This window comes from Haematobia irritans, chromosome 5 (genome assembly GCF_050003625.1).
Source record: "Haematobia irritans isolate KBUSLIRL chromosome 5, ASM5000362v1, whole genome shotgun sequence".
Lineage (NCBI taxonomy): Eukaryota > Metazoa > Arthropoda > Insecta > Diptera > Muscidae > Haematobia > Haematobia irritans.
Genome location: NC_134401.1, coordinates 11448938 through 11737295, shown reverse-complemented (window position 1 = coordinate 11737295; position 288358 = coordinate 11448938). Strand labels below are relative to the sequence as shown.

Below are 288358 nucleotides of genomic sequence, written 5' to 3'. Positions count from 1 at the left end.
TCTAAAATTTTATTTCTATAGAATTTTTTTTTTTTTAATTTTATTTCCATAGCAAATTTTGTCAACATCTTATTTCCATAGAAAATTTTGTCAAAACTTTATTCCTAGAGAAAATTTTGTCACAATTTTTTTTCTATGGACAGTTTTGTGAAAATTTTATTTGTATAGAAAATTTTGGTAAAATTTTATTTCTATACAATATTTTGACAAAATTTTATTTCTTTGTCAAAATGTTATTTCTATAGAAACTTTACTCAAGATTGTATTACTATAGAAAATTTTTCCAACATTTTATTTCTATAGAAAATTTTTTCAAAATTTTATTTCCATAGAACATTTTGTCAAAATCTTATTTTCATAGAAAATTTTGTCAAAAATTTATTTCTATACAAAATTTGGTCAAATTGTTATTGCTATAGAAAATTTTGTCAGATTTTTATTTATATAGAAAATGTTTCAAAATTTTATTTCAATAGAGAAATTTGTCAAAATTTTATTTCTACAGAAAATTTACTCAAGATTGTATTTCTATAGAAAATTTTCCAAAATTTTATTTCTATAGAAAATTTTGTCAAATTATTATTGCTTTAGAAAATTTTGTCAGATTTTTATCTGTATTGAAAAGTTTCAAAATTTTATTTCAGCAGAGAATTTGTACAAAATTTTATTTCTATAGAAATTTTTGTCAAAATTTTATTTCTATAGAAAATTTTGTCAACATCTTATTTGTCAAAATTTTATTTCTATAGAAAATTTACTCAGAAATTTATTTCAATAGAGAAATTTGTCAAAATTTGATTTCAATAGAAAATTTTGTCAAAATTTTATTTCTATGGAAAATGTTTCAAAATTTTATTTCAATAGAAAATTTTGTCAAAATTTTATTTCTATAGCAAATTATGTCAAAATTTATTTCTATAGCAAATTATGTCAAAATTTTATTTCTATAGAAAATTATGTCAAAATTTTATTTCTAAAAAAAATTTTGTCAAAATGTTATTTCTATAGAAAATTTTATCAGAATTTTATTTCTATTGAAAATTTTGTCAAAATATTATTTCTATAGAAAATTTTGTCAAATTTTTATCTCTATAGAAAATGTTTCAAAATTTTATTTCAATAGAGAAATAAAAAAAATTTTGACAAAATTTTCTATAGAAATAAAATTTTGACAAAATTTTCTATAGGAATAAAACTTTGACAAAATTTTCTCTAGGAATAAAATTTTGTCAAATTTTCGAAAGGAATATAATTTTTACAAAATTTTATTTCTATGGAAAATTTTGCCAAAATTTTATTTCTATGGGAGATTTTGCAAAAATTTTATTTCTATAGAAAATTTTATCAGAATTTTATTTCTATGGAAAATTTTGCCAAAATTTTATTTCTATAGAACATTTTGTCAACATTTTATTTCTATAGAAAATTTTATCAGAATTTTATTTCTATAGAAAATTTAGTATACATTTTATTTCTATAGATAATTTTGTCTAAATTTTATGCCTATAGAAAATTTTGTCCAAATTATATTCCTTTAGAAAATTTGTCCAAATTTTATTCCTAGAGAAAATGTTGTCAAAGTTTTATTCCTATAGAAAATTTTGTCAAAATTTTATTTCTATAGAAAATTTTGCCAAAATTTTTTTTTATGGAAAATTTTGTCAAAATTTTATTTCATTAGAATATTTTGTCAAAATTTTGTTTCTATAGAAAATTCTGTCAAAATTTTTATTTCTTTAGAAAAATTTTCCAAAATTTTATTTATATAAAAATTCAGTCAAAGTTTTACTTTTATAGAAAATTTTGTCAAAATTTTATTTCTATAGAAGATTTTATCAAAATTTTATTTCTATAGAAAATATTGTTAAAATTTTATTTCTATAGAAAATTTAGTCAAAATTTTATTTCTATAGAAAATTTTCTAGAGATGAGCTGAATTTTCGCTTCACAAGAAGTTCTGTTGAGATGATGTATATCAAAGTCCTTTGGTTTAAAATTTGGCAAATGGCAAATGAATATTTATTTGTATATACGGGTATTGCAAAAAATTCTGTAGGGTCTATCATATTCTACTTCTATCATGTCGCAAATAGTCCCATTAGGTTTCGAAGATTTTTGTGTTTTTTTTTTTCATGTTTGCCAAAGCTGTTGCTGAATGTTTCTCAAGATTGTGTTTTTTATGCAAACCCTTGTCACTTCTACAGTTGTAGTGTGCGAATATAATGTTATTGCTTTGCATACAACATTTAGCAACGTTGTATGGAGATTTGTGTAAAATTCATCCAAATGGAAGAGGGCGAGGAGATTTACCCAGTAAAAGATGTGATGAATTTTTGAAGAAAAAAAGTAAATACAATGAAAATATACAATAAAAATATACTAAGCATACAGAGAAGCAATATGATCACTTCAAAAATGTTTCAACAGCAAACTATTTTGGATACATATGTACGATGCATATATAGGAATTCCTATATTTTTCAAATTCAATAGCGTTCGTCCTTCATAAACAACACTCTGTAACAACAACAAAAAATTATAAGGCGATTGGTGTATATTTATCAATTTTTCTGGTAGGCGCAGATTTTTTTATACATCAGCCAGCAATAAATCGGGCTGCCAGTTTAGCCTAGCCTATGGATGCAATTTGATTTTCAAGTTCATTCACTTTTCTTGAGTATGGTTCTTGAACAGTAAAAAAAAGAACAGAGTTTGGATTTTCTAGTAAATCTGTTCAGATCGGGAAGCTATCCTTAACCTGCCTTTTTCCAGACCATAAATCTTCACATGAAAAAGTTATATTTTATCATTTAGTAAATGAAATTTGGGGAGAAAGCTAAATTTAAACAAGTATATACGCCCGTAAGTTCGGCCAGGCCGAATCTTATGTACCCTTCACCATGGATTGCGTAGAAACTTCTACGAAAGACTGTCATTCACAATCGAATTACTTGGGTTGTGGTATCTTAAAACTTCTTAACATCGTTTTCTAAATTGTGAGTTAGGCCATACGTGGTATATATTTATTAGACAAAAAAGGTATGTGTACAAATAATTACGAGTCGATATGGACTTTTTGCACGATACGTAGAGATACAAAATTGAAATATGGGGGTTGCTTATATTTGGCCTATATACACTTATGAACTTAATATGGACCAATTTTTGTTTGATTGGGGATCGATTTATCTGAGGGCTATATATAACTATAGACCGATATAGATCTAGTTAGGCATGGTTGTTAACGGCCATATACTAGCTCAGTGTACCAAATTTCAACTGACTCGGATGAAATTTGCTCCTCCAAGAGGCTCCAAAACCAAAACTCTAGATCGGTTTATATGGGGGCTATATATGATTATGGACTGATATGGACCACTTTTGGCATGGTTGTTAAATATCATATACTACCCCCACGTACCAAATTTCAACCAGATCGGATGAATTTTGCTTCTCCATAATGCACCGGAGTTCAAATTTGGGGATCGGTTTATATGGGAGCTATATATAATTATGGACCGATATGGACAAATTTTCGCATGGTTGTTAGAGACCATATTCTAACACCATGTTCCAAATTTCAGACGGATCGGAAGAAATTTGCTTCATTTAGAGGCTCCGCACGCCAAATCTGGGGATCGGTTTATATGGGGCTATATATAATTATTGACAGATGTGGACCAATTTTTGCATGGTTGTTAGGGGCCATATACTAACACCATGTACGAAATTTCAGCCGCATCGGATGAAATTTGCTTCTCTTAGAGGATTCGCAAGCCAAATTTGGGGGTCCGTTTATATGGGGGCTATACGTAACAGTGGACCGATATGGCCCATTTGAAACACCATCCGACTTATATCAATAACAACTACTTGTGCCAAGTTTCAAGTCGATAGCTTGTTCCGTTCGGAAGTTAGCGTGATTTCAACAGACGGACGGACGGACATGCTCAGATCGACTAAGAATTTCACCACGACCCACAATATATATACTTTATGGGGTGTTAGAGCAATATTTCGACGTGTTACAAACGGAATGACAAAGTTAATATACCCACCATCCTCTGGTGGAGGGTATAAAAAATAAATTTTTAGACTGGGGTACGTATGAGTGTTGGTTTTAAAATTAGCATCACTTGGTCTACATTCACTCCAATTAAATTACTAAAATAGAAAAGAAAACATATAAAATTTTGACAAATTTTCTTTTCTATTCATTTTTATAGAAGATTTTGTCAAAATTTTATTTCTATAGAAAATTTTGTCAATATATTATTTTTATACAAAACTTTGTAAAAATTTTATTTCTATAGAAGATTTTGTCAAAATTTTATTTTTATAGAAAATTTTATCAAAATTTTATTTCTATAGAAAATTTTATCAAAATTTTATTTCTATAGAAAATTTTGTCAAAATATTATTTCTATAGAAAAATTTGTCAAAATCTTACTTCTATAGATAATTTTGTCAAAATTTTATTTCTATAGAAAATTTTGTGAAAATTTTATTTCTATAGAAAATTTTATCAAAATTGTATTTCTATAGAAAATTTTGTCAAAATTTTATTTGTATAGAAAATTTTTTCAAAATTTTATTTATATAGAAAATTTTGTCAAAATTTTATTTCTATAGAAAATTTTGTCAAAATTTTATTTCTAAAAATGTTGACAAATTTTTTTATAGAAATAAACTTTGAGAAAATTTTCTATAGAAATAATTTTTGACAACATTTTCTATAAAACCAAAAATTTGACTTGAACCTCCCTTTTTCGGGAGGTTCAAGTGTAGTTCACTTTGGGTTGAGTGAATTACCCGAATTTATTCTGATAATTGGTTGATAGTTTTGCTGCAAGTAGAGGATGCTGATGAGGAATGTGGTAATTCCGAAACAGCTGTACATCCAACCATCTAAGCTACACTTGTAGTTTAGTCAATGCATGACTTTAAACTGAGATAAAAAAAAACAACAATAACGATTGAGGAGAAGCCAACAATAACAAACAAAACGAATGGAATAAAATTTTGACAAAATTTTCTATAAAAATACGATTTTGACAAAATTTTCTATAGAAATAAAATTTTGTATAGAAATAAAATGTTGACCAAATTTTCGATAGAATTAAAGTTTTTAGAAAGTTTTGTATAAAAATAATATTTTGACAAAATTTTCTTCAGAAATGAAATTTTGACAAAATTTTCTTCAGAAATGAAATTTTGACAAAATATTCCATAGAAATAAAATGTTGACAAAATTTTCTATAAAAATGAAATTTTGACAAAATATTCTATAGAAATAAAATTTTGACAAAATTTTCTATATAAATAAAATTTTGATAAAATTTTCTATAGAAATAAAATTTTGAGAAAATTTTTTATAGAATTTAAATTTTTAGAAAGTTTTGTATAAAAATAATATATTGACAAAATTTTCTTCAGAAATGAAATGTTGAAAAAATTTTCCACAGAAATAAAATTTTGACAAAATTTTCTATAAAAATAAAATTTTGACAAAATTTTCTATAAAAATAAAATTTTGACAAAATTTTCTATAGAAATAAAATTATGACAAAATTTTCTATATAAATAACATTTTGATAAAATATTCTATAGAAATAAAATTTTGACCAAATTTTCTACAGATTTAAAGTTTTTAGAAAGTTTTGTATAAAAATAATATTTTGACAAAATTTTCTTCAGCAATGAAATTTTGACAACATTTTCCATAGAAATAAAATTTTGACAATTTTGACAAAATTTTTTATATAAATAAAATTTTGATAAAATTTTCTATAGAAATAAAATTTTGAGAAAATTTTGTATAGAATTTAAATTTTTAGAAAGTTTTGTATAAAAATAATATATTGACAAAATTTTCTTCAGAAATAAAATTTTAACAAAATTTTCTATAGAAATAAATTTTTGACAAAATTTTTATTATATATAAATAACATTTTGATAAAATTTTCTATAGAAATAAAATTTTGACCACATTTTCTACAGAATTAAAGTTTTTAGAAAGTTTTGTATAAAAATAATATTTTGACAAAATTTTCTTCAGCAATGAAATTTTGACAAAATTTTCCATAGAAACAAAATTTTGACAAAATTTTACACAGAAATAAAATTTTGACAAAATTTACTATAAAAATAAAATTTTGACAAAATTCTCTATAGAAATAAAATTTTCTATAGAAGTAACATTTATTTCTATAGAAATTTTGTAAAAATTTTATTTCTATAGAAAATTAAGCCAAAATTTTATTTCTGTAGAAACTTTTGTCAAAATTTCATTTCTAAAGAAAATTAAGCCAAAATTTTATTTCTAAAAATTTTGAGAAATCAACTTTGAGAAAATTTTCCATAGAAATAAATGTTGACAATATTTTCTATAAAAGAAAAAATTTGACAAAATTTTCTATAGAAATAAAATTTTGACAAAATTTTTGATAGAAATAAAATTTTGATAAAATTTTCTTTAGAAATAAAATTTTGACAAAATTTTCTATAGAATTAAAATTTTTAGAAAGTTTTGTATAAAAATAATATATTGACAAAATTTTCTATAGAAATGAAATGTTGACAAAATTTTCCATAGAAATAAAATTTTGACAAAATGTTCTATAAAAATAAAATTTTGACAACATTTTCTATAGAAATCAAATTTTGACAAAATTCTCTATATAAATAAAAATTTGATAAAATTTTCTATAGAAGTAACATTTTGACTTTTGACCCGATATGATAAACTCCGTTAGGTTTGCTGGGTTATTTCTCATGTGGCACTAGTGCCTAAATGTTGATGTATTATAATGATGAATTCTTTTTGTGAATGTTTGCTGCAGTCGTTATCTTATGTATCTTCCGTTTTTTGTTTTGTATATTATTCAGTACAATAATCCTGCCATATGATGTGTAAGAAAATGTGCTTCTTTTTTTTGGAAGCATTTGCCTGCTTATAATGCTGTAAGCTGTTTAGTCATAGAAAGTGTGCTTAATTCTTAATGTGGCACTATATTGCGATAGCTGGCATTACAACTAAAGTATTTTCCTCTAGATGAGTTGCTTGTAATACTGAATGAAAAGGATATGCAAAAATGGAATGAACACAAGTGTTTGAGTTTTTTGGGGGGACATAGCAAAAGGGGCCAGATGATTAAAGCATTAAATAAAAAATAAAAAAAATAAAAATTTACTACAAAGATTTCTGCACACCAGGTTTTTACATTCACATGTTTGCTATAATTTATTTTTAATTATTTTTATATATATACTTTAAGCTTAGTCTTTCCTTACATCCTCCCTTTTATAGAAATGCCTATGTTGTTGGTTTTTTTGGTGTTTTTGAATATTCATACAAAACTATTTTAATTTAAGTCATTTTAAGATATGTAAAAATTTAAGACCTTGTTTAGTGCCATGCTGTTTCTCGGTTAATGGTTTTACACTTGTCTTGGCAAGTCCAGTAAGAAAAATTTAATACACCAACTATTTCGAAAAGTGTCTACGTAAAACTGTTACCATATATTTTATGGCTAGGACAAAAATGAAAGAAATATTGGCTAAAATACCAAAATAAAATTTATATTCATTATGATGCTATGGAAAAAATGAAGGTCTTAGTGGCCAAGTGAAATAAACAAAGAATATAAACGGCCAAAAGTTAGACCAGGCCGAAACTTAAGTACATGCATAAAATATGGGTTCAATGTACTTCCCCAAGGGAATCGGTTCAAAATTTACGGTTCCATATATGGAAACTACTTTAGATCCAGGATTTAATGAAACTATAATTTTCCGTCTAAGTGTAAAATAAAATCACATTGAAAAGGGCCTTTCAAATGATTTTATATCTGAATGGTATAGATGTTTATACCCATTTCATCAGTGTCGTAGCATTTAAGATTAGGAGTGCTTAATCATTTTGGAGTTAATTTCAAACGTCAGAAACATGTGTTTTTGGCAGGCACTTGAAAAGAAAAAATCCATTTACTTAGTCTTCTTTCAGCCTCATCAAATCCCTCCCTTCGTTTACGATTTTTATGGACATTTGGCTGGAGTAAAGTGAAACTGACTAGACTGCTAGCCATTAACCTACAACGAAATTAATTTCTGTAGTGTAGTGCATGAGCCATGGCAAACCCCTTTATTTTTCACAACCTGGAAAATGTGCCAAACATGGACAAAGAGACAGACGAACTTTTTGTCAAAATTTTCAGTGAGTAAAAAATTGGATATGCTTTCATCTTAACGAACTTACATAGAAGTTATGGGAAGCAGATATATTAACGAATATTGGCGGAAATTTTGTCAAAATTTTATTTCTATAGAAAATTTTGTAAAAATTTTATTTCTATTGAAAATTTTGACAAAAATTTTATTTTTATAGAAAATTTTACGAAAATTTTATTTCTATAGAAAATTTAGTCAAATTTTATTTCTATACATAATTTTGTTAAAATTTTATTTCCTTAGAAAATTTTGTTAAAATTTTATTTCCTTAGAAAGTTTTGTCAAAATTTTATTGCTATTGAAAATTTTGTCAAAATTTTATTGCTATAGAAAATTTTGTAAAAAATTTATTTCTAAGAAAATCTTTGTCAAAATTTTATTTCCATACAAAACTTTGCGAAAATTTTATTTCTGTAGAAAATTTTGTTAAAATTTTATTTCTCTAGAAAATTTTGTCAAATTTGTATTGCTATAGAAAATTTTGTCAAAATTTTATTTCTATAGAAAATTTTGTAAAAATTTTATTTCTATAGAAAATTTTTGTCAAAATTTTATTTTCATACAAAACTTTGCGAACATTTTATTTCTATAGAAAATTTAGTCAAATTTGATTTCTATACATAATTTTGTTAAAATTTTATTTCCTTAGAAAGTTTTGTAAAAATTTTATTGCTATAGAAAATTTTGTTAAAATTTTATTTCTTTAGAAAGTTTTGTAAAAATTTTATTGCTATAGAAAATTTGGTAAAAATTTTATTTCTATAGAAAACTTTTGTCATAATTTTATTTCTATACAAAATTTTGCGAAAATTTTATTTCTATAGAAAATTTTGTCAAAATTTTATCTCTCGAGAAAATTTTGTAAAATTTTATTTCTATACATAATTTTGTTAAAATTTTATTTCCTTAGAAAGTTTTATAAAAATTTTATTGCTGTAGAAAATTTAGTCAAAATTTTATTTATAGAAAATTTTTTCAAAATGTTATTTTATAGAAAATTTTGTAAAAATTTATTTATATAAAAAATTTTTGTCAACATTTTATTTCTATAGCAAATTTTGCGAAAATTGTATTTCTGTAGAAAATATTGTTAAAATATTATTTTTCTAGAAAATTTTGTCACAATTTTATTTCTCTAGAAAATTTTGTCAAATTTTATTTCTATACATAGCTTTGTTAAAATTTTATTTCTATAGAAAATTTTGTCAAATTTTATTTCTACACACAATTTTGTTAAAATTTTATTTCCTTAGAAAGTTTTGTTAAAATTTTATTTCCTTAGAAAGTTTTGTAAAAAATTTATTGCTATAGAAAATGTTGTAAAAATTTTATTTCTATAGAAAATTTTGTAAAAATTTTATTTCTATACATAATTTTGTTAAAATTTTATGTAATTAGAAAGTGTTGTAAAAATGTTATTGCTGTAGAAAGTTTTGTAAAAATTTTATTCCTATGGAAAAATTTTCTATAGGAATAAAACTTTTTGCCATAGAGAATTTTGTGAAAATTTTATTTCTACAGAAAATTTTGTAAAAATTTTATTTCTATACATAATTTTGTTAAAATTTTATGTAATTAGAAAGTGTTGTAAAAATGTTATTGCTGTATAAAGTTTTGTAAAAATTTTATTCCTATGGAAAAATTTTCTATAGGAATAAAACTTTTTGCCATAGAGAATTTTGTGAAAATTTTATTTCTATAGAAAATTTTGTCAAATTTTATTTCTACAGAAAATTTTGTAAAAATTTTATTTCTATACATAATTTTGTCAAAATGTTATTTCTCTAGAAAGTTTTGTTAAAATTTTATTGCCTTAGAAAGTTTTGTAAAAAATTTATTGCTATAGAAAATGTTGTAAAAATTTTATTGCTATAGAAAATTTTGTAAAAATTTTATTTCTATAGAAAATTTTGTAAAAATTTTATTTCTAAGAAAATCTTTGTCAAAATTTTATTTCCATACAAAACTTTGCGAAAATTTTATTTCTGTAGAAAATTTTGTTAAAATTTTATTTCTCTAGAAAATTTTGTCAAATTTTATTTCTACAGAAAATTTTGTCAAATTTGTATTGCTATAGAAAATTTTGTCAAAATTTTATTCCTATAGAAAATTTTGTCAAAATTTTATTTCTCTAGAAAATTTTGTCAACATTTTATTTCTATAGAAAATTTTGTCAAAATTTTATTGCTATAGAAAATTTTGTCAAAATTTTATTTCTATAAAAAATTTTGTCAAAATTTTATTTCTATAGAAAACTTTGTCAAAATTTTATTTCTATACATAATTCTGTTAAAATTTTATGTCCTTAGAAAGTGTTTTAAAAATTTTATTGCTATAGAAAATTTTGTCATCATTTTATTACTAAAGAAAATTTTGTCAAATCTTTATTTCTATAGAAATTTTTGTCCAAATTTTATTGCTATAAAAAAATTTGTCAACATTTTATTTCTATAGAAAATCTTTGAAGAACCTCTTAGTTGGAGAGGAATATTTAACAAAATCTACCGGAACATCAAAAAAATCTACCAATCTACCAAACAGTAAGAAATCTACCATTTTTGGTAGAAGGATAGGTTAGGTAGCACAATCTCTTATCAATCTCTTATCAATGAGTGCTGCCCGATTCTATGTTAAGCTCAATTACAAGGGACCTCCTTTTTATAGTCGAGTACGAACGACGTTCCACATTGCAGTGAAACCACTTAGAGAAGCTTTGAAGAAATGTCACCAGTATTATTGAAGTGGGATAATCCACCGGTGAAAAAATTTTTTCGTGTTTGGTCGAAGCTGGGTTCGAACACACGACCTTGTGTATACAAGGCGGGCATACTATACTCCCATAGGATAGATGTCCACCATTTCAGTATCCGTTGCAGAAGTAAAATCGGGATATCGGTCTATATAGGGGCTATACCAAAACATGCAGCGATACTCACCATTTTTGACACACCTCTTTATGGTCCTAAAATATCTCTAGATTTTCACTTTGAGGCAAATTGGATATAAACTACAAATTCTATAAGCCCAAGAAGTAAAATCGGGATATCGGTCTATATGGGGGCTATACAAAAACCTGGACTGGTAATCATCATTTTTGACACACCTTATTATGGTTCTAAAATACCTCTAGATTTCAAATTTCAGGAAAGTTAGATAAAAACTACGTATTCTAGAAGACCAAGAACTAAAATCATGAGGTCGGTTTATATGGAGACTATATCAAAACCTGGACCGATATATCCCATCTTCGAACTTGACCTGCCTTGTGACAAAGACGAAAATTTCAGCACGATTGCTTCATTATTGAAGACAGTAGCATGATTACAATAGACAGACAAACAGCCAGACGGACATGGTTATATCGTCTTAGAATTTCCCCCTGATCAGGAATATATATACTTTATATAGTCGAAAATCGATATTTCGATGTGTTAAAAACGGAATGACAAACTTATTATACCCCTGTCACCATTCTATAGTGGTGGGTATAAAAAGAGCGATTTATAAAAATGTATCTTATATAACTTAGTTTTCATTCGTATTTAAAATGAAAGGAAATTGATTTTAGTTCCTAATTTTGGTTTTCAACACGGTTGCCCCAGTTGATAGAATTCCACTTAAAATGGTAGATTCTTTGCGGTTTGGTAAATTGGTAGAGTTTTTGGTAGATTTTGCAAAACATTCCTCTACAACTAAGAGGTACTTCTTAAAATTTCTATAGAAACAAAATTTTTACAAAATTTTGTATAGAAATAAAATTTTTACAAAATTTGCTATAAAAATAAAATGTTGACAGAATTTTCTGTAGAAATAAAATGTCGACACAATTTTCTAAAGAAATAAAATTTTGAAAAAATTTTCTATAGAAGTAAAAATTTTGACAACATTTTCTGTAGAAGTAAAAATTTTGACAAAATGTTATATAGAAATAAAATTTTGAAAAAATTTTCTATAGAAATAAATTTTTAACAAAATTTTCTATAGAAATAACATTTTGATAAAATTTTCTATAGAAATAAAATTTTGACAACATTTTCTATAGAACTAAATTTTTAACAAAATTTTCTATAGAAATAAAATTTTGACAAAATTTTCTATAGAAGTAAAAATGTTGACAAAATTTTCTATAGAAATAAAGTTTTGACAAAATTTGCTATAGAAATAAATTTTTAACAAAATTTTCTATAGAAATAAAATTTTGACAAAATTTTCTATAGAAATAAAAATTTTGACAAAATTTTCTATAGAAATAAAGTTTTGACAAAATTTGCTATAGAAATAAATTTTTAACAAAATTTTCTATAGAAATAAAATTTTGACAAAATTTTCTATAGAAATAAATTTTTAACAAAATTTTCTATAAAAGTAAAAATTTTGACAAAATTTTCTATAGAAGTTAAAATTTTGAGAAAATTTTCTATAGAAATAAAATGTTGACAAAATTTTCTAAAGAAGTAAACATTTTGACAAAATTTTCTAAAGAAATAAAATTTTGACAAAACGTTGTATAGAAATAAAATTATAACAAAATACTGTATAGAAATAAAATGTTTACAAAATTTGGTATAAAAATAAAATTTTGACAACATTTTCTATAGAAGTAAAAATTTTGACAAAATTTTCTATAGAAATAAAATTTTTACAAAATTTCCTTTAGAAATAAAATTTTGACAAAATTTGCATTAGAAGTAAAATTTTGATGAAATTTCCTTTAGAAATAAAATTTTGATAAAATTTCCTTTAGAAATAAAATTTGACAAAATTTTCTATAGAACTAAAAATTTTGACAACATATTCTTTAACGAATAAACTTTTGATTAAATTATCTATAGGAATAAAATTTTGACAAAATTTTCAATAGAAATAAAACTTTGGCAAAATTTCTATAGAAATAATTTTTTTCTTCAAAAATCAAATTTTTACAAAATGTTTGAAGAAATAAAATTTTGACAAAATTTCCTATAGAAATGAAATCTTGACGAATTTGCCCATAACAAAGAAATTTTCACAAAATTTCATATAGACATGAAATTCCCTATCTAAGAAATTTTGACAAAATTTCCGATAACACAGAATTTATGACAGAATTTTCTATATAACTAAGAATTTTGAGTAGATATTCGATATAAATATATAGAAATACAATGTCCATAGACAAAAGAACAATCCAAATAATGGACTCAAGCTGGAGTATGTGCCCCAAAGAAGGCAAAAATAATTCAATCGGCTGGTAAGGTTATGGCAACGGTTTTTTGCTACTTCAAAGGTATTTTATTGATTGACTATCTGCAAAAGGGTAAAACAATAAATCCAGAGTACTATTGCAACCTTTTGGATCATTTAAATGTACAAATTCGAGAAAAACGTCCTGGCTTACAACACAAAAAAATAATTTTTCATCAAGACAACGCACCAGCGCACAATAGTTTTTTAACAATGGTTAAAACCAACGAATTAATGTACGAGTTGCTTGACCACCCACCTTATTCTCCTGATTTAGCTCCCAGTGACTTTTACTTGTTCCCAAATCTAAAAAAATTCCTTGGCAAGCGTTTTACCTCAAATGAAGATGCAATTACGGTTGTAAACCACTATTTTGAAGACCTTGAGGGAAACTGTTTTAATCAAGGGATAAAATTGCTGGAAAAGCATTGGACTAAATGTATTGAAGTTCCAGGAGATTATATTGAAAAATAAAAATGTTTTTGAAAAACTAACTATTCTCTTTCATTGATAGGCTAAGAAGTTTCCGAACCGCCCTCGTATATGGAAATAAAATTTTGACTAAATTTTCTATACACACAAAAATTTTTTTTTTCTGATTCAATCACGAAATTAATTGATCCAATTAATTTTTTAATTGAAATGTCTTCAATCACAGAAATGATAGTATAAATTAAAAAATTAATTGTAGGTCAATTAAAATATTAATTGATCCAATTAAAAAATTAATTGATACTATTAATTTTTGTGATTGATTTTTGTTTCAATTAAAAAATTTGTTGAATCAATTAAATTTTTAATTGAATATTTTTTAAAACTCAATTAAAATTTTAATTGGAAAAATTTTCGTGAAATTTTTTTCTGTGTAGGAATAACATTTTATATAGGAAAACATTTTGATGAAATTTTCTATAGGACTAAAATTTTGACAATTTTTAATTCATATAATTAATTAATTTAGATAAAATTTATTTTGGAAATAAAAATTTTCTATAGAATTTAAATTTAGCAAAATAAAATTTTGTTTTGGGTTTTATAATAAAATAAATATGATAAAATTTCCCCCAAATTCTGGTAGATTATTTTTGCTTCGAATTTCACTTCAATGTAGAACCTTTAAATACCTCTACTTTTTTTATCACCCCACCCCCTCTATTGCTTTACCCTAATACATCCTCCATGAGTGTACTTTCATTTCCGTTTTATGGGATATGTTAAACATTCTGGACCATTAACACTAACAGAGCCTTCACTAATATCCATTTCCATTTAAGGATGTGACATCTTTAAGTGATTAGGACAGGATGTAGAAGACACAAGCACTAATATCCTCAATGCTTTAATCAATTAATGGAAAATCGAAAACATATCAACTTAAATCATATACCCCACTCTTGCAAAGACCTTAAAGATTAACAGAGTTAAGGAGAAAAAGAGAGAGCAAGAGAAAGAGAGTGCGGTGAAGTATTTCAGATGAATGGATTAAATATGGTGTGTATGTTAGTGTTAAATATGGTGTGTATGTTTGTGTGTGAAATAGATGGTTGTACTTATATGTTAAGTTCAAGAAAATATTTTTTTTGCTTCTTTTCTGATTTTCTGCTTAAATTTTTTCCATCACCGAATCATAGCAACCGCTTAGCTTTTACTATCAATATAGTCAATGTTTAATATTTGATGTAAAACAGTGGGGTGAGGGAGCGAGAGAGAGATTTTTTCTATGCACTTTACACTTCATTATAATCAAGTAATTCTTGGTTATTCTCATCCCCTTGTAGCCATTGCTTGTTCTCTTGCATGAAGAGTGATGAAGCCAATAGTGATGATAAAGGGGAATGGGTGAATTGGGGGGATGATGATGATGTTAATGTTAATGATGATGCTTTAAGGGACGATGACGTACCGATGATAGAGGGGTAAAATGAACATCGTAAGACTCTCCTTTGCCCAAGTGGAAGTAGTAGTGGTAGTGTATGCCACTGGGCCAACAGTTGCTTAAGATGTTCATGATGATGACGATGCACAAAAACGTATGGATGATTGCCTTTGCTAGTGCTACTTTTATTAAAAACAAGTATATACGGCCGTAAGTTCGGCCAGGCCGAAGCTTTTGTACCCTCCACTATGGATTGCGTAGAAACTTCGACTGAAGACTGTCATCCACAATCGAATTACTTGGGTTTCGGTAACACTTGCCGATGGCAAGGTATCTTAAAACTTCCTAACACCGTAATATATACCACATAGTCCATACGTGGTATATATTAAACTCAAAAAGGCCGATTAAATACGTATATAATTAAGTTTAAAGTTTCTATAGAAATAAAATTTTGACAACATTTTCTATAGAAGTAAAGTTTGGAAAAATTTTTCTATAGAAATAAAATTTAGAAAAAAATTTCTATAGAAATTAAATTTTGACAAATTTTCTATAGAAATAAAATTTGGAAAAAATTTTCTATATAAATAAAATTTTGACAAAATTTTCTAAAGAAATAACCTTTTGACAATGTTTTCTATAAAAATAAAATTTTGGTAGATTATTTTTGGCTCGAGTGGCAACCATGATTATGAACCGATATGGACCAATTTTTGTTAGAGACCACATTCTAACAACATGTTCCAAATTTCAACCGGATCGTATGAATTTTGCTCCTCCAAGAGGCTCCGGAGGACAAATCTGGGGATCGATTTATATGGGGGCTATATATAATTATGGACCGATATGGACCAATGCTTGCATGGTTGTTAGAGACCATATACTAACACCACGTACCAAATTTCAATCGGATCGGATGACTTTTGCTCCTCTAAGAGGCTCTGAAGGTCAACTCTGGGGATCGGCTTATATGGGGGCTATATATAATTATGGGCCGATGTTGACTAATTTTTGCATGGTCATTAGAGAACATATCCCAACACCATGTACCAAATTTCAGCCGGATCGCTAACTTCCGAACGAAACAAGCTATCGACTTGAAACTTGGCACAAGTAGTTGTTATTGATGTAGGTCGGACGGTATTGCACATGGGCCATATCTGTCCACTTTTACGTATAGCCCCCATATAAACGGACCCTCAGATTTGGCTTGCGGAGCCTATAAGAGAAGCATATTTCATCCGATCCGGCTGAAATTTGGAACATGGTGTTGGTATATGGTCTCCAAAAACCATGCAAAAATTGCTCCACATCGGCCCATAATTATATATAGCCCTCATATAAACCGATCCACAGATTTGACCTCCGCAGCCTCTTAGAGGAGCAAAAGTCATCCGATCAGATTGAAATTTGGTACGTGGTGTTAGTATATTGTCTCTAATAACCATGCCAAAAGTGGTCCATATCGGTCCATAATTATATATAGCCCCCATATAAGCCGATCCGGAGATTTGACCTCCGGGGCCTTTTAGAGGAGCAAAATTCATCCGATCCGGTTGAAATTTGGTACGTGGTGTTAGTATATGGTTTCTAACAACCATGCAAGAATTGGTCCATATCGGTCCATAATTATATATAGGCCCCATATAAACCCATCCCCAGATTTGGCTTGCGGAGCCTCAAAGAGAAGCAAATTTCATCGGCTCCGGTTGCACTTTGGAACATGGTGTTAGTATACGGTCTCTAACAACCGTGACAGAATTGTTCCATATCGGTCCATAATTTTATATAGCCCCCATATAAACCGTTCTCCAGATTTGACCTCCGGAGCCTCTTGGAGGAGCAAAATTCATCCGATCCAGTTCAAATTTGGAACGTGGTGTTAGTATATAGCCGCTAACAACCATACCAAAATTGGTTCATATCGGTCTATATATAGCCGATCCCCAATCACACAAAAATTGGTCCATATCGGTTCATAATCATGGTTGCCACTCGAGCCAAAAAAATCTCCCAAAATTTATAAAAATTTTCTGTAAAAATTTTAATTCTATAGAAAAATTTCTCTAAATTTTATTTCTATAGAAAATTTTGTAAAAATTTTATTTCTATAGAAAATTTTGTTAAAATTTCATTTCTATAGAAAATTTTGTAACAATTTTATTTCTATAGAAAATTTTGTTAAAATTTTATTTCTAAAGAAAATTTTGTTAAAATTTCATTTCTATAGATAATTTTGTCAAAATTTTATTTCTATAGAAAATGTTGTTAAAATTTCATTTCTAAAGAAAATTTTGTCAAAATTTTATTTCCAAAGAAAATTTTGTCAAAATTTAATTTCTATGGAAAATTTTGTCAAAATTTTATTTCTATAGAAAATTTTGTCAACATTTTATTTCTATGGAAAATTTTGTTAACATTTTATTTCTATGGAAAATTTTGTTAAAATTTTATTTCTATAGAAAATTTTGTTAAAATTTTATTTCTATAGAAAATTTTGTCAAAATTGTATTTTTATAGAAAATTTTGTCAAAATTTTATTTCTAAAGAAAATTTTGTCAAAATTTTATTTCTATAGAAAATTTTGTCAAAATTTTATTTCTATGGAAAATTTTGTCAAAATTGTATATCTATAGAAAATTTTGTCAAAATTGTATTTCTATAGAAAATTTTGTTAAAATTTCATTTCTATAGAACATTTTGTCAAAAATTTATTCCTATGGAAAATTTTGTTAAAATTTTATTTCTATTGAAAAATTTGTCAAAATTTTATTTCTATAGAAAATTTTGTTAAAGTTTCATTTCTATAGAAAATTTTGTCAACATTTTATTTCTATAGAAAATTTTGTTAAAATTTCATTTCTATGGAAAATTTTGTTAAAATTTTATTTCTATGGAAAATTTTCTTAATATTTTATTTCTATAGAAAAATGTATTAATTTAATATGAACTTACTTACAATTTAGAAGACGGTGTTAGGAGGCTTTAAGACACCTTTGCCATCGGCAAGCGTTACCGCAAACCAAGTAATTCGATTGTGGATAGTAGTGTTTAGAAGAAGTTTCTACGCAATCCATGGTAGAGGGTACATAAGCTTCGGCCTGGCCGAACTTACGGGCGTATATACTTGTTTTTTTTTAGTTGTTATAGTACTTGCTGATGTTTAAGCCACAGATTGTGATGATATGTCTCCCCATACATTGGGGAGACATATGGGCTCTCTCTCTATATGTCTTTCACTTCCTTTCCTCAAGTGTTTCTGTTGTCAGCCAAAGAATCTGTTGAGAAATTATTGTACCAGCAACAAAACTTTGTGTCACTGTATCTTTTTCGTGCCAAAGTATCCATCCATATTCGTTTGCTCTAGGTTGTTCGTATTTTTTTGTTTTGTTTTTTTGATGAAGTGGAAATTGTTGTGATGTTATTGACATATTCTTCAAAAATTGGGTTAAGTTTGTAGTCATATTATCAAAATTGAAAATAAGAAAAAAAGTTCCATAAAGGAATTAAATAAAATGTAGCAACGACCATGTGATACAACAAGGATTCGCTGGCAATCTGGGTTATACTCGGTTTTCCCCTGATAGCAGCAGCAGTCCAAGGATCAGTTTTATGGCAATACGGAAGTATTTTGTATAGCGAGCATAACATAATGAAGAAATATGTTTATGACACTCAATGTTTTGGGTTACTTTTCGAAGATAAGTGAGAGACTTTTTTTGTGTGAATATAAAGAAATTACAATGCCATTATTATTTAGCTTTTATAAGATTTTGAAAAGTATAATAGTTAAGGAACCCAAGGAATGGCTTTACTATCAACTTTTTAGAAAATAATTCTGAATAAATTGGCTCGAATTCGCATATGTCATATTTGGTGGATTTTTTTATGCTTGAGTAATAAAAAGAAAAATATAAAAATGTTTAGACATTTTCGTTAGAAATAAATTTTTTTATAGAAATAAAGTTTTGAGAAAATTTTCTATAGAAATAAAACTTTGACAAAATTTGTGTTCAGAAATACAATTTTGATAAAATTTTCAAGAGGAATAAAATTTTGTGAAAATTTTCTTTAGAATTAATTTTTAGATTTTTTTTTTATAGAAATAAAATTTTGAGAAAATTTTCTATAGAAATAAAACTTTGACAAAATTTGTGTTCAGAAATACAGTTTTGACAAAATTTTCAAGAGGAATAAACTTTTGTGAAAATTTTCTTTAGAATTAATTTTTAGAAATTTTCTAAAAATTAATTCTGAAGAAAAAACAAAGAAATAAAATTATCTTCAAAAGTAAAACTTTTTGGATATTTTCTAAAAAAAAAAAAAAAAAATTTTGAGAAAATTTTCTCTATCGAAATAAAATTTTGTGAAAATTTTCTATTGAATATCTAAGCATTTTTGGGAAAACTGTCACATATAAGTAAACCATTTAAATTCCTCGCACCCTATCACTTAACTCATGTTGGGTTCTATCGTCTACTCCAAATTAGGTAAATGTAGTCATGTCCTTTGTCCAAAATAGTATCAAAAAGACTCTTCGTAAACAACATCAACAACTACTAGAAGAACCTTGTTTACCTTCAACGCTTTATCACTTTTGTTGGTCCTTTGTTGTTCTCATCCGACTGGAGGCAATATTGCAATGATGTAGGAAATTCGTACATACCTCCACCGATGTCTTTCACTAACATCGAAAGCCACCGGCTGTTCTTGATAACCAAAACGTGATGTTACTCCGAAAAAAAAAAACAAAAAAAAACATCATAGCTTTAGTTCTTTGCACCTATCCTCCTCTCTGGATTTTAGAGGAGCTAACATTTGTTTGAAAAAAGAAAAGCAAAAAAATGCCAATGATGCTAAGTTGTGCAGTACTGCCACACTATTTTTGATGCGACAATACCATAATGGTGCTAATGAAGATTCCAATGAGTAGCAGCAGCCTGCTGAATGGACATAATGGAGCTAGGCGATGGACCAGTGAACAATTCAGCGATGAAATTGGACTAATAATAATGCGGAGAAAATGCCTGAAGTAATTTTACTATTTTCCGCTTAGTTCAAGTGGATCACAACTTGTGAATCCACAAAGATATACGATATATACGAAAGCGTGAACAAAAATGGTCTCGAATGATCTTACGGTTTTGCCTTCAGAGTTTTCCGATCTGAGGGAATCAATGTGTCCACTAAGATATCTGAATGAAGACGATAGTCAGGGTAATTGTCTAGAATGTCATAAGGATTATGATGCCTTCCCTTAGTTGAGGGACCTTCCTGTCCAATAAGACCAAATGAGGTTAAAAACAATCTGGTTAGCCATACAAGAATACGTCTCACCAGGGTGATGGATTAGAATGTCGTAAAGTTATGATCGGGCGCCAATATGTTGTCATTGGCGCCGAATGCCTTGCCCTAGTTTAGGGATCCTTTGTGTCCAATAAGAGCAGCTGAAATAATGTACGGTTTGGGATAAGCATAAAAGCAACCAGGCCGTAAAGATTGTGATCGGGCGCAAATGTGATTTTTTACTAATTGGTTAGGTTAGGTTAGGTTAGGTGGCAGCCCGATGTATCAGGCTCACTTAGACTATTCAGTCCATTGTGATACCACATTAGTGAACTTCTCTCTTATCACTGAGTGATGCCCGATTCCATGTTAAGCACAATGACAAGGGACCTCCTTTTTATAGCCGAACGGCGTTCCACATTGCAGTGAAACCACTTAGCGAAGTTTTGAGACCCTCAGAAATGTCACCAGCATTACTGAGGTGGGATAATCCACCGCTGAAAAACTTTTTGGTGTTCGGTCGAAGCAGGAATCGAACCCACGACCTTGTGTATGCAAGGCGGGCAAGCTAACCATTGCACCACGGTGGCTCCCACTAATTGGTAGATTGGTAGAATTTTTTACATTTTGGTAGATCATGCAAAATATACTCCTTCACAAATTTTCTATGAAACTAAAATTTTCTATAGAAATAAAATTTTAACAAAATTTTCAATGGAAATAAACTTCTGACAAAAATTGCTATAGAAATAAAATTTTTACAAAATTTTCTATAGAAATAAAATTTTCATTAAATTTTCTATAGAAATAAAAATTTGATAAAATTCTCATAGAAATAAAATTTTTACAAAATTTTCTGTAAACATAAAATTCTGACAAATTTTCTACAGAAATAAAATTTTTACAAAATTTTCTGTAAAAATAAAATTCTGACAAATTTTCGATAGAAATAAAATTTTGACAAAATTTTCTATAGAAATAAAGTTTTGTCAAAATTTGGCAGAAATAAAATTTTCACAAAATATTCTATAGAAATAAAATTCTGATAGAATTTTCAATAGAAATAGAGTTTTGACAAAATTTCTGAAGAAAATAAAATTTTGACAAAAGTTTCTATAGAAATAAAATTTTGACAAAATTTACTACAGAAATAAAATTTTGACAAAATTTACTATAGAAATAAAATTTTGAAAAAAAATCTATAGCAATAAAATGTTGACAACATTTTCTATAGAAATAAAAATTGGCCAAAATTTACTAAAGATATACAATTTTGACAAAATTCTATAGAAATAAAGTTTTGTCAAAATTTGGTGTAGAAATAAAATTTTCACAAAATTTCACAAAAATTCTCATAGGAATAAAATTTTTACAAAATTTTCTGTAAAAATAAAATTCTGACAAATTTTCTATAGAAATAAAATTTTGACAAAATTTTTTATAGAAATAAAGTTTTGTCAAAATTTGGTGTAGAAATAAAATTTTCACAAAATATTCTATAGAAATAAAATTCTCATAGAATTTCCATAGAAATAGAGAATAGACAAAATGTTCTATAGAAATAAAATTTTGACAAAATATTCTATAGAAATAAAATGTTGACTACATTTTCTATAGAAATAAAATTTTGACAAAATTTTCTATAGAAATAAAATGTTGACATAATTTTCTATAGAAATAAGATTTTGACAAAATTTTCTATAGAAATAAAGTTTTGTCAAAATTTGGTGTAGAAAATAAATGTTTCACAAAATTTTCTATAGAAATAAAATTCTGATAGAATTTTCCATAGAAATAGAGTTTTGGCAAATTTTGTTATAGAAATTTTTTTATAGAAATAAAATTCTGATAAAATTTTTCATAGAAATAGAGTTTTGACAAAATTTTCTCTAGGAATAAAGTTTTGACAAAATTTTCTATAGAAATAAAATTTGGACAACATTTTCTATAGAAATAAATTTTTGACAAAATTTTTTAAAGAAATAAAATTTTGACAAAATATTCTATAGAAATAAAGTTTTGTCAAAATTTTTTATAGAAATAAAATTTTCACAAAATTTTCTATAGAAATAAAATACTGATAGAATTTTCCATAGAAATAAAATTTTTCATAGAAATAGAGTTTTGACAAAATTTTCTGTAGAAATAAAATTTTGACAAAATTTTCTATAGAAATAAAATTTTGACAAAATTTTCTATAGAAATAAATTTTTGGCAAAATTTTTTATAGAAATAAAATTTTAACAAAATATTCTATAGAAATAAAATTTTGACAAAAGTGTCTATAGAAATAAAATATTGACAAAATTTTCTATAGAAATAAAATTTTGATAAAATTTTTTATAGAAATAAAATCTTCACAAAATATTCTATAGGAATAGAGTTTTGACAAAATTTTCTATAGAAATAGAGTTTTGACAAAATTTTCTATAGAAATAAAATTTTGACAAAATTTTCTATAGAAAAAAAATTTTGACAAAATTTTCTATAGAAATAAAATTTTGATAAAATTTTCTATAGAAATAAAATTTTGACAAAATTTTCTATAAAAATAAAATTTTGACAAAATTTTGTACAGAAATCAAATTTTGACAAAGTTTTCTATGGAAAAAAAAAATTTGACAACATTTTCTATAGAAATAAAATTTTGACAAAATTTTCTATGGAAATAAAATTTTGACAAAATTTTCTATAGAAATCAAATTTTGACAAAATTTTCTATAGAAATAAAATTTTAACAAAATTTTCTATAGAAATAAAATTTTGACAAAATTTTCTATAGAAATAAAATTTTTATAAAATTTTCTATAGACATACAATTTTGACAAAGTTTTCTATGGAAATAAAATGTTGACAAAATTTTCTATAGAAATCAAATTTTGACAAAATTTTCTATAGAAATAAAATTTTAACAAAATTTTCTATAGAAATAAAATTTTGACAAAATTTTCTATAGAAATAAAATTTTGATAAAATTTTCTTTAGAAATAAAATTTTGACAAAATTTTCTATAGACATACAATTTTGACAAAGTTTTCTATGGAAATAAAATTTTGACAAAATTTCCTATAGAAATAAAATTATCGAGAAAATTTTCTGTAGAAATAAAATTTTAACACAATTTTCTATAGAAATAAAATTTTTGACAAAATTTTTATAGAAATATAATTTTGATAAATTTTTTGAAATAAAATTTTGACAGAATTATCTGTAAAAATAAAATTCTGACAAAATTTTCTATAGAAATAAAGTTTTGACAAAATTTTCTGTAAAAATAAAATTTTGACAAAATTTTCTATAGAAATAGAGTTTTGGCAAAATTTTCTATATAAATAGATTTTTGACAAAATTTTCTATAGAAATAAAATTTTGATAAAAATTTCTATAGAAATAAAATGTTTGAGAAAATTTTCTATAGAAATACAGGTTGGACAAAATTTTCTATAGAAATAACATTTTCACAAAATTTTCTACAGAAATAAAATTCTGATAAAATTTTCCATAGAAATAGAGTTTTGACAAAATTTTCTGTAGAAATAAAATTTTGACAAATTTTCCTATAGAAATAAAATTTTCGAGAAAATTTTCTATAGAAATAAAATTTCGACAAAATTTTCTATAGAAATAAAATTTCGACAAAATTTTCTATGGAAATAAAATTTTAACAAAATTTTCTATAGCAATAAAATTTGACAAAATTTTCGATATAAATAAATTTTTGACAACATTTTCTATAAAAATAAAATTTTCACAAAATTTTCTATAGAAATAAAATTTTCCATAGAAATACAGTTTTGACAAAATTTTCTATATAAATAGATTTTTGACAAAATTTTCTATAGAAATAAAATTTTGATAAAATTTTCTATAGAAATAAAATTTGACAAAAATTTTCTTTAGAAATAAAATTTTTACAAAATTTTCTATAAAAATAGAATTTTGACAAAATTTTCAATTGAAATAGAATTTAGACAAAATTTCTATAGAAAAAAAAATTTTAACAACATTTTCTTTAGAAATAAAATTTTGACAAAATTTTCTATAGAAATAAAATTTTGACAAAATTTTCTATAAAAATAAAATTTTGACAAAATTTGCTATAAAAATAAAATTTTGACAAAATTTGCTATAAAATTAAAATTTTGCAAAAAAAATTTTTTTGTTTGTTAGCAGATGTTTTAAGTTATCCAATTTTGTTTAACAAAAATTATTTGCTGGGTTATGTCATTGTAGCATGTTTCAGCATAGAAGTTCATTTTGTTGTTTCGTTATAGTTCCAAGAAACAAAAAATTTAAAAAAAAAAAAATTTTTGCGTGACAATGAAACTAAGCAGAACCGACCATGCCAGTCAACCATAGTAGAACAAAATTTGTCCACGAAATTTTTTTCGTTTTTTTTTTATTTCTTCGGAATCTGTGTCTCACTCTCGGGCTTTGGTGAATACAAAACTAAACACCGGTCTGTTCGATATATAAAACAAAAATTTTATTTTAGAACATTGGCTACTGATGTGGCACGATTCCATGCTACTAGCACTTGCTGTGTGGCACTCTAGATGGAGAGGCAAGTTTGTGTATGGAGCACATGACAAAACCTTATTTCGGCGACATATTTTTTTTTTTTTTGTTTTGTCTTGGATTCAAGATATTTTCGGTCTGCTTTTTTATGATGGCTACACTTTCAACGTTGCACAACATTTACAACATTTGGCGTTGACATTGTACGCCTTTTCGGTCGGGAAAATTTGGTCTTTTTCTGGTTGCTTTTTTTTCTTCGGTTTACTTTGAATTGAAATTGAAATTTATTTTTAAAATGAGAGCAAAATGTCCAACATTTAACATCGACAACATTGTCGTGGCAATAGGTGCGTAAGCAGTATTTTCGTTTGCATTTCTTTGGTGTTTTTATTTTTTGATTATTTTTGTAGGTAATGCAAAAATAATTTGGAATTACACATATTTGCTTTTGTCATTACAGCAATGTTGGGTGTTGATTACCGAGAAGCATTTAATTTTTTTGCTTCAAGCAATATTCTGGAGAATGTAATAGAAGCCTTGTTTTCAAAGTCAAGCATTGCCGAGCTAGAGGAGATTGTGGGAGGCTAATTTCACAAAATGTAAGCTTATCCCAAACAGAATATTCATCAAACTCTAGATATTTAATTTTCAGAGTATGTAGCTTCTCTCTCTCCCATAAAAGAAACTCTTAGCTACGCTATTGCCGTTACAAGAAAATTAATTCTCTTGTAATCAAGTTGCTGCCTCTATTATTTTTAGAAAATTTCCTGAGGGTGTGAAAAATCTTTCCGAGTCGTTTTTCGTTTTTTTCTTTCTATTTTGTTGCATATTATTTACCTAATTAAAGCAAATCAATCATCGGGGTGTACATCCATTTGTGTGGGAATAATATATATCATTTTTGAAAATCTTTTTTAACATGGAAATACAGTGAGTGGCACTGTGACTTTTACGTGTAAAGTCCAGGCGCTATCTTATTTACCTTCATTATGGATTAAGTACAAAATTCTAAATTTTAAGTTAGTTAATATATAAAGAAAATTTTGACAAAATTTTATTTCTATAGAAAATTTTGACAAAATTTTATTTCTATAGAAAATTTTGTCAACATTTTATTTCTATAGAAAATTTTGTCAAATTTTTATTTCTATAGAAAATTTTGTCAAAATTTTATTTCTATAAAAAATTTGGTCAAAATTTTATTTCTATTGAAAATTTTATCAAAATATTATTTCTATAGATAATTTTAATTCTATAGAGAGTTTTGTCCAAAATTAATTCTATAAAAACATTTGTCAAATTTTTATCAAACTATCAACAATTTGGTTAAAATTTTAATTCAAAAGAAAATTTTGTCAAAATGTTGTTTCTATAAAAACCTTTTTTCCAAATTTTATTCCAATAGAAGATTAAGTTAGGTGGCAGCCCGATGTACCAGGCTAACATTTTGTGAGCCCACATTGGTGAACTTCTCTCTTATCACTGAGTGCTGCCCGATTCCATGTTAAGCTCAATGACATGGGACCTCCTTTTTATAGCCGACTCCGAACGCCGTTCCACATTGCAGTGAAACCACTTAGAAAAACTTTGAAACCGTCAGAAATGTCACCAGCATTACCACCGCTGAAAAACTTTTTGGTGTTCGGTCGAAGCAGGAATCGAACCCACGACCATGTGTATGCAAGGCGGGCATGCTAAGCATTGCACCACGGTGGCTCCCCTATAGAAAATTATACTATAGACAATTTTACCAATTATTTCTACAGAAAATTTTGTCAAAATTTTAATTCTATAGAAATTTTTGTCAAAATTTTATTTCTATAGGAAATTTTATCAAAATGTTATTCCTATAAGAAATTTAGTCAAAATTTTATTTCTATAGGAAATTTTGTGAAAATTTTATTTCTATAGAAAATTGTGTAACGATTTTATCAAAATTTTATTTTTATAGAAAATTTTTTGAAAATTTAATCTACAGAAAATTTTGTCAGAATTTTATCAAACTTTCATTTCTAGCAAAAATTTGGTCAAAATTTTATTTCTGTAGAAAATTTTGTCAGAATTTTATTTCTATAGACATTTTTGTCAATATTTTACTTTTTATAGAAAATTTTTTCATAATTTTATTTCTATAGAACATTTTGTCACAATTTTATATCTACAGAAAATTTTGTCAAAATTTTATTTCTATAGAAAATTTTGTCAAAATGTTATATTTATAGAAAATTTTCACAAACTTTTATTTCTATGAAAAATGTGGTCAAAATTTTATTTCCATAGAAAATTTTCTCAACATGTTATTTCCATAGAAAATTTTCTCAAAATGTTATTTCTATAGAAAATTTTGTCAAAATGTTATTCTTATAGAAAATTTTGTCAAAATGTTATTCTTATAGAAAATTTTCACAAACTTTTATTTCTATCAAAAATATGGTCAAAATTTTATTTTTGCACATAATTTTGTCAAAATTTTATTGCTACAGAAAATTTTCTCAAAATGTTATTTTGTCAACATTTTATTTCTATAGAAAATTTTGTCAAAATGTTATTCCTATAGAAAATTTATCAAAATTTTATTTCTATAGAAAATTTTCTAAAAATTTTATTTCTATAGAAAGTTTGTCAAAATTTTATTTCTATAGAAGATTTTGTCAAACTTTTATTTCTATAGAAAATTTGGTCAAATTTTTATTTCTATGGAAAATTTTGTCAAAATATTATTCCTATAGGAAATTTTGTGAAAATTTTATTTCTATAGAAAATTTTGTGAAAATTTTATTTCTATAGAAAATTTTGAAACGATTTTATCAAAATTTTCTATAGAAAATTTTGTCAACATTTTATTTCTATAGAAAATTTTGTCAAAATTTTATTTCTATAGAAAATTTATCAAAATTTTATTTCTATAGAAAATTTTCTAAAAATTTTATTTCTATAGAAAGTTTGTCAAAATTTTATTTCTATAGAAGATTTTGTCAAACTTTTATTTCTATAGAAAATTTTGTCAAAATTTTATTTCTATAGAAAATTTTGTCAAAATATTATTCCTATAGGAAATTTTGTCAAAATTTTATTTCTATAGGAAATTTTGTGAAAATTTTATTTCCATAGAAAATTTTGAAACGATTTTATCAAAATTTCATTTCTAGAGAAAATTTTTTAAAAATTTTATTCTACAGAAAATTTTGTCAAAATTTTATTCAATAGAAAATTTTGCCAAAATTGTATGTCTATAGAAAATTTAGTCAAAATTTTATCAAACTTTCATTTCAATCAAAAATTTGGCCAAATTTAATATCTATAGAAAATTGTGTCAAAATTTAATATCTATAGAAAATTGTGTCAAAATTTTATTTCTATAGAAAATTTTGTCAAAATTTTATTTCTATAGAAAATTTTGTCAAAATTTTATTTCTATAGAAAATTTTGTCAAAATTTTATTTCTAAAGAAAATTTTGTCAAAATTTTATTTCTATAGAAAATTTTGTCAAAATTTTATTTCTATAGAAAATTTTGTCAAAATTTTATTTCTATAGAAAATTCTGTCAAAATTTTATTTCTACAGAAAATTTTGCCAAAATTTTATTGCTACAGAAAATTTTCTCAAAATGTTATTTCTTTGATAAAAATAGTGTCAAAATTTTATTTCTATAGAAAATTTTGTCAAAATTTTATTTCTATAGAAAATTTTGTCAAAATTTTATTGCTATAGAAAATTTTTTCAAAATATTATTTATTTAGAAAATTGCGTCAAAATTTTATTTCAGAAGAAAATTTTGTCTTTTTTTGTTTTCTTTCTTTCTTGTTTTATTTATCCTTATTTTTTAAGACGTAAATTTTGACAACTTGCAGATAGCTCATTATTTTGTCGTATTTCCTTTAAGCATCATTACTCCATTGAAATGAACGCACGATAGCTAAATCATCCAAAAATCCACATAATCTTGCGACAAAAGATTTTCACATCATTTGATATGTGATGAATATAAATACTGAGAATATGTTTCTTTGTGGAAAATTGTGTGCATATTTCAAAAAAATTGATTTTTTTTCTTAAATTTTTTTGAAGTAAAAAAAAACAAAATAAATGAAAACAAGGCAATATGGGGTGACATCTCAAATCTCATTAAAAATCGATTGATATTTTTTGGTAAATTTATTTATAAACTTTGGATTGTTTGCACATACATATGAGAAAAAAAGACAAGTTGCAGAAAGGCTGTTTGTAATCATATTGCATTTCATCATGCTGTATAAATATTGGCTTTATTATAAATCATTTTGGGTCATTTTATTATATATATAAATCAGCTCCTTTGATTTCTGGGATGGGCAAATATTTTTGGGAGGCCTATGAATTCACAACAAAGACCTGGACCTTGCCATCCATGCTGTCCTTTACTATGATCCACATAATAATGCTGTAATGATTTTCCTTGATAGAAATTCTTGCGTGGAAATAAAATGTGGACAATATTTTATTGAAGTAAAATTATCAGAAAATTTTCTATAGAAATAAAATTATGAAAAAAATTTCTATAGAAATAAAATTTTGAGAAAATTTTCTACAGAAATAAAATTTTCTATAGAAATAAAATTTTGAGAAAGTTTTCTATAGAAATAAAAATTTTGACAAAACTTTCTATAGAAATAAAATTTTGAAAAAATTTTCTATAGAAATAAGATTTTGAGAACATTTTCTTAGAAATAAAATTTTGACAAAATTTTCTATAGACATAAAATTTTGACAACATTTTCTATAGATATAAAGTTTTGACAAACTTTTTAATAAAAATAAAATTTTGACAACATTTTCTATAGAAATAAAATTTTGACAAAATTTTCTATAGAATAAAATTTTGACAAAATTTTCTATAGACATTAAATATTGACAACATTTTCTATATATATAGTTTTGACAAAATTTTTAATAAAAATAAAATTTTGACAACATTTTCTATAGAAATAAAATTTTGACAAAATTTTCTATAGAAATAACTCTTTGACAAAATGTTCTATTTCTATAAAATTTTGACAAAGTTTTCTATAGAAATAAAATTTTGACAACATTTTCTATAGAAATAACATTTTGACAAAATTTTCTATAGAAATAAAATTTTGATAAAATTTTCTATAGAAATAAAATTTTGACAACATTTTCTATAGAAATAAAAGTTTGCAAAAATTTTCTATAGAAATAAAATTTTGAGCAAATTTTCTATAGATATAAAATTTTGACAAAATTTTCTATAGAAATAAAATTGTGACAAAATTTTCTATAGAAATAAAATTTTGAAAAAAATTCTATAGAAATAAGATATTATGAATATTTTCCTAGAAATAAAATTTTGACAAAATTTTCTATAGAAATAAAAGTTTGCAAAAATTTTCTATAGAAATATAATTTGGAAAAAATTTTCTATAGAAACAAAATTTTGAAAAAATTTTCTATAGAAATTAAATTTTGACAAAATTTTCTATAGAAACAAAATTTTCAAAAAAATTTCTATAGACATAAGATATTATGAATATTTTCTTAGAAATAAAATTCTATAGAAATAAAATTTTGATAAAATTTTCTATAGAAATAAAATTTTGACAAAATTTTCTATAGAAATAACATTTTGACAAAATTTTCTATGGAAATAAAATTTTGACAAAATTTTCTATAGAAATAAAATTTTGACGTCATTTTCTACAGAAATAAAATTTTGACAAAATTTTCTATAAAAATAAAATTTTGACAAAGTTTTGTACAGAAATAAAATATTGACAAAATTTTCTATAGAAATGAAATGTTGACAAATTTTTCTATAGACATTAAATTTTGACAATATTTTCTATAGAAATAAAATTTTGACAAAATTTTCTGTAGAAATAAAATTTTGACAAAGTTTCCTATAGAAATAAAATTTTGACAAAACTTTCTATAGAAATAGAAATAGAAATAGAAATAGAAATAGAAATAGAAATAGAAATAAAAGTTTGCAAAAATTTTCTATAGAAATAAAATTTTGAGCAAATTTTCTATAGATATAAAATTTTGACAAAATTTTCTATAGAAATAAAATTGTGACAAAATTTTCTATAGAAATAAAATTTTGAAAAAAATTCTATAGAAATAAGATATTATGAATATTTTCTTAGAAATAAAATTTTGACAAAATTTTCTATAGAAATAAAAGTTTGCAAAAATTTTCTATTGAAATATAATTTGGAAACAATTTTCTATAGAAACAAAATTTTGAGAAAATTTTCTATAGAAATTAAATTTTGACAAAATTTTCTATAGAAACAAAATTTTGAAAAAATTTCTATAGAAATAAGATATTATGTATATTTTCTTAGAAATAAAATTCTATAGAAATAAAATTTTGATAAAATTTTCTATAGAAATAAAATTTTGACAAAATTTTCTATAGAAATAACATTTTGACAAAATTTTCTATGGAAATAAAATTTTGACAAAATTTTCTATAGAAATAAAATTTTGACATCATTTTCTACAGAAATAAAATTTTGACAAAATTTTCTATAAAAATAAAATCTTGACAAAGTTTTGTACAGAAATAAAATTTTGACAAAATTTTCTGTAGAAATAAAATTTTGACAAAGTTTCCTATAGAAATAAAATTTTGACAAAATTTTCTATAGAAATAAAATTTTGAGAAAATTTTCTATAGAAATAAAATTTTGAGAAAATTTTCTATAGAAATAAAATTTTGACAAAATTTTCTATAGAAATAAAATTTTGACAAAATTTTCTATAGAAACAAAATTTTGATAACATTTTCTATAGAAATAAAATTTTGAGAAAATTTTCTATTGAAATAAAATTTTGACAAAACTTTCTATAGAAATAAAATTTTGACAAAATTTTCTATAGAAATAAAATTTTGATAACATTTTCTATAGAAATAAAATTTTGAGAAAATTTTCTATTGAAATAAAATTTTGACAAAACTTTCTATAGAAATAAAATTTTGACAAAATTTTCTATAGAAATAAAATTTTGACAAAATTTTCTATAGAAACAAAATTTTGAGAAAAATTTCTATAGAAATAAAAGTTTGCAAAATTTTTCTATAGAAATAAACTTTTGACAAAATAGTCTATAGAAATAAAATTTTGACAAAATAGTCTATAGAAATAAAATTTTGACAAAGTTTTCTATAGAAATAAAATTTTGTGAAAATTTTCTATAGATATAAAATTTTGAGAAAATTTTCTATAGACATAAAGTTTTGACAAAATTTTTAATAAAAATAAAATTTTGACAACATTTTCTATAGAAATAAAATTTTGAGAAAATTTTCTATAGAAATAAAATTTTGACAAAGTTTTGTACAGAAATAAAATATTGACAAAATTTTCTATAGAAATAAAATTTTGACATAGTTTTGTACAGAAGTTAAATATTGACAAATTTTTCTATAGAAATAAAATATTGACAAAATTTCTTATAGAAATAAAATTTTGATCCGAGATGCCATTTTTTGTAAAAGTTTTGGTTTTAAAATTTTTCTGTTTTTGTTTTATTTGGCCACTCATAAACATCTCCCCCGTTGACTTATTTTAATTAAGTACATTACCCCATCTTATATTTATTGGCCAATTGTTTAGCCATTAATTTTTTGTATTCATTCGTACAGACATAATAATTAAATGATTTACTTAAAACAATGACCCAAAAAAAGATTTATTTCAATCGTCACAATGAATGAACAGCTGAAATAAAAATTGTCAAAAAATACAATGGTCATAGGGAGCATCGACTGGGCAAATATCCATGCTTTGTCATAATGGGCTTGAAGAAAATCTTTCGGTGTCACCACATGGTAAATTGTGGTCACATTTGCGGGGTGAGTGTTTGTTTTTCATCATTGCTTATGCCAGCTAAATTTAAAAAAGAATTTATTTATTTGGTATAATGTAAAAAATAGTGTAGGTGTTGTGGTATGCCTTTCTGATGTGCTTCCGATTTTCAAGAAAAAAAATTTAATAAATAAAATCATGTGTATGAGTCTACATTACAAGTGAAGCGAAACGAACTGAAATAATTCCATTGACAAATGAGACAAATTCCATATAAATTTCATTAAAGAAAAAATATATAATAAATTTTCCCATAAGGGCAAAGAAAAGACCACAAGACCACCTAAATTCAAGAAAATAAAAATTCCTAAATGTCACATGGAAATTTGGTCTAAATTTCACATCTGGTTGAATGGCTTATGGCGGGTGATTTCTTGTATTTTTTATACCCTTCACCACTACTGTTTTTATAATAAAAAGAGGTACAGACATTTGCCCAGAATATTTATGGCCTTTTTACCTTAATTATTTGTTTTTTTTCTGTTTTCATTTTTCCACTGTGGTTGTTTTCAATAATTCTAAAAATGATTGATTTCAAAACTATTTCCCAATACCACAGGTGGCATCACTATCCAACAGCATAGTTTTTCGAACTTCACTGTATCATACTCTTTGTAATAATATTCGAACATGAGAAAGTAACATACAAAAGCGCATGCCTCTATATTTCTCTCTGTGGCTCTCTTTGGTTTTTACTCAAATAATGGGAAATTTAACCACATGTAAATGGTTGTGTGTAGCTATGCCATATGCCTTCTGAGAATTCCCCATGCTATATGCATCGGTGTGTGTGAGTGTGTGTGTGTATGTGTCTCTCGCAGTGTGTGTTTACTTTTTCACCTGACCATATCCAACAAAATACATGAATTGTAGTGAAAATCCCCACAAAAATCCTTCTTTAAGATGATGTGATATGACATGATTTGGACAAGTGTTTTAATTAAAAAGACCAAATTTGTATATCTTTAGAGCTTTGAGGGGCAAAGGCAAATTGTTATACAGCTTGATGTCAGCATAATTTATTTTCTTTACTATATTTGAGGTAAAAAAAAACATAACGAATTTTTTTTTAAAGTACCCCCGTTAGTCATGAATGAAGAAATTTCAATTTCTTGAATATGTCATGAACCGAACAAATAAAGGAAAAAACCCGAAAAGGTAAAACTTTTCATTTCATTAGCTTTGCACAAAGCCAAGAATGTAAGAGTAAAGCATTACATACCTTCACCCAAAATGAAAAAAAGGTAAATGGAATTGAGACCGAAGGTCATTGAACGCATGAAGGACCATAGAAATATGATTGGATTGACATGGGGAAGGTCCCCTATGGAAAGAGTTGACAATTATTGAAATGGAAAAGTTAAGTAAATGTCCTTTTTTTATAAGAAAAAAAAAATGAATTAACTCAGCTAAATGTTTTTTTTTTTTTGTTTTTTGTTTTTTTTTTTTTTTGTTTTGGGTCAAACTTCAAACTTCAGACCTTTGTCAGAAGATAATTGAGAGACATAATGTATTGACATAATCTTATTATTGGAAATGTTCTTTTAAGAGTATTAGGATTTAAGGGATTTTGGAAAGGATAAAATAAAAATAAAAATTGACCCCTCATGTATATGTTATTTATAAAATTGTTTTAATAGACAAAAAATACAGATCAAGAAATTAAATTTTGCAAACAATCCCAATAGGCAAACAATTTTGAGAAAAATTTTTGTCTAGACAAGAAATTTTGAGAAAATTGCTTATAGGCAATAAATTATCAAAAAAGACAAGAAATTATTCAACAAATGTTTGAAAAAATGTTTAAAGTCCATAAATTCTTAAACAAGAAATTTTCAAAAAAAATTGTTTCGGATAAGAAATCTTCAGGAAATTTTGCTATAGAAAAGAAATTTTATGAAAATTTCCTATGGAAAATAAATTTTGCAAATATTTCCAATAGGCAGACAATTTTGAGAACATTTTTTGTCTAGACAAGATATTTTGAGAGAATTTCTGATAGGCAAGAAATTATCAAAGAAGACAAGAAATTATTCAACAAATATTTTAAAAATTTTTTATAGACTTTAAATTTTGCAAACAATCCCAATAGGCAAACAATTTTGAGAAAATTTTTTGTCTAAACAAGAAATTTTGAGAAAATTTCTTATAGGCAATAAATTATCAAAAAAGACAAGAAATTATTCAACAAATGTTTAAAAAAATTTTTAAAAGTCCATAAATTCTTTAACAAGAAATTTTCAAAAAAAATTGTTTCGGACAAGAAATCTTCAGGATATTTCCTATAGAAAAGAATTTTTTTGATAATTTCTTATGGAAAATAAATTTTGCAAATTTTTTCCAATTTTGAGAAAATATCCTATAGACAAGAAATGTTTAGGAAATTTCCTATAGGCAAGAAATATTGAGAAAACCTCACTCAAAAAAATTCCTTATATACAACAAATGTTTTAAAAAATTCTAAAAGACCAGAAATTATAGAACAAGAAATTTTCTGTTGCAGAAATCTTCCGAACATTTCTATACCAAAGAAATTTTCTAGGGAAATAAAGTTTTTCGAATTTTTCCCATAGACAAGATAATTATCCGAATATTTCTTATAGATAAGAAACTTTTCAAAACAAAATTTCAGAATTTTTCCCATAGAAGAGAATTTAACAAAAAATTTTCTATAGACAAAAAATCATCAGAAAATTTCCCTAGATAAGAGTTTTAGAGAATGTCCCATAATATTTTTCAGAAAATTCACAGAAACGAAATATTTATATTATAATATGAGATAATATTTTATAAATAAGAAATTTGCAGATAATTTACGACGGAAATTTAATTTTGCGAATATTTCCAATAGGCATGGAAGTTTAAAAATATTGTCTACAGACAAGAAATATTTGAGGAAATTGCCTATTTTGTTAAAAAAAATCCTTGAGTCAAAACTTTAAGAAAATTTTTACAGACATTCCTGAATTCAAGAAATTTTTAGAAAATTTTGCTATAGACAAGAAAAATTCAGGAAAATTTCCTATAGATAAGATATTTTACAGGAGATTTCCTATAAACAAGAAATTTTTAGAAAATTTCATATTGACAAGAAATTATCAAAAAATTTCTTATAAAAAAAAAACATTTTAAAAAAATTTTACCATAGACAAGAATTTTTCGAAAAATATTATCGGAAAAGAAATTTTTGCAAAATTTACTATAGGAATTAAATTCTCGAAATACTTCTCATAGAAATGAAAATTTCGGAAAATTTTTTACAAACCAAAAAATTTAATAAAATATTCTTTGGATAAAAAAATTCGCGGAAATTTTACAAGGGAAATAAAATTTTGCGAATATTATATATACAAACATATTTTTTGAAAATTTCCTATAGACAAGACATTTTTAGAAAATTTTCTATGGAAAAAATATTTTCAGAAAATTTTCTTTTGACGATACATTTTTCAGAAAATTTTCTATACAAATAAAATTTTCCAAAACAATTTTTATGAAAATAAAATTTTTCAAATATATTCAATAGGCAAGAATTTTCCGAAAATTTCCTATAGACAAGAACTTTTTAGAAAATTTCCTATAGACAAGAAATTTTTAGAAAATTTCCTATTAAAAAGAAATTGTTCCAATAAAAAAAAATTTCTATTAAAAAAAAAAAAAAAAACAATTTTTAAATATTTTATCTGGAAATAAAATTCTCCAAACAGAAATGAAATTTTTCGAAATTTTTCTTAGCACAAAACAATATGAAAATTTGCTATGAAAATTATATTTTGCGAATAATTTCAATATATGCAAGAAATTTTTAGAAAATATTCAATATCCAAACATATTTTCAAAAAATTCTTAAGGACAAGAATTCAAAAAAAAAATCCTATAGAAAAGAATTTTTTAGGAAACTTTATATAAACAAAACAATTACAGACAATTGTTATTGATAATTTCCTATAGACAAGAGATTTACATAAAATTGTGGAAACATTTTTTGTAGAAGAAAATTTTAGAGATGAAAAATGTTCAGAAATATCTTTTGAATTTTCAGAAAATTTCCTATAGACAAGAAATTTTTAGAAAATTTCCTATAGACAAGAAATTTTTAGAAAATTTCCTATAGACAAGAAATTTTTAGAAAATTTCCTATTAAAAAGAAATTGTTCCAATAATCGCTTATAATTAAGAAAATTTTCTATAGACAAGAAATTTTTAGAAAATTTCCTATTAAAAAAAATTGTTCCAATAATCGCTTATAATTAAAAAAAGTTTAGCAGAGATGTAGTAAAGCAGAAATTTTCGTAAATTTTTCTTTAGACCAGAAATTTTGAGAAAATTCATTTCAGATAAGAAATTTTCAGACCGAAAATATGTTCAAAAACTTCGGCTAACAAAAATTTTATTGCCAATAAATTTTACAGAAATTTTTCTATGAAAAAAAATAATTTTTAAATATTTTATCTGGAAATAAAATTCTCCAAATATTTCCCATAGAAATGAAATTTTTCGAAAAATTTCTTAGGACAAAACAATATGAAAATTTGCTACGAAAATTATATTTAGCGAATAATTTCAATATTTGAAAGAAATTTTTAGAAAATATTCAATAAACAAATTTTCAAAAATTTCTCAAGGACAAGAATTCAAAAAAAAACTCCTATAGAAAAGAATTTTTTGAGGAAACTTTATATAAACAAAAAATTTACAGACAATTATTTTTGATAAATTACGATTTACAAAAATTTCCTATAGGCAAGAAATTTACATAAAATTGTGGAAAAACTTTATGTAGAAGAAAATTTTTAGAAAATTTCCTACAGACAAGAAATTTTTAGAAAATGTCCTATTAAAAAGAAATTGTTCCAATAATCGCTTATAATTAAGAAAATTTCCTATAGACAAGAAATTTTTAAAAAATTTCCTTTAGAAAAAAAATTGTTCCAATAATCGCTTATAATTAAGAAAAGTTTAGCAGTGAAGTAGTAAAGAAGAAACTTTCGGAAATTTTTCTTTAGACCAGAAAGTTTAGCAAAGAAGTAGTAGAGAAGAACCTTCGAAAAATTTTCTTCTTCGGCTAATAAAAATGTTATTACCAATAAATTTTACACAAAATGTTCTATGAAAAAAAAACAATTTTTAAATATTTTATCTGGAAATAAAATTCTCCAAATATTTCCCATAGAAATGAAATTTTTCGAAAATTTTCCTAGGATGAAACAATATGAAAATTTGCTATAAAAATTCTATTTTGCGAAGAATTTCAATATATGCAAGACATTTTTGAAAATTTATTTGGATATTGAATATATCTATAGGATTTTTTTTAAATGCTTGTCCTTAAGAAATTTTTGAAAATTTGTTTGGATATTGAATATTTTCTAAAAATTTCTTAAGGACAAGAATTAAAAAAAAATCCTAATAATTTTTTTAGGAAATTTTATATAAACAAAAAATTTACAGACAACTATTATTGATAAATTACGATTTACAAAAATTTCCTATAGACAAGAAATTTCCTATAGACAAGAAATTTAAATAAAATTGTGAAAAAAAATTTGTCACAAAAATCTAAAATTTTCCTATAGAAATTAAATTTTCCAATATTTACCCAATAGACGTGATATTTTGAGACAAAATTTTAGAGATGAAAAATGTTCAGAAATATTTTTTGAGACGAAAAAAAATCAAAATATTTCTACGGAACTTTCTATAGCAGATACATTTGTTAAATTTAATCTTTAAAAAAATTAAAACAAAAATTGGCATAGACGAAAAATTTTCCCAGTATTCCTAATAGAACAAAATTTTTCCTATAGAAATTAAATTTTCCAATATTTACCCAATAGACGAGATCTTTTGAGACAAAAGTTTGGAGATGAAAAATGTTCAGAAATATCTTTTGAGACAAAAAAAAAAATAAAATATTTCTACCGAAATTTCTATAGCAGATACATTTTTAAAATTTAATCTTTAAAAAATTAAAACAAAAATTGGCTATAGGCCAAAAAAATTTTTTTTTTTTGGTTTTTGCAAATTTTCCTTAGACACGATCTTTTCAGAAAATTTCCTAAAAGGAGAAAATATTAAGAGATAAAACTATTTTCAAAAATTTGTTTTATTGGCAATTTTATCGGAAATTTCTATAGCAGATACATTTTTAAAATTTAATCTTTAAAAAATTAAAACAAAAATTGGCTTTAGACAAAAAAATTTTTTTTTTGGTTTTTGCAAATTTTCCTTAGACACGATGTTTTCAGAAAATTTCTTATAAAGGAGAAATTATTAAGAGATAAAACTATTTTCAAAAATTTGTTTTTTGGTCAATTTTATCGGAAATTTCTATAGCAGATACATTTTTAAAATGTAATCTTTAAAAAAATTAAAACAAAAATTGGCATAGACAAAAAAAAAATTTTTTTTGGTATTTGCAAATTTTCCTTAGACACGATATTTTCAGAAAGTTTCCTATAAAAGAGAAATTATTAAGAGATAAAACTATTTTCAAAAATTTGTTTCATGGGCAATTTTATCGCAAAATTTCTATAGCAGATACATTTTTAAAATTTAATCTTTGAAAAATTAAAACAAAAATTGGCTATAGACAAACACATTTTTTTTTTTTGTATTTGCAAATTTTCCTTAGACACGAAATTTTCAGAAAATTTCCTATAAAGGAGAAATTATTAAGAGATAAAACTATTTTCAAAAATATGTTTTATGGGCAAGACAATCTCAAAAAAATTCCTACGGATATAATTTCACATTGAAATGGTTTTGTTTCGAAATTTCTGTGGCAAAAAAAAATATTCAGAAATTTTTTTCTAGACAATAAATTTATAGAAAATTTCAAGTAGATGTTAATTTTCTTTAGAAAGTATCTTAAAGACAAGACAGAAATTTTCAAAGACAATACAGAAAAATGTACAAAAAAAAACTCATTTTACAAAAATTTCTTATAGATTAGACAATTTTTGAAGATAGATTTTTTTATGTTTTTTGTTTTTTTTTCTTTCTGATTTTCCAACTGAAATGAATTTTTTGATTTTCCTATTGAAATGATTTTTTTTTGTCAAAATTTTCTTGGTTCACAAAATTGTTAGAAAATTTATTTTAGACAAGAAATTCATAGAAATTCCTGGAAACAAGACATTTCTAGAAAAAATTTCTGTAGACGAAAAAAAAATCAAATTCTGAAATATTTTTCAGAAAATAAATTTTTCATTCTCCTTTAGTATTTTTTTTGTAGGTAAAGTTCTTCTAATCATTTTGTCTTTATTCACCTATTCCACATACTTTACTAAAGGGCTGATGACCTTAAATGTTTGTAGGCATATTTATCTTTAAATAAATCGGTCTACTACCCTTCTCAAGTTTTCAATAAAAGCAACATATCAAAATAAATAAATTAATAAATTCGAATTGGAATTGGAGAATACAATATTAATGAACCTCAGTGCATGGATAAATGAATGATTGAATCAATGGGCGAGTGAATGAATGGATGAGTGTGTGTCAATAAAACAAATATGAGAAAACTGTTGTTTGATGTTATTGCTATGTAAACATACTAAACAAACAAAACACTTTCTCTTCTCTCTCCCCCACTCTCCTTAGCACACTGGTGAATGATACACAGAATACTTGTAGCTCTCATACTACACTAATAGATCTACTTAGTCTACATTGAACATTTCCACAACAAATACTTGCTCTTGGTCATATACAAGCATACCCATTATGAATATGAGAATAAATAGAGACCCATATGGGCAGTTTTATTTACAAAAGGGATTTGTTTTTATATGTCTCAATATATCAGAGTTGTGATAGGATGTAGGAGAGATTAAAGCAGCATAATTTTGGGGTATGGTAAAGGTTTATTAGAGCAAAATTTGTTTTCTTTGTTTTTGTTTTTAATTTTATTGTATTATTTGTAAGACCATTTTAATTTGCTAATGAGTTTTTTTATATTATCAAATTGAAACCTTTTTACAATATTTCTGTCATATAACCATGAATACCCCCATAATCTTTCTTCTATTTATGTTCCAAATGATATTCATTATTGATTTGCTATGTTAGTAATTATTTATTTTCAATGGTCTGGCCTTTAAGTATTCTATACACAATTATTGAAGTATTTATAGTTTTTCTCTTTTGCTCTATTTCAAGATGTCTTCGTTTTGGGACATCATAGGCATAACCATCAATGTCCACTACTAGCCATTAGGGGCAAATGACATCTGTGTCTCCAATGTTTAATGTTTGTCATAAGGCAAATGAAAAAAAAAGAGAGAGAGGGGTTGGGGAACATCATATCCAACACAGCAACAATTGTCATAATTATTGTAATCATACAAAGGTGCTGGGGCGTGGGGGTGTTTGTTTTATTTTGAGAGACATTTGAGTACCTCCCCGTCCCCCAGTGAGCACTTAAGTAAATGACTTATTGAATTAGTCAATGGACAATTGGCATTTGTCCATAGTTTATCAATAAATGAGAGGCAATATTTATGTATGCTTCAGTGACTTGAGATCTAAGATATTTGCCGGCCATAAGTGTTTTAGTAATTATGCATAATTGTGAGATGTTGGATGTCGGAAAATTAAAAGCTGATTGCTTATGGCTTACAATTCTAAAGAAATGAATGTGTAACGAAATAAATGAATTGGAGTATGAATGTAATGATCAATTATAACACTAGGTCACAAATAACAAAATTTTCTCTGTTATTTGTTTCTAGCATACTTTTTCCCATTGATTTTGACCTACTAAACACGAAAATGAGTTTTAAAAAATTTTCTGTCGATTGGTTTTCGAGATACAAATTTTTGAATTTTTTTTTTTAATTTTTGGAGGTACACTTACAATTTTGAGCATATCTTTCGTCTTCTTTGACCTATTTGATCCTACCAAAATTGCTGTTAGCATCGTGTTTTATATTTTATATGAATGAAAAACGCCGTTTTTTAACATATCCCATTTGAAAATTTTCTGAGAATGAGTTGTAGACGGCTCAATTTTCTTTAATTTTAGTATTAGTAGGATCAAATAGGTCAAAGAAGACGAAAGATATGCTCAAAACTGTAAGTGTACCTCCAAAAATTAAAAAAAAAGTTCAAAAATTTGTATCTCGAAAACCAATCGACAGAAAATTTTTTAAAACTCATTTTCGAGTTTAGTAGGTCAAACTCAATGAGAAAAATTATGCTAGAACCAATTCACAAAACGAATGTTGGCTAGTGTAATTGTAATGAATGCATAATTTCAAGTCCTTTTTGGGGGATAATTGGGTTAGCTTTGTTAGAAAAATGTACTCAGGTATTTCGGCTTATAGAAATAAAATGTTGACAAAATTTTAAATTGAATAAAATTCTCTACAAAAATACAATTTTGAGACAACTTTCTATAGAAATAAAATTTTGACAAAATTTTCTATAGAAATAAAATTTTGTCAAAAAATTTTTTTATAAATAAAATTTTGAGAAAAATTTTCTATAGAAATGAAATTTTGACAAAATTTTCTATAAAATAAAATTTTGACAAAATTTTCTATAGATATAAAAATTTTGACAAAATTTTCTGTAGAAATAAAATTTTGACAAAATTTTCCATAGAAATAAAAATTTTGACAAAATTTTATATAGAAATAAAAACTTGGCAGAATTTTTTTATAGAAATAAAATGTTGTCAAAATTTTCTATACAAATAAAATTGTTACAACATTTTTTATACAAATCGATTTTTTATAAAATTTTCTATAGAAATAAAATTTTAACAAAATTTTCCACAGAAAAAAAAATTGCGATACAATTTTCTATAGAAACAAAATTTTGACAACATTTTGTGAAGAAATAAAATTTTGACAAAGTTTTTTATAGAAATAAAATTTTGACAAAATTTTATATACAAATAAAATTTTGTCAAAATTTTCTATAGAAATACAATTTTGACAAAATTTTCTATATAAATAACATTTTGACAAAATGTTCTATAGAAATAACGCTTGTCCAAATTTTCTACAAAAATAACGTTTGACCAAATTTTCTTTAGAAATAGCATTTTGATAACATTTTCTAAGAAATAATATTTTGACTTATTTTCTATAGAAATAAAAGTGTGACAAAATTTTCAATAGAAATAAAATTTTGACAAAATATTCTATAGAAATAAAATTTTGGCAAATTTTTTTTATAGAAATAACATTTTGAAAAAAATTTTCTATAGAAATAAAATTTTGACAACATTTTCTATCGAAATAAAATTTTAACAAAATTTTGTGTAGAAATACAATTTGACAAAATTTTCTATAGAAATAAAATTTTGACAAAATTTACTATAGAAATAAAAACTTGGCATAATTTTTTTTTTATAGAAATAAAATGTAAAAATTTTCTATACAAATAAAATTGTTATAAAATTTTCTATACAAATCGAATTTTGATAAAATTTTCTATAGATATAAAATATTGACAAAATTTTCCATAGAAATAAAATTGTGACACAATTTTCTATAAAATAAAATTTTGACACAATTTTTTATAGAAAACATTTTTTGAGAATTTTTTTTTTGACAAAATTTTCTATAGAAATAACGCTTGTTCAAATTTTCTATAAAAATAACGTTTGACCAAATTTTCTTTAGAAATAGCATTTTGATAACATTTTCTATAGAAAAAATATTTTGACAAAATTTTCTAGAGAAATAAAAAAGTAACAAAATTTTCTATAGAAATAAAAGTGTGACAAAATTTTCTATAGAAATAAAATTTGGAGAAAACTTTCTATAGAAATAAAATGTTGACAAAACTTTCTATAGAATTAAAATGTTGACAACATTTTCTATAGGAATAACGTTGTTGACAAATTTTTCGATAGAAATAAAATCTTGACAAAATTCTCTACAAAAATACAATGTTGACACAACTTTCTATAGAAATAAAATGTTGACAAAATTTTCTCTGGAAATAAATTTTTAGCAAAATTTTTGTATAGAAATAACATTTTGAGAAAATTTTTCTATAGAAATAAAATATTGACAATATTTTCTATAGAAATAAAATTTTGACAAAATTTTCTATAGAAATACATTTTTGACGAAATTTTCTATAGAAAAAAAAATTTGACAAAATTTACTATGGAAATAAAAACTTGGCAGAATTTTTTTTTAATAGAAATAAAATGTTGTAAAAATTTTCTATACAAATAAAATTGTGATAACATTTTCTATACAAATCGAATTTTGATAAAATTTTCTATAGAAATAAAATTTTAACAAAATTTTCCATAGAAATTTCTATAGAAATTAAGTGTGACAAAATTTTCTATAGGAATAAAATTTGGAGAAAACTTTCTATAGAAATAAAATTTTGACAAAATTTTCTATAGCAATAAAATATTGATAAGATTTTCTATAGAAATAACGTTTGTCCAAATTTTCTATAGAAATAACGTTTGACAAATGTGAATAGGTTAGGTTAGGTTAGGTGGCAGCCTGATGTAGCAGGCTCACTTAGACTATTCAGTCCATTGCGATACCGCATTGGTGAACTTCTCTCTTATCACTGAGTGCTGCCCGATTCCATGTTAAGCTCAATGACAAGGGACCTCCTTTTTATAGCCGAGTCCGAACGGCGTTCCACATTGCAGTGAAACCACTTAGAGAAGCTTTGAAGTCCTCAGAAATGTCACCAGCATTACTGAGGTGGGATACTCCACCGGTGAAAAACTTTTTGGTGTTCAGTCGAAGCATGAATCGAACCTACGATCTTGTGTATGCAAGGCGGACATGCTAACCATTGCACCACGGTGGCTTTTTTTTTAATCAATGCGTACTCTTGTTATTGCAACTTTCCGCGACAAAAACGTCAACATATCCACATAGTTCCGTCCGATAAACTGAATTGTACCAACTGTGGCAATCGTGAACATGATCCCAAAAAGGAATGTTGTCAAAATTTTATTCCTAGAGAACATTTTGACAAAATTTTCTATTGAAATAACATTTTGCAAAATTTTCTATAGAAATAAAAGTTTAACAAAATGTTCTATAGAAATAAAATTTTGACAAAATTTAGTATAGGAAGAAAATTTTGTCAAAATGTTCATTAAAAAAAAAATTGTGACACAATTTTTTATAGAAATTTTTTGACAACATTTTCCATAAAAATAAAATTTTAACAAAATCTTTTATAGAGATAAAATTTTGACAAAATTTTCTGTAGAAATAAAATTTTGACAAAATTTTCTATAGAAATAAAATTTTCTATACAAATACAATTTTGACAAAATTTTGTAAAGAAATACAATTTTGCAAAAGTTTCTAACAAAATAAAAATTTGCAACATTGTCTACATAAATGAAATTTTGTCAAAATTTTCTATAGAAATACAATTTTGACAAAATTTTCCATAGAAATAAAATTTTGAAAAAAATTTTCTATAGAAATACAATTTTGACAAAATTTTCTATAGAAGTAACATTTTGAAAAAATTTTCTACAGAAATAAGACTTTAAAAAATTTTCTATAGAAATAAAATTTTGACAACATTTTCTATATAAATAAAATTTTAACAAAATTGTCTATAGAAATAAAATTTTGATAAAATTTTCTATATAGAAATAAAATCTAGATAAAATTTTCTATATAGAAATAAATTTTCTATAGAAATAAAACTTTGACAAAATTTTCTCTAGGAATAAAATTTTGACAAAATTTTTTATAGAAATAAAATTTTGACAAAATTTTCGATAGAAATAAAATTTTGACAAAATTTTCGATAGAAATAAAATTGTGACATTTTTGTATGAAAAATAAATGTTGACAAAGTTTTCTATAGAAATAATTTTCTATGGAAATAAAATTTTGACAAAATTTTCTATAGAAATAGCGTTTGATAAACCTTTCTATAGATATAAAATTTGTTGTTGTTTTTTTTATTTCAGCTTAAAACCATACATTAACTAAACTACAAGTGTAGCTTAACCAACAGAGGAAAAGAATGGTTGTCAAATTTATTTGGGTAAAGCCCTATAGACTGCAAGATGGTTGGATGGACGCACGTTTCGGAATTATCACATTCCTCATCAGCATCCTCTACTTGCAGCAAAACTAACAACCAATTAGCAGAGTAAATTCAGGCAGTTCATTAAACCCAACAGTAAACCACACTTGAACCCTTCGAAAAAAAAACAAGTACATACGGCCGCAAGTTCGGCCAGGCCGAATCTTATGTACCCACCACCATGGATTGCGTAGAAACTTCTACGAAAGACTGTGATTTAGTCCATACATGGTATATATTAGACAAAAAAGTTATGTATAGTTAAGTCTACAAATAATTACGAATCGATATGGACTTTTTGTACGTAGAGAGCCAGAATTGAAATATGGTGGTCGCTTATATGGGGGCTATATACAATTATGAACTTGATATGGACCAATTTTTGTGTGATTGGGGATCGATTTATCTGAGGGCCATATATAACTATAGACCGATATGGACCTAGTTAGGCATGGTTGTTAACGACCATATACTAGCACAATGTACCAAATTTCAACTCACTCGGATGAAATTTGCTCCTCCAAGAGGTTCCAAAACCAAATCTCGGGATCGGTTTATATGGGGCTATGTACGATTATGGACTGATATGGACCATTTTTGGCATGGTTGTTAAATATATACTACCACCACGTACCAAATTTCAAGCAGATCGGAGGAATTTTGCTTCTGCAAAAGGCACCGGAGGTCAAATCTGGGGATCTGTTTATATGGGAGCTATATATAATTATGGACTGATAGGAACCAATTCCTGCATGGTTGTTGGATACCATATACTAACATCACGTACCAAATTTCAACCGAATGGCAAGAATTTTGCTCTTCCAAGGGGCTCTGGAGGTCAAATCTGGGGATCGGTTTATATGGGGCCTATATATAATTATGGACCGATATCGACCAATTTTTGCATGGGAGTTTGAAGCCATATATTAACACCACATACCAAATATCAACTGAATCAGATGAATTTTGGTCTTCCAAGAGGTTCCGGAGGTCAAATCTGGTGATCGGTTTATATGGGGGCTATATATAATTATGAACCGATGTGGACCAATTTTTGCATGGTTGTTATAGACCATATACTAACATCACGTACAAAATTTCAGCCGGATCGGATGAAATTTGCTTCTCTTAGCGGCCTCGCAAGCCAAATCGGGGGATCGGTTTATATGGGGGCTATATATAATTATGGACCGATGTCGACCAATTTTTGCATGGTTGTTAGAGACCATATACTAACACCATGTACCAAATTTCAGCCGGATCGGATGAAATTTGCTTCTCTTAGAGGCCTCGCAAGCCAAATCTGGGGATCGGTTTATATGGGGGCTATATATAATTATGGACCGATGTGGACCAATTTTTGCATGGTTGTTAGATACCATATATTGACACCATGTACCAAATTTCAGCCGGATCGGATGAAATTGGCTTCTCTTAGCGGCCTCGCAAGCCAAATCGGGGAATCGGTTTATATGGGGGCTATATATAATTATGGACCGATGTGGACCAATTTTTGCATGGTTGTTAGAGACCATATACTAACACCATGTACCAAATTTCAGCCGGATCGGATGAAATTTGCTTCTCTTAGAGGCTTCGCAAGCCAAATTTTGGGGTCCGTTTATATGGGGGCTATACGTAAAAGTGGACCGATATGGCCCATTTGCAATACCATCCGACCTACATCAATAACAACTACTTGTGCCAAGTTTCAAGTCGATAGCTTGTTTCGTTCGGAAGATAGCGTGATTTCAACAGACGGACGGACGGACGGACGGACGGACATGCTCAGATCGACTCAGAATTTCACCACGACCCAGAATATATATACTTTATGGGGTCTTAGAGCAATATTTCGATGTGTTACAAACGGAATGACAAAGTTAATATACCCCCCATCCTATGGTGGTGGGTATAAAAACAAAACGAATGAAAGATATAAAATTTTGACAAAATTTTCTATAGGTATAAAATTTCGATAAAATTTTCTATAGAAATAAAATTTTGACAAAATTTTCTATAGCAATAAAATTTTGACAAAATTTTCTATATAAATTTAAAAAAAAAAAAAAATTGTTTTGTTTCGTAGTTTTTTGGTAAAGTTTTCTCTGAAATTTATGGTAGTAGACAACCTAGCTTAACTCCACAGTTTTAGGTCTTCTCTTATTTAAAAAAAACATTATTTAAAATATATAATTAATTTAAAGAATCTAAATTTTTTATATTTTTTCTTAGTAATTTTAGCTTCTCCTTTCCAGATGCTTCTTATTATCCCATTGATACCTTGCTGCAGGTCAATGAGCATAATCTGGGTTATCTGCAATTTCTCCATTGAAATGTTAATCCTTTTCGACCACATTTATTAAAATATTCCATAGCAACGAACAATGCACCTTAATTAGCGTGTAAGCAATCGCTTCTCAGTGGTAAATATTTGTTTTCGCACAAATATATCTCAAGATATTCAATCAATCGATAAAAATACATTCGCCATAATCCCACTAATTGCAGAGTTCAATAAATTCAGTTGGGTTTTAGCGATAAAGAGCTTCTGGGTGGAATGGAATTGGATTGAAATGAAATGAATTGAATTACACCGCACCACCAGCAGTAGCAGCAGCAGCAGTAACCACTGCCACCATTGAGGGTACCGCAACTAGCGACGACAACTTAACCACAAACACTGCATTAACATTTTTGAACTCTTAAGCCTTTTGTTCTAAAAATGCTTTGTAGCACTACAAAATTCATTTTAGTCTCTCTCCCTCTCTTTCTCTCTTTGGTGCTTTCGCTTTATATCACTATGAAACTCCTTGCCACCCTTTTTCGCCACCAATGATGATGATGATGATGATGGAGACTATCAATAGAAGAGGACAATTATCGATTGAATGAATTTAAATGGTTTCGGTCAAATAATTACGATTCAATTAAATTTAGTGATGTCTCATCACTAAAGTAGTTGTGCGTGCAGACATTATTCAGTAATAGCTGAACGCAGAGAAAACAAAAGGCTTTTGTTTGTATATTGAGGGTGAATTGAAAGGTGTCAGATGAAATGAAACGTATCTGAGGATTAAAAAATTAGATTTTCTATAGTTTAGACTAGAGGAAAATTGCACATAAAGTAAATGTTAATTTAAAAACATTTAATTTAAAAACTAAAACTAATTTAAAAAGAACGATTTAATTTAATTAAAAAAATAAAAATAATTTAAAAAGAAGAATTTAATTGAAAAAATTGTTAATCATAAATGTAATATCCTACATATAAATTTTAGCATATATTTGAAGTTTTTATTTTTCATTTTTAAGCTTAAAGTTAAATATGTTAGTGAATTTACACATTATTTATTTGAATCAAAAATAGTTTACTTTCCTTTAAAGAAAAATTTCTTACATTTTCTTAAATTTAATGAAGATATTAAATAAAAAATGTTGTGTTAGTTTTCAGTCTGTATGTGAGACTATTAATCAGTTGATTGTTGCTGATCTGATTAAAAATTGATTAAATTAAAAAAAAAAAAATAATGATCACAAATTATTTACTTTTTAATACTCTAAAGCACAATGTTGCCAGGGTAACTGACCACAATGTGGTGACTATGCTCTGCAAAAATGTACATACCAGAAATATTTATTTTAGAATCCATATCCTGATCGACTCAGAATCACCTCCAGAGTCGATTTAGCGCTTAGTGTCTGTCCATATATTTGTTGTTCCCAGGCTTTCGGTCGCAATTATTAACCGATTTTGATTAATTTTTTTTTGGTTCAAGGACAAAGGCTATTGAATTTGAAAACAAATTAGATATACCTTCCATATGTACGTATCGCCCGATTTTGACAAATGGGGTCATATTCGCGAGAATTCTACCAAAAAGGTTAGATTTTTTACTGTTTAGTAGACTGGTTGAACTCTTGATGTTTTTGTAGTTTTCGCAAATAATTCCTCTTCAGCTAAGAAGTAACTCACAAATTTTCTATAGAAATAAAATTTTGACAAAAATTTCTATGAAAATAAAATTTTGACAAAATTTTCTATAGAAATAAAATTTTGACACAATTTTCTAGAGATATGAAATTTTGACACAATTTTCTAGAGATATGAAATTTTGACAAAATTTTCTATAGAAATAAAATTTTGACAAAAATTTCTATAAAAATAAAATTTTGACAAAATTTTCTATAGAAATAAAATTTTGACAAAATTTTCTATAGAAATAAAATTTTGACAAAATTTTCTAGAGATATGAAATTTTGACAAAATTTTCTATAGGAATAAAATTTTGACAAAATTTTCTATAGAAATAAAATTTTGACAAAATTTTCTATAGAAATAGAATTTTGACAAAAATTTCTAAAGAAATAAAGTTTTGACAAAATTTTCTATAGAAATAAAATTTTGACAAAATTTTCTATAGAAATAAAATGTTGACAAAATTTTCTATAGAAATAAAATTTTGATAAAATTTTCTATGGAAATAAAATTAAAAAAAAAAAAAAATTCGATGGAAATAAAATTTAAAAAAAAAATTTTCGATGGAAATAAAATTGTTAAAAAATTTTCTATAGAAATAAAATTTTGTATAGAAATAAAATTTTGACAAAATTTTCTAAAGAAATAAAATTTTGACAAAATTTTCTAAAGATATAAAATTTTGACAAAATTTTCTATAGAAATAAAATTTTGACCAAATATTTTGCAGAAATAAAATTTAGACCAAATAGGAGTATTTTGCAGAAATAACATTTTAACAAAATTTTCTATGGAAATAAAATTTTTAAAAATTTTTCTATAGAAATAAAATATTGTCAACATTATCTATAGAAATTAAATTTTTACAAATTTTCTATAGAAATAAAATGTTGACAACATTTTCTACATACATTTCGACAAATTTTCTAGAGAATTAAAATGTTGACAATTTTTTCTATAGAAATAAAATTTGGACAAAAATTTTTTATAGAAATTAAATTTTGACCAATTATTGTGCAGAAATAAAATTTTGAGAAAATTTTCTATGGAAATAAAATTTTGACCAAATTTTCTATAGAAATAAAGTGTTGAAAACATTTTCTATAGGAATAAAATTTTGACAATATTTTCTATAGAAACAAAACTTTAACAAAATTTTCCATAAAAATAAAATTTGGATAAAAATTTGCTATAGAACTAAAATTTTTACAAATTTTCTATAGAAATAAAACTTTGACAACATTTTCTATGGAAATAAAATTATGTAAAAATTTGCTATAGAACTAAAATTTTTACAAATTTTCTATGGAAATAAAATTTTGACAAAATTTTCTATAGAAATAAAGTGTTAAAAACATTTTCTATAGGAATAAAATGTTGACAATATTTTCCATAGAAATAAAACTTTAACAAAATGTTCCATAGAAATAAAATTTGGACAAAAATTTTCTATAGAAATAAAATGTTGAGCAATTATTTTGCAGAAATAAAATTTTGACAAAATTTTCAATGGAAATAAAATTTTGACAAAGTTTTCTATAGAAATAAAATTATGTCAACATTTTCTATAGAACTAAAATTTTTATAAATTTTCTATAGAAATAAAATGTTGACAAAATTTTCTATAGAAATTAAATTTTGACAAATTTTCTATAGAAATACAATTTTGCAAATATTTTCTATAGAAATAAAATTTCGTTTTGTTTTGTTATTGTTGTTTTTTTTTTCTTTAATCATTGTTGTTGTTTTTGATTTCTGCTTAAAACCATGCATTGACTAAACAACAAGTGTAGCATAACCAACAGAGGAAAAGAATGTTTGTCAAATTTATTTGGGCAAAGCCCTATAGACTGCAAGATGGTTGGATGGACTCACGATTCGGAATTACCACCTTCCTCATCAGCATCCTCTACTTGCAGCAAAACTATCAACCAATTATTAGAATAAATTCAGGCAGTTCATTAAACCCAACAATAAACCACACTTGAACCCGCCGCAAAAAGGCTTTACATTGATAACCGGCTTATGCCGAAATAAATTCGTACAAACATCTCTCTTTTCCTTTGCTACCATCAAATCATCGATTTGAGTGAAGTTGGCTGGGTTTTATTTCGAGCGTGCTTTGACAAAATTTTCTATGGAAATTAAATTTTGACAAATTTTCTATAGAAATAAAATTTTGCAAATATTTTCTATAAAAATAAAATTTTGCAAAAGCTGCTATAGAAATAAAATTTTGATAAAATTTTCTATAGAAATAAAATTTTGAAAAAAAATTCTATAGAAACAAAATTTTGACAAACTTTTCCATAAAAATGAAATTTTGACAAAATTTTCTATAGAAATAAATTTTTGATAAAATTTTCTATAGAAAAAAAATTTTGACAAAATTTTCTATAGAAATAAAATTTTAACAAAATTTTCCATACAAATGCATTTTTTAAAATTATGTACGGCTCCTACTTGCATATATGTGTGCATAAATTTATTTTAATAGTACCCCCTTACGAATACTAATTAAGTAGAGTTGGAATAGGGTATGATAAAGTCGGTCCCGCCTCGCCAACTCACTTGTTTATTTAATATATTTTATAAAATCAATTATGAAATTAACATGAAAAATTATTTTCTACCGTGTATGCGATCTAAATTTCAGGCTACTTGCAATTCCTTCATTAGAGAAACTTGTTTGTTTGTGTTGCCTTTCTTACTACTTAGAAACTTTCATAGCAGAGAAAAAAATTTGCATATCCTTCCTTAAATGCAGAAAGAATGTATTTTTTTTTATTTTTATTTTTAACATTATGTAAACACTCTTGTGACCTATATAATTTCTTTGTTTGTAGTTCTTTACCTGGAAACTCAATTAAACATGTTGTCTAATAAACTTGTGAATTTTCCAATGAGATCTATACTACATCTTATCGTTCTAAGTTATCATTGATAATCAAGGAATTAGGAAGAGAAAAAAAAAACAAAAGAACACTTACTGTAGTACAAGGAAATTATATAAGAACAATTACTGTGGTGATGTTAATGCTAACATAGCAAAAAAAAAAAAAAACAACCACTACTAATGACAGTTTATAATGATGATGAAAGCAAATATTCATAAAATAATTACCCTTTTCTTTGCAAACACAATCAACAGTAGCAACAACAATAACAATATTTTGTAATAGAATGGCAACATTGAGAGAAACATTGCAACAGGCTGTTAGCATAACACAAACACACACAATATGATTTTACATTAGTAGAGATATGTCGGCGCCCCATCACCACCCCAAATAGTCACCTTACCAAACATCTAGAATTCATTCATTTACACAGCTCACAGAGAAAATGTGTAAGCAACACACAAGCCATCATACATATGCTCGCTCTCTGCCACACAGCAAACAAAGCCAAAGCCTTAACCCAAGACCAAAACAATAACAACAAACACCCTATGAATTCAAATTGAAATTTCCCCATTATTTGTTATGGGTGAGTAAGAGATTTTTCTTTTATTGAGAGAGAGAAGAAAATAAAAGAGTCTTAAGAGAGCCAGAGATAGTTAATACCATTGAAAAATGAGCATAAATCGGCTTTTCGAAAATGAAATTGAAATATAAGTCTAAACCATACAAAAATATAAGGAAAAACATACTCCTCTCCCGTATTATGGGAGATGGTGTATGATTTTCATGTGATGGGAAAATTAAACCAAGAAGAAATTTTTACGGTATTTTTAGTATGAAACGAAACTTTAACAGATGCGGACGGTTCGTAAACGGCTAACGGCTGCTTCTAAATCATCAAACAGAAATCTATAAAATAAAACGAAATAAAATCGCAAACATAAAAGTGATAACGACTAACAAAAAAAAAAGAAAATAAAACGAAAATTACCAAGGTGAAATTAATAATATAACAAAATTTGAAATTCTATCAAGATCTTAATCTTAATTGAAATTGTAAACGAAATTGCCCCACATTTGATGGGCGCCACCGCCTAAAAGTCCTCTCTACCAAGAAGAACAGGCAGGTAAACTCAGACAACAAAACACCTTGATGAGAATACATTGTAACGGTGATAAGGTGAGCGACTTGCCACAAAGAAAAAAAGAGCAAATCTACGACAAACGACTTTGCCGACGACGACTACGACGGATAAGACAACCGATAAAGTAAACATCAGCAATAACGGTAAATATCTGCCATTACACGGTGGTGAGTGTCATACAAATCCGGGTATTTGTAAAAGCCCAAAATCACTTCCCTCATTAGGGAAAGGAAAAAGCGAAGAAAAAAATTAATCAAAAAAAAGTAAGGTGACATTTAAATTGAAATTCGCCAAAGCAACAAAACGAAATGTGCTAAAGAGAGCTAAAGAAGTTGAAAAGGAAGTTGTGGAAAACAAACAAATAAATAAAAATTTTTGTGTGAAAAGCAAACATATTAAGCAAAGAGAAGTGAAGTGGAAAAGAAAGAAAAATTCTCCCAAACAAAAAAAGAAAAACAAAACAAGGGAGATTTGTGTGAAAAACAACAACAATAATAAGAAAAATATTAGAAAACCCGGAAAAAATCAGCACATTAAAGATAATATAAAATATAATCAGAAAACATAAATAAGGAAAACAAAAGTGATGAGAACAAAATAAATAAAGATTTTTGAAATTAAATAATTAAAAAATAAAATTTATTAAAACCCAAATACAAAATACTTAGAAAAAAATTTAAAAAATTAAAATAGTGCCATATTTAAAATTAAAACTCAAAGATTTTGATTTAAGAAAAATTTAAAATTTGCAATCTACTTAGTTTGGGGTTTTTTTTTGATTGCCACCAAAAACTCATAGACCATGAAGAAACCACCCTCCTGCCTCAATATGTTGCAAAGCCTTTGGCTAATTGCCCTTTTGCCTTGCCTAACACTATCGGCTCCCTCTGTGGGATCGATCGATAGTTCTTATTTCCAAGCGGGTTATGTCTCAAGTCCTTCCATATATTCCTATACCATTGAAAATCAAATTCCCCTCAATCAATCACAAAAAGAAGTGGATAAATTCGATCTATATCAAACGGCAGCAAATTCTAGAAATTTATATTATACCGCATCGTCATCGGCGCAGTCCAATAGTAATGTTCGAGAATCTGAGAGTTTTGCCTCACAAGCTACCCTATTGGAAAATTCACCTGGGCCTACTCAAAGTGCTCCGATTACTGATTGTACTTTGGATCGTTTGGCTGTTTATAAAGTGGTTTTACACACCTATTGGACTAGGGATTTATTTCCCAAACATTATCCAGATTGGCGACCTGCGGCCCAATGGACTAAGACAATAGGTAAGTTTTGAAATGGAAAAAATAAATAAATAAATCACAAATTTTTTTAAAGAGTGTGTGTCAAAATTTTGCTAAATATGCCTGGCGATATTTAGTAGTGGTTGGTGAGAATATCTTTTTCGTACATTCTACACTGAAAACAAAAAATTGTCTGGTCACAAAGATTTTTTCCTTACACTAATGATTCTGATATTGATTCCGAGCCAAGGAACCAAAAAACGGATGTAATTCTGATAGATTAAACAAATTTGGTTTTTCCAGCACCCACAAAAAATCATTTTTTGTCCGGGAAACAAAAGTTTAGACCAACGAAAATTTAGACCAACGAAAGTTTGGACCAACGAAGGTATCTTATATACACCAACATCAAATGGTGAGTTCATAAAGGGAAATTAGTGCAAATTGCCATTGGCGGACCTGTCACAGGATTGAGTATCTTGCTTGTTTCAATTTTTAAATTTTTATTTTATTATCAGAAAAAATCTATTGTTCAACATATTTCGAAAGTTGTTTCTTTCTGGTGCGTTTTTCGAGACTGGCTCACGAAACCCTTTCCATGGGGTGGTCGTACTACACACAAAGAAAATTTCATTAAAATCGATCCAACGAAAATTTTTCATTGATACAATGAAACATTTTCATTAAGACAATGAAAATGTTCGTTAATAGTACGAAACGTTTCGTTGACTAACAGAAAATTCGTTATATTAACGAAAAATTTCGTTATATCAATGAATTTGTTTCATTGGCGCAATTTTAATGACACATTTCATTAATATAACGAAACTTTTTCTATCAGTGTAAAATGTCCCAGGACGTGTTCGTTGGAATGAGTCCAAGTTATGTCCTAAAGTGTAGATTTGCCCCGTCAATGACAAACCCATGTTCAAGTGACCGGTCCATTCCATACATTTTGACCAGATCGGGTACAGGGCCATACATACCAGGGACAAGACGGTCCTTGGCTTTAACCTTTTAACCGTAGGGTATATTCTTGATAAAGGTGAAATTTTAAGACGATCTATGTCCGTCTATCTGGTTGATGGTCTGTCTGTCTGTCTTTGTAATCACGCCACAGCATTCAATAATGAAGCTAACGTGCTGCACACTATTTTTTTGTCTACAGACAGGTCAAATTCAGAGATGGACTATTCGGTCCATATTTCGATAAACCATATAAACCGATCCCCCGATTTGACTTCTGGATCATATAGACAGTGCCAAAATTATACGAAGAAATTGGAGGTAATTTGGAATGGCTTATCATCGGAGAAAACCCACAATCAACTCCTTGGTTCTTTCCAGTCTACCTTTTTTGACGCATCGGTGACCTCTTGCGCTATTTGGAACTTCAAGGGCTTTAGTCCAATATCAGTTTTTTACCTTGCGCCACATTGTGGATCAGTGCATATGCAATACCCAGCAGGAGACGAGATAGACACATTGGCAGCAATGCTCAGGGTCGGCCCCTAAGGCGATCTAGCCATGTCCGTCTATCAGCCCGTCTACCATGAACATATTTTTTTTTTCTAATCAAATTTTAGGCCGCAGTCTTACCCTTCATATTTGGCATAAGTATCTATTTTTTATCAGAATAGAACCCTATCGGAGAAATCGCTTTCGACTTAGTTATAGCTCCCATATATATATTTCGCCCGATATGCACTTACACTGAAAAAAATATTGTCGTGAGGTCAAAGATTTCATGTCTTTAAAATACGAATACAAATTTTGCTTAGCATAGAAGACACATTTCTCTAAAATAAAGTTATTTTCCTTGTCCAAAAGCCGATAAACTTTTCAATCAAGTCGTATTGTCCTTATAATTAAGTGATTTGACTTAAAAATGGGTATCTTAACATGAAAGAAAAAAATTATAGGCTAAGGTCAACTTGACTCTAATAATTAAGAAAAATTCTTTAAATTTAATGAAATTGTCTTTAAATTTGTTGTCTTTTGGCATCTTGACTTCAAAGCAAAAAATCGTTCAAAATGTTTTTCAACACTTTATTTTAAAGAAGTTTTTTACTTCAAACATAGCATAATTTCTAGTGGAAGTCGAGTCCTAATTTGGAAAATAAAGTTGCCTATAACTCGTTTTTAAAGGACTTTGATAGCATATGAAGAAAAAAGCTGAGAAAGCGAAAAATTAAAATTTGCTTCCTAGAAGCAAGTACACAAAACCTAAATTTAAAAGAGAATTGCGTCTTAAAAGTATCCTTACTTATATTCTCCGCTTCTTTGGCTCGGAATCAATACCAAATTTTTTAAAGTAAAGACAAAATCTTTGGAACCGAGTATGCTTTTTTTTCAGTGTATATGGCCCGAGAAGCCAGAATTTTACCTTGATTTGCTTTAAAATTTGCATAAAGAGTACAATGGATTTATACTTACTATTTTAGCAGTGCGCACCAAATTCTGATCAAAATCGGCGCAAATTTAAATAAAGCCTCCATATGCATATATAGAAATAAAATTTTGACAAAATTTTCTATTTTGCCAAAAGTTTCTATAAAAATGAAATTTTCTATAGAAATAAACTCGTGAAACAATTTTCCATAGAAAGAATTTTTTGAAATCATTTTATATAGAAAAAAAAATTTTGATAAAATTCTCTATAGAAATAAACTTTTCTATTGAAACAAAATTTTCTATTGAAATAAAATTTGACACAATTTTCTATAGAAATAACATTTTTAGAAAATTTGCTATGGAAATAAAATTTATAGAAAATTTTCGATAGAAATAAAATTTTGGCAAAATTTTCTTTGAAAATAAAATTTTGACAAAAGTTTTCTTTAAAAATAAAATTTTAACAAAATTTTCACAAAATTTTCTATAGAAATAAAATTTTGACAAAATTTTCTTTAAAAATAAAATTTTGACAAAATTTTCTATACCAATAAAATTTTGTCAAAAATGTTCTATATTAATACAAATTTGTCAAAAACTTTCTGTAGAAATACCATTTTAAGAAAATTTTCTATAGAAATAAAATTTTGAAAAAATTTTCTATTGAAATATCATTTTGACAAAATGTTTGTTTTTACAAACAAACAAAAAAAATGTTTTGACACAATTTCCTATAGAAATAAAATTTTGATAAAATTTTCCATAGAAATAAAATTTTGACAACATTTTCTATAGAAATAAAATTTTGCCAAAATTTTCTTTAGAAATAAACTTTTGAAAAAAAATTCTATTGAAAAAAATATGGTACAATTTTCTATAGAAATAAAATTTTGACAAAATTTTATAAAGAAATGAAATTTAGAGAAATTTTTCTATAGAAATAAAATTATGACAAAATTTTCTATAGATGTACAATATACGGAAAATAGAAATAAAATTTAGAGAAAAATTCTATAGAGATAACATTTTCTATAGGAATAAACTTTAGAGAATATTTTATATAGAAATAAAATTGTGATAAAATTGTCTATAGGAACAAAATTTTGATAATAAAAATAAAATTTTGACACCATCTTCCATAGAAATAAAATGTTCACAAATTTTTTTATAGAAATAAAATTTAGAGGAAATTTCCTATAGAAATAAAATATAGACAAAATTTTCCATAGAAATACAATTTTCACAAAATTGTCTATAGAAATAAAACTTTGAGAAAATATTGATAAAAGTTTAGGAAATTTTTCTATAGAAATAGAATACTTAGAAAACTTTCTATAAAAATCAAATGTTCACAAAAATTTCTACAGAAATAAAATGTTGACAAAATTTTCTCTTGAAATAAAATTTTGAGAAAATTTTCTATAGGACTAAAATTATGACAAAATTTTCTAGAGAAATAAAAATTTGACAAAATTTTCTATAGAAATAAAATTTTCACAAAATTTTCTATTGCAATAAAATTTTCACAAAATTTTCTATTGAAATAAAATTTTCACAAAATTTTCTATTGAAACAAGTAAGGAAAGTCTAAAGTCGGGCGGGGCCGACTATATTGTACCCTGTACCACTTTGTAGACATACATTTTCGATACCATATCACACCCGTCAAATGTGTTGGGTGCTGAATATATACAGATTTGTCCCAAATACATATATTTAAATATCACTCGATTTGGACAGAATTTCATAGACTTCTACAAAATTTATAGACTCAAAATTTAAGTCGGCTAATGCACTAGGGTGGAACACAATTTTAGTAAAAAATCGCTCGATATATATGTATTAGGAGTTTAAGAAAATTAAAGTCATTTTTACAACTTCTCGACTAAGCAGTGGCGATTTAACAAGGAAAATTTTGGTATTTTGACCATTTTTGTCGAAATCAGAAAAACATATATATGGGAGCTATATCTAAATCTGAACCGATTTCAATCAAATTTGGCACACATGACTATATTACTAATTGTACTCCTAGTGCAAAATTTCAACCAGCTTGGGCCAAAACTCTGGCCTCTGGGGACATATAAGTCCATATCGGGCGAAATATATATATGGAAGCTATATCTAAATCTGAACCGATTTCAATCAAATTTGGCACAAATGACTATACTACCAATTGTACTCCTTGTGCACAATTTCAAGCTAATCGGGATAAAATTCTGGCTTCTGGGTATATATAAGTGTATATCGGGCGAAAGATATATATGGGAGCTATATCTAAATCTGAATCGATTGCAACCAAATTTAGCAGGAATATCTACAATGCTAAGTCTACTCCCAGTGCAAAATTTCAACCATATTGGGCCAAAACTCTGGCTTTTTGGACCATATTAGTCTATATCGGGCGAAAGATATATATGGGAGCTATATCTAAATCTGAACCGATTTCAATCAAATTTTGCACACTTGACTATACTACTAATTGTACTCCTAGTGCAAAATTTCAACCAAATTTGGCCAAAAATCTGGCTTCTGGGGCCATATAAGTCCATATCGGGCGAAAGATATATATGGGAGCTATATCTAAATCTGAACCGATTTCAATAAAATTTTGCACACTTGACTATACTACTAATTGTACTCCTAGTGCAAAATTTCAACCAAATTTGGCCAAAAATCTGGCTTCTGGGGCCATATAAGTCCATATCGGGCGAAAGATATATATGGGAGCTATATCTAAATCTGAACCGATTTCAATCAAATTGTGCACACTTGACTATACGACTAAGTATTATGTTTGTACAAAATTTCAAGCAAATCGGTATAAAACTCTGGCTGCTGGGTCCATATTAGTGCATATCGGGCGAAAGATATATATGGGAGCTATATCTAAATCTGAACCGATTTCTTCCAAAATCAATAGGGTTCTATTCCGACCCAAATTAGGAACATGTGCCAAATTTGAAGGCGATTGGACTTAAATTGCGACCTAGACTTTGATCACAAAAATGTGTTCACAGACAGACGGACGGACGGACAGACGGACATGGTTATATCGACTCAGGGATCCACCCTGAGCATTATTGCCAAAGACACCATGTGTCTATCTCGTATCCTTCTGGGTGTTACAAACATATGCACTAACTTATAATACCCTGTTCCACAGTGTGGCGCAGGGTATAATTAAATTTTGACAAAATTTTTCATAGAAATTAAAGGTTTGAAAAAAATTTCTACAAAAATTAAATTTTCACAAAATTTTCTACAAAAATTAAATTTTGACAAAACTTTTTATTGAAATAAAATTTTGAGAAAATTTTCTATAGAAATAAAAATCTGAAAAAATGTTCTATGGAATTAAAATGTTGACAAAATTTTCAGTAGAAATACAATTTTGATAACATTTTCTATGGCAATAAAATTTTGACAAAATTTTTTATAGAAATAAAATTTTGAAAAAATTTCTATAGAATAAAATTTTTCTATACAAATAAAATTGGGATTTATTTTTTCTAAATTTGGTATATTTTTGATAAAATGTTCTTCACATTTTGGTACATTATTTTAGATATCGCCCTAAGACGGTTGTCGTAGTTTGTAGAATTCTACCCAAAAATGGTAGATTTTTACTTTTTGGTAGATTGGTAGAATTTTTGATATTTTGGTAGATTTTGCGAAATAACATTTTAACACAATGTTCTTTAGGAATAGAATTTCGTAAAAAAAAAAACTTTCTATAAAACTAAAATTTTCTATAGAAATAAAATTTTGCCAAAAATTTCTATAACAATGAAATTTTCATAAAATTTTCTAGAGAAATTAAACTTTAACAAAATTTTCCATAGAAAGTACCTTTTGACAACATATTCTATAGAAATAAAATTTTGATAAAATTCTCTATAGAAATAAAATTTTGACAAAATTTTCTATAGAAATAAAATTTTTAGAAAATTCGCTATAGAAATAAAATTTAGAGAAAATGTTCTATAGAAGTAAAGTTTTGACAAAATTTTCTTTAAAAATAAAATTTTGACAAAATTTAGTTCTATAGAAAATGTTCTATATGAATACAAATTTATCAAAAACTTTCTGTAGAAATAAAATTTCAAGAAAATTTTCTCTAGAAATAAGATTTTGAAAAAATGTTCTACAGAAATAACATTTTGACAAAATTTTCTTTACAAATAAAATTTAGAGGAAATTGCCATAGAAATCAAATTTTGAGAATTTTTGTTAATGAAATAAAATTTTGACAAAATTTGCTATAGAAATGAAATTTTGATAAAATTTTCTATAGAAGTAAAGTTTTGACAAAATTATCATAAAAGTAAAATTTTGACAACATTTTCTATAGAAATAAAATTTTGTCAAAATTGGTCTATATTAATAAAAATTTGTCAAAAACTTTCCGTAGAAATAAAATTTTAAGAAAATTTTATGTAGAAATAAGATTTTGAAAAAATTTTCTACAAAAATAACATTTTGACAAAATTTTCTTTAGAAATCAAATTTGAAGGAAATTTGGATAGAAATAACATTTTGAGAAGTTTTCCTATAGAAATAAAATTTTGAGAATTTTGTGTGAAAAAAAATTTTGACAAAATTTTCATTAAAAATAAAATTTAGAGGAAATTTTCCGTAGAAATAAAGTTTTGAGAATTTTTGCTAATGAAATAAAATTTTGACAAAATTTTCTATAGAAATGAAATTTTGATAAAATCTTCTATAGAAGTAAACTTTTGACAAAGTTTTCTTTAAAAATAAAATTTTCACAAAATTTTCTTTAAAAATAAAATTTTCACAAAATTTTCTTTAAAAATAAAATTTTGCCAAAAATGTTCTATATGAATACAAATTTGTCAAAAACTTGCTGTAGAAATAAAATTTTAAAAAAATTTTCTCTAAAAATAAGATTTTGAAAACATTTGCTACAGAAATAACATTTTGACAAAATTTTCTTTAGAAATAAAATTTGAAGGAAATTTGGATAGAAATAACATTTTGAGAAGTTTTGCTATAGAAATAAAATTTTGAGAATTTTGTGAAAAATACAATTTTGACAAAATTTTCTTTACAAATAATATTTAGTGGAAATTTTCCATAGAAATAAAGTTTTGAGAATTTTTGCTAATGAAATAAAATTTTGACAAAATTTTCTATAGAAATGAAATTTTGATAAAATTTTCTATAGAAATGAAATTTTGATAAAATTTTCTTTAGAAGTAAAGTTTTGACAAAATTTTCTTTAAAAATAAAATTTTGCCAAAAATGTTCTATATTAATAAAAATTTGTTTAAAACTTTTCGTAGAAATAAAATTTTAAGAAAATTTTCTCTAGAAATACGATTTTGAAAAAATTTTCTACAGAAATAACATTTTGACAAAATTTTCTTTAGAAATAAAATTTGAAGGAAATTTGGATAGAAATAACATTTTGAGAAGTTTTTCTTTACAACTAAAATTTAGAGGAAATTTTCCATAGAAATAAAGTTTTGAGAATTTTTGCTAATGAGATAAAATTTTGAGAATTTTTGCAAATGAAATAAAATTTTGAAAAAAAAGTTTTCTATAAAAATGAAGTTTTAATAAAATTTTATATAGAAGTAAAGTTTTGACAAAATTTTCTTTAAATATAAAATTTTGACAAAATTTTCTTTAAAAATAAAATTTTGACAAAATTTTCTTTAAAAATAAAATTTTGACAAAATTTTCTTTAAAAATAAAATTTTGACAAAATTTTCTTTAAAAATAAAATTTTGACAAAAAATTTCTATAGAAATAAAATTTTGTCAAAAAATTTCTATATAAATACAAATTTGTCAAAAATTTTCTATAGAAATAAAATTTTGTCAAAAATTTTCTATAGAAATAAAACTTTAAGAAAATTTTCTACAGAAATAAAATGTTGACAAAATTTTCTTTAGAAATAAAATTTTGAGAAAAATTGCTCAAAAGTCAACTTCCGTATTTGACATTTTGTATTTGATTGAAAAAACATTCGATTTACGATATTTTGCATCTCAAGTGGTTGACATAATCACCATTTTTTTCTCAATTTTTTTTTTAATTATTTGCTTTTATATAAATAAGGGTCTCTTTTTCTATAGACATTGCTACGATTTGTGTAGAAAAAATTGATTTCCCTTAAATATCTTTTAAAGATGTTTTAGTATCTAAAAAAGTCAAATTTATATACTAATACAAATTATCGAAAATAAATCTCATACTCGTTTTCAATTTGAGAAAATCCAGAAATCTCTACAAAATCCTCTTTCATAAACTTGTCTCGTGACAATCCTTATTGCTATTTGAAAATCCTTGAAAATCATATTGTTAAGTGATCCCCATTTTATCACTTAACTTTCAGTTTAAAAAACAATTTTTATAATCCAGATTCCAAGGAATCCTATTATATTAGATAGACTCATGGGACATTCAATACAAGCTTTATGCCTTTAAGGTATTCAGCAGAACAAGCGTAGAGCTTAAAGCAGCAGCCCAGTCCCATGAACTTTTGTATTAACAGGGAAAGGTATTGCGAGAGTAGAGATGGTTAAGTGGCCATATGGTACTAGTTTTATATTTTTATACCTATGATCAGATTTTATCATAAGGAGTTTTTTTTACATTGGCTGGAATAGTTCACAATGGCTTGCTCTGGTCTGGGCTGACTCTGACATTAACTTGGCTTACAATTTTTTTTTATTTCATTAAAACAAAATGTAAGGAAAAATCCCCTAGAACACATACTTATATGTATATAATCCCTACATTTTTGCTCTGTGTGTGTCTCTGAGAGTATCTTTGAGTGTGTGTATGTTTATGGACATGTTGTAGAACATCTTAAGGAATAGAGTGTACAAGTGGTTACATGGGGCTGAATGTAGGTTAAACACGTACAAATCGCATTATATACTAAAAAGTCCTATCAAAATGGATGATATTCAAGAGTAAGCGAGTGCAAATTCGCAAGTATACATATGTGTGTGTGTGTGTGTGTGTGTGTCTGAGTGTCTGTATTTGGCATTCAAGCAAAAATAATCTGCTCTCCTAACAAGAACAATACGTCGCCCTTTTACTAAAACTACGAAGTATGGAGTTTTAACTTTGTTGCCTTGCGAAACATATGGCTCTTGTGTCTGTGTCTGAGGGTCGTCGTCGTGTGTATTTTAGCTACAAGGATTTCTTTTATTTTTTTTTTCTTATAGAAAGGACCTACATAGTTGTATTACTGACTCACTTAGTCAAACCCTAAGATATACGAGTAAAATGTAGGCATATATTCTCCTTATACCTGCATGTCTTGATGTCTCACATGAAATAGGAAGAATGAATGAACGAACGAAAGGATGTGATAATAGTTCTAAGTCTTAAAAATAAACCAGGATGCCAAGATGTTAGCATGTTGAAAACGAACATTTCCTTTTTATTTACTTAGGAATTAAATAAAAAATAAATATGTCTTTCGAAAATATATATATGGGTATAAATTGCTAGCACAGTAGGACATTTGATAGATCTAGCAACATATTGTATGTTAACCAAGTGGGAAACATTATGGACACAATTTATTAGGAAATAATATTAAGGATTAATTTTCGTCAAAATTTTATTTCAATAGAAAATTCTGTTAAAATTTTATTTCTATAGAAAATTTTGTAAAAATTTTATTTCAATAGAAAATTTTGTTAAAATTTTATTTCTATAGAAAATTTTGTCAAAATTTTATTTCTATAGAAAATTTTGTAAAAATTGTATTTCTATAGAAAATTTTGTAAAAATTGTATTTCTATGGAAAATTTTGTCAAGATTTTATTTCTATGGAAAATTTTGTCAAAATTTTATTTCTACAGAAAATTGTATCAAAATTTTATATCTATGGAAAATTTTATTTTTATAGAAAATTTTTTGAAGATTTGATTTCTATAGAGAATTTTTATATCTATGGAAAATTTTATTTCTATAGAAAATTTTGTCAAAATTTTATTTCTATAGAAAATTTTGTCAAAAATTTTGTCAAAGTTTTATTTCTATAGAAAATTTTGTCAACATTTAATTTATATAGAAAATTTTGTTAAAACTTTATTTATATAGAAAATTTCGTAAATTTCGTAAATTTTGTAAATATTTTATTTCTATAGAAGATTTTGTCAAAATAGTATTTCTATAGGAAATTTTGTCACAATTTTATATCTATGCAAAATTTTGTAAAAATTTTATTTTTATAGAAAATTTTGTCAAAATTGTATTTCTATAGAAAATTTTGTCAAAATTTTATTTCTATAGAAAATTTTGTCAAAATTTTATTTCTATAGAAAATTTCGTAAACATTTTATTTCTATAGGGAATTTTGTCAAAATTTTATTACTATAGAAATTTTTGTCAACATTTTATTTCTGTAGAAACTTTTTCAAAATTTAATTATATAAAAAAAATTTAACGACAATTTACTTTTATGGAGAATTTTGTAAAAATTTTATTTCTATAGAACATTTTGTCAACATTTTATTTCTATAGAAAATGTCGTCAAAATTTTATTTCTATAGAAAATTTTGTCAAAATTTTATTTCTATAGAAAATTTTGTAAAAATTGTATTTCTATGGAAAATTTTATCAAAATTTCATTTTTATAGAAACCTTTGTGAAAATTTTATTTTTATACAAAATTTTGTCAAAATTTTATTTTGTTGTTATTGATTTCAGCTTAAAACCAAGCATTGACTAAACTACAAGTGTAGCTTAACCAACAGAGGAAAAGAATGTTTGTCAAATTTATTTGGGCAAAGCCCTATAGACTGCAAGATGGGTGGATGGACGCACGTTTCGGAATTACCACATTCCTCATCAGCATCCTCTAGTTGCAGCAAAACTATCAACCAATTATCAGAATAAATTCAGGCAGTTCAATAACCCCAAGATGAGCCACACTTGAACCTTCCGAAAAAAGGTTTATAATAGCCGGCTTATGCCAAAATAAATTCATACAAACATTTCTCTTTTCCTTTGCCACCATCAAATTTTCAAATTTTATTTTATTATGAAAAATTTTGTCAACATATATTTATAGAGAATTTTGTAAAAATTTTATTTTTATAGAAAATTTTGTTAAAATTTTATTTCTATAGAAAATTGTGTCAAAATTTTATTCTTATAGAACATTGTGTCATTATTTTTTTTCTATAGGCAATTTTGTCAAAATTTAATTTTTATATAAAACTTTGTCAAAATTTTATTTCTATAGAAAATTTTGTCAAAATTTTATTTTACTATAGAAAATTTTGTCAAAATTTTATTTTGTTGTTATTGATTTCAGCTTAAAACCATGCATTGACTAAACTACAAGTGTAGCATAACCAACAGAGGAAAAGAATGTTTGTAAAATTTATTTGGGCAAAGCCCTATAGACTGCAAGATGGTTGGATGGACGCACGTTTCGGAATTACCACATTCCTCATCAGCATCCTCTACTTGCAGCAAAACTATCAACCAATTATCAGAATAAATTCAGGTAGTTCAATAAACCCAAAGTGAACCACACTTGAACCTTCCGAAAAAAGGTTTTGATAGCCGGCTTATGCCGAAATAAATTCATACAAACGTTTCTCTTTTCCTTTGCCACCATCAAATTTTCAAATTTTATTTTATTATAAAAAATGTTGTCAAAATTTTATTTCTATAGAAAATTTTGTCAACATTTCATTTTATAGAGAATTTTGCAAAAATTTTATTTTTGTAGAAAATTTTGTCAAAATTGTATTTCTAAAGGGTGGTAAAAATTTCAAGGGCCGAGGTTGATTTTGAATAAAACACAAACTATTTAGGAAATTATCGTAATTTTATTTTATTATGATATTCTGGTATTACTCAATTATGTATGGAACAAAATATCGGCCAAATGGGCGCCGCGTCCTCGGTGGCACACCTTCATCCGAAGGTCCAAATTTTCTATGACGCTGAGGCATAATGGAGGTTCTATGCCGTTAATGTGCCGAATTATCTCATCCTTTAGCTCTTGAATTGTTGCTGGCTTATCGACGTACACCTTTTCTTTCAAATAAAAAAAAGTCCAACGGTGTCAAATCACATTTTGGAAAAAATACGGCCCGATGATGTCGCCAGCCCATAAACCGCACCAAACAGTCACTCTTTGTGGGTGCATTGGTCCAACGGTGTCAAATCACATGATCTTGGCGGCCAAATGACATCGCCATTAAGTGAGATAACACGATAGCGAACACTATTCACAGTAACTGCCTGACCGGCCTCATTTTGGAAAAAATACGGCCCGATGATGTCGCCAGCCCATAAACCGCACCAAACAGTCACTCTTTGTGGGTGCATTGGTTTTTCGACAATCACTCTTGGATTCTCATTCGCCCAAATGCGGCAATTCTGTTTATTGACGAATCCACTGAGATGAAAATGTGCCTCATCACTGAAGATGATTTTCTTCGAAAATTGATCATCCACTGTTGCCATTTCTTGGAACCATTGGAACGTTGTTGGATTGTGTATCTCTCCATGGTTCAAATTGAGTAAGTCTGAAATAGAGAAATGTCAAATAAAATTCGGAAAAAAAACTTGGCGTTTAGATGTGGTTCACATTAAACATCGGCCCTTACAATTTAACCACTCTTTATAGAAAATTGTGTCAAAATTTTATTTTTATAGAACATTTTGTCAAAATTTCATTTTTATAGAAAACTTTGTCACAATTTTATTTCTATAGAAGATTTTGTCAAAATTGTATTTCTATTGGAAATTTTGTCACAATTTTATATCTATGCAAAATTTTGTCAAAATTTTTTTTCTATAGTAAATTTTGTCAAAATTTTAATTCTATAGAAAATTTTGTCAAAATTTCATTTTTATAGAAAACTTTGTCACAATTTTATTTCTATAGAAGATTTTGTCAAAATTGTATTTCTATTGGAAATTTTGTCACAATTTTATATCTATGCAAAATTTTGTCAACATTTTATTTCTATAGTAAATTTTGTCAAAATTTTAATTCTATAGAAAATTTCGTAAACATTTTATTTCTATAGGGAATTTTGTCAAAATTTTATTACTATAGAAATTTTTCTCAACATTTTATTTCTGTAGAAATTTTTTTCAAAATTTAATTATATAAAAAAATATTTTAACGAAAATTTACTTTTATGGAGAATTTTGTAAAAATTTTATTTCTATAGAAAATTTTGTCAAAATTTTATTTCTATAGACACTTTGTGAACATTTTATTTCTATAGAAAATTTTGCCAAAATTTTATTTCTATAAAAAATTTTGTCAAAATTTTATTTCCACAGAAATTTTTATCAAAATTTTATTTCTTTAAAAATTTTTGTCAAAAATTAATTTCTATAGAAAATTTTATCAAAATTTTATTACTATAAAAATTTTGTTAAAACTTTATTTTTATAGAAAATGTAGTCAAATTTTCATTTCTATAGAAAATTGTGTAAAAATTTTATTTCTTTAGAAAATTTTGTCAACATTTTATTTATACAGTGAATTTTATCAAAATTTTATTTCTATACAACATTTTGTCAAAATGTTAGTTCTATAAAAAATTTGTCAAAATTTTATTTCTATACAAAATTTTGTCAAAATGTTAGTTCTATAGAACTAAAATTTTGTCCAAATTTTATCTCGATAGAAAATGTTGCCAACATTTTAATTCTATAGAAAATTTTGTCAATATTTCAGTTTCATAGAAAATTTTGTCAAAATTTTATTTCTATAGAAAATTTTGGCAAAATGTTATTTCTATAGAGAATTTTACTTCTATAGAAAATTTTGAAATAAAATTTTGCCAAATTTTATTTCATAGATTTTGTCAAAATATTATTTCTATAGAGAATTTTGTCATAATTTTATTTATATACATAATTTTGTCAAAATATGGAGAGAATTTTGTCAAAATTTGATTTTTATACACAATTTTGTCAAAAGTTTATTTCTATACAAAATGTTATTTTTTAGAAAATTTGTCAAAATTTTATTTCTTAGCAATTTTGTCAAAATTTTTACAAAATTTTATTTATGCAGAGAATTTTGTCAACATTGTATTTCTATAGAAAGTTTTGTCAACATTTTATTTCTATAGAACATTTTGTCAAAATTTTATTTCTATAGAAATTTTTTTCAAAATTTTATTTCTATAGAAAATTTGGTCAAAATTTTATTTAAATAGAAAATTTTGTCAAAATTTTATTTCTATAGAAAATTTTGCCAACATTTCAGTCCTATAGAAAATTTTGCCAAAATTTTATTTGTATATAAAATTGTGCCATTTTCTTCTACTGAAAATTTTTTCAAAATTTTATTTCTATAGAGAATTTGGTCAAAATTTTGTTTCTATAGAAAATTTTCCCAAATTTTATTTCTATAGAAAATTTTGTCAAAATTTTACAGAGAATTTTGTCAATTTTGTCCTAATTTTATTTCTGCAGAGAATTTTGTCAATGTAGTTGGAGAGGAATATCAAACAAAACAGCAAAACTTCTGTGGCAATTGTACCTTTGAGTCGATCTAGCCATATCCGTCCGTCTGCCTGTGTTTCTATCTGTGAACATATTTTTGTAATCAAAGTCAATTCGTCTTCAAAATTGGTACAAGTATGTATTTTAGATCAGAATAGAACCCTACTGATTTTGAAAGAAATCGGTTAACATTTAGATTTAACTCCCACATATACCTTTCGCCTAATATAGATTCATATTATCACGTAGTCCAAAAATGCAATGTCAAAATTGGTCAAAATCGATGCAGTTTTTCGGAAAATCGCTTAAATGTCTATATTTTTATACCCTTCACCACTACTGTGGTACAGGGTATAATAAGTTTGTGCATTTGTATGTAACGCCAAGAAATAATTGTCATAGACCCATCTTTTAGTATACCGATCGGTTTAGAATTAAATTCTGAGTCGATTTAGCGATGTCCGTCTGTCTGTCCGTCCGTCTGTCTGTATATGTAATTTTGTGTACAAAGTACAGGTCGCAGTTTAAGTCCGATCGTCCTCAAATTTGACATAACGTCTTTCTTCGGGTAGAAGACAATCGCTATTGATTTTGGAAAAAATCGGTTCAGATTTAGATATAGCTGTCATATATAGTTATCCCCGATTTGATCATAACTCACGTATTTATGAACCGACGTTCTTCAAATTTTGTACATCTGAATCTTTTGTGAGTCCCGTAAAAACTGCCAAATATCAGCTAAATCGGTTCAGATTTATATATAGCTCCCATATATATCTTTCGTCCGATTTGGACTTATATGGCTCCAAAAGCGAGAGTTCTGCCCTGATTTGCTTCAAATTTTGCACAACGAGTACGTTTAATAGTATCGTTAATTGTGCCAAATTTAGTTGAAATCGGTTCAGATTTAGATATAGCTCCCCTATATATCTTTCGACCGATTTTGACTTATATGGCTTCAAAAGCCAGAGTTTTGCCCTGAATTGATTAAAATTTTGTACAAGGAGTACGTTTAATAGTATCGTTAATTGTGCCAAATTTAGTTGAAATCGGTTCAGATTTAGATATAGCTCTCATATATATCTTTCGACCGATTTGGACTTATATGGCCCCAAAAGCCAGAGTTTTGCCCTGATTTTCTTCAAATTTTGCACAACAAGTACGTTTAACAGTATCGTTAAGTGTGCTTAATTTGGTTAAAATCGGTTCAGATTTAGATATAGCTCCCATATATATCTTTCGTCCGATTTAGATTTATATGGCCTCAAAAGCCAGAGTTTTGCTCTGAGTTGCTTGAAATTTTGCACAAGGAGTACGTTTTATAGTATCGTTAATTGTGCAAAATTTAGTTGAAGTCGGTTCAGATTTAGATATAGCTCCCATATATATCATTCGCCCGATTTGGACTAATATGCCCACAGAGGCAAAAGTGCTACTCTGATTTACGTGAAATTTTGCAGAGGGAGTAGAATTGAACTTGAAACTTTGCACAGGCAGTAGAATTAAGGTTCTGCATATGCGTGTTTATTTTGGTTGAAATCGGTTCAGATTTTGATATAGCTCCCATATATATCTTTCGCCCGATTTTCCGTCATATGACCACAGAGGTCAAAGTTGTTATCCGATTTACGTGAAATTTTGCACAGGGAGTAGATTCAACATAATAACTATGCATGTGAAATTTGATTGCAATCGGTTCAGATTTCGATATAGATTCCATATATATGTTTTTCCTATTTAGGCAAAATTGGCCGAAATACCTACATTTTCCTTATCAAATCGCCACTGCTAAGTCGAAAACTTATCAAAATGACTCAAATTTTCCTACTACTCTATTACACATCTATCGACCGATAAATCATAAATACACTTTTGCGAAGTTGCCTCAAAATTGGTTCATATTTAAATGTTTCCTATATTTTTGTACTAACATTGTGTTCCACCTCAGCGCATTAGCCGACTTAAATGTAAAATCTATAAGTATTGCAGAACTTTGTACAGATCTGCTCAGATATACAGAATATATGTGTATGGATTCATATAGCACCCAACACATTCGACGGATTTGATATGGTATCGAAAATGTGGACTTACAAAGTGGTGAAGGGTATAATATAGTCGGCCCAGCCCGACTTTAGACTTTCCTTACTTGTTTTTACTATCATAAAGCTCCGCCTTGGGGGATAAGTCGGCCAAATTAGTTCATAATCTCCAGATTGAGATCCAGTCAATTTTTATGGCTCTTCTTTAAAACATTCTTGGTTGAGGTCTATTGCTGCTTAGTCCTGTTGAAATGTCCATGGTCTGCAGCACAAAAGTTTGTCTTCCCAAGATTCCAAAACTATCTTTAGGGTATTTGTACTGATTACATTCGGCATTAAGTTTGAGCACACGGTAGACTTATGTTCATAATTTTTATTGTAGATATAATTAATCGATAAATAAATAAAAACAAAAATGGTGATCTATTTTTTTATGTATGTTTAGGTATGTAAGTCTCTATTTTTTATGTTATCCTGATAACAATGCCTGCAATACCTGCATTGTCCAAATTATTTACTTTACATATTATTTTGTAGGTCTCTTCTATATTTCCTATCAATATTCTCTTCTCTTGCGGGGATTGTAAATGCACTCTCCCCTCTTAGAAATTATTTGCATTTTTCGTACACATTGTTAATCCCATTATCAACTTTAATTACCCCACAGTGCAAAATCACATCAAATATAAATAAATCCCTGATAAGTTACGTAAATTTGTAAAGAATGAGAGAAACAAAAAAAAAACAACACAAAAACTCTTAAAGGGATTCTTATACATAAAAGTTTCTTTTTATTTAAATAAATCTCAGAAGAAAATTTTCCTTATGAAAAAAAAAAACACTTAAAGGAAATATTCAAGTACTCAAGAATAATACGAACATACCCATATAAACATACAGCCATCTACAGTTATGCTGGCACATTAATACTTACCAGCCACGTATATTGAGATATAGACAGCCAGACAGAGAAAAAACACTGAGACTTACAGACATAACAGAGAGATAGACGGATGGATGGATGAATGGTTGGATGAATGGACGGGTCTAAGGAACAAAAAAAAAAAAAGAGTTCAGGCATTCGAAGAAAATTGAATGTTGGTTTCCTGTTTGTTTCTTTGAATATTTCCTGTTTATTATTTCATTTGTATTTATGAGAGTGTACATGAGAGTGAGAGAAAATGTAACAGAAGTGAGAATGAGATGAAATGATTTTGAGTTTTTGTATGTTTGTGAGTGTGTGTGTGTGTATTTCAATTGAATTCATACTTCCTCTGGTTATTATTGTTGTTGTTGTTATTATTGTCGTTTTTATATTCAAACGTTTGTTTTCATAAAGTCCTTAACAATAACAAAACGAAAAGGAATAATAAAAACAACAAAAACAAAATATAAACAACACCATACTCCCATGATAGACCAGAAGAAAATACACAACACCACCGCCGCCTTGGCAATTTGTCGTATTCTTGTCTTGATTTCTTTACTCCTAGTGGCCTGGTCTTCATTCTCAGTTGAAAAAAAAAAACAACTAAGTTTGGACAATAAAATTCTTTTGGCCAAAATGAATATGGCAAAATAGAAGATTGGCAATTTCCGTTTTTCCTGTCTATTTTTCTTTCTTCCTAATGATATTTTGTTAAGTTACGAGATGGTATTCCTACTACTACTACACACAAAAACCATGTTTTGGCCAAACGAATTGCTGTGTAACAGAGATGAGGATAGTCAATGGAAACAAAAAAAGAAAAAAAGTACAAAAGGACATAAGTTCGGCAGGGCCGAATCTTAAATACCCAACACCATAGATCAAATATAAGAGTGTCCTTTGAAACCCCCTCGAGTTACTTGAAAATAGTTAGAATTTCAGGTGGATGCGATGAAACGTAGTCCCTTTAGAAGATCATTTCTAATGCTAAGGTTCTCAAAATTAAATTTAAAGTTTTTACATATGGAAACTACTTCAAAGTTGGGATTTTTTTAAAGAACCATTATCGTATGAGTTTTAGAGGATTCTTAAACTTCCTTGCTAAGCGTAATAAAAATAAGCGTCCAAAAAATGCGCTAATACAACGCCTTTCATATGACTTCAAATCTAAATTCTATAAATTTTTGTCCCCATTTTACATCGAATGAGCACAAACCAGAAAATCGGGAAATTTTACTTCTATTTTCGGAATTATATAATAATATGTGCCTTTTCTATATCCTCACGAAGTTAAATCGACAAAGAGCGTATATGAGGGCTTTGTATTTACTGCTATAAACGAAAATTGATAAAAGGACATAAAACAACTCCCAATTTCCCATTCCTGGCAAATGGGCTAAGAATTGTTTAAACTCAATATTGCTGTTCTCAAGAAAAAATATTGAAGGCGCGGTTTGGACAAACTGGACATTTTAAAGCTTATACGTACTCAGAACGTTTTAACATCACGATTTCCAAAGTTGTTAAAGTTCTATCAAAACTGATAAATGTTTTAGTGTTATGTAAATTTTGCAAAATATTTCTCTCCAACTAAGAGATACTTCACAAATTTTCTGTAGAAATAAAATTTTTATAAAAGTTTCTATCGAAATAAAATTTTGACAAAATTTTCCCCAGCAATAAAATTTTGACAAAATTTTCCCCAGCAATAAAATTTTGACAAAATTTTCTACAGCAATAAAATTTTGACAAAAATTTCTATCAAAATAAAAGTTTGATGAAATTTTCTATTGATATAAATAAATTTTTGAATTTTTGACAAAATTTTCTATAGAAATAAAATGTTGACGAAATTTGACAAAATTTTTTATTGACAAAATTTTCTATAGAAATAAAATATTGACAAAGTTTTCTACCAAAATAAAATTTTGACAAAATATTCTCTAGGAATAGTTTTAAAAAATTTTCTATAGAAACAAAATTTTGACAAAATTTTCTATAAAAATAAAATTTTGACAAAATCTTATATAGAAGTAAAGTTTGGACAAAATTTTCTATAGATATAAAATTTTGACGAAATTTTCTATAGAAATAACATTTTGACAAAATTTTCTATAGAAATCAAATTATGACAAATTTTGACAAAATTTTATATCTATAGAAACAAAATTTTGAGATATTTTCTATAGAAATAATATTTTGACAAAATTTTCTATTGAAATAAAATTTTGACAAACTTTTCTAGGGAAATTAAATTTTGAGAAAATTTCTTATGGAAATAAAATTTTGGCAAAACTGTCTATAGAAATAAAATTTGGAGAAAATTTCTTATAGAAATAAAATTTTGGCAAAATTTTCTATAGAAGTAACATTTTTGGCAAAATTTTCTATAGAAATAAAATTTTTACAAAATTTTCTATAGAAATAAAATTTTGGCAAATAAAATTTGGAGAAAGTTTTCTATACAAATAAAATTTTGACAAAATTTTCTATAGAAATATAATTTGGACAAAATTACCTATAGAAATATAATTTTTACAAAATTTTCTATAGAAAAAAATTTTGGCAATATTTTCCATAGAAATAAAATTTTGACGAAAATCTATCTATGAAGAAATTTTTGACAAAATTTTCTATGGAAATAAAATATTGACAAAATTTTCTATAAAAATAAAATGTTGACAAAGTTTTCTACAGAAATAAAATTTTGGCAAAATTTTCAATAAAAATAAAATTTTGACAAAATCTTCTATAGAAATAAAGTTTTGACAAAATTTTCTATAGATATAAAATTTAGACAAAATTTTCTATAGAAATAAAATTTTGCAAAATTTTCTGTAGAAATTAAATTTTTACAAAATTTTCTATAGGAATAAAATTTAGACAAAACTTTCTATAGAAATAAAATCCTGACAAAGTTTTCTATAGAAATAACGTGTTTACAAAATTTTCTATAGAAATGAAATTTAGAGAAAGTTTTCTATACAAATAAAATGTTGACAAAATTTTCTATAGAAATAAAATTTTGACGAAATTTTCGATAGAAATAAAATTTTGAGGAAATTTCCTATAGAAATAAAATTTTGACGAAAAGAAGAAAGTTTTGACAAAATTTTCTATAGAAATAAAATTTTGACAGCATTTTCTATAGAAATAAAATTTTGTCAAAATTTTGTATAGATATAAAATTTTGACGAAATTTTCTATAAAAATAAAATTTTGCAAAATTTTCTATAGAAATAAAATTTTGACAAAACTATCTATAGAAATAAAATTTTGACAAAATTTTCTGTAGAAATGAAATTTTAACAAAGTTTTCTATAGAAATAATATTTTGACAAAATTTTCTATTGAAATAAAATGTTGACAAAATTTTCTATAGAAATTACGTTTTGAAAAAAATTTCCGTAGCATAAAATTTTGACAAAATTTTCTACAGAAATAACATTTTGGCAAAATTTTCTTTAGAAGAAAAAAAAGGTTGAAAAAAAATTTTATAGAAATAAAATTTTGACAACATTTTTGATAAAAATAAAAATTTGACAAAATCTTCTATAGAAATAAGTTTTGACAAAATTTTCTATAGATATAAAATTGTGACGAAATTTTCTATAGAAATAAAATTTTGCAAAATTTTCTGTAGAAATAAAATTTCTACAGAATAACCACAACAATTTGATCAAACGCTGCAAAATAAGAATTTTGTTATTTGGTAGTTTTTTTGTTAAAATTTTTTCAAATTTTGGTAGATTATTTTTGCCTCGAGTGGGATAGAATTTCTCTTCAACCAAAAATATTTATACTTTATATAGTCGCAATTTAATATTTCCATGTGTTACCAATGGAATGATAAACTTTTATCCATTGCAATCCGTAGTCAATAAGAATAAAAAGAAAGATAAATTTGTTAGGATTTTTGTTTCAAGACGAATGTGAGTTACAAGCAAATTACATAATTCTTTATTTATGAGCATAGAATGAATGTGAAACCTTTTCATGAACATTTTTGTTCTTTATATTCATTCATGTTGGGTATATGAAGGATATATTTCAATGCTGGTGATGTTAAGAAACAACATCACCATCATATTTCTTATCAAAGGTCCATATGATGAGTGTATAAAAGACATTGGCTAATCTTTTGTCTGTAGTTCTGTTGTTTTTTTTTTTCTTGTGAATATTTATCATTTTGTCGTTGAGGTTGGGAGTCTGGGATTTCTGTTTTTATATTTTATTAATTTAATGCCTTAAGCTATTGTATTGTATATGAAAAATGTTGGTTTCTAATGTGATTTATTTTATATTAAATTTTAAAAGTTTTTAAACTTTAATTTAAAAGAAGTATATACGGCCGTATGTTCTGCCAGGCCGAATCTTATGTACCCTCCTCCATGGAATGCGTAGAAACTTCTACTAAAGATTGTGATTGTGGTAATGCTTACCGGTGGCTATACGTGTTATATATTAGGCAAAAAAGCTATATATAGGGATTAGAGCCAGAATTGAAATATGGTGGTCGCGTTATATGGGGGCTATATACAATTATGAAGCGATATGGTCCAATTTTTGTGTGATTGGGGATCGGTTTATCTGATGACTCAATATTACTAAGGACCGATAATGACCAAGTTTGGGGCATGGTTGTTAGCAGAGAATGAAGCCGACCCATTTTTGTCGGCTGACATTCAATTTTTACAAAGGCTTTGAAGAACATAGGAATGTAAAAATAACTTAAAAAATGTTTTCCTTTTGCTATCGCGGTATTTATTTGAACAAACGGTGCGTTGAGTTTGAATTTGAAGTAAATGGGAATTTCAAGTTTCCATGGCAACCGTTAAACTAAAACATCTCAACTCGGTGTGAACGGTGAAAAGTTTTGGAGAAACGAATGAGAAAAACGAGTCAGTGGGAACACACATAATGAGATTAGTTGTACAACCAATCTTACAATCAAATTTACATTTCATTCACATTTTCTAAGGTAAATTTTTGCAAAACACAATAGATTGATTGTGGGTGAAAGTCTCAAAATTATGGCAAAAATACGACATTTATTAATACATATTTCTGATTTAAATATTTTTTATTAATTGGCGGCTATATTTGGGTCGAGATAAGTCGACATATTCGGCGGCGGCCTCGACTAGCCAAAAATCGTCGGCGGCGATTAAAATCGGCGGCGCGACTCGGTGGCTTCACTCTCGTGTTGTTAGCGGCCATGTACTAACACAATGTACCAAATTTCAACCGAATCGGATGAAGTTTGCTCCTCTTAGAGGCTCCGAAGGTCAAATCTGGTGATCGGTTTATATGCTAGCTATATACCATATAATTATGAACCGATATGGACCAATATGAGCATGGTTGTTACAGACCACATACTAACACCATGTACAAAATTTCAACCAGATCGGATTAATTTTGCTCCTCCAAGAGGCTCCGAAGAACAAATGTGGGGATCGGTTTATAAGGGGGTTATATATAATTATAGACCGATGTAGACCCTTTTTTGCATGGTTAATAGAAACCATATACTAACACCACGTATCAAATTTTAACCGGATCGGATAAATTTTGGTCCTCCTAGAGGCTCCGAAGAACAAATGTGGGGATCGGTTTTTAAGGGGGTTATATATAATTTAGACCGATGTAGACCAATTAATGCATGGATGTTAGAGACCATGTACTAAAATAGAAAATTTTTCAAAATTTTATTTTTTTTTCAAAATTTTGTCAAAATTTTATTTTTAATAGAAAAATTTGCAAAAATTTTATGTTTATAGAAATTTTGTCAAAATTTTAGTTTAAAGAAAATTTTATCGAAATTTTATTTTTATAGAAAATTTTGTCAGAATTTTATTTGTATAGGAAATTTCGTCGAAATTTTTTTTTAAATCAATTATTGTAAAATTTCATTTATATAGAAAATTTTGTCGAAACTTTATTTTTATAGAAAATTTTGTCGAAATTTTACTTATATATAAAATTTTATCAAAATTTTATTTTTATAGAAAATTTTGTCGAAATTTTATTTTTACAGAAAATTTTGTCGAAATTTTGCTTTTATATAAAATTTTATCAAAATTTTATTTTTATAGAAAATTTTGTCAAAATTTTTTTCTATTGAAAATTTTGTCCATTTTTTTATAGAAAATTTTGTCAAAGTTCATTTTTTTACAGAAAATTTTTTATTTTTTTACAGAAAATTTTGTCGAAAATTTACATTTATATAAAATTTTATCCAAATTTTATTTTTATAGAGGTTGACAAAAACCTTTTTTTCTGTTGGAAATTTTGTCCATTTTTTTATAGAAAATTTTGTCAAATTTTATTCTGTAAAAAATTTGTCAAAATTTTATTGCTATAGAAAAATTTGTCCAAATTTTATTTCTATAGAAAATATTATAACAATTTCATTATTACCAAAAGTTTAGTCAAAATTTTAGATTTATTGAAACTTTTCGAAAAATTTTATTTCTATAGAAAATTTTGGCAAAAGTTTATTTCTACAGAAAATTTTGTCAAAATTTTATTTCTATAGAAAATTTTGTCAACATTTTAGTTTAAAGAAAATTTTGTCAAAAATTTATGTTTATGGAGCATTTTGTCAAAATTTTATTTGTATAGGAAATTTCGTCGAAATGTTATTTTTAAAGCAATTATTGTAAAATTTAATTTTTATAGAAAATTTTGTCGAAATTTTATTTTTATATAAAATTTTATCCAAATTTTTTTTCTATTGAAAATTTTGTCAATTTTTTTTTATAGAAAATTTTGTCAAATTTTATTCTGTAGAAAAATTTGTCCAAATTTTATTACTATAGAAAAATTTGTCCAAAATTTTGTCAAAATTTAATTTTTATCAAAAATTTAGCCAAAATTTTAGTTTTATAGAAACTTTTCGAAAAATTTTATTTCTACAGAAAATTTTGTCAAAAGTTTATTTCTACAGAAAATTTTGTCAAAATTGTATTTCTAGAGAAAATTTTGTCAAAATTTTATTTCTACAGAAAATGTTGTCAAAATTTTATTTCTACAGAAAATTTTGTCAAAATTTTATTTTTACAGAAAATTTTGTAAAAATTTTATGTTTATAGAAATTTTGTCAAAATTTTAGTTTAAAGAAAATTTTGTCAACATTTTATGTTTATAGAACATTTTGTCAAAATTTTATTTGTATAGAAAATTTCGTCGAAATTTTATTTTTAAAGCACTTACTGTAAAATTTAATTTTTATAGAAAATTTTGTCGAAATTTTACTTTTGTATAAAATTTTATCCAAAATTTTTTCTATTGAAAATTTTGTAATTTTTTTCTATTGAAAATTTTGTAATTTTTTTTCTATTGAAATTTTATTTTTATAAGGAATTTTGTGAAAAGTTTAGAAATAAATAGAAAATTTTTTCAAAAGTTTATTTCTACAGAAAATTTTGTAAAAATTTTATTTCTATAGAAAAATTTGTCCAAATTTTATCTCTATAAAAATTTTTGTCAAAATGTTATTACTATAGAAAAAATTGTCCAAATTTTATTTCTATAGAAAATTTTGTCAAAATTTTATTATTATCAAAAATTTACTCAAAATTTTAGTTTTGCAGAAACTTTTCTGAAAATTTTATTTCTATTGACATGTTTGTCAAAATTTTATTTTTATAGAAAATGTTGTCAAAATTTTATTCTGTAAAAAAATTTGTCCAAATTTTATTACTATAGAAAAATTTGTCCAAATTTTAGTTCTATAGAAAATTTTGTCACAATTTCATTATTATCAAAAATTTAGTCAAAATTTTAGTTTTATAGAAACTTTTCGAAAAATTTTATTTCTATAGAAAATTTTGTCAAAATTTTATTTCTATAGAAAATTTTGTCAAAATTTTATTTCTATAGAAAATTTTGTCAAAATTTTATTTCTATAGAAAATTTTGTCAAAATTTTATTTCTATAGAAAATTTTGTCAAAATTTTATTTCTATAGAAAATTTTGTCAAAAGTTTATTTCTATAGAAAATTTTGTCAAAATTTTATTTCTATAGAAAATTTTGTCAAAATTTTAATTCTATAGAAAATTTTGTTAAAATTTTATTTCTATAGAAAATTTTGTCAAAATTTTATTTCTATAGAAAATTTTGCCAAATTTTATTTCTATAGAAAATTTTGTCAAAATTTTATTTCTATAGAGAATTTTGTGAAAATTTTATTTTTATAGAAATGTTTGGCAAAATTTTATTTTTGTAGAAAATGTTGTCAAAATTTTATTTTTATAGAAAATTTTGACGAAATTTTATTTTTATAGGGAATTTGGTCAAAAGTTTATTTCCATAGAAAATTTTGTCAAAATTTTATTTCTACAGAAAATTTTGTCAAATTTTTATATCTATATAAAATTTTGTCAAAATTTTATTTCTATAGAAAATTTTGTCAAAATTTTATTTCCATAGAAAATTTTGTCAAAATTTTATTTCTATAGAAAATTTTGTCAATTTTTTTTTTTCTATATAAAATTTTGTCAACATATTATTTCTATAGATGTAAAAGAATTTAATTCTTTAATCTGTCTTATTTCCTCCAAAAGATCTCTACAAATTCTATTGTATACTTGAATTGTTTGAAAACAAAAAAAAAAAAAACATACAGACAATTTTAGTTTCGTATCATATTTCGCCCTCACAAAAAAAAAGCAACTCGTAACAAAAAACCATCAAACTTAAAATCTAATAAAGCAACATGAAATTCAAACTTCAAAGTCTTTTTTTTATTCAATGTCAGCAAAATTGTTTTCATGGTCCTTAGACTAAGATTGCACAAGGAATGAAAATATTTTCCCAAAAAGAGAATTCCTGAGTATAGGAACCCCAGCAGCCATCATCCTTGTCCATGAAATAAAATCTGAAAACCAGCAAAAGGACATCTGCCAACAATCTGCGATACAAACCAAAAAAAAAAAAAAACGCAAAACTATGAACTAGGATATACTGGTTAACTAAAAGACCAACTATTTAAGGATATGGCAAGAATCTAACAACATTATGTCAAACGAAAAGAGAAGAAATAATATGATAACTTTCAACTATGATGCGCCAACATGACAGTCGAAAAGAAAATTGATGTTCATATAAAGAAGCTCAGATAGAAAGACCTTGTGAGCAATGGAACAAACTTTAGCTGTCTTAGAATAAAAATTGATAATCAGATATTTGGTCTAAGGATGCAATAGTGCACTTTAGCCATTTTCCCATTGTCCTTTTCCTTTTGCAAAGTTTATTTTATTTGAAATTTATGACAAGCAGATATACAGAGCCAAGACATCTTAGTCGCTGTTATCCAAATATAGCCAAGAGGTAGAAAGAAATCTATATCATAAATGAAATTTTTGAGAAAATCCAAATTGGTCAAAGGATACCATGATAAGATCCAATAACTTTGAAATTAAAAAGAAAGCCAAAATTTCAACAAAAAATTGAAGATTCGGATTTTTGTTTTTAATTTTGGCGTATGATCCAAATTCATTTTGAAAAAAATCGAGATTTTTAAGCACACCCAAATAAATCTACGAATACAATGCTACCATGAATTCTATAACTTTGAAAGAATAAAGAATAAAAAACCAAAATTTTCAAAGAATACCATAAGCTTGGACAGCTTTGATTTTTTAAATTTCGGATCCAATGATTTAGCGCCCAATTTAGGCGTAAAATTTTGAGAAAACTCAAACTTTCATTAAAAATTTTTATAAAATTGGAATTTTATATAGAAAAATTTAATCTTCATAAAGAGTTTGAGAACAATCCAATTGCCGGAAAGCAATTAGACAATTCTAATATCCATAGAACATTTCGAACTTAGTATAGAAAAATCGAATATTCATAGAAAATTTTGAGAAAAATCAAATATTACAGATAATTTGAAAAAAATTAAATTTTTGAGAAAAATATAATTTTAAAAAAAATTATTTAAAAAATACGGAATTTTATAGAAAATTTTGCGAAAAATCGATTTTTACGAATTTAAAACATTATGGACATTTTGAACTTACGAGATAGATCGAACTTTAAAAAATTTAAATTTCATAGACAATTTTGAGAAAAATTGATTTTTTTTACGAATTTTCATGAGTTTTTGTTTAGAAAAATCGATTTTCTACAGAAAATTATGAGAGAAATCTAATTTTTTTATAATTTTTTTTTCGATTTTCTACAGCAAATTATGAGAAAAATCTAATTTTTTATAGAAACTTTTGTAAAAATTTTATTTTTAAAGACAATTTTGTAAAAATTTTATTTTTAAAGACAATTTTGTAAAAATTTTATTTTTAAAGAAAATTTTGTAAAAATTTTATTTTTATGGTAAATTTTGTAAAAGATTCATTTGTGTAGAATATTTTTTATAGAAAATGTATTATTTTATCAAAAAAATTTTGCAAAATTTTATTTTTATAGGAAATTTTGTAAAATTATTTTTTTATACAAACTTTTGTCAACATTTTATTTTTATGGAAATTCTTTTAAAATGTTATTTCAACTATAAATCAAATTTTATAGAAAACTATTACAAATCGAGCTTTTATCGAAATTTTATAGAAAACTATAAAAAATCGAGCTTTTATCGAAATTTTTGAGAAAAGTTGATTTTTTTAGAAATATATGAGAAAAATAGATTTTCAGAAAAAATTTGTGGAATTTCGAAATTATCGAAGTTTCATAGAGAGTTAAAAAAAAATCCAGAAAATTATTCTAATGTTTATAGAAAATTTAGAGTAAAATACAATTTTAAGAACTATGAGAAAAATGTAAATTTCATAGTCAATTTTGAGAAAAAAAGAGTTTGTACAGAAAATTATGAGGAAAGTTTAATTTTTATAGACAATTTTCAAAAAAATCATATTTTTAGAAAACTATGAGAAATATCGGAATTTAGAAAATTTTCTATTTGCTATAGAAAAATTGAATTTTTATCGCGAATTTTGAGAAATTTTAAGTTTCTATTAAAAATTGTGAGAGAAATACAATTTTCACAGATTTTTTAGAACTTTCAGGAAGACTAGGAAAAATATCGCTATTTCACAATTTTAAAAATTGCGATTTCACAATTTAAAAAATTGCGATTTCACAATTTTGAAACAAAAAAATGAATTTTTACAAAAATTTCCGGGAAAATCTAATTTTTATAGAAAATTTTGAGAAAAAAATTAAATTTTTATAGAAAACTTTGGAAAAGTTCGAATTTTCAATAGAAAATTTTACTTTTCATTGAAAATTTTAAGAAAATTGAATTTCTCTAGAAAAAAAATTAATTTTATAATCAATTTTGAAAAAAAAACGATTTTCTACAGAAAATCATGAGAAAAGTCAAATTTTGACAAAATTATCGGAATTTAGAAAATTTTCTATTTGCTATAGAAAAATTGAGCTTTTATCGCGAATTTTTGGAAATTTTAAAGTTCTATAAAAAATAGTGAGAAAAATACAATTGGCATAGAAAATTTTGGGAATTTCGAAATACTTATAAAAAATCGATTTTTTATATAAAATTTTAATTTTTACAGAAAATAGAATTTTAAGGAAAACTTTAAAAAATATCGCGATTTCACAATTTAAAAAATTGCGATTTGACAATTTTGAAAAAAAAAAATCGAATTTTTACAAAAATTTCCGGGGAAAATCTAATTTTTATAGAAAATTTTGAGAAAAATTTAAATTTTTATAGAAAACTTTGGAAAAGTTTGAAATTTCAATAGAAAATCCGAATTGAGATTGAACATTTTAAGAAAATTGAATTTCTCTAGAAAAAAATTTAATTTTATAATCAATTTTGAAAAAAAAAGTATTTTCTACAGAAAATCATAGGAAAGTCAAAATTTGACAAAATTATCGGAATTTCGAAAATTTTCTATTTGCTATAGAAAAATCGAGCTTTTATTGCAAATTTTAGGAAATTGTAAGTATCTATAAAAAAAAAATAGTGAGAAAAATACAATTTGCATAGACAATTTTGGGAATTTCGAACTACCTACAATATCGAATTTTTATAGAAAATTTTAATTTTTACAGAAATTAGAATTTCAAGGAAAACTATGAAAAAATCGCAATTTTACAATTCAATAAATTGCGATTTCAAAATTTTGAAAAAAATCGGATTTTTACAAAAATTTCCGGGGAAAATCTAATTTTTATAGAAAATTTTGAGAACAATTTAAATTTTTATAGGAAAAGTTCGAATTTTCAATAGAAAATCCGAATTGAGATTGAAAATTTTAAGAAAATTGAATTTCTCTAGAAAAAAAATTTAATTTTATAATCAATTTTGAAAAAAAAACGATTTTCTACAGAAAATCATGAGAAAAGGCAAATTTTGACAAAATTAACGGAATTTCGAAAATTTTCTATTTGCTATAGAAAAATTGAGCTTTAGTTGCAAATTTTGGGAAATTTTACGTTTCCATAAAAAATTGTGAGAAAAACACAATTTTCATAGAAAATTTTGGGAATTTCGAACTACCTATAAAAAATCGAATTTTTATAAAAAATTTTAATTTTTACAGAAAATAGAATTTTAAAGAAAACTATGAAAAACGTCGCGATTTCACAATTTAATAAATTACGATTTCACAATTTTGAAAAAAAAAAATCGAATTTTACAAAAATTTCCAGATAAAATCTAATTTTTATACAAAATTTTGAGAAAAATTTAAATTTCTATAGACAACTTTGGAAATGTTCGAATTTTCAATAGAAAATCCGAATTTTCATTCAAAATTTTAAGAAAATTGTATTTATCTAGAAAAGTTTTAAGTTTATAATCAATTTTGAAAAAAAAAAACGATTTTCTACAGAAAATCATAGGAAAATCAAATTTTGGCAAAATTATCAGAATTTCGAAAATTTTCTATTTGTTATAAAAAAATTGAGCTTTTATTGCAAATTTTGGAAAATTTTTGTGATTTTCCAACTTCCTAAACCAAAATCGAGATTTCATAGAAAAAATTGGCAAATGTCAAACTTTATGGATAATTATGACAAAATTTGAATGTTGAGAATATTCTAGTTTTTATATTAAAAAAAGAGGAAATTTAAATTTTTTACAAATTTCGATTTTTTTTTTTAATTTTGGAAATTGATCAATTCAACCCTGAATTACGAAGATTTTTATAACCTACAATTTTTATGCCCTAACGTCGGGCTATTATAACTTTAATGTGATAGAGATGATTGGGGAAAATATATTTTTGGATCAGATGGATTTTAGATTTTGTTCAATTTCGTGGCAATTCTCCTTTCTTCGTATACGTATGACTACAAAGGCATACGTTTTTAATAAGACCAACATTGGGGAGCTAATTAACTCCTTTCCCTTTGTAGTGGCGTCGAAACCAGAAACTATAAAAATTTAATTTACTAGAAACCACAACCCAAAAAGCATTTTAATTACCCCCAAAAAATCAAGATACATTGCAGAGAGAAGCACCTTATGCATTTGCCACCAAAAACTCTACCATTTTAATTTATGCTCACACTTACCATGCCATCACTGCACGTGAGTTAGGCCACTGCAAATTCATTGAAATAATAAAACTAAATTTACTAAATAAAATTTTAGTCTATAAACCACAAAACTTTATTCAATTGTCCAAAACAGACAAATCCACAAAATCCCCTCGGAGGAGAGTAGAACATGTCCGCTACAGAAATCATAGAAAGCCTATGGAAATTTTATCGAAAAATGCAACCTCACGGTGGTGGCTGGAAAAATAGAAAGGAAATTGTGTTTATGTTTATTCATTCATTCCATTCAAGAACAAAGACAACGGGGAAAAATACTTCCACTGGTTCATGTGGCAGTGAAGATGCTACTGTGGTGGTATGAGAGTTGGGGGAGTGGTTGCTTTAATGCCATAATTTTTCCTTAAGTTTTTCTTCTTTGACAAATTTTTCTATTTATCACCGTAACAACCAATCCATAGGTGTCTCTTCCAAGAGTGTCTATAAATTGGGGGAGAACTCTGCCTGCAGGGCATATAAAAGCAAAGAGGAACGCCGCAATAGTGCCCCAACAAAATTTCGGGCAAAATGTGTTTTATGGATTTTTTCACTCTCTTTCTCTCTAATGTTTTGTCAATGTTTGCTTAAGAAATTGCCTTAAATTGTTTTTTTGGGATTATTTTTGGTAGCATCTGTAATGGAAAGATGCTAGACTCTGAACTGAATTTTCATAGAAAATTAAAAAAAAATCGAAATTATTGGAAAACTTTGGGGATATTATGGGAAAGTTTTGGGAATAATCGAATCTCCATAGAAACATTTGCAAACATTCGAATTTTTATAAAAAAAACAAATCCTATAGAGAATTATGAGAAAATTCACAGTTTCAACGAAACTTTTGAAAGATATGCGAAAATATAATTTTTAAAAAGTATTTTGAGAAAAATCGAATATTCATAAAACTTTTTGATAAAAATCAGATTTTCATAGAAAATCTTGGAAAATGTCGAATTTTCTAAAGAAAATTTAATTTTTACAGAAAATCTTGAGAAAAATTTTTATAGAAAACTTTGGGTAAGCTTTCTATAGAAAAATCAAATTTTTATAGACATTTTTAAAAAATTTAATTTTATTGGAAAATTATAAAAAAACGAATTTTCATAGATAGGTAAGCACGAATTTTCTATTTCACAATGGAATTTTCATAAGAAATTTTAAATTTTGGGAAAACTGAGTTTTACAGAAAACTAGAAAAATCGAATTTTCGGGAAAAATTTTGGGAAGATTCGAATTTTCTATAATAAATTAGGGAATCGGTTTATATGGGGGCTATACATAATTATGAACCGATGTGAACCAATTTTTGCATGGTTGTTAGAGACCATATATTTACACCACGTACCAAATTTCAGCCGGATCGAATGAAAGTTGCTTCTCTTTGAGGCTCCGCAAGCCAAATCTGAGGATCGGTTTATATGGGGACTGTATATAATTATGGACCGATGTAGACCAATTTTTGCATGGTTATTAGAGACCGTATACCAACACCACGTACCAAATTTCAGCCGGATCGAATGAAATTTGCTTCTCTTTGAGGCTCCGCAAGCCAAATCTGGGGATCGGTTTATATGGTGACTATATATAATTATGGACCGATGTAGACAAATTTTTGCATGGTTTTTATTATTATGAAGCTGTATGTTGAGGGAAAATCGTATAGGGAAATTGGACAAATAGTGGGTAGAGCACACTCATCTATCCAGAGAGTTATAACCAACTATGTTTCAACGGGTTCCATACTGCCAAAGCCTCGATCTGGTCGTCCATCTCTATTAACAAGTTGAGAAAAAAACGTATCGTTCAATTGGTGCGCCTAAATCCAAGGATAACGGCTCACCAACTGAAACTTGAGGTGGAGGAAAGGTTTTCCAAAGTTGTTTCCGATGACACCGTCCGTAGGATTTTGAAAAAGGCTGGCTACAATAGCCAAGTAGCCCGTAGGAAGCCATACATATCAGATGTCAATAAGCAGAAGCGAATGGATTTTGCAAATGAATATGTATCCAAGCCCCCCCCAGTTTTGGAACAAAGTAATTTTCTCGGATGAAAGCAAATTTTGCATTTTTGGTAAAAAGGCAAAAAGTTAGTGTGGAGGAAGAAAGGTACGGCGTTCGAAAGGCAGAATTTAGTACCAACCGTAAAACATGGGGGAGGCGGAATCATGGTATGGGGTTGTATGGCAGCCAGCGGTGTTGGTAAACTTGAATTTATTGAATCCACAATGGACCAAATGGGGTATATACAAATTCTGAAAAATAATTTGTTGCAAAGTGCACAGCTGTTGGGGCTAGAAGAAGAGTTTTACTTTCAGCAAGACAATGACCCCAAGCATACCGCGCAAAATGTAAAGCTATGGCTTTTGTACAACGTTAAAAATCAGCTACGAACGCCCCCCCAATCACCAGACCTTAACCCTATCTAGCATTTATGGGACTTACTCGAACGCAGGATTCGCACACATGCCATAACCTCAAAAAACATGCTTAAGGAGATAATATTGCAAGAATGGGGAAAAATTACAGCTGATGATACAAAAAAGCTCGTAGATTCGATGCCTAGACGTCTCGGAGAGGTACTAAATAGAAAGGGTTATCCAACAAGTTACTAGGATCTCACAGAACCTAATTTTTAATATTGAAAAATTCTTGTACGCAGACTTTTGCTAGTATTTTTTTTCGCCATTTTTTTTTACTGAATTAAAAGTACAATAATTCATTTCACGTTATGTTTATATAATAATATTTCAGAGAAATGTCCAATAAATGAAATAAAATAAGTTTTGGCCCCATAAATACTTTATGTGTAGAGAAATGTATGTACACGCAAAAAAATAATTCTTTCCTCCCAAACGAAATTTTAGACAAACAAAGTTCGTTTCTCATTTGCTTTTCGCTGTAAGGAAGTGTATTTGGAAGAAAAGTATATACTTTTTGTGATAAACGTTTATTCTTTTCCAGGATGTAAAAACAATTTCATAAAGACTAGCTAAAAAAAAACATTATTTTCTTGCTAATTGCATTGTCCCTCACATCTTTCTCACATCCACGAGGATTTTTAGTTCTTAACACCTTTTCCTGTAATACCAACAATGTAGAAGAAATTATACGATTTTATAAATGTTTAAAATTTTTTTTACCTTTCGCCTGGACGGAGAATCGAACCGCGGACCATGCACATTGTAAGCCAACACACTAACCACTGAGCTATGTACCTGTTATGGTCATCAATAGATAAATATCCATATAAGTTATATTTATATAGCATAGCTTGCGGCGCCCACGAACCGAATAAACAAAGTTTATTTACCGGAAAAAACATTTAGTTTGCCACCGTGGAGCAGTGGTAGCTACGTCCGACTCTCATGCCAAGGGTCGTGGGTTCGATCCCTGCTTCGGCCAAAGTTTTTTTTTTTTTTGCTTTTGTTTTTTTTTACATATATTCCAGATATATTCGGAAGATTCCGAAAAAATGTTCAACATTACATTGTACTATATTAAATTTTGAACTGTAAAATGTGTCTTATTAAAGACCTAAAGTCAGAAAAGAACAGTGTTTGATATAAACGAAATGGACTGTGTTGTTATTTCAAAAATAACTTTTTTATTGAAAAAATAAAAATTTTGTAACAAACGAATTTTTTTGGTGATAAAAGTTTAAAATTTTCGAAGCAATTCAAAAAACTCTAACAAAAGAAAAACGTTTTCGGTACACGTTTTCCAAACGTTTTTTTTCTTTGCGTGTATGAATTTTAAATTTAATTTTTTTTTTGCCTCGTACGTGGACTGATGTGGACCAATTTTGGCGTAGTTGTTAGAGACCATATACTTACGCCATGTACTAAATTTAAGCCGGATCGGATGAAATTTGCTTCTCTTAGAGGCTCCGCAAGCCAAATCTGGCGATCGGTTAATATGGGGGCTATATATAATTATGGACCGATGTGGACAAATTTTTGCATGTTTGTTAGAGACTAACACCATGTACCAGAGCAATAGAGCAATATTTCGATGTGCTACAAACGGAATGACAAAGTTAAATACCCCCCATCCTATGGTGGAGGGTATAAAAACTATTTGATTATAATAAAAAAAAATTTGGAAATTTATATTTTCTAAAGAAAATTAAAAAAAAAAAAAATATTGAAAATAAAGCACTATTTGATTTTTATAGCGAAATTTCAGAAAAATGTGATTTGCTTAAGAAAATCGAAAAATAAAAATTTCATAGAAAAAATTAGGATAAATCGTTTTTTTCCTTTTGTCGATTCAGGAAGTGGTTCTCAGAATATTTGCCAAGGACACCATGAGGCTATGTAGTGTATTGTAATTTAATGCCCATGACTTTCGTATTAGAAGGGTATGCATATATTGGGCTTACGACAATTTTTTTTCATTGTACACACAGAAAACAGATTGGTTGGAAATCAGTTGTACTAAAGAAAATTCTATATTGAGTATTAAATATCAATTGTGCTGATCTATTTTCTTCAATCACAAACATTTTTGTGTCCTTAATACCATTTGGTTATAATTTCGATAGATATTCGTTTATGACTCAAAACAAATGGTTGTAGCAACCAAATGTCTCTTTTTAGAACAATTTTATTAGAATTCGATTGATATGACCTACTCTAAATAAATTTTGTTACTATCATTCTGTTGTCGGTATTCTCAGGCGAATGCCATTTGATAAATTTCTCAAATGTCATTTCTATTATAACAAATTATTTAGTGTCCAAAGAAGTCGTATGTTTATTTGTTTCAAACAAAATCACTAAATTTAAAACGGATCTAATAAAATGCGCCGGCACTACGACCTATAACACGTGACATCGAAGTTTTGATACATTTGCGGGTAAGTTCTAAATTTTATAAATTCCAAAATGGATACATGTATCCTATAACATTTTAATTTTATTTGTTCGTTTCTCAACTATATAGATCCATTTTTAAGGTATGCAACAATCCGGATTAACCAGCGATTTAGACCTGGCTTTTAAAAAGCCACATTTCAGAGACGAAAGCAGTTGGATGTGGAAAATATTCCTAGTTCTGAACGATTTTACCAAATATTTTCACATAACGAATGTTAAATTATTGATATCCATAAAATAGAGGACCATATATATTTTTGATGCATAGAACGAATTCCCTGATTCTGGGCCAAGGTTTGAATTGTGATATTTTTGGACGAAAAATGAAATAAGCTTAATCTACAATTTGTATTCGTGTATTTACTGAAATATTTAAATATATGTAAAAAATACAATGCTCGAGGCTATAGAATTATCATTCAGATCGGTTGTGGGGATTATTAAGGTTGGATGATACAACCGAAACATGAAGGTGCCAATAACCAATTTTATTAGCTGTCATAGCCAACTCCATATACATTATAAGTTGTAACTCCCATTATTCGATTGAGTCAACCGAATTAGTCGGGTGACACAACTGCCAACAGATAGTTGCTGCAACTGCCAAAATGAGGTTGGAAATAAATTCGGTTATCACAACCAATCTGTATTCTCTGTGTAGTTTGTGCTTTTCTAAAGAAAATTTCTTTACAATCGAATTTATTTTCCACACATAAATTTTATATAATATTTTGCTTTTCCAATCTTAATACATTGACCTTTGCCTGTATACCTCCATACACATGTGCATCTACAAGTGTTTCATGATTTCAACGGAATAAGCTTGATGCCTATCATAGCAAACCGAGGGGGAGAGTGAATAGGGAGTGAAGCCTCATCAATTTGGGTGAGCTATCTAACGGTACCACACATATGTCTACATAGGTGTGGTAAATTCGTGGAATTAATTTTTTATATTTGAATAGGAAAATTTCTTTGGTTTATATTTGCTTACAATAAATATTTACTCAATGATCCTTGAAGTTTAATTTTGCATCAATTTTATTATTTTCCCTCTCAATTTATACAAATAATTACAGAGACTAATGGTTTCCAATAATGATTTTATGTACGTACATGAAATGATGAATTTTGGTAGAGTGAGAGAGAGAGAGAGAGAGAGAGAGAAAAGAGAGCTATCCCCTTAGTTAATGGTCCCATCATCATTGTCAAGATGAAAATCAAAGAGAGAGGGAGAAAATGAGAGCTATCTCCCTAATCAATATTCCTATCATTAGCAAAAACGAAAATCACAGCTTTTTACCCAAGGGAATTTATAAAATTTCTATGCTATACTAAGTGTAATCATTGCGAGTGTGATTTAAATGATTTGCAAATAATCTTCTTATTCTAATCAATCAGTCTTTGTTGCCAAAAGGTATACATACATATGTATGTACTCCCCACTAACCATTCTCAATATTGTGCTTTGTCATTACGTCAAAGTTTTTGATTTTAAAACGCTCTTTGAAAATTTGAAAATTTTGTGTGTTCTATGTTAGTGAGGTTAATTAATCATCATATTGACGCGTGAAATGCTGATTTCTTAAAAAAAATCGTAAGATGATAAATTATTGTTGTTTTCGAACAAATTGATTTTTTTTTTGTTGTTTTGGATTATAACAGGGGGAGATGTAAAACGTGACTTCAATTTTTTATATCATTACAGCGGGAGTATACATTAGATAGGGTCGCGAAAAAAAGTTGATGCGGTCACCCCCCAGTTTTGCAGCATATTCGAAGACAATTTCAGAATACCAAAAAATTCGCTACATGATTTTTTAAGTCTGCCCATATTTTTGTGAGAGAAGGCTGTTGATAGTATTTGAAAAAAGTGAAAACAACAGCCTTCTCTCACAAAAATATGGACAGACTTAAAAAATCATGTAGCGAATGTGATTGTTAGAATTTTAAAACAGTAGGCTCTCAAATTGTTCTTGCAAAAACACATGCACTTTGCATAACGCAGAAAATGCCATAGTGCAAACAACGAGTATGTTTACAAAGGTACCGTTAGAAATTTACAGATAAACAGGTTTTGTGTTCTAAATGCCTTATAAATTAATTTCGTAGATGTGGTTTCGATCGGACATCATGACAACACAACAAAAACTATTTGGTGGTGTGTAGGGTGACCTATTGACTTTTTAAAATCTCTGTAACTTTTTTGTTTATGAATATAAGTAAATACTTCAAAAGCAAAAGTTTCATATTTTGTTAAGGTCTTTATAATGGTTGTAAGAAATTGGCATCATAGGGGTATACGAAGCGAAATAAAAAAATTAAAAATCAAATTTGACGTCGGAGTCAAAAATGACCAATGCACGAAATATAGCCCCTGATCAACCACGAACAACGATATGCGTTTCTTTTCAATCGGACTTCAAATGACGACACAGCACAATAAATTGTATTTCGGGGGGTCGTAGGTTGCACGGAAAAAAAAAGTTTTGGTGTTCTGAAATTGTCTTCGAATATGCTACAAAACTGGGGGGTGACCGCATCAACTTTTTTTTTCCTTTAGGCCGTGACCCTATCTAGTATACATACATATTCTTTTAGAAATTTCGATACATTTAGAAATATTCAAATTGGCATCATTTCTCTACACAGCTCGTCGGACATCTAAAAGATTCATTTCACTGATAGTTCATTTTATTGCTTATCAGCTAACAAAAGCATTTTGTTCTATTGCATTCAGAAGTAATGCTATTTGTGTTGTAATTTAATCGTGAGTGTGATGGCTTTATATTTGGCTTGAAAACAACAAGTGACCATCATTGGATTCCTCCAGCTTTTAAATGTGAATATTTTTTTTATTTTTCGTACCATTGCCCACTACCGTAATACTGATAAGGAGCAATTGCATGGTGCCAAGAAATTGAACAAAAAATTTATAACAACACCAGAAATGATGCGAAAAGTAAAAGCCTGATTTGATCGAAATCCATGTCACAGTGGTGAAAAACTTGCTCGTGCGTTGAACGGATGAAAAATCTTGGACTGTAACCAAGTGCACAAAACAGAAGTTAGACTGAAAAGATCCAAGGATTCACTTCACATGCAGGCCAGTGGCTAGTTATCGAATTTGGTTTTCTACGACGACAAGCCATTCGAAATAGAGCATTTTGTGAACAAAACTATGATCGGGTTTAGTGTCCAAAGAGGTCACTTGAAATTTGATTTAGACCTTCAATTGAAATTTGATTTATACCTTCAATTGAAATTTGATGGTAATGGCGTGGGTAGACGTTAAGGGCCAATTTCGCTCCCCCTCTCGCATTTATCGACCTTTGGGGCCACATATATAAGGAATATTATCGGAAGCATTTCCTAAAGCCAGTATAGAAGCCCCGGGCAGAAAACAATATCAGCCACAGATGGTCATTCCAAAAGGACTCAGCACCATCGCAATCACCACACTTCAACCAAGATTAGCTCAAATAGAGAGGATCGTCACTTCATTTCTACCGCACAAGGGCCACCAATTACTCCGGATCTCAATAACGATTGCCAATCGAGACATAAATAATCTACCAACATTTGGAGAACATTTTAGCAAAAAACTATCAAAAAAAATAGAAAATTTCGCCAAAACTTTATTTCTATAGAAAATTTTGTCAACATTTTATTTATATAGAAAATTTTGTCAAAATTTTATTTCTAGAAAAAACTTTGTCAAAATTTTTATTTCTATACAAAACTTTGTCAAAATTCTATTTTTATACAAATTTTTGTCAACATTTTATTTCTACAGAAATTTTTGTCAAAATTTCATTTCGTTAAAAAAACATTTTTAGAAAATTTCCGTAGAACATGTTTTTAAATTTTTTTTTTGTAGAAAATTTTATTTCTATAGAAAATTTTGTCCAAATTTTATGTCTAAAATTTGTCAAAATTTTATTTCCATAGAAAACTTCGATTTTTTTTATAAAATTTTATCAACATGTTATTTCAATGGAAATTTTTTTCAAAATTTTATTTCTATAGAACATTTTGTCAAAATTTTGTTTCTATAGAAAATTTTGTCAAAAATTTATTTCTATAGAAAATTTTGTCAAAATTTTATTTCTATAGAAAATTTTGTCCAAATTTTATGTCTAAAATTTGTCACAATTTTATTTCTATAGAAAACTACGACTTTTTATAATATTTTTCAACATTTTATTTCTATAGAAAATTTTGTCAAAATTTTATTTCTATAGAACATTTTGTCAAAATTTTGTTTCTATAGAAAATTTCGAAAAACTTTATTTCTATAGAAAATTTTGTCAACATTTTATTTCTATAGAAAATTTTCTGAAAATTTTATTTCTAGAAAAAACCTCTGTCAAAATTTTTATTTCTATACAAAACTTTGTCAAAATTCTATTTTTATAGAAATTTTTGTCAACATTTTATGTCTATAGAAATTTTTGTCAAAATTTCATTTCTTTAAAAAAAATAAAATTTTCAGAAAATTTCCGTAGAACATGTCTTTAAATTTTTTTATTTTTATAGAAATTTTTGTCAAAATTTTATTTTTGTCCAAATTTTATGTCTAAAATCTGTCAAAATTTTATTTCTATAGAAAACTTCGACTTTTTATAAAATTTTATCAACATGTTATTTCTATGGAATTTTTTTTTCAACAATTTATTTCTATAGAACATTTTGTCAAAATTTTGCTTCTATAGAAAATTTTGTCAAAAATTTATTTCTATAGAAAAATTTGTAAAAATTTTATTTCTATAGAAAATTTTGTCCACGTTTTGTTTCAATAGATAACTTTGTCGAAATTTTATGTTTAAAATCTGTCACAATTTTATTTCTATAGAAAACTTCGATTTTTATATAATTTTATCAACATTTTATTTCTATGGAAAATTTTGCAAAATGTTATTTCTATAGAACATTTAGTCAATATTTTATTTCTATAGAAAATTTTGTCAAAATTTTATTTCTATAGAAAATTTTGCAACAATTTATTTCTATAGAAAAATTTGTCAAAATTTTATTCCTATAGAAAATTTTGTCAAAATTTAATTTTTAAGAAAATTTTGTTAACATTTTATTTTTATGGAATATATTGTTAAAATTTTATATCAATAGAAAATTTTGTAAAAAAATTTTCTATAAAAAATTTTTGTCCAAATTTTATTTCTATAGGAAATTTTGTCCAAATTTTATCAAAATTTTATTTCTATAGAAAACTTTATCAAAATGTTATGTCTGTACAAAATTTGTCAAAATTTTATTTCTATAAAAACTTCTTTTATCAAAATTTTATTTCTATAGAAAATTTTGTCAAAATTTTATTTCTATAGAAAATTTTCCCAAAATTTTAGTTCTATAGAAAATTTTGCCAAAATTTTATTTCTATAGAAATTTTTGTCAAAATTTTATTTCTATAAAAAATTTTGTCAAAATTGTATTTCTTTAGAAAATGTTGTCAAAATTTTATTTCTATAGAAAGTTACGTCAAAGTTTTATTTCCATTGACAACTTTTTCAAACATTTATTTCTATAGAAAATTTTGTCAAAATTTTATTTCTATAGAAAATTTTGTCAAAATTTTATTTCTATAGAAAATTTTGTCCAAATTTTATCTAAATTTTATTCCTATAGAAAATTTTGTCAAAATTTTATGTCTGTACAAAATTTTTAAAAATTTTTTTCTATAGAAAACTTCAAAACTTTATTTCAATACAAAATTTTGTCAAAATTTTATTTCTATAGAACATTGTGACAAAATTTCATTCCTATAGAAAATTTTGTCAAAATTTTATTTCTATAGAAAATTTTGTCCAAATTTTATCTAAATTTTATTCCTATAGAAAACTTTGTCAAAATTTTATGTCTGTACAAAATTTGTCAAAATTTTATTTCTATAGAAAACTTCAAAATTTTATTTCAATAGAAAATTTTGTCAAAATTGTATATCTATAAAAAATTTTGTCAAAATTTTATTTCTATAGAAAATTTTGTCAAAATTTTATTTTTATAGAAAATTTTGTCAAAATTTAATTTCTTTAGAAAATTTTATTTCCATAGAAAGTTACGCCAAAGTTTTATTTCCAGTGAAAATTTTGTCAAAAATTTATTTCCATTGAAAATTTTGTCAACAATTTATTTCTATTGAACATTTTGTCAAAATTTTATTTCTATAGAAAATTTTGTGAAAATTTTATTTCTATAGAAAATTTTTTCAAAATTATGTTTCTATAGAAAATTTTGTCAAAATTTTATTTCTATAGAAAATTTTGTCAAAATTTTATTTCTATAGAAAATTTTGTCAAAATTTTATTTCTTTAGAAAATTTTGTCAAAATTTTATTTCTATAGAAAGTTACGTCAAATATTTATTTCCATTGAAAATTTTTTCAAAAATTTATTTCTATAGAACATTTTGACAAAATTTAATTTCTATAGAAAATTTTGTCAAAATTTTAATTCTATAGAAAATTTTGTCAAAATTTTATTTCTATAGAAAATGGTTAAGCTACACTTGTTTAGTCAATGCATGGTTTTAAGCTGAAATCGACAACAACAAAATTATTGAAGAATAAACCAACAATAACAGAACGAATGAAGTAAGAGGAAGCACGCTTAATATAAACCCAGCCAGTAGAGTTAACTTTGCCACTCAAATCGATGATTTGACAGTGGCAAAGGAAGATATGTTTGTAAAAGTTTGTTTCGGCAAAGGCCGGCTATCATAAACCTTTTTTTTCGGAAGGTTCAAGTGTGGTTCACTTTGGGTTTAGTGAACTTCCTGAATTTATTTTGATAATTGGTTGATAGTTTTGCTGCAAGTAGAGGATGCTAATGAGGAATGTGGTAATTCCGAAACGTGCGACCATCCAACCATCTTGCAGCCTATAGAGCTTTGCCCAAATAAATTTGATAAACATTCTTTTCCGCTGTTGGTTAAGCTACACTTGTTGTGTAGCTAATGCATGGTTTTAAGCTGAAATCAAAAACAACAACAAAAAAATTTATTTCTATGGAAAATTTTTTCAAAATTTTATTTCTATAATTTTTTTACATTTTATTTTTTAGAATATTTTTTTAAAAATTTTATTTCTATAGAAAAATTTTTTAACATTTTATTTTTATAGAAAATGTTGTCCATCTTTTATTTCATTACAAGATTTTATGAAAATTTTATTTCTATAGCAAATTTGGTCAAATTGTATTTCGTTAGAAAAAATTTTCAGAAAATTTCCGTAAAACATTTTTTAAAATTTTTTTATTTCTATAGAAAATTTTGTCAGTTTCTACAGAATATATTTCTCTATATTTTATTTCAATAGATAGTTTTGTTAAAATTTTATTTATCTAGACAATTTTATCAAAACTTTATTTCTATAGAAAATTTTATCAAAATTTTATTTCTATAGAAAATTTTGCCAAAAAAATTTTGTCAAAATTTTATTTCTATAGAAAATTTTGTCAAAATTTTATTTCTATAGAAAATTTTGTCAAAATTTTATTTCTATAGAAAATTTTGTCAAAGTTTTATTTCTATAGAAAGTTATGTCAAAATTTTATTTCTATATAAAATTTTGTCAAAATTGTATGCAACTGTCAAGGAGGATATCTGCATTTCCCAGCTCAACCATGTAAATAAGGATATTCGGATAAAAACAAACGACAACCAAATCCATGATTACACTGTTGTCCTATTAGTGAAAACATCAACATAAGATATCAAACGCGAGTTTCTTCACAATCCAATCGAAATACACAATCTTTAGATCTATGTCAACTTGGTTTTCTCAGTGTATTGTGTAGAGCTTTTGCAACAAATCCAATTTAGAATTCTTATAATTTTTCTATTTTCAAGAGCCATTATATGAAAAACAAAGTTCAACTACCACTACCACTTCCGCTTTCAACTTTTCTAGTTGACCTCGTTGCTGTGCATTTCAAATTTCCGTTTTGTGGCTATGACATTGGCTCCTTTTCTGCAGTTATGATGGCGTTATTTTATTTGTTTGGTTTTTATTGCCCAAAAAATTTAAAAACGTTTATTGGTGCGCAAGAAAAACCACAAAAAAACACACAAAATCGACTAGCCTCAATTGACATTCCAAAAATCTGCATTTAATACAGATAAAGGCCATACCGAAATCCAAAATTGTACCAAAAGTCTAGGGGAATAGAAGTGCTGGCAGGAAGAGGGGGATGGATGGTTAAGAACAAACTTTGAAGGCTATAACTCTAACAGAGGCAATTACCACTGCTAACCCAGTTTTTGGCTCGTTTTGTTCGAGAGCACTGCCTTCCCATTGAAAATAAAAACTTTTAGCCAGTATTTGTATAGCTCGTGAATTAATGTTCCTTTCGTTCGGCATGATGATATCCGCTATGCCTAGTAGAAATAGAACAAAACAAAAGGCAGTTAGGAATCACTAAACGACAATATCAGCTTAAAGCGAAATGTACTCCTTACACACACACACTCACGTGCACACACACACATACCCCGAGCATTTGAAAATCCTTTAGAAATTTATGGCATTTCTATACAAACAAATTCAGATTGTTGGACTTTTTGCAAATGTATGAGTTAGTATGGATAATTGAGTATAGGTTATCATCAAGGTTGCCACAGTTGGTAAAATTCCATCCAAAATTTCGACAAAAATTTGTTATAGAAAGAAAATGTTGACAAAATTTGTTATAGAAAGAAAGTTTTGAGAAAAATATTTTATAAAAATAAAATGTTTACAAAATTTTCTATAGAAATACAATTTTGACAAAATTTTCTATAGAATTAAATTTTTTATAAAATTTTGAAAAATTTTTTATAGAAATAAGATTTTGACAAAATTTCTATAGAAATAAAATTTTGAAAAAAAATTTATATAAAAATAAAATTTTGACAAAATTTGTCATAGAAAGAAAATTTTGACAAAATTTGTTATAGAAAGAATGTTTTGAGAACAATATTTTATAAAAATAAAATGTTTACAAAATTTTCTATAGAAATAAATTTTTTACAGAATTTTCTATAGAAATAAAATTTTGACAAAATTTTCTATAGAAATAATATTTCTATAAAATTTTGAAAAAAATTTCTATAGAAATAATATTTTGACAAAATCTCTATAGAAATAAAATTTTGAAAAAATTTTCTATAAAAATAAAAATTTGACAAAACTTTTTATAGAAAGAAAATTTTACAAAATTTGTTATAGAAAGAATGTTTTGAGAAAAATATTTTATAAAAATAAAATGTTTACAAAATTTTCTATAGAAATAAAATTTTGACAAAATTTTCTATAGAAATAAAATTTTGACAAAATTTCTATAGAAATAAAATTTTGAAAAAATTTTCTATAAAAATAAAATTTTGACAAAATTTTTTATAGAAAGAAAATTTTGACACAATTTTTATAGAAAGAAAGTTTTGAGAAAAATATTTTATAAAAATAAAATGTTTACAAAATTTTCTATAGAAATATTTTTTTTTACAGAACTTACTATAGAAATAAAATTTTGACAAAATTTTCTATAGAAATAAAATTTTTATAAAAATTGTTATAGAAAGAAAGTTTTGAGAAAAATATTTTATAAAAATTAAATGTTTACAAAATTTTCTATAGAAATAAAATTTTGACAAAATTTTCTATAGAAATAAATTTTTTACAGAATTTTCTATAGAAATAAAATTTTGACAAAATTTTCTATAGAAATAAAATTTTTATAAAATTTTCAAAAAATTCTCTATAGAAATAAAATTTTGACAAAATTTCTATAGAAATAAATTTTTGAAAAAATTTTCTATAAAAATAAAATTTTGACAAAATTTGTTATAGAAAGAAAGTTTTGAGGAAAATATTTTATAAGAATAAAATGCTTACAACATTTTCTATAGAAATAGAATTTTGACAAAATTTTCTATAGAAATAAATTTTTTTTTTAAATTGTCTATACACGCAGAGAAGGAATATGATCACCTCAACCATGTTTCGAGAGCAAAATGTTATTTTTGGACGGTGACCATGGAACATTTTTGTCGCAAAAATGTTGTTTTCTCGGCAAACATATATATGATTGCCGAAATCAGACATATGCTTTTTGAGAAAATAACATGGTTGCCGCAAACATGTTACATGTTCTCCGTCCAAAAATAACATTTTGCTCTCGAAACATGGTTGAGGTGATCATATTCCTTCTCTGGGTGTAGAAATAAAATTGTGACAGAATTTTATTTTAAAAAAGTTTGACTTAATTTTTTATAATTATATAAATATTCTATAAATAACTTTAAAATTTTTAATTTTTATTTTACACCATACTATAAAAGTATGGTATATTCTTCGATATATTCTTCTTTTTATAATAACCACAAAAATTTTATTACTCTGAAAACAAAATTTTTTTAGTTAGTATTTTTTTGGTATTTTTTTTTTTCAAATTGTGGTAGATTATCTTTAGCTTGAGTGGCAATCGTGGTTGTCATATGCTACCCGCTGGGCGGAAAAAGTATTACCCAGTCTTGTTGGTTTGTGTATATGTCAGGATAGGTAGCGAAGTTCGGTAAAAGGATCTAGACTCTTAGCTCTTGTACTTGTTAAATTAAGGAACCAGCCTTCTGTGTTTGTATTTCTATGGATGTGGTCATGCATATGTATATCTATGTCTGCTATGTTGATTCATTGTAGTTGTCTTTTACCTACGATACGAGTACCTCGTTAGGCTACAATGTTTTGCCGCTCTCATGTGGTGAAATTCCAAAAGGAAAAACGAGAATATTGTCACATTTCTTAATGAAATATTCAGTACACAATAACCTACTATCCGAGAAGTTTATGGTTTTAAATTGCTGGCAGTAAAATATATGGCTATTGGATAAAGACCGGTTGACTGGTTAGGTACATAGCCTAATGGAAGGATAACGAGTTGGAAATTGTCGAGAAACCAAGATGAGTTTTTGGAAATTTTGAATCAATGAACTTGTTCGAAAATGTGGGGATATTAAATGATAAATTTCTTATGCATGGGGAAAACCCGTGAGGATAGGATATAGTTTAGAGCAAAGTAAGGTTTCATGAACTTATCGTATATTCCAGAAAGTTTGAGGTATACAAAAATGGTATCAGCCACCGTAGTGGAATGTCACATTTTATTTCTGTATACAATATTGTCAAAATTTTATTTCTATAGAAAATTTGCCAAAATTTTATTTCGTTAGAAAATTTTGTCAAAATTTTATTTTCATAGAAAATTTTGTCAAAATTTTATTTGTATAGAAAATTTTGCCAAAATTTTATTTCTATAGAAAATTTTGCCAAATTTTATTTCTATAGAAAATTTTATTTCCATAGACAATTTTGCCAAAATTTTATTCCTATAGAAAATTTTATCAAAATTGCATTTCCATAGACAATTTTGCCAAAATGTTATTACTATTACTATTGTCGAAATTTTATTTCTATAAAAAACTTTGCCAAATTGTGTTTCTATAGAAGATTTTTATTTCTGTAGAAAATTTTGTCAAAATTTTATTTCTATAGAAAAATTTGCCAAAATTTTATTTCTATAGAAAATTGTATCAAAGTTTTATTTCCATAGAAAATGTTGTAAACATTTTATTTCTATAGAAAATTTTGTTAAAATTTTATTTCTATAGAAAATTTTGTCAAAATTTTATGTCTGTAGACAATTTTGTCAAAATGTTATTACTATTAAAAATTTTGTCACATTTTATTTCTGTATACAATATTGTCAAAATTTTATTTCTATAGAAAATTTGCCAAAATTGTATTTCGTTAGAAAATTTTGTCAAAATTTTATTTTCATAGAAAATTTTGTCAAAATTTTATTTCTATACATTTTTTTTTACAATTTTATTTCTATAGAAAATTTTGTCAAAATTTTATTTCTATAGAAAATTTTATTTCCATAGACCATTTTGCCAAAATTTTATTTCTATAGAAAATTTTATCAAAATTTTATTTCCATAGACAATTTTGCTAACATTTTATTACTACTGAACATTTTGTCACACTTTATTTCTGTATACAATATTGTCGAAATTTTATTTTTAACGAAAATTTTTGTCAAAATTGTGTTTCTATAGAAAATTTTTATCTCTAGAGAAAATTTTATATCTATAGAAAATTGTGTCAAAATTTTATTTCTGTAGAAAATTTTGTCATAATTTTATTTCTAAATAAAATTTTGTCAAAATTTTATTTCTTTAGAAAATTTAGTCAAAATTTTATTTCTTTAGAAAATTTTGTCAAAATTTTATTTCTATAAAACATTTTTCAAAATTTTATTTCTATAGAAAATTTTCTCAAAATTTTATTTCCATTGGAAATTTTGTCGAAATTATATTTCCATTGGAAATTTTGTCAATTTTTTTTTCCATTGAAAATTTTGTCAAAATTTGATTTCTATAGAAAATTTCAACAAAATTTTAGTTTTATAGAAAATTTCAACAAAATTTTAGTTCTATTGAAAATTTCAACAAAATTTGATTTCTGTAGAAAATTTCAACAAAACTTTATTTCTATAGAAAATTTTGTCAAGATTTTATTTCTATAGAAAATTTTGTCAAAATTTTATTCCTATAGAATATATATTTTTTTTATATATTTTATTTCTTGAGAAAATTTTGTCAGATTTTTTTATATAGGAAATTTTGTCAAAACTTTGTTTCTATAGAAAATTTTGTCAAAATTTTATTTCTATAGAAAATTTTGTCAAAATTTTATTTCTATAGAAAATTTTATCAAAGTTTTATTTATATAAAACATTTTCTCAAAATTTTATTTCTTTAAAATTTTTTTCTTCAAAATTTGGTTTCTATAAAAAATTTATTTCCATTGGAAATTTTCTCAAAATTTCATTTCAATTGGAAATTTTGTCAATTTTTTTTCCATTGAAAATTTTGTCAAAATTTGATTTCTATAGAAAATTTCAACAAAATTCTAGTTTTATAGAAAATTTTAACAAAATTTTAGTTCTATAGAAAATTTCAACAAAATTTTAATTCTACAGGAAATTTTGCCAAAATTTTACTTCTATAGAAAATTTTGTCAAAATTGCACTTCAGTAGAAAATTTTGTCAAAATTTTATTTCCATAGAAAATTTTGTATGAAATTTTATTTCTGTGGAAAATTTTTTAAAAAATGTATTTCTTTAAATAATTTTGTTAAGCTTTTGTTTCCATAGAACATGTTGTCAATATTTTATTTCTTTAGAAAATTTTGTCAACATTTTATTTCTTTAGAAAATTTAGTCAAAATTTTATTTCTATAGAAAATTTTCTCAAAATTTTATTTCCATTGGAAATTTTGTCAAATTTTTTTTTCCATTGAAAATTTTGTCAAAATTTTATTTCTATAGAAAATTTCAACAAAATTTTTTTTTTCTACAGAAAATTTCAACAAAATCATTGTTCTATAGAAAATGTTGTCAAAATTTTATTCCTATAGAAAATTTCAACACAATTTTATTTCTATAGAAAATTTTCTCAATATTTTATTTCTATAGACAATTTTCTCAATTTATATAGGAAATTGTGTCAAAACTTTGTTTCTATAGAAAATACTATAGAAAATTTTGTCAAAATTTTATTTCTATAGAAAATTTTGTCAAAATTTTTTTCTTTAGAAAATTTTATTTATATACAAAATTTTCTCAAATTTTTATTTCTTTAAAAATTTTTTTTCAAAATTGTATTTCTATAAAAAAATTTGTCAAAATGTTATTTCTATAGAAAATTTCAACAAAATTTTATTTTTATAGAAAATTTCAACAAAATTTTATTTCTACAGAAAATCTTGTCAAAATTGTATATCTATAGAAAATTTTATCAGAATTTCACTTCTATAGAAAATTTTGTCAAAATTTTATTTCCATAGAAAATTTTGCCAAAAAATTATTTTTATAGAACATTTTTTAATTTTTTTTCAATAGAAAATTTGTGAAAATTTTTTCTATAGTCAATTTTAATAAAAATGTTTTTTTATGGAATATTTGGTTTTCCCAAAAATTATGTCAAACACACACACCCACATATAGATATGAACAACATGTGGCTCTCTATATATTGCAGACATCACCAGATTGTTGTCTTTATGGCATAAAACATTTAAATGGATTAAAATGGAAATTTTATTGCTGTGTATAATAATCCGATGACTTTTTTTCAAGTAATTAGTATGTTTTAAGATCCATAAACAAACAAAATTATATGTTTGCCACCTAATTCTTGGACATTTGAAATATCTTTGCTCGACTAATAGGCAAAGTCCTAATTTTTCTATTAGATCTAAAAATTAAATGGAATTTCCTTTGCTCCCAAAAGCTTTTTAAATGTTTCATATTACTAGTCAATATTGTTGTAGAAGACACAGATGCAGGCAGGCATCATATCTTGACATGACACTTGTTTGTGTCACCCTAGATTAAGGGATCTTATCACTGTCGCCATATATACTCACTCACACAGATGTGGAAGACATAGAACTTTTCATTTCACATAAATGTACTCGTATATAATAAATCACATGCTAAAATGTTGTTATGTTTCAGAGGAAAATGTATTAATCATTAGGGTTTCATCCTGTATGTCAAGTAGATGTTTTTGGCAAATGGAAATGGGGTGACTAAGAATTTCATAGTAAGGGTAAATTTCCACAGTCTTTAGGGTAGATCTGGCGGGGTGAGCTGATTCAATTTTAAGTCTTATATGTTAATTTCCTATGGAAATTGAATATGAGAATTATTCCTTATTTTTGATTAAACAAAAATTAAATTTTACATTTTCTCTAAATTTTTTGCAGGTACGTACATTCCAAAATACTTGTAATGTAGAAGTTATAGAGTTCGTAAGTATGTTAACTATCGTTGAAGAATATTTTTATGTAATTAATTGCTATTTTTATTTTATTTTATTTTATATTATTTTATTTAATTTAATTTTAATTTATTTTATTTCATTAAAAAGATTTAGCGGATAGTGGCCCTAATTTTCTATAAAAAATATGTGTTAATTAAATCGGTTAAGTTTAAGGCAAATATACGAATAACAATAAATTGCCACTCGCTTACCTAGAGTAGAAAACAACCGGAAACGGAAAGATGTAAAAAGCAAACACAACAAAAACAAAATGATTTTGCCGGTTACGGCGACAAGCAACCACTATGGTCCCATATTCATTTGTGTTCTATTTTACAGCATCTTTGGCAAACAAAGTACAATTAAGTTGTTGGCCATAGAGGGCCTGCTATTCTCTGCTTGTTTTTTATATTCCCCCTTTCGAAAAAACAAACAATAAAGACCAGTTGTGTTAACAATGGGGAAGAACTACTAGACTTCCCTGAGATCTAGTCAAACTAGAGTTTATGACTTTATATTTGGGTTAGGTTAAGGGTGCATAAGTAACTAAATTTTTGTTGAACTGGTTTTCCCCCGGTTTTTGCATAGACAACAGGGAGGAGGTTTATATTAGAGATAAGCCAAGTTTTTTCGTCTTTTATGGGCAGGCGAAATAGAGGAAATGTCCACCATAAAACAGTGGTAGTAACCAGCAAATAAAAAGAAGAGGACAATATACAAAACCAAGTTTTTTTAGAGACTTTTTGCCTCTGAGGTTTAGTGTTAAAGTCAGGAGAAAGGGAATTAGAGCACATGTATTTCTTGAAAAAAACAGAAAAAAAAACACTTTTGTGCAAATAGGGGATTCTTTTAAAGCACTTCAGAATTGGTGAGGAAAATGTCTACTACACAAATTGTAAATGCAATGAATTTGAACCTAAAATTCCACAACACTTACAAAATTTTCTATAGAAATAAAAGTTTGAAAAATATTTCTATAGAAATAAAAATTTTGACAAAATTTTCTATAGAAATAAAATTTTTGACAAAATTTTTTATAGAAATAAAATTTTGACAAAGTTTTCTATAGAAATAAAATTTTGACGAAATCTTCCATAGAAATAAAATATTGACGAAATTTCCTATAGAAGTAAAACTTTGACAAAATTTTCTATAGAAGTAAAACTTTGACAAAATTTTCTATAGAAATAAAAGTTTGAAAAATCTTTCTATAGAAATAAAATTTTGACAAAATTTTCTATAGAAATAAAATTTTAGAAACTTTTCTATAGAAATAAAATTTTGACAAAATTTTCTATAGAAATCAAATTTTGAAAAAAAATGTATATAGAAAAATTTTTTTTTCTGACAAATTATCTATAGAAAAAAAATTTTGCCAAAACTTTCTATAGAAATAAAATTTTGACAAAATTTCTATAGAAATAAAAGTTTGACATGATTTTCTATAGAAATAAAATTTTGACAAATTATCTATAGAAATAAAATTTTAACAAAATTTTCTATAGAAATAAAAGTTTGAAAAGATTTTCTATAGAAATAAAAATTTGACCAAATTTTCCATAGAAATAAAAGTTTTAAAAATTTTCTATAGCAATACAATTTTGACAAAATTTTCTATAGAAATAAAGTTTTAAGAAAATTTTGTATAGAAATGAAATTTTAGCAAAATTATCTATAGAAATAAAATTTTGACAAAATTTTCTGTGGAAATAAAATGTTGCGAAAATTTTCTGTAGAACTAAAACTTACACAAAATTTTTCTACAGAACTACAACTGTGAGAAAAATTTCTATAGAAATAAAACTTTGAGAAAATTTTCTATAGAAATACATTTTTGAGAAAATTTTCTATGGAAATAAAATTTTGAGAAAATTTTCTATAGAAATACAATTTTGACAGTATGAAAAAAAATTCTATAGAAATAAAATTTTTGACAAAATTTTCTATAGAAATAAAATTTTTGACAAAATTTTCTATAGATATAAAATTTTTGACAAAATTTTCTATAGAAATAAAATTTTAACGAAATTTTCTATAGAAATAAAATTTTGACAACATTTTCTATAGTAATAAAATTTTGACAAAATTTTCTAAAGAAATTAAATTTTGACAAAATTTTCTGTAGAAATAAAATTTTGACACAATCTTCTAAAGGGTGATACGGGCAAAATTTGGTCAATATAAACTTGACGAATTTCTTTCAATTTGGCATTTAAAAAACCTTAACACCCCTCATTTTGAAGGTGTGTGTGTAGAATGTTGCTCCTATTTTGATTTTGGAATTCACTCTTCAGTTGTCAAAATGCCTTCCAAGCAAGAAGAGCAGCGTATCAAAATTTTGCTCGCGCATCGCGAAAATCCGAGCTACTCGCACGCAAAGCTGGCAAAATCCCTAAAAGTTACCAAATCAACCGTTACAAATGTAATTAAAGTGTTTGGGGAACGTTTGTCGACAGCCAGGAAGTCTGGATCGGGGGGAAATCGAAAACCTGAAGCCGCTGAGACGACAAAGAGAGTTGCCGGTAGTTTCAAGCGAAACCCTAACCTCTCTCTCCGAGATGCCGCAAATAAGCTGGGTGTATCGTCTACAACCGTGCATCGAGCCAAAAAACGAGCCGGACTATCGACTTACAAGAAGGCAGTGACTCCAAATCGCGATGATAAACAAAATACGACGGCCAAAGCGCGATCCCGGAGGCTGTACACGACGATGCTGGCGAAGTTTGAATGCGTGGTAATGGACGACGAAACCTACGTCAAAGCCGACTACAAGCAGCTTCCGGGACAGGAGTTTTATATGGCAAAAGGAAGGGGAAAGGTAGCAGATATTTTCAAACACATAAAACTGTCAAAGTTCGCAAAGAAATATCTGGTTTGGCAAGCCATCTGTACCTGTGGCTTGAAAAGCAGCATTTTCATAGCTTCCGGGACTGTCAACCAAGAAATTTACGTAAAAGAGTGTTTGAATAAACGTCTGCTGCCTTTCCTGAAGAAACATGGTTGTTCCGTACTGTTTTGGCCGGATTTGGCATCTTGCCATTACGGTAAAAAGGCCATGGAGTGGTACGCCGCCAACAACGTGCAGGTGGTTCCCAAGGACAAGAACCCTCCCAACACGCCAGAGCTCCGCCCAATTGAGAAATACTGGGCTATTGTCAAGCGGAACCTAGAGAAGACCAAAAAAACTGCTAAGGACGAGCAGCAGTACAAGGCAAACTGGCTTTCTGCGGCGAAGAAGGTGGACAAGGTGGCTGTACAAAATCTGATGGCAGGTGTCAAGCGTGAGGCCCGGCAATTCGGATTTGGAAAAGCGAAAGCCTAACTGAATATTTTTCCTGAATTTTATACTAATTGAACTTGAAAAAGAAATTTAATTTGATTTTTTGACCAAATTTTGACCGTATCACCCTTTATAGAAATAAAATTTTGACAAAATTTTCGATGGATATAAAAGTTTCTGTAGACATAAAGTTTTGACAAAATTTTCCATAGAAATAACATTTTGTCAAAAATTTCAATTGAAATAAAATTTGACAAAATTTTCTATAGACGTTGTCTTAATGGAAATAAATCACGGTTGCCACAGTTGGTAGAATTATACCACATATGGTAGATTTGTTAATGTCTACACTGTACCACTCTACCAAGGTAGAATTCTCGATGTTTTGGTAGATTTCTATAGAAGAAAAATGTTGACAAAATTTTCTATATAAATGAATTTTTGACAAAATTATCTATAGAAATACAATTTTGACAAAATTTTCTATAGAAATAAAAGTTACAAAAAAAACATTTCCATAGAAATAAAATCTTGACAAAATTTTCTACAGAAATAAAATGTTGACAACATTTTCTATAGAAATAAAAGTTTGACAAATTTTTCTATTGAAATAAAATTTTGACAAAATTATCTATAGAAAAAAAATTGTGACAAAATTTTTTATATTGATAAAATTTTGAGAAAATTTGCTATAGAAATTAAAATTTTGACCAAATTTTCTATAGAAATAAAATTTAGACAAAATTTTCAATAAAAATGAATTTTTGACAAAATTTTCTATAGAAATAAAATTTTGACACAATCTTCTATAGAAATAAAATTTTGACACAATCTTCTATAGAAATAAAATTTTGGCCGAAGTTTCTATAGACGTACAATTTTAACAAAATTTTTTATAGAAATAACATTTTGACAAAATTTTCTATAGAAATCAAATTTTGACAAAATTTTCTATAGAAATCAAATTTTGACAAAATTTTCTATAGAAATCAAATTTTGACAAAATTATCTATAGAAATAAAATGTTGAGATCATTTGCGAGAGATATAAAATTTTGAAAAAATTTTCTATCGAAATCAAATTTTGACAAATTTATTTAAAGAAATAAAATTATTACAAAATTTTCTATAGTAATAAAATTTTGACTAAATTCTCTATAGAAATAAAATTTTGACAAAATAGTCTATAGTAATAAAATTTTGACAAAATTTTCTATAGAAAGAAAATTTTGACTAAATTTCCTATAGAAATAAAATTTTGACAATATTTGCTATAGACATAAAAGCTTCTATAGAAATAAAATTTAACAAAAAATTCTATAGAAATAAAACTTCGACAAAATTTTCTATAGAAAAAAAATGTTGACAAAATTTCCTTTAACAAAATAATTGACAAAATTTAATATAACACTAAAATTTTGACAAAATTTTATATAGAAATAAAATTTTGACTCTCTGTTGGTTAAGCTACCTTTTTGTCAATGCATGGTTGTAGCTGTAACTTTTGACTTCAATGCCGCCATTTTGTGACATGTAGATGGGAAATTATCAAATTTCCAAGATTTGTTTGATATTTACGATATTTTTTTGTATATTCTAAAAAGCGATATTTTGACAAATTTTTCTATCAGTGTATTCTTCGATTTTTATGCCCAAACACCCATTTTACGCCCCATCAACTCCCACTCTTAAACACTTTCTTTACACCACCACCATCATCATCAGGCCATTATGTACCAACATAAAAAACAGCATCATTGTGTTGCAGAAAAAAAAAACATTTTTAGCTCGAATCTATTTTTTACATGTATCCCCCCCTCCCCCTTCCCATTTGGTGTAACCAAAAGCCTTTGAAGTTGTTTTTGGTATAAAGAGAACTTTCGTTACGGTTGTTATGTGTGTTTGTTAGTCGAGAATTTGTTTTGTTTTCTATGCTTGGGCAAAAGCAAAATAAAAAAACAACAACAACGATACATTGACACCCAAATCCATGCACAGCCTTTACCATAGTAGGTGGAGAGAGTGAGAGTATAGAGTGTTTTACACAAAGTGTGACTTTAAGTTGCTGTTTATGGGAGTGTGTGTGTATGTGAGTTAACTTCCGTTTCCCTATGCCCCATATAGTAGCTTTACTTATTTTCTCTTTACTTTCTGCAAAAGGGAAGTTCTGGTGGTAGCTGTATAATTTGCCTATTCTTGTAGCCGTCCCCGGTTTGCTTGGTTTTGCCGGCTTTTAATGATGCACCATTCTTGTGGTTGAGTATTATCACCCGAAACATACTTTTGTGTTAATTTAGCTATGCCATGGCTGCTGCCGGCACTTAGTTTTTCCAGTTCCTTTCTTTAGTTTTTTTTTTTTTGCTGGGCTTTTTCTTTTCCTCTCACCACTCCAATAGTCTGGGGGCTATATTCATTAAAAATAAACAACAACAACGACAACAAAAAAAAGTTTCGAATACTGAACAAATAAAACAGCACAACAACAACCACAACACAACAGCAGCTGTAGTAGAAAACAATGTGAAATTGTTCCATAGCTATTTTTGAGTAAGTGGCACAGATTTTGTTTTTTTTTTTTTTTTCTTTAACGAAAATTTTCATTTTGCGGCTTTTTCTTGTTCTTCGGTGCAAAATGTGTGCCACTGGTTCCAGCCACTTTGAAGTGGAGGGATAATTTTGTGTCGGATGTCTGTCAAAGTATTTAAGCGCATAAAGTTAATGATGCATACACTTTGTATTAAATTTTATTGTGAATTTATTTCTTTTTGCTTTTTTTTTTTTGAAAATGCCAACAGCAGAATTTCTTAGAGAAGCATATGATTTATTATGAATTTAAAAAGTTCGTTTTGGTTCTACGTTACACCCTCCGCCATAGGATAATGAAGGGGGTATATTAAATTTAACATTCCGTTTGTAACATATCGAAATATTCGTCACAGACCCCATAAAATCGATATATTCTTGGCCATGGTAAAAATCGGAGACGGTTTAGCTTTGTCCAATGTTTGTATTCAATCCATGGCGGAGGGTACATAAGATTCGAAGAAGGTTTAGCGATGTCCAATGTTTGCATTCAATCCATGATGGAGGGTACATAAGATTCGATCTGACCGAACTGTAGGCCGTATATTCTTGTTTTTCTTACGCCCTGCCACACAAAATCCATCCCTTATTTTTTTTTTTGCAAGGCATTGTGTTATAATTTATAAATACCTTGGGGATTTTGTAAATGGGGAGCAGACAAATGCCAAGAAAATTGAATGTAAAATATATGTCTTTGGGTTTCTTTTTCTTTTACTGAAAAAAAAAAACAACATTTACTTATAACAACAATACAATTCATTAGTATTTAAATATTAATTTTGATATGAATAACAATCCTAGACAGGGAATTAGGTTAAAAAGAAAATATACGAAGAGAGTATATCGTTTTCATTAAATAATAAATTAAAAGAAAAATTGTAAAAAAAAATTCTTCATTTATTTTTCAATTAAAATTTTAATTTAATTAAGAGAAAACACATTTAGAGAAATTTCTTGGATTAACACAAATTTTAATATTTAATCCAAGATTTAGTCTTTATTAAATATATTTGAATATAAGATATTTGTTTAATAATTAATTAACCGATACATATGATTATGATTAAATAATAAATTAAAAGAAAAATTCAAACAAAAAAATTCTTCATTAATTTTTCAATTAAAATTTTAATTTAATTAAAAGAAACCACTTTTAGAGAAATTTGTTGCATTAACAAAATTTTTAATTGTTAATACAAGTTTTAGTCGTTATTAAATATATAATATAAGATATTTGTAATAAGTAATTAACCGATGCGTATGATGTTTAAAACTAAATATGTAGCTTATACTACCCCTAGATACACTAGATTTTGCAAAATATACTTCTCCAATTAAGAGGTAGTTACCAAATTTTTATAGAAATACAAATTTGACAAAATTTTCTATAGAAGTACAAATTTGACAAAATTCTCTCTAGGAATAACATTTTGACAAAAATTTCTATAGTAATAAAATTTTTAGAAAATTTTCTCCAGGAATAACATTTTGACAACATTTTTTACAGAAATAAAATTTTGACAAAATTTTCTATAGTCATAAAATTTTGATAAAATTTTCTCTAGAAATAGAATTTTGACAAAATTTTCTATAGTAATACAATTTTGATAAAATTTTCTATAGAAATAAAATTTTGATAAAATTTTAACAAAATATAGAAATAAAATTTTGACAAAATTTTCTATAGAAATAAAATGAAGGAAATCAAGGCAAAATTCTGGTCTCCAGGGCCAATTAAATCCACATCGGGCGAAAGATATATATTGGAGCTATATCTTAATCTGAACCGATTTTAACCAAATTTGGCATGGATAGCTATAATATTAATTTTACTCCCTCACATAAATGGGAGTAAATCTTTGGCCTCTATGGTCATATGAGTCTAAATCGGACGAAAGATATATATGGGACCTATATCTAAACCTGAACCGATTTCAACCAAATTTAGCACGGATTGGTAGAATATCAATTTGACTCTCTGTGCAAAATTTTACGTGAATCGGTAGTAAACTTTGGCCTCTGTAGTCATATGAGTCTAAATCGGACGAAAGATATGTATGGGACCTATATCTAAATCTGAACCGATTTTGCAAGTATTTCGAGACTCATAAAATATTGGGATGTACGGAATTTGAAGAAGATCGGTTGATAAACACGCCAATTATGACCACATCGGTGATAAATGTATATGGTCGCTATGTGTAAATCTGAACCGATTTTTTCCAAAATCAATAGCGATTGTCTTTGTCAAGAAAAAAGACAATGTGCTAAATTTGAAGACGAGCGGACTTAAACTGCGACCCGTACTTTACACACAGACAGATAGACAGATAGACATACGGACATACGGACAGACGGACAGACAGACAGACAAATAGACAGACGGACAGACAGACAGACGGACATCACTAAATCGACTCAGAATTTAATTCTAAGACGATCGGTATACTAAACGATGGGTCTCTGACTTTTCCTTCTTGGCGTTATAAACAAATGCACAAACTTATTATACCCCGTACCACAGTAGTAGTGAAGGGTATAACAATTTTGAGAAAATTTTCTATAAAAATAAAATGTAGACAAAATTTTCTATTAAAATAAAATTTTGACAAAATCTTCTATAGAAATAAAATTTTGAAAAACTTTTCTATAGAAATAAAATTTTGAAAAAAAAAAAAAACAATTTATAGAAATAAAATTTTGACAAAATTTTCATCAGAAATAAAATTTGATAAAATTTTCTGTAAGAATAAAAATTTGACAAAATTTTCTCTAAGAATAAAGTTTTGACAAAAATTTCTATAAGAATAAAATATTGAAAGCATTTTCTATAGAAATAAAGATTTGAAAAATTTCGATAGAAATGAAATTTAGACAAAATATTCGACAGAAATAAAATTTTGAACAAATTTTCTATAGAAATAAAATTTTGAAAAAAATTTCTATAGAAACAAGACAATGTGCTAAATTTGAAGACGAGCGGACTTAAAATGCGACCTGTATTTTGCACACAGACAGATAGACAGACGGACAGACAGACGGACAGACAGACGGACAGACAGACGGACAGACAGACGGACAGAAAGACAGACAGAGAGACAGACAGACAGACAGACAGTCAGAAAGACAGACAGACAGACGGACATCACTAAATCGACTCAGAATTAAATTCTAAGACGATCGGTATACTAAACGATGGGTCTCTGACTTTTCCTTCTTGGCGTTAGAAACAAATGCACAAACTTATTATACCCCGTACCACTGTAGTAGTGAAGGGTATAACAATTTTGAGAAAATTTTCTATAAAAATAAAATGTAGACAAAATTTTCTATAGAAATAAAATTTTGACAAAATCTTCTATAGAAATAAAATTTTGACAAAATTTTCTATAGAAATAAAATTTTGACAAAATTTTCTATAAGAATACAATTTTGACAAAATTTGCTATAAGAATAAAATTTTGACAAAATTTTCTATAAGAATAAAATTTTGAACTTTCTGTAGAAATAAAATTTTGACAGAATTTTCTATAAAAATAAAAATTTTAAAAAATTTAGATAGAAATGAAATTTAGACAACATATTCAATAGAAATGAAATTTTGAACAAATTTTCTATAGAAATACAATTGTGAGAAAATTTTCCATGAAAATAAAATTTTGACAACATTTTCTACAAAAATGCAATTTTGACAACATTTTCTATAGAAATAAAATTTTAAGAAATTTTTTTTATAAAACTGCAAGTTTAAGAAAATTTTCTATAAAAATACAATTTCGGCAGCACTTTCTATAGAAATAAAATTTTGAGAAAACTTTGCTATAGAAATAAAATTTTGAGAAAATTTTCTATAGAAATAAAATTTTGAGAAAATTTTCTACATCAATAAAATTTTGTTAAAATTTTCTATAGAAATAACATTTTGACAAAATTTTCATCAGAAATAAAATTTTGACAAAATTTTGTATCAGAACAAAATTTTGACAAATTTTTCTATAAGACTAACATTTTGGCAAAATTCTTTGTAGAAATAAAATTTTGACAGAATTTTCTACAGAAATTTAGACAAAATATTCAATAGAAATAAAATTTTGAACAAATTTTCTATAGAAATAAAATTTTGAACAAATTTTCTATAGAAATAAAACTTTGAACAAATTTTCTATAGAAATAAAATTCTGAGAAAATTTTCTATGGAAATAAAATTTTAACAAAATTTTCTACAAAAATACAATTTTGACAAAATATTCTATAGAAATACAATTTTGAGAAAATTTTCTATAAAAGTACAATTTTGAGAAAGTTTTTTACACAATTTTGACAAAATTTTCTATAGAAATAAAATTTTAAGAAAATTTTCTATAAGAATACAATTTTGCCAACATTTTCTATAGAAATAAAATTTTGAAAAAATTTTCTATGGAAATAAAATTTTAACAAAATTTTCTACAAAAATACAATTATGACAAAATTTGTGTAGAAATAAAATTTTAAGAAAATTTTCTATAAAAATACAAGTTTAAGAAAATTTTCTATACAAATACAATTTTGCCAACATTTTCTATAGAAATAAAATTTTCTATAGAAATAAAATTTTGACCAATTATTAAAAAAAAAAATAAAATTGTGACAAATCTTTCTATTTCTATAGAACGTTTTACAAAATTTTCTATAGAAATAAAATTTTGACAAAATTTTCTATAGAAATAAAATTTTGACAAAATTTTCTCTAGAAATAAAATTTTGACAAAATTTTCTCTACAAATAAAATTTTGACAGAATTTTCTATAGAATTAAAATATTCGATAAAAATAAAGTTTTGACAAAATATTCTATAAAAATAAAATTTTCACAAATTTTTCTATATCAATAAAATTTTAGAAAATTTTCTATATCAATAAAATTTTCACAAGATTTTCTATAGAAATAAATTTTGACAAAATTTTCCATATCAATAAAATTTTGACAAAATTTTCTATAGGAATAAAATTTTTAGAAAATTTTCTTTAGAAACAAAATTTTGACAAAATTTTCTATATCAATAAAATTTTGACAAAATTTTCTATAGAAATAAAATTTTTACAAAATTTTCTCTAGAAATAAAATTTTGACAAAATTTTCTATAGAAATAAAATTTTGGCAACGTTTTGTAGAAAACTAAAATTTTGACCAAATTTTCTACAGATATAAAAGTTTGTCAAAATTTTCTATAAAAATAAAATTTTGCAAAATAAGATGCTTTTGTTTAGTAGATTTTTGGGTAAAATTTTTTCCAAATTGTGGTAGATTAGTTTTGGCTCGAGTGGCTACAGTGCCCCCCGTTATATTATTATTAATATCAATTATACCACATAGAGGCCCTACATTATCATTGGTATTGGAAGATATTTTTTTTTTGTACTGTAGAGAGCAATTATATAATTCCCTTAATATATTCTTAATATAAAATTTATATCCTTGTCATACCCTATTTGTGTAAGCCATAAGGTATTGAAATTCGCTGAAATGTGTTTATGACTGCTTTTTGAGAAATCTCAATTTGCTATATGGGTAATTTTAAATAATCTAATTATATATGGCATATAACTCACAGTATTTATATGACATTTTAGCCACAATCATATCGAGACAACTTTTCGTAAGTCATATATTTTAAAATTGACCGCAGAGACAAAATCTAATTATTTTGTATCCTTTGATATTCAAAACTGACACACACACTCACACATGTCTATAACTACAATTATGTATGCAATCCCCTCCCACAGGATTTGTGTTTTTATCCCACCACTTAGTTGCCCTAGACACATTCTGGATTTGTGCAAATAATTTGTTCGAATAACATGTGACAATTTCATAATCTTGCTAATTAAAGAGAATTTTCAACACACCATTATTTTCATAAATTATAGAATTTGGCTATGTGTGTGTGTGTGTAAAGTTAGAAGGGAATTATGAGTATGGGGATTTTGGCTTAGTTTAAAATGGGGAAGGATTTTAAATATTATTACAGTAAAAAATCATATGTAAAGCTTTATTGATATGAATGATGAAATAATTCCCAAAGTTTACATCAACATATGCTATCAAAAAAATATATAATCAAAATTCGATTTGATATGTGGAACTGGCTTTTTATTGGTATATAAAAAATTGCTTTTTTAGTATACGGCCATTTTCTGTAGGATATTGTTTTTTATTTTCTTATATTTTTATTATTCAAATTAATTTCAATTTCATTGAGAGATTTTGCAATTACCTAAATAGCCTAAAAACCATGTTCGAATTAATTAATAATAACTACAAAGCTTCAATAAGCCATCAACCATTAAAAGAAAATTAAAATTAATAGGACAATTATCTGTTGCACATTTCCATGGAAGGATATTAAAATTCATGTTAATGGAATGGAAATTTCAAACTTTTATCAATAAAATGTTTAAAGATAATTTAAATCAATATCATAAGACCATTAACGAACTAAACCCTAGAGTAACATTGGCCAAATATAAATAATTTGTTGGGAAGAAATTTACAATTTCTATGAATATTTCGTTACCGAAAAGAAATTCCTCATAAAAGCTGGTGCTTATTTTGCAATTAAAAAAAAATTTTTAATGGTTTGCAGAAAGTCCGGTTTATTAAAATACTTAACGAAATAAAAATTTTCTATAGGAATAAAATTTTGACAAAGTTTTCTATAGGAATACAATTTTGACAAAATTTTCTATAGGAATAAAATTTTGACAAAATTTTCTATAGAAATAAAATTTTAACAAAATTTTCTATCGGAATAAATTTTTGAGAAAATTTTCTATAGGAATAAAATTTTGAGAAAATTTTCTCTGGAATAAAATTTTGAGAAAATTTTCTCTAGGAATAACATTTTTTCGAAATTTTCTATAGAAATAAAATTTTGACTAAATTTTCTATAGGAATAAAATGTTGACTAAATGTTCTATAGGAATAAAATTTTGAAAAATTTTCTATAGGAATTCAAGTGTGGTTCACTTTGGGTTTAGTGAACTGCCTGAATTTATTCTGATAATTGTTTGATAGTTTTACTGCAATTAGAGGATGCTAATGAGGAATGTGGTAATTCTGAAACGTGCGTCCATCCAAATATCTTGCAGTCTAAAGGGCGTTGCCCAAATAAATTTGACAAACATTATTTTCCTCTGTTGGTTAAGCTACACTTGTATTTTGTCAATGCATGGTTTTAAGCTGCATTAAAAAAGAGAAATAAAATATTGACAAAATTTTTTATAGAAATAAAATTGTGACAAAATTTCCTATAGAAATAAAATTTTGACAAAATTTTGTATAGAAATAAAATATTGACAAAATTTTCAATAGAAATAAAATTTTGACAAAATTTTTTATAGAAATAAAATTTTCTATAGAAATAAAATTTTGACAAAATTTTCTATAGAAATAAAATTTTGACAAAATTTTCTATAGAAATAAAATTTTGACAAAATTTTCTATAGAAATAAAATTTTGACAAAATTTTCTATAGAAATAAAATTTTGACAAAATATTCTATAGAAATAGAGTTTTGACAAAATTTTCTATATAAATAAAATTTTGACAACATTTTCTTTAGAAATAAAATGTTGTCAAAATTTTCTTTAGAAATAAAATTTTGACAAAATTTTTTATAGAAATAAATTTTTGACCAAATTTTCTATAGAAATAGAGTTTACACAAAATTTGCTATAGAAATAAAATTTTGACAAAATTTTCTATAGAAATAAAATTATGATAAAATTTTCTATAGAAATAAAATTTTGACAAAATTTTCTATAGAAATAAAACTTTGACAAAATATTCTATAGAAATAGAGTTTTGACAAAATTTTCTATATAAATAAAATTTTGACAACATTTTCTTTAGAAATAAAATTTTGTCAAAATTTTCTTTAGAAATACAATTTTGACAAAATTTTCTATAGAAATAAAATTCTTATAAAATTTTCCGTAGAAATAGAGTTTTGACAAAATTTTCTATAGAAATAAAATTTTGACAACATTTTTTATAGAAATAAATTTTTGACCAAATATTCTATAGAAATAGAGTTTACACAAAATTTGCTATAGAAATAAAATTTTGACAAAATTTTCTATAGAAATAAAATTATGACAAAATTTTCTATAGAAATAAAATTTTGACAAAATTTTCTATAGAAATAGAGTTTTGACAAATTTTGCTAGATAAATACATTTTTGACAAAATTTTCTATAGAAATACAATTTTGATAAAATTTTCTATAGAAATGAAATTTTTACAAAATTTTCTATAGGAATAAAATTTTGCGAGAATTTTCTATAAAAATAACATTTGTACGAAATTTGCTATAGAAATAAAATTTTAACAAAATTTTCTATAGTAATACAATTTTGAGAAAATTTTCTCTAGGAATAAAATATTGACAAAATTTTCTATAGAAAAAAAATTTTACAAAATTTTCTATAGGAATAAAATTTTTACAAAATTTTCTATAGCAATAAAATTTTGTCAAAATTTTTTCTAAGAATGACATTTCTACAAAATTTTCTATAGTAATACAATTTTGAGAAAATTTACTATAGAAAAAAAAAACTACAAAATTTTCTATAGGAGTAAAATTTTGACAACATTTTCTATAGGAATAAAATTTTGAAAAAATTTTCTATAGGTATAAAATTTTGAAAATATTTTCTATAGGAATAAAATTTTCTATAGGAATAAAATTTTGCGAAAATTTTCTCTAAGAATAACATTTCTACAAAATTTGCTATAGAAATAAAATTTTAACAAATTTTTTTTTTAATACAATTTTGAGAACATTTTCTCTAGGAATACAATTTTGAGAACATTTTCTCTAGGAATAAAATTTTGACAAAATTTCCTATAGAAAAAAATTTTGAAAAAGTTTTCTATAGGAATAAAATTTTCAACAAAAAAATTCTATAGGAATAAAATTTTCAACAAAAAAATTCTATAGGAATAACATTTTCACAAAAATTTCTCTAGGAATAAAATTTTGATAAAATTTTCTCTAGGAATAAAATTTTGACAAAATTTTCTCTCAAAATAAAATTTGGAAAAAATTTTTTCTGGGAGTAAAATTTTGAAAAAATTTCCTCTATAAATAAAATTTTGACTAAATTTTCTATAGGACTAAAATTTTGACAAAATTTTCTACAGGAATAAAATTTTGACAAAATTTTTTCTAAGAATAAAATTTTGAGAAAATTTTCTATAGGAATAAAAATTTCTATAGGAATAAAATTTTGACATAATTTTCTGAAGGAATAAGATTTAAGAAAATGTTCTATAGGAATAAAATTGTGAAAAATATTTTCTATAGGAATAAAATTTTAACAAAGTTTTCTATAAAAAAAAAATTTGACAAAATTTTCTCTAGGAATGAAATTTTGACAAAATTTTCCCTAGGAATATAATTTTGACAAAATTTTCTATAGGAATAAAATTTTGAGGAAATTTTCCCTAGGAATAAAATTTTCAGAAATTTTTCTATAGGAATAAAATTTTCAGAAAAATTTCTATAGGAATAAATTTTTCAGAAAATTTTCTCTAGGAATAAAATTTTGACAAAATTTTCTCTAGGAATATAATTTTGACAAAATTTTCTATAGGAATAACATTTTGACAAAATTTTCTACAAAAATACAGTTTTGACAAAATTTTCTCTAGGAATAAAATTTTGACAAAATTTTTTTATAGGAATAAAATTTTTACAAAATTACACACCATTCATTTAGACATTTTATGGAATTTTTTTAGAAGAAAAAATTATTTTGACTTAGTTTACAATGTTTTTTGTCCTTTCAAATAATTGTAGAAAAATATTGGTCGATTTTCTTTCTCTAAATATAATTTGTGATTAGAAGTTTCCCGTTCTTTTTTAATAATTTCGCTTAAAAATTGTTGCTTATTTTACAAATGAAAAATTATTATAATATCTTACTGAAATGTTTAATTAAGGTAACATTTTTTTAATTGAAATTATTGATATTGAAAATCAGTTGCCATAATGGGTTATGTTGTTCATATTATTTGTTGTTTCTTGTTTATTTTTTCATCTTCTCTATCCAAAAATGTTAACTCCAATACCTAATTGTGCTTTTCACAACTCCATTAAATATTTATGCAAATCTCTAAATAAATCCATTGTGAATTATACGAAACATTATCAACAAAAATAAATCATCCCCCTATCATAGAATTTGACTATCTGTTACTTTATTGTTGTATGTTTGTTGTTATAATCTAAAGCATACTTTAAGGCTATTATATGTCTTTTTTGTTTTGTTTCTTTGAAAATAGTATGCTTTTAGGCTTTTTGGTCCTAATGGCTGAGTAAGCTGCTGTACTTTTTCCTATCTTCAAGGGAAAAAAAAACTCTCCAGAGAGGATTGGATTGGAGAATAGAAGAGAAGAAAAAGGCAATTTGTAACATTTGACCCTCGTATTAGTGATGAGTGATGCAGAGCAAAGGATGGGAGAGAATGGGGGTGGGCTTGTTTTTTTGTTTTTCGGTTACTCGGTAGCCTTGTGTCATTGTAACAAAGTGGTCTTGGTCTTGTAATGATGTCACGTACAAATGCATTTTTTCTTTATTTTACTACTAGATATAAGTGGAATGGGGAAGGGGGGAGAAGGGACGATAGGGTAATCATTAGTATAGTAGAAATCACGTATATCAGATCTTCTTGGGTTCTGTTCTATTCTTTTGGCTTTCTTATTTTCTTTGTGTGTTTAGTTAGGAGATTTTAAACTTTGTTTTCTTCTCTCTGTGTGTATGTTTGGTCTCTAAGTACATTATGTGACATTGCATTTGTGTGTAGAGCATTTTCGGCGTTTGTGGGTGTTGGTGTTGTTCCTATAGCTTTAATGTTTTATTACATTTTAAGTCGTTTTTATGGCTTTCGTCTTTACGGATAGGTTTACCCTTACCCATAGAAGTTTTGCCATAGATATTTCTTTGGAAAAACTATAATGGTAGCTAACACAAATACCTTCTAACTAATCCATTCATCTTGGAGCTAGATAGTTACCAAATCTTTGAAACCCCAAATGAAACCTCCAAAAACAATAACAATTTAAGTAAAAGACTTTTGTAAGGAATATACTCTATAGTGATTAAATTATGTATGGGGTCCTATTCACTTGAAAGGCCAAAATGAGCCAGGATCACAAGACCCAACTGAGAGATAGGTTCATTTTGTATTAAGATCGGATATATTTCCATAGAATTTTAACTAGCGTTGTGAATATGGGAAACATAAAAACTAGCCTCAAAACCCAAATGAAGTTGGCGAAATATTGTATATAAATAAAATTTCCTCTCGAAATAAAATTTTAACAAAATCTTCTCTAGAAAAAAAAATTTTATCTAGAGATAAAATTTTGACAAAGTTTTTTGTAGAAATAAATTGTTGACAAAATTTTCTATAGGATTAAAATTTTAACAAAAATTTCTATAGAAGACAAATTTTGACATAATTTTCTATGGAAATAAAATTTTGACAAAATTTTCTATGGAAATACAATTTTGACAAAATTTTCTATAGAAATAAAATTTTGACAAAATTTTCTATAGAAATAAAATTTTTATGCAATACTTATCATATATTATAGCCGAAACTATGATAAGTATTGTATAAAAATAAAATAAAAAGGTCAACGATAATCAATCAGAAATAGAAATAAAATTTTGACAAAATTTTCTCTAGGAATAAAGTTTTAACAAAATCTTCTCTAGAAATAAAATTTTGACAAAATTTTTTCTAGAAATAAAATTTTGACAAAATTTTTTGTAGTAATAAATTGTTGACAAAATTGTCAATAGAAATTTTGAAAAATTTTCTTTAGGATTAAAATTTTAACAAAAATTTCTATAGGATTAAAATTTTAACAAAAATTTCTATAGAAATGAAATTTTGACAAAATTTTCTATGGAAATAAAATTTTGACAAAATTTTCTATAGAAATAAAATTTTGACAAAATTTTATCTAGAAATAAAATTTTGACAAAATTTTATCTAGAAATAAAATTTTGACAAATTTTACCTAGAAATGAAATTTTGACAAAATTTTATCTAGAAATTAAGTTTTAACAAAATCTGCTCTAGAAATAAAATTTTGACAAAATTTTATCTAGAAATAAAATTTTGACAAAATTTTATCTAGAAATAAAATTTTGACAAAATTTTACCTAGAAATAAAATTTTGACAAAATTTTATCAAGAAATAAAATTTTGCCAAAATTTTATTTAGAAATATAGTTTTGACAAAATTTTATCTAAAAATAAAATGTTGACAAAATTTTATCTAGAAATAAAATTTTGACAAAATTTTATCTAAAAATAAAATGTTGACAAAATTTTATCTTGAAATAAAATTTTGACAAAAGTTTATCTATAAATAAAATATTGACAAAATGTTTTGTAGAAATAAATTGTTGAGAAAATTTTCTATAAAATTAAAATTTTAACAAAAAATTCTATAGGAATAAAATGTAGACAAATTTTTCTCTAGAAATAAAATGTTGACAAAATTTTCTATAGAAATAAAATTTTTACTAAATTTTCTATACGAAGAAAATTTTGTCAAAATTTTCTCTAGGAATACAATTTTTACAATATATTCAATAGGAATAAAATCTTGACCACATATTCTCTAGAAATAAAATTTTGACATAATTTTCTATAAAAATAAAATTCTGACAAAATATTTTACCGAAATAAAATTTGGACAAAATTTTCTATGGAAATAAAATTTTGACAAAATTTTTTATTGAAAACAAAATGTACAAAATTTTCTATAGGAATAAAATTTTAACAAAATTATCTATAGGAACAAAATTTTCGTAAAATGTTCTCTAGGAATAAAATTTTGACAACATTCCTTTTTGTTATCATGTTCACGGTTGCCATAGTTGGTACAATTCTACTAAACGCCACCGTGGTACAATCGTTAGCATGCCCGCCTTGCATACACAAGGTCGTGGGTTCGATTCCTGCTTCGACCGAACATCAAAAAGTTTTTCAGCGGTGGATTATCCCACCTCAGTAATGCCTGTGACATTTCTGAAGTTTTCAAAGCTTCTCTAAGTGGTTTCACTGCAATGTAGAACCCCGTTCGGACTCGGCTATAAAAAGGAGGTCCCTTGTCATTGAGCTTAACATGGAATCGGGCAGCACTCAGTGATAAGAGAGAAGTTCACCAATGTGGTATCACAATGGACTGAATAGATTAAGTGAGCCTGATACATCGGGCTGCCACCTAACATAACCTACTAAAACTGCTTCAGTTACAATAAAATTTTAACAAAATTTTTTCTAGAAATAAAATGTTCACAAAATTTTCTCTATGAATAAAATCGAGACAAAATTTAGTCTAGGACTAATATTTTGGCAAAATTTTCTATAGGAATAAAATTTCAACAAAATTTTCTATAGGAATAAAATTTTAACAAAATTTTTTAAAAGAATAAAATTTTAACAAAATTTTCTTTAAGAATAAAATTTTTACAAAATTTTCTATAAGAATAAAATTTGGAGAAAATTTTCTATAAGAATAAAATTTGGAGAAAATTTTCTATAAGAATAAAATTTGGAGAAAAATTTCTATAAGAATAGCATTTTAACAGAAATTTGTATAGCAAAAAAAATTTTTTTTCTTTAGGAATAAAATTTTGACAAAATTTTTTCTACAAATAAAATTTTCTATAGAAATGAAATTTTAACAAAATTTTCTATACAAATAAAATGTTGACAAAAATTTCTCTAGGAATAAAATTTTGACCAAATTTTCTTTGCAATAAAATTTTGACAAAATTTTCTATAGAAGTACGATTTTGACCAAAGCGTGTATAGAAATAAAATATTGAAAAAAATTTCTCTTGGAATAAAATTTGGATAAAATTTTCTGTAGCAATAAAATTTGGATTTTGGTTTGAAATAAATTTTGGACAAAATCTACTATCGAAATTTTATCCAGGAATTAGATGTTGACAAAATTTTCTATAGGAATAAAATATTGACCAAATTTTATATAGGAATAAAATTTGGACAAAATTTTTATAGAAGTAAAATTTTGACAAAATTTTTATAGGAGTAAAAGTTTGACACAATTTTCTCTAGGAATACAAATTCAGCAAAATTTTCTATAGGAATAAAATTCTGCCAAAATCCTCTATAGGAATAAAATTTTGACAAAATCTCGATCAAATTTTTTGTAGGAATAAAATTGTTGCAAAATTTTGTCTATGACAAAATTTTTAACAAAATTTCTACAGAAATGAAATTTTGACAAAATTTTCGGAGGGAATTAAATTTTGACAAAAATTTATGTAGGAAAAATATTTGATAACATTTTTTCAAAATTTTCTGTAGAAATAAAATTTGGCAAAATTTCCTATAGAAATAAAATTTTGGCAAAATTTCTTATAGAAATAATTTTTTTTTTTTATAGAAATGAAATTTTAATAAAATTTTCTATACACATAAAATTTTGACAAAAAATTCTCTGGAAATAAAATTTTGACCAAATTTTCTTTGGAATAAAATTTTGACAAAATTTTCTATAGAAATACGATTTTGACCAAAGTGTGTATAGAAATAGAACATTGAAAATATTTTCTCTAGGAATAAAATTTACATACCATTTTCAATAGCAATAAAATTTGGATATCAGTTAGAAATAAATTTTGGACAAAATCTACTATCGAAATAAAATTTGAAGAAAAATTTTTACAGATATAAGATTTTGAAAATATTTTCTCTAGGAATAAAATGTTGGCAAAATTTTCTACAGAAATAAAAGTTTAACAAAATTTCCTATAGAAATAACTTTTCAACAAAATTTTCTATAGACATTAAATTTTGAAAAAAATTTCTATTGCAGTTAAATTTTGACAAAATTGTCTATAGGAATAAAATTTAATAACATTTTCTACAGGAATATAATTTTGACAAAATTTTCTATAGGAATAAAATTTTGACAAAATTGTCTATAGAAATAAAATTTTGACAAAATTTTCTCTGGGAATAAAATTTTGACAAAATTTTCTATAGATATAAAATATTGACAACATTTTTTCTGGGAATAAAATTTTCTATAGGAATGAAATTTTTACAAAATTTTCTATAGAAATAAAATTTTGACAAAATTTTCTATAGAAATAAAATTTTGAAAAAAATTTCTATAACAAGAAAATTTTGAAAAAAAAATTTATCGAAATGAAATTGGGACAAAATTTTCTATAGAAATAAAATTGTGACAACATTTTGTATAGAAATAAAATTGTGACAAAATTTTCTATCGAAATAAAATTTTGACAAAATTTTCTATCGAAATAAAATTGTGACAAAATTTTCTGTAGAAAAAAAAAATTTTGACAACATTTTCTAGAGAAATAAAATTTTGACAAAATTTTCTATAGAAATTAAATTTTGACAAAATTTTCTATAACAATAAAATTTTGAAAAAAATTTCTATCAAAATAAAATTTTGACAAAATTTTCTTGAAAAATAAAATGTTGACAAAATTTTCTATAGAAATAAAATTTTCTATCGAAATAAAATTTTGACAAAATTTTCTAGAGAAATAAAATTTTGACAAAATTTTCTATAAAAGTAAAATTTTGAAAAAAATTTCTATCGAAATGAAATTTTGACAAAATTTTCTCTGGGAATAAAATTTTGACAAAAATTTCTATAGACATAAAATTTTGACAAAATTTTCTATAAAAATAAAATTTTGAATAAAATTTCTATCGAAATGAAATTTTGACAAAATTTTCTATCGAAATAAAATTTTGACAAAATTTTCTAGAGAAATAAAATTTTGACAAAATTTTCTATAAAAATAAAATTTTGAAAAAAATTTCTATCGAAATGAAATTTTTACAAAATGTTCTCTGGGAATAAAAAGTTGACAAAATTTTCTCTACATTCAAAAAAAGTTTACTTGGATCCAAAGATGTGAAAGATACTGTAAGAATGTTGGTATTGATTCCGAGCTAAAGATAAGACTTCTATAAAATAAAGACATTTTTCAGCGACCTATCTCGCTTTAAATTTAGGATCAATAAAATGAAAATTATGATATAGATCTCATTTACGGAATTTTCGCGATATATTAATAAAGCTATTCACGTACAATCAAAAGTAATTTTAAAAATACAAATTACAACGGATACTTAAAAAGAACTGTTTTCTTAGTTCAAAAAAAAAAAAAACTTTAAAACACAGATGCTACATCCTCAAAATAAGTCTTAGCCTATTTTTGGAACGTTTTTATTTTAAACCTAAAGATTCAATATTTCAGTTAATTTAAGGACAATTTTTTGAGATCAAAAATGTGTTTCTTTAATTTAAAGAAAATTTGCTTTAGTTCAAAGACAGGCGCAAATGTGCAAAATTTGTGTCTTAAATTTAATGAAAAATTTTTTTGAATCAAAGATTATAATCTTTCATTTAATTAAAATTTTATTATTTTAAATTTGTCCTTAAAATTTGTTAATTGTACATCCTAAAATTTAGAATACATAATCTTTAATATAAAAAAATATTAACGTATTTTTTTCAGTGCAGGGATAACATTTTGACAAAATTTTTCAATAGAAATAAAACTTTAACAAAATTTTCTCTAGGAATAAAATTTTGAAAAGTTTTTATATAGGAATAAAATTTTGAACGGATATTTCCACTATTCTCAATCTCAAGAAATTTAAATTATAATGGGATGACCCATACGTATCGTTACCAAAAAAAAAACACAAAAATAGTCCAACATATCAAAACTAATGGCTTAAAGTTTATATTGTTCAAAAGCCAAAGAAACAACCGCAATCTCTATACTTTGGTCGTTTTTCGGTTATTTTAACACCAGCTTTAGAAGACTGTAGCAGGAGATCTGGGTAGGACAAGGACGATTACCCAAGCATTGTAATTGGTAGATGGGCGGCAAGAAGAGAATGGTTGGTCGTTTTTGTTGTTGCTTTTTTAACAAATTACGTATTTATTAAAAAGTTTTTCTTAAACAACAACAGAAAAAAATAGACCTTAATAAATCTTAACACTTTTGTGTTTTTTCTTGTTGCTATTGTTATTTTCATTTGGTCCTTCCACTGATTCCTCGAAACTGTCCATGACATAGGTTGTGTCCTAGTTTTTAGGTAAACGTAAAACTCTGTTTTGGCAGCGACACAAATTAATAAAATGTTGAAAGTAACACTTTGTTAAATGCCTTAAGTCTCCTTCCATTTGTCCTAAAAGAATAGTGTCGTTGGCCAAGAAATTGAAAGAAAGCTAGTCTGTGGGGGCAAGTAAAAGAAAGTGGGGCGGTTTTCTTAGAAGCAATTTTAGGGTGGTTAGTTTTAAGGATTTTTTTATAAGGGAGAATTGGTATGAAGTTATTATATAGCCGTTGGCCTGGGGTGGTGTTAAGTGTAAGCCAAATGTTTTTAGTTTAACAAAAAGTGTTTTTTTTTTTCATTTCATGGTATTTCTTTATTACCCGGTGTCTCACAATGAGGTCGGTTAACATGACCATAAAAAAGGCTTAGTTATTCGCTTTATGATCAACAGAAAAAAATTGACACATTTAAAAGGAGTGAAATAGACAAAGTTTAGTGGTGTAAAGGTTAAATAGTGTGTGAATTAATGTATAGGAAAATGTTAACAAAAAAATTATTTTAAAGAATCCTAGAAAACCATAGGCTTTTATGTGTTTAAGGGTGGGTAAAAAGGTGGAAAGATTTTTTATATTTCATAAAGAATTTTATAAATTAAAAATAAAATTGTGTCAAATTTTTATTTATATAGAAAATTTTGTCAAAATTTTATTTCTATAGAAAATTTTGTCCAAATTTTATTTCTATAGAAAATTTTGTTAAAATTTTATTTCTATAGAAAAATTTGTCAAAATTTTATTTTTACAGAAAATTTTATTTTTATAGAAAATTTTTTTCAAAATTCCATTCCTTTAGAAAAATGTTGTCAAAATTTTATTTCTATAGAAAATTTTGTTAACATTTTATTTCTATAGAAAATTTTGTAAAAATTTTATTTTGTCAAAAATTATTTTGTATAGAAAATTGTGTCAAAATTTTATTCTTTTAGAAAAATTTTGTCAAAATTTTATTTCTATATAAAGTTTTGTCAAAATTTTATTTCTATAAAAAAATTTTGTCAAAATTTTATTTCTATAGAAAATTTTGTCAAAATTTTATTTTGTCAAAAATTATTTTGTATAGAAAATTTTGTCAAAATTTTATTCCTTTAGAAAAATTTTGTCAATATTTTATTTCTATAGAAAATTTTGTCAAAATTGTATTTCTATAGAACATTTTGTCAAAATTTTATTTCTATAGAAAATTTCCTTAAAATTTAATTTCTATATAAAGTTTTGTCAAAATTTTTTTCTATAAAAAATTTTGTCAAAATTGTATTTTTTTTAAAAATTTTCTCCAAATTTTATTTCTATTGAAAAATTTATCAAATTTTTTTCTATTGAAGATGTTGTAAACATTTTATTTCTATAGAAAATATTCTTCAAAACTTTTTTCTATAGAACATTTTGTCAAAATTTTAGTTCTATAGAATATTTGGTCAAAATTTTCATAATATGAAAAAATTTTTATTTCTATAGAAAATGTTGTTAAAAGTTTATTTCTATAGAATTTTTTTTTTAAATTTAATTTCTATAGAAAATTTTATGAATATTTTATTTCTATAGAATTTTTTTTTTAAATTTTACTTCGATAGAAACTTTTCTCCAAATCTTATTTCTATAGAAAATTTTGTAAATACTTTGTTTGTAACGAAAATTTTATCAAAAAATTTTTTTTCAAAATTTTATTTCTAACGAAAATTTTATCAATATTTTATTTCTATAGCAAATGTTATCAATATTTCATTCTTATAGAAAATGTTCCCAAAATTTTATTTCAATAGAAACTTTTCTCCAAATTTTTTTTCTATAGACAATTTTGTCAACATTTTGTTTCTATAGAAAAGTTTGTCAAAAATTTATTTCTAAAGAAAATTTTATCGATATTTTATTTCTATAGAAAATTTTGTACAAATTTTTTTTCTATAGAAAATTTTGTCCAAATTTTATTTCTAAAGGAAATTTTGTTAATATTTAATTTCCTAAAATAATTTTTGTCCAAATTTTATTTCTAAACGAAACTTTGTTAAAATTTTATTTCTTTAAGAATATTTTTGAGTGTTGTTGACCTATTTTATGTTTATTCTGATTATTAATTTTGTTCGGCTTGAGGTCATAGAAACAATCGATTATTGATTTGTTTTAATATTTATTTCCAATATTTCGGTTAGTGCCACTAACCATCTTCTGGGATTTTGTATCTACATAAATTACAAAAATTAAATTACTTTTAATGTTCACAAATCACAATATTATTTTAGATATAATATATTGAAAATAACTAACGTGAGTTCGTGTGATGCTGTTCGTTCTGCAAGTCACCGTACACTAAGCTTCGTTTGTGTCGATGCTTGTTTATGATGTGTCGATACATTCTCGCGCATTCTTCCGTGTCTTTTTTGAAATTCATTCTCTTGTCAGGAGAGAGATCTATTATATTAAGCAGCTCAAGAGTGTATTAGAGGTGTGCACGTGACACGAAATTGTCGTGACTCACGAAAATTTTCGTGATTCGTGCGTGAGTCGTGAGTCACGCTCATGACAACGGCGTGAGTGTGCGTGAGCGTGATTAACAAACCAAAATGTCGTGCGTGAGCGTGAGTCACGATAATAATATCTTCGTGAGTGTGCGTGAGTAACGAATTACACTCACGACAATATTCCTGCTCACCAACATAAAACGCTTAAGAGTTAAATTCAATTACAATTCTAGTGACACCTGAGATGTTAAGAGTTTAATAACACTCTCGATTTTAATAATGCTCATGTTTTCAGACACTTCGGTAAGGTAAATTAATTATAAAATTATTCGTGAGTCACGATATTTTTCGTGATTAACGGTATTTTTCGTGAGTCACGGTATTTTTTGTGAGTCACGTGCGTGAGTGTGCGTGAATACAAATTTTCTTTTCGTGAGTGTGCGTGAGCGTGAGTCCTACCAAAAAATATCGTGCGTGAGTGTGCGTGAGTATGATTTTTCTGTCGTGAGTGTGCGTGAGCGTGAGTAAACTATTACTCACGTGCACACCTCTAGAGTGTATCTACGCCTATGATTATTCTCTTGAGCAAGTATCTCGGCGTCTGTGAAGTTGGGCTTGTGTCCTGTTGTTGCACAGTGAGCTGCAAGTGCTGTTTTTTGCTCTACTGATTTGTCTACAGCTTTAAGGTCTGATTTATGCGACGAAAGTCTTGTCTTAAGTTTGGTCATTGTAGTGCCATCATATGCCATTGGGCATATGTTGGACTTGTCTCCATTACATTTAATTTTGTACACTATATTACTCCTGTCCTCATTCTTTATTTTTGACTTTGTGTTGCTTTGCTGTTCTCGATGTGCGTGAAGCAATTTGAATCTTGTCCTTGTTATATACGTCCGATTTGAAAAAACGCTCTGAGAATCCTTCAACGTAAGTCATGGGTTTGTATGACTTATCCTTATAATGGTCCGGCTCTTCAATAGTCTTAGTTTTAATGTTTTCGCCAAGTGTTTTATTTTTAACGCGATTTATTAGTCTGCTTATTATTCTATTTGGAAAATCGATTGTGGTCAATATTTGTCTTATCTTTATTTCATTCTCCTTGTGGAATTCTGCATCACTTATCCTTAAGATTCGATCTATAAAATTGATTGCTGTCATATGGATTATACTTTTATTGTGTTTTGAATTATAATTTATTAGTCGTCCAGTTGCTGTTGGTTTTTGATACCAATTCAGCCTCAAACAGTTATCATCTCTCAGTATGTTACAGTCTAAATATGGTAGCTTGTTATCCTTCTCTAACTCCATTGTAAATTGTAAATATTTGACTGTGGAATGAGTTTAATGCGTCAAGAGTACTTTCCACGTCGGTTTTCTTTACTATCGCAAATAGGTCGTCCACATATTTTGTTATAATTCGAGGTTTCGGTATCTTGCTTAAGGACACGTCTAGTAGCTCTTCCATGATGATGTCAGCAATTATTGGAGATGCTGGAGATCCCATTGGCATTCCTTTCAATTGTTCATATGTCTTATCTTCATATTTGAAGTACCTACTGTCTTTGATACAAAATAGTGCTAGTTCCTTGAAAATATCACGAGGTATTTTTGTATTTTATTTTATTTCTTTAGAAAATTTTGTCCAGATTTTATTTCAATGGAAAATTTTGTCAAAACTTTAGTTATATAGAAAATTTTGTCAACATTTTATTTTTTTGGAAAATTGTGTCAAAATTTTTGTCAAAAATTGATTTCTATAGAAAATTTTGTTAAAATTTCATTTCTATAAAAAATGTTGTCACCATTTTATTTCCTAAGAAAATTTGGTCAAAATTTTAGTTCTTTAAAAAATTTTCTCCAAATTTTATATCTATAGAACATTTTGTCATAATTTTATTTCTATAGAAAATGTTGTCAAAATTTTATTTCTAATTTTACAATTATTAATCGAGCTTTATGGACAGATTTAGATTAAGGAACATGATTAATAGAGTCATTGAAAAGAAAACGCCAGATACAAATCTGTACAGTGGGAGAAAAGATGATTCAATTTGTAAGAAGAAAATTCGCAAATGTTTTCTCCATAAGGAGTTAGCATAAAGAGCCCACAATTGAGTTATCTCTCCCAGCCAGATCTATACTTAAGGCTGTGGAGAGATTCGTTCGCCCGGCGTGTATAGATTTGTATCTGGCGTTTTCTTTTCAATGACTCTATTAATCATGTTCCTTAATCTAAATCTGTCCATAAAGCTCGATTAATAATTATAAAATTAGGTATAATGCATTTCGACGTTAATTGCCTGTTTCGGTATCAGGCTAACATGAAATATAATTTTTACAGAAAATTTTATTTTTATAGAAAATTTTTTTCAAAATTCCATTCCTTTAGAAAAATGTTGTCAAAATTTTATTTCTATAGAAAATTTTGTTAACATTTTATTTCTATAGAAAATTTGTCACAATTTAACTTCTATGGAAATTTTTCTTAAAATTTAATTAATATAAAAGAAATTTATTTTTATAGAAAATTTTGTCAAAATTTTATTTCTATGGAAAATGTTTTCAAAATTTTATTTCTATAGAAAATTTTGTCAAAAATTTTACTTCTAAAAAAATATTGGTAAAAATATATTTCTACAGAAAATTTCGTCAAAATTTTATTTATTTAAAAAATTTTCTTCAAATTTTATTTTTATATAAAATTTTGTAAATTTTTTTTTATAGAAAATGTTGTCAACATGTTATTTCTATAGAAAATTTTGTAAAAATTTTATTTCTATTGAAAATTATGTTAACAATTTATTCCCTAAGAAAATTTTGTCAAAATTTTATTTCTATAGAAACTTTTGTCAAAAATTTATTTCTATAGAAAATCTTTGATTTGATTTCTATGGAAATATCTTATTTTTATAGAAAATCTTATAATTTCTATAAAAAAAATTTATTTGATTTCTAGGAAATTTTTCTTTAAGTTTAATTGATAGAAAAGAATTTTATTTCTATAGAAAATTTTGTCAAAATTTTATTTATAAACTAAAATTATCAAAATTTTATTTTTATAATAAATTTTGTCAAAAATCTGTTTCTATGAAAAATTTTGTCAAAATTTTATTTCTATAGAAAATGTTGTCAAAATTTTATTTCTATAGAAAATGTTGTCAAAAGTCTATTTCTATAGACAATTTTGTCAAAATTTCATTTCTATAGAAAATTTTGTCAAAATGTTATTTCTATGGAAATTTTTGCCAAAATTTTATTTTTATAGAAAATTTTGTCAAAATTTTATTTCATTAGGAAATTTTGTCAACATTTTATTTCCATAGAAAATTTTGTCAAGATTTTATTTCTATAGAAAATTTTGTCAAGATTTCTATAGAAAATTTTGTCAAAATTTTGTTCTATATAAAATTTTGTCAATTTTTTTTCGGTCGAAATTTTTGTTAAAATTTTATTTCTATAGAAAATTTTGTGAAAATTTTATTTCTATAGAAAATTTTGTCAAAATTTTATTTCTATAGAAAATTTTGTCAAAATTTTATTTCTATAGAAGATTTTGTCAACATTTTATTTCTATAGAAAATTTTGTCAATTTTTTTTTCGGTCGAAATTTTTGTCAAAATTTTATTTCTATAGAAAATTTTGTGAAAGTTGTATTTCTATAGAAAATTTTGTCAAAATTTTATTTCTATAGGAAATTTTGTCCTTCCAGTAGCAGAGTATTACTAGATCCTAACCCAATCTAACGTATATATTCCTACTGCACCTTTCTACTACCTATTCCTATTAATAGAAAGGGACAATAGGAATTTCAATTATAGTTTTCATCTCTTTTTTTCTTCTCTACCATACGATGAGGGGATACTAACTTTGTCATTTGGTTGATAACGCATCGTAATATTGGTCTCAGAGTTTATAAAGTATTTTTGATCATGGTGAAATTCTGAGTCGGTTTAGCGATGTCCGTCCATTCGTCCTGGATCTATTAAAGTTTGAGCAGCTAAAACTGTTCCCGGTCGGGCGTCACTGTAACAATTGTTTTGTTATAAAAAAAAAAAAGAATTTTTACGATTGTGCTTCCGGATAGCGCAATATTGGTGGATTATTTATTAACTGTTATAATGTATTAGTGTATTAATCTGTTTTACTATTTTTCGCAAAATTTATTCCCCGTCTGCGTTTATTATTATTTTATTCTCTAATATACCGAAACACCAATATCCTGTGAAAAATAAACTTTTCCAATTTTTAACGGATAACGGTCTTCTTAAGTATTGTTTACTGGCATTTATTTCCCATTAAAAAAAGGGGGGTTCTTTCAGACACATAAACACACACACTCAAGTCAACTCAAAAAGGTACCCAACAGGAATAAAAGCTAAACATAAACTGAAGACATTGATATGCTTCAATGGTCATTTGCACTTAATTTCAATCGACCGCGAATGACCATATTTGGATATATTGCTAGAAAATCCCAAGAACCAAACAACATTTTTGGGCTACTATAAATTGTTGGGCAAGTGGGCGAGTTTTTTTGACAAAACAAAAAAACACACAATAAACACCGAAATCCAGTTAATAAAGTTCTTGAGTCTTTGTCTTGGGCAGCAATGTCATTATTCACACTAAACATGCTTTTATTTTGTTCTTCTTATTCTTTATCCGCTTCTTTTGCTTTTGTCCTCCCCAAAAAGTTACAAGTTCCCAGAACAAAGTTAAAGACTTTGTCTTGACAATTTATGTTCGTGTTTAAGGAAAAGAAAGTTTCTCTTAACATAAATGAGTGGAGACAAATGAAAGTTGTTTATTTTTCATCAGGACCATATTTAAGGATTATTAAGAATTTTAGAAAAAAAACGAAACAAAATAAAACACAAAAACTTTCAAGGAAACTAAATAATGGAAAAAAGTTTTTTTTTGGTAGAAACCTCTAAGGATAAGTGTTTGTAAATGGGAACAAGAAAATTCTCCAAATAAACGGAACATCTCTGTGGCTAATATATGGCTGGTAGATTTTTTTTTAAATTAAAAAACAAAATTAATACATAAAACTAATGTGATTTTAGTGTATATATGTTGCGATATCCCAAGATGTACAATTATAGTTGTCTCCGGGTTTTGTAGTATTAGGAGAATTTTGAATAGCTCAGACATCTAGTTGTGAGTTTTGAAAGAGCCTATGACAGTTTTCAAGTCCAAGTTCCCAACAAAAAGAATTTGGAAGTTCTTCCTAGGTCATTACTTTTAAAAAACAATAAAAATTGCACTTTTTGAGAAGTCTTAGACCAATATATATAAATATTAGACCAATATATTATAAAAATATGTCAAAAAATCGAATTCGACTTCAAAATCGACTTTTGTTTCAAAGTCTAGTAAAATCGACTATTCGATTTTTATGTAGAGACCAAAACACATAAGTTTAATTCCTACAACACCTACCTACTATAGTAGATGAGAACTGTAGGAATATTGTCAAAAGTTCATGAAAATATAAACAAAGTTAAAATATGGAAGGAACTTTTTCTACTCAAAAACTACCTAAACACCTTACAGAAATCCCTTAACCATCGAAGTGAGTTTTAAAAGAAAATTTTATTTGATGGAGGTCAACATGACTTTAATAATTCTGAAAAATTCTTAAAAAATTAATGCAAGCGTTTACAAATAGAAGAAGATGATAAATATTTTATTTCAAGGACCTTTTGTATGTGAAAGATAGCATAATTTCTACTTAAAGTCGAGTTGGTCAGTTTTTGCAGAAAAAGTCATATTTTGCAAAAGCAAAAATTTTCAATTTTTTTTTTTTAAATCGAAAAGTCGATCTTTTTGTCCAGGGTAGTTTTTAATACTTTTTTGATTTATAGAGCTAATTTCGTAAGTCTAATTCCTACAATACCAATATACTATAGTAGATGAGAACATTAAAAATGTAATCACAAGATTATACAAAATTAACAAACATAAAATTAACGCAGAAAAACTAACGTCTCATATTTTCACTACTCAATATTTTCCAGTTAAATTGGTCATTTTAAAACTGGCTCGAATTAAGTTAAATAGGACTTCTTATTTATTAACTTATTACAATACCTAGAAAGTGTTTCCAGCTTAAAATATGATATACCCAGGAATTTTCCAAAAATTCCTGACACTCTTTAGCTAGTAAACTGACACCTGGCTCAGCCACATACCATCCGTTGGACATTGTCAAATTTTTCAGAATAAGCCAACATTTTTCAAAAGCCAAATTATTCAATTTTTTTTAAAAAATGAAAATTCGACATTTTTATTCTCATGGCAATTACTATTTGATCTGCGTTTTGTTTTTAAAATTTTTATTATTTTTTTAAAGAACTTTGTATCTGTAGAAAAAGTGCTATAATTTGTAATTCCTCCAATTCCGACCTACTATAGTAGAATAGAACTGTAGAATTTTTTCAGAATAAGTCAAAATTTTTCAAAAGCCAAATTATTAAAATTTTTTTAAAAAATGAAAATTCGACATTTTTATTCTCATGTCAATTCCTAGTTGATCTGCGTTTTATTTTTAATATTTTTATTATTTTTTTAAAGAACTTTGCACCTGTAGAAAAAGTGCTATAATTTATAATTCCTCCAATTCCTACCTGCTATAGTAGATGAGAACTGTAGGAATGTAACCATACGTTTAAAAAAATTAACAAACATAATTAAAGCGGAATGTTTTTTTACTTTCACTTCTCAAAATTTTCCAGTTAAAAAATAATTTTAAAAGTGTCTATCATATTAAGTTAAATAGGTCCTGCTACTTATCACGACTTATTGCAATACCTAGAAATTTTTACAACATGACATGACGAGGAATTTTCCAAAAATTTTGAAAATAATGATAAATTCCTGACATTCTTTACCTCATCGTCTACAAACTAAACCTAAAAGTGAACAAAATTTTATTTATTATTAACCGCGACCATAATGGGACTGGTGAAATCTTAGACACACCGAAATGCCACTGATAATGGTATTGAGTTTTTTTTTATTATTTTCTATTGCCTTCTTTGGGGTTTTTCCCCTAACAATCTTGTTATGGAAAATGTCTAAGCAGTTTCATGTTTTTGAGTTTTGGTTTTTTTTTCATTTTCACACTAAACTTCAAAAGCGGAAACTTGCTCTTCATGTGAAATTAAGAGCATGACTACAAAAATTCAAGTAAACGAAAGAATGGAAAAATATAAAAGCTAAGGAAACCCCCTCCCAAGGAGGGAAAAAATGACAACAAAACAGTGTCATGAATTTTATTTAAATTGTGGCGCCAATTTTAAGTGAAACGACTTTTCAGTGGGTATTTCCATTAAGGAACACAGAAAACCACCTTCAACTGCCTTACAGTTGCTGCTTGGTTTTTGTACTCTATGACATGGAGATTATTTTTGTTTTGTGTTCATTTTTTTTAATATGAAGTTGTGTTGGATTTTGCTACTTTTGGTATTTTGGGAGAAATAAATAATGCTTTTGTATATATGAGCAATTTCAAGAATGCAAAAAGGAACTATTTTAAAATATTAAAGTATTTTACTCCCCATGAGGAATACTAACGAAATAATGAAAACGATTTTCGACTAATTGACAATATGTTCAATAAATAGAAAATGTTGTCAAAATTTATTTCTATTGAAAATTTTCTCAAAATTTAATTTCTATAGAAAATTTTGTCAAAATTTTATTTCTATAGAAAATTTTCTAAAAATTTTATTTCTATAGAAAATTTTCTAAAAATTTTATTTCTATAGAAAATTTTGGCAAAATTTTATTTCTATAGAAAATTTTCTCAAAATTTTATTTCTATAGAAAATTTTTTCAAAATTTTATTTCTATAGAAAATTTTGTCCAAATTTATTTCAATAGAAAATTTTGTCAAAATTTCATTTTTATAGATAATTCTTGTCAAAATTTTATTTCTATAGAAAATTTTGTCAAAATTTTATTTCATTGTTGTCGTTTTTTTATTTCAGCTTAAAACCATACATTGACTAAACTACAAGAGTAGCTTAACCAACAGAGGAAAAGAATGTTTGTCAAATTTATTTGGGCAAAGCCCTATAGACTGCAAGATGGTTGGATGGACGCACGTTTCGGAATTACCACATTCCTCATCAGCATCCTCTACTTGCAGCAAAACTATCAACCAATTATCAGAATAAATTCAGGCAGTTTATTAAACCCAACAAAAACCACACTTGAACCCTCCGAAAAAAGGTTTTACATTGATAGCCGGCTTATGCCAAATGAATTCGAAACAAACATATCTCTTTTCCTATGCCACTGTCAAATCATCGATTTGAATTCACATGGCTGGGTTTATTTTGAGCGTGCCTCCTCTTCTTTTTCCATTTGTTTTGTTTTGTTATTGTTGGTTTTGTTCTTTAAGCATTGTTGTCGTTTTTTTATTTCAGCTTAAAACCATACATTGACTAAACTACAAGAGTAGCTTAACCAACAGAGGAAAAGAATGTTTGTCAAATTTATTTGGGCAAAGCCCTATAGACAGCAAGATGGTTGGATGGACGCACGTTTCGGAATTACCACATTCCTCATCAGCATCCTCTACTTGCAGCAAAACTATCAACCAATTATCAGAATAAATTCAGGCAGTTTATTAAACCCAACAAAAACCACAAAAGAAGAGGAGGCACGCTCAAAATAAACCCAGCCATGTGAATTCAAATCGATGATTTGACAGTGGCATAGGAAAAGAGATATGTTTGTTTCGAATTCATTTGGCATAAGCCGGCTATCAATGTAAAACCTTTTTTCGGAGGGTTCAAGTGTGGTTTTTGTTGGGTTTAATAAACTGCCTGAATTTATTCTGATAATTGGTTGATAGTTTTGCTGCAAGTAGAGGATGCTGATGAGGAATGTGGTAATTCCGAAACGTGCGTCCATCCAACCATCTTGCAGTCTATAGGGCTTTGCCCAAATAAATTTGACAAACATTCTTTTCCTCTGTTGGTTAAGCTACTCTGTTGGTTAAGCTACTCTTGTAGTTTAGTCAATGTATGGTTTTAAGCTGAAATAAAAAAACGACAACAATGCTTAAAGAACAAAACCAACAATAACAAAACAAAACAAATTTTATTTCTATAGAAATTTTTTTTAAAAATTTTATTTCCTAAGAAAATCGTGTCAAAATTTTATTTCCAAAGAAAATTTTGTTTTCTATAGAAAATTTAGTCAAAAATTGATTTGTGTAGAACATTTTATCAAAAATTTTTATATCTATAGAAAATTTTGTTTAACTTTTATTTCTATAGAAATTTTTGTCAAAATTTTGTTCCTATAGAAAATTTTGTCAAAATTTTATTTCTATAGAAAATTTTGTCAAAATTTTATTTCTATAGAAAATTTTGTCAAAATTTTACTTCTATAGAAAATTTTATCTATAGAAATAAATAGAAGTCGAAGTCGACTGTTTAAGTCTTCAAAGTCTATTTTTTTATCTATTTGAAAATCTGAAAATTTTATTTCTATTGAAAATTTTGTCAATATTTTATTTCTATAGAAAATTTTCTCAACATTTTATTTTTATTTCTATAGAGAAACATTTTCAAAGTTTTATTTCTATCGAAAATGTTGTCAATTTTATTTTTCTTTGGAAAACTTTGTCAAAATTTTATTTGTATACAAAAATTTATTAAAATTTTATTTCTATTGGAAAATTTTTCAAAATTTTATTTTTATAGAAAAAAATTATTTCTATAGAAAATTTTTCAAAATTTAATTTCTATAGAAAATTTTGTCAATTTTTTTTTCTATTGAAAAAAGTGTCAAAATTTTATTTCTATAAAATTTTCTCTAAAATTTATTTGTCTAGAATATTTTGTAAAAATTTTATTTCTCTAGAAAATTTTGTCAAAATTTTATTTCTATCGAAAATTTTGTCAAAATTTTATTTCTATCGAAAATTTTGTCAAAATTTTATTTCTATCGAAAATTTTGTCAAAATTTTATTTCTATAGAAAATTTTGTACAAATTTTTATATAGAAATAAACAGAAGTCGAAGTCGACTCTTTAAGGTCTTCAAGGTCTATTTTTGTATCTATTTGAAAATCAAATCGATTACTAAACTTTTGATGCTGGCCATATTGGACAAATTAACTTTAAATAGTGAAGAAAAATCAGTAATAGATCATACTCGACAGTTGACAATTAAAAAGGTCAAATAAAAAACAAAATCAATTTATTATCGATGATGAACTCTATCCTACTTGGACTGGGTTTTAATTATTTAATTTCTTTAAAAAAAGAGAAAATTTAATTTCTTTAAAAGTTCATTTCCCAATGACAAAAATTCTCTCAGAATTTATTTAGTTATTCTCATCGGGAATATCTCATAATATTTTACACCAAAGGTTTTGTGAAACTTTTACCATACATTTGCTTAAATCTTCCTACCATATCTTCACAACTCATCTTTGATTTTATTTTATTTTTGTTTTTATTTTTTTTTATGCTAGCTCCTCGACGCCACCTTTGTTTTTCTCTGACGTTTTTTTTTACATTTTAATATTTGCCTTTCGACGTAGTCCTCCCTACACCAGACATAGTCCTTGACTCGAACGTCTACATATTTCCTGGGATAGGACCAAAGCAAATTCCTTTATAGCGAGACTTAGCTACGCCAAAATCCCTGGAATGGCAATATCAAATATTTTTTATTATAAATCTTATTGAAATATGGTCTGTTTGTTTTTCTGTTTTAACAGACCGAGGGGTAGGGTGGGGTGCGTTGGGTGCCAAGGAAATAAGAAAAACAACTTTGAGATTTTCCAGAACGAGTTTGGATAGGGTCTTTGAAAGCCCAATGGAGGGAAATTGGTAAACGACATATTGTTCCATTATGAAAAATAGCCTGAATAAGTCAATATTAAATTTCCAGTGGGAGGGGGGAGAGTATTTGTATGTTTTTAAGAAAAAAGGAATCAATATTATTAAAAAATATTCGAAATATGCAAACAGCTGTAAGAAAATGTTATTAAATTCACTTAAGGGATATTTATTTGGGATTTTTGTTGGGAAGCAAAATATAAAACAATTGATAAAATTACATATTAATATAGCAATAATAATAATAAAGAGAGATAATTATAAAAAAAATATTATTCTATAAAAATAAACCTAAAAATATTACGAAAAATATTTTTTTACAGAAATAAAATTTGGACAAAATTAAATTAAAGTTTTGACAAAAGTTTAAATAGAAATTAAAGTTTTACAAAATTTTCTATAGAAATAAAATACAACTAAAATTTTGACAAACGTTTTTCTCAAGAAGTAATATTTTGACAAAATTTTCTATAGAAATACAACTTTACAAAAATTTTATATAGAAATAAAATTGTGACAAAATTTTCTATATAGATACAATTTTGACAAAATTTCCTATATAGATAAAATTTTTCAAAATAAGACTACCAAAAAAGTTTTTTGGTAAACGACATAATGTTCCATTATGAAAAATAGCCTGAATAAGCCAATGTTAAATTTCCAAGGTGGAGAGAGAATATTTGTATGTTTTTAAGAAAAAGGGAATCAATATTTTGACAAAATTTTCCATAGAAATAAAATTTTGACAAAAATTTTCTACAGAAATAAAATTTTAGGAAAACTTTTTATGGAAATAGAATTTCGAGAAAATTTTCCATAGAAATAAAATTTTGACAAAAATTGTCTACAGAAAAAAAAATTGACAAAATTGTCTATAGAAATAAAATTTTGACAAAATTTTCTATACAAATAAAATTTTGGCAAAATTTCCTATTGCAATAAAATTTTGCAAAAAAAGATTGTTTTTGTTTCGGCAAAGACAAAAGTTTCTATTGAAATAAAATTCGGACAAAATTTCTATGCATATAAAATTTTGACAAATTTTTCTATAGAAATAAAAATTTGACAAAAGTTTCTATAGAAATAAAATTTTAACAAAATTTCCTATATAGATAAAATTTTACAAAATTTCCTATATAGATAAAATTTTACAAAATTTCCTATATAGATAAAATTTTGACAAAATTTCCCATAGACATAAAATTTTGACAAAATTTTCTATGTAGATGAAACTTTGACAAAATTTTCTATAAAAAAAAATTAATAAAATTTTCTATAGAAATAAAATTGTCACAAAATCTTCTATGCAAATAAATTTATAACAAAATATTCTATAAACATAAATTTCTATATAAATAAAATTTTGACAAAATATTCTATTGAAAAAAATGTTTGATAAAATTTTCTATACAAATAAAAATTTGACAAAAGTTTCTGTAGAAATAAAATTTTGACAAAATTTCCTATATAACTAAAATTTTGACAAAATTTTCTATAGAAATAAAATTTTGCCAAAATATTCTATTGAAAAAAAATTTTTGATAAAATTTTCTATAGAAATAAAAATTTGACAAAATTTCCTATATAAATAAAATTTTGACAAAATTTTATATGTAAATGAAATTTTGACAAAATTTTTTATAGAAATAAAATTTTGATAAATTTCCTATCGAAATAAAATGTTCACAAAATTTTCTATAGAAATAAAATTTTGATAAAATTTTCTATACAAATAAATTTTGCCAAAATTCTCTATATATATATGGATAAATTTTTGACAAAATATTCTATAGGAATAAAATTTTGACAAGATTTTCTATAGAAATAAAATTTTGACAAACTTTTCTATAGAGATAAAATTTTGACAAAATTTTCTATAGAAAAAAATTTTGACAAAATTTTCTATAGAAAAAAAATTTTGACAAAATTTTCTATGGAAATAAATTTGTAAGAAAATATTCTAAGAAATACAATTTTGACAAAATTTTCTATAGAAATAAAATTTTGATAAAATTTTGCCAAATTTCTCTCTATATACATATGGATAAATTTTTGACAAGATATTCTATAGAAATAAAATTTTGACAAGATTTTCTATAGAAATAAAATTTTGACAAAATTTTCTATAGAAAAAAATTTTGACAAAATTTTCTAAAGAAAAAAAATTTTGACAAAATTTTCTATGGAAATAAATTTGTAAGAAAATATTCTAAGAAATAAAATTTTGACAAAATTTTCTATAGAAATTTTGATAAAATTTTCTATACAAATAAAATTTTGCCAAAATTCTCTCTTTATATATATGGATAAATTTTTAACAAGATATTCTATAGAAATAAAATTTTGACAAGATTTTCTATAGAAATAACTTTTTGACAAACTTTTCTATGGAGATAAAATTTTGACAAAATTTTCTATAGAAATAAAATTTTGATAAAATTTTGCCAAAATTCTCTCTTTATATATATGGATAAATTTTTAACAAGATATTCTATAGAAATAAAATTTTGACAAACTTTTCGATAGAGTTAAATTTTGACAAAATTTTCTACAGAAAAAAAAATTTTGACAAAATTTTCTATGGAAATAAATTTGTAAGAAAATATTCTAAAAAAAAAATTTTCACAAAATTTTCTATAGAAATAAAATTTTGCCAAAATTCTCTCTCTATATATATGGATAAATTTATGACAAAATAATTTATAGAAATAAAATTTTGACAAAAGTTTCTGTAGAAATAAAATTTTGACGATATTTTCTATAGAGATAAAATGTTGACAAAATTTTCTATAGAAATAAAAATTTGACAAAAGTTTCTACAAAAATAAAATTTTGCCCAAATTTTTTACAGAGAAAACATTTTGACACAATATTCTATAGAAAAAAATTTTAAGAATTTCTGTAGGAATAAAATGTTGGAAAAAATGTCCAAGATATAAATTTTTGATAAGATCTTCCATAGAAATAAGATTTGGACAATATTCTCTATGGAAATAAAAATTTGGCAACTTTTTTTAAAGAAATAAAAATTTGCAAAATAATTTTTTTTTTTTGTGGACAGACGGACATGATTGTATCGACTCAGGGGAGGCCGGCCCTGAGTATTATTGCCAATGACACCATTTGTCTATTTCGTCTCTTTTTCTGTTGCAAACATATGTACTAACTTATATTACCCTGTTCGGCCGTGTGGCACAGGGTCCAATTAAAAAATATTGAACAATAGAATATTTTATAATGAAATGTAATTTAAACGCAGTACAATTTATTTTTCTAAGAATAAAATGTTCACTATTACCAACCCAATGGGGAAAAATATACGGTTAACTGATTGTTTGTAGCAAGTAAAACATACAACCCCTCAAAAAGTAGTTGCTTTCACTTAACTTCTGGCTTTTAATCTGAGTGACTCCCAAACTGTTTTGTTTTCATGCCAGCATTATAAAAACGACAGACTACATGACAAACACATAACCAATCATAATATTTGAATTATTCGAATTTCACCCAAGATATTATTATAACAATTTTTAAACATTCTTTGCCAAGTAAAATAACGCCTAAGTAAATACACTTTTAATGCAGAATAATTGATTGTTCTAAGAAGTAAGTTCTAACAAGTTCACCACTGTGGTATAACAATGGACAGAATAGTCTAAGTAAGTCTGAAATATCGAGCTGCCACTATCCTAATTTCTAATTTACAAAATTACTATTTCTAATCCCCTTGGAAAAAAAATATACGACTTGCTGATCATTTTAACACGTAAAATATACTACTTTCCATTGCACTCTCATTAACAAGCTATTATGACCATGCCTTCCTATTAAAGCAGTTGTTTTCACTTACTCTCTTGCTTTTAATCCGAGTGACTCTCAAACTGTTTTTTTTTTTTCTCCATGCCAGCATTACAAAAGTCAAACACAACATTACACACAATCAACCAATAAATGGAATATTTTAAAAATTTACCCCAACATGTTATTATAAAAATTTAAATAAAATTCTCAAAAAAAAAAATATGCACTTTTAATGCAGTATAATTTATTGTTCTACTAATTAAATTCTAATTTGAAAAATTATAATTATAAATACCCTTGGAAAAAATATACGGCTAAATGATAATTTTAACACATAAGCATACAACTCCCCATGAACCATAGCTTTCATTCACTCTCTTGCTTTTAATGCTCTCCGAGTGACTCTCAAATTTTCTCCATGCCAACATAACAAAAGCCAAAGATAACAACAGCCCATACCCACAACCAAAAAAGCAACAACTACTCAAAGTAATACAACACTAACAACTTAAACTACTCTACTCTCTCTCTCTCTGTGTTTTATTGATCGAGTTTAAGTAGTTGATGTATATTTAACCAGAGAAAATAAAATATTTCGTTTTAGGAGGAGCTTTGGCTAATATTTTTTATTAAATTTTGATTCTTTAAATATTAAAAAAATATATATTTCCTTTAAAATCTTTTTTCTTAATTCCCGCATTTGTTCTTCCCATCATTTGGGGATACCCATAATTAAATTTCATTAAAGAGGAAAACGTTTCTCTCTTTCCCATTTCAATTCAAATCAATTGAATTTTTGTGGGGATTTCATTTTCTCAGTTATTCCCTCTTTTTTCTCTATGGGGAATTGTTTGACTCATTAAATCGTTTGGAGAAAAAAAAACGAACATTCAACATCGATTGAAACGCCAGTCTGACTAACAATAACGACCACCAATGGTGATGATGGTGTTGATATTATCGATGATATAAATAACAATAATAATAATACAAAAAAAATAATAATAATAATGATGAAAAGTGAATTTAACACTCTATCATCCCTTATTGTGGTTGTTGTTTTCTTTCGTTTTTGTATTTGGCCTTATGGTCTAAGGGTGAATTTTGATAGGGCTTTTGTTACATTCATTCATTGCTAGACTATTGATTAATAATTGGTAATTTGATATTTATTATTTCGGTTTGGAGGCTTTGGGATAAGGGAGTTAAAAAATCTATAAAAAATTATAGACAATATAGGATTTCTGTAGGCGTCTAATATTAATAAAATTTAGTTTTGTTTTTATAGAAATGAATTAAATATGGGATATTGAACAATTTTTAAGCCTTAATCTATTTTTCTGAAAATTTAAGATTTTATGGAATTCAAGATATTTATGATTTTGTTTTGGAGGCTATGGATTTGGGAGTTAGAAAATCTATTAAAAATAAGGTCCCTATAAAAGATTTAAGGCCTTTTATATTAACAAAATTTTTGTTTAATTTTATGGAATTGAATTAAAAATAGGATATTGAAAATTATTGGGGTCTTAATCTATTTTTATAAAAAAATTTAAAATTAAATATTAAAAAAAAAACAAAAATTCAAAATCACTAAGGATATAGAGAGATATTGTGGACATTTTCTTTCTTAAGGGATTGTATAGAAAAAATTGTTTATAGTCTATCATAAACCCCGGACAATTTTAGACGTTCCTTTCATATTTCAATTCAAATTGGGGATATCGAATTTTAGAGAATTTTTTTTTTAATTTTAAAGAAACAGAAATTAAAATTTATTTAAACACTTCAACCACGCCATCCACACATGACATGATTATTTCCCTACATATCTCCAAGCCAGTGAATCATAGCCCTAAGCCACAATTTTCTTATATTGTAGAATATTCAATTTTTCATATGACCTTTAAATTTTGGCCATATATAAATTTATATGCTGTCCTCCCCTCTGGCATTCTATTTCCTTCTATTAATATCAATGCCGCATTGAGTAAAACAGCAGTTTTAAAAGGTTTCTTCTTTCTGTTGTTATTTTTTATTTTCGTGTTTGTTGTTGTAACACAAGAACAACCACAACAAATCTGTTACATTTTGACTGGTTATTAATACACCATAAATTTCCAGACGAATGATTTTTTTTTGCAACCCTTAACTTAAAATCCCATTGATGTTATTTTCTGTTACCATATCCAATATGTATTCCATTAAGATAACAAACTGATGTGATATGTTTTGTATAGAGAAATTTATATGTGGATTTAGTCCTTTCCATTGCTATATTTTTACACATACTTGTACACATATATATGTGTTTTAATTCCCTGGTATCTATGGTGGAAGATGGAATAAATGATATGAGTTCTTCCTTTGGCCAATGACCCTTGATTTAATGTGAATAAAATAAACATTTTGAGTTTTGAAAGCAAAGAAATAGTTTTCGAGATGAAGTCACATCATCCTCTTTCTATAGAAAATGTTGTCAAAATTTTATTTGTATAGAAAATTTTGTAAACATTTTATTTATATAGAAAATTTTGTAAAAATTTTATTTCTATCGAAAATTTCAACAAAATTGTATTTCTATAGAAAATTTCAACAAGATTTTATTTCTATAAAAAATGTTGTGAAAATTTTATTTCTATTGAAAATTTTGTCAAAATTGTATTTCTATTGAAAATTTCAACAAAATTGTATATCTATAGAAAATTTTGTCGAAATTTTATGTTTATAGAAAATTTTGTCAAAATTTTATGTTTATAGAAAATTTTGTCAAAAATTTATGTTTATAGAAAAATTTGTCAACATTTTATTTCTATAGAAAATTTTGTCAAAATTTGATTTCTATAGACAATTTTGTCAAAATTTGATTTCCATAGAAAATTTTGTCAAAATTTTATTTCTATAGAAATTTTTATCAAAATTTTATTTCAATTTTATTTCTAAAAAAAATTATTTTAATTTTATCAAATAATTCATAAATCAAAATTTTATTTCTATAGAAAATTTCAACAAAATTTTATGTCTATAGAAAATTTTAACAAAATTTTATGTCTATAGAAAATTTTGTCAAAATTTTATTTCTTTAGAAAATTTCAACAAACTTTTATTTCTATAGGAAATTTTATCAAAATTTGATTTCCATAGAAAATTTTGTCAAAATTTTATTTCTATAAACAATTTTATGTTGCAAACATATGTACTAACTTATATTACCCTGTTCAGCCATGTACAATTAAAAAATATTGAACTATAGAATATCTTATAATGAAATGTAATTTAAACGCAGTATAATTTATTTTTCTAAGAATCAAATTGCAATTAAAATTAAATTACAAAAACGAGAGACTACATGACAAACACATAACCAATTTATAAAAAATTTATAAAAAATTTATTAAAATTTATTTATAAAAAATTTTATTTTAAATTTTTCAAATAATTTTTTGCAAAATTTTATTTCAATAGAAAATTTCAACAAAATTTTATTTCTTTAAAATATGTATGCAAATGTTATTTCTATAGACAATTTTGTCAAAATTTTATTTTTATAGAAATCTTTTTACAATTTTATTTCTATTGAAAATTTTGTCAAAATTTTATTTCTATTCAAAATATTTTGCAAAATTTTTTTCTATAGAAAATTTCAACAAAATTTTATGTCTATAGAAAATTTTGTCAAAATTTTATGTCTATAGAAAATTTTGTCAAAATTTTATTTCTATAGAAAATTTCAACAAAATTTTATTTCTTTAAAAAATTTATGCAAATTTTATTTCTATAGACAATTTTGTCAAAATTTTATTTTTATAGAAATCTTTTTACCATTTTATTTCTATTGAAAATTTTGTCAAAATTTTATTTCTATAGAAAAATTTGTCAAAATTTAATTTCCTTAGAAAATTTTGTCAAAATTTTATTTCTATAGAAAATTTTGTCAACATTTTATTTCTATAGAAAATTTTGTCAAAATTTTATTTCTATAGAAAATTTTGTCAAAATTTTATTTCTATAGAAAATCTTGTTAAAATTTTATTTCTATAGAAAATTTTGTCAAAATTTTATTTCTATAGAAAATTTTTTCAAAATTTTATTTCTATAGAATTTTTTGTCAAAATTTTATTTCAATTTTATTTCTAAAAAATTTTATTTTAATTTTATCAAATAACTTTTATGCAAAATTTTGTTTCTATAGAAAATTTCAACAAAATTTTATGTCTATAAAAAATTTTAACAAAATTTTACGTCTATAAAAAATTTTATTAAAATTATATTTCTATAGAAAATTTTGTCAAAATTTTATTTCTATAGAAATTTTTATCAACATTTTATTTCTATAGGAAATTTTGTCAAAATTTTATTTCTATAGAAATTTTTATCAATCTTTTATTTCTATAGAACATTTTATTAAAATTTTATTTCCCCAAATAATATTCCCCTTAATAATGAACCATTTTTCTTCAACGCAGTGGCGAATCCAGGCAATAATTCGGCACAGCAGTTGTCTTCTGCAGTTGTAAATAATAATAGTCATACGCACCCTATTACTGGCATTCATACGCCATATATTCTCCCAAATATTGGATCAAAACGAGACAATAATTCGCCATAGTAGTGGATTTCTGCAGTTGCTAATAATAATCGTTGTACGCCATTCTAGTACCTGCACTCATACGTCACATATTTTCCCAAATAATGAACCATTTTTCTTCAGCTTAGTGCAGAATTGGATAATATTGATCATACGCACCGCCGCTACCTTTACCTATACGTCACATATTCCCCCCAAATAGTGGACCATAATGGATCATTCTTCCCTTCAACTAGGGCCAACAACCACAGTTGGTAGAATTTTGCCAAAAATGGTAGATTCGCCCGATTCGTAATTATTTGTTGTTTTTTTCGACGTCACATGCCCCCTACTTTGCCGAATTGTTGGCACAGTCTTACTATGCAAAATTTTATTTCTATAGAAAATTTTGTAAACATTTTATTTCGATATTCCTCTCCAATAAAGAGGTAATTCAAAAATAGAAATAAAATGTTGACAAAATTTTCTATAGAAATAAGATGGTGACAAATTTTTTCTATAGAAATAAAATTTGAACAAAATTGTTTATATAAAAAAAATGTTGACAAATTTTTCTATAGAAATACAAACTTGACAAAAATCTTTTATAGAAATGAAATTTTGACAAAATTTTCTATAGAAATTACATTTTGCAAATATTTTCCTTCGATAGTTTTTTGAAAAACCTCCTCCAAATTTTGGTACATTATTTTTGGCATTATTCGAGTGGCAACTATAAAAACAATTCGACAAATTAGAGGGCATGTTCGTCGAAAAAAAAATAATAACGAATCGAACCAATTATATGGCATAACACAGGCTTGCCTTCGATAGTTTTTTGAAAAACCTCCTCCAAATTTTGGTACATTATTTTTGGCATTATTCGAGTGGCAACTATAAAAACAATTCCACAAATTAGAGGGCATGTTCGTCGAAAAAAAATAATAACGAATCGAACCAATTATATGGCATAACACAGGCTTGCCCAGGATCATGGCTTGTGCGCCAAGAAATTGTGGCCATCACTTTTCCAATCGAAGTGACGGTGACAGAACTTTTATTTCTATAGAAGATTTTCTCAAAATTTTATTTCTATAGATAATTTTGTCAAAATTTCATTTCTATAGAAAATGTTTTCAACATTTTATTTCTATAGAAAATTTTGTCAAAATTTTAGTTCTATAGAAAATTTTGTCACAATTTTATTTCTATAGAAAATTTTGTCAAAATGTTATTTCTATAAAAAGAAATTGTATTTCTATAGAAAATTTTGTCAAAATTGTATTTCCATAGAAAATTTTGTCAAAATTTTATTTCAATAGAAAACTTCAACAAAATTTTATTTCTATAGAAAATTTCAAAATTTTTTTTTTTTTACAGAAAATTTTGTCAAAATTTTATTTCGAGAGAAAGTTTCCATAAAATTTTATTCTATAGAAAATTTTCTCAAAAATGTTATTTCTAGAGAACATTTTCTCAAAAATGTTATTTCTAGAGAAAATTTTCTCAAAAATTTTATTTCTAGAGAAAATTTTCTCAAAAATGTTATTTCTAGAGAAATTTTTCTCAAAAATGTTATTTCTGTAGAAAATTTTCTCAAAAATTTTATTTCTAGAGAAAATTTTCTTAAAAATGTTATTTCTATATAAAATTTCAACAAAATTTTATTTCTATAGAAAACTTTGTCAACGTTTTATTTCTAGAGAAATTTTTCTCGAAATTTTATTTTTGTAGAAAATTTTGTAAAAATTTCGCTACCATAGAAAATTTGTCAAATATGTATTTCTTTAGAAAATTTTTGCAAAATATAGAAAATTTTGTCAAAATTTTATTTTTAAAGAGCGTTTTGTTAGAATTTCATATCTATAGAAAATTTCAACAAAATTTTATATCTATAGAAAATTTCAACAAGATTTTATTTCTAATGAAAATTTTTGGCAACACTTTATTTCTATAGAAAGTTTTGTCAAAGTTTTATTTATAAAGAAAAATTCCTCAAAATTTTTATTTCTATAGAAAATTTTGTCACAATTATAAAATTCAATAGAAAATTTCAACAAAATTTAATTTCTATATAAAATTTCAACAATTTTTTTTTTATAGAAAATTTTGTCAAAATTGTATTTTTATAGAAAGTTTCGTTAAAATTTTATTTCTATAGAAAATTTTGTCAAAAAAAAATTATTTCTATAGAAGGTTATCCCAAAAATTTTATTTCTCTCGAAAATTGTTTCCAAAATTTTATTTCTATAAAAAATTGTCTCAATATTTTATTTCTATAGAAAATTTTGTCAAAAGTTTTTTCTATAGAAATTTTTGTCAACATATTACTTCTATAGAATATTTAGTCAAAATTTTAGTTCTATAGAAAATTTTCTCAAAAATTTTATTTCTATTGAAAATTTTCTCAAAAATTTTATTTCTATAGAAAATTTTCTCAAAAATTTTATTTCTATTGAAAATTTTATCAAAAATTTATTTCTATAGAAAATTTTATCAAAAATTATTTCTATAGAAAGTATTGTCAAAATTTAATTTCTATAGAAGATTTTCGCAACAATTTTATTTCTATAAAAAAATTGTCACAATTTTACTTCTATAGAAAATTTTGTCAAAATTTTACTTCTATAGAATTAAAATTTTTGAGAAAATTTTCTATAGAAGCAAAATTTTGACAATTTTTTTATAGAAATAAAATTGTTGCGAAAATCTTCTATAGAAATTAAATTTTGACAATATTTTCTATAGAAATAATTTTTTGATAAAATTTTCTATAGAAATAAATTTTTGATAAAATTTTCAATAGAAATAAAGTTTTTGAGAAAAATTTCTCTAGAAATAAAATTTTTGAGAAAATTTTCAATAGAAATAACATTTTTGAGAAAATTTTCTATAGAAGTAAAATTTTGTCAAAATTGTATTTCCATAGAAAATTTTGTCAAAATATTATTTCAATAGAAAATTTCAATAAAATTTTATTTCTATAGAAAATTTCAACAATTTTTTTTCTATAGAAAATTTTGTCAAAAGTTTATTTCTAGAGAAAATGTTTTCAAAATTTTTATTTCTAGAGAAAATTTTCTCAACATTTTATTTCTCTCGAAAATTTTTTCAAAATTTTATTTCTATAGAAAATTTTCTCAAATACTTCATTTCTATAGAAAATTTTATCAAATATTTATTTCTATAGAAAATTTTATAAAAAATTTATATCTATAGGAAATATTGTCAAAATTTAATTTCTGTAGAAGATTTTCTCAACAATTTTATTTCTATAAAAAATTTTGTCAAAATTTTACTTCTATAGAAAATTTTCTCAAAAATTTTATTTCTATAGAAGATTTTCTCAACAATTTTATTTCTATAGAAAATTTTCTCAAAATTTTATTTCTATAGAAAATTTTCTCAAAATTTTATTTCTATAGAAAATTTTATCAAAAACTTTATTTCTAAAGAAAACATTCTCAAAATTTTATTTCTATAAAAAATGTTAGCAAAAATTTATTTCTATAGAAAATATTGTCAATAGAAATTAAATCTATAGACAATTTTGTCAAAATTTTATTTCTATTTATGAATTACCTTTTATTTTCGAAAAAAACCTAAAGACCCATTTTATACCAATGTTCTAATTAGATTATTCATACGCTCCCTGGAATCGTAATTCTTATGCATCATACGCCAACCTGGACATTATCAAAGTACCCTTAGAATTTATCAATTGAATTAAATTTTCAATACATTAAAATTTCCCCCTCCATACCAAATCATTCTCTTTTATTATGAAAATCCCATTCTTTGTTCTGTATCAATTTTACTTCTATAGAAAATTTTCTCAAAAATTTTATTTCTATTGAAAATTTTCTCAAAAATTTTATTTCTAGAGAAAATTTTATCAAAAAATTATTTCTATAGAAAATATTGTCAAAATTTAATTTCTATAGAAGATTTTCGCAACAATTTTATTTCTATAAAAAAATTGTCAAAATTTTACTTCTATAGAAAATTTTGTCAAAATTTTACTTCTATAGAATTAAAATTTTTGAGAAAATTTTCTATAGAAGTAAAATTTTGACAATTTTTTTATAGAAATAAAATTGTTGCGAAAATCTTCTATAGAAATTAAATTTTGACAATATTTTCTATAGAAATAATTTTTTGATAAAATTTTCTATAGAAATAAATTTTTGATAAAATTTTCAATAGAAATAAAGTTTTTGAGAAAAATTTCTCTAGAAATAAAATTTTTGAGAAAATTTTCAATAGAAATAACATTTTTGAGAAAATTTTCTATAGAAGTAAAATTTTGTCAAAATTGTATTTCCATAGAAAATTTTGTCAAAATATTATTTCAATAGAAAATTTCAATAAAATTTTATTTCTATAGAAAATTTCAACAATTTTTTTTCTATAGAAAATTTTGTCAAAAGTTTATTTCTAGAGAAAATGTTTTCAAAATTTTTATTTCTAGAGAAAATTTTCTCAACATTTTATTTCTCTCGAAAATTTTTTCAAAATTTTATTTCTATAGAAAATTTTCTCAAATACTTCATTTCTATAGAAAATTTTATCAAATATTTATTTCTATAGAAAATTTTATAAAAAATTTATTTCTATAGGAAATATTGTCAAAATTTAATTTCTGTAGAAGATTTTCTCAACAATTTTATTTCTATAAAAAATTTTGTCAAAATTTTACTTCTATAGAAAATTTTCTCAAAAATTTTATTTCTATAGAAGATTTTCTCAACAATTTTATTTCTATAGAAAATTTTCTCAAAATTTTATTTCTATAGAAAATTTTCTCAAAATTTTATTTCTATAGAAAATTTTCTCAAAAATTTTATTTCTAGAGAAAATTTTCTCAAAATTTTATTCCTATAGAAAATTTTAGCAAAAATTTATTTCTATAGAAAATATTGTCAATAGAAATTAAATCTATACACAATTTTGTCAAAATTGTATTTCTATTTATGAATTAACTTTTAATTTCGAAAAAAAAAAACCAAAAGACCCATTTTATACCAATGTTCTAATTATATTATTTATACGCTCCCTGGATTCGTATTTCCTATGAATCATACGCCAACCTGTACATTATCAAAGTAGCTTAGAATTTAATAATTAAATTAAATTTGGAATACATTAAAATTTCCTCCTCTACATCAAATTATTCTCTTTTATTATGAAAATCCCATTCTTTGTTCTGTATCAATTAGTGAACATTTTACCTTAACCAAAGAGAGGATAATTAAAATTACTAAAGGATAATTAAAAGTATATCAACTGACAGGTCCACTAGTAATTTGTCATAGAAATAAATCAAAGGATACCGCCAACCCCTAAAACAGAAATATTCCTTCTTCATTTGCTTTATGAAAAAGCCAAAATAAATCAATAGCCAGTAAATATCAACCCTCTTCTTCGTTTTGGTATTGAACATAGAAATGGGGAAATCTGATTTTACTTCCATCCAACCATCATAGAAAATGGAATATTAATAATGTTCTAATTTATATACAATATCCATACAATTTACCATTAGAGAATGAGTGTTGAATTTCCATTAATGGAAATATACAAACCTAGGTATTAATATTGGGGGGAGACCCCCCCCCCCCCCCCACAAACAAAAAAAAAACTCATACTCCATTAAGTCGGAAATTAGTTGTAAATTTGACTTTTCCTTGGTCTATCATAAATAGTGGTGGTTGTCATCTGCTGCTGCATTGAGGCAATAGATGTTTATGGCAAAAATTCAATTAAATCATAAATCCATAAATTTATGACAAACTTACTTTTGAGAGACAAACCTAAAACAATCCCACTACCTTGTGATGTTTATCCAAAGTCCAGTGGTAAACTGTAAACACACGTCACACCCTTCTTTAGGCTCTCAGTTTTATATTTGCCATAATTTGTCCTCAATTTAATGCTGAATGTACTCGTATGGTTGTGTTGCCTTTAAAGAAAAATTGAAACATTTCGAAGAAGGAAACGATTGATTTTCCACAATTCCCCCTGAATGGCTAACTGAAGGGGAGGAAAAGCTAGAGCACGTTCTTAGAACGAGGGAATCTAGCCAGAGCTGCAATTCTTGTGGGGATAGCAATACAGATAGAAAATTAATAAAATTCCCAAAATGGTCATAAAATATATGAAAGAAGTGTGCCACCCTTCTCACCAAAAAAACAAATATAAGGAGTGCCACAAGCACATGTCCTGAAAAAAGGATCCTTATAAAAGAAAGGTGACGTTTTTATTTTGTTACAAAAGTATTGTCCACCGTATACTTTAATTCAAGGCATTTTATAGGAGTGCTAAGAAAGTTGAATATTTTTATAGAAAAATTTTAATGGTGGACTTTTTTTTATAGAAAAAAAGGTAATTGACGAAATTTTGAGCTGATTTTTTGGAATCGCTAATTTGGTGAAGAATAATCTGAAAGTGACTCTACCCAACATCAGTTCTTCTTTACCCTTTTTCGTTCTGTTGCTATCTTCGTCAAAATCCTCTTATCATGGATCAAAACCTAAAGGACCACTTTTCCATTTTTTTTTTGTGAATATCAGAGTCAGTCTTAATGCATTTTTATGATAATACACCCCCCCCCCCCCACTTCCTCCTTTCCTCAGCATCAAAGTCATTAGTGTACTTGATTTTAAGTATGACTATAGCGTTTTTTTTCATGCCTTCAACCTTCACTAAATGAAGCTGTAAACCCCGCAGCAACAGAGACTAAGATTGTGATTCGTTTAAATGGCATTCATCCCCACCACCCTCTAAGCAAATAAATCACAGCAACCATAGAAATTTGAAAGTAAACAAAAAAACCAACACTGATAGTAACAAAGATAGACATTTTGCAAATAAACATTCGAATAGCTAAAAAAAGGACGAAAAAAGCAAATAAAATTTGTGTTAGAGCTCAAAGTGAAATTTTCATTTTATTTGTATCTTGATGTTATTTTGCAGGTCTTAGGTTATTCTCCTTTCCTACCACCCTCCACCATAATTATTAGCAAAAGGTACAAATACTTCAAAAATATTTCAATTTACTTTTGCGGTTTTTAAAAGCTCTTTGGTGTTGTCTTTTTTTAACCAAAATTATTGTAAATTTTTTGCTAGTTAAATTTACTCGTAAAAAGACTGACGAAAAGGAGTATCATGAAAACGTGGCTTTGAGAGAAGAACTTCCCAAAAAGAAAATTACAACGGCAACAATAGACCAACAAAGTTTATTTACCCGTAAGATATATTAAAAAAATGATGAAAAAATGTATAATGGAGATATAGGAATTCAGAAAAGAAATTAAGCCTTAATAAAATTTCCTATAGAAACGGATTTTTCAAAAAATTTCCTTTGGAAATGTAATTTTCAAAAAAAAAAAATCCTATAGAAATGAAATCTTCAGAAATCTCTTATAGAGGTGAATTAAAAAAAAAATACTATACAACTAAAATTTTGAAAAATTTTCCTATAGAAATGAAATTTTCAGAAAAGTGTTTTTGGAATTAAATTTTCAGAAAATTTTTTATAGAAATCAAATTTTCAGAAAATTGCTACAGAAATGATATATTCAGAAATTTTCCTATAGAAATGAAATTTTGATAAACTTACATATGTAAATGTAATTTTCAGATTTTTTTTTTTTTTGAGAAATAAAATTTTCAGAAATTTTTTTATAGAAAATTATTTTCAGAAAATTTCATCAGAAAATTTCCTTTAGACGTGAAACTTTTAAAAAATTTCCCTTAGACAAAAAATTTTCAGAAAATTTTCTATAGACAAGAAATTGTCAGAAATTTTTCTGTAGATAAGAAATTGTCAGAAGATTTCTTATAGACTACAGACAAGAATTTTTCAGAAAATTTCCTCTAGATAAGGAGTTTTTAGAAAATTTCCTATCGGCAAGAAATTTTCAGAAAATTTTCTATAGACAAAGAATGTTTATAAAATTTTATGTTGACAAGAAATTTTGAGAAAATTTTCTATAGACAAGACATTTTAAGACAATTTTCTATCGATAAGAAATTTTAAGAAAATTTTCTGTTGACAAGAAATATTCAGAAAATTTCTTATAGATAAGAAATTATCTGAAATTTTCTATAGACAAGAAATTTTCAGAAAATTTTCTGTAGACAAGAAATTTTCAGAAAATGTTCAATAAACTAGAAATTTTGAGAAACTTTTCGATATACAAGAAATTTTCAGAAAATTTTCTGTAGAAAAGAAATATTCAGAAAATTTTCTATAGACAAGAAATTTTAAGAAAATTTTCTGTATATAAGAAATTTTAAGAAAATTTTCTGTATATAAGAAATTCTCACACATTTTTCTGTGGACAAGAAATTTTCAGAAAATTTTCTGTAGATAAGTAATCTTCACACATCTTTCTGTGGACAAGAAATGTTCAGAAAACTTTCTAAAGACGAGAAGGTTAGGTTAGGTTAGGTTATATGGCAGCCCGATGTATCAGGCTCACTTAGACTATTCAGTCCATTGTGATACCACAGTGGTGAACTTCTCTCTTATCACTGAGTGCTGCCCGATTCCATGTTAAGCTCAATGACAAGGGACCTCCTTTTTATAGCCGAGTCCGAACGGCGTTCCACATTCCAGTGAAACCACTTAGAGAAGCTTTGAAACCCTCAGAAATGTCACCAGCATTACTGAGGTGGGATAATCCACCGCTGAAAAACTTTTTGGTGTTCGGTCGTAGCAGGAATCGAACCCACGACCTTGTGTATGCAAGGCGGGCATGCTAACCATTGCACCACGGTGGCTCCCTAAAGACGAGAAACTTTCAGAAAATTTTCTGTAGACAGGAAAATTTCCATTAAACTAGAATTTTTGAGAAAGTTTTCTATAGACAAGAATTTTTTTGAAAATTTCCTAGAAATCAGAAAATTTCTCAGAAAATGTCCTACAAACAAGAAATGTTCAGCAATTTTCTATAGACAAGAAATTTTTAGAAAATTTTCTATAGACAAGAGAATTTCAGAAAATTTCCTATAGATAAGAAATTTTCAGACAATTTTCTATAGACAAGAAATTTTCCTTAACTTTTTTGTTGACAAGAAATTTTGAGAAAATTTTCTATAGACAAGACATTTTAAGATAATTTTCTATCGATAAGAAATTTTCAGAAAATTTTCTGTTGACAAGAAATATTCGGAAAATTTCTTATAGGTAAGAAATTATAACAAATTTTATATAGACAAGAAATTTTCAGAATATTTTCTGTAGACAGGAAAATTTCAGAAAATTTTCAAAAGTTTTCTATATACAAGAATTTTTTCAGAAAATTTTCTGTAGACACAAAATTTTCAGAAAATTTTCTGTAGACGAGAAATTTTAAGAAAATTTTCTTTAGATAAGAAATTTTCACAAATTTTTCTGTGGCCAAGAAATTTTCAGAAAACTTCCTAAAGAAATTTTTTGAAAATTCCCTAGAAACCAGAAATTCTCAGAAAATGTCTTACAAACAAGAAATTTTCCTATAGACAAGAAATGTTCAGCAATTTTCTATAGACAAGAAATTTTCAGAAAATTTTCTGTTGACAAGAAATATTCGGAAAATTTCTTATAGGTAAGAAATTATCACAAATTTTCTATAGACAAGAAATTTTTAGAAAATTTTCTGAAGAAAGGAAAGTTTCAGAAAATTTTCAATAGACTAGAAATTTTGAAAAAGTTTTCTATATACAAGAAATTTTCAGAAAATTTTCTACAGACAGGAAAATTTCAGAAAATTTCCAATAGACAAGAAATTTTAAGAAAATTTTCTTTAGATGAGAAACCTTCACAAATTTTTCTGTGGCCAAGAAATTTTCAAAAAACTTCCTAAACACAAGAAAATTTCAGACAATTTTCTATAGACAAGAAACTTTCAGAAAATTTTCTATTGACAAGAAATTTTTTTAAAATTCCCTAGAAACCAGAAATTCTCAGAAAAAATGTCCTATAAACAAGATATTTTGCTATAGACAAGAAATTTTCAGAAAATTTTCTGTAGACAAAAATATTTCAGAAAATTTCTTACAGAAATGAAATTTTCAGAAAATTACCTATAAGCAAGGAATTTTTAGAAAATTTCTTATATAAAAATTTCGGAAATTTTCTTGTCTATAAGAAATTTTCTTAAGAAATTTCCTATAGACAAGGAATTTTTGGAAAATTTCTCATAGCGAATAAATTTTCAGAAATTTTTTTATTTTTTTTCGGAAATTTTCTTGTCTATAAGAAATTTTCTTAAGAAATTTCCTATAGACAAGAAATTTTCGGAAAATTTCCCATAGCGAATAAATTTTCAGAAAATTTTCTACGGGAAAGAAATTTTTAAAAAAGTATCCTTTTGACAAGGAATTTTCAGAATTTTTTTTTATTTGCAAAAAATTTTCTATAGACAAGGAATTTTCAGAAAATTTCCCATAGCGAAGAAATTTTCTTATAGGCAAAAAAATTTCCTACGCGCAAGAAATTTTTAAAAAATATCCATTGACGAGGAATTTTCAGAAATTTTCTATCGACAAGAAATTTGCAGAAAAATTCCTATAGGCAGACAATTTTCTGAAAATTTTCACAAAATTGCCTGTAGAAAAGATATTTTCAGAAAAAAACATTTTTTTGAAATTTTTTAAAGAACGTAGTTAATCATTTTAAATTTAAATGCTTTAAAAATTTTAGAAAAAAGAAATAAAAATTTTATTACTTTTGTTAGCTTATTCCAAAGTTGTGTTTTCTCTTTGATATGAGATCCTGTCCAAAACAAGCTTTTGTTTACCTTTTCGTCTTTAATTAGCTTTATTTGAAGTACTCCGAAGTTCTGTATATTCCTCATAGATTTTAAATAATGATATGTTCATGGGGTATTTTCGTTTTTGTATTCTTCCATTTCAACTTGGCTTGGCTTTTGTTTTCCATGAACTTTAATTTCATTTCTTGTTAGGGGAAGGGTAACCGAAGAGAACAAAGATGAAAATCGTTAACCTAATTTTTTTTTACTGTGGTCTCCCATAAATTGTACTTTATCTTTATGAATTGTTTTTGTTTTCACTTTGCCTATATGTAAGTGTGTGTGTGTGCGTGCGTGTGTGCAAGTGTTCGCGAGAATGTTGTTTTTACAAACATTTCATTTCGTTATTTATCTCTACGGGTATGCCTCTTCTTAGCGCCATTCACATTTGTATTCCCATATCCGTTACCATTCGCTTTGTTATGCTGTATGAGAACTGTAAGAGTTGTGGCACTTCTCTTTCCCCTGTACCTATACGTACATACATCTACTTATTCTACTCTTTTGAATATTCAACACACTGAGACAAAATAAACAAAGGGTTATGGTGGTTAAGAGCATAAGAGTGATGGTATTAACAATGGAGAAACATATTTGGTGTGTGTGGGGGTAAATTGGCAACACTAGTGAAACCAAAAATGTATAAAACAACAACATCAACAAAATACTTTTTTGTTTTTTGGTTTATTTGTTGTGGTTGTTTGTTGGCTGTTATGAAAGGATTACTGAGTTTGACACAAACAAATATATTTAAATGAATTGCAGAAATTTAATAAAATGGAGAAATATATTTTGAATAAATATGTAAAGGAATCTACATGTGTGACTGTGAAAGAAATGCAAGAAATGGGCTTTGGGGCATTTATGCTAGATAACAAATTTATGTTATAGAAAAATCTGAATTTGTTTTTTCGTTTATATAAAAATTTTTAAAAATTCCCAAATAGCAGGAGGTTATCAAATGAGCCTCAGCAGTGGCCATTGTGCTATTCTCGAGGACGCATGGAATATTCTTACAATTTGTGAAAAAATCTGAATTTTTTTTCGTATATATAAAAATTTTTAAAAATTCCCAAATATAAGGAGGTTATCAAATGAGCCTTAGCTGTGACCATTGTGTTATTCTGGAAGGCGTCTGGGACATTGTTACAATTTTTGAGTAGTCGAGAAAGTTGTTTTTTTTTTAATTTTAAAATGGTATTCTTAGTTTTTTTTATAGAAAAAAGACAGAGAAGTTTGATTTGGATGACTTCAGTAGCTCTAGGATTGCTTTTTTGAATTCGCTCAATAATTCACTACTGAGTTTTAATATTTTTCAGTTCTAATACTTTATCGTATGCCTTTTTTTGCTTGATGACCTTTCTTTGATTGTTGTCCTTGTCGTTTAGATTCTTTTATGTTAACTCATTTGCAATTTTATTCATTATTTAAAATCTGCTCATGTGGAATATGTGTATAATTATACTTATGGGAAACAAAAGTATAGGTTTTTCTATCTTTATTGATATTTTTTGAAGAAAACTTATTTAGAAAATCTTTCATTTTATATAATCTCAAAATTTCTTCTTTGATGATGCCATGTGAAGTGTAAAGAATAAATTTCTATTTTAAATTATTTTTTTTTTTTTGTAATTTATCTAATAGAATATTTTTTTTTATTTATTGCAGGTAAATATAATTGAACAAATATTTGAATGGATGTGTTCAGTTTTTATTACAAAAGAAGAAAATAATTGTAGCAAAAAATCTAAACATAATGAGTGAGTTGCTTCTTCAATTAAGTAAATAAGAAATATAGAATATTTTATTTAATAATATAACATCTACAATTTATAAAAAAATTTATGAAATCTTGTAGAGCAATGAAAAAATAATCTACCAAAATTTCGTGAAAATTCCAAAATTATCTAATTTTAAGTTTTTTTTTATTAAATTTTAGTGGATGATATAAATTAAAACTTTTTTGCCAAAGAAACCTTTGAATAATGAAAATTACAACTTCCACCAAAAGGAGCTGTTGCTATGTGGTATTGCAATGTACTTTGATAGTCTATTTCGAATTCGTCAAATATAAATTTAATAGAAGAGTAATTGAGCTCTCTTCCTCGGAGCAGAATATTAAAAAACAAAAATCTGCCAAAACTGTAACTATTCTAACAAAACAATTTACCATTTTTGATAGAGTTCTACCATTTGTGGCGATCGTGGTTATGAGTGATATAGGTGTCCTAGGTAGCGTATGATTAGCTATGGTATTAATAATACGCTACCTGGACCACCTTTACTATTCATAACACGTATACGATCCCTATTACTAATCAGGTATAGCAGCCACGGTTGCCACAGTTGGTAGAATTCTACCAAAAATGGTAGATTTTTCCTATTTGGTAGATTTTGAGAAAAAAGCCTCTCCTAATAATAAAATTTTGATAAAAAATTTCTAAAGAAATAAATTTTAACAAAATTTTCTATAGAAATAAAATGTTGACAAAATTTTCTACAGAAATAAAATTTTCTATACAAATAAAATTTTGAAAAAATTTTCTATATAAATTGAGTATTTACTAAATTTTCTATACAAATAATATTTTGGTAAAATTTCCTACAAAAATAATATTTTAACAAAATTTTCTATAGAAATAAAATTTTGGAAAAAAAAATCTATAGAAATAAAATTTTGGCAAATTTTTCTATAGATATACAATTTTAACCAAATTTTATAAGAAATAAAAAAATGTTGACAAAATTTTCTATAAAAATAAAATTTTGAGAAAATTTTCTATAGAAATAAAATTTTGAGAAAATTTGTTATAGAAATACAGCATTTACTAAATTTTCTGTAGAAATAATATTTTGGCAAAATTTCCTACCGAAATAATATTTTGGCAAAACTTCCTACAGAAATAATACTTTGACAAAATTTTCTATAGAAATAAAATTTTGAGAAAAATTTTCTATAGAAATAAAATTTTGACAAAATTTTCAATAGAAATAAAATGTTGACAAAATTTTATATAGAAATAAAATTTTAACAAAACTTTGAATAGAAATGAAATTTTAACAAAATTTTCTATAGAAATCAATTTTCTATACAAATCAAATTTTGTTAAAATTTTCTATACAAATAAAATTTTGAAAAAAATTTTCTATAGGAATAAAATTTTGGCAAAATATTCTACAGAAATAAAATTTTGACAAAATTTTTATATAGAAATAAAATTTTGACAAAATTTTTATATAGAAATAAAATTTTGACAAAATTTTCTATAAAAATTAAATTTTGACAAAATTTTCTATGGAAATAAAATTTTGACAAAATTTTTTATAGAAATACAGTATGTACTACATTTTCTATAGAAATAATATTATGGCAAAATTTCCTAGAGAAATAATATTTTGACAAAATTTTCTATAGAACTAAAATGTTGACAAATTTTTCTGTAGAAATAAAATTTTGAAAAAAAATCTTCTATAGAAATAAAATATTGCAAAATTTTCTATAGATATAAAATTTTGTTAAAATTTTCTATAGAAATAAAATTTTGACAAAATTGTCTATAGAAATAATATTTTGACAAAATTTTCTATAGAAATAAAATTTTGACAAAATTGTCTATAGAAATAATATTTTGACAAAATTTTCTATAGAAATAAAATTTTGACAAAATTTTCTATAGAAGTAAAATTTTGACAAAATTTTCTATAGAAATAAAATTTTGACAAAATTTTCAATAGAAATAAAATTTTGACAAAATTTTCTATAGAAATAAAATTTTGACAAACTTTTCTATAGAAATAAAATTTTGACAAAATTTTGTATAGAAATAATATTTTGACAAAATTTTCTATAGAAATAAAATTTTGACAAAATTTTCTATAGAAATAAAATTTTGACAAAATTTTTATAGAAATAAAATTTTGACAAAATTTTCTATAGAAATAAAATTTTGACAAAATTTTTTATAAAAATAAAATTTTGACAAAATTTTCTATAGAAATAAAATTTTGACAAAATTTTTTATAGAAATACAGTAAATACTAAGTTTTCTATAGAAATAATATTATGGCAAAATTTCCTACAGAAATAATATTTTGACAAAATTTTCCATAGAAATAAAATTTTTTAAAATTTTCTAAACAAATAAAATTTTGGCAAAATTTTCTATAGATATAAAATTTTGTTAAAATTTTCTATAAAAATAAAATTTTGACAAAATTGTCTATAGAAATAATATTTTGACAAAATTTTCTATAGAAATAAAATTTTGACAAAATTGTCTATAGAAATAATATTTTGACAAATTTTTCTATAGAAATAAAATTTTGACAAAATTTTCTATAGAAATAAAATTTTGACAAAATTTTCTATAGAAATAAAATTTTGACAAAATTTTCTATAGAAATAAAATTTTGACAAAATTTTCTATTGAAATAAAATTTTGACATAATTTTCTATAAAAATTAAATTTTGACAAAATTTTCTATAGAAATAAAATTTTGGCAAAATTTTATATAGATATAAAATTTTGACAAAATTTTCTATAAACATAAAATTTTGACAAAATTTTCTATAGAAATAAAATTTTGACAAAATTTTCTATAGAAATAAAATTTTGACAAAATTTTCTATAGAAATAAAATTTTGACAAAATTTTATATAGAAATAAAATTTTTGCAAATTTTTCTGTAGAAATAAAATGTTGACAAATTTTCCTATAGAAATAAAATTTTGTTAAAATTTTCTATACAAATAAAATTTTGACAAAATTGTCTATAGAAATAATATTTTGACAAAATTTTCTATAGAAATAAAATATTGAAAAAATTTTCTATAGAAATAAAATTTTGGCAAAATTTCCTTAGATATAAAATTTTGAGAAAATTTTTTATAGAAATACAGTATTTACAAAATTTTCTATAGAAATAATATTTTTGCGAAATTTCCTACAAAAATAATATTTTGACAAAATTTTCTATAGAAATAAAATTTTGAAAAAATTTTTTATAGAAATAAAATTTTGACAAAATTTTCTATAGAAATAAAATTTTGACAAATTTTTCTATAGAAATAAAATGTTGAAAAATTTTTCTATAGAAATAAAAATTTGACAAAATTTTCTATAGAAATAAAATTTTGACAAAATTTTCTATAGAAATAAAATTTTGACAAAATTTTCTATAGAAATAAAATTTTGTAGAAAATTTTCTAAAATAATTAAATTTTGAAAAAAAAAATTCTTGAGAAATAAAATTTTATTTGAGATATTTTTTAATTCGGTAGATTTTTAATAAAATTTTCTTCAAAGTTGGGTAAATTGTTTCTGGTACTATTGGTAATTGTGATAGCAACTCTTTGTCTTGACCCCATAGATATCAATTTGCCCATTTCACTCTTTTTTAAATATCTACAATCTTTAGTTCACTAGTGCGTATTAGTGATAATGCATTTTCTTTTAATTACTGTATTTGAACAATTTTCAATATTATTTAAAATTAACTACTAACACGAAACAGAAATTATATAATCAACAATTGCTAGAGACAATAGTGTATAAATATGAATATAATAGTTCCTAAGCAATTAATATATATTTACACTTTTATGCATAGAGATTTAATTAATATAACTCATACCACCCCTTGTTCTTATCAACAATTTTATTCCTACAGCAATATTGTCCATGCTAATAATTGCTAATTTATTTGTGCTATCATACATACAAATAATCTAATTTATATTTTTGCCGTTTGTTGGATAACAATAGAAAAAACACGAAAATACAAATTCATTAAATGACAACTAATTATTTGTATTATATTTATTGATATAAGATAAAAATCATATATTGACACAAATATTATGTGACCCATAAAAATTATGCTGACTGGGATAATTCATAATTAATTTGCACGATTTATTTATATGAACAAAACACAAAAACATTTTCAATGCTTTCTTTTCGATTATGTATTGACATAAAATAAATAAAAATATAAAAAGAAATAATTTTGCATTAAATTACTAACTGAAATATTTTAAATTTAAATTTTATACTGGTTTTCCCTCACGTGTCAATATTTTTATTTTGAAAAAATTAAAAAAAAGTTTCAAAATTAACATTTAGAAAAATTCCCCACACAAATTTATTTTTAACGAGAAGCTTTATAAACAGAAGTTATAATTTAGAAACAAATTATTTTTAAAAATGGGTGCCATCAAATAATATTGTGTTAAATTAAATAGTTATATTTAAATAAAAATACATATATCGAAAAATATTTATTAGAACATATTACTACAAAAATTAGGGTCTACTATTTTTTTTCACCATTAAATATTTCTCTCTATCGTTCCCACAATAATTAACCATTTTGGCGTTTGAAGTATATTTGCAATGAACTTGTAAGCTTTTACAATGATCAACATTTAACCTCCAATCATAATTTCCACTAAGCGAAAAACATCTGCCAATGTTGTCAAAAGCAAATCCAAAAACTTATCAATTCATGAGCCAAAAACGCCCACAAGCCAACGACCCATATTTTCCACCTACATTGCATGCATATACGAGAGCACAGCCTCGTATAGAAACCGGCATATGAGAAATATTTGGTTTAATGTTTCAATTTACTTTTGCAATTATGTTTGTAGATACGGATGTATAGATAAATGTGGGTCTTAATATTCATACGTGTATGTGTGCAAGTGTGAGAGAATTAGAATTGAATCACTGTTGTCACAATGAACCATAGAGTAAAACTATGCAAAGAGAGCGAGAGGCAATGGGATTTGTATTACTACTATACTAAAATGGTTTTTCTTGTTGTGGGTGTTGTTGCTCTCTAGTTGTAGAGTTATTACAACTACTGTAGTGTGTATATAGTATGTGTGAGAGTGATTATTTGCCACAACATTTTGAGGTTAATGTTCTCTTTATAATCATTGAGTGAGTATGAGTGTATAATCGCGAATAGAGGAGAATTTGACAATGCATTATACATGCATGTGGGTGTGGTAATGCTTATGTTGCTGTGAATTTATTTTGAATTTCTAAAATGTCTTTGTTACGTATGCAATTGCCATGAATACAAATCCCATAACAGCAAATTTAAAATCTCAAACAAGGAACTAACTACCAATAAACCCCAACCCCATTGACCCAACCCCTAGTGACCGTACTCTTTCATCCAATGATGTTTAATATTTAATAACAATATATTGTCAATATTTCAATATATGTTGTGTTGCAGCGGCCGACCAGCACATTTGAATTGATAATTTTCAACATTGAATGCATTTCAATGTAAGGTTGAATTATTGTCAAAATGTCAATACCGAATTTCATTGAATCAAAAAACACGAATGGTATTAAACTTTATGTTAGGCCATAGAATCTATTAGAAACATGCAATGGTGATATATCACGCGAATTAATTTTAGACAATATAATTTATACGGCTGTCAGAGGTATTATATAAAGGTACAACATAATTTTGGAAGAATACACACATTTTGTTCATATGAAATAAAAATGAAATTCTTGCCTATGTCCTTGTATAGCGTAAGTTTGAACAAATCTAAAATGATTTGAAAGTAAAAAATAATTCTCAAAATTTTATTTTCTATGAAAAATATTTTCAGAATTTTATTTCTATAGAAAAAATTTTCAAAATTTTATTTCTATAGAATTTTTTTTTTACAATGTTATTTCTATAGAAAAATTTTTCAAAATTTTATTTTTATAGAAAATTATGCCTGAACGTTATTTCTATAGAAATTGTTGTTAAAATTTTATTTCTATAAAAAATTTTGTCAACATTTTATTGCTGTCGATTTTTTTTAATGTTATTCCTATAGATTTTTCATTTCATTTCAATAGAACATTTTTTCAAAATTTTATTTCTATAGAAAATTTTGCCGAATGTAATTTCTATAGAAATTTTTCTTAAAATTGTATTTATTAATTTTCTTTTTGTTCGACCTTTATCAATATATAATGAAATGATTAATCAAGCTCGTGATCTTTGTGTTTTTATTTATTTATTTATTTGTCGATATTTCGCCTTAATCTGTAAGGCATTTTCTAGACGACATTAATAATATGGACAAAAAACACAAACAAAACTTAAAGCTTATTTATCAACCCCTTCGGTCTCCGTTTGTTTTGTCAAATTATTTCTATAGAAATTTTTGGAAAAATTTATTTCCATAGAAACTTTTCTCAAAATTTCATTTATATCGAAAATTTTCTCAAGATTTTATTTCTATTGAAAATTTTGTGACAATTTCATTTCTGTAGAAATTTTGTCAACAATTTATTTCTATAGAAAATTTTCTCAAAAGTTTATTTCCAAAGAACATTTCTCAAAATTTAATTTATTTAGAACATCTTTTAGAATCTGTAAATCTATGGAAAATGTTCTAAAACTTTTATTTTTATAGAAAAATTAACAAAATTTTAATTCTATAAAAAATAATTGTCAAAATTTTCTTTCTAAAGAAATTTTTCTTTAAATTTCCTATAGAAAATTTTTTCAAAATTTTTTGCTATTGAAAATTTTGTCAAAATTTTATTTCTGTAAAAACTTGTTGACAGAATTTTATTTCTATGGAAATTTTTAGACAAAATCTTATTTCCATAGAAAACTTCCTCAAAATTTCATTTTTATCGAAAATTTTCTCAAGATTTTATTTCTATCGAAAATTTTGTGACAATTTCATTTCTGTAGAAAATTTTGTCAAAAGTTTATTTCTATAGAAAATTTTCTCAAAATTTTATTCCTATAGAAAATTTCCTCAAAATTTTATTTCCAAAAAACATTTCTCAAAACTTAATTTCTTTAGAACATTTTCTCAAATCTATAAATCTATGGAAAATTTTCTGAAACTTTTTTTTTTCTATAGAACATTTGATGTAAATTTTATTTCTATAGAATAGTTTGTTAAAATTATATTTTTATAGAAAAGTTTGTTAAAATTTTATTTCTATAGAAAATTTTTGTCAAAATTTTATTTCCATAAAAAATAATTGTTAAAATTTTATTTCTAAAGAAAATTTTTTAAAATTTCATATAGAAATTTTTGTCCAAATATTATTGCTATAGAAAATGTTGTCAAAATTTTATTGCTATAGAAAATTTTGTCAAAATTTTATTGCTATAGAAAATTTTGTCAAAATTTTATTGCTATAGAAAATTTTGTCAAAATTTTATTTCTTTACAAAATTGTTGACAAAATTTTATTTCTATAGAAAATTTTTGGACAAACCCTTATTTCCGTAGACAATTTTCTCAAAATTTTATTTCTGTAGAAAAAGTTGTTAAAATTTATTTCTGTAAAAAAAGTTGTCAAATTTTTATTCCTATACATTTTTTTTGCTTCAAAATTTCATTTCTATAGAAAATTTTATCAACATTTTATTTCTATAGAAAATTTTGTCAAAATATTATTTCTATAGACAATTTTGTCAAAGTTTTATTTGTATAGAAAATTGTAACAATATTTTATTTCTATATAAAATTTTGTCACAATTTTATAACTATAGAAATTTTTCCAAAATTTTATTTCTATAGAAAATTTTGTCAAAATTTTATATCTATAGAATATTTTGACAAAATTTTATTTCTATAAAAAATGTTGTCAAAATTTTATATCTATAGAAAATTTTGCCAAAATTTTATATCTATAGAAAATTTTGCCAAAATTTTATTTCTATGGAAAATTTTGGTAAAATTTAATTTCTATAGAAAATTTTGTCAAAATTTTATTTTTATAGACAAATTTTTTCAAAATTTTATTTCTATGGAAATTTTGTCAAAATATTATTTCTGTAGGAAATTTTGCCATAATATTATTTCTATAGAAAATTTTGTCAAAATATTATTTCTATAGAAAATTCAGTAAATACTGTATTTCTATAAAAAAATTTAGTCAAAATTTTATTCCTATAGAAAATTTTGGCAGCATTTTAATTCTATAGAAAATATTGTCAAAATTTTATTTCTATAGAAAATTTTGTCAAAATTTTATATCTATAGAAAATTTGACCAAAACTTTATTTCTATAGAATTTTTTTTTCAAAATTTTATTTCTATAGAAAATTTTGTCAAAATATTTTTTCTGTAAGAAATTTTGTCAAAATATTATTTCTATAGAAAATTTTTTCAAAATTTTATTTCTATAGAAATTTTTGTCAAAATTTTGTGTAAATTTTATTTCTATAGAAAATTTTGTCCAAATTTTATTTATGTATTATTTTATATCTAAAAAAAATTTTGCCAAAATTTTATTTCTATAGAATTTTTTTTTCAAAATTTTATTTCTATAGAAAAGTTTTGTCAAAACTTTAGTTCTATAGAAAATTTTGCCAAAATGTATTGTTAAATTAACTAAATCCTTTGAAGAAACCTTATTTGTATTCAATCAATAATAGTGCATGCATATAATTTGCTTTTTTATGCTTTAGAAAATTGGTATAGAAATTTTTTCAAAATTTTATTTCTTTACAAAATTGTTGACAAAATTTTATTTCTATAGAAATTTTTGGACAAAACTTTATTTCAATAGAAAATTTTCTGAAAATTTTTTTCTTTGCCAAAAGTTGTTAAAATTAATTTCTGTAAAAAAAGTTGTCAAATTTTTATTCCTATAAATTTTTTTTGCAAAACTTCATTTCTATAGAAAATTTTATCAAAATTTTATTTCTATAGAAAAGTTTTGTCAAAACTTTAATTCTATAGAAAATTTTGCCAAAATTTATTTTATTTAATTAATTAATTAATTTATTTAAATTCACTAAATCCTTTAAAGAAACCTTATTTGTATTCAATCAATAATAGTGCATGCATATAATTTGCATTTTTATGCTTCCATAGGCTTTCGTAGCTAATGCATGACACACATATTGGCAAAAAGAAATTAATTGAATTCGCCCTTTTCTCTGCCTTATTAAATAGCACCCCAAGCAAATGAAGAAAAATTATCCACTAGCAATTAAATAGAGTAGAAATAATCAGGTTAATGAAAAGAAAATGATGTTAAGCATATTCGTAAGCATTTCATTAACACTTGCAATTTGCATTCACATGGCAAGCGATTAATTAAAATATATGTATTCCGATTTCATTTACATAGCATTTGTCTTACCTCCAAATGGCCCCCAGGTTTCATGCACCCATTAAAAGTATTTAGAGTCGCTATAATCGTTATGATATAGAAAAAAATTGTGTTGGTTTTGCAGATGTTGTTTCCTTTTTTAATGATATCTGTTTTCATTTCCAATTTGATTTTGTGAAAATTGGGTTAATTGATTGCCCACATGATGTAATGACCTGTAATCATGATAGAAGATTGAGATATAAATGTGTAATTTAACTTTGGGCAAAAAGTGTTTACCTAAATGTAGAATTATAATTTAATTTCGACACAATTTTATGAGGGGTTTAGAGCATACTCGAATTATTTGATTTATGCTCTCTCTCAAAAATTTATTCTAATTTTTTGAATAAAATGGAATAAAATTTTATCAGAAAATTTTGTGGCAGCATGTAAAATTAAAAGATGAGAGCATTAGGCTATAGTTTTTTTTTTTATTACAATATCAATTCCATGCCGCTTCTTTAAGAAATAAAATTATAAAATATATTTTTACATAAAAGAAAATTTCAAGATTTTGTTACTTTTTAGTGCCAACTTTACGAGTATTCTCCAAAATGCATAAGGCGCAAAAGCTCGACGGATCGATATTTGGATATTTTTGAGGCCATTGTGCGAATCTCCTTTTAATCCATTCATGGTCGATGCTTGCTGAGTGCAATAGTACTGAGTTCTGTTAAAATATTCCTGTTCTGCGGCCAAAATAGTATTTGTCTTTCCAGGATTTCAATACTGTCTTTAGGACATTTTACCAGTGATATTTGTTCGATTACTAGAGCGGAGAACGATTATCGTCCACTTTGTCCAGTTGTTTAGTTTGTTGACAAAAAGTTCAGTTTGGCAAGGCTTCTCATCGAAAAAAACAAAAACAAATTCGGTAACTGTTCACTTTCGAGCAAGCGAAGCGACTCCTTAGCTCTTTCTAGTCCAAAGTTTTTGATCAGGGGTGAGTTCATGCACTTTTTTGAATGTCCGTTATTTTAATCCAAGCTCATTTCTCAATATGAGTTGCATCCGTCCTCGCATATGTTCGTATCAAGAGCACGACTGTCAGTCGTGGCAAAAATAATCTTCGAAAAAACAAAATTTTACCAACAATTTAAAAATATTCTACTTCCACAAAAAATTTTCACAATTTTATTTCTATAGAAAATTTTGTCACAAATTTATTCTATAAAAATTTTTGCCTAATTTTGTTTATATAGAAAATGTTTTCAATATTTTATTCATATTAAAAATTTTCTCACAATTTTATTTCTATAGAAAATTTCAACATAATTTTATTTTTATAGAAAATTTCAACATAATATTATAGAATAATAGAAAATTTTATTAAAATTTTATTTCTATAGAAAATTTACTCAAAACTTTATTTGTATAAAAAAATTACTCAAATTTTATTTCTATAAAAAAAAATTTGTCAAAATTTTATTTCTATAAGAAATTTACTAAAATTTTATTTCTATAAAAATTTTCGTCAAAATTTTATTTCTATAAAAAATTTTTGGCGATATTTTTGTTTAAAGAAAACTTTGTCAAAATTTTATTTCTCTAGGAAATTTTCTCAATTTTTTTTTTCAATACAACATTTTTTTAAAAATTTAATAAAAATATATAGAAAATTGAGTTAAAATTTTCTCAAAATTTTATTTCTATAGAAAATTTTGTCACAATTTTATTCTATAGAAAATTTTGCCATAATTTTGTTTATATAGAAAATGTTTTCAATATTTTTTTATGTAGAAAATTTTCTCACAATTTTATTTCTATAGAAAATTTCAACATAATTTTATTTCTATAGAAAATTTTATGAAAATTTTATTTATATAAAAAATTTTTCTCAAAATTTTATTTCTATAGAAAATTTTCTCAAAACTTTATTTCTATAAAAAATTACTCAAATTTTATTTCTATAAAAAAATTTTGTCGATAGTTTTGTCTAGAGAAAACTCTGTTAAAATTTTATTTCTCTAGGAAATTTTCTCAAAATTTTATTTCAACAGAACATTTTTTTTTTTTTAATTTAACAAAAATATATAGAAAATTGTGTTAAAATTTTCTCAAAATTGTATTTCTATAGAAAATTTTGTCACAATTTTATTCTATAGAAAATTTTGCCATAATTTTGTTTATATAGAAAATGTATTCAATATTTTATTTATATAGAAAATTTTCTCACAATTTTATTTTTATAGAAAATTTCAACATAATTTTATTTCTATAGAAAATTTTATGAAAATTTTATTTCTATAAAAAATTTTCTCAAAAGTTTATTTCTATAGAAAATTTTGTCAACATTTTATTTCTATAGAAAATTTACTCAAAACTTTATTTCTACAAAAAATTACTCAAATTTTATTTCTATAAAAAAATTTTATCAAAATTTTATTTCTATAAGAAATTTACTCAACTTTTATTTCCATAAAAAATTGTCAAAATTTTATTTTTATAGAAAATTTTTGTCGATATTTTTGTTTAGAGAAAACTTTGTCAAAATTTTATTTCTCTAGGAAATTTACTCAAAATTTTATTTCAATAGAACATTTTTAAAAAAATTTTATATAAATATATAGAAAATTGTGATAAAATTTTCTCAAAATTTTATTTCTATAGAAAATTTTCTCAAAATTTTATTTCTATAGAAAATTTTCTCAAAACTTTATTTCTATAAAAAATTTACTCAAATTATTTTTATAAAAAATTTTTTCACAATTTTATTTCTATAAGAAATTTATTCAAATTTTATTTCTATAAAAAATTTTGTCAAAATATTATTTCTATAAAAAATTATGTCAAAATGTTATTTCTATAGAACATTTTTGTCGATTTTTTAGTTTAGAGAAAATTTTGTCAAAATTATGTCAAATTTTGTTAATATTTTATTTCGATAGAACATATACTTAAAATTTTATGTGTATGGAAAATGATTTCAATATTTTATTTATATAGCAAATTTTGTCCAAATTTTATTTCTGTAGAAAATTTTGTCAAAAATTTAATTTCTATAGAAAATTTTCTCAACATTTTATTTCTATAATTTTTGTTTTTTTTTTTTAATTATAATTCCATAGAAAATTTTTGTAAAAATTTTACTCCCATAGGAAATTTTGTCAAAAGTTTATTTCTATTGAAAAAGGTTTTGTTGTAGAAAATTTTGTCAAAAATGTAATTTCTATAAAAAATGTTGAGATCAACAACAACAAATATGATTGAAATACAAGCCCACAATAAAAAACAAAACACGAAGGAAAAATTTTATTTCTATAGAATATTTTCTCAGAATTTTATTTCTGCAGAAAATTTTATCAAAATTTTATTTTAATAGAAAAATGTTGTCAATATTTTATATCTATAAAAAATTTTGAAACTTGAAACTTGGCACAAGTAGTTGTTATTGATCGGATGGCATTGCATATGGGCCATATCGGTTTACTTTTACGTATATCCCCCCAGCAAAAAAGGCCTCGCAAAAAAAGTAATGAAAATGTTTTTTTGGATCCAGAAGTGGTGCAAAATTGACGCGGAAGCGATGAATTTAACACGGGCTTGCCATAAGACGGAAGTCCTCCATTTCAACAGCCGTTGCACTAAATTTGCATCACTTCTTTAAGTGTGATCCGAATTCAATGTTTTGGATGTAAATTAAAAATTTCTATGATATTTTGTCAAATAAATAATTTTTATAATTTTTTATAATTTTTAATGGATTCTAACGCTTGTCGGAAACGTTTGACCTCAAATATTTTCAAAAATTCACAATTTTTCCATATAAACGGGCCCCTAGATTTGGCTTGCAGAGCCTCTAAGCAAGCAAATTTCATGCGATCCGGCTGAAATTTGGAACATGGTATTAGTATATAGTATCTAACAATCGTGCAAAAATTGGTCCACATTGGTCCATAATTATATATAGCCCCCATATAAACCGATCCCCAGATTTGGTTTGCGGAGCCTCAAAGAGAAGCAAATTTCATCCGATCCGGTTGAAATTTGGAACATGGCGTTGGTATATAGTCTCTAACACCCATGCCAGAAATGGACCATATCGGTCCATAATTATATATATAGCCCCCATATAAACCGATCCCCAGATTTGGCTGGCAGAGCCTCTAAGAGAAGCAAATTTCATGCGATCCGGCTGAAATTTGGAACATGGTGGTGGTGTATAGTCTCTAACAATCATGCAAAAATTGGTCCATATCGGTCCATAATTATATATAGCCCCCATATAAACCGATCCCCAGATTTGGTTTGCGGAGCCTCAAAGAGAAGCAAATTTCATCCGATCCGGTTGAAATTTGGAACATGGCGTTGGTATATAGTCTCTAACACCCATGCCAGAATTGGACCATATCGGTCCATAATTATATATATAGCCCCCATATAAACCGATCCCCAGATTTGGTTTGCGGAGCCTCAAAGAGAAGCAAATTTCATCCGATCCGGTTTAAATTTAGAACATGGTGTTGGTATATAGTCTCTAACAACCATGCACAAATTGGTCCATATCGGTTCATAATTATATATAGCCCCAAAATAAACTGATCCCCATATTTGACCTCCGGAGCCTCTTGAAGGAGCAAAATTCATCCGATCCGGTTGAAATTTGGTACATTTCGCTAGTGTATGGCCGACAACAACTATACCAAAATTGGCCCGTATCGATCTATATTATATATAGCCCCCAAATAAACCGATTACCTATCACAGAAAAATCACGATTGCCACTCGAGCCAAAAATAATCTACCAAAATTTTATTGCCATAAAAAATTTTGTCAAAATTTTATATTTCTTTAGAAAATTTTGTCAGAATTTTATATCTGTAGAAAATTTTGTCAAAATTTTATTTCTATAGAAAATTTTTGAAGCATTTCATAGTTGGAGAGGTATATTTTGCAAAATCTTCCATAACATCAAGAATTCTACCAATCAAACAGTAAAAAAATCTGCCATTTTTGGTAGACTCGTGTTCATAATTGTATATAGCCCCTATAAAAAGCGACCCCCATATTTCAATTCTGGCTCTCTAATTTCCGGACAAAAGTTCATATCGGTTCGTAATTATATCTTCCCTATATATACCGGTCAAGATCTGAATATATATATATATATATATATATATATATATATATATATATATATATATATATATATATATATATATATATATATATATATATATATATATATATATATATATATATATATATATATATATATATATATATATATATATATATATATATATATATATATATATATATATATATATATATATATATATATATATATATATATATATATATATATATATATATATATATATATATATATATATATATATATATATATATGTATTTAATCGACCTTTCTTTTGTCTACTATATATCCCGCATGGACTAACTTACAATTTAGAAGTTGATGTTAAGAAGTTTTACGATGCCTTGCCATCGGCTGCAACCAAAGTAAGTTAATTGTGAATGACCGTCTTTAGTAGAAGTTTCTACGCAATCCATTGTGGAGGGTATATAAGATTTGTCCTGGCCGAACTTACGACCGTATATACTTGTTTTTCCTTACATCAATTTTCATGGAATCTCCCATACATATTCATTGATCAATTTGTACAAATGCCATTAGCCTTTATCAGATATTCAATTGACCCCACATATACATATGTACGTGTGACCCCTTTTTGTACACACATAATCTCAATACACCTGGCATTTTTAACAATCCCAATTAATAAGCTCCACCATTCTCTAGCTCCCTATCTCACACTCACTCACACACTCTCGCTCTCTCTCATTGGTATGGCTTTCTCTTACACACCATTATAGGTATGAAGCCACCTTGATGCTTCTCGTAATCCTTTTATGAAAACAAACATTGCAAGTACTCTTCAATTTATAGGACAACATACATATGTATGTATGTATGCAAGTGTGAATATGTGTTTGTGTGTATGTTCAATGCTATGTGTTCACAACTTGTAGTGGTTTTTTGTATCTAGGGAGCTCTTCTCGATTGACATGAAAAAAAAAACCAACAACAACAGAATCACCTCAGGCTATGAAAACAAACAAAAAACTACCCACCAACCAATACCAACCAATACCAACCACTGAGCGTCTCTCATACAGTGTGTAGTCGTCATCAATACCAGAGATACACTCCAAACCAAAACTATGTCAACTGTCATAATATTGACATGTTTTTTTTCGAATGTTGGTTTTTTTGGTTTATGTTTTTTTTTTGTCGTTCACATGTCACAATATTTTCTATAAAAATACTGAGTATTGAAGGTTTTTTTTTTTGTTTTGTCAGAATTTTTACGAGGTTTTTGCGTGCAGATATGACAATACTAAGAGCATTAAAAAAAAATTGCCAAGCAAAGGATATTTTTGCAATGCAAATGAACAATTGTAACGTGGCTGTCTGTTGTCGATATATTGGTAACTTCAATACTCAATCTTTTTTTGGTATAAGGATATGTCATCCCAAAAAAAATCCATTTGGAATTACAAAAAAAAAAAAAAACAAATTAAAATGAAAATGAAAATGAGGATTGAGGAATGAAATGTTTCATGACTAAGAGGATGTGAGTTTATGGAAAAAGATGACAAAAAAAACAAACCACTTTTGGGTGTTATCATTTCGTTGGTCTATCAATGGATTACCTCAAATCGAGCGATTGTTATATTGGACATTGAAGTCTCAGTTTTTTAGCCTTAACAATGGAAATTCAAACCTTGTAATCTATATTCGTTAATATCAAGATTTATATGGAGATTTTTTTCAAAAGAAATAGAAAATATTTAGACTTCACCTAGATGGGTGAAAGGTTTCAAGGTTGGGTTAGTTATAATGCCAGCCCATTATTTTAGACGGACGGATGTCTATTGCATCCTCAGAAAATATTAATCCCTGTTCCTAGCATCTCTGACTACTTGAACTCAATCCAATCTAATAGTATTAGAGGAAATGCAATCAATCGTTTAATTGAATTTTCCCACAATGACCAATATAATTACAAAATTTTCTCATACATCGCAGATACTTAACCCACTCACACACACACATACCACATGTTTGTCTTCATTCTAAATTTCAATTCAATTCATTTCGATTAATAACTTTCACATGAATCATTTGCCACAAGTGGCGACGCCAGAATCATGCTGCGAGTAGGTGAGTGTGCGAATGATATTTAGCATACAAAAATTCCGATACATTTTCGCATGACAGATGTATGTCTATGCTTTATCATAGCCAATACATTGCGATCTCACCAAGAATTCAAGGAAATAAAAAAAATAAAAACAAAACACCCAACCAGACAATAAAATCAAATCATTTACTAACCATTAGCCCATTCAATCTACTCTCTGCTATAATTTAATCACCCACTAGACAACCAGAGATGTGGTTAAAATTAAATAAATAAAAAATAATAAATAGAAAGTCTAACGAAACTTTTATACCCTATGTCATGGATAATAATCTGATATTTCTAAGAAAAATTGTATTTTATCTAAAAAAGTGTTAAATGTTGACAAAATATTTCTATAGAAATACAATTTTGAGAAAATATTTCTATAGATATAAAATCGTGACAAAATTTTCTATAGGAATAAAATCTTGACAAAATTTTCTATAAAAAAAACTTTTGACAAAATTTTCTATAGAAAAAAAACTTTTGACAAAATTTTCTATAGAAAAAAGTTTTATAAATAAAATGTTAAAAAAAATTTTTTATAGAAACAAAATTTTGACAAAATTTTTATATAAATAAAATTTTAACAAAATTTTCTATAGAAAAAAAAAAACTTTTAACAAAATTTTCTATAGAAAAAAAATTCTTTGCCAAAATTTTCTGTATAAATAAAATTTTGACAAAACTTTCTATAGAAACAACATATTGTTAAAATTTTTATAGAAATGAAATTTTGACAAAATTTTTATAGAAATGAAATTTTAACAAAATTTTTATATAAAAAAAACTTTTGACTAAATTTTCTATAGAAAAAAACTTTTTTGCCAAAATTTTCTATAGAAATAAAATTTTGACAAAACTTTCTATAGAAACAACATATTGTTGAAATTTTCTATGTAAATAAACTGTTGACAAAATTTTCTATAGAAATAAAATTTTGATAAAACTTTCTATAGAAATTACATTTTGACTAAATTATCTACAGAAATAAAATTCTGACAAAATTTTGTATAGAAATAAAATTTTGACAACTTTTTTGCCAAAATTTTCTATAGGAATAAAATTTTGACAAAACTTTCTATAGAAACAACATATTGTTGAAATTTTCTATATAAATAAACTGTTGACAAAATTTTCTATAGAAATAAAATTTTGATAAAACTTTCTAAAGAAATAAAATTTTGACTAAATTATCTACAGAAATAAAATTCTGGCAAGATTTTGTATAGAAATAAAATTTTGACAAAATTTTATAGAAATAAAATTTTGACAAATTTAAAAAAAAAAAAAAAAATCTTTCAAAAAAAAATTTTGACAAAATTTTTTATAGAAATTAAATTTTGAAAATTTTTCTATAGAAATAAATTTTTGACAACATTTTCTATAAAAATAAAATTTTGAAAAATTTTCCAATAAAAATAAAATTTTAAAAAACTTTTGTATAGAAATAAAATTTTGACAAAGTTTTCCGAAGAAAAATAAAATTGACAATATTTTCGATAGAAATAAAACTTTGAAAATGTTTTTCTATAGAAATAAAATTTTGGCGAAATTTTCTATAAAAATAAAATTTTGACAATATTTTCTATAGAAATAAAATTATTCGTTTTGTTTGTTATTGTTGGCTTCTCTTCAATCGTTATTGTTGTTTTTTTTTTTGATCTCAGCTTAAAGCCATGCATTGACTAAACTACAAGTGTAGCTTAACCAACAGAGGAAAAGTATGCTTGTCAAATTTATTTGGGCAAAGCCCTATAGACTGCAAGATGGTTGGATGTACAGCTGTTTCGGAATTACCACATTCCTCATCAGCATCCTCTACTTGCAGCAAAACTATCAACCAATTATCAGAATAAATTCGGGTAATTCACTCAACCCAACGTGAATAAAATTATGACAAAATTTTCTATAAAAATTAAATTTTGACAAAATTTTCTATAGAAATAAAATGTTGAAAACATTTTCTATAGAAATAAAATTTTAGCGAAATTTTCTATAGAAATAAAATTTTGACAAAATTTTCTATAGAAATAAAATTTTGACAAAATTTTCTATAGAAATAAAATGTTGACAGAATTTTCCACAGAAATAAAATTTTGACAACATTTTCTATAGAAATAAAATTTTGACAAAATTTTCTATAGAAATAAACTTTTGTTTAAATTATCTATAGAAATAACATTTTGACAAAATGTTAACAAACATTTTATTTCAATAGAAAATTTCAACAAAATTTTATTCCTATAGAAAATTTTGTCAAAATGTTATTTCTATAAAAATTTTAGGCAACATTTTATTTCTATATAAAATTTTATCAACATTTTTCTATGGAAATACAATTTTGACTAAATTTTTTATATAAACGAAATTTTGAGAAAATCTTCTATATAAATAAAACATTTTCGAGTTTTCTTTAAAAATAATATTTTGATAAATTTTTCTTTGGGAATAAAATTTTGGCAAAATTTTCTACAGAAATAAAATTTTGACAAAATTTTCTATAGAAACAAAATTTGAGAAAAATTTCTATATAAATAAAATTTTGAGAAAATTTTCTATACAAATAAAACATTTTCGATTTTTTTTTTAAATAAAATATTGACAAATTTTTCTTTGGAAATAAATTTTTTACAAAATTTTCTAAGTGTGACCTTTTATTTATATATGTGGATTGCTTTCAAATAAAATATTTTTATACCCACCACCATAGAATGGTGATGGGGGTATAATAAGTTTGTCGTTCCCTTTGTAACACATCGAAATATCGATTTCCGACTATATAAAGTATATATATATATATTCTTGCTCAGGGATAAATATTAAGATGATATAAGCATGTCTGTCTGTGCGTCTGGCCGTCTGTCCGTCTGATGTAATCACGCTACAGTCTTGAATAATAGAGCTATTGTCCTGAAATTTGGCAAAGAATCGTCTTTTGTCTGCACGCAGGCCGAGTTCTATAGATAAAATTCTGACAAAATTTTGTATAGAAATAAAATTTTGACGAAATTTTATAGAAAAAAAAAATTTGACAAATTTTTCTATAGAAAAAAAAACTTTTGACAAAATTTTCTATAGAAATTAAATTTTGAAAAATTTTCTATAGAAATAATTTTTTGACAACATTTTCTATAAAAATAAAATTTTGAAAAATTTTCCAATAGAGATAAAATTTTAAAAAATTTTTGTATACAAATAAAATTTTGACAAAGTTTTCCAAAGAAAAATATAATTGACAACATTTTCGATAGAAATAAAAAATTGAAAATATTTTTCTATAGAAATAATATTTTGACAAAATTTTCTATAGAAATAAAATTTTCTATAGAAATATGACAAAAATTTCTATACAAATAAAATGTTGACAACATTTTCTATAGAAATAAAATTTTGGCGAAATTTTCTATAGAAATAAAATTTTGGCGAAATTTTCTATAGCAATAAAATTATGACAAAATTTTCTATAGAAATAACTTTTGACAAAATTTTCTATAGAAATAAAATCTTGACAAAATTTTCTATAGAAATGAACTTTTGACAAAATTTTCTATAGAAATAAACTTTTGTTGAAATTTTCTATAGAAATAAAATTTGGACAGAATGTTAACAAACATTTTATTTCTATAGAAAACTTAAACAAAATTTTATTTCTATAGAAAATTCTGTCAACATTTTATTCCTATAGCAAATTTTGTCAAAATTGTATTCCTATAGAAAATTTTATCAAAACTTTATTTCTGCAGAAAATTTTCTCAAAATTTTTCTTTCTATAAAAAATTTTCTCAAAATTTTATTTCTAAAGAAAATTCTGTCAACATTTTATTCCTATAGCAAATTTTGTCAAAGTTGTATTCCTATAGAAAATTTTGTCAAAATTTTATTTCTATAAAAAAATTTCGGCAAAATTTTATTTCTATAGAAAATTTTCTCAAAATTTTATTTCTATAAAAAATGTTCTAAAAATTTTATTTCTATAGAAAATTTTCTCAAAAATATTATTTCTATAGAACATTTTGTCAAAATTAAATTTTTATAGAAAATTTAGTCAAAATGTTTGTTTCAATAGAAAATTTTGTCCAAACTTTATATCATAGAAAATTTTGTCAAAATTTGTTGGATCATGTCGGTCCAGAAGTATATATGCCTCCATATACGTATGGAGGGTACATATGATTCTGCCTGGCAGAATTTCTATTTCAAAATTTTTTTAAAAAAATTAAAATTTTTTTATTTTTAGCGCATTCGAATGCGAATATCGCTAACCCATGGATTGTTGTTTTCTTGAATGAATATCCCGTAGAAAACAAAGAATTAATCATCAAACATAGTAGGCACTATGCCAAATTGAATGACACTCCTACCATGTGCTTCACTCTATTGGAATCACACACCCCATGGCATGGTCAAAGATATCAATGTTTGTGCGAAAAATCCCTCTTCACCTAAGAATGAATGTGTTTCGCCAGTATTAAAAAAGAAAAATCACCATTAAAATTATACAACGACATGAAATTCAAAAAAAAAAAAAATCAACAAAATATGGGAAAAGAAAAAATCATCAACCACATTAAGAGATAATGGAAGACCATCAACGAGAATTTTTTTAAAGGCAAACCAAATGCATATATGCTCATGCTATTATGATACACTCATGCATGTGATTATCATTTTTTTATATTTGGGCCAGAGATTGTATGAAATGGATATTAACACAAAAAAAACACAGCAGAATATACAAAAGAAAACAGAATATTGTAGAGAAACTTGAGGATCATAGACAGTAGCAAGAGCAGTACCAGTAGCATCATCATTAGCCTTATGGCAATCAATGCTATGCACAATGGGTTTGGGAAGAAAAAAAAAAAGAAAAATTATTTTGGGAACAATTAAAATAATTTTGAGAAAACCAAACCAAAATTTAAGGATCATTCAAAATAACAGAAGGGACCTGGTATCATAACCATACTTATGACAATGCTGTACGCAATGGGCTGGTGAAGAAACAAAAATAATTTTAATAAGACCAAAAATAGATCAGTTAAGGCATGTAAAAAGGACTACAAGTTTGAAGTTAATAAACTATTGATTGATATAATTTTGTCATCGGAATATTAAACAAATTTTTTTGACAAGATTTTCTATGAAAATAAAATTTTGAAAAATTGGATATTAAAAATTTTATACAAATAAAATTTTGGTAAAATGTTCTATAGAAATAAATTTCCGAGAAACTGTTCTATAGAAATAAATTTTCGAAAGAATTTTCTATAGAAATAAATTTTAGAGAGAATATTGTATAGAATTAAGATTTTTACAAAATTTGATCAAAAATAATTTTTTTTTTACTAAATTTTTTATTGAAAAAATTTTGATAAAATTTTCTATAGAAATAAAATTTTGACAAAATTTTCTATAGAAATAAAATTTTGACAACATTTTCTATAGAAATAAATTTTCGAGAAAATGTTCTATAGAAATAAATTTACGAGAGTATTGTATAATATTAAAATTTTTACACAATTTGATAAAAAAAATAATTTTTGTACAAAATTTTCTATTGAAAAAATTTTTACAAAATTTTCCATAAAAAAAATTGACAACATTTTCTACAGAAATAAAATCTTCACAAAGTTTTTCCATAGAAATAAAATTTTGCCAAAATTTTCTATAGAAATAAAATTTATATACAAATTTGTATAAAAATAAAACTTTGACAAAATTTTCTAAAGAAATAAAATTTTGACTAAATTTTTAATGGAAACAAAATTTTGACAAAATTTTTAATGGACACAAAATTTTGACAAAATTTTCTTTCTTGAGAAATAAATAAAAAATTTTAAAAACATTTTATACAAATAAAATTTTGGTAAAATGTTCTATCGAAATAAACTTCCGAGAAACTGTTCTATAGAAATAAATTTTCGAAAAAATTTTCTACAGAAATAAATTTTAGAGAGAATATTGTATAGAATTAAGATTTTTACAAAATTTAATCAAAAATAATTTTTTTTTACCAAATTTTTTATTCAAAAAATTTTCACGAAATTTTTCATTAAAAAATTTTGATAAAATTCTCTATAGAAATAAAATTTTGACAAAATTTTCTATAGAAATAAATTTTCGAGAAAATGTTTACGAAATTTTTCATAAAAAAATTTTGATAAAATTTTCTACAGAAATAAAATTTTGACAATATTTTCTATAGAAATAAATTTTCGAGACAATGTTCTATAGAAATAAATTTACGAGAGAATATTGTATAGAATTAAAATTTTTACAAAATTTGATAAAAAATAATTTTTGTACAAAATTTTCTATTGAAAAAAATTGTACAAAATTTTCCATAAAAAATTGACAAAATTTCCTTCAGAAATAAAATCTTAACAAAGTTTTTCTATAGAAATAAAATTTTGACAACATTTTCTATAGAAATAAAATTTTGACAAAATTTTCTACAGGTATAAAATATTGAAAAAAAAAATTATAGAAATAAAATGTTGACAAAATTTTTTATAGAAAAAAATAATAAAATTTTGACATAATTTTCTCCAAAAATAAAACTTTGACAACATTTTCTATAGAAATAAAATTTTAACTAAATTATTAATGGAAACAAAATTTTGACAAAATTTTTAATGCAAACAAAGTTTTGACACAATTTTCTTTCTTTAGAAATAAAACTTTGGTTAAATTTTCTATAGAAATGAAATTTTGACAAAATTTTCTATAGAAATAAACTTTCGAGAAACTGTTCTATGGAAATAAATTTTCGAAAAATTTTTCTATAGGAGAGAATATTTATAGAAATAAAATTTTTACAAAATTTGATCAAAAATAAACTTTTTTACAAAATTTTCTATTGAAAAAATTTTTACTAAATTTTCCATAAAAAAAATTGACAAGATTTTCTACATTAATAAAATCTTCACAAAGTTTTTCTATAGAAATAAAATGTTGACAAAATGTTCTATAGAAATAAAATTTTGACAAAATTTTCTATGGAAATAAAATTTTGACTAAATTTTCTATAGAAATAAAATTTTGAGAAAATCTTCTATAGAAATAAAATTTTGAGAAATTTTTCTATATAAATAATATTTTGATAAAATTTTCTATAGGAATAAAACATTTTCGATTCAAATAAAATTTTGACAAATTTTTCTTTGGAAATAAAATTTTAACAAAATTTTCTGTACAAATAAAATTTTGACGACATTTTTTTAGTGTGACCATTTATTTATATATGTGGATTGCTTTCAAATAAAATATTTTTATACCCACCACCATAGAATGGTGATGGGGGTACAATAAGTTTGTCGTTCCGTTTGTAACACAACGAAATATCGGTTTCTGACTATATAAAGTATATATATTCTTGATCAGGGAGAAATTGTAAGAGGATATAAGAATGTCTGTCTATTGTAATCACGCTATAATCTTCAATAATGGGGCTTTCGTCCTGAAGTTTGGCAATGAATCGTGTTTTGTCTGCACACAGGTCGTGTTCGAAGATGGGCTATATCGGTCCAGGTTTTGATATAGCTCCCATATAAAACTATCGACCGATTTGGGTCTTGGGCTTATATAAACAGTAGTTTTTTACCCAATATGCCTGAAATTGGATATCTAGCGGTATTCTAGGACCACAAAGCGGTATTCTAGGGCCAAAAACGATGAGTATCGGTCCATGTTTTGGTACTCCATGGGCTTCTAGAATCCGTAGTTTTTATCCAATTTCCCTGAAATTGGATATCTGGAAGTATTCTAGGGCCGTAAAGAGGTGTCCGGAATATAGTGTGCATAGGTCCATGTTTTGGTATAGCCCCCATATAGACCGATCCCCCGATTTTATTTCATGGGTTTTTAGAATCCGTAGTTTTTATCCCATTTGCCTGAAATTGGATATCTAGAGGTATTCTAGGACCGTAAAGAGGTGCCCTGAAAATGATGTGTATCGGTCCATGTTTTGGTATAGCCCCCATATAGACCGATGTCCCGATTTTACTTCATTGGCTTCTAGAATCTGCAGTTTTCATCCAATTTGACTGAAATTGGATATTTAGAGGTATTAGAGGAACATTAATAGGTGTGGCGAAAATGGCGAGTATCGGTTCATGTTTTGATAGAGCCCCCATATAGATCGATCTCCCGATTTTACTTCTTGGGTTTCTAGAATCCGTAGTTTTTACCCAATTTGCCTGAAATTGGAAAGGTATTCTAGGACCATAAAGTGGTGTGGCGAATTTGAGGTCTAGATTCTAGAACTACAATTAGATGTGCTGAATATTGTGTGCATCCCTCCATATTTTTGGCATATCCTCCATTAGACCGATACCCCAATTTAACTACTAGGGTTTCAAATTGTACAAATTGTAGTTTTTATCCGATTTGCCACAAATTGAAAATATACTGGCATTTTAGACCCACCAAAATTTGTATCGGGTTTAGTTTTTATCGGTCCCTTTGGTAAGGCCTCCATATTTCAGATTTCAGATCTTGAGGGTACAGAAGATCATGAAAATTGCTTGAAACTGAATGTAAAATTTCCAGATTTTATTTCTCGTATTCATTTAAATAATTGGGGTAAAAATCTACAGATTTTAGATTTCAAATCATGGCGTTATTTCATAATTTTCTTGCACACTTACCAGAGATGTTTATGATTCCTCTAAAACTCAAACAAAAAATGTTTTTTATAAATCCAGAATCTGATCAGACTTCATAGGTAAAATCTTTACATTTATCTATGGGAAGCGTACTGGTTGAACTGATCGTTTGGGAAAATATCTGTCATCAAACCACCCTGAAATGGTCAAAGGAAACTATTACATTTGATTCATGGTGGTGGGTATTTAAGATTCGGCCCGGCCGAACTTGCAGCTGTATATACTTGTTTTCTTTTTGTTATCACAGAGCCATTGTGCACATCAAATTAAATATGCACTTTTAATTAAAAGGCACACACATTTTGCAAAATTAAGCTGACCCAATTTATTTCTTTTTTTTTTTTAACAAATATGCCAAGATGACGCCACTTTATGGTATCTCATTAAAGGTGTTCTTAATTATGAATGCAATACATTTTTTTCCGAATGGAAAAATTATTTATACATAAATTACAAAAAATATATATAGAGATATATGTTAATATGCTTTTAATTTCATATATATATTCTATAGAAAAATATGCTTTTTGTTTATTTGGTCTCTATATAAATAGGGGGGTTTAATCATCTTTGTTGCCATAGTGACATTTAAATTAAATTTATAGTGAAACATAAGTGAAAGCTTTTATCATGTTTTGGTTTGAAACTTATTTATCATTTCAAAAAAAAAAATAAAATAGAAAATAATATGATTTTAGTTAGTTTTTTTTTTTTTGTTCTCAACTAAATGCCAGTTTATTTAACAAGTGCTGACAGCAACTGATTAATATGCTTTTTAAATACTTTGAAAATCCTGTCTGGGAGCATATTTATTTCCTAAGGGTGAAATGTCATTGAGACAATTAAAATTTTTTGAAAATGATATATTTTTTTAAGTAAAAAGCATTAATATTTTTTCTTTATTATTTTAATTTATGAGAAAAATAAGTAAACACTGTCTTATGAGTCATTTACATTTGCTTTCTACATTTATGAGTAAATAGCATTTTTTCTTATTTGTAAATTAAATTTTTTTTGTTATTTTTTCAATTTTTTTATTAATTTCATTATTTAAAAAAAATTTATTATTTAAAAAAAAATATTTTCTTTCAATTTTTTAAAAATTAAGTTTACACTTAAGTCAAATAATTTGTTAATTAGTGTTGGTGATTGATATTATCAATCTCATGATTAAAGTAGCAACTAAAAAAAGAATTACTTTTGTGATTGGAAACAATAAGTATTTCTTTCTGTACAATTTTTGATATTTATACCCATTTCTTTTCAATATATTTCAATCTCAACTGTTTTCTCGTAAAATTTAACCAAATTGGTTTCCCCATTTAGTCGCCCATAACAAATGTGCCACTGACAATATTCACCATAATCATTATAATGCAATCAGTTATTTAAAACTTTGGCACAAAGTAGAGCAAAGCTTGCGTGTATTTAATAGGTTTTTCCATAATTTATTCAAGCTTCTTTTATTAGCATATATGCAATTGATTTAATAATAATATTCACTTATATAGATACATTGGCATATCGCACATACATCTAAAGACAACAGCATATGGGATATTCCATTAAAATTTAAGGGGGAAAAAAAAACAAATAAAATTTTAACAAAATTTTCTAACGAAATAAAATTTTGACAAAATTTTCTATAGAAATAAAATTTTGACAAAAATTTCTATAGAAATAAAATTTTGACAAAATTTTCTATAGAAATAAAATCTTTACACAACTTTTTATAGAAATAAAATTTTGACAAAATTTTCAACAAAAATAAATTGCAAAATAAAATTTTGACAAAATTTTCTATAGAAATAAAATTTTGACAAAATTTTCTATAGAAATAAAATTTCGACAAAATATTCTTAGCAATAAAATTTTGACAAAATTTTCTATAGAATTAGAATTTTCACAAAATTTTTTATAGAAATGAAATTTTTACAAAATTTTCTATAGAAATAAAGTTTTTACAAAATCTTCTATAGAAATAAAATTTTGACAAAATTTTCTATAGAAATAAAATTTTGACAAAATTTTCTATAGAAATAAAATTTCGACAAAATTTTCTATAGCAATAAAATTTGGACAAAATTTTCTATAGAAATAAAATTTTGACAAAATTTTCTATAGAAATAAAATTTCGACAAAATTTTCTATAGCAATAAAAATTTTCTATAGAATTAGAATTTTGGCAAAATTTTCTATAGAATTAGAATTGTGACAAAATTTTCTATAAAATTAGAATTTTGACAAAATTTTCTATGGAAATAAAATTTTAACAAAATTTTCTATAGAACAAGTAAGGAAAGTCTAAAGTCGGGCGCGGCCGACTATATTATACCCTGCACCACTTTGTAGATCTAAATTTTCGATACTATATCACATACGTCAAATGTGTTGGGGGCTATATATAAAGGTTTGTCCCAAATATTTTACATATCACTCGATCTGGACAGAATTGATAGACTTCTACAAAATCTATAGACTCAAAATTTAAGTCGGCTAATACACTAGGGTGGAACACAATGTTAGTAAAAAATATGGGAAACATTTAAATCTGAAGCAATTTTAAGGAAACTTCGCAAAAGTTTATATATGATTTATCGCTCGATATATATGTATTACGAGTTTAGGAAAATTAGAGTCATTTTTACAACTTTTCGACTAAGCAGTGGCGATTTTACAAGGAAAATGTTTGTATTTTGACCATTTTTGTCGAAATCAGAAAAACATATATATGGGAGCTATATCTAAATCTGAACCGATTTCAACCAAATTTGGCACGCATAGCAATAATACTAATTCTACTCCCTGTGCAAAATTTCAACTAAATCGGAGTTAAAAATTGGCCTCTGTGGTCATATGAGTGTAAATCGGGCGAAAGCTATATATGGGAGATATATCTAAATCTGAACCGATTTCAACCAAATTTGGCACGCATAGCTACAATGCTAATTCTACTCCCTGTGCAAAATTTCAACTAAATCGGAGCAAAAAATTTGCCTCTGTGGTCATATGAGTGTAAATCGGCCGAAAGCTATATATGGGGTATATATCTAAATCTGAACCGATTTCAACCACTTTTGGCACGCATAGCTACAATGCTAATTCCACTCCCTGTGCAAAATTTCAACCAAATTGGGGTAAAACTCTGGCTTCTGGGACCGTATTAGTCCATATCGGGCGAAAGATATATATGGGAGCTATATATAAATCTGAACCGATTTCTTCCAAAATCAATAGGGATCTATTCTGAGCCAAAACACATACTTGTGCCAAATTTTTAAGTCGATTGGACTAAAACTGCGACTTAGACTTTGATTACAAAAATGTGTTCACGGACATACGGGCAGACGGAAAACGGACATCGCTATATCGACTCAGGAGCCCAGCCTGAGCATTTTTGCCAAAGACACCACGTGTCTATCTCGTCTCCTTCTGGGTGTTGCAAACATATGCACTAACTTATAATACCCTGTTCCACAGTGTGGAGCAGGGTATAAAAACAAACATTTTGACAAAATTTTCTATAGAAATAAAATTTTAACAAAATTTTCTATAGAAATAAAATTTTGACAACATTTTCTTTAGAATTAGAATTTGACAAAATTTTCTATAGAATTAGAATTTTGACAAAATTTCTACAGAAATAAAATTTTGGCAAAATTTCTATAGAAATAAAATTTTGTCAAAATTTTCTTATAAATAAAATTTTCTATAAGTACATTTTTTTCTTTTCCTCTGTTGGTTAAGCTACACTTGTAGTTTTGTCAATGTGTGGTTTTAAGCTGAAATACAAAAAAAAACAACAACAATGCTTAAAGAACAAAACCAACAATAACAAATAAAACAAATAGAAATAAACTTTTGACAAAATTTTCTATAGAAATAAAATTTTGACAAAATTTTCTATAGAAATAAAATTTTGACAAAATTTTCTATAGAAATAAAATTTTGACAAAATTTTCTATAAAAATAGAATTTTGACAAAATTTTCTGTAGAAATAAAATTTTGACAAAATTTTCTATAGAAATAAAATTTTGACAAAATTTTCTATAGAAATAACATTTTTGACAATATTTTCTTTAGAAATAAAATTTTGACAAAATTTTCTATAGATATAAAATTTTGACAAAATTTCTATAGACATAAAATTTTGAAAACATTTTTTATAGAAATAAAATTTTGACAAAATTTTCTATAGAAATAAAATTTTGACAAAATTTTCTATAGAAATAAAATTTTGACAAAATTTTCTATAGAAATAAAATTTTTTACAAAAATTTTCTTTAGAAATAAAATTTTGACAAAATTTTCTATAGATATAAAATTTTGACAAAATTTCTATAGACATAAAATTTTGAAAACATTTTTTATAGAAATAAAATTTTGACAAAATTTTCTATAGAAACAAAATTTTGACAAAATTTTCTATACAAAATAGAATAAAATAGAGTAGTATCCTGTGACAAAATTTTCTATAGAAATAAACCTTTGACAAAATTTTCTATAGAAATAAAATTTTGACAAAATTTTCTATGCAAGTAAAATTTTGACAAAATTTTCTATAGAAATAAAATTTTTACAAAATTTTCTATAGAAATAAAATTTTGACAACATTTTCTATAGAAATAAAATTTTGACAAAATTTTCTATAGAAATAGAATATTGACAAAATTTTCTATAGAAATAAAATTTTGAGAAAATTTTCTATAGCAATAAAATTTTCTATACAAAGAAAATTTTCTATAGAAATGAAATTTTAACAAAATTTTCAATAAAAAAGCAAACATCTTGACAAAAATTTTCATAGAAACAAAATTTTGACAAAATTTCTACAGAAATAATATTTTGGCAAAATTTGTGTAGAAATAAAATTTTGTCAAAATTTTCTTATAAATAAAATTTTGTCAAAATTTTCTATAGAAATAAAATTTTTTACAAAATTTTCTTTAGAAATAAAATTTTGACAAAATTTTCTATAGATATAAAATTTTGACAAAATTTCTATAGACATAAGATTTTGAAAACATTTTTTATAGAAATAAAATTTTGACAAAATTTTCTATAGAAACAAAATTTTGACAAAATTTTCTATACAAAATAGAATAAAATAGAGTAGTATCCTGTGACAAAATTTTCTATAGAAATAAACCTTTGACAAAATTTTCTATAGAAATAAAATTTTGACAAAATTTTCTATGCAAGTAAAATTTTGACAAAATTTTCTATAGAAATAAAATTTTTACAAAATTTTCTATAGAAATAAAATTTTGACAACATTTTCTATAGAAATAAAATTTTGACAAAATTTTCTATAGAAATAGAATATTGACAAAATTTTCTATAGAAATAAAATTTTGAGAAAATTTTCTATAGCAATAAAATTTTCTATACAAAGAAAATTTTCTATAGAAATGAAATTTTAACAAAATTTTCAATAAAAAAGCAAACATCTTGACAAAAATTTTTATAGAAACAAAATTTTGACAAAATTTCTACAGAAATAATATTTTGGCAAAATTTGTGTAGAAATAAAATTTTGTCAAAATTTTCTTATAAATAAAATTTTGTCAAAATTTTCTATAGAAATAAAATTTTCTATGGAAATAAAATTTTGACAAAATTTTCTATAGAAATAAAATTTTGAAAAAAATTTCTATAGAAATAAAATTTTGAAAAAATTTTCTATAGAAATAAAATTTTGACAAAATTTTCTATAGAATAACATTTTGACAAAATTTTCTATAGAAATAAAATTTTGACAAAATTTTCTATAGAAATAAAATTTTGACAACTTTTTCTATAGAAATAAAATTTGGACAAAATTTTCTATAGAAATAAAATTTTTGACAAAATTTTCTTTAGATATAACATTTTGACAAAATTTTCTAGAGAAATAAAACTTTGACAACATTTTCTATAGAAATAAAATTTTGACAAAATTTTCTATAGAAATAGAATATTGACAAAATTTTCTATAGAAATAAAATTTTGAGAAAATTTTCTATAGCAATAAAATTTTCTATACAAAGAAAATTTTCTATAGAAATGAAATTTTAACAAAATTTTCAATAAAAAAACAAACATGTTGACAAAATTTTTTATAGAAACAAAATTTTGACAAAATTTCTACAGAAATAATATTTTGGCAAAATTTGTGTAGAAATAAAATTTTGTCAAAATTTTCTTATAAATAAAATTTTGTCAAAATTTTCTATAGAAATAAAATTTTCTATGCAAATAGAATTTTAACAAAATTTTCTATAGAAATAAAATTTTAACAAAATTTTCTATAGAAATAAAATTTTGACAAAATTTTGTATAGAAATAGAATTTTGACAAAATTTGCTACAGAAATAAAATTTTGACAAAATTTTCTATAGAAATAGAATTTTGACAAAATGTTCTATAGAAATAAAATTGTAACAAAATTTTCTATAGAAAAACAAATATTTTGACACAATTTTTTATAGAAATAAAATTTTGACAAAATTTTCTATACAAATAAAATTTTGACAAAATTTACAATAGGAATAAAAATTGGACATAATTTTCTATAGATATAAAATTTTGACAAAATTTTCTATAAAAATAAAATTTTGAGAAACAATTCTATAGAAATAAAATTAGACAACATGTTTTAAAGCAATAAAACTGTGACAAAGATTTCTATAACAATGATGTTTTGACAAAATTTTTTATAGAAATAAAATTTTACCAAAATTGTCTATAGATATAAAATTCTGACCAAATTTTGTATATATCATCCAAAAGTTCCGAATATCCCATATATGCACATTTACACTCTACTATTGGAATATAGCCAAGCCACAATATTCATGCTATATCTATAGATGTATGTGTTTATATTTAAGTGGAGAGTAGTAAATATCAATATCATATTTCCTTTCCTTTTCTCTCCCATACATATACAAAATTTAACCATAACTTAATATTTAACCTGTGTGAAATGTGTCCGTGTGTGTGTGTGCGCTAATGTGTATGATGCAGCTGTTTGCTGAACATTAATGCTTTTCAATTTCATATGGACAGACAATCGGAAATGGAGATAGATTGAGGAAGCAAACAAAAAACGCATTTATTTAAATATTATGGTCAATTGCAGTTATCGTTATATGTTATCTTGGGTCATCATATGACAGGGACTTAATTCCGGAATAGCTTTTTTTTTCAATGTTATGCATGTTATCATTTGATCAAAATGGGTGTTTGGCTTTCAGCATATCATAAAATGTAAAACAGCACATTGATAAGGTGTTAAAAAATTTTCTATAGAAATAAAAATTTGACCAAATAAAACTTAGACTGTTTTTTTCTATAGAAATAACAATTTGATAAAATTTACACAATATTTTCTACAGAAATAAAATTTTGACAAAATTTTCTATAGAAATTAAATTGTTACAAAATTTTCTTTAGGAATAAAATTTTGACAAAATTTTCTTTATAAATAAAATTTTGATAACATTTTCTACAGAACTAAAAAATTTTGACAGAATTTTCTTTAGGAATAAAATTTTGATAAAATTTTGTATAGAACTTAAATGTTGACAAAATTGTCTATAGAATAAAATTTAAAAAAAAATTCTTTTGAAATAAAAATTTTCACAAAATATTTTAAAGAAATAAAATTTTGACTAAATTTTCTATAGAAATAAAATTTTGATAAAATATTTTAAAGAAATAAAATTTTGACAAAATTTTCTATAGAAATAAAATTTTGACAAAATTTTCTTTAGGAATAAAATTTTGACAAAATTTTCTTTATAAATAAAATTTTGACAAAATTTTCTTTATAATAAAATTTTGACAGAATTTTCTTTAGGAATAAAATTTTGATAGAATTTCGTATAGAACTAAAATATTGACAAAATTCTCTGTAGGAATAAAATTTTGAAAAAAAAATTTTTTAGAAATAACATTTTGACAACATTTTCAAAAGAAATAAAATTGTGACAAAATTTTCTTTAGGAATAAAATTTTGATAAAATTTTCTATAGAACTAAAATTTTGACAAAAATTTCCTATCAAAATAAAGTTTTTACAAAATTTGTAAAGAAATAAAATGTTGACAAAATTTTCTATAGAAATAAAATTTTGACAAAATTTTAAAAATTTGCCACTCTACCAGGGAAGACCCTTTTTTCGCTATCACTTAGCATGCAGTAAAATTAGCATACAGCTTTACCCTGTGTTTATTATGTCATCTGATAACCATTTATTATGTCACAAATAAACTTCATTATTTTTGTTAAATAAAAGATGGAACAAAAAAACAAAATAATAAACTTAAAATAATTTAAACATTTTATAGTTTAAAATTAATATAAAGCATCAATAAATTTAAAAAAATGCATTTCCTATAAGCTCCATAATAAATTCTCTCTATTTTCTGTGAACACTTTCAGGACGAACACATGATGCCAAGTATGCTTTGTATCACATGGGCCAACAGGCAACATCCGGTGTTAAACAATTTGCCGAAACCGGTAAAAGTGATATATTGGACACGCCATTAGGCGAACAACAACAACAACAGCAGCAGCAACAGCAAAAACAAACTACTACTAACAACAACAACAGTAATCAAGGAACTACACGCAACTTCCATAACACGCTTAATTCTCAGTCAAACGGTGGGGAGCGTAGCGTTTTCGATGAATTCAATTTACCGGCCATTACCACAGGTGCGGGTCGTAGCGAGGCAAAGTTCTTTGTCGATAGCAATCACAGTTTGGTGTCATTAATGACACGAATTGTACCCTCACCTGACTGGTTTATAGGGGTCGATTCATTTCAGGTAAGTGCTACTTAGACATGAAGCTATTTCTTGCTTTAATGGGGGAAGGGGAAAGGGGGTCAAGATAAGCATGTTTCAAGTGAATGATCAATTATTCAAGAGGATGGGATTTCTAGGAAAGCAAAAATGATTCTAAGGATAGTTCGTTTAAGCAAATGCCAGACATACTGTTTAAGAAGAGAATTTATTAGTTTTTTTGTGCTTTTGAAAGAAGGAGAAAATTCGAGCTATAATGTAAGATAGCCATCAATATAGTGGTTAAAGAAAAAACTCGATACACTGGTTTTGTTTCATTCTTTGCTACAGAAACCAAGACCTAAGATTAGCCACAATTCATTTTTTCCAGTCGTATATGCAATAATAAGTTTTCTCAAAATTTTATTTCTTTAGAAAATTTTGTCAAAATTTTTTTTCTTTAGAAAATTTTGTCAAAATTTTATTTCTATAGAAAATTTTCTCAAAAATTTCTTTCAATGGAAAATTTTCTCAAAAATTTCTTTCTATGGAAAATTTTCTCAAAATTTTATTTCTATAGAAAATTTTATCAAAATTTTATTTCTATAGAAAATCTTTTTCAAAATTACATCTCTAACTAAAATTTTTACAACATTTTATTTCTATTAAAAATTTTCTCAAAATTTTATTTCCATAGAAATTTTTTCAAAATTTTATTTCCATAGAAAATTTTCTCAAAATTTAATTTCTATTGAAAATTTTCTCAAAATTTTATTTATTTAAAAATTTTTCTAAAAATTGTATTTCTATAGAGATTTCTCAAAATTTTATTTTTATAGCACATTTTGTCAAAATTTTATTTCTATAGAAAATTTTGTCAAAATTTTATTTCTATAGAAAATTTTGTCAAAATTTTATTTCTATATCAAAAATTTCTCAAAAATTATGTATTTCCATAGAAAATGTTTTTTTGTGTTTTTGAAAGAAGGAGAAAATTCGAGCTATAGTGTAAATTAGCCATCAAGATACTGGTTAAAGAAACAAAATCGATACACTGGTTTTGTCTCGTTCTTTGCTTGAGAAACCAAGACCAAAGATTAGCCACAATTTAGTTTTTCCAGTCGTATATGCATTAGTTTTCTCAAAATTTTATTTCTTTAGAAAATTTTGTCAAAATTTTATTTCTATAGAAAATTTTCACAAAATATTCTTTCTATGAAAAATTTTTACAAAATTTTATTTCTATAGAAAATTTTCTCTAAACTTAATTTCTATAGAAAATTTTCACAAAATTTTATATCTATAGAAAGTTTTCTCTAAACTTTATTTCTATAGAAAATATTTTTCAAAATTTCATCTCTAACTAAAATTTTGACAAAATTTTATTTCTATTGAAAATTTTCTCAAAATTTTATTTCCATAGAAAATTTTCTCAAAATTTAATTTCTATTGAAAATTTTGTCAAAATTTTATTTCTGTAGAAAATTTTGTCAAAATTTTATTTCTATAGAAAATTTTATCAAAATTTTATTTCTATAGAAAATTTTATCAAAATTTTATTTCTATAGAAAATTTTATCAAAATTTTCGTTCTATGGAAAATTTTCTCAAAATTTTCGTTCTATGGAAAATTTTCTCAAAATTTTATTTCTATAGAACATTTTCACAAAATTTTATATCTATAGAAATTTTTCTCTAAAATTTATTTCTATAGAAAATATTTTTCAAATCACATCTCTAACTAAAATTTTCTCAAAATTTTGTTTCTATAGAAAATTTTCTCAAAATTTTATTTCTGTAGAAAATTTTGTCAAAATTTTATTTCTTTGGAAAATTTTATAAAAATTGTATTTTGTATAGAGATTTCTCAAAATTTTATTTTTAAAGCATATTTTGTCAAAATTTTATTTCTTTAGAAAATTTTGTCAAAATTTTATTTATATAGGAAATTTTGTCAACATTTTATTTCTATAGCAAATCTTCTCAAAATTTTATTTCTATAGAAAATTTTGTCAAAATTGTATTTCTATAGAAAGTTTTCTCAAAATTTTAATTCTATGAAATAGTCTTTCAAGTTTTTATCTCTATAGCAAAAATTTCTCAAAAATAATTCTTTCAATAGAATATTTTGTAAAAATATAATTTCAATAGAAATTTTTTTTTAATATTTAATTTCAATAAAAAATTTTCTCAAAATTTAATTTCAATAGAAAATTTTCTCAAAACTTTATTTTCTAAAAACTTTTGTCAAAATTTTATTTCAGTAGAAAATTTTTTCAAAATTTTATTTCTATAGAAACTTTTGTCAAAATTTTATTTCTATAGTAAATTTTTCCAAAATTTTGTTTAAATCGAAAATTTTCTCAAAATATTATTTCTATAGGAATTTTTGACAAAATTTTATTTCTATGGAAATTTTTGTCAAAATTTTATTTCTATAGGAATTTTGCCAAATTTTTTCAAAAGGTTATTTCTATAGAAATTACTAAAAATTTTATTTATATAGAAAATTTTCTCAAAACTTTATTTCTATAGGAATTTTTCCAAAATTTTATTTCTATCGAAAATTTTCCCAAAATTTTATTTCTATAGAAAATTTTTCCAAAATTTTATTTCTATGGAAAAATTTCCCAAAATTTTATTTCTGTAGAAAATTTTGTCAAAATTTTATTTCTATAGAAATTTTTGTCAACATTTTATGTAGGTAGAAAATTTTCTCAAAATTTCAATTCTATAGAAATTTTTTCCAAAATTTTATTTCTATAGAAAATTTTCCCAAAATTTTATTTCTATAGAAAATTTTCTCAAAATTTTATTTCTAAAGAAAATTTTCTCAAAATTTTATTTCTATAGAAAATGTTATCACAATTTAAGAACCTCTTCGTTGGAAATTATATTGTCTTGCCTTTTTTGAAAATTCAAAATTTTAATTTTCTTCTTTTTTTTTAAGAAATAGAATCTCTAATTTCTTTTCTGTCCTTTTCAGCTTTGTGTTGGTGGCTCCTGGATCGATACAGTCACCGTTGAAATGGACCCTCTAGATGCTGGCACGGACAATGGTTTCACCTTCACTGCACCCAATTGGCCAACATCACCACAGGGTGTTATCTATCGCATCACTTCACGCTATCCAGCACATCCTGCGGGTAGTTTCTTCTATCCAAAAAGCAAACGTTTACCACCCATGGCCACATTTCAATTTATCAAGGTAAGTGGAAAGTCGAAAGTGTAGTGGTTTCATGGAGGGAGGGTGGATGGGTGCTAGGTAATAGCACCCATGCTTACCACCTGTGCTGTGTAACAACTTGCCCTGAATTGGATTTTTAAGGGAAAAATAAGTGCCCTCATATGTCAAACGCATTTCCTACTTCAGGTTTGTTGTTGTGAGTGCTTGGCATGAAATTCAGCAATCATGACAACTTAATTAGCTACAAATTAGCAACACTTCCGCTTGACGGTTATTTTTTTTGATTGAAAAGTTTTCCTGCTCTTTTGCCATGGAATATTAAGAGAACATCATTAAAATTTACTAATGATTCATAAACATGAAATCGCATATTTTTTTATTGTAGCTGTAGTTCTTTTATGGCGTTGGGTGGATATGAAGATGTTTGAGTTATACAAATAGGGTGAATAAAGCGATTCAGTATAAATGAACGCTTGTTATGGATGACTACACAAGTTTCCAACAGCTAGAGGGTAGATCCTCAAGGAATTTAGAGAGTTTACTTCGCTTGATATTAAGAAAAGGGCAGATATTTATATAATAAGTTCTGAGAATAAACTAGATTCATGAGTTCATATGAGCAAATGGACGGAATCATGAAACATGACGAACCATCAAAGGACCGTAGGGGAGACGGTGGGTGTAATGGCGGATGCTGCAACAATCCATGATCGTCTACCTTAGTTGGCCATATATGCCGAGTGTGACATACTGCAGCGTTTGATGGCTTTGTAGGCACGGTTACCATAGAAATAAAATTTTGACAAAATGTTCTATAGAAATAAAATTTTGACAAAATTTTCTATTGAAATAAAATTTTGTCAAAAATTGTCTGTAGATATAAAATTTTGACAAAATTTTCTATAGAAATCAAATTTTGGCAAAATTTTCTATAGAAGATTTTTTTGTTTCGTAGTCTTTTTGTAGAATTTTTTCCAATTGTTTTTAGATTATTTTTGGTTCGAGTGGCAACCGTGTTTGTAGGCCGCTAATCAGAATGAAATTAAAAATCTTTAATTTGCTAAACATTTTGTATTGAAGTTTCCCTTTATGGTTGTTTTTTTCATTCCAGGTCTCTATTGTCCATCATTAACGCAAATGATTTATGATTGCATCGAAACCATGTCAAGATCTTTTACATCCATCCCAAAAGCCTAACCATAGGGAAATAGTAAAATGTGTAGTCTAAAGGAAATGCCAAACATTAACATGAATAACACTCCTTCCTTCCCTATGGCATTATACCGCAAAATCTGCCAAACACAAAAAATCAAAAACTCAACTCCTACACAATTCCATATCTGGGTCTATGCCCTTACACACCATCATTAAGGGAAAAATGAATCAGCAACAAAAAAAAAAATATATGCTCACTTAATTACATACGAAATGAAAATTTGTTTCTCATTTACGTGAACTTGTTTCGAGTTCTTTACCAGCAACTCAAATACACTGTTACGCACACACACATACACTTTCACCATAGTCATGGAATATTGTATAGGACTATGATTTTGAAATTTGCTACGGATGACAGGAAACTATGCCATAGTCAACATAATTGTGGGTACCACACGCGCGTTTGCCACAAATTACTGACAAAAAAATAAATGGGGTTTTGTTTGTGTGTGTGCGTAAGTGAGTGAGTTTGTGGATTTGCCTTAGGCATTGAATGAGGCCATGTAATATAAACATGAACCATATAAATTTTAACAAGCACCAGGAAAACATGTTGCACAACCATTTACAAAACACAAATAATGTTTTTGTTGTTTTCCGTTTAGGCATTTCCAAATGAAATCAAAATTAATGTGAATTCATTGAGGTCTCTTAGAAAGAAAGAGAGTCGGGAGAGGATTTGGATGCATAGAGAAAGATTTACCATATACATAAGGGGAGAGTAGTAATCACGGCTCAAGATTGTAATTCTATAGAAAATTTTATCAAAATTTTATTTCTATGAAAAATTTTGTAAAAATTTTAGTTCTATAGACAATTTACTAAACATTTTATTTCTACGAGTATAGAACATTTTAGTAAATTTTTATTTCTATAGAAAATTTTCTCAAAATTTTATTTCTATTGAAACTTTTTCAAATTTTTTTTCTATAAAAAAATTGTTGACAAATCTTTATTTCTATAGAAAATTTTGTAAAAATTTTATTTCCATAGAAATTTTTGCAAACATTTTATTTCTATAGAAAATTTTACCAAATTTTTATTTCTATAGAAATTTTTCTCAAATCTAATCAAATAGGTTTAAAATTTTTTTCAATATTTTATTTCTATTGAAAATTTTTGACACTTAATTTCTTTAGAAAATTTCCTCAAAATTTAATTTCTATTGAAAAGTTTTCAAAATTTTAATTCTATAGAAAATATTGTCAAAATGTTATTTCTATAGAAATATTTTCAAAAATTTTATTTCTATAAAAAATTTTACCAAACTTTTATTTCTATAGAAATTTGTCTCAAATCTAATCAAATATGTTTAAAATTTTTGTCAATATTTTATGTCTATTGAAAATGTTAACACTTCATTTTTTTTAGAAAATTTCTCAAAATTTATTTCTATTGAAAAGTTTTCAAAATTTTAATTCTATAGAAAATTTTTTAAAAATTTTATTTCTATAAAAATTTTTCCAAAAATTTTATTTCTATAAAAAATTTTACCAAATTTTTATTTCTATAGAAATTTTTCTCAAATCTAATCAAATATATTTAAAATTTTTTTCAATATTTTATTTCTATTGAAAATTTTTAACACTTTATTTCTTTAGAAAATTTCTCAAAGTTTCTATTGAAAATTTTGTCATAATTTTATTTCTATAGAAAATTTTGTCAACATTTTATTTCTATAGAATTTTTTTGACAAAATTTTATTTCTATAGAAAATTTGGTAAAAATTTTATTTCTATATAAAAAAATTTTGACAAAATTTTATTTCTTTTAAAAATATTGTAAATTTTTGTTTTTATAGCCACCACCATAACTTGATAAATTTTTCATTCCGTTTGTAACATATCGAAATATCGATTTCCGACTATATAAAATATATATTCTTGATCAGGAAGAAATTCTAAGACGATATAAGCATGTCCGCCTGTCTGTCTTTCACGCTAATCACGCTACAATCTTCAAGAATGGTCTATCGTGATGAAACTTGGTACAGATTCGTCTTTTGCCCGCATGCAGGCAAAGTTCAAAGATGGGCTATATCGGTCCATGTTTGGGTATAACCCCCATATAGACTGATCTCCCGATTTTACTTGTTGGGCTTCTAGAAACCGTAGTTTTTATCCGATTTGTCTGAAATTGGAAATCCAGAGGTACTTTAGGATCACAAATAGGTGTGCCGAAAATGGTGGGTATCGGTAGATGTTTTAGTATGGCCCCCATATAGACCGGTCTCCGGATTTTACTTGTTGGGCTTCTAGAAATCGTAGTTTTTATGCGATTTGCCTGAAATTGGAAATCCAGAGGTACTTTAGGATCACAAATAGGTGTGCCGAAAATGGTGGGTATCGGTCCATGTTTTGGTATGGCCCCCATAGAGACCAGTCTCCGGATTTTACTTCGGGGGCTTCTAGAAACCGTAGTTTTTGTCCGAGTTGTCTGAAATTGGAAATCCAGAGGTACTTTAGGATCACAAATAGGTGTGCCGAAAATGGTGGATATCGGTCCATGTTTTGGTATGGCCCCCATATAGACCGGTCTCCGGATTTTACTTCCGGGGCTTCGAGAAACCGTAGTTTTTGTCCGAGTTGTCTGAAATTGGAAATATAGAGGTATTTTAGGACCACAAATAGGTGTGCCGAAAATGGTGGGTATCGGTCCATGTTTTGGTATGGCCCCCATAGAGACCGGTATCCGGATTTTACTTCCGGGGCTTCTAGAAACCGTAGTTTTTATCCGAGTTGTCTGAAATTGAAAATAAAAAGGTATTCTAAGACCCTAAAAAGGTGTTTCGAAAATGGTTTGTATCGGTCCATGTTTTGGTATAGCCCTCATATTGACCGAAGGTTTAGTTTAGCTTCCATATAGCCCTATCTCCTGATTTGATTTCTTGAGCATCTAAACATCCTATATTTTATCCGATCTGCCTGAAAAGCAAAATCTAGAAGTATATTGGGTTCATAAATAAGTGTGTCGAATATGGTGTGCATCGGTCTACGGTGTGGTGTAGTCCCCATATAGACCGATTTGATTTCTTGGGCTTCTAGACACCGCAATTTTTATCCGATTTACTTGAAATTCGAAATTTTGAGATATTTTTGGTCTACACATAAGTACACCGAATATGGTGTGTTTCAGTTCATGTTTTATTATTTAGCTCATATAGACAAAACTCCAAATTTTTATGCCATGTGCCTGAAATTCAAAATAAAGAGGTATTTTGGGTCCACACATAAGTAAGCCGAATATGGGGCATAGCGATCGATTTTGATATACCATAGAAAATTTTTGACAAAATTTTATTTCCAAAGAAAATTTTTGGGAAAATTTTATTTCTATAGAAAATTTTTGGGAAAATTTTCTTTCTATAGAAAATTTTGTCAAAATTTTATTTCTATAGAAAATTTGTCTAGATTGTATTTCCAATAAATCCGAATAGATGAGGTCTGTTATCGTTTCCATTCTACAGGCTGTCGAACAAAGTTTTTTTTTTCGCCTGGTTTTTAAGATCACTCCATTAGGGCCATATTAAACTGAGTGCGATTCTTATTTTTTTTTTTATCGAAACATGACATTCTAATTGCTTTGTTATAATCTTTCTCAATTTACTGTAAAGGAATACCATCGCTGATGCCACAACAGATTACTTTGGCAAATGTACACATACAGACGCATGTACAATTTTACTATGCCAGTATTAAAATTCATAATCCTATTCATGGTCGTATTACTGTGAAAATTCCTTTATGCGAGTTTTACAGCTTGTTTTCTTTCCAACTTGCCTTTCTAGTATTCCAAAACTTTGTCATGTTGGCACAGCAAAAAAAAAAAAAACGAAAACCCAGCAACAGATTGAATGTTGGAATTCCAACAAATTCCGAGATTTCCAGATATTCTGTAAACTGAACTGTTGTTCATTTGAAAAGGATAAGAAAAGAATTTGCAGGAAGGCTGAAAAATAGGCGATAACAGAAGATAGCTTAGCAAACAGCTATTGATATTGGAAGCTGACAATGATGATAGGATTTACTAAAGAATGCGTAAATTAGGCACAAATCGACTGAGGAGAGAAAAACAAAAAAACAATATTCTCCTATTTCTTTAAGAATTCCTAGAGTTGAAATAGGAAACAAGCAATTCTCTCCTATTGATATTGCCTGGGGTGTCTGTTGTGGATATTATTTTTATTGGAAATTTTCTGTTTGCCCCGAATGAGGGCTTCAGTTGTTCACAAAACCTCTTAAACTTTTTCCACTCAATGAATTTTTATTTATTCAATTTCATTCTCATTTTCAAAGAAAACATTTTCTTTTACTCAGTTTTATTTTCTTGCCTGGTTTTCTACATCCTTAGGATACAAATATTTCTGCTCTATTAAATTTAATGTAGGTGAAGTGTTTTTTTTCTATAAAAAATCTCTTTACAAAGGTTGGGTGTTTTTATTATTCCTCATTTTTGTTTTCATAGAATAAATTCCAACATGATGGGTAAAAGTAGTGCTTTCAATATTTTTCCGGTTCAAGGAAATTTTAATGTTTTATACAAAAAGTATGATGATGGTGATGATGATGATTACATTATTGCATATTATTTAATGTCTAATTTCCTTTAATATTTATGGGCATTTTGCTGGGCGATAAATTTCATAAGCTTGTGTTTCCTGTTAACCTCAGCATAACTGTTGTTGTTATTGCTTGAAGCTATAAGGTTGCCTCAAATGGAATAAAGCTGAAGAGAAGGGAGTGTTTCAGTTTATAAATATCACACTGAGAAATTGTATGTGTAATGAAAGATCTTACTCTTGTAATGAAAGATCTTACTCTTTCTCTCTCTCTTTCTCTTTCTTGTAAAGAATCTATAATCTCACATAAAAGTGGGAGATTATAGATTACTACCACAGTTGCCGCATTTGCTAGAGTTCTAACAGTAATGGGAGATTTTTTTCTATAGAAATAAAATTAAAAAAAAATAAAATTTTGACAAAATTTTCTATAGAAATAAAAGTTTGAGAAAATTTTCTATAGTAATAATATTTTGACAAAATTTTCTATAGAAATAAAATTTTGACATTTCTATAGAAATAAAATTAAAAAAATCTATAGAAATTAATTTTTGAGAAAATTTTCTATAGAAATAAAATTTTTACAAAATTTTTCAGAGAAATAAAATTTTTACAAAATTTCCTATAGAAATGAAATTTTGAACAAAATTTCCTATAGAAATAAAATTTTGACAAAAATTTCTAAAGAAATACAATTTTGACAAAATTTTCTATAGAAATAAAATTTTGCCAAAATTTTCTATAGAAATAACATTTGGACAAACTTTTCTATAAAAATAAAATTGTGTAAAAATTTTCTATAAAAATAAAATTGTGAAAAAATTTTCTATAGAAATTAAATTTTGACAAAATTTTCTATAGAAATAAAATTTTGACAAAATTTTCGATAGATATAAAATTTTTACAAAATTTTCTATAGAAATAAAATTTTGACAAAATTTTCCATAGAAATAAAATTTTGACAAAATTTTCCATAGAAATAAAATTTTGAGACAATTTTCTATAGAAATAAAATTTTGAGAAAATTTGCTATAGAAATAAAATTTTGTTTTGGAAGCTAAATTTTCTATAGAAATAAAATTACGTTGAAATTTTTTATAAAACCAAAATTTTGTTGAAATTTTCTATAGAAATAATTTTTTTTTCTGAAATATTCTATAGAATAAAATTTCGTTGACATTTTCTATTAAAATAAAATTTTATTGAAATTTTCTATTAAAATAAAATTGTATTGAAATTTTCTATAGAAATAAAATGTTGTTAAAATTTTGTTGAAATTTTCTATAGAAATAAGATTTTGTTGAAATTTTCTATAGAAGTAAAATGTTGTTGAAATTTTCTAAAAAATAAAATTTTGTTGAAATTTTCTATAGAAATAAAATTTTGTTAACATTTTGTAAAAAATAAAATTTTGTTAAAATTTTCTATAGAAATAAAATTTTGTGAAAATTTTCTATAGAAATAAAGTTTTATTGAAACTTTCTATAGAAATAAAATTTTGTTGAAATTTTCAATAGAAATAGAATTTTCAATAAAAATAAAATTTTGTTGAAATTTTCTATAGAAATATAATGTTGTTGATATTATTTTATTTCTATAGAAAATTTTTCCAAAATTTTATTTCTTCAGAAAATTTTGTCTAAATTTTATTTCTATAGATAATTTTGTCAAAATTCTATAAAAAATTTTGGACAATTTTTTTTCAATAGAAAATTTTGTCAAAATTTTATTTCTATAGACAATTATGTCAAAATTTTATTTCTATATAAAATTTTGTCATCTTTTTATTTCTATAGAAAATTTTTCGAGAGGAATATTTTACAAAATCTGCCAAAACATTAAGAATCAAAGAAACAGTAAAAATTTACCATTTTTGGTAGAATTTTATCGACTATGGTAACCGTGCCTACAAAGCCATCACACGCTGCAGTATGTCACACTCGGCATAACATATATGGCCAACTAAGGTACACGATCATGTGTTGTTGCAGCATCCGCCAATACCCCCATCGTCTCTCCTACGGTCCTTTGGAGACACCATGGTGCAATAGTTTGCATGCCCGCCTTGCATACACAAGGTCGTGGGTTCGATTCCTGCTTCGACCGAACACCAAAAAGTTTTTCAGCGGTGGATTATCCCACCTCAGTAATGCTGGTGACATTTCTGAGGGTTTCAAAACTTCTCTTAGTGGTTTCACTGCAATGTGGAACGCCGTTCGGGCTCGGCTATAAAAAGGAGGTCCCTTGTCATTGAGCTTAACATCGAATCGGGCAGCACTCAGTGATAAGAGAGAAGTTCACCAATGTGGTATCACAATGGACTGAATAGTCTAAGTGAGCCTGATATTTCGGGCTGCCACCTAACCTAACCTATTTCTCTAAAAATAAAATTTGTTGAAATGTTCTATAGAAATAAAATTTAAAAAAAAAATTCTATAGAAATAAAATTTTGTTGAAATTTTCTAAAAAATAAAATTTTGTTGAAATTTTCTAAAAAATAAAATTTTGTTGAAATTGTCTATGGAAATAAAATTTCGTTGAAATTTTCTATAAAATAAAATTTCATTGAAAGTTTCTATTAAAATAAAATTTTGTTGAAATTTTCTATAGCAATAAAATTTTGTTAAAATTTTCTATAGAAATAAAATTTTGACAAAATTTTCTATAAAAATATAATTGTGTTAAAATTTTGAAAGTCTCAGTGCTTGAATACATACGGACATTTTTTATGGTCTTAGAATATAATCCAAATATCAATATCAAAGTAGTATTATTTTACTAATCAATCTTTATTTCTTCTTTTATTATATTACAGCTCAAAGAATACGAACTCAGCGAAGTTTTCAATTTTGCTGAAGATGATCGCAAATACGAAACCGTCAAAACACAAACGCATCTGGAAATGGAACATAATCATGTCGAAATGAATAATGAGCTCTCGGCAAGCATAGAACGTGAAAGACAAAATGAGATAGCACCAAAACCCACAACAGCGACGGAAAGAGATCGTATACGTTCAAAGCTATTGGAGAAAATGAATCCAATGTAAGTATATTACGGCGGGGGGAAAAATAAGAAAATTTTATATATAAAATAAAAACAAAAACAAAAACATATTTGAAGATCAAGATGATCAGTTAGACTAAAATAGAAAAAAAATTATTTCTCCACGTGAAATATTCCAAAAAAAGCTTGCTCACAACTTTGTGTATCAAAGAGAGAGCGCGAGAAAGGGAGAGAAAGAAATAAATACTAGTTACTTGTCCTTAGATATATTTTTGCATATGACCAAGATACATTGCATGATTGAAATGGAAAGGAGCTGTTTGACCTTGTTCTCTCAAACATAAAAACACAGCTTACTCCCACATACAAAGTATAGCAGAGTGTGGGAGATATGTTAAGCAGAGATAACATAGTTTCTCCGCCTATGTTATCTATATTGTACTTACACTCAGTTCTATACTAAACCCAAACAAAATAAAATAATGAGTGAAATAAAGGGTGATTTGTTAAGAGCTTGATAACTTTTTTTTAAAAAAAAACGCATAAAATTTGCAAAATCTCATCGGTTCTTTATTTGAAACGTTAGATTGGTCCATGACATTTACTTTTTGAAGATAATTTCATTTAAATGTTGACCGCGGCTGCGTCTTAGGTGGTCCATTCGGAAAGTCCAATTTTGGGCAACTTTTTCGAGCATTTCGGCCGGAATAGCCCGAATTTCTTCGGAAATGTTGTCTTCCAAAGCTGGAATAGTTGCTGGCTTATTTCTGTAGACTTTAGACTTGACGTAGCCCCACAAAAAATAGTCTAAAGGCGTCAAATCGCATGATCTTGGTGGCCAACTTACCGGTCCATTTCTTGAGATGAATTGTTCTCCGAAGTTTTCCCTCAAAATGGCCATAGAATCGCGAGCTGTGTGGCATGTAGTGCCATCTTGTTGAAACCACATGTCAACCAAGTTCAGTTCTTCCATTTTTGGCAACAAAAAGTTTGTTAGCATCGAACGATAGCGATCGCCATTCACCGTAACGTTGCGTCCAACAGCATCTTTGAAAAAATACGGTCCAATGATTCCACCAGCGTACAAACCACACCAAACAGTGCATTTTTCGGGATGCATGGGCAGTTCTTGAACGGCTTCTGGTTGCTCTTCACTCCAAATGCGGCAATTTTGCTTATTTACGTAGCCATTCAACCAGAAATGAGCCTCATCGCTGAACAAAATTTGTCGATAAAAAAGCGGATTTTCTGCCACTGATTTTGGTAATAAAATTCAATGATTTGCAAGCGTTGCTCGTTAGTAAGTCTATTCATGATGAAATGTCAAAGCATACTGAGCATCTTTCTCTTTGACACCATGTCTGAAATCCCACGTGATCTGTCAAATACTAATGCATGAAAATCCTAACCTCAAAAGAATCACCCTTTACCACACTAGGGTTTCAATCAAAGTCCGGGGTTTAAATGATAAGATAGTGAAAATGAACTGAACAGTGATTACTTGTCGTGTAAGACATTTTTGCCTATGTCTAAAATAAAAAGAGAAATATGGATATCGCGTAAAAAAGTTTATGCTGGTAGACCATGTCTCCTCTACCCAAAATTTTGCAATAGTGCAAAATTACTCACACCTTTACCCAAAAGTGAGTGGGAGAATTACACAGCAAAGATAGCATAAGTGGTGAAGTACCCTCACACACACGCGCACATATAGATATACATCAAACCATAAACAAAATAAAATATTGAGGGAAGTACCATACAAAATCCAGGGTTTAATTGATAAGATATCCAACATTAACAGTGCCGACAGTGGTCACTTGCTCTCTTATCTTTTGTTTGATATCTCTTTTGTTTTGTTGTGGAGAGATATCTTATATTCACATTTACTAACTGATTGATTTGTAATTAAATAAAAAAGATTTTGTAAGTTTAGTTTTTTTTTTGTTTTTATGTTGTGTCTAGATACGCTTATCATTAAATTATTCATTGTCAAAATGTTAGGTCATTTGACGCACTTTCTTTTGGGAAATTGATTTAGTTTAGCATTTTGCGTGAAAGAATTCAAACGTTTTTGGCCCTTCGCTTGCCCATAGATTTTCGTTAGCCTCGTGATAAAATTCTAAAAATGCCTCCTCCTGGACGTGGCGGTCAAGGACGTGTTGGTTATGGTGGTGGTGGTCCTCCACCACCATATGGTCGACCTGGTCCACCACCACCGGGACCCGGTTGGGGACGACCACCACCACCAGGTCCTGGCTTTGGTCCTCCTCCTCCAAGACCTGGTATAGGAGTTGGTGTTAATATTAACTTGGGTGCTCGCCCTCCACCACCTCCTGGCGTTGTTGTTGTTGGCGGTATGGCCCCACCTCCAGCTGTCGTTGTAGGTGTCCCACCACCACCTGCTATTGTCATGGGACAGCCACAGGCATCGGTTGTTGTAAGCGCTCCTGCTCCCCGACCACAAGCTGTGGTCTATACTAGTGGCGGTTGTTGTACAGTTTTATGAGTTATGGATAAACAAAAAAAAAAAATAAAATAATAAATTTTAATTTACTTTGTATGTATGTAAATGTATTTAGCTAATATTATAGACAATAGAGCAATAGTTAATTAAGGATGCCTGTGATGCTAATGTGTTATTGAAAATATCATGTGAATAAAGTGAAATGTAAAGAATGCATGAAAATAAAAAAATCTAAAAGGAACCATCTATGGGTAAAAGAAAAAAAAACAAGTATATACAACAGTAAGTTCGGCAGAGCCGACTCTTAAATACCCACCACCATGAATCAAATATAATAGTTTCCTTTAAAAATTTCAGGGGGTTTAATGACAGATACTTTCCCAAGAAGATCAGTTCAACCAGTACGTTTCCCGAAGATAAATGTAAAGATTTTACCTATGAAGACAAGATCAGATTCTGGATTTATAAAAAACATTTTTTGTTTGAGTTTTACATTTTTTATAAATCTTATTTCTACACAAAATTTTGCCAAAATTGTATTTCTATAGAAAATTTTGTCAAAATTTTATTTCTATAAAAAATTTTTTTCAAAATTTTATTTCTATAGAAAATTTGTAAAATTTTTATTTCTACAGAAAATTTTGTCAAAATTTTATTTCTATAGCAAAATTTGTCAAAATTTTATTTCTATAGAAAATTTTGTCAAAATTTTATTTCTATAGAAAATTTGTAAAATTTTTATTTCTACAGAAAATTTAGTCAAAATTTTATTTCTATACAAAAATTTGTCAAAATTTTATATCAATAGAAAATTGTGCAAATTCTTATTTGTATAGATTATTGCTATAGAAAATTTTATTTCTATAGAAATTTTGTAAACTTTTTATTTCTACAGAAAATTTTGTCAAAATTTTATTTCTATAGAAAATTTTTTTTCAAAATTTTATTTATATAGAAAATTTTTTTTTCAAAATTTTATTTATATAGAAAATTTTGTCAAAATTTTATTTCTATAGAAAATTTGGTCAAAATTTTATTTCTATAGAAAATTTTGACAAAATTTTATTTCTATAGAAAATTTTGTTAAAATTTGATTTCTATAGAAAATTTTGTAAAATTTTTATTTCTACACAAAATGTTGTCAAAATTTTATTTCTATAGAAAAATTTGTTAAAATTTTATATCAATAGAAAAATTTGCAAATTTTTATTTGTATAGTTTATTGCTATAGAAAATTTTATTTCTATAGAAAATTTTGTAAAATTTATATTTTTCCAGAAAATTTTGTCAAAATTTTATTTCTATTGAAAATTTTGTCAAAATTTTAGTTCTACAGAAAATTTTGTCAAAATTTTATTCATATAGATTTTTATACCCTCCACCATAGGATGGGGGTATATTAACTTTGTCATTCCGTTTGTAACACATCAAAATATTGCTCTAAGACCCCATAAAGTATATAATGGGTCGTGGTGAAATTCCGAGTCGATCTGAGCATGTCTGTCCGTCCGTCCGTGCGTCTGTTGAAATCACGCTAACTTCCGAACGAAACAAGCTATCGACTTGAAACTTTGCACAAGTAGTTGTTATTGACGTAGGTCGGATGGTATTGCAAATGGGCCATATCGGTCCACTTTTACGTATAGCCCCCATATGAACGGACCCCCAAATTTGGCTTGCGAGGCCTCTAAGAGAAGCAAATTTCATCCGATCCGGCTGATATTTAGTACATGGTGTTAGTATATGGTCTCTAACAACCATGCAATAATTGGTCCATATTGGTCCACTTTTACGTATAGCCCCCATATAAACGGACCCCCAAATTTGGCTTGCGATTGCTCTAAGAGAAGCAAATTTCATCCGATCCGGTTGAAATTTGGTATATGGTGTTAGTATATGGTCTCTAATAATCGTGCAAAAATTGGTCCATATCGGTCCATAATTACATATAGCCCCCATATATACCGATCCCCCGATTTGGCTTGCGAAGCCTCTAAGAGAACCAAATTTCATCCGATCCGGTTGAAATTTGGTACGTGGTGTTAGTATATGGTCTCTAACAACCATGCAAAAATTGGTCCATATCGGTCCATAATTACATATAGCCCCCATATAAACCGATTCCCCGATTTGGCTTGCGGAGCCTCTAAGAGAACCAAATTTCATCCGATCCGGCTGAAATTTGGTACTGGTATTGGTATATGTTCTCTAATGACCGTGCAAAAAGTGTCCACATCGGCCCATAATTATATATAGCCCCCATATAAACCGATCCCCAGATTTGACCTCTGGAGCCTCTTAGAGGAGCAAAAGTCATCCGATCCGACTGAAATTTAGTACGTGGTGTTAGTATATTGCCTCTAACAACCATGCCAAAATTGATCCATATCGGTCCATAATTATATATAGCCCCCATATAAGCCGATCCCCAGATTTGACCTCCGGAGCCTCTTAGAGGAGCAAAATTCATCCGATCCGGTTGAAATTTGGTACGTGGTGTTAGTATATGGTCTCTAACAACCATGCAAAAATTGGTCCACATCGGTCCATAATTATATATAGCCACCATATAAATCGATCCCCAGATTTGGTCTCCGGAGGCGCTTGGAGGAGCAAAATTCATCCGATCCGGTTGAAATTTGCAAGGTGGTGTTAGTATGAGGCCGCTAATAACCATGCCAAAATTGGTCCATATCGGTCTATAGTTATATATAGCCGATCCCCAATCACACAAAAATTGGTCCATATCGGTTCATAATCATGGTTGCCACTCGAGACAAAAATAATCTACCAAATTTTATTTTTATAGAAAACATTGTCGAAATGTTATTTCTATAGAAAATTTTGTCAAAATTTTATTTCTATAAAAAATTTTGTCAAAATTTTATTTCTATAGAAAATTTTGTCAAAATTTTATTTCTATAGAAAAATTTTTATCTAAATTTTACTTCTATAGAAAATGTTGTCAAAATTGTATTTCTATAGAAACTTTAAACTTAATTATATACGTATTTAATCGGCCTTTTTTAGTTTAATATATACCACGTACACGCAAAGAAAAAAAAAAAAACGTTTGGGAAACGTGTACCGAAAACGTTTTTCTTTTGTTAGAGTTTTTTGAATTGCTTCGAAAATTTTAAACTTTTATCACCAAAAAAATTCGTTTGTTACAAAATTTTTATTTTTTCAATAAAAAATGTTATTTTTGAAACAACAACACAGTCCATTTCGTTTATATCAAACACTGTTCTTTTCTGACTTTAGGTCTTTAATAAGACACATTTTACAGATCAAAATTTAATATACTACAATGTAATATTGAAAATTTTTTCGGAATATTCCGAACATATCTGGAATATATGTAAAAAAAAAAAACTTTGGTCGGAGCAGGGATCGAACCCACGACCCTTGGCATGCAAGTCGGACGTAGCAACCACTGCTCCACGGTGCCAAACTAAACGTTTGTTTCTGTTAAATAAACTTTGTTTATTCGGTTCGTGGGCGCCGCAAGCTATGCTATATAAATATAACTTAAATGGATATTTATCTATTGATGACCATAGCAGGTACATAGCTCAGTGGTTAGTGTGTTGGCTTACAAAGTGCATGGTCCGCGGTTCGATTCTCCGTCCAGGCGAAAGGTAAAAAAATTTTAAAAATGTATAAAATCGTATAATTTCTTCTACATTGTTGGTATTAAAGGAAAAGGTGTTAAGTACTAAAAAACCTCGTGGATGTGAGAAAGATGTGAGGGAAAAAGCAATTAGCAAGAAAATAATGTTTTTTTTTTTTTTGAGTTTGTCTTTATGAAATTGCATCCTGGAAAGGAATAAACGTTTATCACAAAAAGTATATACTTTTCTTCCAAATACACTTCCTTACAGCGAAAAGCAAATGAGAAACGAACTTTGTTTGTCTAAAATTTCGTTTGGGAGGAAAGAATTATTTTTTTGCGTGTATGGACTATGTGCTATATATTACGGTGTTAGGAAGTTTTAAGATACCTTGCCATCGGCAAGTGTTACCGCAACCCAAGTAATTCCATTGTGGATGATAGTCTTCAGTAGAAGTTTTTACGCAATCCATGGTGGAGGGTACATAAGCTTCGGCCTGGCCGAACTTACGGCCGTATATACTTGTTTTTTTTTTTTTATCTTATTCCTATGGAAAATGTTGGCCAAAATTTTATTTCTATAGAAAATGTTGTCAAAATTAATTAATTTCTTAAGTTTATTGTCATTCCAACAATAAAATTTGTTGTTTTAGTATTCATTCTTTCTTTTTAATTTGAAAGTCATATTTATGTATAAGAATATTTACAAAAACTAGTTACTGATATCGAGAAAAAAAAACCCCAACTCCTAGGAGCTACTATCAACACCGCATTTGTATGCAATTGAAGCTCTAACATAAAGCTCGACAAATAATCAGAAAATCTAATAAGCAAATAACCCCCTTTGGTGAAATACTAACACTCTATTGTGAATTAACAATGCAAAGAGAACGAGTATGTTCTCTAATGGACAGAATGTGTGAATATTAACCAAATCAATTCAATATTCCAAGCATATGCCAATAGAGAACATTAACAAAAACAACAACCCAACCATCTGAAAGTACTCACAGTTTATGAGAGTATAACTGTTGGTATTTGTAAATGTATATGTGGATGTAGATGCATGTTAATTTCCTTAAAACATAAAAACAAACAAAAAATCACAGAAAATAAAAATTCACAAGAACGTTGTTCAAACCAAAATTCAAATGTTATCCAGATCAAATAACCAACAATTCGACCAAATGAAGATGTTCATTTCAGTATTAGTTGAAATAGTGTGTGAATACTATCCCCCTAAGAGACCTAGGGTTAGCCAGTGGTGAAAATAGTAAAGGGAAATGAGAATGGGTTTTGGTAAGAGGAAGACAGTGAGATAGCTAATACAGAGATTCCTAACAGAGAAACAAATGTAATGTGACTAACAGCCAAGAAATAGTGTTGTCTATGTAAGAGTAGATATGGAAATATTGTGTCAAGAGATTTTTCTTTATTACAGGCTTTTAAAAATAAAATTTTAAAAGTATTTTCAAATACATAGGAAAAACATGAAAAAAATTTCTACAGAAATAAAATTTATAGAAATAAAGTTTTGACAAAATTCTCCATAGAAATAAAATTTTGACAAAATTTTCTACAAAAATAAAATTTTGACAAAATTTTCTATAAAAATAAAATTTTGACAAAATTTTCTATAAAAATAAAATTTTGACAAAATTTTCTACAAAAATAAAATTTTGACAAAATTTGCTATAAAAATAAAATTTTGACAAAATTTTCTATAAAAATAAAATTTTGACAAAATTTTCTATAAAAATAAAATTTTGTGAAAATTTTCTATAAAAACAAAATTTTGCAAATTTTATGATTTAAGATAGTCTTTTTGTGAGCAAGTCACACTGTGCAAATTAAAGTGGATTTGCATATTCCATACATAACACATAAGACTCCATGTCAAATGAAAATTAACATGAATATGCATGCATATCAAACTTACACCCACACATTCGTACACTTATTTACTCCCCTCTATATATGCAACGAATTGCAGATCTTCTTAATTTTTTGGTTTGGAGCTTCACATTACCTTACTTAAATATTTGTTTATGTCCCACAAAAGTTAAGCGGAAATTGGAGCAATGAAAAAAAATGAGGAAACATATTTTTGTGAGGCATAAACGATTTAATGATACCATTACGGGGTATGACATACGAAATTAATTTATCATGCAGCAGTAACTGCATATTCGATCTCATGTTGGGGAAAAATACGAACCGATGAGCGGGGTCAGTACTTTGCACTCAGAAGCTTCGAATTAGGCAGATCCTTGTATTTTTTAACTGCTTTCCAAGGTGTGTCAAATTTATTTGAAATCCGTTCAGATTTTTATACCCTCCACCATAGAAATATTGCTCTAAGACCCTATAAAGTATGCATATTCCGGGTCGTGGTGAAATTCTAAGTCGATCTAAGCATGTCTGACCGTCCGTCGACGTAAAACTTTCCATAAGTAGTTGTTATTGATGCAGGTCGGATAATATTGCAAATGGCCATATCGGACCACTTTTACGTATAGCCCCCATATAAACCGACCCCCAGATTTGGCTTGCGGATTCTCTTGGAGGAGCAAAATTCATCCGATCCGGTTGAAATTTGGTACGTGGTGTTAGTATATGGTCTCTAACAACCATGCAAAAACTGGTCCATATCGGTTCATAATTATATATAGGCCCCATATAAATCGAACACCATCTTCTAAATTGTATGTAAGTCCATACGTGGTATATATTAAATCAAAAAAGATCGATTCAATACGCATATAATTCAGTTTGACAAAGTAGACATAGCATTTTGACAAAATTTTGTACAGAAATAAAATTTTAACAAAATTTTCTATAGAAATAAAATTTTCACAAAATTTTTTGTAGAAATAAAAATTTTCACAAAATTTTCTATAGAAAGAAAATTTTGACAAAAATGTCTACAGAAATAAAATTTTAACAAAATTTTCTATAGAAATAAACTTTTGACAACATTTTCTATAGAAATAAAATCTTGGTAGATTATTTTTGGCTCGAGTGGCAACCATGATTACGAACCGAATAAAATTTGAACAAAATTTTCTATAGAAATAAAATTTTGACAATGATGAAAGTTTTATTATGAACCGATATGGACCAATTTTTGTGTGATTGGACCAATTTTGGTATGGTTGTTAGCGACCGTATACTAACACCACGTTCCTAATTTGAACCGGATCGGATGAATTTTGCTCCTCCAAGAGGCTCCGGAGGTCAAATCTGGAGAACGTTTTATATGGGGGCTATATATAATTATGGACCGATATGGACCAATTCTGGCACGGTTGTTAAAGATCATATACTAACACCATGTTCCAAATTACAACCGGATTGGATGAAATTTGCTTCTCTTGTAGACTTCGCAAGCCAAATCTGGGGATCGGTTTATATGGGGGCTATATATAATTATGAACCGATGTGGACCAATTTTGCATGGTTGTTAGAGACCATATACTAACACCATGTACCAAATTAAAGGTGGACCGGATGAAATTTGCTTCTCTTTAAGGCTCCGCAACCCAAATCTGGGGATCGGTTTATATGGGGGCTATATATAATTATGGACCGATATGGACCAATTTTTGCATGGTTGTTAGAGACCATATACCAACACCATGTAGCAAATTTCAGCGGGATCGGATGAAATTTGCTTCTCTTTTAGGCTCCGCACGCCAAATCTGGGGATCGGTTTATATGGGGGCTATATATAATTATGGACCGATGTGGACCAATTTTTGCATGATTGTTACAGACCATATACCAACACCATGTACCAAATTTCAGCCGGAGCGGATGAAATATGCTTCTCTTAGAGGCTCCTCAAGCCAAATCTGGGGATCGGTTTATATGGGGGCTATATATAATTATGGACCGATATGGACCAATTTTTTCATGGTTGTTAGAGACCATATACCAACACTATATACCAAATTTCAGCCGGATCGGATGAAATTTGCATCTCTTTGAGGCTCCGCAAGCCAAATCTGGGGATCGGTTTATATGGGGACTATATATAATTATGGACCGATGTGGACCAATTTTTGCATGGTTGTTAGAGACCATATACCAACGCCATATACCAAATTTCAGCCGGATCGGATGAAATATGCTTCTGTTAGAGGCTCCACAAGCCAAATCTGAGGGTCCCTTTATATGGGCTATACGTAAAAGTGGACCGATATGGCCCATTTTCAATACCATCCGACCTACATCGATAACAACTACTTGTGCCAAGTTTCAAGTCGATAGCTTGTTTCGTTCGGAAGTTAGCGTGATTTCAACAGACGGACGGACGGACGGACGGACGGACATGCTTAGATCGACTCAGAATTTCACCACGACCCAGAATAACTTTATGGGGTCTTAGAGCAATATTTCGATGTGTTACAAACGGAATGACAAAGTTAATATACCCCCATCCTATGATGGAGGGTATAAAAAACAAAAACAAAAAAACAGACATTGGAAATGTTAATTGGAAAATTGAAAATTATTTTTGATGTTCTATAAAATGAAATCATGTAAAAACCCCATAGTCCAAACAACCACACTCACACACAGATCTCTGTATTCACATTCACTTTGAGTTTCACAGACACTTGAACATATTTTCAACTTTCAACAAACACTTGAGAGCAAGTGAAAGCAAATGAATGCACAGAGAATAAGGAGGGCAAGGACATATGAGTCGTTTGTGCTGAAGCAATTTCAGCTGTAGGTGGTTAAGCTATTTTGCAGACAATCAACTTTATTCGTGCAAGCACAATTCACAAAACACTTCAGAAATTTAATATAAGAAGATAGTCAAGTTTATATTTTCCAAAACAGAATGATACGAAAATAAAATATAAACAGAAAATAAAATAAATTTTTTATTTAATTTTTCTTTTATCTTTTGCAGGAACAACAATTCCTCGCTATTTAATGTGGTGCCGAAAAACGATAAAAATGCCATTATGCAAAATATTGCCAACAGCTATAGACGTTCAGATTCATCAGCATCACTATCATCATCGTCCTCATCCTCTGGTTCATTGAGTCCAGCATCATCCGCTTCCTCATCATCATCATCATCCAATACATATGCGACGACCACAAATCGTAGACGTCGCACGAAACGTCCACGCGATTGCCGCGTTAGCCACTGGTCTGAGTGGTCAGCTTGCAGCAAATCATGTGGTATTGGTGAAATGCATCGATATCGCAAAATTATTAAACATGGCAAACGGGGTGGCCGTCCCTGTCCGCCATTGAAACAATCAAAATGGTGTGGTTCGGAAAAGGGTTGTCATTCACCCGAGACCTATTTCAATTGGTAAGTGAATTGTGAACACACAAATAATTTGGCAGAATTTTAGGTATACTCCACAAAGGCTGATGATAAAAGTTTTTAATATGACAAATAGATGACAGTAGAAGAAGTAAAGTTTTGACAACATTAAAAAAAAAATTGAGAAAATTTTCTATAGAAACAAGATTTTGCCAAATGTTTCTATAGAAATAAAATTGTGTCAAAATTTTCTAAAGAAATAAAATGTTTACCAAAGTTTGCTAAGAAATAAAATTTTGGCAAAATTTTCTATAGAAATTAAAATCTGATAAAATTTAATATAGAAATTAAATTTTGACTAAAATTTTTTACAGCAATAAAATTTTGACAAAATTTTCTATAGAAATAAAATTTAAACAAAATTTTCTATAAAAACAAAATTTAAACAAAATTTTCTATAAAAATAAAATTTTGACAAAATTTTATATAAACAAATTTTTTTGACAAAATTTTCTAAAGAAATAAAATTTTAACAAAAATTTTTATAGAAATAAAATTTTGACAACATTTTCTATAGAACTAAAATTTTGACAAAATTTTCTATAAAAATAAAATTTTGACAAAATTTTCTATACAAATAAAACTTTGACAAAATTTTATATAGAAATAAAACTTTGAAAAATAGAAATAAAATTTTGAGAACATTTTCTATAGAAATAAATTTTGACAACATTTTTAAAATTCTAAGAAAATTTTCTATGGATATAAAATTTTAAGAATTTTCTTTAGAAATTAAATTCTGATAAAATTTTCTATAAACATAAAATTTTGACAAAATTGTCTATAGAAATTAGATTCTGATAAAATTCACTATAGAAATAAAATTTTGACAAAATCTATTATTTAAAAAAATTTTTGACAAAATTTTCTACAGCAATAAAATTTGGCAAAATTTTTGATAGAAATAAAATTGGACAAAGTTTTCTATAGAAGTAAAGTTTTGACAAAATGTTCTATGTTTTTCAATAGAAATAAAATTTTGACAACATTTTCTTTAAAAATAAATTTTTGGCACAATTTTCTAAAGACATAAAATTTTGATAAAATTTTCTATAGAAATAAATAACATTTTGACAAAATCTTCTATACAAATAAAATTTCGACAAAATTTCTATATCTATAAAATTTGACAAAATTTTTGATAGAAATAAAATTGGGCAAAGTTTTCTAAATAAAATAATAAAATAAAGTTTTGAAAACATTTTCTATAGAAATAAATTTTGCCAAAATTTTCTATAGAAATTAAATTTTGTCAAAATTTTCTATAACAATAAAATTTCGAGAAAATTAGAAATAAAATTTAGACAAAATTTTCTATAGAAATAAAATGTTGACAACATTTTCTATAAAAATAAAATTTTGACAAAATATTCTATAAAAATAAAATTTTGACAAAATTTTCTATAGAAATAAAATTTTGACAAAATTTTCTATAGAAATAAAAATTTGACAAAATTTTCAATAGAAATCAAATTTTGAGAGAATTTTCTATAAAAATAAAATTTTGAAAAAATTTTCTATAGAAATAAAATTTTGACAACATTTTCTTTAAAAATAAATTCTTGACACAATTTTCTATAGACATAAAATTTTGACAAAATTTTCTATAGAAATTAAATTTTGACAAAATTGTCTATAGAAATTAAATTCTGATAAAATTTACTATAGAAATAACATTTTGACAAAATTTTCTATATAAATAAAATTTTGACAAAATTTTCTACAGCAATAAAATTTGGCAACATTTTTCATAGAAATAAAAGTGGACAAAGTTTTCTATAGGAATAAAGTTTTGACAAAATTTTCTATAGAAATAAATTTTGAGAAAATTTTCTATGAAATAAATTTTGACAAAATTTTCTATAGGAATAACATTTTGACACAATTTTCTTTAAAAATTAATTTTTGACACAATTTTCTATAGACATAAAATTTTGACAAAATTTTCTATAGAAATTAAATTCTAAATTTTACTATAGAAATAAAATGTTGACAAAATCTACTATATCAATAAAATTTTGACTAAATTTTCTATAGAAATAAAATTTTGACGAAATTTTTGATAGAAATAAAATTGGGCAAAGTTTTCTATACAAATAAAGTTTTGACAACATTTTCTATAGAAATAAATTTTGCCAAAATTTTCTATAAAAATACAATTTTGACAAAATTTTCTATAGAAATAAATTTTGCCAAAATTTTCTATAGAAAATAAATTTTGACAAAATTTTCTATAGAAATAAAATTTCGAGAAATTTAGAAATAAAATTTAGACAAAATTTTCTACAGAAATTAAATTTTGACAAAATTTTCTACAGAAATTAAATTTTGACAAAATTTTCTATAAAAATAAAATTTTGACAAAATTTTCTATAGAAATAAAATTTTGACAAAATTTTCTATAGAAATAAATTTTGACAACATTTTCTATAGGAATAACATTTTGACCAAATTTTCTATAAAAAGAAAACTTCGACAAAATTTTCTTTAAAAATAAATTTTTGACACAATTTTCTATAAAAATAAATTTTTGACACAATTTTCTATAGAAATAAAATTTTGACAAAATTTTCTTAAAAAAAATTTTTTTTTTTAATTTTTAGACAAAATTTTCTATAAAAAAAAATTTTGACAAAATTTTCTATAGAAAAAAAAATTTGACAAAATTTTCTATAGAAATAAATTTTGACAAAATTTTCTATAGAAATTAAATTCTGATAAAATATTCTATAGACATAAAATTTTGAAATTAAATTTTGGCAAAATTGTCTATTGAAATTAAATTCTGATAAAATTTACTATAGAAATAAAATTTTGACAAAATCTTCTATATAAATCAAATTTTTACAAAATTTTCTACAGCAATAAAATTTGGCAACATTTTTCATAGAAATAAAAGTGGACAAAGTTTTCTATAGGAATGAAGTTTTGACAAAATTTTCTATAGAAATAAATTTTGAGAAAATTTTCTATGAAATAAATTTTGACAAAATTTTCTATAGGAATAACATTTTGACACAATTTTCTTTAAAAATTAATTTTTGACACAATTTTCTATAGACATAAAATTTTGACAAAATTTTCTATAGAAATTAAATTCTAAATTTTACTATAGAAATAAAATGTTGACAAAATCTTCTATATGAATAAAATTTTGACTAAATTTTCTATTGAAATAAAATTTTGACGAAATTTTTTATAGAAATAAAATTTTGACAAAATTTTCTATAGAAATAAAATTTATACAAAATTTTCCATAGAAATAAAATTTTGATGAAACTTAATCTAATAAAATTTTCACAAAATTTTCTATAGAAATAAAATTTAAACAAAATTTTATATAAAAATAAAATTTAAACAAAATTTTCTCTAGAAAAAAAATGTTGGCAAAATATTCTATAGAAATAAAAGCTTGACAAAATTTCATACAGAAATAAAATTTTGACAAAATTTGGTCTTAATTTAATTAATAATATTTTTTTGTATTCTTTACAGGTCCGATACATGAATTTCCAATGGACGACCAACCGTATAAACCTCTTTTAAAAAGGCGAATTATTTTAAATCACCATACACATACACTCACATAACTATAAATAACAAAACAGTCCCAAAAATTAAAACAAACAAAAAAACTCCCTCTTAAACACATCAGTATGAAAAAAAATCAAATAAAATAAAACGTAAACTATACAAAATAAAAGCAACAACCAAAAAAACTGTATTAATTTAATTTACAAAAAAAATACATAGAACAAATAAACATTATATAATAAAAATATATAAAACAAAACACAACCATGCAAATAAAATTTAGATTTTAAGCTAATAATACATACACTCACATACACAAAAAGAAACATGGAGGAAAATAAAAAAAAAATATGAAAAGCCATCAGTGAATAAAACAAACACACAAAACAAAAATCATTAAATAAAATGTCATCAATTAAACAAGAAAATAAAAATGAAAACGAGCTGCAATAAATTGAAATCACACAATCTAAACGATTCCCTATAAAATTTTGGCGAAAAAAAAACAAACTCTATTCAATGTAACAAACGAATGGAAATCCGATTAAGAATAATTTTGTTACGATTTATTTATATTTTATTTTATATGTATTTTTTTTTAGTTTTGATAATCCCTTATTATGGCCAGTATAACAAACGAAATATAAGTCAAGTTGATAAAAAATAGAAAATAACATGTTTTATATTTCGGTTTCCTTTTGTATTTTTGTGTGTTACAAATTAATTGGATAATTCCATATTATTATTAAATGACATTTAATTATTATCAGGTCAAATTGTAGGTAAATAAATATATATATTTTTTTACAATTTGCAAGTTTAAGCTTTATTATTTTATTGGAAAAAAGTAAATAAATAAATAAAATAAACAAAAAGTTTTTGTTTTCTATTTTCTGTATTAATATGCTTGGCTCACCTAGTACATACTTTAATAAAATTTATAGGATTTTAATTAGCTCTTGCCAATGCTTTAATGAAGTTACTGGTGAGGAGTCAAAAATCATCAGATATGGCTGAAATTATTATTTAATTTAAACAACAAAAAATTTCAACCGAATCAGATGAATTTTGCTCCTCCAAGTGTTTCCGGAGGTCAAATCTGGAGACCGATTTATATGGGGGCTACATATAATTATGGACCGATATGGACAAATTTTTGCAATGTTGTTAGAGAACATATACTAACATCACGTACCGAATTTCAGCCGGATCGGAGGAATTTTGCTCCTCCAAGAAGCGCCGGAGGTCAAATCGGGGGATCGGTTTATATGGGGGCTATATATAATTATGGACCAATTTGTGCATGGAAGTTAGAGGCCATATATAAACACCGTGCACCGAATTTCAACCGGATCGGATGAAATTTTCTGCTTCGAAAGGCTCCGTAGATCAAATCTGGGGATCGGTTTATATGGGGGCTATATATAACTATGGACCAATTTGTGCATGGAAATTAGTGGCCATATATAAACACCACGTACCAATTTTCAACAGGATCGGATGAATTTTGCTCCTCCAAGAGGCTCTGCAAACCAAATCTGGGCGTCGGTTTATATGGAGGCTATACATAAAAGTTGTCCGATACGGCCCCACATACATCAATAACAACTACTTGTGCCAAGTTTCAAGTCGATAGCTTGTTTCGTTCGGAAGTTGGCGTGATTTCAACAGACGGACGGACGGAAATGCTTAGATGAACTTAGAATTTCACCACGACCCAGAATATACTTTATGGGGTCTTAGAGCAATATTTCGATCTGTTACAAACGGAATGACAAAGTTAATATACCCCTATATCCTATGGTGGAGGGCATAAAAACACATTTACACAAATATTTTTTTTTTTTTTTGAATTTAAAAAAACCAATGACAAAAAATTCCTTTTTTTATAGAATTTCTATTCTAAAATAATACATACGTTATTTTATTATTATTTTGTTAATATACAATTATTCACATATATTTTTTTCTACTTAAGTCAAAAATTATATTTATAAAAACTTTTGTTTTGTTATTTTTATTTATAAATAATTTTATTATAAGCAAACAACATTTACTTAAATAACTTTTTTCTCTTGAATTAAAAAAAAATATGAAAAAAAACACATTTACACAAATATTTATTTATTTTTTTTTTTTTTAATTTAAAAAACCAATTACAAAAAATATATTTTTTTATAGAATTTCTATTTTAATTCTATTCTATAATAATACATAAGTTATTTTATTATTCTTTTTAATATACAACAATTCAAATATATTTTTTGCTACTTAAGTCAAAAATTATATTTATAAAAACTTTTGTTTTTTTTTATTTTTATTTATTAATAATTTTATTACAAACAAACAGCATTTACACAAATAACTTTTTGCTGTTGAATTAAAAAAAACAATATTTTTTAATCGGAATATAGAAAATTATAAAAAACTTATTGTATTATTTTTTTTATTTAATCCTTAAAATATATTTTTTTTCTACGTAAGTCAAAAATTATATTTATAAAATCTTTTGTTTTGTTATTTTTATTTTTAACTAATTTTATTACAAACCAACAACATTTACAGAAATAACTTTTTTCTGTGGAATTTAAAAAAGCAATGACAAAAAATGTGTTTTTTTTTTAATCGGAATATACACAGAAAAAAATTTCACGAAAAATTTTCCAATTAAAATTTTATTTGAGTTTTAAAAAATTTTCAATTAAAAATTTAATTGAGTCAATAAATTTTTTAATTGAAATAAAAATCAATCACACAAATTAATAGTATCAATTAAATATTTAATTGGATCAATTAATTTTTTAATTGACTGTCAATTAATTTTTTAATTGATACTATCATTTCTGTGATTGAAGACATTTCAATTAAAAAATTAATTGGATCAATTAATTTCGTGATTGAATCAGAAAAAAAATTTTTTGTGTGTAGAAAAAATAATAAATAACTTATTGTATTATTTTTTTATTATTTAGTTTTTTGCTTCTTAAATCAAAAATTATATTTATAAAAACTTTCGTTTAAAAGCACATACATTTTTATTCTGTTTAAAACAATTTTTTTATTTTATTTATAAATAATTTACTACAACAAAATAAAAAATATTTATATAAATGTTACAAACTTGTTTTTATTCTTATTTATTTTTTATTATTCGACCTGTATTTAATTTTTTCCAATTAATGAATTATTGATAAAAAACGAGCTCGAGGTCTGACCTCGATATTTATACAAATTATTTTATTTTTCTGGTGAATTAAAAAAAAAATTTACGAAAAAATGTTGTCTTGATGGTAATATTTATACAAATAATTTTTTTTCTGCTAAATTGAAAAAAAAATACGAAGAAATGTTTTCGTGATGGTAATATAAAGATTTTTTTTTTTAACATTCATATATATTGTTTTCTACTGAATTAAATTAAAAAATTATATTTATAAAAAGTTTTGTTTAAAAACGATTATATATTTTTTTTATTTAGTTTTTATTTAAAAACAATTATTTTATTTTTGTACTGAATGTATAAAAAAAAATAATTTAAAAAATATTGTATTATTATTATTTGTTTATTTACACCCATGTTCCGATATCCACTTCAATTCCACTTCCACTATTCACGTCAAATCCACGAACGTGAAAATTTGGTGTTCTTAATTCCACGCTCGTTTTTGAAGTTTTCAGTAACCAGCTGGGTTGCACAAATCACCCAAAAATTCACTAAGGCGGAAATCAAAATAAGTGGAATCAATAGACTTATTATAATTTATTTTTTTTTTAATTAAAAATGACGCAGTTTTAATAAAACTCATGTATTAAATATAAAACATTACAGATTTTTACGCGAGTACTTTTTTTAACCGGAAATACACTAATCTTGGACATAATTCAACTTTCACCAAGACTTTTGCAAGTGAATTGATTTCACGAAAATTCCGGTGAAAGTGGATTGTAGGACACCAAAATCGTGGAATTGATTCACATTCACCTGGAAGTGGATTTGGGAACATGGGCATTTATACCAAAACAAAAATAATCCAAAAAAGGAAATTCCTCAACAAAAACTACCAAACACACACACACATTCACTCTCATGTAAAGTTCGTAGTGGTACAAACTAAGAATATTTTAGTTAAAGTTACAAAAACTCCCAAAGAGAGAAGGAGGTTGGAAAGCAAAAGAAAAGACAAGGTTTTTCTTATGAAGTCGTTTTTGCAATAAAGGTTTTTCCAATAAGAAGTGTTATTTTTTGGAATTTAACTTTTATAGATACATGGATGGCAGTTCATAATGAACTAAGAGTTATGGCATAATAAAGAGAAATATAAATAACCATAAAAATCTTTATTAGTATTTCGAAAGCACAATCCATTTTCCATAATTTTAATAATTTCCAATAACGCTCCTCGTTGAAAACGCTTCTATGTATCATCGGAAAGCCTTGGTTTTTTCTAGTGCTGAAACCCTCTTTTTTTTTGCAATCAAACAAGGTAAAACGTAATTTTAAGATCATAAATATATTAATAAAAAAATATATATATAAATATGGAACAAAGATATAAAAAAAATATTCATTAAAAATATATAATAAAAAATTAAAAAAAATTAAAAAATTAAGTTATTATAAAATAAGGCAACCCCATATGAAGAAAAAACTTTGAACTAGGAAAAAAAAAACAAAAAATTATACCATGGTGGAAATTGAAAAACTCACACAATAAATCACCAAAAAATTAATAATGGAAATAGCTAAAAACATAATATTTTTCCTTTGAAATTACCAACAAAAAACAAAAACAAAACTTGTAGATATTGTATAAGAAAAAAAAAAATAAAACAAAACAATAAATCTAAACCATTTTTAAATTATCCTGCCTCCAAAAGTCCAATTACATCAACATCAATCTAACTTACAATCATGAAAACATATAGTATATCCAACAAAAACAACAAAAAATGAAATAAAATTCCAAAGCCCCCTCCAAAAAAAAATCATAAATTTCTTTTCAATCAAATATGCAAATAAAAATTCTCAAATATTTCCACAACAAAATATATATATTAAATTAAAAACAATAGAAATGCCTTGCTTTAATGCAAATAGTTGCCATAGACATTATTTGCATAGGCAAATAAAAAAATTGGCATTATGATTATCTATTGTTTATTTAATTTGTTTTTTTTTTTTATTATTATAATTATTATTAAACTTAAGTCCAAAGATACTATTATTTTGTGTAATTATCATATAATAAAAAAAAGCATAATTTTTTTGTATAAAATTAATAAAAAAAAAACAAACAACAAAAAATTATATATACATAATAATAATAATGATGATGATGAAAATTATATATAAACAGAAAAACAAAGCCAATAAAATTTAGAATACAAATAAAGAAAAATACATAAATAATTTTTCTTTGGGAATATAGTAAGTTTGAAGGTTTATTTATACAATATATAAGCCCTAGACCTAGCATATATGCAACATTAGGTCTATGGCAACAAAGAAGTGGAAATCACACTCCTTTCCCAACCTAAATGTATCCAACAATGGGTGCTATACATATGTATGTAGTGTATGTATGTGTGGATTTTTGAGGGAATAGTTTATCCCCCACGGTAAGGCAGATATGGTTAATCGATTTAATTTTTGATTTAAAAAAAATATTGCCTTTTTCGTAGTTGTTGTGTTAGTTTGTGTAGTTGTTGTTTGTTTGATTGGCTGTAGGTATTTTTGTGCTTAGGTTGGGTAAATACATTTGAGAGTAATTAAGATATCATTAAAAGGGGAGAGGGAGAGAGAGCTAAACCAATGCTGGGTAAGAGATCTAAAGCAACAACATAAAACTTACAAAAATATATGTTTAATGTATGGGATGATAAGGGAAGTGTGCTGTGGGGGGTGACACAATTTAAACTTCAAATAATCACACGCAGAGAAGGATCGCCTCATAGACCAAAATATCAATTTTGGATAGGGAGCGTAGAACATTTTTGCTGCATTTTTTTTTAATGGTTGGTGGATTTATCCTCCAAGTGTATATATGTATGGATGTTTTAGTGCTTGGCTTTTGTTATACTGGCCTGGAGAACGAATTTTGAGAGTAATTAAGATAGCATTAAAAGAGAGAGAGAGCTAAACCAATGCTAAGAAAGACATCTAAAGCAATAAAACTTATAAGAATGTATTTTGAATGTATACGATAATAAGGGAAGTGTGCTGTGGGGGTGAGACAATTTAGATGTTCAAATAATCACACGCGTGGAGAAGGAATTTTGACAGTAATTAAGATAGCATTAAAAGAGAGAGAGAGAGAGAGAGAGAGAGAGAGAGCTAAACCAATGCTAGGAAAGAGATCTAAAGCAATAAAACTTATAAGAATATATTTTGAATGTATACGATAATAAGGAAAGTGTGTTGTGGATCGCCTCATAGACCAAAATGTCAATTTTGGATAGCGAGTGTAGAACATTTTTGCTGCAAAAAAATTTTTTTTTTGGTGTGGTTGGTGGATTTATCCTCCAAGGTGTATATATGTATGGATGTTTTAGTGCTTGGCTTTTGTTATAAATACTGGCCTGGAGAACGAATTTTGAGAGTAATTAAGATAGCATTAAAAGAGAGAGAGCTAAACCAATGCTAAGAAAGACATCTAAAGCAATAAAACTTATAAGAATGTATTTTGAATGTATACGATAATAAGGGAAATGTGCTGTAGGGGTGAGACAATTTAGGTGTTGAAATAATCACACGCAGAGAAGGATAACCTGCTAGAGTAAAATGTTATTTTTGTATGGGGAACATGAAACATTTTTGCGGACAAATTTGATTTTTGTGTGGTGGGTGGATCTATCTTCCAAGGTAAGATAATTTTGTGTTGATATGGGTGGGTGTTTTTGTGTTTGGCTTTTGTTATGCTGGCATGGGGAAAGAAATTTGAGAGTCATTAGGAGAGCATTAAAAATAAGAGAGTGAGCTAAACCTATAATAGTCGTGTGAATGTAAATCAATGAGAATAGGAATGTATTATGAATACATATGACAGTGTGGTGGGGCAGTGAGGTGTTACAATGATCATTTATCCCTTAAGGTAAGGTAATTTTGAGTAGATATCTCCATGTCGCATTAATTTTTATTATTTTGGAATATTAGCATTGTTGATCGGATCGTTGTTGTTTGGTTGCTAAGTTTTAGGTGTTCTTGTGTTGGGGTTTTGTTATGCTGGCATGGGGAAAGAATTTTGAGAATCATTAGGAGAGCATTAAAACAGGAAGAGAGAGAGCTAAACCAATGCTAGGAAAGAGATCTAAAGCAATGAAACTTATAACAGCATATTTTAATGTATCTGATGATAAGGGAAGTGTGCTGTGGTGATGAGACAATTTAGGTGCTAGAATAAAATTTCATTTTTTGTATGGGGATCATGGAACATTTTTGCTGCAATTTTTGTGTGGTAGTTGGATTTATCCCCCAAGTTAAGGTAGTTTTGTATAGATGTGGGTGGGTGTTTTTCTGATTGGCTTTTGGGAGTCATTAGGAGAGCATTAAAAATCAGAGAGTGCTCTAAATTAATGATAGTAAGGGTATATTAACTTAATCATTCCGTTTGTAACTTATCGAAATATTGCTCTAAAACCTCACAAAGTATATTCTGGGTCGTGGTGAAATTCTGAGTCGATCTAAGCATATCCATCCGTTCGTGCTAACTTCCAACCGAAACAAACTATGGACTTGAAACTTGGCACAAGTAGTTGTTATTGATGTAGGTCGGATCGTATTGCAAATGGACCATATAGGACCACTTTTTATAGCCCCCATATAAACCGATCCCCAGTTTTGGCTTGCGGAGCCTTTTGGAGACGCAAATTTCACCCGATCCGGTTGAAATTTGGTACGTCGTGTTAGTATCTGTTCTCAAACAACCATGCAAAACTTGGTCCACATCGGTTCATAATTATATATAGCTCCCATATAAACCGATCCTCAGATTTGACCTCCGGAGCCTCTTGGAGGAGCATCCGATCCGATTGAAACTTGGTACATTGTATTAGTATATGGTCTCTAACAACCGTGCAAAAATTGGTCCATATCGGTTCATAATTATGTATAGCCCCCGATCCCCAGATGTGATCTCCGGAGCCTCTTGGAGGAGCAAATTTCATCCTATCTGGTTGAAATTTGCAACGTGGTGTAAATATATAATATCTAATAACCATTCAAAAATTGGTCCATATCTGTTCATAATTACATATAAATCGGTCCCCAGATTAAACCTCCAGAGTCTTTTGGAGAAGCAAAATTCATCCGATCTGGTTGAAATTTGGTACGTGGTGGAAGTATATGGTCTTTAACAGTCATGCCAAAATTGGTCCATATGGATCTATAGTTATATATGTTATAGCCCCCATATTAACGATCCCCATATTTGGTTTTGGAGCCTCTTGGAGGAGCATATTTCACCCGATTCAGATTAAATTTGGCACATTGTGCTAGTATATGGCCGCTAACAATCATGTCAATCTAGGTCCATATCGGTCTGTAGTTATATATATCCCTCAGATAAACCGACCTCCAATCACACAAAAATTGGTCCATATCCCCAAAAATAATCTGTCAAAATTGTATTTCTATAGAAAATTTTGTCAAAATTTTAATTCTATAGAAAATTTGATCAAATTTGCCAAAATTTTATTTCTATAGAAAATTTTGTCAAAATTTTAATTCCATAAAAATTTTATCAAAATTTTATTTCTATAGAAAATTTTGTCAAAATTTTATTTCTATAGAAAATGTTGAAAAAAATATTATTTCTATAGAAAATTTTGTCAAAATTTTATTTCTATAGAAAATTTTGTCAAAATTTTATTTCTATAGAAAATTTTGTCAAAATTTTATTTCTATAGAAAATTTTGTCAAAATTTTATTTCTATTAAAAATTTTGTCAACATATGATGATAAGGAAACGTGATGAGTGAGATGATTTAGGTGTCACAAAAATCGGATATATTGTCTGAAATGTCTAATAATAGTAAAGCTAATACTACTTTTCTTCTATTCATTGCTATAAGACACCCATGTTCCGATATCCACTTCAATTCCAATTCCACTCTTCACCTCAAATCCACGAACGTGAAAATTTGGTGTTCTTAATTCCACGCTCTTTTTTGAAGTTTTCAGTAACCAGCTGGGTTGCACAAATCACCCAAAAATTCACTAAGGCGTAAATCAAAATAAGTGGAATCAATAGACTTATTATAATTTATTATTTTTTTTTAATTAAAAATGACGCAGTTTTAATAAAACTCATGTATTAAATATAAAACATTTCAAATTTTTTACGCGAGTACTTTTTTTAACCGGAAATACACCCATCTTGGACATAATTCAACTTTCACCAAGACTTTTGCAAGTGAATTGATTTCACGAAAATTCCGGTGAAAGTGGATTGTAGGACATTCACCTGGAAGTGTATTTGGGAACATGAGCAAGAGTGATCAAATAAGCGGGTTTTTTGAAAGTCGGTATTTCTTGTCTTTAGAAACCGGACTTTTTCCAAAGTCGGTGGGCGGTGTTTTTGAAAAAAATAAACGGCATAACCAGTTTTCAAAAAATCAAAAACAGAAACGCGTAATTTTGGAAGGATATTTTAATCTAATTTTGTTGTCACCGAAAATAATGCGATCATTTATTATGAGTTGGACACATTTTTTTGTTTTGTAATTTAAATGTACGTTGCACCTACTTGGATGTATTTCATTGCAGTTTATTAAAATACCGAGATAATGTTTTCCTAAATTTGACATTAATTTGGCATTTTACAATGGAAATATAAAAACCGAAAGCCGATTGTTGAGGTCTTGAAATGGAATTTTCACTAAAATCGACAATCGGTGTAAGAAGATAAACAGGACCACTGGTTTTTATCCACCGGTTTTGATCACAAATTGCTATACAATAGAGGTGCCAAATTGCCCTGTTACCGTAAATCTTGGAAGAATTTTTGAAATATTTCGTAATATCAACATCATTACTGAGGTGTTCGATGTGAAATATGCACAATTATCCAAAAATGTCTATAAAGTCATGGAAATTGTGGGGTAGGACCAAGCATGCACTGTTTCGATTGCCGAAGAGCCAAAAATTTCCCTAAACCTGTTCGGAGCCATTTGAAGATGGTTTGATATGAGAAAAAAAACGATTTGATGGAAAAAAGCTTATGGGCTCGGGTCACACACATATCGATAGTAACACACCAGAAGCTTCGAGAGATTGGTCGGGATATTACTACCTAACTATGGTATTTGGAGGTGGTGCCTTGCATACAAAGGGTCATGGATTCAATCACAATTTCGACCAACCACCAAATAATTTTTCAGCGGTGGAATATCCCCTGATAACCCAATGCTGTTAGCATTTCCAAGTGTTTCAAGGCTTCTCAAAGTGGTGTCACCGCAATGTGAAACACCGTTCGGACTCAGCTATAACAATGAGGTCCCTTGCCATTGAGCTAAACATAGAATCGGGCAGCACTCAATGATAATGGAGAAGTTCACCATTAAACCGTACTATGCACATGTCTATCATCCTGTCGGAGAGACGATATCTTCAATTTAATTCCTGTTAACTGGCATTTAAAGGCTAACGGAGCTTTATGAAAATGTCCGTAAATCAAAATGTTTTCATTCATTTTGTCTTATTTCAATGTGATTTTTTTCAACTACTTCAGAACCATAGAACATAAACTAACGGGGTAAAATTTAACCTACAAGTATTTATACAAAAAACAAAATATTTTATTTTAATTAAAAGTTTTTATCTTAAAGAAATTTGTCCTTAATATGGTGCAAAATCGATGTCTTAGAAATTAATCCGTTTCTGTGGTAGTTTTTTTTTTTAATTTTTATCTACCCATATTAAAGTCTTAGCTATGCCCGCTCTCTTCCTGTATATTCCAGGAATCAAAACTATTCCGTCTATACCCTTCCTCAACATTTGCTTTATTTTTCTGCAACAACTTAAAATACCAAAAAAATACAACACACATACATACACACTCACTACCAGCAATAGATAATCGCGATTTGCATTTCATTGTTCGCGATAAGGTTTGCAGTTATTTCCTTTTCCGTTTTCTAGTTTCCGCTTACTTCTCTAACGCATCTCCATTCAGGCATCCAAACACTTACACACGCACACACACACTCAACTGCTGCAATTGTTAGATAACAGAATTGTGGCTTTCACATGCCTTTCACTTTTTCACCGGGCCGACCTCAGCTTGAGACGACCCCAGATGGGGCAATAACAATTTCAGAGAGCCCGCGACAATAATGCAAATACCAGCAAATGCAAATGATGCTGTATAATCGCCGGTCAGATCATTCAAGATACCACCGGCAGTTGTTCCAATAAAAACGCCCATACCCATGGCTAAAGCTGTAAGACCAAAGGCGTTGGTTAATTTATCCAAACCCAATGAACGGACATAGATAATGGCACGCAAAGTAGAATAAAAAGCTGAAAGGGTGGAAAATAAAAATAAAGAGACCAGCATTTTTTCTGTCTTTTTTTTTAAGGGAAAGGTAAAATACGAATAATAGCAAAAGGAGAACAAATAAATAAAGTCATTAAATTAAAGGATTCGCATAAATAAGGAATGTGAATTTAACAGTGTGCATGTCTTGTCTTAGGGGCTTGGGGTGTATAAAAATGTTGGTGTGGAATAATTACAAGGGAAAATCTAAAAAAAAATCGTCCATACCCTGAGAGAGAAAGTTATAGAAAAAATTGCATCAATATTTCTTTAAGGCACCGATATTTCATATGGATTTCCAAATCAAACATCCAACCCAAACAGCATTTATAAAATGTCTATATACGCCTGAATTTATGCAATTGTTTTTTAGGCTAACATACAACGTAAGACATGTGAAACCTGAGCGTACAACAAGAAAAAAATTCTCGCTCATCTCTTCTTTGCTTTGCATATTCTCTCATCGTATGGTCGTAAATAAACATAAATAGGATGGTAAATGGAAACCAGGATGAAGAGCAAAAGGTGGAATATAATTAAAATTGCACCCGTTTGCATAGTCTCATACATTTGTGGCAACATCAACAGCAGCTATCCCAGCAAACATTTTCTAGAACAAATTTTTTGTAGAAATAAAATTTTGAGAAAATTTTCTATCGAAATAAAACAAAAAATTTTAACAAAACTAAAATTTTGACAACATTTTCTATAGAAATAAAATTTTGTTGAAATTTCCTATAGAAACAAAATTTTAACAAAATTTTCTATGGAAATAAAATTTTAACACAATTATCTAGAAAAATAAAATTTTGAAAAAGTTTTGTATAAAATTAAAATTTTGACGAAGTTTTGTATAGAAATAAAATTTTGACAAAATTTTCTATAGAAATACAATTTTGACAAAATTTTCTATTGAAATAAAATTTTGACAAAATTTTCTATAGACAAAATATACCACAGAAATAAAATTTTCTATAGAAATAAAACAAAAAATTTTAACAAAAATAACATTTTGACAACATTTTCTATAGAAATAAAATTTTGACTAAATTTTCAATAGAAACAAAATTTAAACAAAATTTTCTATGGAAATAAAATTTTAACAAAATTATCTAGAGAAATAAAATTTTGACGACGTTTTGTAAAGAAATAAAATTTTGACAAAATTTTCTATAGAAAAAAACTTTGACAATTTTTTATAGAAATAAAATTTTGACAAAATTTTCTATTGAAATAAAATTTTGACCAAATTTTCTCTAGAAATAAAATTTTGACAAAATTTTCTATAGACAAAATATTCCACAGAAATAAAATTTTGACAAAATTTTCGATAGAAATAAAATTTTGACAAAATTTTCGATAGAAATAAAATTTTGACAAAATTTTCTATAGACAAAATATTCCACAGAAATAAAATTTTGACAAAATTTTCGATAGAAATAAAATTTTGACAAAATTTTCTCTAGAAATAAAATTTTGACAAAATTTTCTATAGACAAAATTTTCGATAGAAATAAAATTTTGACAAAATTTTCGATAGAAATAAAATGTTGACAAAATTTTCTATAGAAATAAAATTTCGACAAATTTCTTTATAGAAATAAAATTTTGACAAAATTTTCTATAGAAATAAAATTTCGACAAATTTCTTTATAGAAATAAAATTTTGACAAAATTTTCTACAGGAAAGTTTTTTGACAGAGTTCTCTATAGAAATAAAATTTTGACAAAATTTTCTATAGAAATAAAATTTTGACAAAATTTTCTATAGAAATAAAATAAAAAATAAAAAAATTCTATAGAAATAAAATTTTGACAACATTTTCTACAGAAATAAAATAAAAAAATTCTATAGAAATAAAATTTTGACAAATTTTTTCATAAAAATAAAATAAAAAAATCTATAGAAATAAAATTTTGACAAAATTTTCTATAGAAATAAAATTTTGCCAGAGTTTTCCAAAAAACTTAAAATTTTGACAACATTTTCATAAACAATTTTCTATACACATAAAATTTTTAAAAATGTTTTCTACAGAAATAAAATTTTGACAAAATGTTCTATTGAAATAAAATTTTGACAAAATTTTCTCTAGAAATAAAATTTTGACAAAATTTTCTATAGACAAAATATTCCACAGAAATAAAATTTTGACAAAATTTTCTATAGAAATAAAATTTCGACAAATTTCTTTACAGAAATAAAATTTTGACAAAATTTTCAAAATATTCAAAATATTCTACAGGAAAAAATTTTGACAGAGTTCTCTATAGAAATAAAATTTTGACAAAATTTTCTATAGAAATAAAATTTTGACAAAAATTTTCTATAAAAATAAAATAAAAAATAAAAAAATTCTATAGAAATAAAATTTTGACAAAATTTTCTATAGAAATAAAATAAAAAATGAAAAAAAAAAATCTATAGAAATAAAATTTTGACAAAATTTTCTATAGCAATAAAGTTTTGACAAAATATTCCACAGAAATAAAATTTTGACAAAATTTTCGATAGAAATAAAATTTTGACGAAATTTTCTATAGAAATAAAATTTCGACAAATTTCTTTATAGAAATAAAATTTTGACAAAATTTTCAAAATTTTCTACAGGAAAAAATTTTGACAGAGTTCTCTATAGAAATAAAATTTTGACAAAATTTTCTATAGAAATAAAATTTTGACAAAATTTTCTACAGAAATAAAATAAAAAATGAAAAAATCTATAGAAATAAAATTTTGACAAAATTTTCTATAGAAATAAAATAAAAAATAAAAAAAAATCTATAGAAATAAAATTTTGACAAAATTTTCTATAGAAATAAAATTTTGACCAAATTTTCTATAGAAATAAAATTATGACAAAATTTTCTATAGAAATAAAATAAAAAATAAAAATATCTATAGAAATAAAATTTTGATAAAATTTTCTATAGAAGTAAAATTTTGACAAAATTTTCTATAGAAATAAAATTTTGAGAAAGTATTCTAAAAAAATAAAATTTTCTATACACATAAAATTTTTAAAAATGTTTGCTATAGAAATAAAATTTTGGGAAAATTTTCGTAAACAATTTTCTATAGAATTATAATTTTTGAGAAAATTTTCTACAGAAATAAAATTTTTATTATCGAAATAAAATTTTTGAGAAAATTTTCTACAGGAATGAAATTTTGACAAAATTTTCAAAATTTTCTGTAGGGAAAAAAGTTTGACATAATTTTCTGTAGAAATAAAATTTTGACAAAATTTTCTATAGAAATAAAATTTTGACAAATTTTTCCATGAAAATATCATAAAAAAATCTATAGAAATAAAATTTTGACAAAATTTTCTATAGAAATAAAATTTTGCGAGAGTTTTCCAAAAAACATAAAAATTTCATAAACAATTTTCAATACACATAAAATTTTTAAAAATGTTTTCTACAGAAATAAAATTTTGAGAAAATTTTCGTAAACAATTTTCTCTAGAATTATAATTTTTGAGAACATTTTCTATAGAAATACAATTTTTGAGAAATTTTTCTATAGAAATAAAATTTTTGAGAAAATTTTCTTCAGGAATGAAATTTTGACAAAATTTTCTATAGAAATACAATATTGACAAAATTTTTTATACAAATAAAATCTTGACAAAATTTTCTATCGAAATAAAATATTTAGAAAATTATCTATAAAAATAAATTTTAAGAAAATTTTTTAAAGAAATAAAATTTTGACAACATTTTTTACAAAAATAAACTTTACACAACATTTCCTACAGATATACAATTTTGGCAAAATTTTCAATAGGAATAAAATTTTGGTCAAATTTTCTGTAAAAAAAATAGTAACAAAATTTTCTATAGAAATAAAATTTTGGTGAAATTTTCCATAGAAATAAAATTTTGTTGAAATTTTTATAGAAATAATATTTTGACAAAATTTTCTATAGAATTAAAATACTGACACTATTTTCTATAGAAATAAAATTTTGAAAAAATTTTCTATAGAAATAAAATTTTAACAAAATTTTTTATAGAAATAAAATTTTGGCCAGATTTTCTATAAAAAGTAGTAACAAAATTTTCTATAGAAATAAAATTTTGGTGAATTTGGTGAAATTTTTGGTGAAATTTTGACAAAATTTTCTATAGAATTAAAATACTGACACTATTTTCTATAGAAATAAGATTTTGACAAGATTTTCTATAGAAATAAAATCGTGACACTATTTTCTATAGAAATAAAATTTTTACAAAATTTTTTATAGAAATAAAATTTTTATAGAAATAAAATTTGGCAAAATTTTCTTAGAAATCTAATTTTGACAAAATTTTTTATAGAAATAAAATTTTGCAAAATTTTCTATAGAAATAAAATTTTTACAAAATTTTCTATAGAAATAAAATTGAATGAAAAAAGGCTTGCTGGTACACTTTGGAATAACGGATACCAATATAAACATCCTTTAGCAACCATCAGGATTGGTAACAGAGATCTACAGTAAACTGTGAATTCAACCAAGCAAACCCCAACAACATGCCAATAAACAAACAACCAGCCAAAGCCAACATCAACAATCCGTCCCTATCCATTTTAACCAAACGCTGAGAGGATGGAAACAAAATGAAGAGGCATAAACAACAACATGAAGCAGCATAATTAATACTGTTTGCCTGTTGGTCATCCCAATGAATGAGGAAAAATGACGATGATGTTTTGGAATAGTACGGCGATGACGATGATGATGGTATTGCTGTATGGGAAAAAGATTTTGTTTTGAGGGAATGATGTTGCATTGAGGGTAATATGATAATGGGGTGGAAAAAACGTAAAGGAAATCGATTTATGGAAAATTTAAGTTAAGCAGTCGAGCAGTGACAAACTTTACCAGCTGAAATAAGACATTAATGTGGCTTAGCCTGAAACGGAATTATTTCTTTTTTCAGATTCACAAAAGTAACTGCAAGCTTAAAATTTTCTATAGAAAAAAAATTAAAAAAAAAAAACGTGCTATAGAAATAAAATTTTGCAAAAATTTTTTTATAGAAATAAAATTCTATAGAAGAAAATTTTTACAATAATTTCTATAGAAATAACATTTTTACAAAATTTTATACAGAAATAATATTTTGACAATATATTATTTCGAGATATATAAGGTTTCTGTCAATAAATTTTAGCCAATTTACTTAACCGATAAACCCTAACCTTAACCCCCTAACTTGCCGATGAATGGGCATTTCCATATTCTGGAACACTATAAAAACGAGCTTGATGAGTTCGTGATAAATATATGCAAAAACTCCCGCATCAGCAACAAAAACAGAAGTTTTGCAAACGTGTAAAATATGCGTACGTATATGTATAGCAATAATAATACATATGCAAATGTGTATGTGTACATTGTTGGGCATCCAAATACATTTTTTTTCTTACTCGTTCCATTTTCGTTGCAATTTTTGGCCTATGTTGGTTGGTTTTTCCTTTTCTCTTTTTTGTTTAATGTGCGTGCATAAGTGCGACAAGATTGAGTTGCATTGAGTAGCTAGGGTATGTCTATATGAGAGTGTGTGTGTTTGGGAGTTTGGTGGCATATTTGACATAAGCCATTCAATCTACCTCACGTTATCCATTCATTCTCATAACTTGTGCAAACACACAAAAACAAAACTTACCTGGGGCTATGCCATAGCAGATGGCATAGAGAAATTGAAACCACACTACATCGAGGCCATAGAAGGCACTCACCAAAACGGCCACACCTCCGAATACCATACCGCCTCCACAAATGTATGTTGTATGCTGACGAAATTTGTATGCCACAAATCCAGATGCAATGCGAAAGGCGAAATTTGAAAATCCAATAGAGGGTGAAATTAGCTTTGCTAACCCCGGCTCAATTTGTACACGCACTTGAGATGGGCCCAGGCGATACCACAACCAAAGGAACGAACAAACATTGCCATGAAAAAAAAAACGAAAACAACAACAAAATGTATGTAAGATGAGAGCGAGCATGATAGCAATAGAGAACACAGAGACCAAAATGAAAACAAGTCCAATAATGAGACAACATCCCCACACACACACAAACAAGAGAACAAAGGCTCTTGTAAACAAACAACAAACACGGATAATTGCAACAATGGCAATGGAAGGTGTAGAAGTGTAGGCGAGTAATTAGATGGCCATCTACATCAGATGTATGTTCATCTACACCTGGATGGATGTAACGGTAAATACAAATAAACAATGCTAATGAAAAGGGCTTCACTATTGAAGATAGCGCCTGAATGTATGCTTTATTCTATGCCATAGTCTTTAGGGGGAAAAAAAGATTTTTGCTTCATGCCAGATAAAAAATGTTGAAGGGCGGCGTTAATTGGTATTTTCAAGATAAGATAGCCACTTGACTTTTCATTAATAAGTTATTTTAAACAAAATTATTTTTTTTTTTAGTTATGGCAAAATGTTCCATAGAAATACAATTTTGACAAAATTTTCCATAGATATAACATTTCGACAAAATTTCCTATAGAAATAAAACGTTGACAAAATTTTCTATGGAAATAAAATTTTAACAAAATTTTCTATAGAAATAAAATTTTGACAAAATTTCCTATAGAAATAAAATTTTTACAAAATTTTCTATAGAAATAAAATTTTGACAAAATTTTCAATAGAAATAAAATTTGGACAAAATTTTCTATAGAAATAAAATTTTGACAAAATTTTCTATAGAAATAAAATTTTGACAAAATTTTCTAAGGAAATGAAATTTTGACAAAATTTTCTATGGAATTGAAATTTTGACAAAATTTTCTATAGAAATAAAATTTTGACAAGATTTTCTATAGAAATAAAATTTTGACAAAATTTTCTATAGAAATAAAATTTTGACAAAATTTTCTATAGCAATAAAATTTTGACAAAATTTTCTATGGAAATAAAATTTTAACAAAATTTTCTATAGAAATAAAATTTTGACAAAATTTCCTATAGAAATAAAATTTTGACAAAATTTTCTATGTAAATGAAATTTTGACAAAATTTTCTATAGCAATAACATTTTGACAAAATTTTCTATAGAAATAAAATTTTGACAAAATTTTCTATAGAAATAAAATTTTGACAAAATTTTCTATAGAAATAAAATTTTGACAAAATTTTCTATAGCAATAAAATTTTGACAAAATTTTCTATGGAAATAAAATTTTAACAAAATTTTCTATAGAAATAAAATTTTGACAAAATTTCCTATAGAAATAAAATTTTGACAAAATTTTCTATGGAAATGTTGACAACATTTTCTATAGCAATAACATTTTGACAAAATTTTCTATGGAAATAAAATTTTGACCAAATTTTCTATGTAAATGAAATTTTGACAAAATTTTCTATGGAAATAAAATTTGGACAAAATTTTCTATAGAAATAAAATTTTAACAAAATTTTCTATAGAAATAAAATTTTGACAAAATTTTCTATGGAAATAAAATTTTGACAAAATTTTATATAGAAATAAAATTTTGACAAAAGTTTCTATAGCAATAAAATTTTGACAAAATTTTCTATGGAAATACAATTTTGACAAAATTTTCTATGTAAATGAAATTTTGACAGAATTTTCTATAGAAATAAAATTTTGACAAAATTTTCCAAAGAAATAAAATTTTGACAAAATTTTCCAAAGAAATAAAATTTTGACAAAATTTTCTAAAGAAATAAAATTTTGAGAAAATTTCCTATAGAAATAAAATTTTGACAAAATTTTCTATGGAAATAAAATTTTTACAAAATTTTCTATAGAAATAAAATTTTGACAAAATTTCCTATAGAAATAAAATTTTGACAAAATTTTCTATGGAAATGAAATATTGACAACATTTTCTATAGCAATAACATTTTGACAAAATTTTCTATGGAAATAAAATTTTGACAAAATTTTCTATGTAAATGAAATTTTGGCAAAATTTTCTATGGAAATAAAATTTGGACAAAATTTTCTATAGAAATGAAATTTTGACAAAATTTTCTATAGAAATAAAAATTTGGCAAAATTTTCCATAGAACTAAAATTTTGACAAAATTTTGTATAGAATTAAAATTTTGACAAAATTTTCTATGGAAATAAAATTGTGACAAAATTTTCTAAGGAAATAAAACGTTGACAAAATTTTCTATGGAAATAAAACGTTGACAACATTTTCTATGGAAATAAAATGTTGAAAAAATTTTCTATAGAAGTAAAATTTTGACAAAATTTTCTATAGAAGTAAAATTTTTAACAAATTGTGCTATAGAAATAAAATTTTCTATAAAAATAAAATTTTCATGAAATTTTCGATAGAAATACAAGTTTGACAAAAATTTTCTATAGAAATAACATTTTTTATAAAAATAAAATTTTGACAAAATTTTCTATAGAAATAAAATTTGGGCCAAACTTTCTATAGAAATAAACTCTTGAAAAAAATGTCTATAGAAATAAAATTTTGACAAAATTTTCTATGGCAATAAAATTTTGACAAAATTTTCCATGGCAATAAAATTTTAAGAAAAATAAAATTTTCATGAAATTTTCTATAGAAATAATATTTTGACAAAAATTTTCTATAGAAAACAATTTTGACAAAATGAGATCCGCTCTCCGGGCATATATCCATCCCTCCATGTGTCTGTTTATCAGTCCATCCCTCGTAACCATCCTTTCGTCCTTTGGAGGAACCACTCTCCGGGCATTTATTTGTCCGACTGTCTGTCTATGACTATTTTTCTTCCTTTGACCTTTTTGAACTTCATTCTCCGGGTATTTAACGGTCCGTTTGCGTGAACTATGTGTCCGCCTATGACTAACGGTTTCCTTCGTATGTCTCTACATTCCCCTGTCTATCTCTCTAACGATCCTTAGTTCTTTTTAAGATCCGCTCCCGAGACATCTATCCGTCCGCTTGTCCTATTTTTGTTCGTTTGGGTTACTCTCCATCCATCCGTCTATAAACCCATCCCTCTGTCAATCTCTGAGTATGTCCATTTTGCTCTTTTTAAGATTCACACCTCGGACATATATCCAACCGTCTGCCGATCATTATCCAACCGATATTTTCCTATCACTAATTTTGTTCCTTACTATGTTTATAAGTCTATCCATCTGTCTATATGTGTATTCGTCCTTTATTTGTTCCGCTCTCCGGGCATTTATTCATCCGTCTGCCCGTACTACCTGTATTTCTATCACTTTTTCGACTCCATCGATTGTTTTTATATCCGTCTGCCTATTAGCCCTTCCCTCTGTCTAGCTCTGTACCCATCCATTTGTCCTATATAAGGTCCAGTCCCTGGGTATACATCCGTTCATTTCACAATGGACTAAATAGTCTAGGTGAGCCTCAAATATCGCGCTGCCACTATTCCTATCCGTTCATTAGTCCCTGCTTCTATTTGAACACTGTGCCTATTCACTTTTTTCCATCAGCCCAGCCGTCAAATGTAACTCTATTTACTAATTTTTTTTTCCGACCATCCGTAGTTTATCCGATACTCTACCCTTTAGTCCTCCTCAAAATCTGCAGTACGGATTTATTTGTCCGTTAGTCCATAATGGGACACGGAACACTTGATACATTAGTCCAGTGTACCATTTAATTCTTTGCTCTTCTTGGATATTGAAGAAAGCCTCTTCACGCTAAGATATAGAATCGAATCTCTATAATCGCTTATTCCTGAATAAATGAAAGTAGTTCCACTCTCAATTACTGGTTATGTAAAAAGTGGTGAATTTACCATGAATTGTTATAGGAGGATACCAATTGACTCCCTTATGCATTACCAAGAATTGACTGGGGAACAAGCTCAAAATCTAACTATGCATTTTTTGGTTCCGCAAGACCGTCCGGGATTAGTAAAAGCCAACTGACTACTTCTGAGTGGCTGAGTTTGTAAAGAATATTACAGAAAATTGTTAAAGCGAAATACCAAAATTTCTCGACTATACTCACCTGTTGAATATACAAATGGTATATTGAAACCCATAGGAAATAGAAAAGCCGAAAGCCATAGTAGACGAAATTCCTTAATCGCCAAAAGACGAAAATCAAAAAGTTGATTAAATCCTCTGCGTATTTTGGGATGAATACAATTTTCCGGTCGTAAAAAGGACAATAAAGGATAACGTTGGGATTTCTGTAATTCCCTGTTGGACTTGCCATGATCTACGGATGAACGTCTAGCGGCTATTGTTGAGAGAGTATTAATCAAACGTCTTGAATTGATTCTCTCATCACTATCATCAAAGGATATTGTACGCATATCCATATCACCAAAGCTTACAGTTTTTCGACCTTCAGATGATGGTGTCCTCATTTCATTGGATTCCTCATGATGACCCATATAAAATAGATCAGGTCTTTCCATAAGATCTTGACGTATTACATAATGCTTGGCTTCCTGAGCTTGGGCTTCTTTACGTTTTTCCACATAACTTTGGAGACAAGGACAACATGAGTGGAAACATTTTGAGCAGTAGTCTTGTGGTTGAGTTTCCGCGGCATCAGAAGGTTTTTCCATGTTCTCTAAAAAAAGATCGAATAACTACCATAATAAACTATTTGGAGGCTTTTGATTTTTGAAAAACACCAGGGATGATAAATGATGTTGACGAAAAAGTACTAAAAATGTATTAAAAATGTTCTTTTCGAAGCCACAAGGTGACAAAATTACATAATACCAGATTTAAAGATTATTGTAAAAGTAGACGTATATTTAAATCTAGACCGATTTGGACAATTTTTTTTTAGATTTTCTAAAAATAATCTTATTTTGCAAAATTTTATTTCTGCAGAAAATTTTGTCAACATTTTATTTCTATAGAAAATTTTGTCAAAATTTTATTTCTATAGAAAATTTTGTAAAATTTTATTTCCATAGAACATTTTGTCAAAATTTTATTTCCATGGAAAATTTTGACAAAATGATATTTCTATAGAAAATTTTGTCAAAATTTAATTCTTATAGCAAATTTTGTCAAAATTTTATTTCTATAGAAAATTTTGTCCAAATTTTATTTCCATAGAAAATTTTGTAAAAATTTTATTTCTAAAGAAAATTTTGTAAAAATTTTATTTCTAAAGAAAATTTTGTAAAAATTTTAGTTCTAAAGAAAATTTTGTCAAAATTTTATTTCATTAGAAAATTTTGTAAAATTTTTATTTCTATAGAAAATTTTGACAAAATGTTATTTCAGTAGAAAATTTTGTAAAAAATGTATTTTATAGAAAATTTTGTAAACGTGTTATTTCTATAGAAAATTTTGACAGAATGTATTTTCTATAGAAAGTTATGTCAAAATTTCATTTCTATAGCAAATTTTGCAAAATTTTATTTCCATAGAAAATTTTGTAGAAATTTTAGTTTGGTAGAAATTTTGTAAAAATGTTATTTCTATAGAAAATTTTGTCAACAATTTATTTCTATAGAAAATTTTGTCAAAATTTTATTTCTATGGAAAATCTTGTCAACATTTTATTTCTTTAGAAAATTGTGTAAAAATTTTATTTCTATAGAAAATTTTGACAAAATTTTATTTCCATAGAAATTTTTATCAAAATTTTATTTCTATGGAAAATCTTCTCAAAATTTTATTTCTATTGACAAAATTTTATTTCTATTGAAAATGTTGACAAAATTTTATTTCTATAGAAAATTTTGCAAACATTTTATTTCTATAGAAAATTTTGCAAACATTTTATTTCTATAGAAAATTTTGACATAATTTCATTTCTATAAAAAATTTTGACACAATTTCATTTCTATAGAAAATTTTAACAAAATGTTATTTCTATAGAAATTTTGCAAAAAATCATTAGAAAATTTTGTAAAAATTTTATTTCTATAGAAAATTTTGACAAAATGTTATTTCTGTAGAAAATTTTGTAAAAATTTTATTCTTTTAGAAAATTGTGTCATCATTTTATTTTTATAGAAAATTTTGTTAAAATCTTATTTCTATGGAAAATTTTGTCAACATTTTATTTCTATAGAAAATTGTGTCAAAATTTTATTTCTATAGAAAATTTTGTTAAAATTTTATTTCTATAGAAATTTTTGTCAAAATTTTATTTCTATAGAAAATTTTGTAAAAATTTTATTTCTATAGAACATTTTGACAAAATATATCTTCTATAGAAAGTTTTGTCAAAATTTCATTTCTATAGCAAATTTTGCAAAATTTTATTTCCATAGAAAATTTTTTAGAAATTTTAATTTTGTAGAAATTTTGTAAAAATTTTGTTTCTATAGAAAATTTTGTCAACAATTTATTTCTATAGAAAATTTTGTCAAAATTTTATTTCTTTAGAAAATTGTGTCAAAATTTTATTTCTATAGAAATTTTTGTCAAAATTTTATTTCTATGGAAAATCTTCTCAAAATTTTATTTCTATTGAAAATTTTGTCAAAATTTTATTTCTATAGAAAATTTGTACATAATTTTATTTCTATGAAAATTTTTTCAAATTTTTTTTTTTCCTACAGAAAATTTTGTCAAATTTTATTTTTATAGAAAATTTTGCCAAAATTTAATTTCTATAGCAATTTTTGTCAACATTTTATTTCCATAGAAAATTTGTAAAAATTTTATTTCCATAGAAAATTTGTCAAAAATTTATTTCTATAGCAAATTTTGCAAAAATTTTATTTCTACAAAGCTGAGATCAAAAACAACAATAAAATTTTGTTTCTATAGAAAATTTTGTCGAATATTTATTTCCACAGAAAATTTTGTAAAAATTTTATTTCTATGGACAATTTTGTCAAAATTTCTCTAGAAAATGTTGACAAAATTTCATTTCTATAGAAAATTTTAACAAAATGTTATTTCTATAGAAAATTTTGAAAAATTTTATTTCTATAGCAAATTTTGTAAAAATTGTATTTCTATAGAAAATTTTGTCAAAATTTTATTTCTATAGAAAATTTTGTCAACATTTTATTTCTATAGAAAATTTTGTCAAAATTTTATTTTTATAGGAAAGTTTGATAAAATGTTATTTCTTTAGAAAATTTTGTCAAAATTTTATTTCCATGGAAAATTTTGTCAAAGTTTTATTTCCATGGAAAATTTTGTCAAAATTTTATTTCCATGGAAAATTTTGTCAAAATTTTATTCCTTTAGAAAATTGTGTCAAAATTTTATTTCTATAGAAAATTTTGTGAAAAGTTTCCATATAAAATTGTGTCAAAATTTTATTTCCATAGAAAATTTTGTAGAAATTTTAGTTTTTTAGAAATTTTGTAAAAATTTTATTCCTATAGAAAATTTTGTCAACAATTTATTTCTATAGAAAATTTTGTCAACAATTTATTTCTATAGAAAATTTTGTCAAAATTTTATTGCTATAGAAAATTTTGTCAAAATATTATTTCCATAGAAAATTTTGTCGAAATTTTATTTCTATAGAATAGTTTGTCAAGATTGTATATCTATGGAAAATTTTGTCAAAATTTTACTTTTATAGAAAATTTTGTAAAAATTGTATTTCTATAGAAAATTTTGTCAAAATTTTATTTCTATAGCAAATCTTGTTTATTTATCAACCCTGAAATACCTACCCATTACTCTTTCAAAATCTTCATCCAAATCATAAAAGTCCATATCATTTTTCATAGTATAACGTGAATATCTAGTCATCTCCTCGATTATATCTTCATCATCAGATTCACTATCATCCCAGGTTATCTTAATAGGAATACAATTTTGATTAGGCCAACCACCATCATATGAACTCCCTACCACGTACCTCTTTCATTCTACCCACTCTAGTGGGGGCCACTTCCACATAAGTCAAAACCATCAAAAATACCAATAATAAAAAACCCACATGTAAACGCATTAGATAGCGCCATCCCAATCGTCTCACCAATACATTATTCATATATGCAAAAATCATAATGCCCACTCCAGCTCCCGAGCATGACAAGCCATTGGCAATGGGTCGATATTTTTCAAAATAATAACCAATGATGAGTTGAGAGGAGACCCAAATCATACTTAAACCAGGGCCACCTTTCATGAAAGATACCATTAAAGATTCAAAAACAAATAAAAATAATAAATTGTTCTTTGTCTTCGTACTACGCATGCAAAATTCTTACCCAATATACTATAGAAAATAATCATCATTGGTAAATTTGTACTAAAAGTAGCCACAGTCAATACCGTAATGGATATCAAACATCCTGTCATGGCCACAGGACGAAACCCGAATTTATTAATGAAGGCACTTGACAAAGTTCCAGACAAAAAATAAAATCCTGCAATATTTATGTTGAAACTCAAATAAAAAAACATGACTATTATAATATGAATTTACCAACTTGCATTGAAGCTATCAACACCACTTTCGATCCAGGCATATGAAATTCTTGAGCTATATGAGGCAAAATTACTCCTATACCAAAGATAATACCATCCACCACAATTTGACAACAGAAGGATATGAACATAATGAACCAACCATAGCCACCATCTGGAGGTAGAACCATATAAACCTGGGGAAAATAAAAGAGAAATCAAACTGAAGAACGTAAATTAGAAGGTTTCACGAAGACTAAACAACTTTTCTAAAAGATCGGATCAATGAACGAACAAATGAATGGTGAATGGACAGACAAACGGATAGATGATCGGAACAACATTTCTAAAAGATCGGATGGATGAACGGACAAATGGATGCCGGATGGACAGAGAGATAGCTAGGCGATCGGAAGATGGACGGACGAACACCTGGAAATAAGGACATTCAAGGTTATATTTATGTGATCCTACTTCATCATGGACATTGAGAGCTACCTATGAAATTCGGCTAGATGGATGGACACCCTGACGAAGGAACGATAGACGAACAGACAGACGTTAAAATGGACTCCTGGACGGACGGATCTCCCGGTCCACTTTATATAGCGACTCAAGGGGTGAATCTGGCTCGATTAGAAGGTTCTTATTCCTAAGTAAATAGAAGTAGTTCCATTCTCAATTACTGGTAATGCTAAAAGTGTTGAGTTCGTCATGGATTTGTTATAGGAAGAAACCAACGGACTCCCTTATTCAATTACACCCTGACGAAGGAACGATAGAGGGACAGACATACGTGTAAATGGATAACTGGATGTACGGATCTCCCGGTCCACTCTATATAGTGACTCAAGGGGTGAATCTGGCTCAATTAGAAGGCTCTCATTCCTCAGTAAATAGAAGTAGTTTCATTCTCAATTACTGGTAATGCAAAAAGTGGTGAGTTCGTCATGGAATTGTTATAGGAAAAAACCAATTGACTCCCTTATTCAATTATGAATGGAAAGACATACGTATACACGGTAGAAAATATCTATGGATAGACGAACTACATATCGACTCAAGGAGTGATCGGTATATACCACTTGGTCTTGAAGTCGAATATTCGACAAACGGACGGGAAGATGGGCTAGCAAATGGAAGAACAGATGGAATGAATGATAAACCAAATCAGGCCTACACCGATTATACTGAGCGATGTGGTTTGGAATTGAATCGGCGGATGGATAGACGGACATATGGATGGATGGAATAAATAAACGACCGATGAACAACATGGGTTATTTCAACTCAAATTATTTCGTGCCGAGTTTCAGAGGTGGATTGACAAACGGAAGGAAAAACGGACGCAATGGAACAAAAGATTAATGGATGGACTACCAGGGCTATAACTACTCCAGCAATGTAGTACCCCTGTTTAATATAGAATGGGAGGACGGGTCGATGGATCGATTCGATGCGTTGTGACTTCGAATATTAGAGGACAAATGGATGGATGGACACCTAAATAGAAGATCGGTGATCCCTCTGATGGCGAATGGACAATTAGATGGTAAGAAACATGGATGGACTGATGAACAAGCGGATGCACGGACACCTGGTGGGAAGGATATCTAAGGCAATATAGACTCGGGTGGCAATGGGTGGACACCCTTACGAAGGCTAGGTTAGGTGGCAGCCCGATGTATCAGGCTCACTTAGACTATTCAGTCCATTGTGATACCACAGTGGTGAACTTCTCTCTTATCACTGAGTGCTGCCCGATTCCATGTTAAGCTCAATGACAAAGGACCTCCTTTTTATAGCCGAGTCCGAACGGCGTTCCACATTCCAGTGAAACCACTTAGAGAAGCTTTGAAACCCTCAGAAATGTCACCAGCATTACTGAGGTGGGATAATCCACCACTGAAAAACTTGTTGGTGTTCGGTCGTAGCAGGAATCGAACCCACGACCTTGTGTGTGCAAGGCGGGCATGCAAACCATTGCACCACGGTGGCTCCTTACAAGGGGAAGGAACGAAAGACTCACAGACAGATGTGTGGATGGACGAATACCAGACCTACTATTTACCGACTCGAGATGTGATTCTGGCTCGATTAGAACAAACTTTGTGCTGGCGAAGTCCAATATTGAATACAGGGATGGATGGACGGGAAGATGGACTACTGAATGGATGGAGGGAAGGAACGATAAATTGACGGACAATTAGGCAAATACCGAGTCAAGTGGTGATTCGGAGTGTATCAGTATGAACGACGATAGAAAGACCATTAGACGATTGTATGGACGGATGGAAGGAACAACAAATCGACCGACAACCAGAGCTATACCGATTCAAGCGATATGGTGCCAAGATTTAATATAGAAAGGATGAACGGACGACCGATGAAAGTAATCAAGCCGGAAGAATGCAAACGGTCGAAGCAGGAATCGAACCCACGACCTTGTGTATGCACGGCGGGTATGCTAACCATTGCACCACGGTGGCTCCTTACGAAGGGAAGGAACGAAAGACGCACAGACAGATGTGTGGATGGACGAATACCAGACCTACTATTAACCGACTCGAGATGTGATTCTGGCTCGATTAGAACAAACTTTGTGCTGGCGAAGTCCAATATTGAATACAGGGATGGATGAACGGGAAGATGGACTACTGAATGGATGGAGGGAAGGAACGATAAATGGACGGACAATTAGGCAAATACCGAGTCAAGTGGTGATTCGGAGTTTATCAGTATGAACGACGATAGAAAGACCATTAGACGATTGTATGGGCGGATGGAAGGAACAACAAATCGACCGACAACCAGAGCTATTTAATATAGAATGGATGAACAGACGACCGATGAAAGTAATCAAGCCGGAAGAATGCAAACGGATGGACCACCAAGGCGTTATAGCCCTGGATCCAGTGCCATGTTGTAATATAGAATGACGGACGGATGGATGAAACAATGAACTAACTGATGGGAATACAACCTGGGCTTTATCCACTCACGAGGTTATTTTCGGTTCCTCAATATATTCGATGTGATGTCAAGGTTCAATATTGGAAGTACAGAAGGACAGCTGGATTGTAGGTCATCTAGATTTATATCGACTCAGGAGGTGATTCTGACTTCGTTTGTATATACGAGGTGGTGTCGAGATCTAATATTCAATGGATGGACGAATGCACGAAAAGTTAGCTGGATTAATGGACACCCTTATGCAGAGACCGACCCTAGATGTACTGAAGTATACACAACCAGGGTTTCATCCTGTCACGCGGTAGGTTAGGTTAGGTTAGGTTATGTGGCAGCCCGATTAGACTATTCAATCCATTGTGATACCACATTGGTGAAGTTCTCTCTTATCACTGAGTGCTGCCCGTTTCCATGTTAAGCTCAATGACGGGAGACCTCCTTTTTATAGTCGAGTCCGAACGGCGTTCCACATTGCAGTGAAACCTCTTAGACAAGATTTGAAACCCTCAGAAATGTCACCAGCAATACTGAGATGGGATAATCCACCGCTGAAAAACTTTTTGGTGTTCGGTCGAAGCAGGAATCGAACCCACGACCTTGTGTATGCAAGGCGGGCATGCAAACCATTGCACCACGGTGGCTCACGCGGTAATTGTGGTTTAATTGATATACTAGATGTGGTGTCGAGGTTCACTATTGGACGTACAAAACGACGGACGGATAGATGGACGAAAATCTTGAAAGAAGGACCTCCTAGACTATATCGACACAGGGGTTATGCTGACACCATCATTTTGTACGTTTGGAGGTCCAATATTAGATGGACGGATGGATGGAAGAAAGAATGATAAAAGGAGAGATGGGCGGACGGTCGGAAAGGACGATGGTTACTTTGTCTCATAATCAGTCTACAATATCGATTCAAGGGATGAGTCGATATTGTAGCCTGATTATCCAACAAAGTGTCCATAGACCTTTCGGGCCATCCGCCCATCTGTTCAATATTGAATAAACGGACGGATGGACGGGAATATGCTATATTGTATGGACGGAAAGGACGATAGACCGACGGCCAATTAGGCTTATACCAACGAGGTCCAGAATTGAATGGACGGCCATATGAATGGATGGAAGAAATAACAGACTCAATCGATCAGGCGAATTTGTCTATTGAATGTATGTAGAGAAAGGCAGGTGGACCGATGAACTGAAAAATTGAAGGAACCATAAACGAACTGACACCCAAACTATAACGACTCGGGCGATGTAATACATGAGACAGATGGATGAAAGGATCGATATACGAACTGATGAATGTACAACCACGGATTTACTACCTCACAGGCTAATTTTCGGTCCATCAGTATATTCTATGTTGTAGTTCAATATTATGTTAGGTATAGTAGCAGCCCATTGTTTTCAGACTCACTTAGACTATTCAGACCTTTATGATACCACACTGGTGAACTTCTCTTATCACTGAGTGTTGCCCGATTCTAACTATGTTTAGCTCAATGACAAGGGAACTACTTTTTATAGATGAGTTCGGGCGTTGTTCCTCATTGCGGTGAAACCACTTAGAGAAGCTTTGAAACTTTCAGAAATGTCACCAGCCTAACTGGGAGGAAATAATCCACCGCTGAAGAACTTTTTGGTGTTCGGTCGAAATCGGGGTTGGCCCTATGTATACAAGGCGGGCATGCTAACCATTGCACCAGGGTCACTCCAGGGAGCCACCGTGGTGCAATGGTTAGCATGCCCGCCTTGCATACACAAGGTCGTGGGTTCGATTCCTGCTACGACCGGACACCAAAAAGTTTTTCAGCGGTGGATTATCCCATCTCAGTAATGCTGGTGACATTTCCGAGGGTTTCAAAGCTTCTCTATGTGGTTTCACTCGAATGTGGAACGCCGTTCGGACTCGGCTATAACAAGGAGGTCCCTTGTCATTGAGCTTAACATGGAATCGGGCAGCACTCAGTGATAAGAGAGAAGTTCACACTGTGGTATCACAATGGACTGAATAGTCTAAGTGAGCCTGATACATCGGGCTGCCACATAACCTAACCTAACCAGGGTCACTCCAAGTTCAATATTGGATGTAAAGAACTAAGGATGGATGGATGGACGAGTACCTGGAAATAAGGATCTCCAGGACTATATCGAATGAGGAATAGCTGCATGGAGAAACGGACAAATGGACATACAAATATATGGACCCTCAGAAATAGGGATGGACGGAGGACCGGGGCTACTGTATATCGACTCAAGGAGTGATTCTGACCACCAATCTATAACATCCGATTCTTATCTCTTGTTCGTGTCTTACGAAGACTTTTGTAGTAGGAAAATAAATTTTCCTCTGCAATACTCACGAAAACATTGCCTTTCTCCAAATTAGTTTTTCCATGACTATCTTCATCACTTGAACTACGATATTGTTTAACATAATGTGATTTACTTGCTATCATCGTAGGACCATGGTCATCTTCATCAATGGGACTTTTAAATTTTCGCACATGATGAGATTTACTAGATTTTAAAGAAAATTTCTGTTGTACCAAAGTGTCCAGGTCAAGAGAATCAGATGACGGAGAAGATGTATCCCTAACCAAGGAATCTACAGAGAGGGGGGAAATCAAACAATCAATCAATTATTCATTGGTGAGCACAACAGAAATTAACAATATCACCCCCTTTGTCTCTTTCTTCTACAATTTCACTAGAACGATCCACATATATATCTGTAGTGGTTATGGATATTGTTAAACTGGTGACTATAGGAAAATCAGTTTCAATTGCCACTTCACGATAACTTGGTCTATCTGTTCTTCTTACATCTCTTAGGGTATCTTGACTTTCATTAGAAATTGTCGATATGGTGATGGTCGATTCGAAAATATCTGCATGGGAAGTTTCGGTGGCTGCATCTTTGGTGCTTAAAGATCAATTTATAAAGTTAAAGTGAGATATATGATTACACGATATTGCGGAAGATACCTTGGTGGCAAAGAATCGCCCATGTTTTAGCCAAAATATTCTTGATATTTTTATAACAAAGAAAAATTCGAATATATTGAAAAAAAAAAAAAATAAATTGAATGTCAATTTGATTGTTGCAGAAAAAAGGGTTCGATTTAACAAATATCTCGAAATTGAGTGTAGGTAAGAACACCCAAAAATACTTCAAAATTTTTCTCTATAAAAATTCGTAAAATATATTCTATAGGGAGGACATCATTTTACAAAAGTCTACTATAGCAAAGTTCTACTGCATTACAAGCCCACATATCAGAAAATGTTTCAACTTTTAGTAAAATTGAAACTTTTGCTTATGTCAGATGTCTAACCGAAAGTACAATCAACTCTTCATTGTAAAGTTTGCAAAGTATGTGTAATAGGAATAGTAATAGCCTATCATGGAAAATGATACTGTTACTCATTAGAAAGGGTGGGTGATTTTAACGTGATAGATATTTTTGGAGAATTCACTGTAACGAGATGGCAAATCTCGAATTGGCAGACCTTTGATTGATCATGTATTCAAAAGGATTGAGTTGATAATATTCTCAACAAAATTTTGGTTTCGCGCTCTTTCAGGCCAAGTGAGTTTCAGCATCAGTTTATGTTAGGCGAGACCAAAGAATAATCGAAACAGTGTACCCATAAACTGTGCTCGGAATATGTCGACTGAATCATTAGTCGTATAGGGATGATCACCATTTTCTAACATTATAGCTGACACATGGCCGATTTTTTCTACAAAGGCCAATGTCAAAAATTTGTATTACCAGTTTCAATATGACCACACATCGTTAGAACCCTTCAGCATATAAATGTTCTCGTACATTTGCTAATTACGGTGAAATGGAAAGTATTGCACCGCGTCCCAAAAATGTGAACAAGAAACAATCCGAATTTTTCAAGGCCAGATTTTATCGCAGTGGTAAAAAACTATAAGTTCAAAAAAGTGCAAGAGTTTACTGATGTCCAAAAAACAAACGTCAGACTGAAAGGAGCCAAGGGATTGCTTCGCTTGCACGAAAGTGAACAGTGATCGAATTTGGTTCGGTTGGGCAACCGTAACGGCTGATGGTCTCTCCCCACTCGCATACATCGACCCTGAGGTTAAAATAAATGCCTCGCGTCAACCAATGGTTAGCATGCCCGCCTTGCATACACAAGGTCGTGGGTTCGATTTCTGCTTCGACTGAACACCAAAAAGTTTATCAGCGGTGGATTATTCCACCTCAGTATTGCTGGTGACATTTCTGAGGGTTTCAAAGCTTCTCTAAGAGGTTTCACTGCAATGTGGAACGCCGTTCGGACTCGACTATAAAAAGGAGGTCCCCCGTCATTGAGCTTAACATGGAAACGGGCAGCACTCAGTGATAAGAGAGAAGTTCACCAATGTGGTATCACAATAGACTGAATAGTCTAAGTGAGCCTGATACATCGGGCTGCCACCTAACCTAACCAAAAATATAAGCCATTCTTGAATGTCCCTTTTTTATTTCTACCACAAAATGGGTACCAAAATCTCCGGACCTCAATCCGTTGGAGTTTTGCACCACGGCATTTTGGAGAGTAAAGTTGACACTAAAAAATATCAGAGGTCAGCCATCTCAAGACCGCGCTAAGCAGGCAGATGATCGCTCCCCTTTCGTATTCATTAATCATGAGATTTTATCAAATATTTTTACTGCTGGCCATGGGCATTTCAAATGGACTCAGCACGCGTCAACCAAGAATGGCCTTAAAGGATGTTCTTCAAATGTTGGAGAAAATTCTACCAAAAAAACTAAAATATCTTATTTTGTCAAAATTTTATTTCTATAGAAAATTTTGTCAACATTTTATTTGTATAGAAAATTTTGTCAAAATTTTATTTCTATGGAAAATTTTGTCAAAATTTTATTTCTATAGAAAAATTTGTTAAAATTTTATTTCTATAGAAAATTTTGTCAAAATTTTATTTCTTTAGAAAATTTTACCAAAATTTTATTTCTATAGAAAATTTTGTCAAAATTTTATTTCTGTAGAAAAATTTTCAAAATTTCACTTCTATAGAAAATTTTAGCAAAATTTTATTTCTATAGAAAATTTACTCAAAATTTTATTTCCAAAGAAAATCTTGCAAAAATTTTATTTCTATAGAAAATTTTGTCAAAATTTTATTTCTATAGAAAATTTTGTCAAAATTTTATTTCCATAGAAATTTTTATCAAAATTTCATTCCTATAGAAAATGTTGTCAAAATTTTATTTCTATAGAAAATTTCGTCAAAATTTTATTTCTATAAAAAAATTTGTCAAAATTTTATTTCTATAAAAAATTTTACCAAAATTTTATTTTTATAGAAAATTTAGTCAAAATTTAATTTCTAAAGAAAATTTTGTAAAAATTTTATTTCTATAGAAAATTTTGTAAAAATTTTATTTCTATAAAAAATTTTGTCAAAATTTTATTTTGACAAAATACTTTTCCTCTGTTGGTTAAGCTACACTTGTAGCTTAGTCAATGCATGGCTTTAAGCTGAGATCAAAAAACAAAAAAACAACAATAACGATTGAAGAGAAGCCAATAATAACAAACAAAACGAATGAAGATAGAGGAAGCACGCTCAAAAACAAACCCAGCCAAATACATACAAATCGATGATTTGAGTTTGGCAAAGGAAAAGAGATATGCTGGCAAATTTGTTTAGGCAGTAGCCGACTATCAAACCCTTTTTCGGGAGGTTCAAGTGTAGTTCACGTTGGGTTGAGTGAATTACCCGAATTTATTCTGATAATTGGTTGATAGTTTTGCTGCAAGTAGAGGATGCTGATGAGGAATGTGGTAATTCCGAAACAGCTGTACATCCAACCATCTTGCAGTCTATAGGGCTTTGCCCAAATAAATTTGACAAGCATACTTTTCCTCTGTTGGTTAAGCTACACTTGTAGCTTAGTCAATGCATGGCTTTAAGCTGAGATCAAAAAACAAAAAAACAACAATAAAAATTTTATTTCTATAGAAAATTATGTCAAAATTTTATTTCTATAGAAAATTTTACCAAAATTTTATTTCTATAAAAATTTTTGTTAAAATTTAATTTCTATAGAAAATTTTGGCAAATTTTTATTTTTTTAAAAATTTTGTCATTTTTATTTTATTTTTTTTTAGAAAAATTTGTCAAAACTGTATTTTTATAAAAATTTTTGTCAAAATTTTATTTCTTTAGAAAATTTTGTCAAAATTTTATTTCTATAGAAAATTTTGTCAAAATTTTATTTCTATCAAAAATATAGATCTCAGTCCATTTTCTAACAGGGTGAATGATCAGGATGAATTTATCCTACAAAGGCCAATGTCAAAATTTTGCATTGCGAATCTCAATATGACCACTCATCGTTAGAACCCTTCAGCATTCAAATATTCTTAAACCAAATTTTATTTCTATAAAATTTTATTTCAATAGAAAATTTTTTTAAAAATTTTATTTCTATAGAAAATTTTGTCATAAATTTATTTTTATAGAAAATTTTGTCATAAATTTATTTCAATAGAAAATTATGTCAAAATTTATGTCTATAGAAAATTTTATTTCTATAGAAAATTTTGTCAAAATTTCATTTCTATAGAAAATTTAGTCAAAATTTTATTTCTTCAGAAAATTTTGTAAAAATTTTGTCAAAATTTATTTCTATAGAAAATTTTGTCAAAATTTTATTTCTATAGAAAATTTTGTCAAAATTTCATTTCTATAGAAAATTTAGTCAAGATTTTATTTCTTCAGAAAATTTTGTAAAAATTTTATTTCTATAGAAAATTTTGTAAAAATTTTATTTCCATAGAAAATTTTATGAAAATTTCATTTTTATAGAAAATGTTGTCAAAATTTTATTTCTTTAGAAAATTTTGTCAAAATTTTATTTCTATAGAAAAAATGTTTATTTGTATAGAAAATTTTGTAAAAATTTTATTTCTATAGAAAATTTAGTCAAAATTTTATTTCTAAAGAAAATTTTGTAAAAATTTTATGTCTATAGAAAATTTTGTCAACATTTTATTTGTATAGAAAATTTTGTCAAAATTTTATTTCTATGGAAAATTTTGTCAAAATTTTATTTCTATAGAAAAATTTGTTCAAATTTTATTTCTATAGAAAATTTTGTCAAAATTTTATTTCTTTAGAAAATTTTGTAACAATTTTATTTCTATAAAAAATTTTGTTAAAATTTCATTTCTATAGAATATTTTGGCAAATTTTTATTTCTTAAAAAAAAATTTTCAAAATTTTATTTTTTTAGAAAATTTTGTTAAAATTTTATTTCTATAAAAATTTTTGAGATTTTATTTCTATCGATATTTTGTCAAAATTTTATTTCTTTAGAAAATTTTGTCAAAATTTATTTTATTCTGATAATTGGTTGATAGTTTATCTGCAAGTAGAGGATAATGATGAGGAATGTAGTAATTCCGAAACGTGCGTCCATCCAACCATCTTGCAGTCTATAGGGCTTTGCCCAAATAAATTTGACAAACATTCTTTTCCTCTGTTGGTTAAGCTACACTTGTAGTTTAGTCAACACATGGTTTTAAGCTGAAATCAAAAAAACAACAACAAAATTTTATTTCCATAGAAAATTTAGTGACAATTTTATTTCTATAGAAAATTTTGTAAAAATTTTATTTCTATAGAAAATTTTGTAAAAATTTTATTTCTATAGAAAATTTTGTAAAAATTTTATTTCTATAGAAAATTTTGTCAAAATTTTATTTACATAGAAAATTTTATCAAAATTTCATTTCTATAGAAACTGTTGTCAAAATTTTATTCCTATAGAACATTTGGTCAAAATTTTATTTCCACAGAAAACTTTGTACAAATTTTATTTGTATATAAACTTTTGTCAAAATCTTATTCCTATAAAAAATTTTGTTAACATTTCATTTCTATAGAAAATGTTGGCAATTTTTTATTTCTTTTTTTAGAAAATTTTGTCAAAATTTTATTTCTATAAAAATTTTTGTTAAGATTTTATTTCTATCGAAAATTTTGTCAAACTTTTTTTTCTTTAGAAAATTTTGTCAAAATTTTATTTCTATAAAAAATATAGATCTCAGCCCATTTTCTAGCATGGGAAGGATCAGGATGAATTTATCCTACAAAGGCCAATGTCCACATTTTGTATTACGAGTCTCAATATGACCACTCATCGTTAGCACCCTTCACCATTTAAATATTCTTAAATCAAAATTTTATTTCTATAGAAAATTTTAACACAATTTTATTTCCACAGAAAATTTTGTGAAAATTTTATTTCTATAGAAAATTTTGTCAAAATTTTATTTCTATAGAAAATTTTGTCATAACTTTATTTCTATAGAACATTTTGTCACAATTTTATTTCTATAGAAACTTTTGTCAAAATTTTATTTCTATAGAAAATTTTGCAAAATTTCATTTCTATAGAAAATTTAGTCAAAATTTTATTTCTAAAGGAAATTATGTCAACATTTTATTTCTATAGAAAATTACGTCAAAATTTTATTTCTATAGAAAATTTTATCAAAATTTCATTCTTACAGAAAATGTCAAAATCTTACTTCTTTTGAAAATTTTGTAAACATTTTATTTCCAGAGAAATTTTTGTGAAAATTTTATATCTGTAGAAAATTTTGTCAAAATTTTATTTTTATAGAAAATTTTGTCATAACTTTATTTTTATAGAAAATTTTGTCATAACTTTATTTCTATAGAAAATGTCTATAGAAACTTTTGTCAAAATGTTATTTCTATAGAAAATATTGTCAAAATTCTATTTCCACAGAAAATTTTGGGAAAATTCTATTTCTATGGAAAATTATGTCAAAATTTTATTTCTATAGATAATTTTGTCAAAATTTTATTTCTATAAAAAATTTTGTAAAGATTTTATTTCAATAGAAACTTTTGTCAAAATTTTATTTCTACAGAAAATTTTGTAAAAATTTTATTTCGATATAAACTTTTGTCAAAATTTTATTTCTATAGAAAATTTTGTTAAAATTTCATTTCTATAGAAAATTTCGGCAAATTTTTATTTCTTTAAAAAATTTTCTCAAAATTTTATTTCTATCGAAAATTTTGTCAAATTTTTATTTTTATCGAACATTTTGTCAACATTTTATTTCTATAAAAAATTTATTCAAAATTTTATTTCTATGAAGAATATAGATCTCACTATGATTTTTACACCTCACCATTTTGGAGAGTAGGTTGCCATTAACAAGGACCAAAATTTCAATCATCACGACGGCATTTCACATGGAATGGATCACAATATGGTAACGGCCCATGGTCGCTCCCTGCGACCAAATTCATCGATCGTGGGGTGAAAACAAATACCGGTTTATTATAGGGAAAATATCAGAAAGACAATTTTAAAGCCCTGGGCTGACAACCATTTTGGCCGCAGACCATGGACTCAGGAAGCATCAACCAGAAATGCCCCAAAAAGTAGGATCCTCGCTTCATTTCTACTTCAAAATGGAGACCAATTTTTTTTTTTTTTGAGACTGGCTGATTTTTGTGGCTAACAAATATCAAAGTGCTAATCATGTCAATTAAGACGGAGCTTCGCCGACAGGTGGTCACTTTCCGTTCATATTCATTGACCATGGGCTCAAAGTAAATGCGAAATATTATGGGGGAAAATGTCCCAAAAAATACTACTGAGGCCCTGGACAGACAAATGTGTCGACCGGATTATTATAGGAATTTTGGATTATTATAGGGAATATATCAGAAAGACAATTTTAAAGCCCTGAGCTGACAACCATTTTGGCCGCAGACCATGGACTCAGGAAGTATCAACCAGATATGGCTAAAAAAGGAGGATCCTCGCTTCATTTCATTTTATTTATTGCACATTATCCACACGGTAGAATCGGACAGCTTCCATTGCCACGAGTTAAGGTCATAAAATGTGGTATCATAATGAATATCAGGCTGCCACTATACCTAAGCTAACTATGCTGGACCAAGAGTATCAAATTAGGTTAGGTTAGGTGTAGTGGCAGCCCGATATTTCAGGCTCACTTAGACTATTCAGTCCATTGTGATATATATCATCTTAAGTGGACTCTATATTAAAAAAACTACACTTTTCTAGGAAATTGTCTTTTATTTCACGACAAGTATATATCAGACCCCACCTATTTACTTATTTCAAAAAAATAAAAAACCCTAGCGTGGTCTTTAATAAAATTCCATTCTCCTTGTAAATACTTCTTCTCAATCTTCAGATTCAGTCACTCTCCTTTAGGGAATACTTTGCCCCAACTGCCAATTCACATTCTTTTTAACATGCGAGTGTATTGATGATACCAGTCAAAGACTTATTGGTATGCAAGTAATCAAGTCTTAAGCTAATACTTCCAAATCCAAAAGCTGGTAGTACGACAAAGACTTCAACCGATACACTTCATTAGGAAAATGCATGATCTAAAATGGTACTCACAGTATTACTAACACTCACATACACAGTGCTACACACCTGCTGGTTCATCGTTATCTTCGTCGTATAAGGAACTAAGCCGGATATGTATCCAAACACATACGCACACAACCAAACCCAAAACGCATGCATGTATGCATACAAATTCATCCTAAAAGTATGCAGTCTTAAATTGAGAGAACATGCGATGCATTTTTTCGTTCACCGCTCCCTATACATAGACAGTTTTTCTATTTTTGAGAAAGCAATGCAACAGCAGTACATATATCTGGTACTTACCACACACCCCCAAAATAATATCGACACCAAACGATGTCAAGAACAGAATCAATATGGGCAATTGCATACACATGTGTGTGGGCGTATGTTTGTATCTGTGTGTTTAGATATATCACATACAATGGAACACAGTTGCCACACGTGACAGAAAAAACAAACTTCTATAGAAACCTTGGCAAAATTTTTACTTCTATAGAAAATTTCGTTAAAATTTAATTTCCGTAGAAAATTTTTGCAAAACTTTATTTCAATAGAAAATGTTTTCAAAATTTTATTTCATTCAAAAAGTTTGTCAAAATGTTATTTCTATAGATTTTTTTCAACATTTTTTTTTAATTTTTTTTTAAATTTTTTTTTTCACAATCTTATTTCTATACAAAATTGTTTCAACATTTTATTTCTGTAAAAAAATTTTGTCAAAATTTTATTTCTATAGATATTTTTCTGAAAATTTTATTTCTATTTTCTATAGAATATTTTGTCAAAATTTAATTTCTATAGAAATTTTTTTCAAAAATTGATTTCTATAGAAAATTATCTCAAATTTTTATTTCTATAGAAAATTTTTCAAAATTTTTTTTTTATAGAAAGTGTTTAAAAATTTTACTTCCATATTTTTTTTAATTTTATTTCTATATCTTTTTGGTCAAAAGTTCATTTTCTTGACAATTTTGTCAAAATTTGATATATACAAAATTTTATTTCTATAAACATTTTTTTCAAAAATTTAATTTTATAGAAAATTATCTCAATCTTTTCCTTCTATAGAAAATGTTTAAAATTTTTACTTCTTCATAAAATGTTGTTAAAATCTTATTTCTATAGAAAATTTTGTCAAAAATTTATTTCTATAGAAAATTTTCACAAAATTGTATTTCTATTTTTACAGAAGTAAAAATGTTTCCAAAATTTTATTTCAATCAAAAATTTTGTCAAAATATTATTTCTATAGATTTTTTTCCAATTTTTTTTTCACAATTTTATTCTATACAATTTTTTTCAACATTTTATTTCTGTAAAAACTTTTGTCAACATTTTATTTCTATAGATATTTTTCTGAAAATTTTATTTCTACAGACAATTTTGTCAAAATTTAATTTCTATACAAAGTTTTATTTCTATAGAAAATATGTTTCAAAAATTTATTTCTATAGCAAATTATCTCAAATTTTTATTTCTATAGAAAATTTTTCAAAATTTTATTTTTATAGAAAATAACATATTTAAAAATTTTACTTCTATAAAAAATTGTATTAAAATTTTATTTCTATAGAAAATTTTGTCAAAAGTTTATTTCTATAGATAATTTTGTCAAAATTTGATTTCTATACAAAATTTTATTTCTGTAAAAAATATTTTTTCAAAAATTTAATTTTATAGAAAATTTTCTCAAACTTTTATTTCTATAAACATTTTTCATAATTTTTATAGAAAATGTTAAAAATTTTTACTTCTACATAAAATTTTGTTAAAATTTTATTTCTATAGAAAATTTTGTCAAAAGTTTATTTCTATAGACAATTTTGTCAAAATTTGATTTCTATACAAAATTTTATTTCTGTAAAAAATATTTTTTCAAAAATTTAATTTTATAGAAAATTTTCTCAAACTTTCATTTCTATAAAAATTTTTCATAATTTTTATAGAAAATGTTAAAAATTTTTACTTCTACATAAAATTTTGTTAAAATTTTATTTCTATAGAAAATTTTCACAAAATTGGCAAAATTTTTACTACTGTAAAATTTTTTTCAAATTTTACTTCTATAGAAAACTGTCGCAAAATGTTACTTCTTCAGAAATTTTACCAAAATTTAACTTCTTCAGAAATTTTTGTCAAACTTTTAATTCTATAGAAAATTGTTTTCAAAATTTTACTCCTATAGACAATTTTCTCAAAGTGTCATTTCTATAGAAAATTTTCTAAAAATTAATTTTATAGAAAATTATCTCAAATTTTTATTTCTATAGAAAAAATTTTAAAATTTTATTTTTATAGAAAATAACATATTTAAAAATTTTACTTCTATAAAAAATTTTATTAAAATTTTATTTCTATAGAAAATTTTGTCAAAAGTTTATTTCTATAGATAATTTTGTCAAAATTTGATTTCTATACAAAATTTTATTTCTGTAAAAATTTTTTTTCAAAAATTTAATTTTATAGAAAATTATCTCAAACTTTTATTTCTATAAAAATTTTTCAAAATTTTTATAGAAAATGTTAACAATTTTTACTTCTACATAAAATTTTGTTAAAATTTTATTTCTATAGAAAATTTTCACAAAATTGTATTTCTATAGAAAATTTTGGCAACATTTTTACTTCTGTAAAAATTTTGTCAAAATTTTTCTTCTATAGAAAACTGTCGCAAAATTTTACTTCTTCACAAAATTTTACCAAAGTTTAACTTCTTTAGAAATTTTTGTCAAACCTTTATTTCTATAGCAAACTTTTTTCAAACTTTTACACCTATAGAAAATTTTCTCAAAATTGTACACCTATAGAAAATTTTCTTAAAATTTTATTTCTATAAAATAGATTGTCCAAATTTTAATTCAGTAGAAAATTTTGCCAAAATTGAAAAATGTTGTCAAAATTTTATTCCTGTAGAAAATGTTTTAAAAATTCTTTTATGTAGAGAGCTTTGTCAAAAATTTACTTCTATAGAAAATTTTGTAAAAATTTTATTTCTATAGAGAAGTTTGTCAAAATTTTATATCTATAGAAAATGTTCTCAACATTTTATTTCTATAGAAAATTTCTTCAAAATTTCTGTAGAAAATTTGTCAAAATTTTATATCTATAGAAAATTTTCTCGAAATTTTATTTCTATCAAAAATTTTGTCCAAATTTTATTTCTATAGATAATTTTGTCCAAATTTTATTTCTATAGAAAAGTTTGGCAAAATTTTTACTTCTGTAAAAAGTTTTGTCAATTTTTTTTTTCTGTAGAAAATTTTTCTCAAAAATTTTATTTCTATAGAAAATTTTCTCAATAATTTTATTTCTAAAGAAAATTTTCTCAAAAATTTTATTTCTATAGAAAATTTTATCAAAAATTTTATTTCTATAGAAAATTTTGTCAAAATTTTATTGCTGATGAAAACGCTCTCAAAATTTTATTTCTATAGAACATTTTATCAAAAATTTTACTTTTATAGAAAGTTTTCTCAAGATTTTACCAAAATGTTATTTCTATAGTAAATTTTCTCAAAACGTTATTTTTATAGAACATTTTCTGAAAATTTTATTTTTATAGAAAATTTTCTGAAAATTTTATTTTTATAGAAAATTTTCTGAAAATTTTATTTTTATAGAAAATTTTCTGAAATTTTTCTGAAAATTTTATTTTTATAGAAATTTTCTGAAAATTTTATTTTTATAGAAAATTTTTTCCAAATTTTTTTGTATAGAAAATTTTGTCAAAAGTCTTATTTCTATAGAAGATTTTGTCAAAAAATTATTTCTGTAAAAAATTTTTTCGAAAGTTTGGGAGCCACCATGGTGCAATAGTTAGCATGCTCGCCTTGAATACACACGTTCGTGGGTTCGATTCCTGCTTCGACCGAACACCAAAAAGTTTTTCAAAGGTGGATTATCCCACCTCAGTAATGCTGGTAACATTTCTGAGGGTTTCAAAGTATCTCTAAGTGGTTTCACTGTAATGTGGAACGCCGTTCGGACTCGGCTATAAAAAGGAGGTCCCTTGTCATTGAGCTTAACATGGAATCGGACAGCATTCAGTGATAAGAGAGAAGTTCACCAATGTGGTATCACAATGGACTGAATAATCTAAGTGAGCCTGATACATCGGGATGCCACATAACCTAGCCTAACCTAAATGTTGAAAAAATTTTCTACAGAAATAAAATTTGGACCAATTACTTTGCAGAAATAAAATTTTGACAAAATTTTCTATGGAAAAAAAATTTTGACAAAATTTTCTATAGAAATAAAATTTTGACAACATTTTCTATAGGAATGAAATTTTGGTAAAATTTTGTATGGAAATAAAATTTTGACAAAATTTTCTTTAGAAATAGAATCTTTAAAAAATTTTCTTTAGAAATAAAATTTTTACAAAATTTTCTATAGAAATAAAATTTTGGCAAAATTTTCTATAGAAATTAAATTTTGACTAAATTTTCTATAGAAATAAAATGTTCATAAAATTTTCTATCGAAATAAAATTTTTACAAAATTTTCTTTAGAAATAAAATTTTGACTAAATTTTCTATAGAAATAAGATTTTGACAAAATTTTCTATAGAAATAAAATTTTGACAAAATTTTCTATAGAAATAAAATATTCATAAAATTTTCTATAGAAATAAAATTTTTACAAAATTTTCTTTAGAAATAAAATGTTGACTAAATTTTCTATAGAAATACAATTTTGACAAAATTTTCTATAAAAATAAAATTGTGGCAAGATGATGCCTGATACATCGGGCTGCCAACTAGCCTAACTTAACCTAACCTAACCTTTATTTCTATGCAAAATTGTGTCAAAATTTTATTTCCAGAGAAAATTTTGTCAATAAATCATTTCTATGCGAAATATTCTAAAAATTTTATTTCTGTAGAAAGTTTTACCAAAATTTAACTTCTTTAGAAATTTTTGACATAATGTGTACTTCTACTTCTACATCTATAAAATATTTTCTCCAAATTTCACTTGTATAAAAAATTTTCTCAAAATTTTTTTTCTATAGAAAAATTTGTCAAAATTTTACTTCTACAAAAAAATTTTCTCAAAATTTTATTTCTATACAAAAATTTCTAAAAATCTACCATTTTTGATAGAATTCTACCAACTGTGGCAACCGTGTATGTAAATCTATCTAACTGAGTATCGATACATCTTAATTTTCATCGTTTGGTAGTTCGAAAATAGTTTGAAATTCGTATCATATGCATTTCCGGTTTAATGAGCAGCTATTTAAGTGGATTTTACAAAGTTTTTAAGTACAGATAAATCAGACAAAAAAAAAAACTGTGAAGTAAACTGTAAGGTATGTGTATTCTTTGTACAATATTAGCATTACCAAGGTATTGTAAATTTAATAAAAAAAAATAGGATGAAGAAAAAATCATATTAATTTGGATCAATATACCATTGCAAATATTCTAACCTAATAAATATTAAATAACCAAATTATTATTAATATTTTTAAATTTTCTAAAGTTTTTGGAAACCAATATCTATGGCTTTAATTTTCTTCCATTCGTAAAGTCTATGGACTTTTTTGTATTCAACATAGATTTTCTTTGTTTTCAGATTTTATTTTTCCATTCATATTCTCTCTATATTTAACGTTACTTTTTTTTGTAGTTATAGGATACAGGTATATTGGACATGCCTTAGAGAAGATGTTTTGGTTTCTGTGTGACTCTTGTTGTTTGGTTTTAGAATTCCTTCTTCACGTTTCGCAGTTCCTTAGAAATTCCAAAAACGTAAATACTAAAAATTCCATGCAATGCATGCTACAATTGGGAAAAGGTTATGGTCGAATATGGATAGGAAAAATAAACCGCAGCTCAAAACTTTTAAAAGTTAATTTTCCAAATTGAAAACTGGAAAATTCTAATTTTCTAAATTTTGAAAAAGTCAAAAACTCAAAAATTCGACCATTACAATTTTCACTAAACTAAAACACTCGAGTAGTTAAATTATTCAAATTTAAAAAAAAAAGAATCGAAAACTGGATAATTAAAAATTTCCCAATTGTGAAAAATTTGAAAATTGCAATTTGGCATAATTAAAAAAAAAGAAAAATCCACTTTTCCCAATTTTCAAAAAGTCGAATTTGCTAAATTTTGTAAAGAGTCATATTTTCCAAATTTTAAACAATTTCAAAATTTCTATTACTTTAAAAATAATTTTTTATTATAAAATTGGTGCCCCAATTTTATAGCAGAATTATTTTCCCTATTATGTAGGTAATTATTTAAGTCTCTCAGTACTTTGTGCCAATTTTGTTTTTCTCCAAAAATGCCAACATTTTCAGTTCTTGTCTGGATTAACTTAATATTTGCCCAAGTTGTCTCTCTTTTCCCATTCTTATCTCTATCGTTTTTGGTTGTCAGTACAAGCTTATATAGTTTTTTTTTGTTTTTTAAAGCAGCTTTAGCATGATTTTACCTCCAAAAAATTTTCACAGCAAGTCATCGACAAAATAATAAAAAAAAAATGCTAACGTGCGAAAAGAAATATTTGACATTTCTTAAAGATTTTATATGCTGTGCATAATAATCGGCGAAGGAAAAACACACAGCTATTGATTCGAATTTGATGTCGTTCAAAGAGAATCTTAATGGGAAGGGAAAAAATTATGGTGTTTATTTTTGTTCAGCAATTCAGTGAAGTTGGGAATATTTTGTCACATGGAGTAGTGAATAAATTTTTTGAATTAAAGGCAAAGAAATTAAAGATGAGTTGAATTGAACTCAGAAGCAATTCCTCTGATGACCTTAGATGCTACGAGGATACTGAATGAATACAGCAGACCCATAGACAGTAAGAAAAAATGTAATTGCCAGAAAAATACCATTGGCTTACTCAGGGCCGTGGAGTTGAGCCCTGACAAAATTTTCCATAGAAATAAAATTTTGACAAAATTTTCTATAGAAATAAAATTTTGACAAAATTTTCGATAGAAATAAAATTTTGACAAAATTTTCGACAGAAATAAAATTTTGACTAAATTTTCGATAGAAATAAAATTTTGACAAAATTTTGTATAGAAATAACAAAATTTTTTATAGAAATAAAATTTTGACAAAATTTTCTATAAAAATAAAATTTTGACAAAATTTTTCCAAAATTTTCTATAGAAATAAAATTTTGACCAAAATTTTCTATAGAAATTAAACTTTTACAAAATTGTCTATAGAAATAAAATTTTTACAAAATTTTCAATAGAAACAAAATGTTGACAAATTGTCTATAGAAATAAAATTTTGACAAAATTTTGTATAGAAATAAAATTTTGACAAAATTTTCGATAGAAATAAAATTTTGACAAAATGTTGCCAAAATTTCCTATAGAAATAAAATTTTGACAATATTTTCTATAGAAACAAAATGTTGACAAATTGTCTATAGAAATAAAATTTTGACAAAATTTTGTATAGAAATAACAAAATTTTTTACAGAAATAAAATTTTGACAAAATTTTCTATAAAAATAAAATGTTGCTAAATTTTTTCCAAAATTTTCTATAGAAATAAAATTTTCTATAGAAATAAAATATTGACAAAATTTTATGAAGAAATAAAATTTAGAAAAAATAAAAAAAGTAAAATTTTGAAAAATTTTCTATAGAAATAAAATGTTGACAAAATTTTCTATAGAAATACAAATTTGAAAAAATTTTCTATAGAAATAAAATTTTGACCAAATTTTTCTATAGAAAATAAATTTTTACAAAATTGTCTATAGAAATAAGATTTTTACAAAATGCTCAATAGAAATAAAATGTTGACAAAAAATAAAATTTTTACAAAATTTTGTATAGAAATAAAATTTTGACAAAATTTTCGATAGAAATAAAATTTTGACAAAATTTTCGATAGAAATAAAATTTTGACAAAATTTTCGATAGAACTAAAATTTTGACAAAATTTTGCCAAAATTTTCTACAGAAATAATATTTTGACAAAATTTTCTATAGAAATAAAATTTTTACAAAATTTTCTATAGAAATAACATTTTTACAAAATTTTCTATAGAAATAAAATTTTAATAAAAATTTCTATAGAAATTAAATTCTTTCAAAACTTTCTATAGAAAAAAAAAATTTGACAAAATTTTCTACAGCAATAAAATTTTGACAAAATTTTCTATGGCAATAAAATTTTGACAAAACTTTCTATAAAAACAAAAGTTTGTCAAAATTTGGATAGAAACAAAATTTTGACCAATTTTTCTATAGAAACAAAATTTTGACAAAATTTTCTATAGAAGTAAAATTTTGACAAAATTTTCTATAGAAATAAAATTTTGACTAAATTTTCGATAGAAATAAAATTTTGACAAAATTTTCTATAGAAATAAAATGTTGACAAATTGTCTGTAGAAATAAAATTTTGACAAAATTTTGTATAGAAATAAAATTTTGACCAATTTTTCTATAGAAACAAAATTTTGACAATATTTTCCATAGAAGTAAAATTTTGACAAAATTTTCTATAGAAATAAAATTTTGACAAAATTTTCGATAGAAATAAAATGTTGACAAAATTTTCTATAGAAATAAAATTTTGACTAAATTTTCGATAGAAATAAAATTTTGACAAAATTTTCTATAGAAATAAAATGTTAACAAATTGTCTATAGAAATAAAATTTTGATAAAATTTTGTATAGAAATAAAATTTTGACCAAAATTTTCTATAGAAATAAAATTTTGACAAAATTTTGTATAGAAATAAAATTTTGACAAAATTTTCCACAGAAGTAAAATTTTGACAAATTTTCTATAGAATTAAAATGTTGAAAAAATTTTCTATAGAAATACAAATTTGAAAAAATTTTCTATAGAAATAAAATTTTGACAAAAGTTTCTATAGAAACAAAAGTGTGACAAAATTTTCTATAAAAATAAAATTTTGACAAAATTTTCTACAGAAATACAATTTTAATAGAATTTTCTATAGAAATAAAATTTTGACAAAATTTTCTATAGAAACTAAATTTTGACAAAATTTTCTATAGAAATAAAATTTTCATAAACTTTTGAAAAAATTTCCATAGAAATAAAATTTTGATAAAATGTTAACACAAGTTTCTATAGAAATAAAATTTTCATAAAAATTTGTATAAAATTTTACCAATATTTTCTATATAAATAAAATTTTGACAAAATTTTCTATAGAAATAAATTTTTTTACAAAATTTTCTATAGAATTAAAATTTTGACAAAATTTTCTATAGAAATAAAATGTTAACAAATTTTTCTATAGAAATAAAATTTTGAAAAAACTTTCTATAGAAACAAAAGTTTGACAAAATTATCTATAGAATAAAAATTTTGACAAAATTTTGCAAAATTTTTTATAAAAATAATATTTTGACTAAATTTTCTATAGAAATACAAATTTGACAAAATTTTTTATAGTAATAAAATTTTGAGAAAATTTTCAATAGAAATAAATGTTGACAAATAAAATTTTGACAAAATTTTCAATAGAAATAAAATGTTGACAAATTGTCTATAGAAATAAAACTTTGACTAAATATTCTATAGAAATACAATATTTTTTATAGAAATAAATTTTTGAAAAAATTTTTCCAAAATTTTCTATAGAAATAATTTTTTTACAAAATTTTCTATTGAAATAAAATTTTGGCAAAAGTTTCTATAGAAACAAAAGTTTGACAAAATTTTCTATAGAAATAAAATTTTGACAAAATTTTCTACAGAAATACAATTTTAATAAAATTTTCTATAGAAATAAAATTTTGACCAAAATTTTCTATAGAAATAAATTTTGCCATATTTTTCTATATTAATAAAATGTTGTCAAAATTTTCTATAGAAATCAAATGTTGACAAAATTTTCTATAGAAATCAAATTTTGACAAAAGTTTCTATAGAAACAAAAGTTTGACAAAATTTTCTATAGAAATAAAATTTTGACAAAATTTTCTACAGAAATGCAATTTTAATAAAATTTTCTATAGAAATAAAATTTTGACAATATTTTCTATAGAAATAAAATTTTGACAAAATTTTCTATAGAACTAAAATTTTGACAAAATTTTTATAGAAATAAAATTTTTACAAAAATTTCTATATAAATAAAATATTGGCAAAATTTTCTATATAAATAAAATTTAGACAAAACTTTCTATAGAAACAAAGGTTTGACAAAATTTTCTATAGAAATAAAATTTTGACAAAATTTTGTTTAGAAATACAATTTTGACAAAATTTTCGTTAGCCTTCGATATATTTATGTGCTATATGGTCTTAAAATAAAATCAAAATTTTTACGTCTCCGACTCTAGCAAAATCTTCAGTTTCCGACTCCACAGCCCTGAGCTTACTAAAGCTAAAGTCTATAGAATGACTACGAAAGGAGAATAGAATAATTTCCTTCACCCCCTTATTGCCATTTATTAAAATTCAGTAAATTTTAATAATTTTTTATATAATTTTAAAATGCAACAATATCATAATAATAGTCGGCTACAATTTGGTGTGGTTTACACCAAATTCTGCCTGCACATGGGAGCAACAAAAAAAAAAAACACAAAATAAAATTCAATCTGCCCATTTGATGGCTGTGGCATTTTAGCTCAGCTCAGACATTCACACAGCAGGATATTTTATTTAATTATCTCAACAGGATAATTTCATTGTATAAACGGAGGCAATTTTAAGCAGCAGGATCCATCCATTTCAGTAGTGGGCTTCATCATTTCAAAATGTAACTGAATGTTATCAACGTTTTACGTTGGTCTCGTTTTGCAGCTATAAAATATTTTATTAAATTTTCACATTGTTGTGTTTTTTTAATATTTAACATTATGAAAAAATTGTTTAAACAGAAGCAGAGGAATAGAAGCAAACTATGGGTGATCATGGGGAACTTCGAAATTCAAAGTAGATATTTTGGTTTCTTAATGGGGGATGGGATTTACTGGAGGCTAAGAGAATGGAACCATTTTAACACTATGTCAGCCGACATGTCCAATTCAAAGATTAATTCCATATAAATGTATCTCCTGAATTTTCATTCAGTTTTTGGCAAAGATCAGACCTTAGCCGCATAAAGAGCTTGGCTGTTTCCCTGACCAAGGAGATATTTTAAGATTATCTGCCAAAGTCAGTCTGTCTCTCCTTGTGTTGTAGTCATGTAATCGAAATCGATTTCTTCGACTAGCAAAAATTTATAGGCTATATGTCTAAAATCCAGGGCTTGACTCTTTGCCTTCATTTCTAGCTTATTAATACACCACTGACAAAATAAATTATTACTCTCCTTTGGGGCAATGGGAACCAAACGATATATATACCCTATACCCTAACTAAAAATACATTTTTTGTTATTGTTTTTTTTTGTAATTTTTTAGTCAGTTTAATAAATTATATGCATTTGTTTATTTTTCTCCTTGGTATCGTATTCACTGGGAGACACGAAAAGAAAAATAACGAAAACAATATTTTATTATTTATAAAGTCTTAAGCTTTTTGTTTTGTATTCAGGGTTTTGAGCAAACATTCTGTTTGAACCATTGTCGGGTTTGTATACGGGAATAAAATAAATTGGCCCCAGAGTGTATGAATGAAATGAAAACTCAAAAACGCTATGTTATGCGTATTTGTGTTTTTGTCCTTCGCGTTCCTCTGTTAGTGAAGTTTTTTTTTTCTCTCGCATTCTAAAGAATTTCTTATTTTTGGTTTATTTGAGTTTGTTTTTTTATGCACAAACATAATCATATGATACGAGTATTGTGATACTCCATTATTTTTGGGTTGCTGCACTAAACCAAAAAAAAAAGAAGAAAAATAATATTATTTTTCATTTTTTTAATAAAGCCATAGAGAACTACAATCAAGTTACATGGTTGGCTATAGGGGTAGCTCCATGATTGGTATTCAAAGTATTGCAATCGTTTTTCTAAAGCAAAAATATAAATATAAATAAAATCATGCAAATTAATATAATTATTCATGCCACTATGGGCCTGCATATTCGCAATTTCCGCTTCTAAAACATTAAAAACAATAAATGCATCCTAAAACACATAGTTGTTAGGGTACAATAACTTTGATCTGCAAAAAAATGTGCCTACCCGAAATATTGCTTTTAAAATATATACTAAACGACTCAGAATCATCTCCTGAGTCGATCTATCCCTTCGTCCGTCCATCCGCCTGTCTGTCCACGAATTTGTTAATCGCAGGACTCCGTTCGCAATTATGAACTAATTTAGATGAAACTTTGTTCAGTGCGTTTTTTGGCACAAGGCCTTAATATCCCTATTTAATAACTTGCTATTTTAATGGAGCTATTATCGTCATTTTCGAGACAATAATCGAAAAATCGGCATTTGCTATTTTTTGAGTCAAAAATTGTCAAAATGCCGATAAATCGGCAAAATTGCCAGCCCTTGTTGCAATATTATCACTTTGCTCTCCCATGGCTATCTCTCTTTATTTTGTTAATGTAGCCCTAATCTAGTTTTCTCTTTTACTCTCTGAGATAGTAAAGTAACTATCTAAACAATCGTTGTGAAGCTTGGAGAAGCTAAACTTGGGCTCATTTGTAAAATGTAACGAGAGAGTCTGGTGGAGGGAAATAAAATAGAAATAAAATTTTGACAAAAATTTGTATAGAAATGAAATTTCCACAAAATTTTCTATAGAAATAAAATTTTGACAAAATTTTCAATACAACTAAAATTTTAACAAAATTTTTAATAGAAATAAAATTTTAAGAAAATTTTTTATAGAAATAAAATTTTGACAAAATATTCTATAGAAATATAATTTTGACAAAATATTCTATAAAAATAAAATTTTGATGAAATTTTGAAAAAAAAAAAAACAAAATTCTGTAGAAATAAAATTTTGATAAAATTTTCTATAGAAATAAAATTTTAATGTTCTGTTCTATAGAAATAAAATGTTGCCAAATTTTCTATAAAAATACAATTTTGACAAAATTTACTCTAGAAATACATTTTTGACAAAACTTTCTATAGAAATAAAAGTTGACAAAATATTCTATTGAAATAAAATTTGATAAAATACTCTATAGACAAAAAAAAAATTTTCAAAATTTTCTATTGAAATAAAATTTGGACAAAATTTTTTTATAGAAATAAAATTTTGGTAAAATTTAGTAGAGACATAAAATTTTGACAAAATTTGCTGTAGAAATAAAATGTTGTCAAAATTTTCTATAGATATAAAATGTTGACAAAATTTTTTATAGAAATAAAGTTTTTACAAAATTTTCTATAGATATAAAATGTTGACAAAATTTTTTATAGAAATAAAATTTTGACAAAATTGTTTATAGAAATGAAATTTCCACAAAATTTTCTATAGAAATAAAATTTTGGCAAAATAAAATAAAAATAAAAAAATAAAATTTGTACGAAATATTCTATGGAATAATATTATGACAAAATTTTCTATACAAGTAAAATTTTGACAAAATTTTTTATAGAAATAAAATTTTGATAAAAATTTGCCAAGTTTTTCTGTAGAAATAATATTTTGACAAAATTTTCTATAGAAATAAAATTTTGACAAAATATTCTATAGAAATAAAAATTTGACAAAATATTCTATAGAAATAAAATTTTGACAAAATTTTCCATAGAAATACAACTGTGATAAAATGTTGACAAAATTTTCTATATAAATAAAATTTTGATAAAATTTTCTATAGAAATTAAATTTTTACAAAACTTTCTAAGAAATAAAATTTCGAAAAAAATTTCTATAGAAATAAAATTTGAACAAAATTTTCGATAGAAATAAAATTTTGAAAAATTTTTCTATAGAAATAAAATTTTGAGAAAATTTTGCCAAAATTTTCTATAGAAATAAAATTTTGATAAAAATTTGCCAAGTTTTTCTGTAGAAATAATATTTTGACAAAATTTTCTATAGAAATACAAATTTGACAAAATTTTCTATAGAAATAAAATTTAGACAAAATTTTCTGTAGAAATAAAATTTACATTAAATTTTCTATAGGAATAAAGTTTTGACAAAATTTTCTAGACAAGTAAAGTTTTGAGAAAATTTTCTATAGAAATAAAATTTTGACATTTTCTATAGAAATGAAAATTTCTTTAAAAATAAAATTTTGATAAAAATTGCTATAGAAATAAAATTTAGACAAAATTTTCTATAGAAATCAAATTTTGGCAAAATTTCCTATAGAAATAAAATTTTTTACAAATTTTCCTACAGAAAAAAAATTTGACAATTTTTCCTATTTTCTATAGAAATCAAATAAAATTTTGATAAGGTTTCCTCTAGAAATAAAATTTTGACAAAATTTTCTATAGAAATATAATTTTGAGAAAAGTTTCTATAGAAATAAAATTTTGACAAAATTTTCTACAGCAATACATTTTTGACAAAACTTTCTATAGAAATAAAATTTGACAAAATATTCTATAGACAAAAAAAATATTGACAAAATTTTCTATTGGAATAAAATTTGGACAACATTTTTTTATAGAAATAAAATTTTGATAAAATTTACTAGAGACATAAAATTTTGATAAAATTTAGTAGAGACATAAAATTTTGATAAAATTTAGTAGAGACATAAAATTTTGACAAAATTTGCTGTAGAAATAAAATGTTGTCAAAATTTTCTATAGATATAAAATTTTGATAAAAATTTGCCAAGTTTTTCTGTAGAAATAATATTTTGACAAAATTTTCTATAGAAATACAAATTTGACAAAATTTTCTATAGAAATCAAATTTTGGCAAAATTTCCTATAGAAATAAAATTTTTTACAAATTTTCCTACAGAAAAAAAATTTTGACAATTTTTCCTATTTTCTATAGAAATCAAATAAAATTTTGATAAGGTTTCCTCTAGAAATAAAATTTTGACAAAATTTTCTATAGAAATATAATTTTGAGAAAAGTTTCTATAGAAATAAAATTTTGACAAAATTTTCTACAGCAATACATTTTTGACAAAACTTTCTATAGAAATAAAATTTGACAAAATATTCTATAGACAAAAAAAATATTGACAAAATTTTCTATTGGAATAAAATTTGGACAACATTTTTTTATAGAAATAAAATTTTGATAAAATTTAGTAGAGACATAAAATTTTGATAAAATTTAGTAGAGACATAAAATTTTGATAAAATTTAGTAGAGACATAAAATTTTGATAAAATTTAGTAGAGACATAAAATTTTGACAAAATTTGCTGTAGAAATAAAATGTTGTCAAAATTTTCTATAGATATAAAATTTTGATAAAAATTTGCCAAGTTTTTCTGTAGAAATAATATTTTGACAAAATTTTCTATAGAAATACAAATTTGACAAAATTTTCTATAGAAATCAAATTTTGGCAAAATTTCCTATAGAAATAAAATTTTTTACAAATTTTCCTACAGAAAAAAAATTTTGACAATTTTTCCTATTTTCTATAGAAATCAAATAAAATTTTGATAAGGTTTCCTCTAGAAATAAAATTTTGACAAAATTTTCTATAGAAATATAATTTTGAGAAAAGTTTCTATAGAAATAAAATTTTGACAAAATTTTCTACAGCAATACATTTTTGACAAAACTTTCTATAGAAATAAAATTTGACAAAATATTCTATAGACAAAAAAAATATTGACAAAATTTTCTATTGGAATAAAATTTGGACAACATTTTTTTATAGAAATAAAATTTTGATAAAATTTAGTAGAGACATAAAATTTTGATAAAATTTAGTAGAGACATAAAATTTTGATAAAATTTAGTAGAGACATAAAATTTTGACAAAATTTGCTGTAGAAATAAAATGTTGTCAAAATTTTCTATAGATATAAAATGTTGACAAAATTTTTTATAGATATAAAATGTTGACAAAATTTTTTTTATAGAAATAAAATTTTGACAAGATTTTTTATAGAAATGAAATTTTTACAAAATTTTTTATAGAAATAAAGTATTGACAAATTTTCGATAGAAATAAAATATTGACAAATTTTCTATAGTAATACAATTTTGACAAAATATTCTATGGAATAAAATTATGAAAAAAATTTCTATACAAATAAAATTTTGACAAAATTTTCTATATAAATAAAATTTTGATAAAATTTTCTATAAAAATTAAATTTTTACAAAACTTTCTAAGAAATAAAATTTCGAAAAAAATTTCTGTAGAAATAAAATTTGAACAAAATTTTCTATAGAAATAAAATTTAGACAAAATTTTGTATATAAATAAAATTTTGATAAAATTTTCTTTAGAAATTCAATTTTTACAAAACTTTCTAAGAAATAAAACTTCGAATCTCTGCTGAATCATAAAAATAAGAATCTACTGTTCAAAGGTATCATAAGACCTATTTTAACATATGCATGTCCAGTTTGGTACAAAGCTGCAAAGACCCATTTGGAGAAGTTACAGATTGTACAAAATAAATGTTTAAAAATTATCAATGGAAAGAATTGGAGATACTCTACTTCATTACTTCATAAAGAAACTGGATATGAGAAAATTTGTGATTTCATCAAAAGGCTAAATTTAAATTATTTTTCCAAAATTGAAACTTCCCCTTATTGTTTGATAAGGTCCTGTGTAGAGCGAGTATATTAAAATATTTCTTATTTTACTATTAAATTATCAAATTGAAAATATATGTTTGTTTTAGGTTATTGAATTAGATAATCTTCTGCATGCATGTTAATTTTCAACAATATTTGACTTTTGTTTAATTTCATATAAAGGTTTTTAACCTGTTTTTGCCTTTAATAATATGTATCTTAAATAACATAGCTTATATTGCCAGCCAGTGTCTCATTTGTTGTAATATCTACTGTGATAAAATCTCATTAAATGAATTGTATTTAAAAATCAAATTAATAAAGAAGAATTTGAAAAATGAAAAAAAAAATGAAAACTTCGAAAAAATTTTCTATAGAAATAAAATTTAGACAACATATTCTGTAGAAATAAATCTTAGACAAAACTTTGTATAGAAATAAAATTTTGACAAAATTTTCTAGACAAATAAAGTTTTGAGAAAATTTTCCATATAAATAAAATTTATATCTAATTATACAATCTTTTCAATGGCTCTATTAACCATGTTCCTTAATCTATATCTGTCCATAAAGCTCGAAAAATATTGTATAATTAAATATAATGCATTTGGACGTCAATTGCCTGTTTCGGTATCAGGTTAACATGAAATATAATAAAATTTTGAGAAAATGTTCTATAGAAGGAAAATTTTCTTTAAAAATAAAATTTTGATAAAAATTGCTATAGAAATAAAATTTTCGGAAAATTTTCTATAGAAATAAAATTTTGACAATTTTTCCTATTTTCTGTAGAAATAAAATTTTGATAAGATTTTCTATATAAAAACATTTTGACAAAATTTTCTATAGAAATGTAATTTTGAGAAAATTTTCTATAGAAATAAAATGTTGACAAAATTTTCTATAGAAGTAAAATTTTTATTAAAAATTATATTTTAATTTTTTTTTTTAAGGAACAAACATTTTTTTTTCATACTTACTACAAGCACTCCAAAATAAGGTTTTTTTAACCCATTCAGTACCGAATTAAACCTAACGTTAAAAACTTTCATTTTTCCTCTGTTTCTACTTATCGATCCAGCCATGTCGGTCCGTCCGTCTGTCTGTGAACTGATTTTGTCGTTGTTTTTAGTGACTTATGTCGATGTATAGTGACCCACCTTTGCATTATTGGTAGTTTATGGACGGAACTAGTTCTATATTATACGCATTACCTGTAGCTAGGAAGTTATATGTTACTTTAAATTGAAGCTTACGCAACACATGTAACAAGAATTTATATATAGCATTAGATTTTGTAGATTAGTTCAGGGCTGGTTTCTGGTGGCAATGGGATAGTAAAAATGGACTAGTAACTGATGGCAATTGACTACATCAATTTTTAAGAGAAAATTTATTATTGCACTTTTGACTGTAGAGCAACTTGAAGTTCATGACCCCAATGAATACGAATTTATGATTTTTTACCCTCAAAAAGCTCAACCTGCTATGGAAAACCCCATACAAATCTGTTAATTTTATACTATGTTTAACAGATGGCACCAGTTGAGTGTATAATGCATGTATTTTAAGCTGAAAAAAATTTATGAATTTATTTTTACTTTGTTTTTTTTTTAGTCAAAGACCTGACACTACTACAACCTCTATGCATGTATAGGACCATAGATGTCGTAAAGTGTAGGTTGATTTAAGTTACTTAGTATTAAACGAGCTCGCCACAATAACCAGGCAACCAACAAAAGCACATACTCACACATACATTGACTTATACGCAACCCAACTCTTATATTAAAGTCCTGTTGAAAGGATATGAAAGACAAAAACCCCAACATACGGCTCTCTTTACAGGATATCCAACTGTCAAGCAGTGTAAAATTTATGACTGTGTTGAAAATTGGCTGACGCTTAGCAGCATTTAAGCTATGGGCAAAAAACAAAACCCTAGGACAATTCCAAGAACCATATGAAAACCAAGAGTAAAGATATATATGCTCTCACTATCTCTCTCTCTCTCGCTTTCACTTAAAAAAGATTAATATTTTTTGCTGGGCTCTTGTGGCCTAGATGGGTATTAAGACTCCCAATGGCTGATGCCTAGGATAGTCTATCTTAATGGAATAAATAAATCTGGTTTTAGAGGACTCGAATATGCAAAAAAGGAGGAGAAAGAAATACCACAGAAAAGAATGTAAGAATAAAGAAATTACAATATGTCATGATTGAATTCATGACTTAATAAAGGCTCTCTCCCCAAGAGATTGATGTGATATAAAGAGTAAAAATAAAATAAAGGAATAACTTGGAAGATTCATTAAAATTCAAAATTAATAAAAAGGAAAATTCCGAGCTCAATGATATATGGGATGATTATGACAATTCAACATTGCCGATTAAGAGGATTGCAATGCATATAAAATATAAAGAACCAGTTAGAAAAATTCTTATAGAAGAAGAAGAGTATGGGCCCCTCTTCTCCTAGACCCTTCTGCCTAGATTTGTATTGCTAATGTTTAGCCTAAACTGATAAAAAAATACCATTTTACTATAATTTTAATATCTGAAATATTCAAAACCCCCACCACACTTACCTCATTAAAATATGGTAGCAAAACACGGCTAAATTATTCTCATTTCTTTAGCTCACTCTCTTGCATTTAACACGACTCTCAAACTTTATTTCTCCATACCAACATATAAGAAAAGCCAAATGCAAAAACACACACACACAACTAACCAAACACAAGCTCCTCCAACTGTTTCTTTGAGAGTTCTTAGAATGGGTTTGAGTTAAGTAAATCTTTGATCATTCACATTATAATTAATAAAATATTTTTTTATTTGTTCAGACCACAAAATAGGAAAATGTCAGTAAAATTAATTAGAATTACATTTGCTTTTTTTGAAAGCGGTTCATTTAAACACTCTTGAGTTAACCGCAACACACACCAATACTCAAATTTGTCTTCCTCTCATTATTATTTAATGATGACGACAAAAATGTAACCACAAAAATCATATTTACCTCATTTACTATTTCATCGTCTAATCACATCTTAATATTTGCAAAATGAAAATGCGGTATCCTCATATATGACAAAGACATACAATGAATTATTCACACATATTCTATAACAATTAAAAATTCCTAATATGGTGGCTTTGTGGTCCTTTCTATGGGGTTACAAGCACGGTTGCCATACGAACCAAAAATAATCTATAAAAATTTGAATTTTGTCAAAATTTTATGTCTATAAAAAGTTTTGTCAAAATTTTATGTCTATACAAAATTTTGTTAAAATTTTACTTCTATAGAAAATTTGTCAATTTTATTTCTTGAGAAAATTTGTGAAATGCTTATTAGAAGGGAAGGAATACTTAGCAAAATCTAAATAGAAAATTTAGTCAAAATTTTATTTCTATAAAAATTTTGTCAAAATTTAATTTCTGTAGAAAATTTTATGCCTATAGAAAATTTTTTGTTAAAATTTTATGCCAATAGAAAATTTTATTTCTATAGCAAATTTTGTCAAAATTTTATAACTATAAAAAATGTTGTCATGATTTTATTTCTTGAGCAAATTTGTGAAATGCTTATTAGAAGGGGAGGAATATTTAGCAAAATCTACCAAAACATCAAGAACTAGAAAATTTAGTCAAAATTTTATTTCGATTGAAATTTTGTTAAAATTTTATTTCTGTAAAAATTTTGTTAGAATTTTATCTCTACAAAAATTTTGTCAAAATTTTATGTTTATAGAACATTTTGTCAAAATTTTATAACTATAAAAAATTTTGTCACGATTTTATATTTTGAGCAAATTTGTGAGATACTTCCTAGTAGGTGGAGGAACATTTAGCAAAATCTACCAAAACATCAAGAAATCGAAAATTTAGTCAAAATTTTATTTTTATAGAAAATTTTGTCAAAATTTTATTTCTTGAGCCAATTTGTGAAATACTTCCTAGTAGGCGGAGGACCATTTTGCAAAATCTATCAAAACATCAAGAAAAGAAAATTTTGTTAACATTTTATTTCAATAGAAAATTTTGTCAAAATTAAATTTCTATAGAAAATTTTATCAAAACTTTATTTCTGTAGAAAATTTTGTCAAAATTTTATGTCTGTAGAAAAATTTTCAAATTTTTATAACTACAGTAAATTTAGTCAAAATTTTATTTCTATAGAAAATTTAGTCAAAATTTTATTTCTTGAGCAAATTTATTTTTCTATTTTTTTATTTCTTTCTATTGATATTTTGTTAAAATGTTTGTTATACACGATATGTTTATGATTTCTCTAAAACCAAACAAAATTGGTTCTCATAAATCCAGAATCTGATCTAGCCTTCATAGGTTAATTTTTTTTTCGGGAAGCGTACTGGTTGAACTGATTTGCTTGGTAGAAGATTTGTCATCAAAACCCTTAAAATTCTATATATTCTCAAGTAACCTGCTACGACGAAGAGTTTTCAAAGTAAACTATTATATTTGATTCATGGTGGTGGGTATTTAAGATTCGGCCCGGCCGAACTTACTGGTATATATATACTTGTTATACCCTGCGCCACACTGTAGGACAGGGTATTATAAGTTAGAGCATATGTTTGCAACACCCAGAAGGAGACGAGATAGACACATGGTGTCTTTGGCAAAAATGCTCAGGGTTGGCTCCTGAGTCGATATAGCCATGCCCGTCTGTCCGTCTGTCCGTGAACACTTTTTTGTAATCAAAGTCTAGGTCGCAGTTTTAGTCCAATCGACTTCAAATTTGGCACAAGTATGTGTTTTGGCTCAGAATAGATCCCTATTGATTTTGGAAGAAATCGGTTCAGATTTAGATAAAGCTCCCATATATAAATTTCGCCCGATAAGGACTTAATTGGCCCCAGAAGCCGGAGTTTTACCCTCATTTGCCTAAAATTTTGCACAAGAAGAACAATTAGTACTATAGTCAAGTATGTCAAATTTTATTGAAACCGGTTCCGATTTAGATATAGCTCCCATATATATCTATCGCCAGATATGGACTAATACGGTCCCAGAAGCTAGAGTTTTACCCCAATTTGGTTGAAATTTTGCACTAGGAGTAAAATTAATAGTGTAGTCAAGCGTGCCAAATTTTATTGCTATCGGTTCAGATTTAGATATAGCTCCCATATATATCGTTCGCCTGATTTACACTCATATGACCACAGTGGCCAATCTTTTACTCCGATTTAATTGAAATTTTGCACAGGGATTAGAATTAGTGTTGTAGCTATGAATGCCAAATTTGGTAGAAATCGGTTCAGATTTAGATATAGCTCCCATATATAGCTTTCGCCCGATTTACACTCATATGACCACAGAGGCCAATTTTTTTGCTCCGTTTTAGTTGAAATTTTGCACAGGGAGTAGAATTAGCATTATTGCTATGCGTGCCATATTTGGTTAAAATCGGTTCAGATTTAGATATAGCTCCCATATATAGCTTTCGCCCGATTTACACTCATTTGCCCATAGAGGCCAATTTTTAACTCCGATTTAGTTGAAAATTTGCACAAAGAGTAGAATTAGCATTGTAGCTATGCGTGCCAAATTTGGTTGAAAATGGTTCAGATTTAGATATATCTCCCATATATAGCTTTCGCCCGATTTACACTCATATGACCACAGAGACCAATTTTTAACTCCGATTTAGTTGAAATTTTGCACAGGGAGTAGAATTAGCATTGTACTTATGCATGCCAAATTTGGTTGAAATCGGATCAGAGTTAGATATATCTCCCATATATAGCTTTCACCCGATTTAACTCATATGACCAATGAGGCCAATTTTTAACTCCGATTTAGTTGACATTTTTCACAGAGAGTAGAATTTGCATTGTAGTTATACATGCCAAATTTGGTTGAAATCGGATCAGAGTTAGATATAGCTCCCATATATATGTTTTTCTGATTTCGACAAAAATGGTCAAAATATCAACATTTTCCTTGTAAAATTGCCACTGCTTAGTCGAAAAGTTGTAAAAATGACTCTTATTTTCCTAAATTTCTAATACATATATATCGAGCGATAAATCATAAATAAACTTTTGCGAAGTTTCCTTAAAATTGCTTCAGATTTAAATGTTTCCCATATTTTTTTACTAACATTGTGTTCCACCCTAGTGCATTAGCCGACTTAAATTTTGAGTCTAGATTTTATAGAAATCTATCAAATTCTGTCCAGATCGAGTGATATTTAAATGTATGTATTTGGGACAAACCTTTATATAGCCCCCAACACATTTGACGGATGTGATATGGAATCGAAAATTTATATCTACAAAGTGGTGCAGGGTATAATATAGTCGGCCCCGCCCGACTTTAGACTTTCCTTACTTGTTTTTAATTATTATTGGAGTTGAAGTAGAACGCTGTGCTATCTCTGCAAGTAATTATGTTAGTGGGAGTAAATACTTACAACTTCCTAATTCTTAAATGCCAAATTTGTTCTCTTCTCTGGCTCTCTCTTTTGCTGCTTGGCACATAGCACTCTTCTCTATTATTTTTAATTAACATTGGGGTTAATAGATAGGAAAATACTCATCTTAAATTAAACCACAAATAAAATTTTAACAATACTCAGTATCACCAACCAACGTACTATTCACCGACCGATACCGACTTCATTTCACACACATATGCAATAACCAACTCAAACACTATCACATTAAAATGCGTGTAAGAGTCTGTGTCTGTGTGTTTATTATTTTATCCCCGAAGAAATTGCAAGTGGTAGCAAAAATAATTAGACTTTTATCCAACAGCAAAATTTTTATTGTTTGCCATACCATGAGGGAGGGAGGAGGGAAGGGAAAAATCTTTGTATGTGAGTTGAAGTATGAAAAGGAATTTCTAGAAAGTTGGCATGAAAAAAAAGTTTGGATGTTTCTTTATGCAGGCTAGGGTAAATGGGGATCTCGGTTATAAACAGGAGATCATAAAATAGAATGGACGAAAGTTTACTAAACATAAGAGGAAAGTGTTACATTTAAAGTTAGCAATGGTCTGAATAAAGGTTTAAGAGTGTCACTTATATAAAACATCAGCTTTTGTCAACTTAATCCTAACTTAAGATACCGTCATTACAATTTCGACCCAATAGGGCATGCTCAGATTTACCCCTGGTTTTTACAAAGATCGCAGTTATCCAATGCCGTTGTAAAACTTCATGATGTTTTCCTAGGCTCTAAACTTCACACCCCTAAGTAAAGGATTTCCAAAAAAATACAGAGTGATTTAAAATATGAACTCTGGTTGGAAAATCCTTTATATTGCCGGGTGATGTTAATGATACTCAATCAACATCAACTAACTATCATGCCAACTGATCCTGTATTACCCTCTTTATATTTTGTCTTCAATTTCTTCGAAATAGTTCTACTGCCAGTGGCATTTAATTGCACATTTGTCCCTATACTCAATGTAATAGTGTTGCTTTGTTATTATGCTTTCTTTGCGAGGCGAGGTAAGCGGGTGAAGGGCCGAAGAGGTAATAAAATACGCCTTATGTTGTTAACATTTTAGAGTAACACCATAAACATTTACTACACAACACAATTACTCCTTGGTCATTGTGGCAAATCTATGGTGGTAGACCAACTCATTGTTGTTGTCCTAGTCCGCACACACACTCACACACACACACAAAGTTTAGCAAATG

At 26.0% G+C, this 288358-nt stretch overlaps 2 protein-coding genes and 1 long non-coding RNA gene across 3 annotated transcripts; 2 read left to right on the top strand and 1 right to left on the bottom strand.

Moving 5' to 3' along the window:
* Positions 1–53810: 53810 nt before the first annotated feature.
* mspo (M-spondin) lies at positions 53811–225318 on the top strand. Its single transcript, XM_075309916.1, has 6 exons — positions 53811–55379; positions 197508–197899; positions 200840–201061; positions 209632–209861; positions 220827–221240; positions 224751–225318. Exons 1-6 carry the CDS (start codon positions 54896–54898, stop codon positions 224761–224763), a joined length of 1755 nt encoding a protein of 584 aa, XP_075166031.1. The 5' UTR covers positions 53811–54895; the 3' UTR covers positions 224764–225318.
* On the top strand, positions 91420–91989 carry LOC142238312 (uncharacterized). Its single transcript, XR_012722695.1, has 2 exons — positions 91420–91575; positions 91662–91989. It is a non-coding gene; the product is annotated as an uncharacterized LOC142238312 (long non-coding RNA).
* Positions 225319–235766: 10448 nt separating the features above from the next.
* On the bottom strand, positions 235767–256756 carry Targ (Tarag). The gene is made up of 10 exons (XM_075311301.1): positions 256630–256756; positions 256323–256567; positions 256005–256249; positions 250679–250856; positions 250461–250619; positions 250106–250371; positions 249918–250044; positions 246308–246880; positions 241985–242221; positions 235767–236307 (listed from the first exon to the last, which is right to left on the bottom strand). Exons 1-10 carry the CDS (start codon positions 256650–256652, stop codon positions 236042–236044), a joined length of 2319 nt encoding a protein of 772 aa, XP_075167416.1. The 5' UTR covers positions 256653–256756; the 3' UTR covers positions 235767–236041.
* Between the last annotated feature and the right edge of the window lie 31602 nt (positions 256757–288358).

Excerpts from the sequence above, each read along its gene's own strand:
- mspo (XM_075309916.1), top strand. The coding sequence starts at position 54,896 with ATGAAGAAACCACCCTCCTGCCTCAATATGTTGCAAAGCCTTTGGCTA. Across the intron at positions 201,062-209,631 it reads CCACATTTCAATTTATCAAG|CTCAAAGAATACGAACTCAG; the intron begins GTAAGTGGAAAG and ends ATTATATTACAG. Across the intron at positions 209,862-220,826 it reads TTGGAGAAAATGAATCCAAT|GAACAACAATTCCTCGCTAT; the intron begins GTAAGTATATTA and ends TATCTTTTGCAG.
- Targ (XM_075311301.1), bottom strand. The coding sequence starts at position 256,652 with ATGGGCGATTCTTTGCCACCAAG. Across the intron at positions 256,568-256,629 it reads GGCGATTCTTTGCCACCAAG|CACCAAAGATGCAGCCACCG; the intron begins GTATCTTCCGCA and ends TTGATCTTTAAG. Across the intron at positions 256,250-256,322 it reads AGAAGAAAGAGACAAAGGGG|ATTCCTTGGTTAGGGATACA; the intron begins GTGATATTGTTA and ends CCCTCTCTGTAG.